We start from the raw sequence: 222,234 nt of genomic DNA on the forward strand, positions 1-222,234 counted from the left end.
CAGTAACGGACTCTGTTTTGATAAACAACTCTACTACAGCAATGCGGTGTTCAGTAGACCAACGTTCCATCTCAACTGAACTCCAAAACGTACACAACACAAGGACATCCACTACAGCAGCAACATTCAGCAGGTATGATTTGTACTGCATTGCAAAAATCGTCAGGTGTTTTTGATGCACCCTGTACATAAGTCAAGTAGAAATGATCAGGACGAAATTCAAATACAAACTGCTGAGCTATTTACACCCGAACCCACACTTTCTGAAATCGAAATTGCGATAGAAAAGCTGAAAAATTACCAAGTCTCCAGGTATCGATCAAATTCCATCAGAATTAACACAAGAGGATGGAAGCGCATTATCTAGCGAAATTTATAAGCTTGTAGACCTATTTACTATTTGGGAAAAGGAAATTGTACCAGAACAATGGAAGGAGTCCATAATTGTACCTATCTTTAAAAAGGGGCACAAGGACTAACTGCAGTAACTTTCGAGGAATATCACTTTTGTTGACGTTGTACAAAGTTTTGTCTAATATTCTTTTGAGAAGACTAACTCCATGTGTAGATGTATGGAGTTCTAACTCATCATTGGTAGACTTGCGTGACTGCTTCTTGTGACTGGAGCGGTATCTGAGATGCCTAGTCAATAAAACAAACTTTTCTTATCTTTAAAATGGAAAGCGTCCGCTTTGATACCAGCTGAATAATAATTCGCCGAAGCCAATATACAAGATAAAAGACAAACATCCAGTCTGGGAAATGGATATAAATCTCCGACCACTCCGGAATCGAAATATGGACCTCTTGGTTGGGAAGCGCACGTGTGCTACTCATAGAGATATAGCAGTAAACAAACCAAGAGCAGCCTATTATTATTATTATTATTATTATTATTATTATTAGCAGCAGCAGTAGTAGCAGTAGTAGTAGTAGTAGTAGTATGTATCTAGGAATTGGAACACAACAGCACTGAACGGTTGTGCATCAACCCTTGTAATCTATTTTCATTTTATTTTTATTATTATTATTACCGTTACTATTACATATTATACATTTATTGAAGTGTATTTAACTGTGTCACTAATGCACATACATTATCAAAATTTTACATTTTCAATTTTATTGAAATTACAAATTTGTTATAAAGCATAATCAGTATTATGAAATTATAAGAACTTGAAAATAAATAAAATAAGCAATCACCTTTATAATACAAAATTTATCACATTTTATTATTATTTAATAATTGACAAACATGTGGAAGCTATATCTTAGTAATAATTTCTGTTCAGTAGGGTAATGTATTTGATTTTTAAGCCTGCAGATTCTTTTTATATCCGGTTTTATAGTGTAATGTTGTAGCACCATTTCTACGTCTGCATTCACCATGCAGGCAGCAATACTACGACGCTCCGTGCACTTCCTCGTTTCTCGCTGTATGCCCCCAGTGGGCAGGAATAAGAGAATTTTTTCTTTATTGGTTCTATATTTATACTTTGTAATGGATTTTCTCGTTATTTGTTGGTAATTCGATTTTGTATTAATATAAGACATTATATATATATATATATATATATATATATTAATTAAATAAAATAACCTAATTCCCCTTTAAGAGATGAAGGTAGACATTAATCAAATTATTCGGATCCTGTTTCTAAGTAAATTAGCTGTTCTAATATTTTTAAATTAAGATGTTTACAACATTTTCTTGAATATTTAAATGTACATGCGTTTAGAACTGTCCCAAATCAATATTTTGTATGTACGTACAAAATATGACATAGGTACAGAGAATTGTAGTTCCGAGGTCAATAAAACAACAAAACTACAATTCTTTCCTTCCATTACGTACTTGAATATGTTTTCATAACTTAATGCAATTTAGTGTGGCAAGTGTTTAACTTCCAACTGAATATATTAAAGTTATATTTTTTAAAGCCTCTTCAAGTAGCAAAACTGAATGTTTGCATGAAGATGTATGTTAACAAAATTGTAAACATGACAAAATAAATTACAAAGAAGGTTGTAAAGTAGACCTACACTCCTTGGTAAAAATATTTTATTGCTCGTTTGAATTTATTATTTTACTTTACAACCCACAATATTTCCGCCCTGGACTTAGTTCTCCATACCAGTAGAAAATGCTTGAATTCAATACAGCACTGTCCGGAATTGAACCCTTGTCCCCTTTGGTTTGGAATCTTTAGTTGGTCTATGTAATTTTAATATCTCGTACAATAGGGATATAGTGAAACTGAGATGTCAAATATTCAGAGCTGTAATCATATCAAAAGACGCCACAACAAACGAGCTTGTAAACGGCGACTGGCGCTCAAGGGGAAATCACTACCATCGACTTTATAGAGAAAAGAAAGGCTATCCAATGACGCCTAGCGCCGCAGTGGCGTCGCCCTGAAGAGATGGACGACCTTGAGTGAGAATCGATTAAACCTCCCACACACACTCGCAGAATACTACTGCGTATCGGTGTATCAGGAGTTCTCTGCTACTCGTCACTTTCATACCGAATGTTTTATGTAAACAATGCAATGTAAATACATTAAATGCACAATTACGGAAATGTTAAACTTCTTTCAAACGGTATGTTTAAGCTGGCTCATCACAGGGAATGGTCGCCCATACCACTACACTGTGGTCCGATTAGTAATACCTGGTGGTACCCGCACATAGGGTATTCAGGGTGTTGAATGAAATGCTACAGGCGTAGAAAACTCGTAACAAAAATCAGACTGGATAAGTGGATGATGTTTTGAGCCAAAAATGAGGCGTATCAACAGTTTCTGGGATAAACTGAAAAGAACCGAAAGTTCAGTAAGTCTGAAAGGTATAACCATTTTTTTATTTATTTCCTGCATCCTCCATGCTATGCATTACAATATCCGTTTTACAATTCAGTTTACATACAAAATATAGTCCAGATATATTATACAGAGTGATTCACGAGGATTCACAGCCACTGACGAAGCTTATTTCCGAAGACATTCTGAGCAAAAATGTCATATAAACATTTGTCCTAATCTCAATATTTTCAGAGTTACACTAATTTGAAGTTGTTTGTAAAATACTATTATTCTTTAGTTTTAAGAGTAAAAGAATATTACAGAAAAAGAATTAACTATTCAGGAGTGTCATTTCTTTAATTAGCTAGTATTCTGTAGCTAAAAATATTTGCTTCGTACAGATTTTTTTTTAACTACAAAATTACATTTTTCTTACGCATTTATCACAGTTGTTACAAATCACGCCACTCTTGTAAATTCTTCAAGACTGTACATTAGGCTGCATAATTAAACTGTAAAGAATCAAGTTCCTAAAGTCGTATGATTTGTAACAATTTTTGTGGTAAGTGCGTAAGAATAATGTAATTTTTAGTTAAAAATTGAAAAACAAAATCTGTACAAAGCAATTAACAACACATTTTTAACTTCAGAACACTATCTAAGTAAAGAAATAAATAATACTTCTGAATGGTTCATTCTCTATTTTGTAATATTCTTTTACCCTTAACTAAAGAAAAAAAGGTATTTTACTAACAACTTCAAATTAGTGCAACTCGGAAAATATTGAGATTAGGACAAATGTTTATATGACTTTTTTTTGCTCAGAATGTCTTCGGAAATAAGCCCCGTAAATGGCGGTAAATCCTCGTGAATCACCCTGTATAAGATTGAGATTATTATTCTAAAACTGTTTTACAATTAAAATTAATTTTTACAATTTATAACATTATAACGGTATATTGACACGGTCCTGCTATACTTGCGGACATCAGAAAGCAGAGAATAGGAAAGACTGGAGAATGCTGGGTTTGCAGTGAAAGACCTGTCCTTGGGGCAGAGCACTATGAATGAATGGTGTTAGCAACCAACCACCAATTAATTCATAAATGAAGCATGTCAAATATCACCCAAAATTATGTCATGTCTACTGTGTACAAGTAAAGGTCCTGTATGGTTAGTGAAAGTGTAAGAATATTATTGTGAAAACTCATACTTATTCCCGATATTATATACAACTAGCCGTACCCGTGCGCTCCGCTGCACTCGTTAGAAATAAATATAAAGTAATTACATAATTAAAATAGGACATTTGATCCAGGGAACATTCGTGTTTGATAGAAGGATAAATCGTTTAATATGTTACTTAATTTAAATTGCACCCAAATAATTAAAATGCGATCATTTTGGTCCAGAGACACTCATTTGGTGCAATGACAATTCCTTTAACATGTTTCTTAATTTTTATTACATGCAAACATAGTTTAATGAAGATTGACATCATTTAGATTTAATGTGTATATTTTATTTTACTTGTTATAGGTTTCCATTCAATTATGGTAATAACTTAATTTTAACCCTTGTTTTCTACATATTCAGTAAATGGCGCTTGGCCCACTATGGTTGTGAACCCTTCAAATAACTTAAATTATATTATATAATATTACATATTATATTATATTATATCAGAAGTTACTGTAATAACATTATAGCATTATGTCCATCTAGAGAAACTACACTTTCCAATGGTGAAATAATAATTAATTATACAAATCGGTTAATTTAGCTTTCGATATTACTTCATACAAACACAGAAACATTCTCTGTAGACTATCTTTCATAGCTTTCGATTGTTGCTGTCCAAGGCCCCTTACAGACGAAGTCAGTAGTTTTTTAATTCATTACACGTCCTTAGATGGCAGTTATTTTAATTTTAAAACTCATTTATCTCATTAAATATCAGTCCTATCAAACTTTTTCAAGGAATAAAACTTATCGCAAATTATTTTTAAAGAAACTTTTGCTATGTAACATTTTTCACAAAAATCAATAATAAGCGAGATATTTCGATTTATTTAATTCAGGCCCCCTTATAACCCCCCTTTTAAATAATGTATTTTGAATGCCATATAGCCTAAAATCTAAGTTACAACGAACTTAATTTATATTCCAATTTTCATCGAAATCCGTTCAGCCATTATCGCGTGAAAAGGTAACAAACATACAGACATACAAACAAAAATTTCAAAAAAGCGATTTTCGGTTTCAGGGTGGTTAATTATATATGTTAGGACCAATTATTTTTGGAAAATAGAAAATTACCAGAAAAATTTCGGCTACAGATTTATTATTAGTATAGATTGCGAAGATAAAACTGGGAAAAATAAGATTGTACAATATTTTCAATCAATATATTTATTTAAAATAAGTCTAATTACACAAGCAAATCCAATCTTAAATTCTTTATAGATAAGAGTATATTATGTAATTATACAGAAAATGGTTGCATATATGTATAATGTATGTCTGAAATGGACATTTAAGTACTGTAAAATCATATGAAATAAGAGATCTAACATTTAAATTGTTTTTAATGCCCAGTTGTTAGGAGTATGGGACTGACAGTGTAGGTGATCCTTCAGGTAGCATTGATTTGTCCTGAAGATGTAATCTGCATGCAATTCCAAAACACTGGTGATGCAAAGTTCCAATACACTATGGTATACCTTGAAATCTGTTTATGAGCAGAACAACTTCATGGTTATGAAATGTGGAGGAAAATATACCTTTTAAATAAATGCATATTGGTTATCATAAAGGATGCAACAAGAATAATAATAATAATATTAATAATACTATCTCAATAATACTATTTGGACTTTGGAGACTTGTATAAAAAAGTAAAAATATCTGCTAAGCAGTTAATATAACATGTTTTTTTCAAATACTAAGTTAATATGTTCTTTAACATCATCTTGCTAGACAAACCATTGCCCATTTCAGAAAGGAAGGATATATGTATCATCTTAGAAAGAACCCCCCCCCCCCTAATGACCGGTTAGCAATGCTAAGTCCCCTTCAGAAGACTTTGATTTTCTGAGAGCTTAGATTTACACGTGAATGAATTTCTTATTTAAGACTCCACACTGTTTTTTTTCTTTGTTATGGTGCTTTTACTGTTTGTTTACAGATCAAGTATTAATTTTCAATCTATAACAAAGATATATTCAAAGAGTAAATTAGGTTCAAAATAAACATCCTTTCCCTAGTTGTGTGAAACAGACACTGCCTAAAGGTGGGCTTAGATTAAAAAAGCTTTCAGGGAAGAAAACATGAAGCATACACAGGTGTTTGAATAACATGTTCAGCTCAGGGCCAATCGGACATCCATTGAGGATGATGAACATACAGGGAAGCTCATCAGCTGTACAATGCGTCACACTGTTGCCAAACTTCAACAACTCGTTCATGAGGATCGACAAGTAACCTTGCTGACGAAGTGAAAATTGATTCTGGGACATGCCAATGGATTCTGACTGCTGAATTATACATGCATCTTGTCGTCAAATTTGTGCTCAGGATTCTGATAGTTGATCAAAAACAGCAGCATGTCGGCATCTGCATTGGTGACGAGAGCTGGATTTACAGTTATGGTTCTGAGATAAACAACAATCTCCCCAATAGAAAAGTCTAAACTCACCAAGACCAAAAATGGCAATTAAGGTGAAGAGCAAAGTCAAGAAACATGCTCATTATTTTCTTTGACATTAACGGAATTGTTCACAAAGAATTCGTTCCACTAGGGCAAACAGTCAATTCCACATTTGCAGTGACTATGTGCAAAGACAATACCCTGAAACTTTGACGATGAAAGAACTGGCTGTTGCATCAGGACAACACACCATTTCACGCTTCACTTTTCGCTGCGGAATTTTAAAAAACAACATAACTGTCTTCTGTCTTCTCCCCACCCATTCTACTCGCCTTGCTTCCCTGCGACTTTTACCTCTTTTCCCGACTGAAAATAAAACTGAAAGACTACCGGTCTGTGACAATTGAGGTGATCGAGGCAGAAATACAAGCAGTGCTGAACACCCTCACTGAACACGATTTCCAGAATGCATAAAAAAAGGGCAAAAGCACTGGGAACGGTGCCTATGTGCGGAAGGCAACTACTTCGAGAAATATGGCAGTCAGTAGGCCCAAAGTTATTTTTTGACCAGATGGCAGCACCAGTTCAGAATATTCTGGATATCACCTCATACAAGGATCTATATCATGTCAATTCTTTCAAAACTAATTACATGTACTTAAATGGTTTGGGGGTTCCCAAGAATATCTTTTTGTATGCAATTCAGAAAACGAAACTTAATTTTTTAACTTCTCAGTTCATTCACTTGCAACATCATAAAGGTAGTGAAATGTTGTGAAACAAGTAAAATGTATGAAAAAGTTTGTGTCATCTTCGAGACACTCATTTTTGAGTAAAAATATACTTGTCTCATACCACCTATTTAGCCAAGCACTTCTGCTCACATTGCATATTACATCCAGTATGTACACTTAATGGCAAAAAGACTAGGCTGGCTGACAATTTCTAAGTTCCAGAGACATAACATTGCACATGCTTGTCTCGTCAAAGCTGTAGTTCACTAGGTAACACATAAACCATTTAAATTTGCTGTATTTTGTTTAAGAGTCTAAAATATGTTATAAAATCGAATGGAGGATTGATTCTAGATATATCAGGGCCTCTGAAGAGTGAAATAATAACAAAATTCATAAACACAAAATCAACCGAAGCAAATAGGAACAGGAAAACCAAGTATTATGCCAAATCACTATTAACAGTCTGAGTAGCGTAAGTCGTTATGGCATTGGTCTATTGAACGAGTTAATAGTATTAGCTCAAGGTTCGAATCTCCTACAGTCTTTTTTTTTAATTACAAATTTGCCATCATATATGTCTCGCAAAGCTATATTTATGTGGCGACATCTCTTAGAATATGCCCAAACCCTAAGAAATAATAAACCTCCCTCCCTTCCAAGCAATACTCCTGTCTGTTAATAAAACGTTCTGTCTCGTCATTACGCTTGAAGATGGCAAAGAGACAGCAACTCCATCAACAAGTCATTGCCCTGGTTCGCATTGGTTATTCTGCGTCGATGGCGGCAAGAGAGATTGGAAACCCCTTGTCAACTGCTAAGCGGTGGGCTAAATTTTTTATCGAGAATGGTGAAGTTTTGAATCGTCCCATTCCTGGTCAGCTGCGTATCTCTACAAGGGAACAGGATGTCATGTTATTGAGAGAAGTTGAGAATCACCCCTTTCGACCTGCCTCTCAACTGAAGATGGCGTCCAACTTTCCAGGTTCCTCACACACCATGAGGGGACGTTTTAGAGAGTGTGGCATTTGGTGTCGTCGAGCTGTGAGGAGAGAACATTTGACGATGGGTCATGATGTGGACTGTCTAGCGTATGCTACTCTCCAACAGGACTTCGATTGGAGAAATGTCATTTTCTCCGAGGTAATTGTCTCCAGCAGCAACGATGGTCCTGCCCTAGTTTATCGTATGGATGGCCACCGATACGATGAACACTTCGTGGGACGACTGAATAGGTCAGGTCGCGTGTTGGGGTGGATGTCATACGATGGGGCAGGACTTCTGGAATGCATCCACGGTCGGTTTACGGCAGAAGTCTACGAACACATTTTGGCAAATGTAATGATCCCTTCCGCCCGAGAACGATATCCAGAAGGAACACTTTTCTTCCATCAGGATAATCACCCGGTACACACGGTCAACTGGATTCAAAGATGGTTTAGGAGGAGGCCTGATGTCGACCTGGTCGACTGGCCTCCAAAATCACCAGATATGAATCCGATTGAAAATTTGTGGGCTATAGTCAAAGGGATCCTACACTCTAATTGGGCAGAACCCGTTCGGACAGCTGACAAATTGTGGGAAAGAGTTCTAGATGCGTGAGAGGAGGTGGCCATGAATTTAGACCTGTTCCATAATCTTGTGGACTCCCTGCCGCGCAGAATGAGGGCAGTTGTTGACGCAGGTGGATTGTGGACGAGATACTAGTACCCACCACAGGCCTTTTTTTGATACTATATTAACAAAATGTTTGTTTTTTGTTTTTTTTTTTAAATTATTTATGTATGTTTATATGCATCCGGTTTTTAGGATGTGAAAGAAGTATTTTTGTTTATACAGGCCAGGTCTCGTCTATTAATAGCCCACAGGTGATGGGCAATTATATTTTTACAAGGCAGGCATAACGAAGTTTATGAACAAATTCCATTTCACATTTAAACTAATAAATTAATTAAAAATTAAAATTAAAAAAAAAAATAATAATAATTTCACTGTACCCGAAGGCGAACTCACAACCTCTGGTACAGATGTCAGACATCTTACCACTGGGCCACACACAGCTCATAAGGTTTACTACATTACAGATGGACGCCTTTCAATGAAGAGACACCACAGCAATGCCTTGCAGTGTGTTACGTTTACACAAGTGAACCGCGCGATAGAACTTAGCATTTCTATCGACCAAGAGTCGGCCCATTCTTTTTGCCATTAAGTGTACATAGCTTAAGAATTATTCAGAATTACAGGGAATAGTCTGGACTTTCCAACCAAAGAGGTGATCAGACTAGGGGACAGCAACCTCAAAGTAAAACACTGGTCCTCCAGGTTTGAAGTTGAGGCAATAGGTCAGAAATCCACCTCTGTATGACTTATTTCTAGTCTGTTTGATCAAATTCATGAGTATTTGTCATAGATGGATAATTAGTTCTCTCTACCAGTAATTATATCAGATCTGTCGCCACAGTACATTAGTAGTAATCATTACTAGTTAAATTTTAAAATGAAAAAATCTGGTAGAAAATGGGGACACACTATTACGAATTTTAAGCCCAATATTCATATTGTTATGTCTGGAGGAAAAGACCAGATTGAACTCAATAAAAATTGAGTTTATGTAAAATATTTCTTAAACAGGAAGAAGTAATATATTTTAAATGCAGTAGTAAAATCAATATTTTCACCATGCCTAAAAGTTTTACTCACCTCTGTTCTAGTACTGACCTTGTATTTTATCTCTGTCAGTGACTGATCATTTGGTTTCTAGTGACTTATCTTGGTCGTAGATGTTGAGCACTAATAAAACAAAACAAAAGACATCTGGTTGCCTTGAGCCCAGCAGAATTTTCTGCTTAGAAATGAGTATGCTGGAGCATTTGGCCTAACTTTTTTTTTCACAGGCTAGTACAACTGTTGCTCTCTCTCTTTCTCCCCACTGTAAACTATGACGTCATTCACCAGCAGAGTCATAATACAAGATCTGTGCTAATGAACAATGTGAATAATGAAACATTTTTTGTATTCATAAACATTATCATTACCTTATATTTCCAAAGTTCTCAAACTGAGTTAACAAAACATACTGTGTTGTCTTAAGTTTTGGATGTAATTCGTCAAGAAATGGATAGAATCATACACGTATTTGGCATTTACATTAAATGTACTGTTCAAGGACGCCTATGTTTCATTTAATTCCATTTGGCTTCACACTGATTAGACATTCACCAATCCACCACCTCTAGAAAAGAAAGAAATATAAAACAGTTATGAAGAAGAGATTATATTAGTTCTATTAACTAACAGATATCACAGCAATGGCAGTACCGTTTCAGTACATAAGCAGACAGTCTTTCATCATTATGTTCTTTTCCAGTGTTGTCTGTTATGATCTCCTGCCATCTTCTTGGGAGACTAATGTTTTGCTTATATGACAAGTCACTTCCAACAAGCTTTTTGCCTCAAATCACCAAAGTAACAGCGTTTATATTGAAATTATAAATATTGTATAGTATAATTATATGTAACAACATCAATATACATCTTTTTTCAATTTTGAATTCTTTTTTATTGTTAGTATTCAAGTTGAAACACACGACCTCACAAACGATGTACTAAAGTGCAATACACAACACATTTCCTTGTTATAGGACATACGAAATTTACATTAATTTAAAAATCAGCTGTATCTGATGGTGATTATTTTCAGGAGTTCAAGAGAAAGCCGCAACTATTGACTGCTGTGTTAATTCACAATGTTCCACTCATGCTCATGCCTTAGAAATTTGTTAATGCATGCACACATCTTATACATACATGCAAAACTTTCTCAAGTTGAGCCAATTGTTACCGAAATACACAAAATTATAGAAAACATTATTTTGATATTCATTTTGTGGTTCCAGTAAGTTAAAATTAACAATTTTTATTCACATATTCATAAGTTTTTGGACGGAATTGGTTAATATACACAAATGTGAATAAAAATTGTAACAGAAAACAAGTTTTATACATATTTAACTGTCATATATATATATATATATATATATATATATATATATATATATATATATATATATATAGTGGATTCTGCGTAATAGGTCCTGGGGTTAGTAGGACTAGCTGTTAGGAAACAGAAAATGGATGACTAGGAAACAGAAAACAGATGTCTAGGGAACAGAAAACAGATGTTCCAGGAAACAGAAAATGGATGTAGGTAAATTCTCATTTTTAAATAGAACTATAAATGATTGGAATGACCTACCTGCAGCAGTCTTTGAGGGCTGTCCTTCCTTAAGGAGATTCAAGAATAACTTAAAAAGTTGTGCATGAAGTGTAAATTAAAATTAAGGTGACATTTAACATTTAAATTTTTGAAGGTGACATGTTTTTATTTAGCCTGACGAGTTACTCCCTTGGTTTGAATTGTAAATTATTTAAAAATAGTGTGTAAGAGGGTCTTAGACTAGAAATGTTTAGTTTAAATGTAGTTATGTTTATAAGTATGCATAAGGGTGTTTGTCTTATTTGAGCTGTTGTATCAGTGAAGCGTGGTGAGTAAGTGAAGTTAGGGTTTTACAGTGCAGTGAATAGATCAGTGATAATTGATAGTGTCAATGAAATGTGTTCTATAGTGTCAGTGAAATGTGCCCTAAAGAGTCAGTAAAATGCGTCATAGTGCCACTACAGTGAGTGAGATGAGAGTAAAGTGAAAGATTATTATCAGTACCAATGTGAAACGTATTTAGGGCCTATACATATGTAGGTTGTATTGTAAAATTAGGTTCACTTAGTAATTAGGTTATTTTACGTATTATTATTAATTGTAATTATTGTGTTAAATTGTATTGTGCATTGTTTATATTGTGTATACCACTGCCACCGGGTGCTTGCCCACTTGCAGAGTAAATAAATACATACATATTAGGATCAAGCTTAGAGGGACAAATGCAGGACACGTCAATATATGTATCTGATTTCGGTTAAGAGGACCAGCTGCTTTATTGGACCAAAAACGTGGTCCCAACGTGGTCCTATTACGCAGAATCCACTGCATATACATAAATATGTTCTACATCAGTCAGCATTTCAGACAGATGTGTGCAAAGAAGCTCTCCAGTAGTCTGAAGTAAATGCAGTGACGTCTTTAACTGATGAGTAATACAATTTTGTGAACAATTGAAATGAAGAATATCATAATGGAGATGAAAACTAACATCGAGGAAGTCAATAGGAAGATTGAAGTATTACAACAGAAAAACGAGGAAATGAAGTGTGAATTAAAATTTTTGGAAGTGAAACAGAGGAAAAAAATAACTTTGTAGTTTCTGACGTAAAGGAAATAGAGCGAGAACAGGTAATGGTAACATATGAGAAAGCGTATAAGTTGTGTTGGGAGATGTTTAATTTAGATGTGAGTGATGCGTAAATAAAAGAAGCTTACAGAATTGGAAAGGAATGTTGATAAAGTGTGAAAACATGTTAACGATGGAAAGAATTTTGAACAAACAGAAAAACCTAAAAAAAAAAAAAAAAAAAAAGGCTGGAACTGAATTACAACTATGAAATGAGATGTAGATTATTGCTGCCCACTTATATGGGCAGCTAGAAATAATGGGCAATTTGCAAGACTATACCAAGACAAACTGAAAATAAACTATGAACTGTTTAATCTGGAATTCTGTCTAGAAAACTTGAACTGCGAGACAGGAGATATGGAAAAGCAGAAAAATGACTTAAAAATGGAAATAAAGAAGATAGTAGTTAAATGGAAAGAGAAAGAATTGGTGGAATCATAAGAAGAAAGGTAGACAGGAGTAACAAGGGATACAAGACAGGAATTGTTAAACACAGACAAGCAGGAAGAATTAACGAGAATCAACAAAGAAATGTTATAGTCAGCTAGAATGGTGAAAACAGTGAATGACGTCAGTGACCGGCCAGAATCTTGGCAGCACATGTATACATCGCCAGCAAAGCAGGTAATAGAGAAGGAAAAAGACAGAGAGCTGTAGTATGTCATAGTAGTGTAGAGTAGAATTAACAGGAAAGAAAGGCCAGAAAAGTATGGTCAGTGAGATAATCTGTAAACAAAGGAGACGTCTGGATTCGACAAGGAGGAGTGAAGAAGATATGATTAAGCCATCAACTAGCGGTATTTCGAAAAGAGGTAATCGGAGTGTGAAGAATTATAGTTTAAGAAGCTGGTGCTTGAAAAGGAAGGCATAAAAAGAAAGACAAAGGACAATGAACCAGAAGATAAGAGTACAAACGCCAATAGTGAAGAACAAATAGTGGTGATGAAGGGTGAATAAAGTGAGAAAAATAATGAAGTAAAGAGTCATAATATTGAAGTATAAAGTGGAAATAGTATAATAAATAAACGAAAAGTGTGAATAGTGAAAATCGAAAGTATTATACTGTAGTTAAGGAAAGGAAATTATGTAAAACTAGGTTAAGGAACAATATTAGTTATAGCTAAAGTATAAATGAAAGTGTACAGATGATAGACAGTACATGAGGACAGGTAATGCCTATTAGTACAAGAATGACTTACGGACTTTTGTTGAAAGTAATATGGATGATTTTAAAGTGAATGGGAAAGGTGCTAAAATGAGGCAACGAGTTTGTTAAAGACAGCTTAGTTTGAGTGTATGAATAAGACAAAAAAGAGGGGGTAATTTTTTGTAGGTTATGATTATAATAGTATAAATAGCATTAAGGAAACATAGGGAAAGCACATGTCTGAGGTGAAAAAAAAATAGTAAATATTGAAATTAGAAGGTTAAGGGAGCCCATATACAGCAAAACAGTGGTGAACCATAGTGAGTAAGTATGAATGAATGAAAAACATCTGTGGTCGAATGTTAACATTATTCACTTCAAACATACTATTAATGTTTTCGTTTTTAATATATAATTAATTGAGGGCTGCTCGTCCACAAAGAAATATTTATATCCTAAGCAAATAATTTAAGATCATTAATAACATTGTTCAATATAAAAATTGTCACAATTCCAAACAATACGTTTTGACATAATAACACCTTATAATTTGGTCAGCCGGTAGGAGTGTAGGCTAGGAAAGTTGGTATAACGAAATTCAGTAGGAGATTGAAGCATTTGTGCGATAAGAAATTCGTAATTGGAAGTGGATCAAGAAACCCAGGCAAAGTCCGCTATGAATGGGGCTGAACGGACCAGAAAATGCAGGGAATATCAGAAAACTGAGGTCACACTCAACTGGGTAGGAGTGCTGCAGCCCTTCTACTGCTACATGTCCTAATGGCATGATCGACACAGAAGATCTCATGACGAATTCAAAATGTTTAATCCAACTTATAGTCTTTAACACTAATAAGTTAATAACAATATCAATGGTTTTAAACAGCAAAAACTTCAATTTTACAGAGGAGCAAAAAAATATTTTAATATCTTGAAAACGAACAAATGTCTAACATAAAAATGGTAGTTAAATATCTTCTTATGAAGTTTTTATTTAAACCTTAACCTGAGATGTGTTTACAGAAGATTTGAAAAAATTTCCTTGATACAAATCAAATGAAATATTTTGTTCATATTTTTTACATACGAAGTTGCTGTTCAACACTATCGATATAATAAATGTGTATTTTGAGAAGCTAGCTGTTGTTTGATGTTAACACGTCAAGAATCTCACAGCCATGTCACTGACACAACCTAAACTTTTTTTTTGTGAGAGCTGAATGCGAAAACGATTTTTTTGGTATCACCTAAGATTTTGTTTTGTTTTGTTGTTGTTTTGTTAGAATCCCCTTTTCGGAAACTGCTACACCAGGGAGCAACTGGTGTGCACATAGATTGTAAACTTAGATGAAAGGCAATGCATTCCATTTTTTTTAATTTTACAACATGTTTCCAGTCTATATATGTATCTTATCCAGTTAAGATAAAGTTATGAATAAGAGTGCTCTTCTATTCCACAAGTAATAGCTTCAAGATGATTAATACTATTGTTTGAAAAAAGTCAGTATTGTTCTTCTGTAAATACTTAAAAAAAATTCAGCCTGTTTATATTGGCATAGTTCAGAAAACAAATCTACTGAAAAACTGAAACAGCTCACCCTAGAAACAATATAAATTAGATATCCATCACAAGAATGACTACGAATATTGACTGATGGTTCTTTACAAGATGAAAAAGAAGCAGAAGTATTTTGCTAACTATTTAGACACTATAATATCAGTAGGGCAAAACAAAACTACATTTGAGGGAAGACTACAAGTCAACAATCAAAATCATTCCCTAAAGCAGTACTGTTGGTGGACTCTAAAGCTGTAATAGAAGCAGTTACATTTAACTCAAACCTCCAGTCAGTTACCATCAATGAACCAAGAAAAAACACTAACACAATAGATAGAATAGAAAAAAACATTAGTTTCCAGTGGATACCTTCTCACATAGGAGTGCAGGGGAATGAATGTACAGATCTTTTGGCAAGGAACTTGCAATAAAAAAAAAATAAAAAAAAAAAACAACTCCGATCTCTCGTGTTAAACTAAACCCATAAAAAGCAGAAGGGCATGATCTCTCATCTGGGACATCACATTCCATGAGCTAGAGGACTCCAATTGGCAGAAGAAGAAGAAGAAACAGGAGTAGTTCAGAAAATGTTGTGTTGTGACATTTGCTTTCGCATTTATTATTCACGTTTAAAAGTTAATGTTCACAATATTGTAGTTGTGATGTAATATCTACAAATAGTGAAACAGTGCATTTAACAGTTAACGTTACAGTTCATAACATCACACCTAGAGACAATTAATTCACACCAGTAAATTCAAGGAAGATTTTATAACAAAACATCCTCTTGAGACTCCTTTATCATATCATATAAATGCACTGCTTCATTTTCAAATAAATTCTGACATAATTAAAATAATATATAGAAAAACGTCTCTAAATTCGACACCGCGGAATTGTCCTTCACTCACCTCTAGATAATCCATTGTTTCTTTTCTGTTTGAGCTGCTTCCACCAGCACCTTGCCATTTAAGAATTTGTTGTACACTGTTGCACGAGTACACATTTCAGCACTTTTTTTTGGTCTAAATGGCGGGTACTCGACTGTTAATCATTCACCCATAATATGAAGTCAGTTGTGCAGACCAATTTACAAACAGAGTCATTGTCCAAAGTGCTGTTATCCTCAAAATTTGTATAGATTTGCAATTCCACTTTCACTGTGTTCACACTTAGAGATAGAGAAGAGGAAGTAGACTCATTGCTTTTGAGTAGAAGTATTTAAACAATAAGAACGGATATTTTTTGTATAGCATTTCTCCTCATAGTTTATACATTACAAATAAGTATCATAATATTTTATATTAACATATTTAATTGTTGCAATATCATTATGCATAAGTGTGACAAGTTGACAACCCTCTTGACTTAGTGAGGACATGGGAAGACGTAAGGTTTGGCAAAGTCCCTTTTCATAAAACAAAAAAATAACACTGCATATAGGCCTACTCAACAGTGAACAATTAGATATATATTAAAACCTCGTGAATACGCTCCTGCTTATAACGCTATCCCATTCATTACGCTCTTTTTATACAGTCCCTGGACATTTCATATATAGTCTTGCATAATTTTATCCTCTTGTAACACTTCCAAATCCCGCTTGTAGCACTCTTTTCAGATAGAATGTGAGTAAACAATTCCGTATAAATTGCGAAACTTGTAAGGTTTTAAAAGCATGGTGACGAAATATGTTGCTGAGACTGTACTCAGAGTCATTGCACAACGAGTGCAGAAAAGAAATTTCACCCTCTACCTGTAAAAATCCTGTGGTCAGCAATGTCGGAAGTTGTATTTAGGCCTACCGGTACATTCCTTTACATGAAAGGATTTTAACACTCAACCAAGACAGACTGTAGTGGCCCTATTGAGGATGGAAACTGGTCACGACTGCCTTGCTGAACATCTGTGCAAGATGAAGTGCCTATCTACATCTACATGTAGTTTATGTGATGAAGACATCGTAAAGAATAGAAGCCATCTTGGAGAATGCAAGGGCTTGAGCAGCAACCTAGCAGCATTATATTGGGAAGCCAAAGGGAAAATGCTGCAGATCAACTAATCCCCAGTAACAATAAACTACTACTGCTACTACTACCACCACTAATACTATTACTTTGGCTTAGAGCAGACATTTTCCTGAAGTTATTCCACTAATCCTGAAGAAGAACCACCATACCAGTGTAGCAGTGTGAGGGATGCAACGAGAGGAAATACTACCGTCTGGGCTGCAATGTGCCACTTTACATACCTACTTTTATGTCTATCATATCGTTGCCTGAATGCAAGAACTAGGTAATTTGATTCTTCATATTTTGTGACATTGCCTATTTACTTCTTTATTGCACTAAGGAATATGTCTCGTTTTCTTTTACCTATTTGTTATATTGGAAAATAGATGTCGCTGATATCATTCGATCAGTTATCTAGATCCTGGATTACATTTTGTGCGATTCTTGCTACGCTATAAAAGAGGTAACTAAAAAACGCAAATTTCGAGTTACCTAGTTCTTGCATTCAGGCGACGATATGACAAATGTCATTTAACACTGGTATTATATACAAAAGGGATTATCTATGATGAAACAAAAATTGCCAGAAGTTTTAGGAAAAAATCTAGATGGGACAATTACCAGAGCTGGAATCAAGGTGTACAAGATGACTTAGGATAATAATCCAAGTCTGTTTTGTAGTGATTTTTTGGGTAACAAAATTAGCCATGTACAGTGCTTCTTAAAAAAAATTAGAACTTCAATTATACGTTTTTCACATTTACATGTTTTTTACATTATACGATCATATTTTGAATCCTGAGAGATACAAAACTTCATCTATACGTTCTAATTAAATTTTGCTCGAAATTAGGTTTTCCGTGAAAATGTGAACATACCGTATTTATATCATCAAATATAATATGCACACCAATTTTTTTATCCTAAACTCCAGTAAAAAAAACTGGCGAATATAATACGCACCTGTGCTAAAAACCACTCAAGATTAAAATTATATTATCCAGACAGATTATAAAGGCACTTCTTTACCTCTAGCTATACATCACATCCATCCTCACTTGCAGTATGAGAACTGGAACTTCCGGTCAATAGGTAAGGGTTGAACAGTGACTAACGTCATGCTACTCTTTCATCAGTAATTATTTGTAAATTCTTTTGGTTTAATTAAAAATCCTCAATTGTCGAGAATTGTATTCATAAAATCTCACAATAGGAAAAAAAACGTGATTAAGACATTCTAGTAGTTAAAAATATTACTCTTATTAGTGACTTGTCAGAAATGGACAAGAAATTATGAATGAAAAGTGCTCACGAACTCGAAGTGGGCATTTCCGTCAGTTGTTTCCTACCGTATCTTGCAGCATAAATAGAACATTAAATTTAATTTGTTCAAGTCTGGGTGCGAATATAATACACACTCCAGTTTTCAAGACGAAATTTCCCCCCCCCCCCCACCAAAAAAAAAAAAAAAAGGTGCATATTATAATTATGTAAATAATGTGTGTTCACTGTTAAGATATGGCTGGCTCTGAAATTCCAAGCTGCTCATTCTTGTCTTTGCATGTGCTAGCTTCAGTAAATCGGTTATGCTACAGTGGGAGAATCAATTCAGAGAGGGGAGAGAAGTATGTGCAAAGGGAAGAAATGGAACAGTTTCAAACAATGAGATTCTAGGTCCAAAACTGTGACCGCACTGAATACAACTATCCCTCCAAACTGAAAATATTTTGACAATAGACTCAATCTGATATAGCCAGAAGGTTGCCGATTGGTTTTTGAATTCCAATGAGTGGAAGAGGAAGTGAGTTTGTAACTGACTTTTTCTTTTTTTGTAAAATAATCACATGTTATTAATGCTATTTCAGATGGAATTAAATACCATTTCAGTTATGTTTTTTTCACATACATTTTTATTTTCAGACCCTCATAAAACGTATAAATGGAGTTTTACTGTACATAGTAAGAGACGAGATTAAGTACAAGTCATTAATTTGTACAAATTCAAATATAACAGAGCTGAAGATGATGTAATAAATAATTTCCAATATAATTATGAAAAACAGTATTTAAAAGCGACGAAAATTTAGAAGAGATTAGTAATTTATAGTGAGATTCTAAGCACATATCTGCAGTACTGTCATTCAAACGGTTATAAAACTAATTTCTACTACGGTAATTCACCCACCCATAATGAAAGGATATAAAACTAATGATTGCCGATCCTTTACAAAAGAGGGGATACTTTCATATTATTCAGCACTTGAGTCAATCTTTGACATACTAGAAATAAATATTTTCAAATACTGGATTGGTGTATAAGTTCATAGTGTTTTTCTAGCATCCGTTTGTGTTACTATAGTACTATTAAATGAATGAAAGTATAGAAAAACACTATGAACTCTTGCACCAATCCAACAGTTTTACATTTGATGGCTTGGTTGCCAAGTGGTGGAAGTCAGAAAGTATCAAAACTGAGTTCGAAGTGCCATATTCTTCTTTTTCAAGAAAGATAATTTTGTCAATGACATTTCGACATCTTCTGAATCCTAAATTCAAAATTTAGTTTTTTTTTTTAAATAATTAACAACTTGAAAAAAAAAAAAAAAAAAAAAAACCATTTTGTATTCAGAATCCTTGTGGGAGGGCTGATGATTTAACAAACCTTTCTCTCTGACAATTGAAGTAAGTCCAAAGTACATAAATCTATCACCAGAGCTCATTAGAAGTTTGAGCACAGAAATTATTTTCATTGCACGTTTTGTGCCTAGTTAAGTAATGTCAGGTGCCGTTGATGCACTTGGACAGTCAGCCCACACATTCGTTGCATCACATGTTTTTTAGCATCAATAGTGGGAATTGTTACTAGAATTTTTAAAATGTAAGAAATGCAAAGCCCTAACAACATTTTTTGACTTACACCACTTGACGACCAAACAGGCCAAGTGATACCATTTCATTTGTCAGTTATTCTACATAATAGAGAAAAAGTATGGGGAATGGGGGAGTTGGCTCTGATTTGTATTAAATTACCATTATATGTTTTTATTTCAAATAAAGACCCAATAACTAATTGTTTAGTCAACTGTCCGAAGACAGGTCTGAACCTCACAGTGACACCAACAAGGCACCATTTATGAGGTAACTAGGCCAGGAGATAATGGGATAGGGTGACTAGTTCCTTTCCCCCTCATTGCATATATCGTCAATTAGCTAGATAATTATTACACTAATCAGACTTCAGATAGATGCATATAAACAAATGTTCTTCCTCTGATACATATCGTCAAGTGAGATGTACTGCCTATTAATAGATGTACAAGTACATATCAGCCAGAACCTCAATAATAAAGGTTTATTTAAAATTTAATTTAATGCGCAACATTCCCAGGTAAACTGACTCACTAATGCTCGAAATTAACGAAATATTCTAATAGTTCAGGAGAAATAGTTTTATGCGGCCATGTCCAAAACCAATTTTATAGCATTAACAAAAAAAACATCAACATAGCCTAAGGGCAATACTATACTATACACTTACTGACTTTTAAGGAACCCGGAGGTTCATTGCCACCCTCACATAAGCCCACCACTGGTCCCTATCCTGAGCAAGATTAATCCAGTCTCTATCATCATATCCCACTTCCCTCAAATCCATTTTAATATTATCTTCCCATCTACGTCTCGGCCTTCCCAAAGATCTTTTCCCCTCCGGCCTCCCAACTAACACTCTATATGCATTTCTGAGCCTAAGGGTAAATTCTGCCAAATACCCCCTCACAAAAGTAAAGATAAATATCTCCACTCAATAAGCTATCACTTTTTTTTTTCGGCACTTAAGTGAATTGGAAGTCAAGGCAATGACAATAATAACTTCAGACCACACTGCTGTTACTGCTATAACTACTAATAGTAATAATTGTTGTTGTTTAGTGAACTGTCCGAAGACAGATTGAAACCTCACAAGTGACGCCAATAAGGAAACACTCATGAGGCAACTAAGACCGGAGATAGTGGGGTAGGGTGGTCAGTTCCTTTTCCTCTCAATTGCATACATCGCTGACTAGTAACATATTTCACTAATTAGACTTCAGATGTATACAAATAATTTTTCCTCCTCTGACACATTTCGCTAAGTGAGATGTACTACCTGACAATAGATGTACATATCAGCCAGAACCTCAATTAGAGGTAAATAAATATAGGTAATAATAATAATAATAATAATAATAATAATAATAATAATAATAATAATAATAATAATAATAACAAAAACGATTCTTGGCTATAATATTCGTAATACAGTGAAACCTGTTCAAATCGGAACCTGAATAATCCGGAATCCTGTCTATTTCGGAACAATTTATTGGTCCCGGCGAAATTTGTATGTATTATGTGTAATTTTTCCTGAATAAAACGGAAACTGTCCAATGCGGAAACGGAAACTGCCTGCTACTGTTCAAAATGGAAACAATATTTTGTAACAGCGTGTAATTTCAAGGAATATACGAAATATGTAGGTCACTAAGATAAAAACAAGTTTTCTTTGCAAAATTCAATAGGGTACGAGGGTGTGTTGGCCTGTCGGTCATAAATTTTATTACCCTGTTACTAGGCAGACAAGTCCCTTCAAAGATTTTCAATGCTTCACACCCGTATACTGTCGTAGCTAAACAGAGCAAAAGTGTAGTGATTTTCAGGTAAAAAAAAAAAAAAAAAAAAAAAAAAAAAAAAAAAAAAAAAAAAAAAAAAGTTGCATAAAATGTGGCATTAACATTAAGTGATGAAGTAAAAGTTATCGAGATAAAGGAAAATTAGAAACAAAGTCTATGCAAAATAATATTGAAGTATAGTTGTGGAAAACTCAGGTGTGACACTTTAAAAAATAAAGATAATGATGAGTGAGTGGCATGCGGCCAATATTAGTAACACAAAAGGAACCAGAAAGCAACTGTTTATGTGGAAATAAATGAACTGTTGTGGGAGTGGGTTCTTCATGACCTTTCAAAGAACAAGCCAATTTCTGGAGCTATCGTGCAAAGCAAGCTATTGAACTGGGTAAGAAATTGAATAAACCAGAATTCAAGGCTTCTAATAGATTGCTCCTAGTCCAATTAATTAATAATGTGCAGTGATATGCAGTACAGTATTAGAGTATAGTGTTAGATATTAAAAAGAATGAGATTAGTAAACTTTAGTAATGTTTAATGGCTAATGAGTGAATTACGATAATATTTATACAGAAAATGAGATTTTAATCAAGACGATTCACCAACGTAATGAGCGACAGAAAGCTGATTTAATGTGATGAGTGTTAAATGGAATATTTTGTACTTCTTGCAGTTTGGGACATGCCATTTTGTTTTTCATGTATATGAATGACAAAATATTCCATTTTAATGTCACACCTGAATAATATGGAAACCTGTCCACAACGGAAAAAAAATTAGGACCATGTCACTTCTGTCTTGAACAGGTTTCACTGTACCAAAAAGAAATTACACACATTTTAGACAAAGTGAAATATAAATTTTATTTATATAATAATGACATCATAACACAAGCACACCATATTTAAGTCCGTATTATGCTGCCTCATTGTCATTACATACCCTGAAATTGAACACATCCATAATTTTGCATTAACCACTAAAGTATTTACGCGATTATAATACACACCTTTTTTCACCTTGAAAGCCGAGGTCTGTATTATATTTGAGGGCACATTATTTTCTCGTCTTTGGCGAAGTATTTATCATGTTCATTTCTGACAACAATCATTAATACAAATATTATTTTTAACTACGCAGTGTCCACTTCCTTAAATTTGGGGGTGGGGGTGGGAGGGAGGGAAACCTGACTTTACCCTGACCAACCAGTGACCTGAATGAAGAAAGTCAAGCTCTCTGCTCTGGATGATTTCCTCCTCCGCCTCCCCCAGAAAAAAGAAAGCCAGAAAACCCAGCCTCCACTATTCCCACAGCTGCCTAGCTTTAATTTTTCTTTTTATATTATTTTACAAACTTCATGCAAATTACAAAACAATGTTTTAATTAAAAACCAAAACAGCAGAAGTTGAATAGCTGCCAAGAATAACATGATACAAAACAAGTGATACTATGTCACCACAAAAGTTCTTACTTCAATTCTAAGAGATTAGAAATAATACAATTGGAAAATGTAACCTGCTTAGCCATAATGGTGTTATTTCTCAAACTTTAACAACGAAAACCTGAAATAAATTAAATATATTGCATAAGTGGAGCAGAAATATGAATGCATTCATACAGTTTAAGTGATCTTATGAATTCATTTGTGTTGCACACCTGAAAAAAATGCTATTATAACTTCGGTTATGCCAGGTTAGAGCATAAAATTTTCCCCTGGAGTGTCACTGGAAAAATTTCCTTGCTTTTCAAGAATTACAAAGATATCCATGATCAAATTTAACTTCCTTAACTTCTTCCCAACTACCACTGACTTTTTAGAATGTGGACACCCTGCTATGGCAATGACTTAAAAGAAAAAATTGTATTCTGAGATTTTACGTATACAAATTTTAACAACTGCGCGTGTTTAAACAAACCAAAGAAATGTACCAATAATTACAGAAGAAAAGGTGGCATGACGTCATTGTCAGTGTTCTGACATCAACCCAGATCTGTTGACTGGAAGTTCCAGTTCTAACACTGCAAGTGAGGATTAATGTGATGTATAGCTAGAGGTAAGGGTGTCTTTATAATCTGCCTTGATAATATAACTTCAATTTTGAGTGGTTTTTAGCACAGATGCATACTATATTTGTCAGTAGTTTTCCTTCTGGATTTTAGGATAAAAAAAATGGTGTGCGTATTATATTCGAGTAAATACAGTAATTATTTATCTGATGGCCACTAAATAATCTGCAATTCACTTTCAGTTGAATGTGGCCGACATCAATGGATGGAGAAATACCTAGTAGCCTTTAGTTTGTGAATTTATATCTAGATAAGTAATAATTTCCTTCACGTATATTCTAGACATATACAAATCATACAGAACAGAAAACTAAACCACGTAAAGATAATCTCTATACAAATATGAAGATAGTAAAACCTCCACAAAATGAAGCTCTCTCTACATAAATATGGAAACACTGGATTCCATGATTGAAATATTTATAAATGGATATGTTCTACTCAGAATTTACAAACAACCCAAAACTATCAAAGAGAGTGACCCATTGTAAGTGAAATCAAACCTTACATCATAACAGTAAAAACGCAATATTACAATTTTTTCATTATAGTAATTTATGAAATTTGGTGCATCTTCACTCTAGCAAAGAAAATTTTTTACTGTCAAATATTTATTGTTAGTATAATTCTATGGTTCAGTGCAAAAACCCTGCAAGCATTGTATGAGGGGCAGTCAAATGAAAACAGGTCACCATGTGTATCTCTCATGGCGGGCAAGTTGGTACTACTGGAATTTGACTGCTGAACTGACATCTGGTGATGACTCACGAAAGCACAGTTACAACCTCTGCTTACACACTAGTCGTTCGTTTATTGTGCTGGAAGTGAGGTTAGAGATACATGTGTTTGTCCAACATCACTAATGGAGGCAGGTAAAGAAGAATGGCAAGGTGTAGTGCGACTTTTGACTGCTGAAGGAGTAGGAGAACGAGAAATCCATTGTCGCATGTCTGCTGTTTACAGCGAACATAGCAGGTCACATTCGCATGTACTGGAATGGCACAAAAAATTCCAAGAGAGACGCGTGTCACTGTAGGACGATGCTCACCCAAGACAGGCTCATCGTGCCATCACTCCTGCTGTTATTGCTGAGGATGGTCTTATACAGGGAAATCGATGGAACACTGTGGAAGAACTTCGTCGTTCAGTGGGAATAAGTCACAGTTCCATACACATCATTGCAACGAAGCACCTGCATTACCGAAAAATCTGCGCGCAATGGGTTCCACATCAGTTGACGGAGAAACAAAAAACAAACCGAATGGCTGCTTCACTGGGTCACTTGCAATGATACCATGAGGAGGAGTACGCATTTCTGTCTCATATTGTCACTGGGGACAAATTGTGGTGTCACTACTTTGAACCAGAGAGCAAACAGCAGAGACAACAAAGAAAACACATGGATTCTCCCCCACCGAAAAAGTCCAAAGCAATATACACAAGTTCCGGTAAAGTCATGTTGACATTCTTCTTCGATTCTAGGTGTCCTCTACTTGTTGAATTTCTCGAGCCTGGGGCCACATCAATGCATAGCGTTATGAAGAAACTTTACAGAAACTGAGACACACCACTAAGTCAACATGCCCTGGAATGCTATGTAACAATGTTAGCGTTCTTCATGATAATGCCTGCCCACATACTACCAACTCCATGAGGAATATGATTCAGAGATTTGGTTGGGAAATGATTCAACATCCCCCTTACAGCCCAGATCTATCCCCATGCGAGTTTTACATTTTTGGAGAGTTGAAGAAAGACATTCATGGACTTCATTTTGCATTGGACGAAGATATGTGTCACTGGGTAAAGAACTGGTTCGGTAGACAGCCCACAAGCTTTTTCAAGAATGGGATTGATTGTCTTGTCTCGCAGTGGGATAAATGTATAAACACTTTTGGAGATTACTTTTGAGGTAATAAATGTTCTATTATACATTTTGGCATCAGACCTGTTTTCATTTGACTGCCTCTCATACATAATGATAATGCAGTATGGTATCATCTATCTTCCATCTCTTTGTGAATACTTAGTATTTTGATTGACATTGTGGTTTTCGGTAAGTTATGTGAATTCTTAGAAATTTGTGTTTGAGTCTCCGCCGGTAACTTATCTTTTATTATAATTATTATGCTAATAAATGGGACATTTTCGCTCATAAAGAGTATCTTCAGGTCCTTACACGAGATTAAATTTGAACACTAATTATATATATATATATTCATGCACAGAGTAGTAAAATCCAATGTGAATTGTGCAAACCATGAAGTATAAAACATAAAAATTACTCAATCATAAGCTACATATTTAAAAAATCTATTCCCAAAATATAAATATAAAATTCAACAAGATAAAACTTTAGTGAGTTGCTAATTGATGTTTGATGCAGTAAGGCTGCCTCTAACAAACGAACAACAAAACAACTTGTTTCTAGACAGCAAGAATATATGCTGCATCACACAATTAATGGCTATAGCATCTACATCAAATTCTAACATGGATCCATTCACGTAAACCATACATCTTACTACTAATAAATTATACTTACAACTTAAGAATTGTAAACATACATATATAACTGATTTTAATGCAATGACTAATAACATAACTGTGTATCTATAATGGTTACTCCTTACAAGAAATAATATGCACATATTTTAACTCACTTATGCTTTATCCTTCAAATTTTATAATTCTCGATGAATTTTATAATTATATTTTGAGACTGAATTTTGAAATATGTAGGATTAATGAGTAATTTCTATCTTTCATACTTTAAGTTTTGCAATTCATATTGGCTTTTGCATTATACTCAGTAAATAGGGATAAATGAACTGGCAACTCTGCTTCATTATCTCTTAGCTTAGTTGCCTCATGACATTCCTTATTGGTGTCACTTATGAGGTCTTTGGACTAAACAACAACTGTGAAAAATATGTATGATTAGTTTTCAAATATAATCTCATGTAAGAACATGAAAATGTCCTTTATGAGAGAAAACATTCAGTAAGCACTGAGCATGCACAGTATTCAGGTGGCCCAAATTCTGTTTCTGAATCTGTACATACTTATAACATAGCTCTCTCTCTCTGTATGTAAATACTGTCAGCCTTGGACATTGGTGTCACATTTGAGGACTGGTTCGAACCGATCTTGATAGAACACTTATCATGCTGTGTTCTTACTCCCCTTCCCTCCCTAACCCTGATTTCTTACCAATTCTTAAGTGTGGTCAGATTATATATATTCAGTATCAGTGATGGAATCATGTCTTATCAAATCAGTGTGAACAAGTTAAAAACTATTATATCATGTGTAATGGGAGAAGAGTTGTTTTGCTGTTTAGAAGGGGAGAACATGCTGTACATTTTATGTTATGTTCTGAAGTCCTATTACTTATTAGACATTAATAAATTTAATATACAGCATTACTTCTTATGGAATAAAGAACATGCTACATTAAAATGTACGAGAAATTAGAAATTAAATGTTGTTTGTATGCAATCTACTACTTTCGAAGAAAATTTATCTACCTGAAATTTATGTAGAATACTAAATATGATCCAGAACATGCAAATCTATTAAATGATCTTAAGAAATGTAGACAACATGATGGAATATTACTGGTTAGTTATGCAAGTTCTTCGGAACTCGAATGTGATCTAAAACAGTTCAGTGACTGAGAAACAATAAAAAGGTTTATGATTAAAGCTGCCAAATTAATCTGTCCAAGTAAAATAAAAACTTCGATAGTATTACATTATCTAGGAGCATTCCTAACTATCTGCCACTGATCGCCTTAGTGATTATGATATGGTGATGCAGGTCACAGTTTATATTGCCCATAATGCTCATTGCTGTTATATATGTTCACAGTAACTGTCAGTTCTCCATCCTTAACTCTTTTCAACTTGTCTCTTTTTTTTTTTTGTCATTCCTTACACAGTTCTTGCTTCTTCAGACAGAGTTTATATTCATTTGTCTTCCTGCTGTGGATTTCCCCATATATTGCTCCACTTAACACAGTTCATGTGTATGCTTACAAAGGTCTTCCAAGCAACTATACAGTATACATGATGAGAATTAACAGCATAACCGAAAGTGTGATATGTCACGGTACTGCAGTGGAAAATGAAATCACTTTAGAAAAAAATTTTGTAATGCTTTTGTGTTGGAAATGTAGTGACAACGTAGAATCACAAAGGAAATTTTAATCTGTCAGTTGGTGTGCTGCGTGAAAGTGTTTTTGTATGTTTATCATAACTGACTGACCGTAACTTACAGTACAAATAACTATAGTGTTTTTAAATTATTTAGAACATTAGGATACTCCAACTATTTTCATGTTTACTTCAATGAAAGACCAAAGTAAGGTATACAAAAAAGAAGGCTTGGAAAAAAAAAATACATGTCCAAATTGTGATACAAAATATACGTTTCTTTAGGTGTTTTTCAAGTGTTTGGAATATGACAAGGTCTCCAGCAAGCTGTAGACTGAAACAGTGGATATTTGAAACATTATTTTAATGGAGTAAGGCAACTTAAACTATAAAGAAACATATTTCTTCCACAAAAACATTCTCACATTAATTTTAAAAAATTCACCTTGGTATGACATTTTCATGGAATCACTGTAATAAATTATAAGTTACTGACAGAACCTCAAACACAAATTTCTAAGTGGATACTTAGGCCTACACAAGTCACAATTAAGATGTATGGTAAATAAAAGGTTTAGATCCATTTTAATAGCATTATGCAACTTTTTGAGAGTTACAGGATTTTTGCACTGAACCACAAAATTTTATAGTTGGTCTGTTTCCAATGATTAGGTATTGCCTTGTGTATTAACGCTCTTGCTTCCCAGTAGAGTTCTGAATAAAATCCTACAGTACCTAAAAAGCCTAAATGTACCATAAACTCCTAAAAACTATGTTTTTGCCTGAAAAGTATCTTTTAGTATTTTGCATATATTTAAAATAAAAAATGCCAGTATTAAAAATGAAAAAATACGCAAAGAACTACAAAAATGCCATTAAAAACGTATAAACACTGGTCTGGCAAGTTTGTTACATACTGGTCTTAGAAGGAGAGGGAAGAACATTTTACCTAATTTCCTGGAACCGAAGTTCATTTGGAAAAGTCCATCCTAGCGTAAGAGGGGTGATAGATTGTTCAGGTTAGGCGAAAGTTTACAAATTAGTTTCGCGTCAATGCATCCTCGTTATGCAAAATGAAACTGACCAATCAACAACCAGTCTCTTTCACTTATAGAATTTGAGTCTTCAGTTTATTAGCCCTCATTGTCAACACCAGTTCTTTGTACATAAATTCCACCTAAACGGAATATTTACTGAATTAAAATTATTAATTGTTAATTTTATATAAACTCTTGGAAGTCCTAAATCTCTCTGTTTTCAGCACCTAGAAATCTGTTCCCTAATCATCACTGTTATTCCAAAACCTCGTAAATACAATGACTGCTGAAATTGAGTTTCAGGCTTAACAGTTGCAAAATATCAATCCTCAATGGTTTATGACTACTTATAGAAGAATGAGCATACATTTACCGCAAATGACAAAATATAAAACCATGTACATTGGAATAACAGCATACCTGTTAATAAAAAACTTCGTATAGTAAGTTAATGTTTGGATATACGAGTTTTTGATGCTTTATTCTGTTAACACAAAATGTGGTAAATAGTCGATGCGAGGCAATGGTAGTTATATTTTATGACAGCACCTGCTTACACTCCATTAATATTTTTGTTCTTACTGAAAAATGCTTTGTGGAGTTAACATGTTTTGGTATAACAGCAATGATATGTATATATTTAAAAATTATAATTTGCTAAAATTTTGTATTGTAAACAATGTAAAAATTACTTTTCAGAAACATTTAACAAATTTACATACATGAGATCTTATTAAGACCACTAGCAAGATACACATTATTGAGCCACAAGATGATTGAGGACATTAATAAAAACAAATGTGAAAGATGCTATGAACAAAATCACCATTTACAGAAATGGAAGCTAAATTAACTTCTAATTTACAAACCATCGAGAGAAAGGGCTATAGGACACAGCTAACACCTCGTTAATCCCAGTGGAGAAACAGGCCAAATAACAAAACTGTCAAGTATATAGGCTCTCTTAAACAAAGATGTTTATCCTAAAAAGTAATTTATGTGCTATCCAGGTGTAGCAACTTAGAAAATTAGAAATAATACATAATATTAAGAGATTTTATTTACATTTGTACATACGCAAAATTTGGACAAAGTACCCATTTGAAAATAATTTCCATTACAGTTTTTGTAGTGCACTATATTGGAAACAAACGATATTGGATGCCCACTCAATCCAAACCTATTTGAATCAATAGCTCTGTACTAAAATTGATAATTTCAATTTATGAAAGAAGGTTGAGGAGGAAGATCCAGTTTCTCGTATCTCTAAATACGTCAAAACAAAATAGGTAAAATGCAGCAATTTTAATTACGAACTTTGCAAAAGTGGAGATTTTACTTTCATGCTCTACTCCCAAACTGCTAAATGTACAACCACCATGCTGTAGTTTTATAGGTGCACTCCTCCTGTTTATTTTAAACATTAAGTTAGTTGTTAATATATTATATTTAAAAAACATATTCTTATTCAATGTGCTTTAAATGTGACTATATGCACATATAATTTTTATGTCAAGATTAAAACACTGAGGCAATGGGAAAATAGTATTACAACATCTCAGTTCTTTGTTACATAATAATTATACTTTATTTTAGCGTTTGATAGCAGAATGGAAGAACTGAATGTCAGAAACTTAGAAAAAAAAAAAAAAAAAAATTGAAGCACTGAATCCCAAAATGCATGAACAAAATTTTAAGTAAATGAAATAAGCTTAAAAAAATAATACTGCAGCTATAATATTCACTTTCGCACGTTAAATAACATAAAATTCACAGTAGCTTTAGCTTTAAGGGTGAATGTGATGTATCCAACTACTGAAAACTTGAAATCGGGCACAGGGGGGAACAGTTATGCTGGTGCCTGTGGAAGTTTAAGTATGTATTTCTTTGTACTTTTTTTTTTAAAAGGAAGAAAAATAATCCATGCACTAACAGGACGAAAAGAATTACTACGTAATTCTTGAAATGAACAACCATGTATCAAATAGGTATACCACAAATTTCCTACTATTTACGTAATCTTATTACTGGTCACATGCAAAATATGTGACATATAAAATTTTGCTTCTTGTTCTAATTGTAAACTTTGGAAAGGATTTCAGTAGTCAGATGTACATTTGTAAGAGTAATTAAAAGATAGCCTGTATCAATAATTACTATTACTACGAGACAAAAATTGTTAGTAAAAAATATAAAAGCGGTAACATTAAATCTCACTCAACATTTACACACTGCAAGACAATCCACAAATCAAATAATGATAGGAAGCTTTCCCCGTGGAGTTGTTAAACGCGGTGCAGTGGCAATACCTCTTTGGTACATTGGGCTGTTCTGTGTGCCTCGCACAAGTCTGGGTATTGTCCTTGATGTTTTTGTTGTAGACTGCTGACCTGTCACATTTTTCCTTGGAGGTTTTATCGGTGTCGCCCGTGACTGTGGAGTACTTTTAATAGCTGTACCTGGAGTTGGAAATAACTTTGACGGAATTTTGGAAGGTGTCTTCAAAGGTGTTACAACTTGCATGTTGCGTTCACGCAGACAACGTCCAGGTACAACTGAACTACGGCAAGTCCCTTCCTGATTCAATACTTCCAGATGATCCTGTAACAGTAATTCAAGTTTTTCACATATTCCACACACACCATCCCAAAAAAACAAGACTTTCTGGAATGGAAATAAGAAGCAGTGAGAGTCACTGAAACCTGATCTGCACAACTGCAGAGTTTCTTATACGTAAATAATTTTACAGTTTATAACCAAATATTCTACACATTTCAACATCATATTTTCAAAATTGTATAATTCCTAACCATTAGTTTTCTGTATGTTATTGTTCGAGTTGTACACTTTCGCCAAAACTGCTATGATTAAAACAAAATGGAAATGTCAAGTAGGAACAAATATAAATTATTTTAATTTATATCTCAAGTAAGTTAAAACAGGAAAACTTGAATTAAGATATCAAATGAAATTCAAGGCAAATTATTAAATAAAGTATATTTTTTAATCTCTCTTTTAAAACAAGATCTATACTTAATAATAAAACCATTAAATGTAACAATTCTAATCCTCTGCTAACAATGAGTAACTATATTAATCTTAAAATTTGTTTTATTTTGAGAGTTGGCTCTGCTGGATCCTAATCTGGTCATGTGATACCTTTCACTATTTTTATGCAGTTCCCAAATATACTGCATACAATCTATTATCTATATGGAAAGTCTGTAAAACTGTTAAAATGTTAATGATCATATGAATGTAACAATAATGGCTAATGTACAAGCAAGATTTTATGTGAAGTAAGTTTACAGAAATACCAAACTGAAATAGTTAAAGATTATGAAGCCGAAAGACTGAAGTAAAAGAAAATAAGTGTGACTCTGAAGAGGTGAAACAAAAGAAATTGTAGTGATTTAATATTTCCTCAAAATATCTGGCAGAATTCTTTAATATACTGTCTTAATTCTTAAGAGTTTGTATTCCGGACTCGATCAAAGAAAATTTTAAATTCTCGACATAAAACACTACAAAATAGATTTTCTGAGCATGCTGAAGCCAATAGCCATAGTTAACACATGGCAAGAAAATAACTGTTCAATAGGAAAATGGTAACAGAATGAAAAGTTGAACAAAAAAATAACCAAGACCTTAGAAAAATCATGTTTGAGAAGGCTGTAATCATTATTGGACTTATCTTTTCGCCCATTTTTTAATTGATCCTACACACAAGGCAACTTTATTTTTTAACTTACAAGTGAACGTCAATCTGTATTTTAATATGCAGAAAGGATTTCAGTGCAATCTCATTACCAAATTCAGGGAAATGTTTGACAGAAACAGACCACTTATGGAAGTTTTCGAACTTTTATCTGCATTAGTGGTGAAAATTTCAGAAAACCATTATTAGTAACAGTATCATGTAATTAAGAAATTATTAACAGCAAGAACCACTGCCATCAGCAAGAGTAAGAGGAAAATTATTTAGTTTTGGTGTGGTTTATTCCAAATTAACAAATAGATGTGGCACCAAAAAACCTTAGAATTATGCTTTATTTCAGTCTTTGAGACCCAAAGCAGAAGTGATGTGCTGTCACTACCAGTCAAGGATCTGCAGCCACCTACTAGTGCGATTCAAATTTGTTCAAAACTTTAAAGTTGACATATTTACAGTACTAACATTACACATGGCTTCATGACTGCTGGTGTGACAAATACATAGTGGTCAAAGTGACATTTGCCAGTTTTAACTAACAGACGATATTTTGCGCAAAAATCATCTTGAATTGTTCACTTGTCCCACTATTTGTCAACACTGTATTCACTAGCCTTTTAGTCCACTTTCATTCCTCAGCCAAGAAACCACTTCAAAAACTGAAAACCATTAGTTCCTTCATAAACAAGTGGAAGAAGAATTTTTAAACCGAACTAAGGAACTGAAGGACATGCGAAAATTAACAATTTTAAATATGTATGGGGAGTGAATACTTTAGTTGTAGAGTTTTGATGATATATTGTGATTGAGCTGAAAATAAATGTTACACATTTTTTTTTTAACTGAAGACTATAATTGGCTGTTGGCTTATTGAAGAATAATTCTCATAATGTGTAATGCTTTGGAAATGTTAATTTCAGAGTTGGGATCTAGATGCTTCTTATACTTCAGTACTTGGGAGTATCAAGAGTGACTGATACTTTTAGTTTAAGCATTGAGATAACAGACATTGCAACGAACATTCGAATTAACACATGTTGAATACCAGTTCACACGAGCATATTGTTTCGTGACATTTTTATCAGCAGCAACATGGAAGTTGAAGCTTTTTTATTTATTCTACGCTATAAAATTAATAAAATAACTTCAGTCACTCGCATTTTATATCAAGAAATCCATAATTACTCAAATATTCTTTCTGTACTGCAATACTATACTAATGATGTGATTACTATTTAAAATATGGACTTTTCATCCATAAATAAATAAAGTTCACTTATGAATACCGTACAATAAAACTACTTACAACTTTTCCTACAAATTATTTCCCATATAAACTAAAATATTTTACTACAGGTTTCATTCAATCTAACACACAAACTTCTTACGCAGAATCTTTAGCTGAATATATTCCTACACATGCTGTCAATAAAAGGCATTATCATTGTCTAAATCAGTCTACAAGATACATCACAACTAATATGTATGTACTGCAAACATGTACAGGAAAATTCTTAATGCTGCATGAATATATAATAATTAATGTAACTAATAGTAGCTTTATGATCTATCACAAATAGCATAGTTACTTTTACAAGGATTTTAGAACATTTTGAAACCAAAACTGGCGATATGACACTCAGGAACTCAGCGCCATTTATTCCTGAAGAAACACTCGAGAAGTTAATATCAGATTCTTCTGGTACTTTTTATACCTGTCATCTTCACTCTGCAAATTCACGACAATTCTCCAATAAATTTTTCTTGAAAGTGACAAATCTTGAGAGAATTTACATACAGTACTGAATAGATTCCTGTTCTTAATAAAAGGTCTACTGAGGGAGTCTAGTAATGGGGGGGGGGAAAAAAAAAAAAAAAAAAAAAAAAACTACTTTACGTGCAAAAGAACAAACAAGTGATGCATTCAATACATAATACAAAGTGGAAAGAAGAATGTTAATACAAGTAAATGAAGTATTTTGATGTTATTAAGGTAAGAGATAAACAAGACAAGATTGTTTTTGTATATAAAAAAACTTTAGCTGTTTGACAGTAAACAGATTTATTGAAGTTTTATTCCCCTGATTCCTAACTTAAAACACAGTGGAGTTTCAATTAATGTTGTTAACTTCATCACAAAACTGTGACAGACCATCTCGATTATAAAATAATTTAAACACATGTCACAACAACAATTTGTTTCGAAAATCAAATCTAGCCATAAATTTTAGATTATTACTTTGAACAAGATAATGTTTTACAAGAAATATCTTTTAACATCGTAATATGTTGTTTTCTAATGCCAGGCATTTGACAAAGTCATTTGACCTCTTGCACTCCAATATTTTTCAAAGATATCATGGTCAGCCACTGAAGCACAGATTTTGAGATGTTCCGAATCCATTGCTTGGTTTGAGTTGCACAATGGACAGTTAAGGAACTGATATATTCCAATTCTATGCAGGTGTTTGGCCAGTCATGGCCTGTTGCCAATCTAAATGCAGCTACAGACGATTTTCGTGGTAAATCGGGAATTAACTGTGGATTATGATGCAGAGAGTTCCATTTTTTCCCTTGGGATTGTGTTATCAAATTTTGTTTGTTGAAGTCTAAGTATGTAGATTTAATAAATCTTTTCACAGAATAATACGTAGATTTAGTAACAGGTCTGCAAGTAGGAGTGCTGCCCTTCTTTGCTAAAGCATCCGCATTCTCGTTTCCCAGGATTCCACAATGGGATGGTATCCATTGGAATACAATTCTTTTATTGAGTGATATTAATTGAGAGAGCATTTTAGTTATTTCTGCTGTTTGAGATGAAGGTGTGTGTTTAGATACTATTGATAGAATAGCTGCTTTGGAGTCTGACAATATAATTGCATTCTTAAATTTATTGATGTGGCATAGAAGATTCCTGAGACTTTCACTTATTGCAATGATTTCTCCATCAAAACTTGTTCCATATCCAAGAGATCTATAAAGTGAGAAGAGACAGCATGTAACACCTGCACCGGCACCTTGTTCTCTGGAGATCAAGTATCCATCAGTGTATAAATGAAGCCAGTTTTGTGGAGGGTACCTAATATTAATTGTCTCTAAAGACAATTGTTTCAGCATTTCAGTGTTTACTTCTGATTTCAGTATTTCTTCTGTTAAATTTAGATTATATTCTATATTTAATAGAGTTACAGGGTTTGGTTTAATTTGTAAGTTTTCTTTTAAATTCGGGATATTGATTTTCTGTTTTAATTCTTGAACAATGGATATGAAACTTTTTTTAGTTTTCAATCTACAAAGAGGACTGTATGAATGCCAATTGTTTCCTGGTAATCTGATGTTTTTCATACTGAATCAGTGTTTTAACATCGTAATATTGATTTTGTAATAACAAATGAACTATTAAATCCAGTACATTTTTTACAGGTCCAACATAAAAACTCAATTGTGCTCTGAAATTCCAGAACACAATCTCGTGTTTCGATTTCATCATATCACAGGTTTCCATTACTTCAATTTTTTTACAGATAGTATTGCTACGGAGTAATTCTAACAAGTTGTTTTATATTTATATTTTCCATCAAAATGACATTGTGCAGGGAATTTTGTATACATAGGTGATCTGCCTCAAAATATTAAATAAAGAAACTTAATTTATTGCGTTTTTATGGCATTTAATAACATATGAAAAGGTATTTTAAGACTATATGGAAGAACGAATTAAGTCAATTTAGTAAAACTTTCATAAGAGAACTTACTTCATAGTTAAGCCATATTTGAGTATATAGCACAGTATTCAAATTAGTAGCATATATTTATTCTTGAAGAATGCAAGACTGTTTGTAGGAAACAGCTGCTTACAGCCAAAGGTGGCTGATACATTACATTTGAAAACTCCAATCCAGAAAATTTTACGAAATTGACTTACCTTGTTCTTATCATGTGATCTTCATTTAATAACATGCGATTATTTTACAAAATATTTTGCTAGTGATGTACGCAATGGAGAGAGAAAGGAACTGGCTACCTTACCCCATTGCCTCATAAGTGGTGCCTTCTTGGTATCACTCGTGAAGTTCAGACCTTCTTCGAACAGTTTACTAAACAAACAATTTTGCTGAATAATAGGAAACCTCATAACGAAATCTTTGTTGATTGTGGTTCCTTTCTTTGCTAAAAAGTATGCATTTTCATTTCCGTCCAATCCATACAGAGAGAAGGTAACCAATATAAAGCAACTACTTTTGTCTGTTTTTGTAGAAACTTAGTTTGGTACATATTTTTTTCATGCTCTTATCTTCTGAAGTTAATGAAACAATAGCTTGAATTGCAGATTTTGAATTACAAAATATGGCTCCTTTGGAATTTATTCTGTAAATTGTACAGATCAGTATTAATAGCTTCTAATTCATCATGTAGTGTGTACAGTGCCTCTTAGTGTGAGGTAAAGGCAAAGAACACAAATACCTGCTCCAGCAATATTACTGTGTCTCAGAGATTCATCTGTGTAAATGTGTAACCACTCTGATTTTGGATAATAATGTATCTATAGTTCCTAATGCCAGTTATTTTATTATTTCTTTATTTGTATTCTTTTTCTTTATATTTTCTAAAAGTTGAAGATTATACTGCATATCAATGTATTCAAGTGGGAATTGTGGTAACAATTTTCTGAAACAGATGGAGCACTACAATCCTTTTATATAATTTTTACTTCTTGAATAAACACAGACTGCATTATTAAATTTCTGTTGTATTGGTCATAGCTCCTCCAAATAGTTATCATGTGGCAGACGAATTAATTTCTCACACAATAATAGACCCAGTTTTATCATTTCACACAAAATAGGGCTATTTCTGTAATAATTTTCATAGCTGTTATTGATATTGATTTTACAGCTCCTGTGATTATTTTAAGGGCTTGATATTCAATAGTTTTTACTTTTGTAAATGTGTTGCAGATATTGTAATACATTCTAAACTAGAAGTGTAAACAGAATTTAATTGCTGAAGTAATAAGTTGGCACCTTTTACTTCTTCTACACTTTTGTTGTAACACAGTGGTTGTAAGATAAGGTGTTGCTGGAATGTGAATTTATAATACAGATTAAACCCTTGCAGTTAAGAATTTCATTTACACTCACTTCCGTTATAACAGAGGTTTAATATCTGTATATGCAGTATTTAATATTGATCCCCATGTTGTAGTTTCTAAATGCTTCAATATACAGAATGATTCTTGAAGATCATGCGATATTCTAGGAATTGATTTTTGATATCACAGTGAAGATGAAAGTTCATATAAATCATCCTGAACTTCGCTTGAGTGTTTAGAATTATACTGTACTGTAAATCACTCACACTGCTTGGAAAAATGGAGAGAATATTCCATAAAAATTTGCAACAAACTGCAAATTGGAACTAGTGACGACAATTCTGCTTGATTTATTACTAGTATACATACTACACTGATGCACACAGTTCACTCCTACATGACTATGTGCATTGGTGTAGAAGATGGGACTTTGAAAGCCAGCTTTAATACAAATTTTCCTGGTGACTAATAATGTGAACGTACCTTAATATATTTATTATACATCCAGTAAAATTGTTCTATATATTTAAATGCTTATACATTCATAACTTCCACGTTCATGTTCAACTTTCAGGAGGCTGTAACTTAGTCAATTTTAAACAAATAATCTGGGAGGAAAGTCATTTTCCAACATATACCCACACATGGCAAGTTTCACCATGCAATGGGATTGAAAGAAAGAGGTGGAAGATTCCTCATGCCCTTATAGTCCGGATTTAGCACAATCAGACCTTCACATCTGACTTGTTTATATTTCTCTACCTGCTGAGGAGATCTAAAAATGTGCGCAATTTGAGGGATGGCTTTGACATGAAGTCATGAATAATTTACCTTATAAGTAAAAACAAATTGGATGACAAATCTATTACAGAAGGGAAGGAAAGAAAGTCTATTACACCAAAAACGTTTATCAGCTTTATACAAGGTATTCGGAAATTGCCAGGCAAGAACAGCACTGCAGCCCTTAGTCAACTTTATGGTCACTAATTAGAGATATAGGCCTACTGTGGTTAGTGTAAGTCGATCAAACGCAGCATACACTGCCACAAACATATTATAAAAGTGTAAATGCATGCTATTTCTAATGTGCAGGGATAGAAGCAAAAATAACAAAAAATCAGGATATGTGGAGTATGCCTGCTGGTACAACAGTGAGGAGTATTAAACATATGTAATGTCAGAATTTGTACTATTCCTACAATGTACGAGGCGCGTCCATAAAGTAACTTTCCCACTCGTCCCACAGCTAGCAAACCATATGTTGCGTGAAGCGACTGCATGTACGTGAAAGTGTAATGTCCTGGCATGGTGCATGCGCTAGCAGAACTTCCAGAGTGCTCTCAGTAGCTTTGTTTCATTGGTTGAAGATAGACATTCCTATTCCAGTTCCCGCTGCATGTGAAGTGCGATCAATGATAAAGTTTTTGAATGCAAAGGGCATAGCGCAGATTGAAATTTATCGTCAGCTGTGTCAGGTCTATGGGTCTAACGTCATGAGCAAGCAGACGGTGCGTTGCTCCACAAGGTCGTCTGTGATGATGGTTGGCCTCCCATTGCGCTCCTCGTCATGCACATTTTGGCGTCTTGCAGCAGCAACGCACCATCTGCTTGTTCATGACATTAAGCCCATAGACCTGGCACAGCTGATGATAAATTTCAATCGGCGCTATGCCCTATGCATTCAAAAACTTTATCATTGATCGCACTTCACATCGCTGCAGGAGCTGGAATAGGAACGTCCATCTTCAACCAACAAAACGAAGCTACTGAGAGCACTTAGGAAGTTCCGCTAGCGCATGCACATGCCAGGACATAACTATCACGTACACGCAGTCGCTTCACGCAACATATGGTTTGCTATAGTCCCGTCGCTCTAATTTCCGGCAGCCAATCGCGTTGCAGGTCGGCTATATTTAAACATGTGCGTATTGTGATTCACTGATTCATTTCTTAAGGCTCGATAAATACTTAATATAATCACCCGCCATTTTAGCTCTTTAGTTGACGTTCGCAGAAAGCACACGAAGACGTTATTTGCCGCTCAATTATTTGCTGAATTACATTGCGTTTGATTTATTATCATAGGAGTTACAACATGATAATGTTTAACGGTGTTGCAAATAGATTCCTCGTATGGTAGCTCAGCAACGTAAGAACAAAAATGGCGAATGATACTACCTACCTAGACTTTATAGAGCCTTCACTTTCTAAGATGTAAGCAAAGAGGCGAAGTCACGCCGGAAATAACAGCATCGGGACTATAGCTGTGGGACGAGTGGGAAAGTTACTTTATGGACGCGCCTCGTAATATCAGTGTGCCACAAATTTCCTGCTATGTTTATATAATTTCTAAATAACACTTCTGACATCATCAAAGCAATTTCAAATGCAGGGGCTCAATTCAGGGCATTCAGACATATTTAGACCAGGTAAGTTCATATTCCAAGTTTACATGTCTTGATTCTCTTATCTTGAGTAGCATGTTCCAAACACAATGTGCATACAATTAGAATTCCAAAAATAGAGTTAAAGGAGATAAAGGCAAAAGAAATTATTATAAGGACAAAAGAATATAAAAATAAGAATGAGAACAAAAAAAAAAGTGTTGTAAAAAAAAAAAAAAAGAGGAACAAAAGAGGACTAGGACAATACTAAACTGAAAACAGTTTATCTATTTTCATTTTACTATTTTTTAATTAAACAGTTATATTATTTTAAAACTTTCTTCATTAAAATAAAAATGTAAATTAATCCACTAACATTTGCACATAAAAACTTTCCTATAAATAAAGATCATTTCATGAATATTTCATGTGAAAGTTTTGCTAGAACAAGAAATTGATGGGTTAAGAAAAGATGCCTTGAAGTTATCTTTCTAATCCAACCACACATTGATCTAGAACATGCTTGCAGCACATTTAGCAACATTACTGACATCCCACCACCTGGAAAAAAGAAACAGCGTGTCTACATTAAGAGAGAATTAACAAACCACATGCAGAGTCAGGCAGAGCAGTTGCACCAGCCTCAGAAACAACTATTAGGCCATTCTGAAAATAGAAACATCATTATACAAGCATGTTAAATTTTAGGCTTCCACAGGGATTATGTTCAAAAGCAGACTTTTGAGTGTTGTGTGTTATAAAATTTAACATCTCCAATGTTTCGGAACTACATCAGATCAAATTAGTAGGCCTACAATCTGAAAGGTCACCTACTCGATTGAGTGCATTATATTCAGTTACTACAAACAACTGAATGGGGCATATATGCTTCTTCTATAATATAGAAGAGATTAATCGGGGATGCTCTGGTTTTGCAGAAGCCATTCCCCACCAAGAGATGGCATGATCACCAAGAATAGTGCGTCTACATTTTCGGCATGCACAAGCAATGAGTGACACTGCAGTTTCACTTTACTTGTGAGAAGTAAGTTGGTGGTGAAAGTTGTAATCTTAAAAGTTTAAGTTAAGTTTAAAGTGCTCCGTGTAGGCTACTATTGTAATGACTTATTCATTACTTGAACGTCCTTATCTATACAATACATACATAAGAAAACAAAAATGTTGTGCAGCAATAAGATGCAAATTTTGGGAAAAGTTTCCAGAGACCTGTTCCAGCTGCCAGTACAATAAGAAGACTTTGTAAGAAGTAGGCTTACATGCGAACAGGTTCGGTAAACAATGAAAAATTAAAAAGAAAACTCCATGTTCTGTTGGAAGAGAAGAGAAATTAGACGAGATTGGTGGAAGATTGGAACACATCCCTCAAAATCAAGTTTATGCAAGAAACCCACACTCCATAAACGAACTTAAACAGAATACAAAAAATGTAATAAATTCTACCAGTGCTGAAGAACTTGAAGGACTGCAAATTTCATAAAAAGATGTCAAATGTGTGTTACAGTAAATGGAGGATATTTTGAGCAATGAATGAGAGTTTGGTAACTACTGTAACTTTTAAGCATTGTAACAGCAGAATTGTAGGGCTAAAAGTGCCAGAGACACACATGTGTTCCTCTTTGGTAACACACTGATAACCAGGTCGGCTCTGGATGAAAATCCGAGTGCCCCCAACTAACCTCACTGTAGTATCTGCTATACAACTACAGGAGTCAAATTAGCCATATGAAAAAATCTGAAATTATAATAAGGATGTATGCAATATGAGACAGGCTTTTTTAGTAATATTTGTTACCACATGTAAGAAAATACAGAATCCTCAAGTCTCAGTATTGCTGGAAAATAGTAGCTGTATGATCAGTAGTAGTTATACTGGGATTCACTGTGTCAGATACTAAATGAGTAGTAATAACCAGGGCCATTTTTTAAATTTTCCTGTCCATAGGCACTCTCATAACTGCCATCTCTATAAAATATTATATAATAATCAACATTATTGACTTACATTCTTAACTAAATGTGGACTCATTTCAATTGGTTTTGACTGCTTAAACTTTAACTCTTCTAGACCTCTGAGCTATGAAGTCGTTAATGATGTCTTCAAATGAAATGCCACAACTGAAGTCTGACTCTATGGCGATAAGAGCTATGTAATTCAGGGTATCCTCACTCATTGAGGATCTGTAGATAATCCTTAACACATTTCAGTGTTGAGAAAAAGCACTCGTCCGATGCATTACTAACAATGGCACATAAAAATATGAACTGAGCACCATCCACATTGGGATGTACAATTTGGAGCTTCTGCCTAATAAAACGACAAGTTCTGTAAGTGAAGGCATTTATCAACTATGGAATCTTCAAAATCACTTTTATTAATTTCATTCAATAGCACTTTTACACGAACCTTAACCTCTGGAATGTCTAGCTCAGGTTTTTATAAAATTAAGTTGTAAACTCCTGCCCTTCAAATCCTAGACCACGAACTACTATGGCCTATTGGATAAAACAGCACTGGTAGTAACTGTCAGTTTTCTTAATGTATCCAGCAGGATGCTGACAACATAGTACAGCAACAACTATGAGTAAAATAAACTTATATGTATTGTTGGAGTTAAGGTTAAATTAAATTAATTTTAATGCAGTAGTTCAGATATACAGTCAGCTCTGGATATAGTGAACTCAGTTATAGTGAATATTCGGCTATAGTGAACCTTAATCATTGGTCCTGACTCGCATACATTAAAAAGTACATTAATATTTCCATTTATAGTGAACCTAAAACTATAACTTCCCCAAGAAAATGTGATTTTAAAATGGCTAAGATGGTAATTTAGGGAACTCTTTCTCCTATAAACTTCCAAGAATATGTTCAGAACAAAATCTCAAACCTTCTACTCGTTAAGTGCAGTGAAAGAAAAAGAATTTGTTCAACTTCCTGGACAGCTTGAGGCATGTTAAAGAGAATAGTGTACGCAGTGAGGGATAAAGAAAGGATTAGTTCTGACTTCTTTAAAAGAGGTTATTAGAAGAATAGGAAGAGAAAGGGTTTTCTTTTGTAAAAGGGAGTAGAGTGATGACCAAAGGGTAAATACAAGAAGGATTACAGTATAATGGTCCTCAACCCTTCTCCCGCATCTTTGTAAAAGTGAACTGGGGTAATTCCAAGGCCGAGTATACAGTAGCATACCTCTAGTGAGAAGTGCGAAATCAGTCAGTGCCTACTACCCACATGGCCAGATTAGGTTCTAGTTTCGAACTGTGAACATCAGGATGTCGAAGCATAAAGTGTTTAAGTTGGAAGATACAGCAAACATTAGTACTGATATTGAACATGGTCTGTCCCAAACAGGCATTAATACTATATGTAGCCTACAGCAATGTCAGTAGTATAAGAACAGACACTTCGGTTTTAGTGAACCTCGGATATAGTGAACGAAATATGCTGGTCCGCAGAGGTTCATTATAAACGGAGTTGACTGTATTAAGTTGACACATTTAGTTCATTATTTAAAATTCACATCACACCTTTCTTCTCTATATTTATTTTTAATTTTGTTTCGATTTGTTGCTCGATATGAAACCTCTTTTCTTGTTAATAATTGTTCTGGGAGACACAATTTCCATGGTCCCTTTAATTAAACATTTCCAGGAGCCTGACTTTTTAGTTAAAACATTGGTCTCAAAACAAAATATCATGTTCCCAATTTATGCTATGTTTTGCTTTAACAGACTCACCTGGTTCATATAAGCCAATACATTTACCACAGTTTTGGACATTTACTTGACTGCGATACTCTCCAGTGCTGCGATTTGCTTTCCATATCAATAACATATTAATTATAAATATAATTTTGCCTCCTGAGAATGAACTATGATACATCTTATTTTCAGGAAAAATTATCATTTTATCAGCGCAAATATATATATATATAAAAGGAGCTTTTTAAGAGGAACAATTTTCAGCAAAATTTATGATTATACTAGTCTAATTATATTATGAAGTTTATCAAAAGCAAAAATTGCAAGGAAAATTTACAATACTGCATATCAGTGTAATTATAAAACTTAACAAAATCAATAAGCTAAAAAAAAATTCCTTAAGGGGAAAATTTTTTCTCAAAATTTTCATGTCCAGTTTAGATTAACCAGGCATAATGGGCCCAACAGAGGTAATCTTCAGATCGCACTAATTTGTCCTAAAGATGGAATCTGTATGCAGTTTCGAAAAGCTGGAAATGTTAAATTTCAGCACTCTGTGGTATATCATTACAAGCAGATAAAGAAACTAATGAAATAGGTAAGTCTTATTTTCAAGCCATCCAAAGGAACATTTGCAACAAACCTGAAAGTCCGTATAAGTTGTCAAATTGGAATCTCCTGATACATCTGAATTTGTTCGAGTTTCAGGGAAAATATTTCTAGAAACCTGCAATGTAAACATACATTAACTTATACTTAAGGTCCTTTTGGGTGTAATACATCTGAGCTCCTACAGAGAACAATATCTGTGTACTGATAATAGAATTGTGTCGTGAAATTTATGAAATGTAATAACATATTTGCTGCTGTACATACATAGAAGTGCCTTTGTACCTGTAATTTGTTGAAAGTATAGTGTTTAACAGCCAGAAAGACAAAAAATTTAAATGTTTTGTTCATAAATAAACATATCTCAGAAGATGACATATTTCAACTTCATTTTAGCTAAAATTTACGAAAGTGAAATTTCTAATGAACAAAAACTGTAGGGGCAAGATTTTCTCGGGTTATTCCCATTTTCTATAATGAGATACAAAGCTATAGAAGACTTTGTTTAGTTGATCTGTATTGGATAGCTGATACTTTTTGTGCTGAGAGATTTCTTTAATATTACTGGTACCATGTTTAGGGAAATATATATTGCAATTATGACTCTGCTACCTCGGGAAGCATACAGAGTGAGTTAGGAGGAAAGGTACATGGTTTGAAGGATGATAATATTGATGATTCTGAACAAAAAAGTTTATATGAACATATGTCCTGTTCGTAATTGTTTTGGAGAAAACTAATAGAAACGAGGCGTGAGAAAAGTGCAGGTGATAGTAAATTAAAACATTGTTACCTTATGTTGTTTAATTGTGTAGGCCTACTTTTCTTTACAGAACATGTTCAAAAAGTCCACAGTCAACTTCAATGCACTTTGCAGTTCTTGTAGACAGCAGCTGTGTTGCTGATCTGAGCTGATTCGAACATTCCTTTACTTGAGCACAAGCATGTAAAATTCGAGCAAGAAGTTCTTCCCTGGTTTCCACTTTGCTCTTAAGCCAATCTCACACACAGTAATCAAATGGAATAGGTCGGGTGACCTTGGTGGCCAAGAAATGACTCCACCGTAACCGATCCAATGTCCAGGATAAGTTTCATTGACCCTACTATAACCTAATGTCATTTTGGTTGCATCCGCATGTGAGTGCCGATGAAGGACACGAGACTGACACCCATGATTTTCAAACAGCTGTAGGTCAGATACTGTTAAGAACAGGGCATATGTTCATATAAACTTTTTTGTTCAGAATCACCAATATTATCACCCCTCACACCATGTACCTTTCCTCATGACTCACCTTGTATACCCTATGCATCAAGGTTGTCTTGGCTGACATTAGCAAACTGACTAAGTGATGACTTTAATATTTATGACAGAACTTATTCTTAAGATTGGAACAAGCAAGTACTGAAAGTGTGAAATCTTGGAGGTATTTTTTTTTCTAAAATATAAAAGAAATGCTCAGAATATAAACTACACCACACATCATTTAGTATTTCAAAATATTTCTGGTTTGAATTTACAGTTTCTTTTTGTTTACTGTAAATGTTAAGATACTGATTAGAAGGGAACGGATTTATATGCAAATATATAGGCTATTTATGAAAACAAAATCACTTAGGCTATATATTTTGTATCATCTTTGTCTACCATGATATGTAGAGTTGAAAAATGCCATTTTTATTTTCCATATTTTTTTCTCTCAAATTTTAAAGTTTATCACATATTGCAATATGAGGGTGAATTCGAAAGTAATGCGCATTTTTTTTCTGCATTGGTATTGCGGCTGGGATGTCGACATTTCACCAAGATATAGTTTGAAGTTTTCACTTACAACTTACTTACTTTTAAGGAACCTCCAAGGTTCATTGCCGCCCTCACATAAGCCCACCATTGGTCCCTATCCTGTGCTAGATTAATCCAGTCTCTATCATCATATCCCACATCCCTTAAATCCATTTTAATACTATCCTCCCACCTACGTCTCGGTCTCCCCAAAGGCCTTTTTCCCCTCTGGTCTCCCAACTAACACTCTATACGCATTTCTGGATTCGTCCATACGTGCTACATGCCCTGCCGATCTCAAACGTCTGGATTTAATGTTCCTAATTATGTCAGGTGAAGAATACAATGACTGCAGTTATGCGTTATGCAACTTTCTCCATTCTCCTGTAACTTCATCCCTCTTAGCTTCACATATTTTCCTAAGCACCTTATTCTCAAACACCCTTAATCTCTGTTCCTCTCTCAAAGTGAGAGTCCAAATTTCACAACCATACAGAACAACCAATAATATAACTATTTTATAAATTCTAACTTTCAGATTTTTTGACAGCAGACTAGATGACAAAAGTTTCTCAACCGAATAATAACAAACATTTCCCATATTTATTCTGCGTTTAATTTCCTCCCAAGTGTCATTTATATTTGTTACTGTTGCTCCAAGATATTTGAATTTTTCCACCTCTTCGAAGGATAAATCTCCAATTTTTGTTTCCATTTCATACAAAATTCTGGTCACGAGACAATCATATACTTTGTCTTTTCGGGATTTACTTCCAAACCCATCTCTTTACTTGCTTCAAGAAAATTTGCGTGTTTTCCTTAATTGTTTGTGAATTTTCTCCTAACATATTCAAGTCATCTGCATAGACAAGAAGCTGATGTAACCCATTCAGCTCCAAACCCTGTCTATTATCCTGGACTTTCCTAAGGGCATATTCTAGAGCAAAGTTAAAAAGTAAAGGTGATAGTGCATCTCCTTGCTTTAGCCCACAGCGAATTGGAAAAGCATCAGATAGAAACTGGCCTATACGGACTGTGCTGTAAGCTTCACTGAGACACATTTTAATTACTAGTTTCTTGGGAATACCAAATTCAATAAGCATATTATGTAAAACTTCTCTCTTAACCAAGTCATATGCCTTTTATAAATCTATGAATAACTGATGTACTGTACCCTTGTACTCCCATTTTTTCTCAAATACCTGTTGAATACAAAAAATCTGATCAGTAGTTGATATATTACACCTAAAATCGCACAGATGATCCCCAATAATTTCATCTACATATGGAGTTAATCTTCTCAAAAGCATATTGGACAAAATTTTGTACAACGTAAACAAAAGTGATATTCCTCGAAAGTTGCCAGTTAGTCTTGTCCCCCTTCTTAAAAATAGGTAAAATTATGGACTCCTTCCAATGTTCTGGAGCAATTTCCTTTTCCCAAATAGCAAGTACAAGTTTATAAATTTCCACCCTCTTGTATTAATTCTGCTGGAATTTGATCGATATCTGGAAACTTGTACTTTTTCCGATTTTCTTTTGTAATTTCAACTTCTGAAAGTGTGGGTTCAGGTATAAATGGCTCAGCAGTTAGTATTTGAATTTCGTTCTGATCATTTGTATTTGGCCTATGTGCATTTAGTAGTTGTCCAAAATAATTTTTCCATTTGTTCAGAATTTAATTATAGTCTGCAAGCACGTCACTATTCTCATCCTTGATCACATTTATCCTTGCCTGATATCCGTTCTTAAATTCCTTTATACCCTTATATAACTCTCGAATGTTTTTATTCTTACTATTTGTTTCTACTCATTCACTTTTTCCTTCAAGTAACCTCTTGTATGTAAAATATTACATACTTTAATTAAATAAAAATGGTCATTTTTGGTCATTCTTAAGTTCATATTTAATTACATATTCAGATAAAATTAACTAATATATTTTACATATTTTAGTAAATATAAATCCGTTCCCTGCTAATTAGAATTAAAATTATCATTCTGTGGCAAGAAAAAAAATCCCTCTAATCTCATCTAAGTTTCCTACGAACTTCGTAAGTGTAAGGAATGGAGACAGATATTAATTAAAGAGAGCAAATAGGAATGAATATCATACCGTTGTGCAAGGCTTCGGACGAAAATGTTTTTCTGTAGCACATGTTCCATCATTTTTTATCACTTTTCTCTGCTTAACTGAAGAGGGGGCTGGCGTTGCTGGTACAATTTTACGTTTAGCTGCTCTTGACTGTGAACCTAACTTAGATTCAACTTCCAACAAATGATCCCTTGCCACCTTCTGGAAATAAATAACATACACAAATTATTAATAAAAACATTACAATGTCTGACAAAAGCTGTACTAGAATATAATGGAAAACTATACTGAGAGCGTGAAATTGGAAGGAGAGGAGGAAAAACGAATTAAAGCATGAAACATTAGAGAAACAATTCACAAAAATATAATACTGCTTCTACTGACATAGGGACATCCACTTGGATTAAGACACTGGAAAAGAAAAGCAACATAAATAAAATAAAGCAGCCAAAGACTGAAACATCAAGGTAGCAAAGCCTTTTTATAATAATAATAATAATAATAATAATAATAATAATAATAATAAATTATTTATTTTGGTGATGTTAAGGTCATCAGGCCTTCTCTTCCACGCCACCAGAAATATGTATACATACAAGAAAAAACAAAATAACGTTCATTCAAACAAAACAAGAACACTTACAATTACAGTAACACAAAAACATTAAACATTTTAAATTTGTATATTATTAAACAAATATATTAATTTAAATAACTAAAAGAGAAAGGGCAATTAATAATACAAACAAAAAATACTATTATAAATGATCAGACGAAGGCTGTAATCAATACATCTAGTAATTTAATAATAAATTTCATTACACAAAAAGTGCGATCCTAACTTAATTTTTTTTTTATTTTGATAGCATCCGGCAATTCCTGATGTTCCTGGATAGAGAATTTCAAAGACGAAGTAATGATACTGTATAGGAAGATGAATATAATGATGTTCCATATGAGGGATAGAAAAAAATGCTTTATTTTACTGTTTCAAAGGTCAAATTATGTATAGTAAATAGGTTCACGCCCATACATATTAATAAAAAATACAGGAAATCATTGATTTTGTTTAACATGAAGACGAGAAAGTATAATAACATGGCAGAACATAAGAAATGGGAACACTCAACAGATTTTCTTAAGTGCAAGTATGAAACACAAACTGGAAATTTAGATAGGAGAAAACAGAGAATGAATTGGGGTCAGTCATTTTTTTAGTTGGTTATTTTTCGAAGCTTTGGCAATTGCTACGGTTATCTAGTACCTGAGTGAGATGAAGGTGATAATGCTAATGATAATGGTTGGACGAGGAATATACTGTTTCTTATTATTTTTGTTGAATTTAATTACTTAAGTATATTATATTCAAAATGCAACAACATCACTATTCAAAATCAACATATTTAATGTAAGGTGCGTACAGGATCCAGTGCCGAAAGTTAATGGGTTGAGGCAAAACACCGGAGAAAAAAAAAACCTCAACCAGGCAACTTGTCCCAACCAGAATTTGAACCCGGGCTCACTAGCTTCACGATCAGACATCCTAACCATTACTCCAAGCAGTAAAACAGTTATAGTAATATTTACTAATCAAGAACCAAAATGTCACCTACAATACAGAGTAGACAAAATGTCCACAATAACCAAGCCAAAGAGCTGTCTATAATGAAAGCACCAGAAAAAATAGCAGATATAGAATTGTCAAAGGAACAAAAGACAAATTATATGACAGTAAAATAGCACTAGATTCAATGAAGAATCCCAACACCACAATCACATGACAGAATAAATTTGAAAAAGGACTGTGGGAATTGAACTGGGTCAAAGTTCATGTGATAATCTATGAAAACGAGGTAGTAGACCAACTAGCAAGGGCAGTATCTCGTGATGATCATCAGATCTGTTGCAACAAGATCCCAGTAAGGATAGTGTCAAGGGAATTGAAAAATTTATATATAAATAATATTTGTTACTGCAATCTACAGTACACATACATGCAAGAAATGTAGACGGATTGTACACACCCTACAAAGATTACAAGGCAGTCCCATGCAGAATCGTTCAAAGAGCAACCAGTGGGGCAAACGCAACCCACTAGCAGACAATTATAACATCACACACGTAGTTGATTCGTCAATGGTTGACTCCAAGCATAACATCAGTGTTTTTTCGATTATGCAATAATAATTTTATGGAAATTTTTTATGAGATCTATTACAGTTAGGGATATATATATATATATATATATATATATATATATATATATATATATTTGATATAATCTTTATTCGGACTCTATTCTACATGTATCAAAAAATTTCAAAGATTTAAAAAAAAAACCCAGAGTCAATATTTCAAGTTTTTTGTCCAACTTGATGTGATGTGGAATGTCCCATATAATATATTGTCAAAGTGTATTTTCGTAAACACATGGTGCAACAAGTTCTGAAAACATAAAGCTGATAATGCCCCCCCAAGATTCCCTATAGGGAATCCAGATGATGGCTGGTGGTTGGTGATATCTGATGGAACCACCACTGTTAACTGTTAAGAGGAGATCTGGCATTCTAGAATTTTCAAAATAGTGCAACATCAGAAGCGAAAGTCCGTGAAATGTAATTTTAATAATATATTGTCGCTCAAGCATGTCCAATGTGGATATTTATGGACTAAGGGAGAATTTTCATCAGAGTCTAAAGAACATATTATGTTGTGGAATAACTTTGCATTATCTACTGTAGAAAAAAACTTTTTTATAAAACCTCCTTTTTTTTTTAAACTATAACGTAGTTTTTAAAATAATAATTGTTTTGTGATTTATATTTAGATTTCCTGTATCTTTCAGATCCATCTCATCAATATATTAAAAAAAAAAAAAAAATTCTACAAACAAAAACAATTCTTTAATTTTCTTACCTTTGCCATCTTCTGCTGTTCTTTGTTGTTTTTATGAGCTTCCCATTGCTTGTTAATGATGTCTATTACTCTCTCGCCATGAAATTTAAACGGTTTGTGAGATTTTTCTTCATATAATTCAATGTATTTACAGAGTTCCTTTTCAACTTTCGGCAACTCCTAAGAAAGTAATACTTACATTAACATTTTTCTTTAATTTCTAATGCAACAAAAAAAAAAATTGTACACTTTCATTGTTCAAACAAACAAAAAGAAAATTATACAAAAGACATTTCACGTGATGAAATCTTTACATAATATAATATGTTATAATGTATTACAAGATGTTCACAAAATAATGGTGTGCATGAGGTGAACCTAAATTTAAGCAAATGCCTAGTGATACTTTTGCACCAGTGTAGGCACACTCATACCATCATGTGCACCGAGTTGGCAACAACTTAACAGAGCAAAAGATTCACTATCGCTGCAAATATTCCACATTGGTGTGGAAACACCTTTAGTGTGAGTAATTATTCAATCCTAACAGAAAATACCTGACCAAAAAATACTGAAATAAGGCAATGTTACTGCAGATCAATACTTCATGTAAGAAATCTTGAAAACAATACTATATAAAAATCATGAAAAATAACACGCAATTTTTCCCCAGTGAAGTGAAACTAAGCGACAATAAAGAACTGGCATTTCTATTTGTAGTGAATATGTATTAGTCCTTGTCACCATTCAGTTATTGCAGCAATACACGATTCTATTCGAAGGTGAGATTAACTTAATTTTTTTTAGTATAGCATACAAACCAACTTGCATTCTTATGTCTACAGCAGGCCTGCACAAACAGCACTCATTGAGCGAGCAGGAGAGCCGTCTAACAGCTTGCCAGAAAGATATGTCGGAATGACGTAGGCCTGCTATAGGTAGAGGATAGTCCACGCAGCTATCTAATGTAGTGTGTATTATCAGTAGCTATTTCACTTTGCCTATCTACAGGTACATAATGGAGGAATCTAAAAGACGGAAAAGTGATCATCAGGCAAATTCTTTCAATATTGCATGGGAAAATGCTTATTTTTTCACAGTAGCCTGAGTCAACACTTATCTGCCACAAGAGTTTGAAAGAAAGTGGAAAACATAATATATTCGTCATTTCTAGTCCACACACAGAGATAGGATGGTTTTGTTGGTAAAGATAGCAGTAAAAAGGTTCAGGAGTTGAAAGTTGCATTATTACATGAGGTAGGGTATTTTAGAATTTATTAATCTTCAACAATTTAAATATCTCTCTTCAGGGAAAAGGCCAGCTCAGTGTTGATATGTTGAATAAATTACGGGATTTCAGTCGTAAACTTACACTTTTCGAAAGTCAGTTTCGGGAAGGTAATATAGCTCACTTTCCAACAATAGAAACTGCTCGTGATGAAGCCATGTTAAACGATTATGTGCAAATATTAATTTAAATTCAAAATGAATTTAATTCTAGGTTCCAAGATCTTGTCTTAATTGGAAAGAAGTTTAAAGCTAACATAATAAATTCCTTCAACACCAGTTAAAACAGTGTCATACGATTTACAGCTTGAACTTATTGATCTTCATTGTGGCCTAAGGGCTAAAACCGTTTAAATAATACTACTCGTCTGGTTGAGTTTACAAGACTAAACCTCAGCAATAACATCCACGACTACACAAGCTGGCTGTGAAAATTATTGCTATGTTTGGCTCAACATTTTTTCTATTATCAACTTTAAGAAAGGCAGACATTGAACATCTGTAACTGATGTTTCATTACGATCAGTACTGTTCCTTTCAGCTGCCAACAACATAAAACCACGTTTTGATGTACTGACAAATAAAAATATAACAAAATGATATTGTATATTTAAGTAGCTATACAGTTTCTATTATTTCTGTAAAATAAATATTTCTTTATTAATTAATAATAGTCCAAGATAGTTTCTTTTGTAAACACTGAACGGGAATTCATTTCATGAACACTCGTACTAGTACTTTTGTGTGTATTTTGTATGAGATCACCCCTTCTTCCATTCCACCCTTATACAGAGAGCAGCCAATATCTGCATTCCGCTCTCGAGCTGTGAGCCGACTCGGAGAGCTCAAACCTAGTGCAGGCCTTAACTATTTGCATTCGCTTTATGCAAGACTTACGTGAACAACCAATGCTGAATCTTCATGAAGAGTAGGACAACAGATATTATTACAATGATATGACTCCAAGCCAAATATAACCTATACTCCCGTAACATTGAAAGTATTTCAAATACCGGTACAGATTTTTTCCAAGCCTGAAGCAACTGGTCAGATAGTTATTTCTTTGAAAGTACCTACATTACTGTAACACGTAAATTGGTCTTTTTGTATTAAAATCATGTTAAAGCTTACAGTATGTACCTCTATTCTTAACTTTCATATTTCTGTAACTTGTACAAGACTTTTTTTTAAATAAATCATTACCTTTGTCTAAATACTACCACTAATATTACCTTCTGGATATTTTTTCTTTCCTTTTCCTCAAGCAGAAGCTGACCACCACGGTTGTGAAATAATCTGTTTGGATCATTTGCCCTATCTTCTAGTTCTAACATTTTATCCCAGAGTTCTTGTCGTTTGTTTGCAAGTTCAAAAATGACCCTGGAATATGTAACACATATAATAAAGAAGGGGAAATAATATTGCATGACACCACCTGGTGATATTACCAAAGAAAGTAAGCAAAAAATTAATTAATAAAATAAACATATATATTTCCCAGTCACTTAACATGCTGCCAATTTTGTTAATATAAAAGTAATTCCTTTATTATCCCACACACGCACGCGCACGCACATACACACACACACACACACACACACAAAACCCCCCCACCCGTGCGCACATGCTCGCACACACGTTCCCACCCCTCCCCCACCCTCTCTACATGTATATTAAGAATACGGAATTATTAACATTATGGTACTTACATATTTTCATTGTAGTGAGAACGATACTTCTCTACTTCAAGCTCATGCAACTCCAACAAGTCTTCTGTGTAACAATCTGAAGAAAATGGTAAGAAATTTGCACGTTCCATTTCACCAACACAGCAATTATCCCACCATTGTTTTAATTCCTTTCTTATTTCTTCCACAAAACGCTTAATATTCTGACGTTTCAGTTCTTCACATCTCTTCAATTCTTCTTTCAACTGCAATAATCAAATTCTTACGTTGCAGAACTCTTTCATATTCATATTTCAAATGACTGGCTTCACTTAGGAAAAGAAAAAAAGATCATGAAGAGTTTAATAAATTGGGAAAGAGGAGATTATACTGGCACGAGTAACACAAAAATATATTTTACACAGTGTGAGGATGCAGAAAAATGAAGGAATCAGCAGTGTCTCAAACGAAAATAGCTGTGAAGACCAACTCTATCTAACAAGACACACATCCTCATGTTTGTGTATGTTGTGTAGTTGTGAGAGTAAGACTGAAGACTTGCACACAAGAGGCTATGTAAACTAGCAACATCATGATTTTTGAACTATTATTTTGCCTGATCTAAGTTGTATTAGCAAAAGCTCCAAGATACATGTTCCTTTATTAATTCCTATACACACTATTATTATTACTCAGAAAGAGCCCCAAGATCATACCATTAAATGTATACACTTGAATTTCGAAAAATTGACATTTTTTTTTATTAAAATGCAAAGAAAGAAAGGTGAAACATTTATCCTATTGTTTATGTACTTTCACCAAAAGATTACCACATCTAGAACATTTATGTGACAACCTCTGCTCGTAAGATTGCAGTATCAACTAATTTTCGTTTTTGTATTCATCATCATTCTCGTCTATGGTGTATCCTTCATACATGATTTATACGGAAAACACTGGAATAAAGCGAGACTTTCAAAAGATACTTACAGCTCTCAGAGTACTTGTTGAATGTCCTCTGTGAGTTGAAAGTAACTCCTCTCTATGCCTGTAGTCTTCATGAAGACGATCCCAAAGCAGAGACAATTTTTCACGCAATTCAGTGGCTTCAGCCTTAGTCTCTTCTAGTTGGCGCTCCAATCTCTGATGCAATTGCTAAATCAAACAAAAGAACTTCGTAACTAGAAAGAACATTTAGGAACTGGAAAGTTATGTTTTAGATAACTAAAATAGATTCTTTGAAGAGGCTAATTAGACTCTATAAAATACAAATCACTCCCTAAAAATTAATCAATCGACACTGCATCAATATCTCAATTTAAAGTAAGCTAGTATAAATGCTGTGTATATGAAAACTGCATTGAATTTTATTACAGTACTTAAAAATATGTTTTGATTTTGTGAAAGTATTGTACTTATATGTTTGCTAATGTGTTTCCTAATTTAAAAATTTAATTGATATCAATAATATGTAAATATAATGTAGCTAAAAGACCTAAGGATGTTTTACTTTCTACTCTCAGCCATGGGTCATTCCATATTAACTCAAACAACTGGGGGGTGGGATTTATATATATATATTCTTTTCGTGAAGAGATCTTAATATGACATGCATAATTCTGAAAGGAAAATGGTGAACTGTTACTAGTCTGCATGCCATGGCTGTCCAAAGTTTTGAAAATTAGCACTGGAATATAAAAACGTGTTACTGAATCTCTCATTAAAAGAAAATGACTAATGATAAATATTTTATTCATATCATTTGAAAGAGCTTTTTCTACAGTACAAACTAGGCAAACAGTTATGTCCCAAAATTTCACACGAGTGTCACATAATATAACGAAAAAGTGCTGAAATTTGGTATTTTATATTATTTTTTTCAATAGGATAGATTTAAGATAGAGACATATTCATTTCAGGACAGTTACCTCTCATATACATCTATCAATGGTATAATATTATATCAGTTTACTAAATAATGAATAAAGGAAAGAAATATTTTGGTCTTAATTTTGGTAAAAATTCTTTTTTCAAGTTTTCACAACTATATTTGGCGATGTCTGGGAGAAATTTCAGATTTCATATTTTTTCCCCATATTCAGTACAGTTTTAGTAGATTGTGTCGTAAAATTCGTTTTCCAACTTCGACTGCTTCATTTCTTGTAAATATTTAAGAACTAGCCGTACCCGTGCACTCCGCTGCACCCATTAGAAATAAATATAAAGTAATTACATAATTAAAATAGGACATTTGATCCAGGGAACATTCGTGTTTGATAGAAGGATACATAGTTTATTATGTTATTTAATTTAAATTTTATTAAAAAAATTAAAATGCGATCCTTTTGATCCAGAGACCACTTATTTGGTGATAAAAATTATTTTAAGAAATACAGGAAACGAATGCCTATCAAGTTTTCTGTGCATAAGAAGCTATTTCAATCTTACCTGTCCTCTATTCACTCAGAAGTTACTGTAATAACATTATAGCATGTCCATCTAGAGAAATTACACTTTCCAATGGTGAATTAACAATTAATTATACAAATCGGTTAATTTAGCTTCCGATATTACTTCATGCAAACACAGAAACATTCTCTGTAGGCTACAGTATGTTTCATAGCTTTTGATTGTTGTTGTCCAAGGACCCTTATAGATTAATTCATTTGTTTTTTATTTCATTACACCGCCTTAGATGGTGTTGTTACTGTAATTTTGAAACTCATTTATCTCATTAAATATCAGTCCTATAAAAATTTCGCATGGAATAAAACTTATCGGAAATTATGTTTAAAGAAACTTTTGCTATGTAACATTTTTCACAAAAATCAATAATAAGCGAGATATTTCGATTTATTTAATTCAGGCCCCCTTATAACCCCCCCCTTTTAAATAAAATATTTTGAATGCCATATAGCCTAAATTCTAAGTTACAACGAACTTAATTTATATTCCAATTTTCATATAAATCGGTTCAGCCATTATCGCGTGAAAAGGTAACAAACGTCCAGACAGACAGACACAAACAAAAATTTCAAAAAAACTATTTTCGGTTTCAGGGCGGTTAATTATCTTATGTTAGGATCAATTATTTTTGGAAAATCGAAAATTACCAGAAAAATTTCGGCTACAGATTTATTATTAGTACAGATTACACTATTTTTCAATTAAAAAAAAAAAAAAACCCAAATACCAAACAATAGCATAACTTTTATATATACTATATATTAACAGTTCCAAAGATCAAAATCATAGTAATAGCAGCTGGACTAGTACTCGAAGATATTTTTCACGGTAAAAAACACCCCCCCCCTCCACCCCAGCGTGTGCTTCACTTTCATATCATCAATAATAATGTTAATGTGCATCATTCGTAACAAATACACCATGGTATTAACCATAATATTTAATTTTTAATCGTTTTATAATCAAACCCTTTTAAGTTTTGTACGTCTATGAGATTTGTTATAAATAAACATAACTAGTGGCTTGTGCAGCAAATGCTGCAAACTAAGTTCATTAGACGTGCAAATAAACATTTTTCAGATTTATTTTCAATGAAGAATACCAGACATTCTGAAAGTTATTTGCTTCCATAATAATGAAAGATACTCTCTCTCGAGCCAATACTGAAGAGAACCACGCATATAAATATCTACACCATACCGCCATTAAATATACGAAAAAGACCCAACCCCACTTGATTAATAACTATAAAAATATTTGATTTTTAATAATATTATTATGTTACGTAAGTTTTATAGCTTTCAGTAACATATACTATATATGCTACATAGCCGCCACTCAGTAAAATATAGAAATCAAAATCGAATTTAAGTTATTCTCTACATCTACTTATATAACCCCAAAACGTTTCACTTTCATATCACCAATATAGTATTAATATGTATAATTAATGAAAAATAGTCACATCATGGCATTAACTACAATAATATTTCATTTCTAATGGTAATAATGTCATCAAATCACCTCAAGTTTTGCAGTTTTTAATATCCAATAACAGCTGTACCCAGAAAATTACACACCACAGAATCGAACCTGTAAATTATTTTTAGTGAGTTAAGTTTTTAATAACCAATTTAATTTGTACTCTAAATATGTCAGCATACTTGCAGATCATGGCCTTCGTGTAATATTGTTTACTGTAATGTGTGTTTTGTTTTATTCTGAAATGCAATTAGCTAGTTCTCAAAACTGACGACAGATACATTTTGGAAAATAGGAAAATGTTGAAAAATTGACATTTCACTGAAAACTACTATTTTTCTCAAAAACTTTGAGTTCCAAGCTTCAAAATGAGGGGGTCATTTATTAAAATCCATTCAGCCGTTTTCCCGTAATTTCCATTACCAGTTCAAATTTTATATATATATATATATAGATTACATTAATATACAAAGAAATAGAAGTACCCTTAATGAGGTCATATTTTCCTTTGTTAAACGGAAAACAGAATCTTGCTCACATACAACCAGTTTTTCAAACTGTAATGATGGCACTATTTCCAGCTCTGTCATCAGATTAATAATTGTGGATTTCGTGTCTTGAAACACTTGTAGAAGTCGAGCCTGAAAAATATAAAAAGATTTATAGAAGAATATGTCACAATTTATATGATATAGGATGCAAGTATTTAGTGTTAAAGTTGATTTCACAGAAAGAAAACTCCGTGTGTGTATTGTATGGTCATAAAAGTTGACAGTTTTCAACAATTCAGGCTATTGAGGGAAAATCAGGTGATACAGTAATAATGAAACAATAATTAAATGAAAATGGAGAAAACCTGTCCCATACCCCTTAATGGTATAATAAACTTGTGCAAGGCAGAATGCGAATAAGGGAGAAACTTTTACAATGTAAATAAATTCTCTAGCTCTGGCAGATAGAATAGGTATTATTTTGTATATTATTGAATCTAACATGGAAACAGAAAGAAGGTTCCAGAATTTTATAAAAAAGAAGCATACTTATACTGCATATTGTGGGGAGGGAGGGGAGGGAATTAAAATTTATGTACTGTATTTTATAGTCCCGTCGCTCTAATTTCCGGCAGCCAATCACGTTGCAGGTTGGCTACATTTAAACGTGTGCGTCTTGTGATTCACTGATTCATTTCTTAAAGCTCGATAAATACTTAATATAATCGCCCGCCATTTTAGCTCTTTCATTGGCGTTCGCAGAAAGCACACAAAAACGTTATTTGCCACTCAATTATTTGCTGAATTACATTGCGTTTGATTTATTATCATAGGAGCTACGACATGATAATGTTTAATGGTGTGGCAAATAGTATGGTAGCTCGGCAACATAAGAACAAAAATGGCGAACGATACTACCTACCTAGACTTTATAGAGCCTTCACTTTCTAAGACGTAAGCAAAGAGGCGGAGTCACACCGGAAATAACAGCATCGGGACTATAGTATAGTCAATCTTTTACTGTTTCATCTGAGAATTAATGTCAGACAATCATTCATACAATTAACTTCGTACCACAAGGAAACAAAGAACAAGATACAGTATCTACCCCTCTTTTACATGAAGAGGAAGATGGTTACAAAATGATCAATGAAATTCTTCCCAACAATGCTGGCCATAACTACTCGAGCTTCTCAGAAAATCGTAAAAGAGGATTACGAAACTGGTAGGTAAACAACAAATTTCTATTTTATTACACAGCATTGACAATGCTTAGTCCAATTGAAGAGTGTGATCCCAAAACACATTAAATCCATTTTATAAAAGGACTGAGTCAGTCAGTTTTTTACCCAACCAGTCCACAGACTGAGTGGATTTTTAAGTGACACACAATAACACAAACTTTTAGACAAGGATTACATGTACTGTGCTTTTCTCTTGTTATTACAATAGGGGCCAGTCTGCTGTTTTGACCACTGCCGTTAAACCTGTATTTTGCGTTTATCAATTGGCATTACTGAATAACATCCAATTTCTTTATTGCAATAATCGATATTAATCTATTTCAACTTCATAGTTGGTAAGTATTCATAATATATAATTGTTGACATTTTGTAAGCGAATTTTAGGGATATTTTATTTACATTTTTATTTTATTCATGAAATAGTCCTAACAAATGTCATTCGAGATCTCAGATTTCCCAGATAAATCCACGAGCGAAGAGACCTCTTGTCACATTACTATAAATAAAATATCCAAATGCTCTTTTTACTGTACTTATCTGACTTGACCATTTAATGTTGGGGAGGAGGGACATGGGGAAGCCAAGTTTTTTTCAGCCAACAGTGTACGTGAGAAAATCCAAACTCCAAGGGAAGTAACTAAACAAAATTATGTAACTAACCTACAATAATATTGTTACTTGAATATAGTCATGTTGACACACAATTCATTGTCACTTGTTGATAAACCTATGTGAAACCATTATATTTTAGCTAAAAGAGGAAATATTTGGAGCATCTTGGTAATTTATTTTTTTATTTATTTATTTTTTTTTTTAGAGATTTTCAAGGTTGCTGGAGAATTTTCAGATGAACTCATTGCAATCCAGCCATTTATGTTCAGTGTATTAATAATTTAGGGCAGACAATAGATGTTTCATAAGGATTTAATTAAACCATTAGAATGATTATTCGTTTGTATTATCTGGTATCTAACTGAAGTTTGCAAGGAGGGAGCATTACCAAGAAGTACTACATGGAAATAACCTTACCAATCTTTACTGTGAAAAAATACTACTTTTGATGCTGTTTGTAATTTTAGACAGATAATACTGAGAGCACTAAAACTATGTTACAAAAAGTTTTGCTTACTTTCTCTTCATTTTTTTCATTTATATATGCTTCAAATTCTTCAAGTTGCTGCTCAGTTGGCACTTTGTTTGCAAAATCTTGCGAAGGTTGGATGTCCAAAGTGTCACAAATTACTCGTTCCTGCAATTATTAACAATGTTATCACCTTTACTTTCATTGAGTTCATACAATTTAAATTATATACACTTAAAAATAAGATTGAATTTATAATAGAAAGATTACCTGTAGTGTAGAATGTGACTTACCCTATGTTGCAATCGAGACAGTTTCTCCATACGCTGTTCTTTCACTTTACGATAATTCTCAATCTTGTTTCTCAAAGAACGCTCAACGTCACAGAGTGGTAAACTTTCATAACCAGTGACCTCTATGTGTACACCCAGATCCTAAATGGATAGAATTATTCAGAAGATTAGATCACAATATTACAAAATGCAACACACAAAAGATGTTTGATAATGAACATAAATAAACTTAATGTCTTTACGAACTCCAATCACATCTTCGCTCAGTACAACATTCAACTTCTACCCAAGATTAAAACCCAGGTCTCCAATATTCAGAGCTGCTAAAACTAGCCATTAGGTAGCAATGAAGTTAATATAAGTACTGAACTAATAACATACTGTGTCTTCTCGAATACTCCACGAACTTTTTTCCTCGAAATATACAAGTAAAAAAATACGATTGCGCGACTTATTCGAAATGAAGTTTGCAGCATTGGACGATTTTCCTTCCCACACAACTTCTAACGAGGTAGTGCATTCCATTATCTTCCCACGCGGGTATTTCAATTGTTAACATTGTTAAATTGCATTTGGATTAGCAGTACATGTATCAGAATCAAGCTCCAATGTGATAAGTGTAGGCCTACAGTTTGTGCATCTTAGATTTTCAATTCTGAAAATGAGTACCATTTAAAGGTACGAGATTGCGATCTTTTACTTCCAGCAAAAAACTTAAAATTATCAAAGATACGGAGGAACACGGAAATCGTGACGCATGCTATTAATGCTGCATGACATCATGTGAATGGCCACTTAAGCAAACAGCTGATGTGTGTGCAGTGCGTGCATATAGGACGTGTTTGAAATGTGTCCTGCTCCAGGATAAAATGTACTGTTAACTGAACTGTGTTTAATTGTTTTTAATTTGTTGTGAATGCATTTGCTGAAAGTTCCCCTCCTCCACTTCAAAAGTGGGATGCGTGGCTTATTCAAGGGTGTGGGGCATTCGAGAAGATATGGTATATTGTGCCAAATGAATCTAAAGTAATCAGAACTTTAGTTAAAAATCTTAGTTCTTTAGTATCGTCAAACCATCAAACATTAATAGAAATTTATCAGAAATACACTTATGTACCTAAAATTATATATTAAATCATGTAAGTTTAAAATTGTCATAAGATATAAGTATTTAATTTACCTGACTTAATTCTGAAGCTTCTTTTAAATAATTCTCTATCTTCTTTATAATACCGGTTTTGGTTTCTTGCTCCTCCTCCAACATGTCTTCAAAGAGCCTCTAAAATTAAGAAGAAATTACAGTACATATTATGAAGCAAAAGCATTTCAAAACACATCCAGGTTTACACAATCTTTCATACCTATTCTGTACTGGACATATTCACAATGGTGCACAACAGGTTCGTTCCAACAACAGTCAGGAACTGTCCGTAACTATCGTGAGCATGCGCAGTACAGAAAAAGCGTTCCATCACAATCCGAACCAGTCCTGAACTGGAAACACGTACTGCAGTCAGGTGTTCCAAAAATCTTTTGACACTGGTTCAGAACAGTCAGAAGTAGTCAGCGGAATGAGGCATGTACGGAAGAGTACGCGATATGCGCATGCGCATAAGCTCACCAACGTCTCCTGGATACTGAAGAAAGACATGATCAACTGTTCACATCAATGAGATTAAGATGAAAAGTGACAGTGCAGACGAATAATAAGACTAGAGATGTAATTTAAATTTTCCCCAAAAAGAAAGGGAATGGAAATTATTTGGGTATTGAAATAGTTAATTACAACATGCAGCTTTGATTAAAAGTATAATAAATAACGTACATAAATTAATAACTAAAAAAGAGCTATTTTTAGATGAAAATCCCCCAGTACACAACATTGAATTAGCAGAATTCTTGCCTTTGATATTTTTTTGTCATCTTTTTACAGAAAATGATCGAAATTCTATTTTCTGCAATTAGAATTAGTTGCAAAACGATAATAATTAAGCATCCCGTTCTTAGCAAAGATGATCACAGTTATAGCATCTCTGGATTTAGTACATAACGACCCACAAAAGCATTCCAACAGCATCCAGTCCAGTCCAGTTTCAATCCCATAGCAGATGCTTAACTAGCGCATGTGCATAAGATGGTACAGGAACCGTACATGAACTGATCCATGAACCACTTGTTGAACGAACCTAACATTAGTGAGGTACGCAAAGAGTTGAATATGGAGGTATGGGCTTCCAGCATTTTTCAATACTTAAATGTTTCTGTAACAGCATTCAGCCAAGTACTCTGATTCACTGTGCTGCAATATTCGACAATCTTCGTGTTTATCTTACTTATTTTTCATTCCCTTACTAATTTCTATGTGCTGAACACGAAAGTGGCATTGGTTTAACTATTATATCTCTACTGAAAGCTAGGAAATATTATGTAAGTACATTAATATCACAGTATACATTTTTGTGTTTATATTTATCCATGAAATATCACAAATTTGGGTTGTAGAAAACATTCGCACCATTATTGTCCTTGTAATACCACTATCTCCCCAAGAAGAATAACTTAAAATAAGATAATCATTATTAAATTGCTATATAGTGGCAGGCAGAAATCATCAGATACAAACATACATGCAAAATAAAAATATTTTTAATTTGTACAGTTGAACTGCAAATTAAGCACAATATGTTTGGTGCAGTTCACAGCTCATAGAAAGTACAGAAATGCATGTTTTCCCTTCGACCACCAACTGAAAAGTTTATTTCCCGACTCCAGTTCTTCTTCGGACTGTAACATTTTACGAATCTGTGTTCCACTGAAGATGCCATTTGTGACCTCTGCTTGTGATAAGTGGAGAAACATGAAGAGAATCAACAGTAAAGCAGCAGGATTGGGGTACAAAGCTTTAACAAAATGCTTTACAAGCCCCAGTTTGATGTGCAGTGGAAGCAATAGAAGGCAAGTAGAAATCATGTGAAATGTCCATGAAATGTTAAAGTCGACCAGCTGAACTCATGTTCGCATGCTTCAGCAAAGGTGAAAAATCATTCATGATTTAATTAGTCACGAACATTCTATGTAAATGAATGCAGTGGAACACCATTGTGTAAGAACCACATTGTTATTAAAGGGGTCATTTTCCAGTACACAGAAATATCACTGCTGGGGGAGGATGAAGAACCAAGTATACAATCATTAACAAATTCCTGGCCATACACTGAAAATGATTGGGACATTTTATTGGCCCAAATATGAATGTTATGGAAGTTGACAATACTATTCTTTGTGAAAGTAGCTTTGTTGTTTACAAATTATGAGACAATCTGGATCCTGTTCCAGGAACCACGAGAAAGGGTTTCACAGAAGCACAATTTGCTACTGACTCTCTGTATTACCCCTGGGCCATGAATTGTGATTGAGCAAGATGATGCTAAGCCTCCACATATGAAGGGTACACGGGAATAACGATCAAGGTCCATTTTAGAAAGTTTCGAGAAAAACGAATTTTAAAGTTTAAGCACTTATTACTTAGTTATGTGTATATTTAATAGAAATTGACATAGTGGAATGTAAAGAAGGATGATTTCTTATTAATTATACAATGATATTTTGTTCTAAATTTGGATGGCAACAATGGAAAATGCAATATAAACAAACAATGTGTAAACTTCCAAAGTAAAAACGATCAAGGTCCAAATAGGAAACTCTGAGATACATGGAATATAGCGTGCATCATAGTGAAATATTTCAAAAGTCAGTTCAAACATTAAACCGCTATAAATATTATAATATTTGAGATAGTGAAGAAACAAAAACATCATAGTGTTGGACAAACAACGAGGTTTACAAAACATCGGGATGATGTCCACCATTCTCTTGTTCAACATACAGCATTCTGTCTGCGGCGCCATGCACAGTATTTTGCAGATAATATCTTGAAATATAGGCAATTTCTTGCAAGATGGCATCTTTCAGTTGCAATAGGGTTGTTGGATGTATCAGGAAAACTCATTCTTTAAGGTAACTCCACAACCAAAAGTCGGCCGAACTGAAATCTGGAGACCGTGGCGGCCACATTGTTGTAAAGTGCCTACTGATGACTTTGGTAGGAAAACGAACCTTAATTACGCATGTTAACTCCATTAATTTTTAGTAAGTTATTTTACAACGCTTTATCAACATCTGAGGTTATTTATCGGCTGAATGAGATGGTGATGTCAGCGAAATGAGTCCGGGGTCCAGCACCGAAAATTACCCAGCATTTGCTCATATTGGGTTGAGGGGAAACCCCGGGAAAATCTCAATGAGGTAACTTGCCCCGACTGGGAATCTAACCCGGGCCACCTGGTTTTCTGGCCAGACGTATTAACCATTACTGCACAGGTGTGGACAATAATGAAATAAGACAGACTGTTACAGTAAATGGGGAGCACTACTACAGCATGTTACTACAGGTGGCCTGGATGTTTAATAGCATTTGAAATTAAAATGCGATAAATAAAATTAAAGATAAAATAATTTTGACAAATAAAATAGAAACTCACTATATAGCTTTCGTATCGTCCTCTTGATGATTATCAGGAACACCTGTTTAGTATCTTATTTTACATTGTAGATTGCAAAGGACCTCTTTTTGCATTAGCTATTCAGAAATTCTCCCCATCCATAAACTACTTCTTCTATCTTGCAGTCAACTATGAAGAATGGTTCAGGTTTCTTCCTAGGATTAGCAATCTCATGTCACTAGTCATCAGAAAACTCACATCTTATCTTCTGGTTTATACTTTGTTCGAAACCGTTTCATCATATATACAAAATACTGATCTCCCAGCAGAAAGTGTATGGACTTAGCACGGTAATATACTTCACTTGTTGAAATTTTAGAAATCTGAAGATTCTTCTGGTAATCTACACAAACTGCTTCCTTAATCATATACCTTCTGGATACACAAACTGCTTCCTTAATCATATACCTTCTGGATTTCAGAACGCTTTACCTCATACAAAGTATCTCCTTTCCTCTTATGTAGTTCATTTTGAGTCGTTGTGAGATATGGTTTTTGTCTATTCAAATTGTGTATCTGAGTTGCATCTTTATCGTTGCTTATTTCTAATTCAAGTTGAGATATAGCCTATTGGTTCTAAATTTATCGCAAATACATGTGTCACTTCAGTAATACCCAAAACTTATATTGTACCTACTAATTCACAAAAATCAATGGATATTTCATGTATGACTTCATAGTATTTACAATCATAAGCCCTGTCAGGTGAGCATTCTATGTAACATAGGAAGCCATTAGATTTAATTCCCTCATTAATCTACTCCTTTCTATAAGTAAAATATTCTGAGAACATCTCAATCCTGAACATTTAAACAAGTGTTTCCTGTAATTTGACTCATGGTCTGCAATCTTTTTGAGGAGTTAAAAGTACGTAAAAAAATTATTTTCTTTGTACTCACATTCTGCATAGCTAATATTCTCTGTTAATTCTGATACCTCCATTTCACTTACGACTTAATTTTAAGGCAAATCCGGAACTAACACAAGTCTGAAAGAATGCCCATGAAACAAGCTGCAAATAAGACTTTGTTTGCTTTAGTACGAAAAAAAAATCATTGCATTCTTACTCAACAGTGAAAATGTAATGAAATTATCGTTCAGGTCATTTTACATAAATTGCCGGAAAGTCAGCAACACAAAGCTGCAGCATTATATGGCAAAGCATAGACGAAAAGCAGAGTAGAAAAATGGACCTTGATTGTTCTTCCACAGAACCGACTGGAGCTTGATCGTTCTTCTGAAGTGCATGAAAACTTCAACGCTCATTTTCGAGGAGTATGATCGTTTTGACAGAAAACTAGCTAGATCACATGATAGTACTCCCTTTTCACTATAAGATGGCATTATTAACTCAATTCGATTTCTGATGGACCTTGATAGTTTTTCCCGTGTACCCTTCATACGTGAATTAAACTACGCAGCATCAATCACATTATTTATCACTCACTGTAGTCACAAAAATTGTTGTTAATGTTGAGGACAATCCAATTGAATATGCTGACCACGCCAGCCATTCCTCAAAGTTCCAATCAAGCAAGGACAGTAAGTAGTCAGTCCTGTCATAAACAAGCTAACATGAAGTATTCTGGCTGTAGCATTGCAGCTTTCCACAGTGATGTTTCTAAAATCGACGAGTGAAATTTGCAATTTCTTTTCATGCCATTATGGACACCTATACTTTTCAGACAGGATTGTAATATGGTCATAAAAAAGCTTACTCCATACTAATCTAAAACTGCATTTTAAACAATTTTACCGTAAAGTGTCTCATTTTAAAGGAGCAGTCCGAGATAAAATTCCATATTTCGATTATATTATAGTATGTTTACCAAAGTAATCCTTGGATTAACGGCGTTTGTCGCATCACTCTATGCCTTTTAGTTTGCGAAATATTAAAGGTCTTACTGCAAGCTCTGACGTCATAACCACTGATCACTTCATAAGACTGCATTGTAGTTCCGTTTGACATACAGCGTAAAACGAGTAAATATATATTCATACGTTACAGTCAGTTATTATTAACACACTTAGGACCTATCACATGCATATAATAATAATAATAATAATAATAATAATAATAATAATAATAATAATAATAACTTACCCATTTTGAATTTCGTACTCATAGTGATTAGAACAACTTGGGTCTGGTAAGGGTTCAAACTGAAAAGGTTTAATATGTCGATCCATTATAACCAAAGTCAACGCCTTCACTGAGTGAGTGAAGGTATTTGAGACGTGAAATATTCGTTATGAATGGACTGCAAATACGTGTTTATCTCACGTCAACAATAAATTAGTACATGGTTTATATTATTCTATTGCGTCATAGTTATTGAGTTACACGATTTAGGCACAAAGTTATGTTTGGGGGAACCTCTAAAACATGTGGATCATCGAATTGTGGCAGTTGATAACCAGAACTACTTCCAAGACATTTTTCTGTATAGTCTCTTCTCTCCACGCAATTTTCTTCCAGCTGTATGTTTTGTCTTCCACCCATAGTTTAGTGGCTTCAGAGTACTGGAGTCTGGAGCCAGTTACATCTCTTTTCACGTTGTAATTATGGTCCATTATCGCAATCAGTTCTTGTTACCATTCCACCATATGGAAGTGTTTTCTCTTAGGAGTGTAAAGCAATCTCTCGTTATGGTATGATTCAAATTTGCTGGTGTGATAAAATTGATTAGCCTGATTTAGGTCTTTTAAAAGGGCAGGGTTACATACAACTTTTTCCAGAGCATTGTAATCGCTGGATCCAGGTTCGATCCATTCCCTCTCACTATTGTATGGGTGAATGTGTGCACATTTTTTATTATGTATGTTTCTCCCCATTCGTGTATATTACAAACATGATTTAATACAGAAATGAATCTGTCTTCTAAGTCGTCAGAATCACCTTCACATGTAGCATAAGACCACATAGGTGATTTATGACGCTCTCTTTACACATTTGTGCGGCGGCTTTAAGCTTTTTGCCATGTGCCAAATGTCAAATTGATAGCTCATCCATTCATATTTGGTCCTTATCAATTTCCTAATTCTTCTATGGCGGTCCAATAGAAAGAGGGTAATGTTCATTTTTTCTTTTAGGCAATCTAGAACTTTTTCGCATGCTGCTTCGCCTACAATTAGACTTTTTTTTTTTAATCGAGGTCCATTACACTGTAAGTCACATATTTTGCACTGTAACTAAGTGAGTCAAATTGGCCATCACCGCGATTCGCACGTTTTTATCTTTTAGGGAATTGATAACTTGTTCATGAATCTGAAAATAAGTAATCTGACTGTTGGTTCTACGAATTTTGAAATTTTATAAAATATTGTCTTGCCGATGAAACATAGTTGTGAAATTTTTGAAAATTTTTCAAACAGTTTGTATCTTATATCACACAAGTATAACGCAGAACTCACTGCTATGCTTCACCTCTGTTAGGACTTCCACTCCCAATTACGGGCATTCTGGCACACTGCATTAACTTTCAGCAATGGTCCTATTGTTTATACCAAATATTTGTAAAAGAGGAATGACAAATATTACAGAAGAAAAACAAAATTTGTAACGCTGACCAGAATACAAAAAAACACTTTTTGACTCCCTATTTACATTCTGTTTCATGTGCAGCGTCCTCGGAACCTGATGAATTAGAATTTGAAGTTTCTTCTTCTATTTGAAAATATGTCTCTAAGTCAGTTTCTGCTCCCCCACATCTGATTCGCCACACACATTTCTTAGCGTCTCGCACCCTATCTCACACTGCACAACTTTGTTTATATTAGGTTCCTGTGAATTTTCAGCCTCATCGAGAACTACACACACTTCAATATTTTCAGCTATAGGTGCATCACTGCAACTTGCTATTGCTTCTTCGACGACCTTCTTTCATTTATAATCAGAGGAGCGCGTAGATCAGAACGGTCTTGGGTAGATTCTCCTTTCAAAAATAGGAAAGGGACAGAAGTTTTCTTAATTTTCATAGGAGTTCTATTGTCTTTCATTAAACGCCTTTTTAGTAAAGACGATTCTTCAAAATCAGTTTCACAGAAATGACTGGAACACACAACAGTAGTTTTCGATAGTGTAAAACATTTTCTGTTATTTTCTTCACCCATGTTTTAAATCTTTGCGGTAACTTTTCTCTGTTCGGAAATACATGAAATGAATACCCCTTCTTCATGTTCTATTTTTGTTGTTCCCTCTAAATACGAAAAATCACAATACCACGGCATTTTAAACTGTATTATGATACAATTTCTTCTGTTTAGTCTACTGTAGTTCAAAATCGTTCATATATAAGAAAATACGTCTACATAAAACCACAACATTGGTAGATGCTGGTTTTATGATTAAATGAAAAGCAAAACATGACTTCACACAATCATAACTAAGTCCGGAATTCTGTTCACGTTTACTACGGCGAGAGAAGATTATAAGATTATTTATTTTAATACAAAGCGCTGGGCTGCGCTGCACTCGCCGATGTTCTCAGTCTACTACGCAATCACACCAGTTCAGTGGCTGTGACGTGCGGATTGTGCGGAGTCAGAGAACTCAAGAACCATGCCTCGCATTGACATGCGGCAAATTACATTCTACTTAGATTGAAAAACGTGTTTAATTAAAGCCAACTTAATTTTATCGCAGACTGCTCCTTTAATTAAAAACAGTTTGTGAAGAAACAATGTTATACTTATTTTTATTATTCATATTCCTTGAAATTAGACCTAAAAAATGAATGTAATACATTCCCTTCCACCATGTATATATTCGTGCAGAAAGGTGTCCATTATGGCAAAATTCTACATATGTTATTTTGTAGCATGCAGACATGGTGTGGAATACAGACATATCACTCCATCAAAAGCTTGATTAATTTCATGCAAATATATATGCTTACCCAATGATGTGTTTTAATAGACTCGCATCTCTGCTCAATAGTCTCTTTATTATACCCACATTCTTCCCAGACACAAGCAAATTGGCTCATGAAAGATTCTATACATTTCGTAAGCTCTTCTTTTACGTGATCAAATTTACTGAAAAAAAAAGAAATGAAATTTTAGTATTATTGTTAATGATCAATACTCCTATTTTAACACATCTTTTGAGGAAGGATCATATTTTAACATACGAAAATTACTTAATAATGATAAACTACAACAATATTTTTCCGTAATTTTTATACCTCTTAAATTTGAAATTTATTTTATTAAAGATAACAGCTACGACTACAAGAGTGCCAACAATTCTACAAGTAAGTTAGTGCAAAAGAGGTAGAACTTTTCCGTAGATGTGAAAATATTACCACACTTGCACGGTTTTCTAATGAAATAATAAGCAATTTATAGGAGCAATTGCTGGAAAGTTGTTAACTAATGCTGAGTTCTTGGCAATAAAGTCATTAACTCTTGTGCTCTCCAATATTTCTCACACATGGTGGGTTTAGAGGAAAGGGCTAGCTGGACATTGCTGAAGACGATTCTGATCCATTTCTTCCTGAAGATTGGACAGAGTGGTGAAGAAAGAATTCCAAATGTTCAAGTATCTTGATAAACAGTCATGCCTTGTGAGTGGAAACACCTTAAATGACATTTTAAAATGTGAAAATTACGCTAAATCTTTCCACTACTAAACAGTACTTATTATCTTTAACAGAACTGGTAGAACAAGATTAAAAAATTAAAAATCACTAAACAACCCAAAACATGCAACAAAACATAATTCAAGTTATTCAGTGTTGTGTGTATTTAAAAAGAAAACCGCAGCTTAAGAGGGTATAACATGAACAAGTGTAAAATTATTAGTTTCCTTGTACTACTGTTGTCTCTAATAAAAGAATAAGCAGTTCAAAAGCTAAAAGTGTAAAAATTAAAAAAAATTTTTTTTTAATATTTCGTAATGGTGTTTGATAAACTGAACTAAAATTATTCTAATCCCCACCCAGCTCAAGAAAGAAAGCTCTCATATACAGTATCATTCCCCACTCGAAGCATTTAAAGCATTTATAAATTATGTTTTATTTAACGAAGCTCACAACTGCAGAGGTTATATCAGCGTCGCCGGATGTGCCGGAATTTTGTCCCGCAGGAGTTCTTTTACATCCCTGTAAATCTACTGACATGAACCTGTCGGATTTAAGCACACTTAAATGCCATCGACCTGGCCCGGGATCGAACCCGCAACCTCGGGTTTAGAAGGCCAGCGCTATACCAACTCGCCAACCAGGTCGACTACAGCATTTATCTATAGCAGCTTCCCCTCATAGGCCTTTGAGTCCAAAGTCCTTAAATCAATACCCATACCACCCCCAAGACTTCATCCCAGACTATTTTTCAACTGGATGGCGTTGGCCAGAGAAAAAAAGATACAGTTTGGTACGAGGAAAAAAAGAGTTTAAAAAAAAAATAACTCCACCTAGTGTCACAAATTCAAGAGGGGTTTGTAGAGTTAAGGAAATAGAAGATTATCTCTCTGCCCAGTAAAAATAGGACTAAGTATATAGACCCATTATAAGGATACAGTAATTATAAAAGAATATCCATTGTTTTTATGTTAGAATGACTTACCAGTAATATAGTTAGGGTCTATATCTTAATTATTTAAAAGAGTAGTATCAGAGTTCCCAGATGCTTCCAATCAAAATATGTTTGTCTAAATGTTACTTAATTTCTATACAGTATAAATATTTGTCATATTTGTTTGTCATATATTAAACTTTAGAATATTTCTAACATTTGTGAATTTAAACATTTGAATTTTGATAACAAAACCATTAGCCTATTTACATAAGTTACATAAATACTTTTAAATAATACTGAATATCTAACTTTTTACTCTGCACCTTAATAAAAGTTTATTGACTGTATAAAGTGTAATTCCTATTGCTATTTTATATATTTTAACCTATGTCAGCTATAGGTACAAAAAGTGTCAATATTAGGAACGGAGCAAAAAATAGGTGTCAGCCACAGGTACATTTGCACACATTTTAAAATTTAATTGTCAAGGATAATTTTTGTTAACTTGAACATTTTCTTTAGATTTGCTGTGTTAAGCATAAAAAGAACTACTTCTTGACATATTTATTTAATGCATGACTACTAAAGCAAATATTTTATATCTGAATTAAGTGTGAAAAATTCTTAAAGTGTCAGCTACCGGTTCATCTACCTTATTAGATGTTATATGAAATGAGGGAGAAATGGTGTGTGTTAGTGGAATGAAAGAGTTAAACAGAAGCCTCTTCAGAAAAATCTGTAACATGGTCTGATTTTTCTACTACAAATTCCATCACGACCTAGCCAGGGATTGAACAAGTGAGCTAGTCGTGAATTATAGACGCAGTTTGAATTTTGTTAATTGTGCATATAAATCACAATGAAATTTTATCGTTTGTATATTAATTTCGATACAAATTCAAATCATATTGTGTATGGGTAATATAATGGGTACAGGTATAGTGATGAGTCAATGTTTGTAATGTAGCGTGTACTCTGGACGCAATCAGTTCGGAAGCTTGCAAATAGGGACATGATTTCAAGTGGCTTTGCAGTAACAATTGACACATTCCTTCTGCATTCTTCACAGGTCCAGTGAGGTGAGTCCCATATAATACTTCCACACTTACTGCGTTAGAGAGCAAAAATGACATATAGGAGGGCGACAGCTTCTGGTAAATTACCGATGTCACTATTGCTGACAGACATCTGTTCACTATTGGTGCCACTAAAGTAAACAAATACGCTACCCATTTAAATATATGGGCTGTAGTTTATCTTATGAAAGTGAAAGATGTAACCGAAAAAACGTTGAAATTTACAGAAGTAACAGAATTTATAAATCTTTACAGGCATCTGTAAATACTCCTCATTTCTCGTGAAAAACAACTGAATAGACTACAGTGGACTTTATGTTGTCAGCAAACAGCTGGATACATTAAGAAGATTGATTGATAAATATTTTGTTAGAAGTTCTTGCTAAGGATTTCTGTAGCCTTCTATTGCGTTACCATGCTAAGGTACGAATGTATTTACGTACTTGGCTTCTAGTCTAGTCATATGTACATTAAACGAAAGAAAAATTGAGTGCTGACACCAGTTTCACATCAAAATAAGAGTGGAAAGTTGTTGTGAAATAGTGGCTGACAAGAGTGGCAGGATCACATGTCTTGCATGTAAGCTTTTTTGGTTTGTATATACGTAGGCAGGTAAGTTTTCTAGCATCGAGCATTAATGACAAGGTAAGTTTGGTTAGTTCAGGCTTTTGGTGTGACTTGTATATATGCATTTTCGTCGGTAGACGTGGGTAACGCAAATGTAAATAATCAGGCTATCCTGGCTGATAAATCTAGCTATTACAGGTAGCACATTTGGGAAAATTTCAGTATAAGGATTCGTCACCGACAATTATATCTTAAAATACTAACAAGAGCAGATTTGTCTGCGTTTGTCGAATGCACATCATTATGCTTACGAAAAGGCACTTTTCAGTACCAATAATTTATTTTGTGTGCACAAGGTTGGAATTTTGAAGTAAGAGGGAGTGAAACAACATACCAGTAGCCTATATCCAGCAGTTTATTGGATTTCTGCAGCTTGAATTATTTTTAAATGTTTCTGTTTGAGAGTCCATGATTCACTTTCAAATAAAAGTTGGGAATAAACTCCAGAACATGGATTGCACCATTTCCCTCTTACTTCAAAATTCCAACCTTGTGCACACAAAATAAATTATTGGCACTGAAAAGTGCCTTTTCGTAAATATAATAATGCGCATTCGACAAACGCAGACAAATCTGCTCTTTTTAGTATTTTAAGACCTAATTCGGTAGGTGCAATCCGTGTTCTAAAATTTAAAGTTGGTTTGGTTAATAAATTGTCGAGTTTTATTCTAGGTTAGTATTTTTTTTTCGAACAATTGTTTGTTATAAAGCAGGGTGGTTGTTTGGTTAGCAGTCCAAAGACTGGTCGGAACCTCATATCGTGACACCAACAACGGCATGACAGCTGAACAAAGTAAGTCTTACACTAACGGCTGACTGGGATACATAAATATTTCACAGAGCTCATAGTATTCTTTACTTTACTTTCACCATTAAAATAATAATAGGCTACAGGTTTCAATCTCCCGCATATTCAAGATAAGATTAGATTAATTTACTGCGAAATCGAACATTGCAGTTTACAACAAAACAGTATAACCTTAATTAAGGTATATCAACCACGCCGAATCAAATAAAAACCATTACGCCTACAAACAATAGCATCTCCTTATAGTATAAAATTAATCAGGTACGTAACTAACAGTAACCAGTAAATAAGAGATTGAATAAAACTTTCTTACCGAAAGACAAGAGATCCAGCCATTACCAACACTGTATATATAACTATTGAAGACGAGGTTAATTTGGAAACGTATTATTACTTCAATCACACATACTTCACTTATATGACTTAAAAATATTTTCACTTCACTTCTCTTCAAAAATCGCTATCTCAAATCTCAATTCAACACGGTTTCTTTTAAATGTGATAATTTCATTGGCTAAACAACTATGACCTCTCATTGGTAGAATTAAATCTATAACTGACGAAAGTAGTGTCTGTTCAAGAATATGTCCGCACGGCGATTAATGGAACGCTTCAAGATCCAGTACTCTTTGGAGTACACCAAAGAGAATATAATTTAAGCTTCAAATTTTTCACATATACTCTTCAAGATTAGATCGGTATGAAACATACAAAACTACTTTCTTCGCCTAGGCATGTATACTGACAAGCTATGGTCTCCAAAATTTAATCGCGATTACACAAAATGCCTGACACTGACATTCAAAGTTTCATTGAGTGGCTATGAGGTCTGATACAGCGCGCCTCGTGGCAACCAACGGTAAACGCGGTCGCCATTTTTTATAGTCAAAACACTTACACTATGGTCAAAACATTAGAACAGCTACAAGGCTTTTAAAAATGTGAAAAAGAAATCAGTTCCAGTTTGTAATCCATTATTTATTGAAGTGAAACATCTTTCAGCAGCCTTCTATTACCCTCTATACATGAATAATTCGTCTGCCATTTGTTAATATTTCTTTTTATTTTTCTCATATCTGCATTAAATTTCTCCAATGTGTCTCATAGTAGCCAAATGGAAAGACGTTATATAATACATATGTCATTTTCAGAGCCTTCTTCAGTTACAAGCCGGAGCATGGATAGGTTTGGCAACGCTGAGTGTACGCGGGCGGAGGCGAAATAAAGGCATGACGTTTGACGCTTTATTATATAGTATTTTGATTTCGTTGTCACATGTACATTTTCGACATTAATTGATACAAAACTAAGTGCATATGATCAAGATTCAGTGTATTGATGTACATAATTGATTACTGAATCCGAAATGGTATTTGAGTTTCAGAATACTTGCATACAGCCACTTATAACTTAAAAAATTAAAAGCATATGTTTTTTTTATTGATGGTACAAGGTAAAATAAATAAATAAAATAACGACGTACTTTCGGAGTACTCTATTCCAATCAATTAACCATTATGTGGGTAGTAAATTGACAAAGTTTTGCCGCATTATGTTTTTTTCATCTCTGATGTGAAAGGTCTATACTTGTTTTTTTTTTTTTTTTAAGAAGGGATATGACAGGAGCGTTGCGATCGGAAAAACAACTGACTTTCACATAGCGGGGTAGGCCAGTCGTTATGGTAACAACGGTTGAGTTGCCAATTTTACCGTTGAATTGAATTGAGTTCCCACGTGGCAAGTGCTTACTAGCTCTCTTGGCGATATTTATTGTGCACACAATGTTACGTTTCGTGTTTGATTCTCTGTCGATTTCTGTATTGTTTTAATTGTCAATTAATGTTTTATCATCAGCTATATTAACGTCAATACTTGTTTTTTTTTTTTTTTTTTAAAAGATGGGACAGTCCACACCTGTGGAGTAACGGTCAGCGCGTCTGGCCGCGAAACCAGGTGGCCCGGGTTCGAATCCCGGTTACCTGGTTGAGGTTTTTTCCGGGGTTTTTCCTCAACCCAATACCAGCAAATGCTGGGTAACTTTCGGTGCTGGACCCCGGACTCATTTCACCGGCATTATCACCTTAATTTCATTCAGACGCTAAATAACCTAGATGTTGATACAGCGTCGTAAAATAACCAGAGGCGGCTCCTCAGGGCAGGCAGGGTAGGCTAAGCCTGCCTCAACACATTTAGAGAAACCTAAAAGTGGATATTTATTAACTACCCGAACACATTTGGAAAACCTTATATAATTATGTACTCTTGTCTAGGTTCTTAGAAATGCTTCAATTAACTATGAACGGGATTTTTTTAGGGTTAGTTGGACGTTGCTTACTACTGGCAGTTCGATTTATGCGACAAGAATACACTGGACAGATCACGATGCGTCAGAAGGTAGGCAGAAGCGAAGTTAGCCGACCTTCCACGTAACTTCAAAGCTGGCCCTGGAGTAAGCATTAAAAGAGATCGCTAATCTATGCTTTCTTAGCGCATGCGTTCTATGCTTAAGCCAGCGCGCTTGAATTCTGCCTGCCCTAGCGAGAACCCACGAGCATTATCGAACACCTACGATTTGCGAAATTTCTGTTTGAAAGTTTCACGAGTTGGAACGTAGATTGTTACGAGTAGTATAACAGTTTTTAAACAGTGTGTTTTAAAAGATGTTTTTTTAACAGTGTATTTTAGAAACTGTGATTTTTGCAAGTACGTACTGTATATTAATGTTATGTATATTTGGTGATTTATAGTTAATGTAAGTGATAACAAAAATATTATATTATGACTGATATAATAAGTAAACTGTTACGTTGTCCGTTTTCGCGTCGTAATGACATTGAAAAGAGAAGTATTTTGGACAATGGACTACCCACTCCTGCATTAAGCTCTATTGTTCATAAAGTCAGTGCTAAAGGTGCAAGAAAATTTAATCCTTCATGGTATGAAACACTATGAAATGGAAATATAAAAATTGGAGATTTATCTTTCGAAAGGGTGGAAAAATTCAAATATCTTGGAGCAACAGTAACAAATATAAATGATACTCGGGAGGAAATTAAACACAGAATAAATATGGGAAATGCCTGTTCTTATTCGATTGAGAAGCTTTTGTCATCTAGTCTGCTGTCAAAAAATCTGAAAGTTAGAATTTATAAAACAGTTATATTACCGGTTGTTCTGTATGGTTGTGAAACTTGGACTCTCACTTTGAGAGAGGAACAGAGATTAAGGGTGTTTGAGAATAAGGTTCTTAGGAAAATATTTGGGGCTAAGAGGGATGAAGTTACAGGAGAATGAAGAAAGTTACATAACGCAAAACTGCACGCATTGTATTCTTCACCTGACATAATTAGGAACATTAAATCCAGACGTTTGAAATGGGCAGGGCATGTAGCACGTATGGGCGAATCCAGAAATGCATATAGTGTGTTAGTTGGGAGGCCGGAGGAAAAAAGACATTTGGGGAGGTCGAGACGTAGATGGGAGGATAATATTAAAATGGATTTGAGGGAGGTGGGATATGATGATAGAGACTGGATTAATCTTACACAATGTAGGGACCGATGGCGGGCTTACGTGAGGGCGGCAATGAACCTGCGGATTCTTTAAAAGCCATTTGTAAGTAAGTAAGTATGGTATGAAACACATAAATAGCTAACAGGAAGTGAAGTTAAAGCTAAGCTGTAGGTGGTCACGTTTGTTATTGTAATCTAAAGAAGGTACTTGGAATCAGATCATATTTGTAACTCGGTAAGTCTAAAGAGACTTGAAAAGAATTTGAATCCAATTTCGGAAATGTTGTCTGAACAACAAGGGTTGCAAGACAACAGTATAACAATAAACTAGACGAAACCGACAAATTATGAGACGGCTCATTGATGTAACAGTATTGTTATGTAAGCAAGAGTTAAGTTTTCGGGGGGCATGATGAAAGCGAGCTGTCATTGAATCGCGGAAATTACATAAAAATGTTCTGTAAATTTTGCCTACCCTGGACATTTGACTACGAGCCGCCACTGAAAATAACCCAATTAAAAAAAAAAGATGGGACATTACAGGAGCGTTGCGATCGGAAAAAACAACTGAATGTCACATAGCGTGGTAGGCGTGTTGCTATGGTAACACCGGTTGAGTTGCCAAACTTAGTTCCCACGTGACGTTGACAAGTAACTCCATCTGTTAACACAACTATAAAGCATCTAATAGATGTAATCAAAGACGTTTTATAGTTTAAGGAAAAATAGCAAGGAACCTACCCTCGAAATCCAGCACGGAGCCACCAGAGCGCATTACTTCCAGCAAGTGAGCACGCAGGCTAGCCATCAGCGCAGCCACCTTGGAATCCATCAAGGAAACGAGCACCGTCTGAACCACAGTCTAATAGATACAGTCACGCAACTCATACGTATAAAATATGCCAACATTTGACATCTGGCGCGACAGTAGCGCTCTACCGGCAGGCAAGTTAAAAGTGTGCACACGACATATGATAACACATCAGAAAACGGATTTTGCGTAATTTATTTTATATTTTTATGCTATACAATAAGTGTATATGGTTCTTATTAATTCTACTTTAGAATCCTGGAAGAATTTCACACGCAGTTAATCTACAAGTTTCAGAAGCTGTGAATAAACGTAATTCTTTCTGCTCCTTACAACTGAATCATGGCCCTGATCACGTATCATGGTTTGAAATAATATAATTGTTTGTACGTGGTCGGTTAATTCAATTCATTCCTAAATATATTTATGAATCACTGGAACTTTGTATTTCCTGTGAGAAGAGTAAAAATTACGTAGCAGCTTCAAAATTGTAGGGAATATCTCGTAGGGTACATCGCATGGTGAACTCCTCTCCCGATTTCCTGAGAAATTAACGATTTTGCATACCGCAAATTGGGGTAAACTCGGCCGCTGAGGTAAACTTGAAAATAAAGAAAAGGGGAGGATTTAAACATTAATATGAAATTCATTATTTTTCCATTTCTTAACAACCGATATTTCCTTTATTATTTTGAGTCACAAATAGTGCTGATGTTATGGTTTAAATTTTTATGGCAAGTTTACCGCATTTTACATTACATTTCCAGTTTTCACACATAATGCCTAATTTGAACATATCATACCCATAAATACGTAATTTACATGCACTTACTGTTAATATGACGTAGGTGAGAACAAATAAATGAACACACAATTTTGTTGAAAAAATTGTAACTTCAATTAACTCAGAAAATGTAGGCCTAATTTTATTTTCAGAGCAGAAGTGGTGTAAGTCAAAAATGGGTAATGAGGGGTTAAAGTAAACATTCTGTAAAATACAGCGCAAAGCGGCAGTTAATATTGAATGTATTTAAACTATTAATAGTCAGTGAATAGCACGAAAGATATATTAATTGCTACTTTGCGCTGTATTTTACAGAATTTTTACTTTAAACCTCATTACCTGATTTTGACTTACACCACTTCTGCACTGAATGGCTCAAATAATCACTGGGAATGTAAAATCAACACCAATAACAGTCATGCAAATTATTGCAGAAAAGATTGCTTTTTATATTAAATTTAAAAAGGCCCTTTTATTTCTTGAGAACTTAATACGTCTGCCACATGAATCTACACGAAGACATCAGAAATTTATCGACATAGTTTGGATTTATTCAAGAAGTGAATATTTTGCAAAAGGATTACTATACTCCATGAATTCTTGCAAAATTAACACCATGATACCTACTTGAATGCTATATAACATTCAACTTTTGAAAAATATAAAGAAAAAAACACGAATACAAAAATTATGGAATTACTTGCATTAAAAACTGTAGATACATTATCCAAAATCGGAATGGTTACACATTTACACATGATCTCTGCAAAACAATAATGTACTGTAACAGGTATTTACTTTGTTTTTATTTAAACTCTCCTTCCTGACATACAAATAGGTAACTGATAAGTAATAAAATAGTGTTTTATAGTACACAATACGTAGGCTACCTACAACGTGGATTATTGGTTTTGACTGAGTTATGGTTTTCTCTTGGTCTTTAGGGAATCTGAAAAACGACAAATTCGGAGATTTAAACTTGTTGTTACTGCAATTTTCATCATTGCACACATTGCCTTTATTCCGACGCATGATTAAAACGTTATTATAACATATCGCATCCCTTTAAAGCATGTGCTGGCTGTATCAACCCTATGACCAGTGCCTTGCCTGCCGCTTGGGCGCTAGTGTCGCGAATGTTGGCAAAAAAAGTGCTGAAGTTGCGCGACTGTATCTATTAGACTGTGGTCTGAACCAAGGCCCTACACCAGTGGCTGCGCCAAAGACTTTGTAGTTATATATCTAGACACACAATTGGCGCTGGTGTCGTGTACAAATTTGAAACCTCTCGCGTAGGTTCGCGCGACGCCATGTTTGGGGAGCACGAATGATTGTTTCTATAAAGCATTCGGAATTTAGAAAATACAATTGAGTATATAGGCGTTTTCGTAGTGGATTTCCTCCTTCACTGTAATATACAGTAACTAAACTTATTTACGTATTTTCTAACGTATAATATAAAATAACAGAAGTAAATCTAAATATTGTAACTAAGCATTGTTTTAAATATAAACGCCTTATATTCCTCATAAATAGACTTATTAGTTTATTTCTATTTCCTATGACCGAATACATGGAATATTTTTACTTATGTTATTTTATATACGTTAGAAAATACGCAAATAATTTATTTAAATTGTATTACAAAGAGAGGGATGTCCGTTAAAATGTCTATATACCCAATGGTATTTTCTAAACACCTAACTCACTGTAATAATAATCCTCAGTGTTTTGAGAATCAGAGGCGATATGACTCTTCTACTGCAGACATTGATTGCAATTTCCTCATTCTTACATCATTCTCAATGACACAATATTGTCAAAATGTGATTATATGCATTGCTGTCTTAGTTGCTAAATCATTAATAAAAATATGGTGTAATAAATCTAAAGACTCAATTTAGGGTACGTAGCCTACCAGCAGTAAACAAAGCTATTTTATTTTTTTAACGAAAGAATAATGGGAGTCTTGTCATACCATCATCTGAGATTATAGAAATATGCCGCTTAAGTGAAAGAGCGATTATACAGATGTTGACAGTTCAATGGCATATTACCACCCACTCTTACATCGTGTGAAAACAATGTGATTTAACAATAGAACACTTGTATAATCTTTCTACACTTATAGGGACATATTTTAAAAAATGGATCCCGGATTCCTCCCGAGAATCATATTTTAAACTTGTTAAACTGACATAGAAGTACATAAAGAGCTACTGGCATAGCTCAATGGGCTAAGGCCTGTCGATAAGGAATCGCGCTCGGGCGCGGGTTCGATTCCAGCTTGGGCTTATTATCTGGTTGGGCTTTTTCCGATATCCCCAACCGTAAGGGGAATGTCAGGATAATCTATGGCGAATCCTTGGCCTCGTGTCGCCAAATACCTTCTCTCTATCATCAATACCATCGATGTTAAATAATATAGTAGTTGATACAGCGTCGTTAAATAATCAACTAAAAAAAAAGTATTACATAACGAGCAGATGTCAGCACACAACTTAAAGTTACCAGTACAACACGACTTTACATAAAAATGTTGTAAGACAATATTTAACGGAGTCAACAACAACAACAATAATAATAATAATAATAATAATAATAATAATAATAATAATAATAATAATAATAATAATAATGAATCAATAGGCAAGATGTTCTGTACACTAGGCCTGAGTTCTATTATATGACTAATTCATGCATGTGACGTTTATTTCATACTACAGCTGTGATAATAAGCTAATTTATAGTAGGCCTATTTATACAGTAGAACCCCGATTATCCGTCATCCTATTAACCGATTGTTGGATTATCCGTCTGTCATTCTCTCCTCTTTTTTTGGCACAGAAAAATATTGAGTTCTGTACAATACATTAGTACGTTTTTTTTTTTTTTTATAGAGAGTGATATTACAAGCCTTTACCCTAACACATTATGATCTACTGTTCGAGTGACCTGTTTAATTTCTCTGCAAAACATCTTCCAGAAGTGCCAAAAGAATACATGTTGTGCTAAGTATCGAAGAGAAGTGCATATAATTGAGTGGTTTTGGAAAAGAGGAACTGTGGTTCATCTCACATGGGAATACGAGATTGGTGTTACAACTGTGCGAGATTTAATAAAAAAACAAAGGATAAAGTGTATAAATTACTTAAATCTATAACATGAGACCTATACTTTTCCTATCTTTCCACAGAAATCCATCATAGAAAGTTTCCTTGACTCTTAGAAACCCGTCATTGACATTCATTTATTCATTCATTCATAGTGTTATGTTACTACAAACCCAGCATTCTCCAGTCTTTCCTATTTTCTGCCTTCTTCTTAGTCTCCTCATATGATCCATATATCTTAATGCAGTCTATTATTTGATATCTTCTTCTCCCGTTCACCATTCCTTTCATGCATCCTTCAGTAGGCAGTTTCTTCTGTCAGTGACCCAGTCAATTCCTTTTTCTCTTCCTGATCAGTTCTACCATTATTCTTTCTTCAACTACTCTTTCCAACAGACCTATTATACTTAAAAGTTATGATCCAGTACCTAATGTGTTAAAACAAGACCACAGAGAAAATTACGAAACTGCACTATGCAACACTTAATTTATGAACGTCTTCTATGGTACGGATTATCCGATTTTTTCGATTAACCGTTCAGCCCATCCCTTCACTACCACGGATAATAGAGGTTCTACTGTATTTCAAACTAAAACATTAGGTACTGTACGTGTTTTTCTTTTACTGGTGTATATTACGTGATATGGAAGCGAATAAATAATTGTTCGTTTCTTGTCCACATCAAAGCAAACGTGTGTTTACAATATGGACCTAATGTAATGCCTTACACAGCAGGCAGTGTTTTTTTTTAATAATAGTTAATACTAGTGATTTTCTTTTCATCTGAACTATTACTACAATATGCATTTGTATTTCTGTTCGCTCTATATGTTGTCAATTAACTACACAACGTCTTTGGTTACGGTATAAAATTGTTCCAGTCTTCTTTTATTTCGTGTTAAACTAACTGTAACTAAGCTTGATTATGTCCGTAACGTGGTCGCATTAAATGTTAATAAGATTTTTTTCATTTATCCATTCAGATTGATTTATAAGAGACACCAAACATATATATTAAACATTCAGCATTGTATAGTACAGCCGTCTGCTAGCCGGTTCTTCTCCCAAAGCATGGCGGCGGACGCAAGCTTCAATTTGTCCCTACTCTGAACTTTTGCGCAGCCTTGGCTGTAGGGGCTCGGGCTGCGCAGACCATACGGGACAGGTCAAATAGAACGTTGCGCACGACGCCATTACTGTGGCAGCTCAAGCTAGCAAGCTATTAAGTTTATAGCTAAAATATCACAAATATAAGTATCCGGACCCTTAATAATACATCAAAATATGATAAACTGTGAAATTATTGTTTATCCTTGCTATAATAAAATAATAAGTACACAATACGATTTATAAAATCAATATAACTGGATTACATTCCGTCAATAAAATTTCTAACGAAGGCCTGCCTACTGCACTTAAATAAATAAAGTACCTACAGTATATGCTCTATAATTATATAATTTTTTTCAAAACTAACAATCCTCTTGATATTCATATATTAAATACTATACAAGTGTTATTGTGACGAACAAAGTGGCAATAAAAACGGACAGGAATGAAGAAAATATAGACCTACTATTTATCCTAAAAAAAGTAGAGAGATTATTATGTTGAGTGCTATTAATCAATCCATTAAATTTTACTTCAAAATGCATTAAATTGGAATCTCAATAATAATAATAATAATAATAATAATAATAATAATAATAATAATAATAATAATAATAATAATAATAATAATTTAGGGCTATATTAAATAATAATAATTTTTGGCTATTATTATTATTATTATTATTATTATTATTATTACTATTATTATTAAGGGACATCGTAGCTCTCTTTACTAAATCAAGCGTCAGATCTGAAAAATTTGCTGTTTACAATGTCATGCAAATTTTCGTTAATTAGGTTCTTTTTCCTTCAGTTTTTTAGTCAAACTTAAGTTTGATATTATAGTTGCATTTTTGTCACATCCTCTGATTGAAGCTCTGGCTGATATGTAGGCCTACATCTATTAGGCCTATCAGGCAGTACATCTCACTTCGATATGTGTCAGCGGAAGAAAAATTGTTTGTATGTATCTGAAGTCTGAGTAGTGTAATATGTAGCTAGTCGGCGATGTATGCATTGGAGGGGGAAATGAACTGGCCACCCTACCCCATTATCTCCTGACCTAGCTGCCCTTATAAGTGGAGGCGTCTTGGTATCACTCACAGTCTACCATATACAGTCACGAAGCTTGAGTTTTGAGGGTGCTAGAAACAATAGACTGTGATGGTACTATTTTGCATTGCCTGTAATGAGGCGATATTAGCGATCCTAGTGGTGAGCAACTATCTAATGTTTGCATATTTACTACGTATTGAGCTTCGCGACTGTATATACTAGACTGTGGTATCACTTGTGATATTCAGACCTGTTTTCGGACAGTTGACTAAACAAGAAATTTGTCACATTTTCTTATACAAGCCAGATTTTCATTTTTCAAACTCCTAATCTGTTCATTATTTTTCTATAACTTACCTTTTCCATTAATCTCATTTTTTTTAGACTGAGCATATAATTGTGTTCCGCACTAATAGTATCAGGGACGTGTGAACAATTCGCAATAGCAGTTACATTGTCTGGTTCTTAGACTCCAGTACTTTTCAGAATCCTCATAGGATGTTTTCCTACCTAAAAATAATATTATACCACGAAAGAAAGAAATTCTACTAAATAGCCTATACTTTCAAATGATGAAGTTCAAGCCAATGGAAATTAGATCTATGTGACCTTAACTTGTTTCAACAATGAACCTATCAGCATAAGATGTTCTGAAAAATTAAAGAGGAATGAAACTGCGTGACTTTCCTTTTTTTCATGTGATTTCCGGAAGAACTTTTCTATGAAATGTTCAGAATACAATTTATGATGTGATCATTTGTTCGAATAAAATTGTCTCTTCTAATGGCAGATAACCAATCGCAACAATAGTTCTGCTTTTTTTTTAGGGGGAAAGCTAGAAATAACACATTTTATAATAAAATATTTCTATCATATTAAAAAAAAAAATAACAGCAATATGTTTGCCGAAATAGTTTTAGTGTAAGCTAACAGAATAATTCAATCTACATAAAAGTGCTATTTATTGTCTGCATTAATTACACCTTAAACTATTATATGCATTTAAATATCGTTATTTACGCAAGAAAAGTGATGCTGTAGTCTTTCCTGAAGCGATTTGTGCAGTTGTAAGCCTTACAAAAATGCATAATTATGATAGATTCATCAAATGCACACTGGATGTACTCGCAGTCACTATCACAACTACCTGTTAAATGCCACACTTGCCACAATGATGTCTATGCGCGAAGGGTTTCAATTTTGTACAGCACAGCAGCGCTCGCTGTGCGTCTAGGTAGGTAACTATAACGTCATTGGTCTGAACCGGGCCTTAGTGACGTCACATGCTTGCAGTTGTTAAAGCTACGGTTTGGCTACGACGAACTTCGTCGAACGAACATCGCCGACGGTTGAAATCGCCAGCGGTCATCGTCAGAGAGTGGTTTCTTTACCGGCGAACTTCGTAGATGAATAGCAAATTGTTTTATATAGTTGACAATGTCTGATCAGCTGACATGTGGATGACAATATGATAACGTTATAAATATAAGTTTTGCCTTGAAAAACAAGTACGGATCTTTAAAGTAGTTAATGTCATGTTTAGAAATAGATATACAGAGGGGTCTTTTAATTCACTGATATTAAGACATCTTGAAAATGAACCCACCAATTTTAAGGAATATTTCAGACTCCCGAACAATTTCATTTTGTTTTAAGTTCAATTGAAAATTATATTTTAAAATTACCCACAACATTTATTCACAAACCAATAAGCCCAGTTGAAAGATAAGCATAACTTTAAGGTAAAAACCAATGATATAAACACTTTATTTTTACTTTTTACAATGCTATTTTTTCATTTAGGAGCATTTATTTAGGAAATAATGTTACAAATAAAAAAAAAAATAATGTGAGGAGGTTGTTGCACTTCTCTCCTTTGCTCAGAATTCCACTTCACTTACTATTTCATACTGAAACTTTTGCTTCAGTAGCTAAATCTGCCGCATTGTGTGTGTGTCCTTCAATTATGAATCACTTTACAGAATTGTATTAACAGTTCTGGTTGTTACAAAATATAGATTTGTTATTGTTTACGTTGGTTCTTCTTTTTGGCTCATGTCGAACAGGAATTTGTGTTTAATCAATTAATATCTCGTCTTCATTAGTGGAGAAATTGCAGAAAGATTTCTGTTTTACCGCCATTATGGTATGTATGATGTATAAATCACATGTTATTAAATTATTTAATTCATGACCTACTGTAATTTTACAATTGGTTTCTCGGCGATCATCGCCAGGTTTTTGCCTCCAAGGCAAACGCCGACGATGTTCATCGAGCCCAGCGACGTTCGTTGACGATCATCGCCAAAGAAACCAGGCACATTCATATCAACGGAACAGAATCCCAGCGATGATCGTCGGCGAAGATCGCCGTAGCCAAACCGTAGCGGTTACTGTATGATGCTCTCTGCATAGCGCATAATTGCGTAAAAAAAAAAAAGTCGTAGATCCTGAACCATAGGAGATGGATCAAAATAGATTATATTTTTGAAAAGCACTGTTGGGCCAAGTGTGTGAATCGCAGGGGGATTATGTTGAGAAATATTGTTTCAGAATAAACCTAGTTAAATGTCGGCTATGGAATTTTGAAATAATCCTCGTATATGTTGGTCCTCCTCTTTGCCTGTTATCTTTATCGTTCCCATATTTAAAAGCAAACTTATGTATTTGGAAGTTTGGTCTAATAAAGAATCATAGATCGTTCAGTATCTGAATATTACAATAGGAATACACCATGCTTGTGGAGAAGCATATAAATACCCATGACTACACTGCCTACTTTTTGGAGATTGGATTGCATTTCTGGATTCGCCCATACATGATACATGCCCTGCCCATCTTAAATGTCTGGTTTTAATGTTCCTAATTATGTCAGGTGAAGAATACAATGCGTGCAGTTCTGCATTGTGTAATTTTCTCCATTCTCCTGTAACTTCATCCCTCTCAGCCCCAAATATTTTTTTAAGATCCTTATTCTCAAACACCCTTAATCTCTATTCCTCTTTCAAAGTGAGAGTCCAAGTTTCACAACCATATGAAACAACCAGTAATATAACTGTTTTAAATTGGGGGGGGGGGGGGAATCGAGCTGAAAATAAATTTTCTGTATTTTCCTAATTCACGGATGCCTACTTCAGATAGCAGCATATGTTAAATTGTTGTTACATGCCACTTTACATTTTTCACTAATAAAAATTTAAGATTTGCATAAATTGGTGGGAACCATAACATTCTTTTCGACCCAAGGGAATAGCACTGCCTAAATATGGGGCAGCAAGCAACCTGATCCCAGGCCCACTAGTTTCACAGTCAGACACGTTGATCACTACTCCAAAGTGGTGGATATAAAAATAAATATAATTAATTAGAGATGACTCGATATTCAATACTCAGAACTATAACTTTAAAAGTGAAAACTGGAAACAATACACAACAAAAGTAAATACTTTAAAGAGCATTGGAATTTCTTACACTTAACTAACATATGAGATGGTATTGTAAAGTTCTTAGCCCAACACAGAAAATGTTACTATATCTCTCAAAGTTTTAAAATTTTGGTCTCCAAATCACTCCTCCACGGTACTTATATATATATATATATATATATATATATATATATATAAATTTTTAACAAAATAATCTGCCCTCAATGAGGGTGACCATAAAGATCCAGAATAAAAGCACTACAGAATAATTTAGAATGACAAAAAGATTCAATACAGGGATTGTTTAGTAAAAAAATCCAGAGAAATGCAAACCCAATAGAATCATCAATGGCCAAAATATAAATGGTAATGTAATATTTGGATTGAATCCTTACTGCTTCAATTGATGTAATTTTTTTTAAGGTCAGTCGTACATACTAATGTAAAGGCCATTTTGTACCTCTGCCTACTTTTTGCGATTATGATGAATCCTGTTTTGATGGCATGGCATGTCATGTACAGCATTTGATATTTTCTGGAGTGATCACAGAAACAGGTCTTTGAACATAGTGGCCATTTTGATTTCTGTTCTTACTTCCTTAAATTCCACAACTCATTTTTTTATGGTGGCATACAATGGACAATAAAATTATCCCTCAATGTAGCCACCATATGTGCATAAATTTACTTGCTTGACTACTCCTTCGAAAATAGGTACTTTATCACCAACTGATACTCAATTATATAAAAAATTAATTTTTTATCTGACATAATTTCTTTAAAAATTCGCAATATACTGTACAATAGGCTGGACTTTTTATCATTAAACATGGAGTAACTGTTTATCAAAGAACATATTTCATTCCATGACAATAGCTTTTGTTTATGTTTATAATGAAGGTCCATGGCTAACTATAACATGGTATTCCATGTCTCATTGGTTGTACCTAGTGCTCGGAAGTTGATCACCTAAAAATCAGAGAAAAATGACCTATATAATGACCTTACATTTCTGAATATAGGCTATGACATTAAAATTAAAACATAAAAGACCAAGATAATGATAATAATAATGAATGCCCCCGAAATTACGCCAATGGACATTTAAATACAGTATTAGGACGAAATTCCCAGACATACCTCTTATTCAGCATTGCAGTAAAGAGCCATCACCTTTCATAGAGTCTCAGGTTTGAAGGATTGCCGGTTGTCTTGAAGGACATTCCTAGACACTGAAAAACTACCTTCTACTTCAACTGACGTCATGGGCACATACTTGAAATGACTAAGGTCCCGCTGTGAAAAATCTTCATCGAAAGCACTGAAGTCAAAATTTTCACCTTACAGAACTTGCTCAACTTTACACATTGGCTGGTATCGAATGTTGTTTTCCAATACCTTTTTCATTTTCTCTCTAAATTCTTGTCAAATATTTCCTACACATTGTTGCAAATGTTTTTCGACAACTTTAATCTTTTTAACAACTGAATGAATACTCTCATCTCTTTTCTCTAGCCATGTTGTTGCCAAAATTGAAAAGTTATAACTGATATATGCCAAACTTCCCTTAAATTGAGAATCAGTCAGCAAGACTTGATAAAATGTAACAGATATTGTATTGGCGAGACAGCATCTTGGCATTCTGGTTGGGGTTTAAGTGTCCAGTCAGCATGGTGGATATTGTGATAGTGAGAGAGCTGGGCATCAGATGTCTCTGGGTTAGTTAGAACAATGAACTTGAGACAAAAATGATATCACATCCATAATGAAGTCGTGATATGACCAATGTAGTTAAAGCAACTATAAATAAAATATGTTGTTGTTGTTTTCTAATGCCAGGCTTTTGACAATAAAGTCATCTGACCTCTTGCACTGCAATATTTTTCAAAGATATTATCATGGCCAGCCACTGAAGCACAGATTGTGAGGTGTTCCGAATCCATTTCTTGGTTTGAGTTGCTCAATGGGCAGTTAGGGGACTAATATATTCCAATTCTATGCAGGTGTTTGGCCAAACAATCATGGCCTGTTGCCAATCTAAATACAGCTATAGACGATTTTCGTGGTAAATCGGGAATTAACTATGGATTATGAATAAAATAAAATATAATAATAATAATAATAATAATAATAATAATAGAAGAAATCAGCAAATATTATAATCTTAATTTATTAATAATGACTGAAATACAAACTACATAAGTTTGTGGACAACAGAATATTAACAAATATAGGTTAGCAATGATAAATTGCCAACTAGCACTTGCTAGGTAAATGATCAATGTATGTTACAGAAGAACCATAGAACTACTGCAGCACTTATGTTTATCATTAATCCTTTCCATTCTCAGTTTATTTTAACTTGTTCAGCAGTTTCCCAAAACTATGGCCCATATATTTCGTTAAAACGAAATGTTCAGGTGTAAAAGAATTGCACTTTTACTTCTTCGATGGTAGGTATTTTTACTGGGAAAAAAATGTCGTTGTGGTACTTCAAACTTTCTACTGAATAAGAAAACCACAAGTTTTTATATCAGGTATAAAACAGCTACGATGAAAGAGTGGAGAGGGTTAATCAACGATTGCAGCACCTGTAACATACACTTAATTCAGTCAAAGCAAACTGTAAATTCTTTTGGCTGCTGGGTAGGACTTATATACAAGAAGCAATCCTCTCTCATAATTAATTCTAAACAACAGATGGTATCTTGAGAATTTACAATCTGCTGGAACTGATAACTTTGAAGACATATAATGGAAGGCAGAAAAATATCTATAACTCTGAAAATAATAGAAATCTAAATAATCTGATTCTGGCATGAAGGTATTGGCAAGTATACGAATAAAATCAAGGTGACTGTTAATATGAAACATAAACAACGGAGGTCAGTTTGTTTTCTGAACTGTCCTCGATTGTCAGTGTAATTTGATGAAATGAAAAGAAACTCAAAAGTAATAATTTTCGTCATAAAATTTATACAGAACAGCCATCTAAAACATTTATTATTTTTTTTTTTTTACTGAGCAAATGATTGGCAATCTTGCACTGACTTCAAATTGAAGTTCTCCCTCTCTATTTTTTTTTAACAAATCCACTTTTCCCTGGATGGCTTCCAGTCTCAAAAATTCATTTTAAAAACTATTACACTATGTTTTTCTTCTAGTGTTGCGGTGTATATACATATATCAATGTGTGTATATAAATCTATGTATAATATTATTTACATATGAAGCATTATACCTGCGATGTCACTTACCTCTTCATTCATATACATACACACAATGCTCAGTCTGCTGACTATAACAATAAAGTAAATATACAACTTTACACTAATAGCATTACTATTTTTAAACATGTACATCATTCAAGGGAAGAATATCAGAGGAAGGACTTGCTTGCATTTCTTCTTCCTCTACAAGCCAAGCCAAAAAGAACAGCCGAACTAAGAATGTTTAGTACAAATTAATATTAAATCTAATTCTAGTACATAAAAAACACATTCCAGCATTTAATACAGTTCCTAAAAACTCACATTCTAACTGAAAGAACCAGGAAGAGTAATAGTAAATAACAATTATGATGAAAACAAAGTTGAGTACAAAAACAAATGCTAATATACTTCAATACAACACCACAAATGAAAAGGTGGGGATTGGAAAGTGAAAAACTGTGTAAATTCTAGTGCTACCCTTGACTTGGTCGGTCTGCACAGCCTCCGAACAAGTCAAAAGTCATGTTTAATCACATACAAATTCCAGCACTTTCCAATCGGCAATACCTAACAGCAGGGCTGATTTGACAAGAACATATGCCTGATATAATGCAAAGTCTAAAATGCGCACGTTTCATATGTTGGAATAAAAGAGAAGTTTAATCCTCTTCAGTAAATTACATTATCATTGTAAGACCATTCCAGGAAATTAAAAAAAAGAAAGACAACTCACTGATTTACTTGGTTTTCCGTGTCTTCATTTTATTTTGGCACAAGACTGCATATATTAAAAAATAAAAATTCATTGCAGTTTTATATCGTAATACAGTATTTTGTAAACACCTTCCATGAGGTGAAGACATATAAATAAAATTAAATATATATCTTTTTTCACCTCAAAATACGTGAAGTTACTGTATTAATCACAGATAGTGATCAAATCAGCCACCATATCACAATATTTAGCTTACTCTATGATCAAAAAAAAATTGTGGAACAAGTTTGAACACGCAATATGCCATTCCATAAATAAAATTTAATTCTACTCTGAAATTGAACAGCATGCATATTTGCTGAAAATTGATCAAAAGCCAACATTCTAATGTGTTTACAAATTCGTGGTTAATAAAGATACAAAGTCTTAAAGCATATCTGTGCTACATATGTAGAATGGAGATTAAAAAGATATTAAACATTTCTGTTTGCATAATGAAAGAGGCAACTGCAGGTGAGTTCTTGAAAGAATCATTATTCCTATTTTACATCAGACTCTATAATAAAATGTTTTAAGTTTTGATCATTTTACATTGTTTCTTGCTTTGTATACTTTTGTCTCTCATCTGGGAACAATGTACGATTCTAGCAATGAATGTTTAACTTCAATGTGACACAGGTTTCAAGCAATTCTTTGCTAATTCATAAATATTTCCTTTGGCAGGATGCTGCATTGCAATGGCAGTTTTAAATATATTATAAAGCTGTTTAAACAGCACCATTTTTTAAAGTCTTGATAATATCTGGCAGAACATGCCTCTAATGTGTCATTTTATCACCGGTAGTCACAATAAAAATTGGAATGAAAAGTTTTATCATACAATGTATGATTCTATGAGTGGTCGAAATTTTAATGTGAAGTATTCTCATTTCGCGAAGAAGTGACCCATCAGAAAGATAACTTGCTCAGACAACACCTAAACCTTTGATAAATATTTTTATATATTTACATTCAAGCTCGTCAAAAGGTTAAGGTACTGTGCATGTGTAGAGACAATAAACAGTCAGTAAGAAATCAGTAAAACATTTAAGTAACTGCTTCTAATAAAAGTCTCTGAAGACCTTGTATCTCGGTGCTACTTAATTGGTAATCAAGCTGTAACTTTTACTTTAAATTCCAACTCCTTGTTTGTTTTTACATGCTAAAATTGGAGTGATTCTTCAGTCTTAAAAAAAGTACTAATTTTCTGAATAATGAGATAAAAGAAAAGTGCCAGGTTTAAATATAAAAATTATTTTATTATATCTCTATTGCAGACTTGGCTGTACTGATGCAATAAAAACATCTGCAGATGCAAGAATAAAAAATATCTTTGCAAGGCTAGGAAATACAACTTAAAAAAAAAAAAGAGTTTTGCATTTACTTTTCTTATATTTACAATGGTTGAAGCTTTATAATGTACCAAATATAAAAAAAATGTTTATCTGAACGAAACATTGGTACTAATATGCTGAAGTAACATGAATCTGGAATGTCTTCTAAAAAATATAATAAACAGACTTACGAATTAGGCAAAACTCTAAAAATTGAAAAATAACTGATATCCAATGGCAACTGTGGCAAACTGTCAAATAAAAGAACAATTTTGTTATACTATGTTTTGTGTGTGTGAATTCGAATGATTTTGTTTCAAATTCAAGTATTTTTATCAGGATAAAAAAAAAGACCCAATACTCGGAGATGGGAATAAATTATATACAGAAGTAGATACATATATACGAAAGAGTAAAACTTACTGATCCAAGTTCCTGATACAAAAATATATAATAAAAACATTCTCAATACATATATAGACTAAATTACATCAATTATATGTGAAAGAAAATATGACATCTTATTTCTGCAAAGATTTGTACACACAATTTTAGCAAACATACTATATATATACTCTATTGTCAGTCCCTCTCCACAGAACTTCCGCGTATTCTTCGTCTTTTACAATAGACACTATCCGTTCTTAGAATTCATTACCTAGAAATGTTAGGGGCTGCCCAACCCTATTCGCTTTCAAGTCCAAAGTGAAACATCTTATTTTAGAATGCACAGTGTCCCAGGGTATATATTAGAATTCACAATTGTAACTAGTTTATAAAGTAATCATGTAATTTAATTTGTTATCTAGTTTAAGTATTTCAATTCGATAATCTCTGGCTTATGCATATTTTGTATTAACATTATATTATTATCATGTATTTCCTTTTTATCCTCTAGTTGAGTGGAAAAGAAGGCCATGGCTTTAACTCTGCCAGAAAAAATTAAGCATTATTATTATAAAGATAGGACCAAAGATAGGAAATTAAATAAATGAATATTAAGCAGACTTTCGAGATAGTAAATCAACAATCCATCAGATTTTCTCACTGAGACAAACATTAAAGAAAATCTACAAATATAACACATCATCATCATCATCATCATCATCATCATCATCATCTTACGGACTTCAGAGTGGCTTATGTTAATAGTAAACGAAAGCAATTAAAGAGAAGGGATCTCCTCGAAACTAAATGGAATGATTAAAATGACAATGGAAAATAGCACAACTTAAGTGCAAATACACTCTCACAGACTTTGAAGATTAAAAGTAGATTAAGACAAGGAGATCCACTAACAAGTACATTATTTAATGTAGCATTAAAGGAAGCTATTTGCAATAAGACTAGTAATAATGTAGAGCTGAGTGCTGGCCACTATTTCAAGGAGATGATTATGATGATTACGTTGCAAAGATATGTACCTATAAGAAAGTTAGGGATTTTGTCTGAAAATCAAAATTGGCACCATCATTAACTTCTATAAAACTAATGATTCATTGTAAGTCAGAATATGATACTTAAGATTGATGGCTTGCCTTTCAAAGACTTTTGATGTAGCATGAGGAGCATTAATCTTTTATCTATAAACATCCCAACCCATTTGTAAAGTATCTGTTTCTTTTAATTCTCTGAATATATTATATGTTTATAGAAAAGAACATTAAAGAATACCAGCATTTTAAGAGATTATTTTATAATCTTTCAGTATATTTAGTTGAATGTATCATAAAAAAGCTTCTTGTTCGTATGGCCTACACTACTACTTCATCATCAGAGTAGAAAATAAAATAAATTTCTTCCATTTAATAATAATGAAAACGAAAAAATTTACAGACAATGAATTACAGAATTTTATGTAAAATAATACAAAAATAAATTCAGTTAGGAGAAAGAATTTGAATAAAAACATAATTGAAAATAATCACTCGTATTTAGATATATTCATAACTCAAAAGACGAGGAAACTTCAAAATAAAGCAAGAATGTCAGGCTGATGGGTCACTTTCTTATACATGAAGTTACCTGTTCTGAAGTCTTGGTGCTAACAATTCAGCACAGGTTTGCATACCACTCTCCATAGGCCATTGAATGTGGAGGCCATGATAATAGGTCATAATCAGAAGGCCAGAATTATCAGCCTTCCGAAACAGATGATAAGCTACTTCGAGTTGATCCTATGTGATGGGAATGGTCGTGGGTTGTCAGATCTGGCAGGTCAACTGGCAATGGCAGGGATGGACCAAACACCTGTTCCTGCTCCTCCAGTTGCTGTGCAAATTGCTCTTCCAGTCTCTGTAATTACATCATCATTTTACAAACAATAATAAAGAAAACAATATTTTTCTAGGGAGGAGATAAGAATTTCTTTTTATTAAATGTCTAATACCAATTCTAAAGCTGATAGTTTTATTGGTCAATACACGATACCTTTTAACTAACAGGTTCGTTCAGTAATATGAGAAAACGAAAAGAGTAGTCAAACTAAAGCTTATCCAAAAATTAATATTAAATTCAATTAATATTACTGAGAGGAAAGCAAAGATAAACAATGACAGTAACATGAGAAAACGAAAAAGAGTTGTCGAATTAAAACTGATTCCAACATGAATACTAAATTCAATTAATATTACTGAGAGGAAAGCAAAGATAAACAATTACTATGGATCTGATTTAAGAGAAGTGATAATGGAATTTTTTTTAAGAAAAACATGGTACAATAAAACTTGTCATGAAAACCATCACTTAGTGATTGCCCAAGTAAAAGGTACTTTTATTTTCTTATTACATGAAGTATAAAGATATGCTGCAATAAATCGATTTCCATAGTCAATAAAAATATATATTTTCAGCATTCCTGGTAACCAAAAAGTGGTTTTAGCATGCTGCCTGTGTACAAAGGTTTCTTCTAACCTAGTGAACGAATTTTGTTCATAATTATTCTGTATTCATGAGGCAACATATTCGGAAATGAAAGATTTGAAATGCAATAACTTTAGTGACAACTTATAATCTTTATTTTAAATAAGAAATGCATACCAACAATAACTTTTTTCGTAGTTTTTTATAGTTTGTGTATGTATGTATATATATATATATATATATATATATATATATATATATATATATATATGACTTCCTAAGAGAAATTACTTACTATATACATAATTATTTTAAATTTTTCGTTGTGATTTCATTGTTTTTACCGTCCATGGGTTCAGGTACAGGATTCCTCTTTCTTAAAGATTTAATGGTCGTTAGTTCTAAACTCCTCATCCCCTTGATATATAAGTAGGTGATATGTCACAGAAAAAATCAGTTTCACAATGAGAACAATCAATCAATACACTGCGCGAAAGGCCAAAAAAGGCAAAGGTCCACCAGCTGACATCCACATACTTCAGAAGGAATGAATGTTTATCCAACCACTATTAAGGTAATGTGTGGTTAGTATGATGATCCCCTCAGCCATTATAGATGACTTACAAGTGATTAAAAGATATGAATAGCCATTTTATGTGAAACTACAATATTAACGACATACATCTACTTAAATTGAAAAATTTATAAATAAAGTCAGATATCTTACATTCTTGGATTATAGAGAAAATCTTTTGTGTTAAATCCAGAAAAAAATGCTATCTTCTTATTTAGGTGTATAGTGAATTTATTTTCATTTGTGTCTCTTTTGAATAATTCAAGAAAAACATTTATAAATGGTAATATTTCTGATATGAAAAGGGAACTGAGCTGTTACGATAAACCTAGAATAATATATTATTTGATTCTTTTACTGAAGTGATTATTTTGACATGAGTGTGTTAAAATGATGAGAGACTTGTGAATTTATAAAAATAATTATGTATTAGACAATGGTTGCGCACAATTCAATAAATTGACACAAGGTCACATAAAGTAATTATATTAGTTATTGTGTAAAATAAATAATAAGAAACTATATACCATTTACATTTTTTCTGGAAATGGTTTAATTTCCCATACAGCCTATGTAAATATCTGCTCATTTCGTTAGTTAGCTATGACCAGACCTATTGATTCACCACTAGCTGATGATCGGGGAATATTATACAAAACAGATCTCATATTACAATAGCTGTTACAAATCTAAGAAACGTTATTATGGCTCTACAGCTCAAAGCTTGGTCTTGCAGTGCACAAGAGGATTCAAACATACTTTACCTATCAAAAAACAGATACGAATTTCCCGCGACAATGAATGTAGTGCTATGATCCAAGAAAATGGCAAAATGCTTGCTAATTTAAAAGAGGTTGTTATTAGAAACAAATGTAGAAATATAGTATTATAAATAAATACATTCAACATGATCTGTACTGCATACTTATTATTTTGACTTAAATCTTAAGGTAGCCACTCTCAATCAGTTATTAATGTGGATTTATTTTATTCCTACATTCCTTAACCAAATTTAGCAGCTATTTGCGCTAACAGCCATTCTTCATAATATATTTTGGCAGCTTAAGATGGGTTTCACTGCATGTAAGAATACTCGGTAAATTTTCAATTAGAGGAGAAATATGGTGTTGGGGTAGAGTTTCTTGGATAATTCTCATTTCCTCTTCCATAATTCCATCACTTCTCCACAATTCACCACTACAATAAGAAATACGAAATTGTCGCACAGAATCTTTTTCCCATGAAACTAATCCCACTGATATTGTTAAATAATAAATAACATTAAACTGAAAGTATTGTTGCCAGTCTCATATAGGCATATTTTAAGGTACTTATTTGGTATAAAAATCTTACTTTTACATCATTTCTAACTATATTGAACATCCTTCTTTGAGCTGTAAATAATACGGTTATAAAAATTATTGTCATAAAGGTGACATATTCTGATTTTAAGCATTTCACACAATTCAGTTCCTTTATCACATTATGCATAATATTAGTATTTATAATTTATTTTCCCGAACAATTATTTGAAAAGCATACTTGATATATACCACTTTAAAAAAATACACCCAAATAAAAGTATATTATGTTTTATTACAAGACTCCAAAGAAACCTCTCCCTATTCATTCTAAACTTTTAACCTCTTCTTCCAGTAGTTCAGAGGGCTCCCTTCTTACTGCTGGACTGCAAATAATTCGCAACACAAAGTAGAAATAAATCTGTGTATGATGACCAATTTTTTAGACTGCCATTTCTGAAAGTAAACCTTTTAATGCCAGGCAAGTGTGTTAAAACTTGACTACTATACAGTAGCGTGTAAAAAGTATTTTTAACATTGACATGCAACTGTTTGTAACAAATGTCAATTCTTTCCCACAAGAAGTCACACGACAGGAATTGGAACTGATAAATAAAGAGCTGCAAACAAATGACTGTTTTTCGTTAAAAAATGTACGCAACTATTTTATTGATGAATATATTAAACAATTAAGAATTATATTTAATTATAAAAAATTAAAAAGTATCTAGGTTTGAACCAGGGACCTCTCACTCTGCAGTAACTCTACTACTGACCATCCCTTGTTAAAGTTTGAATATTACGGAGAAAGGGGAAATACAGCACTGGAGAGAGAAATCTTGAGAACAGTTTCTATACCAGCACAAATGAACAGCTGTCTAAAAAAATAATGTATGACACACATGTTAAAAATTATTTTATGTTGTTTGTAGGACTTGCTTCACTTGGCGTGCAGTCTCATTTCGAAAACGTCTCTACTCACAAAATAAAATGACATTTTTTATACTTTATCATAAATAACTATTGCTTAACCAAACATTTTTCTGTCGATGTTAATTAACCTGTCCCATTTGTCTAAGTTATACAAAAAAAAATTGCGAATAAAATAGCCTGACAATAAATGAATTTGAGTGTCCATGTTTGTGCTTTATTTCAAGTAAAGGCCCATTAATTTTCATTACATACTATTATATTTCACTGGCCTGTAGATGGTGAATATTAACAAAATCCGAACAATAATTCTGGAAAAATCGCTGTACACATGTGAACAGACAGATAGCATGCCTAAAGCCACTTTATCTATATAAAGAATGCTGAAAACGTGTATTTCTATGAAAATCGATTTTATGCAGCATCATAATACTTCTTAAATGAGAAAGTAAAATCTGAATTCAATAAGTTACGACTATTTTGAACACTAGTATAATAACCAGTTATTTTATTTTTCTAGATAGGTAGTATACCCAACGTAACTTTTAACCACACAACAGCTTGCAAGCATCCCATGTAGTGCAAATTACCATTTATTTTTATTTGCATGATTTTTTGATCTGCAGTACTGTATAATATTCTATATTTAGAAATTTGAGTTATAATTTATGTTATCCTACTTTAATCATTTTTTTAAAATGTAGTAGTCTTTTTGCTTTGACAAAGAAACTAATTTGAAAAACAAGTACGAAATTTTTTATAAGGTTTTCATTTCGCACAATATTGAAGTAATTTGGCTTCTTAATAAAAAAAAGGTAACTATTTAACACAAATAATTTTAATCATTTGCAACAGGTGCAATAAATTTAATTATCAACATATACTGACTCAATGAACTGAATCTTGAAGTAACAATTATTAAACCTCCTTTCGAATCAATCAAATTCTCATATTACGCTTTGAATCAAAGACATTTGAACCTGGTCTGTGGAGAAACTTCTGGGCTTACACCGCAGACCTCAATCAGATTGGACAACAAAGAACTAATCATATGCCAGGAGAACCTACGACCTATCATTGGAAGTCCTCTCCCATTGAGACTCCTATATACCACACAAGCTCACACACTATTTCCTTATCCACTGCTCTGAGAATGACCACAACACAGCGGTCGAAATGTCAGCCACTAGCACCAAGACAACACGGTATAAGCCCGGAAGTTTCTCCACAGACCATGTATAACGGCTGTGGAAGCCTACGCCAACACATTTGAACCTATTTGTTTAGCGATATAAAAATCCCTTGGGGCCGTATTCATAGACATTTTTAGTGCGGGCTTCTGGTGGATGATCGGCGTTTTTCGTATTTATAAACCAGTGTTAGCGATACGATATGATTTGAATTCTGTACTAGTAACCAGTGGATAGCCAGGGCTAGCTTAGTATGCTCGTAGCGCGTGCTGCAAAATGCCTATGAATAGCACCCTTAGATACTAATTCCCAGTACGAGTTTTCAAGTGCTGAATGGATGTTGCAAGGAGTATGGTCAACCAACTGTGTCATTGTGAAGCCACTCTACTATGAGAGCGAGACCAGTTACAATGCAGCTGTGAGCCAGCCCTTATATTCTTTAGCTCTGATTTGTGTATCTTAAAATATGATTATGCTGTATCATCTTATTTTTTTAGACTATATTGTTTATGTACTGTCATTATTTTAGTTCAGTGTGCTAATTTACAAACATGCATATCAATACATTAACATTATCAAATGAACATTCTGAAGTAAGAGCATTTTAAAGCTACATTAACATTTACAATTTGAACCATTTACATAAATTTATCAGTTGTAATGGATATTAGCATTGTAGCACAATATAACCAACCATTACAAGAGCTAATTTACTGCTACAAGATAATTATTATCCAGATGGAGTTATCCTACTAATAAAGTCAAACACATAACCTTTCCTCTTCTTTTTAACGACACCCAATCAAAGTAAGTAATGTTAATCTAAAATGTGGAATATTACACACCTAATTGGCAGATGATGGTCCAATTAACTGATGTTTCAGCTTTTCCATGTCTTAGGAGGGTTTGGCTAGGAAATCTTTATATTTTACAAAGGTAGTTGTAGTTTCCTCAAAAAGGAACCAGACAAAAGGAAGGCATGAAAGTGACCATGAAGTGCCAACCAAGTACATATCAAGTAACAGCCCGCATCTCCCAGTTCAAGTACACTGAATATAGCACATTTACATATTCAGAAGAGGTTTTAAAGGTAGCAGGATTAACATATTAATAACATTAACAAGACAGTAAATGCACTAAACTATCAAAAGCTCCCAAAATTTGCATACTTTATATACATATAAGAATAGGATATTGTATATTTATAAATATAATACAGACGTGAAAATACTTTTTGCAACAGTCTCAAAATGTATCTTTTAAGCATTATCATTGCTAAAATTCCAATTTTACTTGTACAAAATGGATTATCTAAGCTTGTATCTTGTATTTGTTTCCACAGACTACGTAATCTTTGTATTAGAAGCTGTTTAGTTTATTCAATACATAAAATATTGCTTTCATATTTTAGTATTGTGCAAAAGCAACAAAAATGTTTGTATAATTAGAGACTCCACTGCAAATCTCCCGCACACGATGAAAGCCAACAGCAAAGGGCTATGACACAGCCATAACATCTTCTACACGAGATTGAGACAGAAACAAGAGGTGTTAGTTCTCTGTGAGAACATTTCTAACGTACTGAAATATGCTTACATGCAGTTAGTAAGTAAATCTGAATACAGTAAATAGAATACTGTACAGGCCTGCCACTCATTCCTTATTAACTGGTATTGTCGTGGAATTTTCTGTCAAATCCTCCCATAACTACCACAGGAAGGAAAATCCAAGACAATAATAATTATAAAATATTACTGAGCACATAAAAATGTTTAAATCCTTTTTATGCAAGTGAATGACGTCAAAAACGTTATTGACCCAGCTAAATTCAACCTTGGAAGTTAAACAATTTTTAGTCACAAAGTAAAATACGTTAACTTAATACAATTCTATGCTACTGTAGTTGATGAGTTTAGGAAAGAACTATTTGTCTTTATTTCTTCTTTCAGTTTTACAATATCCTTTTAATAGAGACTTTTAATCCAATGTGGTATAGGGGAGGGCATATCTCTGGACAAACAATGAAGACAAGCTCACAATGTGGGTCTCTTTGGTCCTGTGGTGAACAACACGATGAGACAACACAGAACAGCACAAGGGACAAACGTCCAATTTCATGGGAAGACACATTTTTTCCATTGCCCATGCTGGGAATTGAATCATGGACCATTTGGATGGGAAGCACATACACTATCCGAAGAGTCAAGAACTACATACTCATGGTGCAATAGGACTGAAGGGATCGCCAAAACAAGTGATTGAGAATGATCATATGTGTTTGGTTTCTTATAAACACAGATCTGTATGATGGGTTTTGAAACAGCAGCTCTCTTCTTTTAAAATGAGATACGTAAGTATAAGCAACCCACTTAAAGGTATGAAAAATTAAAAAATTAAAATTTAAATTATGGTTTATTTAAACGACACTTGCAACTGCAGAGGTTATATCAGCATTGCTGGTGTGCTGGAATTTTGTCCCGCAGGAGTTCTTTTACATGCCAGTAAATCTACTGATATGAACCTGTCGCATTTAAACACACTTAAATGCCATTGACCAGGGCTGGGATCGAACCCACAACTTCGAGCATAGAAGACCAGCGCTATACCAACTATGCTACCGAGGCCAACTTAAATATATGAATGAAAATCCATGACACCATATATTAGCTACGGCGATAATGATATTTACTTTATCTACGAGCATTAGAGAAGAATAAAGTTCTTTCTGTTGCAAGCTCACTTCTCACATTCTGTTGTATGCAGCAAAAATGTCTATTTCTTCTGTACTGAAGTTGTTTTTTTTTTTTTTTTTTTGCGTACTTAGTAATTCATTCTGATAAGTTACGAAATTTTAAAATACAATACAGTAATTATGCCTGAGTGCCATTCTTCACTTTAACAGTGAGAGGAATGATTACTCTGACTAGGTGATGCTGCACATCTCTGATTTGCTGCAGCCATTAAGCCTTTGGAGGCCATATGTAGGAGTTCACATTCAAGAATAAGCAAAAATTCTGCAAGGGAATGAAATGCTCAATAAAATGATCACATACAAATTAAGTTCTGAATATAATTTCATTAAGTAAATTTAGAGTTTGAAAACAAAATTTTCAACTTCACATGAAAAGATATGAAATTAAAACAAAAATTTGATAATATATTAACAAATAATTATAGGAATCAAGGTAAAATATAGTCGTAATAATAACTTCATTAAAGGTAAAGTAATGCATATGGAATGTACATATTGTTGGCTTAGAGTGGAAACCTGCTAAATACCAGAAAGAAAATTCTACAAGGGAAGCAAAAAAACTGAGTTTAAATTAACTCTGAAACTCAGTTTTTTGCTTCCCTTGTAAAAATTTCCTTTTTGATAATAAACCTACCATACACTCTAAGCCGATGATATATCAAATAACTGTAGGAATAATCAACAAATCATCGAAATTGAAGCATGAAATGATATAGAACAAATACTATGCATGTTAGAAATTCATTCCTAACTATGGGACAATCAACACAAAGCAAATGGCATGTGTCTCTAAGAGATCATAATGGGATGATAAACATTTTATTACAATACAGTTAAAAAAAAGTACACCAACATAATGTGTAGTGATATATTGTTTTAATGAATGCTCTGTAACAAAATATATTGCCTACCACCCTCATTACTGCAGTATGTACTTTGGTATAATGCTGTTACCTTATTTTCGTAAAATAAGTCTAAAATGTTAAGTACCGGTACATTTCAAATGTCTTCTTCGTGGAAATAAAGGTTATAAAATTCTGGGTATCATAAATTGAAGCAAAGAATACCTGAGCATATTAGCCCAAGTCTATTATGAGCTCAAATACAATATGCCTCCAAGCTTTTGAGATGTTTTATATGGAAAAATAAAAATATCTCAATATAATATGACTTACACTTTGAAAATATTATAGCATATATACATATTTAAAGCTATTTCAGTTCTAGTCTTTAGTTACATCCTCTTCTGGTTATCACTCCCAGTCTTCATTATAGTCATTCCCATTTTCTTTTCCTTTTTCTTCTTCCTCCTCCTCCTGCCTCTATTGCCTCTTCTTTAGAACTGAAACTGGTCTTTCCAGGCTGGTAATCCATCCACAAAATGTCATCCTCACTGCCATCCATGTTATTAGGAACACAGACCCTTCACAACTGACTCAATGCTAATCCTAGCTCATGCCAGGCCAGTAACTGCACACTTGGTTTCTTTCAATTTGCCCAGAGCATGATCCCTCCAACCAAAGAGTCATTATATTTCTGAGCAGGTATCTTTATAAGGTTTCTTAGCAACAACGTCTAGCATTTGAAGGTGAGATGTTATCTCTCTGGGACAATGACTAAATCAGTGTTCATTTCTACTACCTGTTTCTTGATTTTGTCAGTTGTGTGGCTACGAGAAAATAATGAATTAACGTTCCTCTCTTCCTTAACAAAGCACCTGATCATCATCCCCACAAAATCTTAAGACAGTCAACCACGAGCACCTCAGTCATTCAGTACTTCTCTTGTGCTCGAATATCAGAGGGTAATAATTGCTCTTTAAGAAAGGTATTGCGTTTTAGAATTAAATATGATAGCAGTCCACAGCTTCTATGAAGTAAACTTCTTTTACGAATGGAAAGGACTAGGCTGCAATTATAATAGGAGTACAGTTTTCATGGCCGTTTTTATGTAAAAAGAAATAAATACAGGACTAGATTTGTGCCAATATGGTACCTAGTTACTCTTTGCAATTAAAAGAAATATTTATACATATCATACTACAAAATCACATATCTCAATTATACGAGATACTACCAATATGAATATTATAACCATTACCAACTTTCCTAATATACTGAGATTACTTTTATTGTAACAATATTAACATTACCACAATAAATGACCGACTTCAGTCTGATTATGGCATCTGTAACCAAAGGAAGGCTTATTCCAAACAAGCAAACTCGATTTACATCCATGTATTTAAGACAAATACAGCATAAATTTACAGTAATTTTATAAACAATTTTTATTATATATATATATATATATATATATATACATCTTGATTACACAACTTTTAACACTGTATCACTTCGGAATGTATATGGTAAGACTTTCCTGTGTTAAATTTCAACGTACCTCGTTTACATGTTTCGACCTATTTATGGGTCATCTTCATATTATATTCTATATAATCGATTTTTATTAATCTACTAATATAATTCCATTCCAATGGTTACTTCTGCCACTATTAAAACGGGAAAACCAATAATCATATGATGTGGGTACATATTCAAAGCAATTTATTTTGTTCGAAATCTGTATTTTCTTCTCTGTAGTAATTGAAGGAGAAGTTTTCATATGTTAAATTGCTCCCATTTCAATAAGCATTAATTGAGTACAAGGATACTGTATTTCATGCTTTTGTAATATCCACAGAAAGATGTAAGCAGTTGGTTAAAATCATGCTACAGCCAGAATCTGACATTAGATGACCTACTGACCTCTTTACAACTGCCTACTTTGCTAAGCTTATATTTTGTAGACAAAGTTTTTGTTAATATTATATCTAAACTGACAACTCTCAAATTAATAACATATCAAATGTTTATTGTGTTCACAATCTAGTCCTAATTAGGAAAGGGTTCTTCATACAAGGAAACATTAAAATGCCATCTCATTCACACAAACATATAAGTGTGGTGTAATTTAATTGCCCATGTTAAACATGATAAATAAAAAAAGAACATCTTTACACCATCTTCTGTAGGGAAACAACTTTCAGGCTAAATTTATACAATGTTTTCATATCAGACAATATAGTTTTGGATCAGCTGTGAATAAATATGATTAATTTTAAAGGAAGTTAAATATCCAACCTAAAACAAAATAGAGATAAAAGGAGGAATGTAGTGTTGCTTTTCGACTAAAATGATGGCTTTGTTAGTACAACCTCTGAAATTGCATGCATACGACCCAAAAGCTTTAAGATTCCAACACCAAAAGTAGCTCAGATACAATATGAACATATCTACTAAATATCTCCAGGAGACAGCTAAGAGAAGAATAGAAATCACCAGAATAACAGAAAAAGGAAGTTTAATGTTTAATGCATTGGTCAATACAAAAACAAAGCTAGATCTATGGCTCCCAACAATTTATCCTTTAATAGTATATGATTCAATTCGAAAAAAAGTACGATAAACAGGTAGTGGAAACTAAAATAAAATTATGAAAATGGTGAATGTTCTTCATCATTCCAAAGTATATTTTCAGTTCATTAGATATGCCCTATTTATAAAACTTGTGACGGATTTTGTAAGTATTTAAAATTTTGCGAAAGTATGAATAGATATAAGAAATGAAATTAAGGAAACCAACGAATGAAAATTAATTTTAAAAATTTCAGAATAATATTAATGCTTTTATTCCATTTTAAAATAATGATGTAAGTTACTTTACTTCGGATCTATTAACATATAAGTTATCTACAGCAGTAGTATTCAACTTTTATTGTTCGTGTATTTGTAGATATTATTTCTCTCGAGCTTTGTGCCTCATAAGTTTATGGTACATAATTCAAGTTCCACATAGTCTATGACCTACATCTAAAATAATTTAAATAAACTGCATCCAAAATAATGTAATAAGTAATAAGTAATGGCAACAATGCTGTAAATCAGTGCTCCTAGTGGTGACCATTGGAATATTATAGTACGGTACTTAACAGAGCAGAAATTGTTTGATAAATCTGCAATATTGAAAGTCTCTGAGTAACCATAATTTGTAAATGCAGTAACTCTTTCCCATTTATAGTAAGTAATACTGCCCTAAAATGTTCGTTTCAAGAGGGAAAAATGCAACTCAGTTCTTTAGGGCATTACATAGGGAGAGAAGTCCTACCATACCGAACTATTGCTAGAAGGGCGGAAGCGAGGCATTCACTTTCAATCAAGAGTTGACATCCAAAGAGCTTTAGATAAATCAGTGAGATATCCAGAAATTATGCTGCAGATGGGGTCCGCTATCTTCCAAGGAAGTGGCAACATATTGTTGAATGGCAGGGGGCTATATTTGAAGTATGTAATGCTAAAAGTAATCTAAATAAATTTAGTGTGAAACAGTAACTATGTTGCCATTATTTTTCGAAAGCCTTAGTATATAATATACTGGTATTTTAAACACGAAAAGAATCAAGCTATTAAATATATTACTGCCTAACACATTAATTTTCTCTTGGCAGCAACAATTTTCAAAGAAGAAAGTAATACCGAAGGAAGGCATCTGTTTGTTTATTGCTCCAACAATATTTTGAAAAAGGTTCATTGCGTGATTAAAATGTGAAAAACAGTATTACGGAAAAAAAATGTTTAATTTTGTTGAAGAGAGTTCAGTCTCATTCCAACATAAATGTGAAATAAAATTAAACTTTTTATTGGGGGGGGGGGGGTCTAATGGTGGGTACTTGGCTGTCATTCATCCATATGAAGCCAGTTGTATAGACCAATTTACAAACAGAGTTTTTTCCCAGGGTGTGCCATAGGAGACTGATCTACAGTACACCCGCAATGAGACGAAATAATGTAGATCTTGCTGAACACAAATTATAAATCAGGGATACACCAGGGATCGAACCTGGATCCACAGGATTATGAATCCAGCGCTCTAGCCACCAAATCGTCGTAGAATCTATATTAAATGTTGCCTAGATAAGAATTGCATAAAGGAGAGAGAAAACAATGACATTCATAAATTACATGTCCTTTAGTCTGGTTCTCTTGTGGTTAACTCTAATTATTTGGTGTTTATCATGAACATTACTTTTTTTATAGTTTACATAACCCGAAGATGTATTTGCATACTTCAGGATGAATACAACTGCTCTAAACACATTCTTATAGTAAAAAGTGATGTCCAAAACATGGGGAAAATTAAAAAATAATTATAAACTTGAATCTCAAGGAAAAGTAAACCAAGGTGAAGTTAATGCCTCAATTTTAAACTGTGTGTTTAATATTAATTTTAAATATATTTGTACTTTAAGTACATTTGTCTGATCACAAGAAACAATAACAATCAACATTCAAATATTAAAGCTTCTACCCATCAAAACTTTTAACAAGCATAATTTAGTATAAATATACAATGTATACATGTGTACATTATTGAAAAATTTCCCAATCTCAATCTCCACTTCATATGGGAAAAAGAAGGAAACAATTTAGATAAAATTATTTAATTAAAGAATATCAGTACTTGTTGAGAGCCAAAGAGGAAGGAGAACGTGGAACGTGAGAGATACGGGGAAGTGTGAAGGGTGAACTAGGTCCACTATTTGGAGCTGACTTTATGCGTGACCGACGTTCAATGCGTTCCAGAATAGGAGTAAGAGATGGAGAGGAACGAGTTGTGCCGGAAGACAGGGAGGCTCGAGGAACATGGAAATCATTGGAAATGCTCAGGCGATTCTGGACTTGAGTGCTGACCTTCTCCAATGGAATACCACCATACTGTAGAATCTCACGAGCTTTGGCAAACTCCATCTCCAAATGCTACAACATGCAATCATATGGGCATATGAAAAGCCCAGAAATTCCTACCCTTGCAGAAGACATTATCAGAGACATAAGAAGAATTTTATTATGTTTCTGTGTTTATGTTACCAAGGGTCACATGTGATGTGTTTAAAAACTAGCCCAATGTGAATGTTATGATGGAATACTACAATAGAAATTAAAAACTTATTTTAAGACAGAAGTGCAAAAGTTTTATAACAAAAAACCATAAAAAATGTTATATCTATTGCCATTTACTCATAAGGAAAAAATGTTCTTCGAATAATTTCGAGGGAAAAATTGTTCCAGGGCCGAGATCGAACCAGGAACCTTTGGTTAAACAGACCAATGCTCTCCCAACTGAGCTACCCAGGAACTCTACCAGACACCGATCCAATTTTTCCCTCTATATCCACAGACATCAAAGTGGGCTGAAAACCGTCAAGCAACCAACATTGAGTGCACACTAACTCCATGTGACTTAAATTGTGGTTTTCTGTTAATATACGTAATATGCAAATCAAGTTTTCAGGTATAACTCTCTGTAAAGTTGATTTGGATAATTTCGAGGGAAAAATTGTTCCAGGGCTGGGCTTGCACCCGGGACCTTTGGTTAAACGTACCAATGCCTTAAAACTCAAGAATAATGGTATTTTACAAACAATTTCAAATTAGTGTAATTCTGAAAATATTAAGATTAGGACAAATGTTTATATGACATTTTTTGCTCAAAATGTCTTTGGAAATAAGCTCCGTAAGTGATGGTAAATCCTCGTGAATCACCTTGTATATAAACATAAATGTGCTATTTCTAAAGTTATCTCAAGGACTGAACAATTTCAGAATCAAATAATTATAGGTAAATACATTAAATAGCATTTGTATTATCTGGATGTGTTATGTAGAGATTTCTGCAGGAATAATGAAGATTTCGACTTGGTTTTTTTCTTCTCAAAAGAATGAACTGTGATTGCTTTACTGTAGACAGCCTCCTGAGTAAATGACAATATTATGTATTTAGTATAATCAAAATACATTAAGTGAAAAGAGTTCAGTTAAAAATATGGATTTAGTTATAGCATATTAAGATTTCAAATAAATTTAAGTTTTTGTGTAAAGGAAAATAAAACTGAAATTATAATTATGCAGTGAAAATGTTGTTCAAGTGTACTAATTTGATCATTAACAATGAAGCAGCAACAGATCAGTAGGCATATTATATGGCTAATTATGGTTACAGAAATTGAACACTACATAAGTGAAAATTTAGATTTAGAAACACTGAACAAGAGTTGCACTGCAGCTGTACCACTCCCTTATTACAAAGTATTAAATCCAAATTAAAAGAAAAAAGTGAATATCAAACTACGAGAATATATTAGCTAATTTTGGTATATTAATTTAATTATGCGAGTGAGAGAGACAGGACAATAAAGATGGCTAAACAGAAAAACTACAAGAAATAAAAATGTAATGTTATACAAAAAAAGATACTGAAAACACAAATACAAAGAGCTTGTGCACTTCTCAACAAATATGTACATATATATACAACAGAAGTCCACTTTGCTGAGTGAAGGTTTCATATGATGCAAATAACAATGTTTCAATGTAATCAGCATAGACATTATGGTTATGACAATAACCATATTATTTTTGGCAAATATAAAATGCAAGATTTCAGTATACAAAATTAGCCATTTTGGTACAAAAAAGTAGTAAAAAATTATTTTGGCACTATTTCTTGTATAATAAATTGTCTAGCCTTTATAATCATATAATCTTTTAGTACTTTTATTTTTATTGTAATTGTAAATTTAATATTAATTATAATTGTATGCCTGATGGCCTTATCCCTACCAGATTAAATAAATATATACTACTATATACTGTATTTCGTGTTAAGTATGTTCATCATTATAATCATAATCAGCATAATTTTCATTAAATTAATAGCACAGTAGACCCACTAATCAAAATAAAATTTTTTGCAACAAGGAATTTTGTTTTTTATGTACGAATTTAATTGCAGGGTAATTCAAGCAGTGAGAAATAATACTTTACAAGCAATGGTGCTGCCACAGGGCTTAAAAATGGTTCAATGGACTATACTGTTCTGTACTTTTGTACTAATAAATTTAATTTTAAGTTAAATTGCACTATGCTATATAGTTTTAAAACTAGCATTCTCTACAAGGATATATGGAATAAATGTGTAACGAAAGACCTCTTTTTAATAGTTTCTTCCACAAATGAAGATTTACTGTGTAATAATTTTGGTGTAATTACGAAGCAAACACAATTATTTGAATCTGCTAAACTCTCACAGCAGTCTTCCATTGCATATAGATGACTTTCATGTGAATGGAAGATGATAATGCTAAGCTTGTGACATGTAAAAAGTGCAAAATGCTGAGCAGTACTTCACTGTGATACAATATGATAAATAATATGTCTTATAAAAATCAAATCACGCTTTGTAAATTGGGAACAAGGAAAGGGGACAAACAATAAAGAATAAATATTTCATATCTGTAACATTAAAAATACATTTTCATTAAGATGTCTACTATACCTGCTTGCGAGGTTTCAGCTGACCCTTCCACTCCTTCAGCTCACGGCTGTAAGCCTCCTCCTGTTCCTTTAGTTTCATCGTCTCATGCTCCATCAGCATTTTACCTGTTACATAAATAACTTACATTGTACCATCGAGGTTACAAAATCAATTACAAATTTAGTTTTGTTACCACATTACAGTTTGTCTCACCGTTCAGCAAAGGAGCAAAAACATATCTTCGTTTTGAACGACCAATAAATGAAAGACTATTCATAAAGTTATGCAATTTATCATACAGATTACGATAAAACTTGTAAGTTCAATATTATATCGAGCACTAACTAGCCTAAGATTAGCACAAATGAAGTTTAGTGTCAAATTTAATACTCTCTTAAAATGATAACATCTAAGGTTAAATAAATTTGTGTTTTTTTTTCTGACTTGCATGGAAGGCATTATACTTACGCTTCTCATTCTGAAGCTGCTCCAACTCCTTGATAGTTGCCTCAGAAGTGGCACGAAGTTCCTCAAGCTGGCGGGCATGCTTCAGTTCAAACCTCGTCTGCTCTGCTCGGTAACGCTTCTTCTCGTTTTCTTGGAACTGCAAACAAAATGTAAATGGAAAATAAACGAAATTAATTCAAGCAATAAATTTATGTTCTTTACGTTAAAATAATATCAAATAATTAGAGAATGGAAACAATTGCCTCATGGATATATACAACTCAATAGACATTTACAACTAGATTCATTACTTTTTGCAGACGATTTAGCTCTGGTGGCATCCTCAGAAGATGAATTACAAAGTTCAATTTTTAATTTTAACAAAATTGGAATTAAATATGATATGAAAATCAATAAAGAAAAAACTAAAATTATGGCCTTCTGCGGAAAATATCCGGTGCCTAACAAAATATGTTTAGATTAAAAAATATTAGAAAGAGTAAATTATTTTACATATTTTGGATACACATTATCTTTTTTCGATGAAGTAAACATTTCACAGAAAATTTCTAAATACACCAAAACAATGGGAATAATTAACAACATTATGAAACCTTCCCTAGTACAAAGGCATACTAGAATTCACCTATACAAGACCTTGGTGAGACCTGTACTTTGTTACGGCAGTGAGGCATGGACATTGAGGAAGAAAGACGAAAGCAGAATAACGGCTAATGAAATGAAATTTATGAGATATACAGCGGGATATACGAAATGGGGTCACAAACGCAATGAAGATGTAATGGAAGAATTACAACTAGAACATGTAATTAATCACGTAAAACATTATCAGAACAACTGGATAAATCATCTGCATCGCATGCATAGAGATAGAATCCCAAAAGTTATGCTCCACTATCATCCAAACGGGAAGAGATCTCTCGGTCGTCCAAAGAAGCGCTGGATTGAAAATTCAACTGTGAGATCGTAACAGGCCATTTGGCCTAATACTTGAAGGGAAGAAGAAGATGTTAAAATAATAGAAAAATAATAAATTAACTATATACTATTAATGGCTTGAGTTTACCTTCTTGAGCTTATCCCTCTCCTCTTCAGGGTCAGGCTGAGTGGCCATACTGATGCGCATTGACTCACGGAACATCATTTCTCTTGCTTTCATCTCAGTGCGAATACGTTTAGGAAGAGCTCGTTTCTCAACTGCTTGTCGTTTTATGAGTTCCTCTTCTTTCCTCTGGTTCATGCGCTTAATCTGTTCCAATTCTTTTTCATGCCGAATCAGCATCTGGGAATAGAGAGAACATTCCAATCTCAACAATGCCCGCCTTACTAAAATTCTTTTCACAGAATGTAACAGGGACCGACAATTCATAGTGCTAGTCTACTGAGCCCACCAAAATGTCAATATTTCTTTGCAGATTATTTAACGAAACTTCTAACTCACATCATTCACTATTGATTAGCTGATAATATAGTGATTATGAAGATAATTCTTGCTTAGAACAGATTCCAAACATATACACGAGTGAAACCTGAACATATTTGCTATATTTACTCCTCTATTCCGTGCGTTACTGTTTTTAATTCCAGCTGTAAACCAAAACAATCCACCTCATAAAGAAAATTTTTTCTTTCAACAGTAGTGTTATGCAGTAGAACCCACAGCATATTTGAATATGAGGTATGAACGATGGTGTTACATCCAGGGAGTGGTGTATGGAGAAATTACATTGTAACAGAATATAAGTACTACGACATTCTTTCAAAACTTGGCTGAATTATTTAAAGAAGTGCAATTTTCATCGTGTCAACACATACTTACTTACAAATGGCTTTTAAGGAACCCGAAGGTTCACAGCTGCCCTCACATAAGCCCACCATCAGTCCCTATCCTGTGCAAGATTAATCCAGTCATCATATCCCAACTGCCTTAAATCCATTTTAATATTATCCTCCCATCCACGTCTCGGCCTTCCCAAAGGTCTTTCTCCCTCCAGCCTCCCAACTAACACTATAAATATTTCTGAATTCGCCCATATGTGCCACAAGCCCTGCCCATCTCAAACGTCTGGATTTAGTGTTCCTAATTATGTCAGGTGAAGAATGCAAAGCGTGCAGTTCTGCATTGTGTAACTTTCTCCATTCTCCTGTAACTTCATCCCTCTTAGCCCCAAATATTTTCCTAAGAACCTTATTCTCAAACACCCTTAATCTCTGTTCCTCTCTCAAAACGAGAGTCCAAGTTTCACACCCATACAGAACTAGTAATATAACTGTTTTATAAATTCTAACTTTCAGATTTTTTGACAGCAGACTAGATGATAAAAGCTACATCATGTCAGTATTAACGTAAAATCAATGAATCTCAAAATAACACAAGGAATGATAATAATATGAGTATGGTTTTATTAAAAGCCCCAAATCAGGATTCATACAAAATTGAAGATCAAAATAAAACCAAAAATCGACAAGTGCATAATTTTACTAAGCTACATATCTTTATGTAGAACTATGGGCAGATTGTGCGAGAAATGCCACAAGGAGATATTTACGGAGAACAAGGAGAAGGCAAGGCTAACAAAGGGAAAATAAGAATAAAGAGAAGACAGGAGAACAAGGAGAATAGGAAATCAAGGGGAATATGAGGAGAACAAGGGGAACAGGAGAACAAGGGGAACACACATAAGACAAAGAAATACGAGAAGACGAAGGGTGATACACAGAGAACAAGGGGAATACAAGGAGCACAAGGGAAGGAGTTGCATTTTTATGTGAATGAATTTCCAAGTTCCTCTGCCCCAATCCACATCTAGTGAGGAGAAAGACTTAGTTCTATATTGAAAGACAAAGATCTTACCTGATGCCTTTGTAAGAAAAAGATGTCCTTGAGTTGTCTTTTGGCTAATTGTTGCTTCTCATGAATTTGTCTTTCTTCTAACTCCCACAGAGCTGCTTCCCTTGCTCGCATTAGCTATAATAAAAATTAAATTCAACGAAAAATAATATTTTACATTGAAGGGTTTCTTTGACCCTCCATGTAAATAAATTGAAATTGAATTAAATAGATTTGAAAGTATTTTGTATACTTTATATAACTCACCTGTTGTTTTTGCTGTAGAAACTGCCGTTCCATAAGAGCTATCTTCTCTCTATGGGTGTCACTCAATCGTCGTAGAGAAGATTCGTGGTTCTCATTCAGTTTTTCCAAAAACAGTTTTTCCTGTACATTAAGCACTCATTGCACTTCATACGTACATTACAAGATTTGTTTGAAAATACTTGTGATTCTATGTTAAGGAAAATAGCTTTGAATGGTAACAGAATTCCAACACACGAATAAAATCAATGATAAAGTGTAGTATGACCTCATCAACAAGAAATTTACCAGCATTCTCTGTCCAGTATTAAGAGTTATTTGGGCTTTTTTCAATCTATACTAGATGGCATGCATTTGGATTTCTGTTATGTGAAGTCAACACGATGTTGGGCCTCTCTCCAATACATAGTTGGATGAAATTACTTTTCATGATATTTCATTTAGATTTAACAAATGTTGATCAATGGAATCCTGAGAAAAGAGCCTCAAATACTTACTCTCTCTTCGTGATCCGTCTCCAGCTTTTCTTTCCTGACTCTAAAGGTGTTTTTGCGTTTGTCCTTTGGCATAAGGTCAACTTCTTGTTTCAGCAACCTCAACTCCTGCTTGAGTCCATCTCGGAACTGTTTCAGTTCACGCTCCTGTTCTGCGCGTATTTTCTTCGAGGAAACACGCAAATCTGCTTCCTGCTGCATCTCAGCTTTCTCAACTTGTTGTCTTTGTTGACGTATTAATGTATCCAGGTCAGATTCATATGTTCGTAACAAAGTCATCTTCTCTTGTTCAAAACGCTTATCCTGAAACAAGTAATTTTTGTAACAATATGAAGGATTATTCTACCAATGAGATGAAGAAACTCTGGAACAATGATTTTCATCCAGTACACAGAGAAGGTTCACTAGATCAAGTAGATGTATCACTGAAGTTAGATGTAGGTCGAAAAAAAAGCAACGAAAATAATGAATGTTACAAAAATCGTCGAGATAAATTATAGAAGTATTGTATATATTTTTCTTTAGAGGTCAGTAAGAAGGAAAACAATAAGACAACAGAAAAGCTATTGCAGCGGCATATAGCAGTAACCTGTTGATAAAAATATTGTTAATTTTAACATAACACATAATATACTATTACATTACCTGGATAACAATAGACATTTTTTAATCATAATTTTTTTCCCTTCACAGGTAAGTGGGATTTCTGGAATTTACGGTTTATCAGAGAAATTGATTATCCAAAATCACCTCTGCCCCTACTGTTTTGGATAATTGAGGTTCTACTGTCTATGATTTTTAAAAACAATTTTTTAATAAATACAGTATGAAGTGAGGTACGTGATGAGCAAGATCTCGCTGTGTAGTAGTCATATCTACCAGCAATTGTCAATGTCATGCTAGTGTAAATCCGTATTGAGTTTCGCATTTTACTTTTGTTGACAACAATCCTGTTACAAAACCGAATTTGATCTGCCATCTTGAGTGTCAATTTAAAGAAATCCAAATTAGTATATTCTTCTGTGTATATTGTAAGTATTTTCATTATTTTCTTGCTTTTTGGTCACATTTTAGTTTTTTCTCGTATTTTTTTCTTTTCTTTTTAAATACCAAAAGATACGAATTTTAGCAATTGAACCCTCAAACATAATCTTAATACTAGTGTTTAGCGATAAAATTTTTACTTAAAAATAGCTGATGGTGTTCCTTGATAATTTTTTTCAGTCTAATATGAGTTCAATAAGGTTCAAAATCGTTGCTCCAGATGTTAAGGAACTAAGGAAAATTATTTTACATGAATACTTAATAGTTTGTCACATTAGCAATACTGTGCTGCATGAGTAGGCTATCACCAGTAACATGCTGTCATTGTAATAAATCGAGTATCATAAAAAGTTGTATGTCATAAACTCTGTTGAATATTTCAAACCAAATCTTTACTTTCCTTCTAGAGGAAGTTGTATGGAACTTCTATATCTGAAAAATATATTTCTCTCAGCCATGATGCCTAAGTCCAGAGACAAGACTATGGTTCTTAAATGAAAAAAATTATGATTTAACAACGCTCGCAACTGCAGAGATTATATTAGTGTCTCCGGTGTGCCGGAATTTTGTCTGGCAGGAGTTCATTTACATGTCAGTAAATTTACTGACATGACCCTGTAGCATTTAAACACACTTAAATGCCATCGACCTGGGCCGGGATCGAACCCGCAACCCACAGCACAGAAGGCCAGCGCTATACCGACTATGCTACCGAGGCTGACAGATTCTTAAGTATTGGAAACAAAATTACAAAGCATTACTCCCACACCATGCGACTCAATGCATTGTGAATCTCCCTAACTAAAAGATATCAGCACCTCAGCTAATAAAGATATTAAAATCGCATTATTTATAATGATTTTACAAATTATGTCATAACCCTCCTTAAAAATTCTACCAACACCACCTGTCCACTGTAAATTTAAAATTGAAATTGTCATTAACTTAGACACACAGCACTAGACATTTTATGATGCATCTGCATTAGGAAGTAGTGTAAATTCAGTGTGCTGTTTATTATAAAAACAAGTAGAAGATTTTTACCATAATTCTACGGAAATATTGTTTGTTCACGGTTCTAGCATCTGTTTACTAATTTCCTGCTATTACAATATCATCACTGTCCATTGGGCCTTAGCCCCCTCTAGTGTAGAAACCTGGAGAACCAGAGACTCTTTCGTTAGGGTTACCATACCTTAGCCTGTTATTATCAAAGTTATTAAGTGTCAGATATTTTCCATCAGAGTAGGAATTGCTGGTAGAATTGATGAACAATCCAATGGCTAAGTCATTTCTCATACCTACACAGAACAATTAAAGGCATGAAAGCATAGCAATTGTGATCGAAATAAGAAGCGTGCTTTTTGGTCCTTTTTCAGTTTTCTTTACATTTCATCACAATTACAAGCCTCTGAAGCCAGTTTCATTATTGCGAATTAATGCTATCAAATGCATAATATTAATCTTTGTTTTCATCTGCTACAGAGTACGTGGACCAGAGGTACAACTCTGATACTCTCTGACATGGACATGGATATCATTCCCGGACACGCATGAAGGAAGGCACCAGCTGTTTGTAATATTTCTATTGCCGATTTTTAAGTTACAATAATACAATTATGGTTCCTATTGAATTTAATCACAAACATTCATTCGATGTTACACCATTATAGCAAAATGGGTCATCCTCAACATATAACTATGCACATTCGTATTTTTTTCAGTTCCATGGTTTGTCTTTTTTGACAACGTAATTGAAACTATACTTATTTAACTGAACTCTGTAACACAGATGAGGTATATCTATTTTTCATTTATCCCTCTCAAATACATAAAATAGCAAAATAGGTTCTAGCTAATGAATGTTATTTCTTCAAATAATTAATTTTATAAAATGCTTTTTTTATATTTTTACTATAAAATTAATGCTATAATTTCGCAACTCAAAGTACAAGTACAACTTCCACATTTTTTATTATTTTTTATTATTTTTTCATTAATGTGTGAATCTTGAAAGCACTCAAAGCAAACATACCTGTTGATCTTTGGCAAACTGTGCTTTAAATGATAAGTCTTGAAACTGCTTTTGTTCTTGTTTCTGCAGCATCTTCAGCTCCCTGAGTTCTTGTTTCCTACAAATGAAGTAAAATATTGTGAAATATGAATTACATAAACTTATCACTGAAATTTTCATGGAAGATTTCCAAATTAATGGGCAAGATTCTTTTTACTTTACTTCACTTACTTGATGTTTTGTGTTTTTAACTATTATTATAGTTTTGTATCGCTGTTCCTTTCGCACATGATGATGCCTCATCACATCTCATTGCTGTGACAAAAGGTTGCTTTTGTAGCCAATGTCATTACACGCAAAAAAATCACCTCCTTCACCCCAGCCAATCACCATAAAATTATTATGATAAAACCTAATGTTACTGTATTCTTATTCGTTTCAGGCAACCATGATTTTGCCGAAGTTGTGTTGCGTTTTCGAAGATTTTAAATTGTAATTACGAACTTATTGTTTGATATATATAATATGTATAAGTATATTACAATAAAATTAATTACTTTAATGCAAGATATTGTGTGTATTTTTCAATTCCTAGCATAATTTACGCATCCTTATTTCAAAACAATATTTTGTCCATAAAAGTGAGAAAAATACGCTAATAAATATGATGTGTGTTGTAAATGGATATTTCACGTTATAAATGTAAAAGAAACAGATAATCCGACCTGAATTTATTATATACAATGAAGTATTTACGATAATGTTTGAACGATCTTACGTTTTTCTTAAATACTTTAATATTTTCGATACAATTTAAACCTAAGGATGATGCAAGACCATAATGGGCCAATACGGAATCCATACTTGTTTGACGATGATGATGGTAATTACTAACATTACTATTTACTTCAAATTACAATTCATACCTGAATATGTGATCATCATACACCTTTCCATTTTCTTCATCACCATATATAACTTTGCTTGTTGTAGTTGTTACAACAACACCATCAATCTCAAACTTGCGGGTTCTTTTACGAGTTTTCTTTTTCAGGTTCATCATCTGAATATCTTCCTTAGTACGGCCACTGCGATTCGTTTCCTACAAACCAATAAAACCTTAAATTATATCATGTGTACACTTACAAAACATATTCGTAATGGAATGATTTTAATATAACGATTCCAATAAGACATACAATAGAGAAAAAAAAAAGGAATAGTTTTAATAAATTAAATGATTAGGAATTCAATTAAATATTAGACTATGTATGATATCAAGAGAATGTGGGAATAAGCAGTAACTAAATTTCAGTCACAAGAAACATCAAAACAAAAAGATTTTTTCCCTTTCATTATTTTAGTAGTAACTTGAGTCGGATTAAGGTTTGCCTTAAATTGAATTCAGGTTAACTTAATTCTAGTTCAGTAATTGCATGGAAATAGAAATAATACTTGGAATCATAGTTATGGAAAAACAGGGAAGAAAACTACACCAGATTTATAATAAACATGTTACATGATTATTTATAAGCACGCTAAAATCCGCCCCCTAGTTATCATTAGTGAGGAACAAACTGAGGAGGACATTCTCGACATCAATCTCCATGATAAAAGTAATTAATTAATTAAAACCTGCCCCCCTCCCATTGAGGGGAATCAGAATATCCTCAAAAAATAAATATACATATGTAAACATAGATTAAAAAAAAAAAAACAAAGACAAGGGGATGAAAAATTACAATTGCTATTAATGTGGCACCATGTGATAATCAGGATTTAACAGGATTTTTTTAACACTGTTATCACAATGTCATCCCTCAGAGATGTTGGCAGAGCAAACTGCCGTCGAAATTCTTACAAAAAAGCTGGTATAGTCCCTCAAGCACCTATGAGCAAGCCGAATACCTCAACGTGAATTAAGGCATATTTCAGCTTGAAATAGTGATGGTAGGCTCATAGATCGACTTCTTCTCATAGTAGACCTCGGCTGACTGATGACATTCTACTTCAAAACATATCGTGGGGTCCACAATGATGCCCTGTTTAGTGTCAGCATTGTACACTAAAATATCAACTCGTCTCAACCCATTTTCAGCTAGACAGGAGATTTCTTCTTCTACTATCCAGCCCTTATTTCTTAATGCAGCAGCAATTTTGGATCTCATAAGACGATGTCTAGAGTTCCTCAAGAGCAATCCCTGTTCACAGAATCCCAAGATATGTGCTAAAGTTTCGATCTCCAGGCAGCCATGCCTGCAACGGGTAACGTCAAGAGATCTGGCAGGAATGGAACGAACAGCTGCTAAATTTGCTGTCATTTTCAGACTAGATATCCATTCACTAGTCTAAGCCCTCTCTTGTTAGCAATCCAACTGTTGGCAGCTGTTACTTTTCTGTACATCTCAGTAGTAGTAACACCTGTACTAGTGGTGGTGATGTTGATGAAGGTGGTGATCATGGTGACAGTAGTGAAGTGGTGGTGGTGGTGGTGATGATGATGATAACAATGCTAGTGTTCCCACAAGAGCAGATGTAATTGTAGCATTAGAGACTGTGAAGAGGTACTTTTCTGCTACAGAAAAAGATGATTTTTTATAAACTGTTTGAACTAGAAAAGCAAATAGAAAACTTGAGACATAAGAGATATAAACAGTAAAAAAAAAAATCAGACTTTTTTTTTTTTTTGTAAAAAAAAGAAAATAGTCCCGTGTTTGGTTTTGAGGTATGTATATAGGCATTATATTTTGATATTTTAAACTAATTAAAATAATGTGCATGACAATTTACCTTTTCTAAATTGAATACTTAATAATTGTAACATTTAATATTATCCTGTGTGTTATAAAAGTTTCAAGTGCTGATTACAAATCATTTTATGTACTGTATCTTTAATGTTCTTGGTATGTGTAAACCACTCTCATTATTTACAGTTTCCCTCAATTTATACCATTTTTTCAGAGTCCCTTGTGAAGTGTTCCAGCTTAATTATACAAATGTTACAACTTACCCTGTTATATTCTGGTTTACGACGCAGTACAACTTCATCATCTAAATCCCGAGAGTTTCGTGATTCTCGACCTGGTCTGTTCTCTTTATTACTGCCGCGACTGTCTTGACTAATGGTCGTTGACACACTCTCAGCATCAGACCTAAAATCATAAGACAATAATGATGCGAAGATACAAGAATTTCTTAATACTTCATACATAATAACAGCAACAGACCTCTCAAGGGCTGATTATTTTTTCTTGTTACTAATGTGAAAGTACTTTATATCGTATTAAAAAAAAAAAAAGTAAAAGAGGGGAGGGATGTTCTTTCCTTGTTATAAATTATATAAATAACATGCCATAAACATATACTCCTAATTAAAAATGTTATGAATATCTAAAAATTACTTAGTGTAATTAAAATATTTATATCTATGATATTATTTGTGATAAATTTCAGTTTGTTATTTACGACACTGAGGACTACAGACACAAGTTACACAAGGTGAGCCAAACATACGTTATTCTGGACCCATCAGTCCGATTTGAACACCACAAAGGTCAAGAAAAGAAAAATATATACGAGTCTATAATTTCCTATTACATATCGAAATATCATCTTCAGGATAAAGAAGTAATATGCTTGACGCAAGCAGTACCATATCTTAACAGTTTGCAGATACATGGAAATGTCTCAATCTACCCGTGAAGAACATCCATGAGAGAGTGATTATGGCTCTACAGGGTTCAATTAGAATTTTGAGGAATCACCTCTATCTATACCTAAGGAAATCTTTCGCTCCATAAAACTTACCAGCAATTACTTAAAAATCAATCTCATTTATATATTTAATTATGGTTTCCTGTCTCCTTTCTTTTTCTTTTATTAAAACCATTTTTACCTTGTCAATAATGGCAGCCTGTAAATTCAAGAGGTTGTTTTTCAATTAAACTATATACTGTATTGAATAACGAGAACTACACTGGCAACACAAATCTGTTGGCACTTTACACTTTATATCTCAGTTTAGTCACTTGTCTGAACTATATTGAACTGTGCAAATCTAGCTTTCAGGTAGAGTCCCCTGTGAAGCAGATTTGAATAAATTCAAGGGAAAAATTGTTCCGGGGCTGGGAATCGATCCCTGGACTGTTGGCTTAGTGCATCAAGGCTCAACCAACTGAGCTACCCAGAAACTTTACCTGACACCATCTCAATTTTCCCCTTTTCTCCATGTAACTCGAGTGAGCTGACATGACACCAGAAACCCACATTGAGTGCACACAAACTCTGTGTGACTTAAAATTGTGGTTTTCTGTTAACATATCTACAGCATACTTTTATAAATAAGGGCTATTACCAATACCTCTTTAATTATTTCATTTACACATATGCTTTCAGACAAGAATGGAATTCATGTAAGACAAATATAAATAATCTAGCTTTAAACAGTTAATATGAAACATTAAATTTAGCACTAACGGGAAACGTGACAAAAATTGACAAGACGAATCAGCAGTAAGAGAGAAATCAAAATGTATCAAAGGAGAAATTGATACACTTACTGTTATGAGCACCGATCAGAAAGAAATTTAGAGCATGAAATGTTATAAGAATTCTGGAGAGCATGGGAGTACGGAAACTATTACGAGAAGTTAAATTTCGAACTTGCTTTGATCAGAATAAGTTTAAAATATCCGAAGAAAATTATGTTCATAGGAATTATCAGAAAACAGGATCTTCATTAATAGTTTATAGATCCTTTTGCCAAGTTAGTACCAGGACTACTACAGTATTCTAGTACAAATCAGTTCTTACCTATCTACAGCTTTGCTTATTGATGAAGGTGGTGTTCTATGGCCACTACTTCTTGTTGAACCACTTTCAGAATGAGACCTAGATTCAGCAGTTGAACTTTCATAATATTCAGGTGATGAACGTTGTTTGTCTTTCACAGAAACAGGAATATGCTCAGATTTCTCCTTCGTCTGGAATACACAGAAAAAAAAGTCAAATTTATATTTAAAAATGTTACTTTTCTCAAATATAATAACCGTGCAAAGTTTCGTTAAATTTGACTTCTTCTGTATTCATCTGATAATCCTTTCTTGACAAAGTACTGGAAAAGCTATGGTAAATTAAGTTAAGCATCTTATTCCATTATAGTCATATTGTGATCGTATTTTGTTCACTCTTGCTGAACTTCTTCGTGCTTTTCCAACTCACATTCTACAGTAAGGTTCCCCCCACCCTTATTTGTATGTTGATGTACATCCATTTTGAACATGTCATCGCACATGTGTGACAATGGTTGATACTTTACGTTCCAGCTTGTTTAGTGATCCAGAACATCAGTACGGCACCATCATTGTCGCGGCACAAAATGATGTGGCGCCATGTCCTGTGTGAAATTTTGAGCAGCAAAGGTGGTGTGATTTCTCTGCATGCCTCCCTAACAGCTTGATTCAAATCTTCAATTGTCTGGTATCGATGTTTCGAAACATGCTTCTTAATTATTCCCCAAAGGTAAATCAGACCGCCTTTGCTGCGGAGAATTTCACACAGGACATGGCACCAAATCATTTTGTGCCACGACAATGATGGTGCCCATTCTGATATTCTGGATCACAAAACAAGCTGAAACGTAAAATATCAACCACTGTCAGTCACACATCTGCTATGACATGTTCAAAATGGATGCACATCAACATACAAACAGGGGGGGGGGGGGGTTACAAGACTGTCGGACCTTAATGTATTTCTCACTATTCTCTAACAAGCTTAATGGGTTGCATTCAAAACCATTTTAGTCCCTCATACAGTTTGGATATTATACAGCACATTGAAAATAACATGAAGGATCGATACTGAAAGGAAACATTTATAAACAACAATCTTTGGGATATGGAGAATCCAACTTGTACTGTCATGCAAAAGTGTACTAATCTTCATACCATCATACAATACTACGCATGTAAACAAATGCATGTGTCTGAAGTCCTTATTGGCTGTAGGACAAAGAAGCTCTTTATGTCACCTAGGATGTAACCACTGTCTACTATATACAGTCGCGAAGCTCAATATGTAGTAAAAATGCAAACATGGGTAGTTGCCCACCACTAGGATTGCTACTATCTCCTCATCATCGCAGATCTCTCTCCTAGCAGCCGACAAAATATGTTACACTTTCGTTGTCGTGTTCTTTTGGAAAAATTAACACCTTCTTTCCATTATTGAAATATTAAATGCATAAAGTTAATTTATTATTTTAATGAAGTATATTAAATTCCACCATAAACTCGAAGATACCTGCAAGAAATAAGTTAATATAATTTTGGTTTGTGCAAAACGAACTGAAATTTACTATAATAGCTTCACTCATTCAAGATTATAGCGATAATTAACTATGAAACCAATAAATATTTTAATTTGCATTTCTCTTTACAACAATAATAATAATGGAAATATTATGAATTAATGGAGTAACTTACATGTACCAGTACTTGTAGTGTAGGCTTACGTAGTTAATAAAGTGGGATGAGGTTAAGCAATAATAATCACACCAGAAATGGAAATAAAACGTGATCAATAAATTTTATTGTAACAGACTTTTTCTACGTCTCTAGTAAAGCAACAAATAAAAATAACAACAAAATTAACAGCTATAATTAAAAACATATCCTTTGAAGAAAAAAATAGGCCTAAGCAATAATAATCCCATCAGAATTGAAAATAAAACGTGATCAATAAATTTCATTAAAACAAACTTAATTTTTCTACGTCTTTAGTAAAATAACACATAAAAATAATAACAAAATTAATAGCTACAATTAAAAATATATCCTCTGAAAAAAAAAAAAAAAAGTAGACCTAACCTTTATTTCTCTGGAAATTTAGCAGCCTACGTGAAGAACTTTAACAGGTATCTAATGTCCTTTCGGTTAGACTGAAACATTTCATTGTGAAATTTAAGGATATAATGTATTCTAACAGTCACAAAGAATTTCAAATTAACAGTTTTGTTTCTGCACAGCATTCTTGTGGAAACCCAGGAACCTTTCTGAATCTTTCGGAAATCGGAAAAAGGATAACTCTGGCCTCTTTCTCTTACTGTTGCTACAATTTATAGCACTACAAACGTCTCCTCCTTGTCCCATATTATTATTCCAATTATTATATTTTAGCCATTAACATTTTCATTATAACCAATAACGAACATTTCACAAGCATCAATGTGAAATACGCAACGAGCTAGCACTCGATAGAAATACGACACAGTCCAAAGTCGACCATGGACAGTCTATTGTTTATAGTTGCTAACCGCTTGGAGCGCTTTATCACGAGATTTGCAAAAAAAAAAACACCTCAAGCTTCGCGACTGTATATAGTAGACTGTGATGTAACATTAATTAGTTCCCTTTCTGGATGCACACCTGTTATATATTTTCGAAGTATTTATGACAAACTTGCTGTTCTTATAAACATGAAAAGGAAATATGATATTTGAAACAGTTGGAAAACTAATTAAGGCTGTCATGAAAGAATGTGATTTGTAGGTGAGACCGATGCAATGAGGTGTGATATCATAATAAGAAGGTTGTGTAATGATGCAACATCACTCAAAACCCTAACCCAAACAAAGAGATGGAAACAGTGATCGGATGATTAGTCAATTGGTTTCTGTTATTGTCTGCTCCATGTGCTGTATTATAATATGGTATTGATGCTGAGCTGTGTTTAATTTCGTGTTGTCAGCGTCCTGATATATAGCTTTGTACAGTAATGCAGGCTATAATGTCTAGCCAGTTGATGGTAAATCAGGCCTAATACAGAGCAAAGGGAAACCCCTTAGAAAAAGTCTATTTGATGTGGGCGCTTCACAATATAAGTGCAGTCTTGTTAAAATTCTGTGTGCATTCAATGCTTTATGTTAGGTTGTTAGTTTAAAATAATTGTCTGTTATGTCACATCACTTATCATTACACACGTGTCATTTTCTGGTGCGAATGTAGGATCTATTAGAGCAGGGGTTCTTAACCTATGGGTCGAGATCCAAACAAGGGTCGCCATGGCTTTCGGGATGGGTTGCCGTAGCTTCCCGAAAAAATAAAATTAAAGAAATGTTAATTAAAGTATGTACTTGGGATTATGATCATATTTTATAATTATTGCTTATTACGAAATATCACAACTCTATATTAATAAATAATTGCTACACTTATTTACTTGTTTTTATTACAATAGCACCGTTTAACTTCATCGTCCATTTAACTTTGGGTCTTGGTCAAAAAAGGTTAAGAACCCCTGCATTAGAGGATGCTGATATGTGGAGTCTTCTTGTATGGAATGATTATGTATGATCAGCTTATATCCCTTCTCCGGATAATAGGACATAATCCATATAACAACACTTTGTATGTGGTTGTTCTAGTATTTCATAATCTATCAAAAACATTATTCTACGAATTTTCCGAAAAATCAGTATACTATGACTTAATAACAATTATTAAGAAAACGCACGACAAATGAAAAGAGGTATACAAGATTTCCTAAGGCAATTTCAACAGCAAAGAGAAGGAACAAAACTATCTCGCTGACAATTTTTATAATCAAGAAATTATTAATGTCCACTTACCCTTCTTTGTACATTCGTTGAGTTGTTTACAACAATTAAAACCTCTTCACTGTCTTGACGAGAGGCACCTATTAAATTCCCATTTGGTCGCTTGTTCTCAGTTAACTGGTCGACATCTGTTGCACCAGTTGTCATACCTTCTACAAGTATCGATGTTCGAATAGAGTCATCCTCAGGACCTACAAATATTGTGAATTCTCATATTTTCTCCCATCAAGACTTCATCTGACCATAGATCAAGGTAAGGACTGTCATAGACAATTGATAGTAAGTTTCCTCCTTATTTGATGACTAGAGAACGGATTTCTAGGTGCTAAAAAAAAAAAAAAAAAAAAAAAAAAAAAAAAGATTTAGGACTTTATAAAATTCAATTTAAGACTTCCATGAGTTTATATAAAATGAATAATCAATAAATTTATATTTTAGTAAATATTCCATTTTAAGAAGAATTTATGTACAAAGACCTGGTGCTGACAATGAGTGCTATTGAACTGAAGACTCCGAATCTTTCTGTGAAAGAGACTGATTGTTGATTGGCCAGTTTCATTTCACATTAAGAGAAGAGCATTGATCCGGAAACTAATTCGTAAGCTCCTGCCTAACCTACCACCCCTTTTATGCTAGTATGGACTTTTCCAAACAAACTTCGGTTCTAAGAAATAGTTAAAATCGTCTTTCCTCCCCTTCTATGGAACGAACTTCTCAGACTAGTGTTTATCTGTAAGATTTTTTTTTATAGTATTTTTGTAGTTTTGTGGGCATTTCTGCATTTTTTAGAGGTATTTTTATTTTAAATATACGCAAAATATTGTTGTATTGCATGTTTCCATGTATTCACATTTTTTTATGTTCTAGTGATATTTAACTTATTTTATCTTTTTGTTTTCATATTTCCTGATATTGGTATACCTATAATGTGGTAACTTTTTCCTTACTGTGTGTACCTAAAAATAGTGCATTCATTGTATGCTTTGTACTTCCTATTTTATTATTATTATTATTATTATTATTATTATTATTATTAATTGTCTTATTTTTTTATACTTTGTATGTCTCATTTATTTTGACCTGCTGTTTACATTTTATTATGCTTTTTCCTTTCTTTCTGTATGTTATATATCATGTCTGATTTCTACTTACTTGTTGTTTACATTATATTATTATCATCTTATTCAGTTTTGTGTGTAAAATTGTAGTGTACTTAGTAAATTTGTAGTGTTTTTTGTAATGCAGTTTTACTCCTGGTTGAGTGTTAGAGAAGGCCGTATGGCCTTAACTCTGCCAGGTTAAATAAACCATTATTATTATTATCATTATCATTATTAAAATATTAAAAAGTCTCTTTTCAGACACAAAGATAGGTTTTAGGCATTTATGGTTCATTTAGGCATTTTAGATTCTATAGAATTTTAATGGGGGGATTGTGTGTACATGAAACATGGAGATATCTGAATAACATACATCTAGGATGCAGCAAACAAAATAGGTACAAAACTAGAAATCCGTTCGCTAGTGATGAATACACTGAAGAGTACATAAAACTGCACATAAACAAGTAAGGTTATGTTCTTTCCAATACTGTTTGCCATTTCTTAACTTCAATAAAATTTTCAACCCATTAAAATTTTGTTCTTTTCAACATGTAAAGAATAATGAAGTCAATACCATTCACATTATATAGTATTAATGAAGATTATTGGTCTATGATTAGTACATCGGCTGTCATAATTAAGGTCTGGATTCAGATTCCAATTGGCACAAGATGGCAATCTTTGCTAACAAAGATGATATATAGTATGTTTAGATTACTCCCATTCCTTCTGCCATCATTACACTAAATCTCAATTAGAGTCTTTTTAGATCAGCTCTATCCTAATACAGCACGGTTGCTTTTGTCTCGTAACAGTGATCTTTAAGAGGAGGAAATACAAAAAATCTCTGACTTATGTAGGGGGATTCTTTACAAAATGCTACGTAAGTCAAACCTGCATATATTTAGATCATACTTACATTAATGGTACACAAAATTATGCAAACGTGGAGATAAAAAGAACGTGGAAACATTCACAGAAAGATATCACTTGCCTTCACAGCTGCACACACGTAAGAACTGACAGCCAGAAGCAAAATAGGCAGATAATTTCACGCATTTCCTAGCAATCTGCATTACTCTACATTTTTGTCTCAGTCTGTAACTTCTGTAGACTAATTTTTTTCTGTGTCATAGATTTAACTTTGTAAGCCTGAGTCCATGTCTGTAGGATATATGGAAGTCAGAGTCTATCTGTATCTGCAAATAAATATTTTCATTCCTTGTTATGAAGTTATTACACCCACTTCGTTAGCGAGTTCATTTGATTCTTGGTCATTTGACCTCAAGTGTTCCCCTTTGAAAATTGTTGTTTAGTCAATTATCCAAAAACAGGTTTGAACTTCATTTAGTGACACCAATAAGGCATTACTCATTATGCAACTAAGCCAGAGATAATGGGGTAGGGTGGCCAGTTCCTTTCCCCCTCCATTGCATACATCGCTGACTAATATATTACAAATAACTTTATGCATATAAACAATTGTTCTTTTTCTGACAATGTACCAAAATTATACATCACTTTGCCATCTTCGATGTTTTTCAAAATGTACCACAAGAGGTGGAACTTTATTATACTAGAACAATGATGATGGTGATGCTAATTAGTGATTAAATTATGGAATACTGCCTGAGGATACAGAAGTACCCTGCAAAATCCTGTATCAAGTACTGTATTTAACTGCCTTAAATTCCAGTGCAACCAACTAGGAATTGAACCTGTGCCATTTATTAAAAAATACTTGGTAAGAACATTATTAGAAACTGATATTGTCTGTTATTTCTCTACCTGTTTCTTCTATTGGCTACAAAAGTAATCATGAAATTTTTTCTACCCAAATTCGAGGGTCTTGACTTCGTAAAATTCACCTAAACATTTCCATCAATAAATGAATGACATGCTGAACCACAGACGTTGCACTTGGTACACCATAGGTGAATTATGAATTACAGAACATAGCATAATGATCACAATGATTAATAAAGGAATGGTGGAATGCTGATAAGTGAAAGGGAGTACCTCAAGAAAACTTATCACCAAGCACAGACTTTGTCCATCACAAATTCCACTTGGACCTGATAGGATTCAAACCTGGGTTACCAGTGTAAACAACCAATGTTCTACAGTTCAGCTAATGGTGCTCATCCTGAAAATGATTAGAGATCTGAACAAAGTATCATACCAGAATCACTTTTGCTGCTTCTCCCATCACCATGTGAAGCTGGTGTTCGAGTTCTAGTACCACCTATAGAGGCTGAGTCTTTCACACGTTCTTTCTCCTCACCAACTGTCACAACAGAAACATGACTTGTATCATGTGACTGCCGGAAGTCAACTTCTTCATCGTAGTCTGCTGTAGCGTCTTCCAGAGTCGAATCCAAGTGACTTAATGCCAACCTATTACAACATTACAAAATATAAATGTTATGGCTGCTTGTGTATTACATGTATTATTCCTACATCACATGACAAGAGAAAAGTGCAATGCAAAAAGTGATGACAGCAATGAAACAAACTTTTTCTGAGGAAATAGTGCCAATGAAAAGGCTAGCAGTAGAGCATTGTGCTGTTTAGGCAGAAGTTCAATCCCCAATATTATGTCTTCAAGCTCACTTAAGAGCTTAGAAAATCCCAAATTACTCCTTTTAAATACAATGAAATCTCTACCTTCCAAATCCCTTTGTGTTCACACATTCACAATTGCCCTACCATATACTCATGCTGAAAACTTTCTACACTGTTAAATAGGTCACAACTTTCCATTTTCGAAACGACTTTTGTTTTCATATGATTATAAAACAGTTTAGCATAAATGTTCAATAATTTACATGGAATAACAAATAATTTCAAATAAAATAATTCTTCTAGCACTCAGTTACAGTTATATAAAATAGCATTACAGATTTACTTACAGACTACTACTGTAAACTAAACTGATCACATTAAAAAGAAATAATTAGATTTATAAATTATGAATATATGTCGATGATTTTTTTCATTTATATTATTATGCGAAAATTATGGCGAAAATCACAAGTTTCAAAACTGTAATCACTACAAAGTTTTGTTACGTATTTATCGTTTCATTGTGAAATGTTTTAAATGCTGAAATTATTAAGGACTGTTGAAACAATATAATGAAAGGAAAGTAATTAACAGAAAAGATTTGGAAGTGGTTGTGGATTGTTGTAAGGTACTATCTAGGATTTTATGTAAAAAGACAAAATAAAGATCTTCCATAAACATTCAAAAATTGAAATATTTCATTATTCTAAAAAGCATGTACTTGACTAGAACAACTTCCTTCTATTCAAGGAATCTGGATTTGATTTTCAATTTCAACAAGAGAAGCAATTTGTTACTACTGTCTTGTGAAGAGATGTTGCCACTCATTCATCTGGTAATAGCATCTAACTTGCTACTTCAGTTAATATACAATGTGCAAAAAAAAAAAAAAAAAAAAAAAAAAAAAAAAAAAAAAAAAAAAAAAAAAAAAGTGAAACCCTAGAAAAAAAATTATTTTGTGATTAAATATTAGAACTTAAAATCTCCTCTGTTGAACTTTGAAGTAGTTTTATGACTTTATGATGCTGCTGGAAAAGAAAAAGTGTAAAAACCACCCTAATAACCATTTTCAGACCCTTAACGCATTTGTTGTTTATTACCATTACCACTCGCACATCTATAGTAACCTTTGTTTAACATTTATTGTACCATCTGTTTGGGGGATGGCTTGTGATTTTGAAGTTAACCAACGAAAAGACGTGTTCTGTTAACTGTTTGACGCAATTACGAAGACTTCTTTATACGACTAACATGCCGTTAAGCCTGGAAGCCTCTGCAAGTGCTGTTGAATTAATAGAAGATGGAAGATCTTATCGCTATGTAGAAGAGAGACTTGGAGCATCAGTTGGAAGCATTCACAGCACTGTGAGACACGTTAGAGAAATAAATTCGTACAGCAGAAGACCAGGATCAGGTCGTAGCAGAGTCACAATCGAGAGGGATGACCACTTTATAAAGCTTCAAGTTTGTGAGATCGGCTGCCCAGATCCAAAATCAACCCCATCAAGACCGTCAATTGGAAGTGAGTGTGTGGACAGTTAGAAGATGTCTCCACGAATCAACCCTGGAGTCAGGAAGACCTGCCACAGTATCCCTGTTGACTCAGAAGCATCATGCTGCAAGACTTGAGTTCACTCATCAACATGCCAAGTGAGCATTAGAACAGTGGTTTAATGTGTTGTTTACAGATGAGTTTAGGTTTGCCTTATGATCTCCAGATGGACAGGAGAGAGTGTGGAGAAGTCCTGGAGAGAATTATTCTTCTTGTACTTTCTCTCATATGAGTGCCTTTCGAAGGAGGTTCCATCATGGTCTGGGTGGAATCAGTATGCAAGAAAAGACGGACCTGGTGTTCGTTGAGCATGGCACCCACAATGCCAACCGCTATGTGAAAGAAATTACAAACCACGTTGTACCTTTCATTGAGGACAACATTCTAAAGCAGGATAATGCCCATCCCCATGTAGCACAACATGTCACCAACTTTCTCCAAGAGGTGGAGATTCAGAAAATGGACTGGCCAGCATACAGTCCAGATCTGAATCCCACAGAGAATGTATGGAATTTGTTGGGAAGATGTGTACAGAATCAAGTGCCTGCACCAAGACATACACCAGCTCAGGGAAGCCATACAGCAGGAGTGAGAAAACCTGGATCAGCGGGGTACCAGAAATGTTATTCAGAGCATGTCTGAGACGATGAAAGCTGTAATTATGGCTAGAGAAGAGAATACGCCGTGGTAATTGATCAAGTAGAGTGAAAAATAATATTTTTTGTTCTTATTTTTTTTGGCCTAATGGGTCGAAATTATGTTAATAGGCCTAAAAATATTGTATAAGTTTTAAATTTACCAAATCAGGTTCATAAAGTGGCAAAGTCTTGTCACAATAGTCTTTCTTCAATGAATATCGTAATTTTTCGTAGTGTTCCACTTTTTTTTGCACCTCAGTGTATTTTAAATAAAACAAATTCCCTCCAAATACATTCTGAATGAAAATAAAATTAAATAACAAAATTACACTTGCTTCTCATTTCAAACAATGAATAATGAACACTAAATATGCTTAACAAAGGATACATACCTTTCTCCTTCATCCATGCTAATAAAGCTCGGACTAACAATGAGGACTTCACTTTCGTCTAGTTTCTTCCCCTTAACGATACTGATCGGTCGATCTGGAGTTTGAGAGTTACATTCTAGCGAGTCCAATAAATGATAAGCGTCATCATCAGTCGATGATTCATTGATCTGCGTTTTGTTGGTCTCATTGGCTACAATAACTACTTCACTACCCTTGTCCCCAGAAGATGTAACAGTCACTGTAGGGGTTACTCCAGAAGTTCCAACACTGGTCCCAGAAGGGGGTTTTAATGGGGTAGAGCTGTCCATAGGGGGTAGGAGCACAGGAGGATGTGTTGTAACCACTGTCACTTGTGTTACATTTCCGGAAGAAGCTGATGAGTTCATATCTTCACGTAAATCAGTTGTGATTGTCACTGTAGACTTGTTTATCTTAGGCTCAGGATGAGTTGGGTCCACTGATGCTGAACCTACAAACAAGAACATTATGTAGGACTGGTAAAAATCATAACAGGTACCGTATCTTTAATGATCCTTTCCATAAATACAGTTTTATGATTATCTGAAATAAGAAACTAACTTCAGTTCTGAATAGAAGTAAGAGAGAAACACAAAATAATGCATGACTAGTGGGTAAAAGGAAGTTAAAAACAGACATTATGGGGCTATCAGAAGTTGATTCTTTGGTTGCGATAGAACTAGTCATCCATCTCGAAAAAAATATCCCCAACCAAAGTTATTCCTAATTTGATGATTCAACCACAGTCTAGTATATACAGTCACGAAGCTTGAATTTTGAGGGTGCTAGGAACAATAGACTGTGCCGGTACTATTTCGCATTGTCTGTAATGGGGCAATAGTAGCGATCCTAGTGGTGAGCAACTATCTATGGATGCATATTTACTACGTATTGAGCTTCGTGACTGTATATACTAGACTGTGATTCAACTTACAGCTTTTAAAGAACCTGGAGGTTTATTGCTTCCATAAGTTCCCCATTGGTTCCTATCTTGAACAAGATTAATCCAGTCTCTACAATCATATACCATCTCCCTTAAATCAATTTTTATATTATCTCCCCATCTACGTCTCGGCCTCCCCAAAGGTCTTTTTCCCTCCAGCCTTCCAACTAATACTCTATATGCACTAACACTAGACCATATTATGTGCTATATGCCCTGCCCATCTCAAACATCTGAATTTAATGTTCCTAATTATGTCAGGTGAAGAATACAATGTTTGCAGTTCTGCGTTGTGTAACTTTCTCCATTCTCCTGTAACGTCATCTCTCTTAGCCCCAAATATTTTCCTAAGCACCTTATTCTCGAACACCCTTAATCTCTGTTCCTCTCTCAAAGTGAGAGTCCAAGTTTCACAACCATACACAACAACAGGTAATATAACTGTTTTATAAAGTCTCACTTTCACAACTCAAACCAAGAAATGGATTCGGAACACCTCAAAATCTGTGCTTCAGTGGCTGACAATGACAATATCTTTGAAAAATATTGGAGTGCAAGAGGTCAAATGACTTTATTGTCAAACGCCTGGCATTAGAAAACAACAACACATAAGTTTAATATAGCAATTGAACATGTATTTATATTAGAAGATTGTCACAATGGCCATGACTAGACCAAGATAATCATGTGACTCCGATTTGCATTGTAGGCAGTCTTTCTTGTTAGCTACATGAAAACACTATGTGACTGCGTGCATGCCCTAGTAATAGCATGTATGGCTAATATATATTCCCGACATTCTTGCTATCATGAATAAAGAATAACTATGCCAAACTAAGAAGTACTTCCAAACAGAATGCACGAGGATATTGTCGTGTAAAATGAACCGGAAACTCAAGGGATATAATAAATAATGCAGCTACATATTTTTTATCAGTGAACATAGTTGCATATAAGACAGCTAAAGGAATCATCTTTCATAAAACGGGAGTCCTATGCAAAATTCATCAGTCATTTTTAAGCCACATTAAAATGAACTGTTCTGTTAACCATCATTCTATATTTTTTACTGTAATAACTAATTAGCTCTACCTTGTAGAGAATTATAAGTACCCTCACATCAAAAATGGAATTTTTCATACAACCAAACTAGCAGAGGCCAAGGAAATTTTAAGCCAGGAGGAGTTAACATTCTTTTATGAGTATTGCGCCAAATTAATGCTATAAAGTAACTTGATATGTAAAGTTCTCATGAGGGAAACACCTTAAAAGAGTAAACTAAAAATTGTAATGGAATTACAAGATAATCAATATCGAAATTAAATGTATTGATATGTATGAAATGGAACACTGGCATTCAAAGATACTCGATCCCTACTAACTGATAGAGATTGATAATTTTTTCGTGTAAGGGTGGTTACATTAGTTATTATTTGTACGAAAAGATGGTGCAGATAACAATCAGTACTGTCAACAGTATGTAAAATAAATATTCTAAAAAAAAATGTACCCTCAGGTGATTTCGCCTATATAATGACAAAATAATGTTGTGCCATATGATCTATGCATCTTTTAAAAGACAAGGGTCACAAAATTCGACTAGCACTTAAGACCAATAATAAATGGAAATAAAAAGGGCAGCATAATGAAGATGCATTTGGCACTTCTTGAAACATCCTCAACCCTTTCTTAACCATCTCAACACTTTATGTAAGTAATTTTATTGCTTATATATTATGTACAGTCATATGAACAAAATGTAGAGTATGTTATGAATAAATAAATAATACAATTTTGTTATTGTTTCCACTCAATTATATACAATGTATCAAGAATCATCTGATTTCTTTTACATGCATGAACACAAAATCTTGCGGTAAACTTTAAAATATATGTTGGAATAAAAAGTTTATCTTGGCACGGGATTGTAGTTTCACTTGGTTGCTGGCAGGTGCCTCCCTGGTGCAGCTTGCTCTTCAGTATATGTAGAGATAGTGAGCAAGCAAAAGAAAGAATTCTGCATTCTCCATTTCAACAAGTACGAACCCGTTACAACTGTGCAGCATGATTTTCGTTGACAGTACAGCATTGTACCTACTACTGCTTAGGACATTCGACATTGGCACAACACTTTCAGCTTCCTCAATGATGAATCAACTGTAAGGGGTCTATGAACTTGACATTTCACCACTGGCCACCAAGGTCGCCTGATCTGTCTGTGATTTTCTCCTGTAGGGGTTTGTGAAAGACTCCATTTTCTGACAACTGTGAACAAACTGCGACACCACATAAGAGCAGTGGCTGCAGTAACACCAGACATGCTCGCAAGTAACTTGACTATTGTGTAGATGTAGACCATGTGTCTGAAGAAGGAGATATTGAACATTTTTGTGAAAACCATAAGTGGAACTGTTTATTCAGATGTGTATTTTAAAATTTACCACAAGGTTCTATGTTCATGTGTGTAAAAGATATAGCATTTTGAAAATGAAATATTTTAGAGATACAGAAATACATTAATTTAAAGATGTGTTCTAATTTTTTAGTTTGCTCTACAGATAAATATCGATTTCAATGGTTAGTTTCCTTTGATTTAAAGCTATGACAGATGAGTATGATACTAATGTCACCTACTGAGATCTAATGGTACTACTGCATTTCAAAGTTTGTTGATTTGATTATAATCTTTGGTTCTGACTTATCCCATGGTTAAAAAGTTCGCTTATATGATCAGAAAATTCCAGGTCACATTTCTTTGAATGCCAGTGTAATATTATGCAATAATAGAACCAACAGCAAATATCAACACTTTGTCTTTCCACTTATGGCTTTATAAATCACAAAATCAGTTATGATTCAAATGATCCAACCATTTGATACCTTACAGTCAATATTTCGTCTTGCTATTTTCTCATCTTTTTGCCTTAACACTCGACCTGCAACAGAAATATACATGCCACTATTTTGACGAAACCATTCTAGCAGTACTGTTTCGAACATCTAGCATTTCGAAGCTTTTAACTTTTTCCTTGGTTCAGTAGTTGGACCTTGGTGTTAAATGTAATTTTTATGAGCCATTATTTTATTCACGGTTGAAATTAGTAAACCTAATTCCTTTGCTAAGTTGATGTCTGTTACAAGCAGCCGACTTTCCACTTTGTTGATAACCTGTATTTTTTCAGCAAACAACAGTACCTTTTATTTTATACTAACATTCACTGCTATTTTAACAAAATAAAAGACTAAGTAAGTTACACAGAATAAGACAGCATTTCATTAATCACTTTTTAGAGAATTGGTAAGTTCCTTATGTAAACAAGTGATCCCACAAACAGTGAAACATATTAATGGGAAAAATATTAGGTTTGCTCTATAAAAACTGCCCTTTTCATATGGGAAAAACCAAGATGAGCCATTAAAGCGCAAACCAGTTCAGGATGTTGTTGTTGTTTTCTAATGCCAGGCGTTTGACAATAAAGTCATTTGATCTTTTGCACTCCAATATTTTTCAAAGATTTTATCATGGCCAGCCACTGAAGCACAGATTTTGAGGTGTTCCGAATCCAATTCTTGGTTTGAGTTGCACAATGGGCAGTTAGGGGACTGATATATTCCAATTCTATGCAAGTGCTTGGCCAAACAATCATGGCCCGTTGCCAATCTAAATGCAGCTACAGACGATTTTCGTGGTAAATCGGGAATTAACTGTGGATTATGATGCAGAGAGTTCCATTTTTTCCCTTGAGATTGTGTTATCAAATTTTGTTTGTTGAAGTCTAAGTATGTAGATTTAATAAATCTTTTCACAGAGTAATACGTAGATTTAGTAACAGGTCTGTAAGTAGCAGTGCTGCCCTTCTTTGCTAAAGCATCCGCATTCTCGTTTCCCAGGATTCCACAATGGGATGGAATCCATTGGAATACAACTCTTTTATTGAGTGATATTAATTGAGAGAGCATTTTAGTTATTTCTGCTGTTTGAGATGAAGGTGTGTGTTTAGAGACTATTAATGGAATAAGTTCAGGATGTTTGTGACATCAAACATACAGCTGGCCCCCACCTGAGCAGTCTCACGAAAAGGTACATTTATTAGAAGCTGACTATTTTTTGTGTACATAACCACAGAGTGTATTGTGGCTCAGTATATGTTCTCTTCTGAACAACATATATTTATTTATGATTCACATGTATTAAACATTTTTTTTTACTCTATTATTTAACGACGCTGTATCAACGACTTGGTTATTTAGCGTCAATGAAATTGGTGATAGCGAGATGGTATTTGGCAAAATGAGACCGAGGATTCATCACAGATTACCTGACATTCGCCTTACGGTTGGGGGAAACCTCGGAAAGACCCAACCAGCTAATCAGCCCAAACGCAAACCAAACCCAAGCCCAAGTACACCCCCAGATCAGCAGACAAACACGTTATCACCTGAGCTATGTCGGTGGTCATTGACATGTTCGGGGTAGAAGAAGACAACAGATGATAGACAACATTAAGATACATGGATCATATGTGGAGACTAGAAAGAAGGCGAAAATAGGAAACATTGGAGAATGCTGAATTTGCAGTGAAAGACCTGCCCTTGGACAGAACATTCTGAATGGAGAAATTAATGTGTTAACACAGATTGCGAAGTTCAAAGTAAATAGGAAGAAACTCCCACATGTAAAACTTTCAGGTCGCACAAACAATCCCTGCTATTAATACAGATGGCACAGTGTTCTCACTGAAGAAACATTAGCTCGCATATTTCATAACAAACAGAACTTTTCATTGCTTTGAGTAAAGAGCTACAAAATTGTTAAAATTACAGTCACATAAAATAAGTGTGATACATGAACTTCATCACAGTGATCCTGTATGTAGGCACACATTTTTGTGAGTGGAAAACCTAATATCTTTCATGAAACGGCAAAACAATAAGACCAGTTTTTAATGATCACCAGTTAATGTCTACAGAGAAACGACTTCTCCTTTCTTTAACAGTAACATGCAAATGTCTTGATGGTAGAAATTAAGAGAGTGTTCACAACCTACACATAGTTATTAATAGGGATTTGTGTCTCTTTCGATTCCCTAACCTAATCCTGTGCGATTTTTATCTCTGGAGTAAATCACATGATGTTGTATACAAGATAAACCCATACACCCTGGAAGAACAGAAGCTTAATATGTAGGCAACTTCCACATTTCTTCACGAGAACTACAGTGAGTGATGGATGGTTTCTTAAGGTGGTGTCAAAAATGTGTGGACAACAAAGACAGTCAATTTCAGCACCTCTTTCACAAAAAATGTATATAAGTAACTCTTTCAATTGCTTTCATTGCACAATTTGTTAAGGAAACTGTATAAGCGTAGTTGCATTACTGCCACTCTATAATGCTCACACATAGCAATGAGTAATGTGCTCGGCATTAGTACAAATGCTGCATGCTGGTTCCCACGTCAATGGCTCTTCAATAATCAAGACTACATGTTGCAAGCACTCGTACAAGGCGCTGCAGTGTTTTGCATTTTGCATATTTGTCAAAATCATAAACAATAATTTTTTTATTAGATTTAATACATTAATTAAGAAGAAGCAGCAGTGATAATGATAATGGTATAATAATAATAATAATAATAATAATAATAATAATAATGGCAACAACGAGGGAGCAGGGAACCAAATGACGAACTTGAAGTATATTTTATACCTTTAAGCTGTGACCTTTGTTGATGAACAATACAAGTGAAATAGCGCATGAACATTAAATGCTAATTACATCCAATTTGTATAATTCCCACCACCTATTTGTTCAATAACTGGAACTTGTCACAGGTCGCAGGTTGCTGACCCCTGGTAAAAGTCAACCATATCAGAATGGGGGAGGGGGGAACCAGGCTTAAGAAATATTTACCAAAATGAATAGCCTATATCTTCTTTTTTACAGCTCCTGTAATTATTTTCCTATAACGAAACTTCTCTAGAATTAATTTCGTTATCTATACAGTTCTGCATTAATGGTAATTCACTGGAAGAGATAATAAACAAAATGATGTACGCAGTTACTTGAGAACAAAAGAAAACTGTAATACAGAAAGAAGCAAAACAGAAACTTACCTGAAAATACTGTAACATCTCCAGACGTATTGCTGGCCACTTCGTCGGGTTTGTCATCTGGTATTGTAGTAACTAGTGCCACACTTGGAGTAAGTTTGTCCACTGCTGCCACATAATTATCTGCCCTACTATCACATGTCTTTGTGGCGGAGAGTTCTACTTTATCTATAACTTTATCACCTTGCTCTACAATATCTTCTCCTTCTTCTTCCCTAGAGGAATCCCTGCCAAGGCTGGGACGGATTACAGGGGTTGCCACAGCAATTCCATTAGTAGGCAACACTGGTGACGAAGATTCCTGCTCAATGGAGGAGGGGGGCTTGATGCCTGATTCTGATTGGACGGAGGATGGTTCGGGCCTGAAGAGAGATTCTGGTGATTCAGTCACGGGCTTCTCATCTGAGGAAGATGTGGAGCCAGTTGATACTGCAGAATCTTGGGATTCTAAAGTGCTGAGTTCTTCTGTCTTGGTAGATACCACAGGTGGAGGAGGAGCAGGGCCTTTCTCTCGTGAAGATCGTTTTTCACTGGCCCCCTCAGATAGCTTTTTTGTAACCTATTAACAAAATAAATATTTTATATTTGCTAATAATTACCGTATTTTTTCTAATACCCTGCAAACTATTTTCCAAAATATACAAGTAAAAAATATGGGTATGGCAACATTGCCCGATTTTCCTCCTGCAAATTCCTAAGATAGTAGCACATGCCATTATCTTCCAACACGGGTATTTCAATTCATAACACTGTTAAATAACATCTGGATTAACAGTACGTGTGTCAGAAGAAAGTTCAAGTCTGACAAGTTATAGTTAGCACATCTTATATTTTCAATGGATGCGTGATGCATGGGCACGCATATTGTTCCCTCTTGTCAAAAGGAGATTCAAGAAGTGTAGCATCTCCAATCAGCTGGACGAAACAGAGGAGATTGTGTTTGGAGATTTGGGAGTGAAGATGACTGCCTGGGTAACGACGAAAACAGAGTAGAATGAAGAAGTTAATAGTAATGACAATAACAGGTATTTATTATAACTAGAGGGAGGATGTTGATGACCTAAAAATCTACTTAAAACGATCATTAACATGCCCTTAAAATAATGGAAAAATGACATAAAATTAAAAGAAAATGACATTTATATGTTATTCAAAGTACTCGCATCACAACTTCTAAAAAATTAGTCACCTTGTTCAATGACTGCCCTGCAAATGTCGGAGAGAGGAGGCAACTTTCTGGAATTTGGCTAAGATAGGGGAAAAGGGCATGCAAAAAAGTGAAGGCTTTAATGGAAAACTATAGATTTTAATGAGGGTTTACAATGTGTTTCAATCAGTGGTGGTCATTGTCATGCCTTCATTCTCTGTCTCCTCCTATTTCCGTTCTTCACTTTTGTTACCAGATCTTTCAGATGGGGAGTGTGAATGACAAAACAAATTGTGGGTGCAGCTTGCATTCTTACAATCTTTGTGTTAAAAATACTGTCCCTTTCCTTCCATGGGGACACAACATCCTGACCAGCACACGGTGAAAGTTTCTCCCCCTCCAAACATAAATTCTAAAGACACCCTCGTACCAACAAAAGAACAGTAGCGGTCAAAGTCCTCACTTAAACTAAGCTGTTGTCAAGCATTTTATATTAATTTCGTTGTGTGAAGTGAATGAAGCCTTCAGTGGAATGAGGGATGGACTTTAGAGTCTGTTCCAAACTATAAAACACAAACTTCACTGATATTCACCTATTCAGTAGGTAATTACTACTGATATATTAGGTTGGAAAATGATTTAACAGACCAATCGGTAAAGAAGAAAGTAAAATGCATTCCAAATGATTTAAAAGTTCTTCAAAGTATTAAAAATGACCAAAAAATGCCGAAAAAAATATAAAGATGACCTATTAGTTCAAAAACGTCGAAGAATGCAAAAAATGCAATATAAGAAATTAATTTTTTACCTTCATATTAACATAGAAAGGATGTCTATAATAATAGGCATCGCCCTAATGTGAATAATAAGAAGATGACTTTTCATCATCATCCGCCCCCTAATTATAACAAACCATGTAGTATCATACAAAATAAAGGTAGTTAATTTACTGACGCTTGCTATTAATACTGCAGGATACTGTGTAAAGGGCTGATTGAGCAAGACAAGTGACATGCATGCAATGCGTGCGCATAGGATGGGTTTGAAATGCATCCTGTTCTAGGATAAAATTTATTGTTAACTAAACTGCATTTGTGTTTAATTTATCATGAATAGATTTTGTTGAATGTTTTATTTTTGTATCCCTCCTCCCCCTTCAAAAGTAGGTTGCGAGACATATTCAAGGGCGCAGGATATTCGAGAAAATACAGTAATATCGTAATGAAATTTCTTGTCATAAACTCAAAATTGTATTTCGAACATATTCAAATGGAACACCAGTGAAAATCGTCACACCAACAATAAGAAAACATAGAAATATGTATTTCTAGTACAACCAGTTTCTCAGTTGCAACAACAAAACTTCAGTAACAAAAGTGTCACTTCAAAAATTGATGTAATCATTTTCATATCATTTCCAAGAGAGAAAAAATTCTATAATAGATGTTTTTTTCCCATAATTGAAGAAAACAATCTATGATGTCCTTTATACATGTAGAAGAGAAAGCTGCTAGCTTGTAATAACTAATTGTAGTATAAGAAAATGAATGGTTAGCATCACACTCTACTTTCTAAAACAATGTCTAATAATAATCCTTTGACAGAAGGCTAGCATCAGAACCAAGTGGAACACATTGTCCCTACTCTATTTGCATATTTTGTATTGTAAGAGTAGTGTGTAAAAATAAAAACACACACCCACACACACAGGGAACATGAGAGAAAGTTAATCGGATATGGTGGTTTCTCGTGGTCCTAAAAATGAAAAACTGGGAAGTAAATGATGTCTTTATTTGTGAAGTGGCTAGATCATCTTGCTTCTTCTAATAACTATCAAACCTTGGTTTCATAATATTCCTTCCTTGATCTGGCACATGGCTGGAACTGTGATCCAGGGAAAATGTTACAAGTAAAAAATGACGATTTATAGAATTTCAACAATAATCGAAGTTCCACTTTAACTTAGTTGCTGACATTATTAGCACCGAAAGTTTATAGAATACAAGATGGAGAAAAGGTAAAATCTTTAACTAAATACCTTATATTGACAGTACCACTATTGCAGTAATAATGAATATATGGCAACATGAAATAGTTCTTTGAAGCTCTGTTTAAATACATCAGTGATTAGTATGCTTGTAGGATTCTTTAAGTTTGAATCAATTAATACAAAACAAAAATAAAAGAAAATGTAACAAATTTACCGCAGCTTTGTTGGTATCACTGACGTTGGATTCTTTCTCTTCTTCCCTCTTTCTTCTCTTTCTCTCATTTGTATCAACTTCTTTTTCAGCTTCCCTCTTCAGTCCCTCAGCTTCATCCTTCATCTCGGACGGAGTTCCCACATCAGGCACTAAATTAACAAATTACTTTGTATAGTAAACATTTAATTTCAAAGTTGATCTCAATATAGAGACAAAACTCACACATCATAATTTAAATTTGTTGGTCCCAATATTTATTTCCAGTGTTCTTACTGAACTCTATACATTATGAATAAACAAAACGTATTCATATGGCAGAATGAACAAATGGACTTCACATTAGCTAAGAAATTCTTTTTTCTCTTTGTAATGCCACCTCATGATAAATAGTATATGTAATTTAAAATCGGAACTAAGTAAATAATGAAGGTACCAAAATTTTAGTGGGAGAAATAAAAAGTTGTTACAAAAGTGATGTGTTTGTTAGTCACATATCATGTGATAGAGTGTTCACCCAAGAAAAGAGATAACGTTTATTTTATATACATTGTACACACAGAGGAAGTTCCCACTAAGAATTTTAGAGTTTTCACAACTAGACAAGGTGAATCAATATTATTTTACATACTTCCTATTGTGCGTTAGTATATCTTATTATTCGCTTTCAGTGAGAAGCGTTGTATTTGTTTCATATCTCAGTTTGCAGTGTGGTTAAAATTATGAGCTACTTAATACTAAGGTGCAATAAAGAATTTAGTACATTGATATTAAGGTGATTAAACTATTACACTTTTATTACGACGATGTTTTTCAACTAATCATGGCTGTTTATCGCTACAATTTTATCACTTTCCTAGCATTTGTTTGTTTTTATCACTTCTATGGCATTTATTTCTTTGTTTGCCAACATTTCAAACTGCAAATTAATTACGGTACTATAAAACATGCTTTGCTATCGTCATTTGTTTTCTGCATAGATAGTCAACTGAAAATAGCAGCTCCATGCAAATGTTTTGGTGAAGCTAACATTAGTAAAATAGAATTTTAGTTAAATCAATTAATACCTATTTTATTGCATTAGAGTACTTTATTTCTTCTAATCTTTATAAACTTTTTTTAATCGTGTAATAGTCAATTAAATCCCACTTGAGTTTTGATTTTCTCTCGATAAATCAAAACCTCTAGCAAGATTACTGTTAATAAGTTAATAATATCTCAGATTGATATCAGTAGATAGTGAAGATGTCAACAATGATGATGAAAGTAACTACATTACTTAAAATGATTCTGAAGCCCTTAAACTGTATATTGACAAACTGTCATTATATTTTAATTTTAAGTTTATTTTCACATTTTGTATGAGTAAAATTACGACGTTAAACTGCTGAAATAATTACTTTTAAACATACTATATCACTGCTACACTTTGGAATGGAAGCACCAAGCCATTTTAAACCATACTGGAGTATTTCCTTTGTGATGTACTGTACAAAGAAGGGCACTATACAAGATGAATCGAATGTAATGTCATTAATTTCAGAGGATTACTCAAACAAAAAAGTTTAACACAATTTGCTTGTTTTTGCTTCCTTTCCGAGATAAAAATTGTTTTATATGAAATGTTCCATTGCGTGGTTTGGGAAAACCACTGATTTAACTCCCAATATGCTCAGCCAATTTAAGAGATCAGTGTATTGTGGTAAAAAATTATTTAAAGAATTCCAGTTTTGTCCTTTAAATGTGCAGAAATTTGATCCAAACACATGTAACATTGTAAATTTTTTTTCGGAATGAAAGGTTACATTTGTTCGAATCAATTTCTGCAATTTAAAGGAAAAAACTAACATTCTATTAATAATTTATTATCATAATACACTGCCTTCTTAAATTGGCTGAGCATATTGGGAATTAAAACAATGGCTTTCCCAAAACACGCTATGAAATGTTTCATATAAAACCATTTTTATCTCGAAAAGGAAGCATAAATGGACAAAATTGTATTTCACTTTTTTGTTTGAAATATCTTAAAGAATAATCCCCTGGAATTAATTACATTACTTACGGTTCACCCTGTATACAGCTACATACAGGACTACTATCAACAGACAATGCACAAAATGTGTACAAGTTGATGATTACATATATACATGCACACATACTATATACAGCTAGATCAGGAACAGATTATGTCTAACTACATGGGTTATAGAAATACTGCCTGCTGAATTGGCTTTCTTGCCACTTGATATTACATGCAGAAACAGTGTACCAGCATCTTCGAAATCAAAGTATATTTCATGATCTAATTAATGCAAATTATCGCACTTGCACAATCACTATCCACCAACTGCGAAATGGTACAGATTGTGAGGCATGACCTGCCATGTGGGCTAAGCGAGAGGGAAAAGGATAGAAGATCAGAAACAAAGTTTGTTTCGGTTTGGTTGATATTAGACGAATCTACCAACATGGAAATTCAATTCAGGCTAAACCTTATTCTTCCGTGACATAGTCACTACGTGCGATAAGGCCACAGGACAGGTCTTCCTCCTCTAGGAACAAACAACTGTCTCTTCAAAGTAAGACAAAATATTTGATTTCCTACAAGGAACCTCACTATGTACTATAATAATAATGGGACAGAAGAGAGATTATTAAGTATTCTTCGAAAATAAAAGCATGACATACTTTTTACGTCAGTATCACTCTTGAGAGAGGTTGAGTCATCTTCGCCAGTGTCCAGGTCCAAGCGCAGCTGGGACGTGCGGTGCTCCTGTAACATTCGATATAAAATCAACTTTATCACTATGTATAAAGATTTCAAAACCATAAATATTTAAATTACAAGTATACCACAACAATTGGTTTAGAAAGAATGCCAGATTATACACTGTTACAAACGAGATTGAATTATTTTTCACATAAAATGAAATCAGAGATTCTCTGGTCTCCACTTCGAATACACGTTTTAGACAGCTTATATATATTTACTGTATGTGTCTTTATACAAACGAACCAGAATCAACTTCTTAAAGACTGAAGTGATTCCATAATTTATTTCAGATTTATGAAAGTTTTATAAATGGTGACAAATGTCTTTAATATGAGTCAGTTAAAAAAAAAAAAAAGCCCCGGAAGTTTAGATATATTCAGATCTGTAACAGATTTAAAACAGACCTAGAAGAAAATTATGAACTAAGTGCTCTACAAAATGCAGGAGTTCGTGATTTTCTAAGAAGCAGTGTATATGAAAAGCAAGCAAGAAAAATTAGAAAATTAAAGTATGTGTGAAAACATAAACATACATCTGATTTCTTGAATGGATATCGAAAACAGATACAAGCCAATGAAAAGGAAAAGTTTAATTCTGTGTAGTAGGGGGATGCGAAAACCTATTTTATGAGTTATACAGTATATAGCTTGTAAACTCAAATTAAGGTAACTGAAAGTTGAAAGTAACATTTAATACACTGGAGTCTGCATAAATTCCCAAACCAAACTCCTCAGGATAGTTTACAAGTGATAGTGAGAATAAATGAAACTTATAAATACATTTTACACAACAAGACAGCTTGCTTGGAACACTAACACGACACTACAGTTCCGTATACAGATCTTAACAAACCTATGCAAATTCTACTGTTGAACGATCTGCTTATGAATTAAAAACAGAAATGAAAACAAAAACTTAAAGTTATTTCATTTTGAAAAGTATGATGAGGTAGCATAAAGCTGTAACAAAACTTTAGGCCTAACTATGGTGCTAAATTCCTCTCAATTGTGTTATAATGAATTAACGGTTACTGATGTTAATCTGTTTTGAAGAAATAGCACATGAAAAATAACAGAATTCATGCATCTTTAGTAACAGAAATCCATCCTGGTGTTAAGTGAATTCGAGTAATTAATAATAGTTAACTTCAACATGTAGTGCAAGGAAACTTACATCTGTTACATCGAACTTGCTTATTTTCGCAGAAATTGTTTATGCCGTCATTGACTGAAAAAATTTATAACCAAAGTGTAGTATTTGACAAGATTATCAGGAGACTTAGTCAAATACCAAGTCTGTAAGGGCTAAATCAAAAAAGTAGTGCAATGTAAACTGTACATTCCTGCTTATTATTCATTTTACTCAGTAAGCATTTATTAGTTATTTACAATGAAGTTTGTGTCAAATTTTGCAGATCTACATCTGTCTGAAAAAATTTTTCCATGCAATTTATGTTTATCATTTTGCATCTCTCAAGTTACAAGAAATGTTTTATTCTTGTTCGAAAAATAGTTCTATTTATCATGTACATTGGCACATAAATAACTTTAATAAATTATGAACGTGATGATCAAAAAATTCCTTCATGTAAAAAAAATTGTAACTTTTACGAAACCAGTTTGTCTAAGGACATCAAAGTATAGCGTATTTACTCCTATATTAGACACCCTTTTTCTTTCTTTTTAAATGTAAAAAGGCATAGGGACTCTTTTGCATGCATCCGAAACTTGGAATTTGACTGAGGGTAATCTATTGACCCATAAAGGAAGGAGAAAGCTGGAGAATAAGAAATAACCAAGAACTATACCTGCTTTATAAATTTCTCAATGTAATTAGAGTAATCAAGATATCCAGATTGAGATGGGCGGGTCATGTCATGAGGATGAACGAGAATGAAATGTCAAAAAGGATTATGGAATTTAAGCCTGATGGAAGGAGGAGAGTAGGAAGACCTAGGCTCTGTTGGATGGACTGATATAAAGAAGCTTGGTATCAAAAGCTGATGGAGTGTAGCCAAAGACAGAGACCTATGGAGGAAACTGATAAAGGGAGCAGACGCCCATACTGGGCTGTAGTTCTACTGAAGATGATAGGGAGTAAAAAAATCAGCAAGGAAATGAAATCTTTTAAAGTTAGATAACAGTAGGCCTAAATACAGAAATTAGTTTAAATGCCAACATATTTTCTCTGTGAAGTCAATCACATTCTTTTTATATGACACAGAATAACTCACTCACTTGTTGGTCATTCTTACATTCACACTTGACACTGACCTCTTTCTCTGAATGTCTGACTTCAGAAGTACAGTATGCGAAAACTGATACCATCAGTAGAAGAAGAAAGTGAAATTCTCTCTCTTTCCTATGACAATGGACGAACTAATGGGACAGAGATTGTGGTAGGTAGTTTGACACAAAAATGTTGCTCTCTTTGTCAGTGCAGGAACATTCGAGAACAGGGTAATAGATCAGAGGATGGTTACAGAAGAGGCTTATGCCTTGCAATCTTTCCATGAGCACTTGTGATTATATTTTTACATTTTGTTCTTAAAGTAGAGGGGGGATTCTTACATGCGAGGGGGTCTAATAAGCGACTAAATACAGTAATATTATTTTAGACAAAAAATAATTATAAAATTTTACCATACACTTCCGAGATTAATACTCGTAAACAGTACTTAGTAAATAAAATCGCTCATTAATTTAGGACAAATTGCTGTACGGAGATAAATGGCTACACAGCATGCCAAAACTATTCTTAGAACACATAGATCTCTCAAAATCAGTTTCTAGAGCATCCATAATACTGGTACTTCATTTTTTTGCCTAATGAGAAAATTAAGTAAAAGAAAATTCTAATGAATGCAATTTATTATTCTACATAGCATAAGCATTAAGAATAAATCTTCGTATATAACATTTTAAGATCTAGAGTTCTTGTTAATATTTTCAGATTTGCATATCATGTTATGCTGCCAGCATATCATCATAGGAATAATTATAATTTACAGCATCTACGAATTACGTATAAATAATTGTCTCATCTTGTGACTGAATAACAGCAAGAGAGAAAAACACACATTCAAAGATAAGTTCATATTACCACAGCATCACAAAGCAAACAAACAGCAAGCAAGGAAGCAAGCAAGCAGTGAACAAAGAACACAGACAGCACTGAAGTTCCAGTTTTCATAAAAGTAGGAACTTCTGACAATGTGTTACCTTACCTTTCAAAAATCTGTCTGAATATAGTTCATTTCAATAATTCAGAGAGCTCTAAAATTGAACAATTTAAGTTGATTACTAAATTTGAGTAGTCTTCTCTGACATACCTTATTTTAAGAGCATTAAATTCAAATTCGAGAAACATACGTAATTTAACTCAATATCTAAAGAATAAGGACAAGATATTAATGTACGAAATGTCTCATGTGTCATCTAAACCAGGTTAGGAGGGGGGAAAACTAATTATTATTAAAATCTTAAAATCCGTAACTTTTATTTGATTACATTTCAAAACATGACTTACATTAGAGATAGGTCGATACCACAATTTCTTGATACTTGATACTGATAACTGTTTTAAGAGCTTTGATACAAGTTTAAAAGTGAAAACTGAAAATACACACACAAAAGAAAATTAAATACTTCGAAGAGCAATGGAATTTTTTTTTCCACGCCTCATTAGTCATGTCTTACTTAAGAAGCAGGTAAGGAAATTTTAGGTTTAAATAAATTATTTTTCTAGGGATTACCAGATCTTGTTGATTTGTTAGATGTCTGAGTTCATCCACATGTCGACCATAACTCTTTACGAGGGATTTTCAAACCCAACAACTGGAGCTGTTGAAAACTACTGTTATAAAACATCTTGAAAGATGGAGAAGACAACACATGCCTATAAAAATACAGGGCTCCTACAAAAGACCTTTCCGGTTTCAAACACATGTAATTTATGTTCTATGAATCTGAGGTGCATAAAAATAGCACCAATGGAAAGAGAAACTCAAAAAGTTTAGTTGTGGCAACATTGTTTTCCTAGTTAGTAAAACTGCTTGCGAAGAATCTTGCCTTGAAATCAGTGTACCGTTTACAGATTGTAGGCCCACTGGGTGGCTCTGCACCAAACTTTGTTCGGTAATGCCGTTGCACATTAATAAACAACTGGTTCACATGAAAATCAAGCTTTTCTGTCCTCTATAGCAGCCATTTCTCCTGAACAATGAGCAAATTTATTTACATGCTCTTTATAATGAAGTCTGACTTTATTATTATTACAAGAGACTAAATTTTAAAAACTTCAGTTGTGCTGAGTTTCATGATTATATTTCAGAGTAGCCTAATATTTTGTGTAATATTAACTTTTGAGAGAAGTATAATTGATGAGGTTCGTTGATAGTCATTCTTTTTGTATCATAATAAATAAAAGTCAATATTACAGTTGTATGATCCCATTTATAAAAATCATTAAAATGCATTTCTCCAATATTGAATTTTTTTTGTGTTGGATATTAAAAAAATATATATATTTTACAAAAATAAATGTACCGGTACATTATAATATACACCTATTAGTTGTATTTTAGATTCTGATGTTCAATTTTCTTACATCATGCTACGATGTTCTACATTTTGACCAGTGTTTCCTACATTTCATTAAAATAATCTGGTAACCCTAGATCTAATGATTGCCTCAACCTCAAAACAGGACTCTTCATCATAACTACATAACCAAAAAAGTAGGCAGAGAAAGAGAAAGCAAGAGAAAAAGAATCGTCTAAAAGTGAAAATGTATCAAGTCCTTTCTCCAAAAATATCGAGGTATCGAAAGTATCAGGGGTATCAGGACATAATTCTAATTCATATGAATAACTATGGAGGAAATTGTACATAGTGACAGCAGTCCCATTATTAAATCGTCATAAACATAAATATCTAAAAGAAATATATCATGCCTGATATTCATGCATCTAAACTTCGTACACTATTCTCTGTAAATAGAACACAGCCCCTATTACGAAAGAAGTGTATAACAAATTGCAGACACTTCATCCAGGTTGATTGTTACTGATCATAATCTTACTCAGCCTAAACTTACCCCTAACCTCGTAAGGAATAAAATATCTGGACTAAGTTCTGTGGATGTAGGCTCTGAATGGAATTAAGAACAAATGTTCATGCACAGATTAAATATTATCAACGCCATCACGAAAACAAGACAACATACAAAACCATTTCTAACAACAGTATGAAGGAAACGAAAGTTGTATATCAGAAAAAGCACGATGCATAGTATAATTCTTTATGTGTTATAAAGGAAGACCAGAGTTCCTCAGTAAGAAACGACATAGATAATATGAACTACTGCAATAATGCATGCATTCGTGAAAACAATTTTGACAAACCAATTAAACCCAGATGACCATTTAATACGAAGTTCATATTATAACATTTAACCTATAAATAGACTGCAAATATGGAGCAGTTCTTTAAATTATATTTACGATGTATTTCTTTATAATGCAGTAAAGGTCCACACTGCAGATGAAGATGTTTTTTTACAATGCAAACACTTCTGGAATGTTATGGTTAAACAATGTTATATGTATTAATGGTTTTATGCTATATTTATAATAGAAGTTGCACTGGGAAAGGGGTGGTATTGAAATAAAAAATGATAGATTAGATCAATTTAATCTAACTACTTTATACTAATTACTTTGGAAATTTACTGAATATCCCAAACTTGGAATACAAATTCTAGATGGATATGCCTCAAAGACTGGGGCCAACAAAACTTTTTCAATACTATACCGTTCTCATACCTCAGGGGGCATGCAGTTTGGCTGGCGGGGCCCGGGTGAGCCGCATGCACAGCAGAAACACATCATGTTAGATGGCATTAGTTGCAATAATGGTTCCACCTCAGGCAAAATTACTTCAGTTTAAGAGACAAGTGGGGAGAAAAACAGCCAACCCCTGATATGCTAATAATGTATGTTGTAGAGATTCATCAAAATTGATTAAGCTTAGCTTCCATTATAAATTAAATACTAAAATTTTAACTATTATATGCCAATGAAAGATAATGATATATAATTTGTGAACTTGTTAAATTTATAAACTATTAGAATTTAAAAATTGTTACAAATTACATTTTGGCCTCTCTGAGTAAGATTTTAAAATTACAAAATACTTCATGACTTGCTTATAAATAATGAACATACACATTTTTAAATACAATTAACATCACACTAATTTAATATGAAACGAATGTAATGACTAGAGAATGAAGGAAGCTAAGCAAAGAAATTGATAAAAAGATTGTGCATGCTTTGGCTGAAATGTAACTACCAGAGAAACCATTCTTACTTAAATATAACACCAATTCATATTTTACACTAACTGTCTGACTCATAAGTGAGAAACTAATACTAACACACAAGTAAACTGCTCAATGAATTAATTTTGAAAATTACTTATTTGTGAGTAATACACTTGAGACCTACACTAAACTTCAAACTAATTCCAAACTTAACAAAATAATCACGAACAATATTAAAAACTGCATTCGAGATAACTAATGTCAGTTTACGACTATCACTAATCTTGGACTACAAAATTAAAAAAAAAAACACAGGAGAAAAACAACAAAAATCTATTTTGAATCAATACGTACTCTATTGAAAGAAGTGCTTGATAGGAACTACCTAAATGGACTGTTCTATGTAACAGAAGATGCATTAGAAAAGAGTTAAAGTATTATGTCTTAAAATATTGTTTACTGTCTACTTTCCCAAACATTGAAATATAACAATTAAGAATGAGTATTATTATTAATAATAATAATAATAATAATAATAATAATAATAATAATAATAATTACAACAAGAATATAAACATAGGTAGAAAATAAACAAGTCTAATTCTAGCCTACTTCAAAACCTTGCTCGATTCAAAAGGATTCTTACATTTTTGCAAATGTACTTGGTCCGCGACTAACTGAATAAAAAGTGAACAAAACTTCTTTTAATCATTTTTAGCAACGAAACTTCAAATAACTAAAACTTCTGTATAGCTCGAATATATTATGTATAAAAGGATATTATTAGATGTTTAATGAGTGTTGCTCAATTTCAAGATGTGTATTGGTTTGTAATGCCTCCAGATATGGGGTCAACTTTAGCCTAGAATTCACTACCACTGACAATAGGATGAGAGGTAAGGATAATAAGCAGACATTGTCACACTGTTTCTAATTATCTACTATAAGCTAAAAAAAAATCCAGTACAATTTTGCCAGTGTACTCGTATGTAACAGGATAGCAGATATACAGTAGAACTCCGATTATCCATGACCCTATTAACCGATTGGCGGATTATCCGATTGTCTTTCTCTAGCGCCTTTTTTTTATTGCAGAGAACAAATGAAGTGCTGTACGTTATGTTAGTACATATTTGTTCTGCAGATGGTTATTAATTACAAGCCTTTACCCTTACACAGTACATAGTAGGAATGCTTTCGTTACTGGCAACAGGAACAGTTACTTATGGGAGGAGGTGTTTTTTTCCCTAACTTGTGAAATGGACACTACATGCTTTCGAAGAAATTATCCCAAGAACTTTCAACCCATGTACCATTCAGACCATATCTTTATTATTCGAGTGGCCGTACTGTGTACTTATATGCAAAATGTTCTCCACGGGTGCCAAAAGGAAACATGTTATGCTAATTATCGAAAAAAAATAATAATAATTGAGAGGTTTCAGGAAGAAACTATGGCTCATCTTGCATCAGAATACGAGATTGGCCTTACAACTGTGCGCTGTTTATTAAAAAGAATACAAGAATAAAATTGTACAAAGTACAAGTACGTAAAAATACAAAACGAGACTTTTACTTTTCCTATCTTTCTGCAGACAACCATCACCCTTGGTCCTTAAAACCTGTCGTTGACAAAGATACATAAATCACTGTTCTGATTCATTACCTAGCATGTTAAACACAACACCATGGAGGAAATTACGAAACTGTAGTTTAATTTATGAAATCTTTTATTTACGGATTATCCGATTTTTCGATTAACTATTCAGTCCATCACCTTCATTACCACAGAAAATAGAGGTTCTACCGTAAAGAAATTATTATAAATGTACAAATTGTCATTGCACGTCTTACTTCACATTAAGTAATACTATTATCGCTGCAGTAAACATTTTGATATTTTGCGTATAAATACAGACTGAATCAGCCAGAGCTAGACTGGCATCAGCTGAAAGTCATATGCGTAGTAACTGCTGCAACATCGCAGTGATCAGACCTCTTGCTCACATACGTTTCGTGATTAGTTACGTAAACACATTCACACAGTGAGGTTGCAGCTGTATACCATACATTTAGAGTGCAGTAGTGTGTCCATTATGAAATATATCCCTGAACAACGAGTGTTTATTTACGACAACTTTCTGAAATATGAATCTTGGAGAACAGTTCTAACAATCTTCCGTCAGTCATTCCCTGATTCGCCAGAGCCTTCTAAAGCATTGATTTACAATTTAGTGAAGAAATTTCGTACAACTGAATCAGTATTGGATAAGAAACGAAATTGTGAAACATGTTCTCACATAGGAGATGTTAGATGAAATTGGCCAATGACTAGAGAGAAGTCCTATGACATCATCCCACCATGTAGCTCAGCAGGCAGAGGTGTCACAATCTTCAGTGATAAGAGGTACGAAACAATTAAAACTAAAACATTACAAAATTCGAATAGTGCAGAGGTTAACAGAACCCGATTATCAGAGCAGACTTAGGTTTTCCATGTGGTTCCAACAGTCAGTATATGATGGACTACTTGACCCCACCTTATTTTTTTATACTGATGAAGCATGGTTCCATCTCAGTGGTTAAAAGTAAAGTTTAAGTGAATAATCCACATTCACTTAAGAAACTCAAATAAAATATTCGGCATGAAATTCGAGTCATTTCGGAGAACGAACTGTGGTGAGTTGCTGGACATGTCTTCTGAAGATGTGCAGCCTGCCAGATATCACAAGAACATCATTTCAAACATGAATTGTGAATTCTGTAAGTACATCATTACGCAATACTGAACGCAAAAGCAGAGTGAATCCTTCACATATGGTAATGTCATTACGTATGAATCAACTGCCACGAGTGCAGTTAGGAGTCTAGCTCTGGCTGGTTCACCCTGTATAATACACTGGGTAAATTATCTTCTAATATTCAATTTCAATCAAAATTCTCTGTTCATAGGTATATAGTAGGATAAAAATAACTTTTTACTAGTTTTTGAAGTTCATGAAAGTGATTGTTTCTACCAGAGATTCGAAATACATTTTTATAGCATTACAATACCATCCATAAAATTTTTAATGTAAGGTAGCAGGAAAACTAATTTGGAAATTGGCAAGTTATTTGAAAGAAATATTATGTGATACCTAATTCCTAAACAAATACAATTCACATGTATACGAACACTCATAAAATTATAGTAATTACGCAATCTGCTTGATACTAAATGGGATCAATTATTTAAAAAACTAAAAGTCATATGTAAAATATATGTTGTATATAACAACATAATCCAGTTTTAAAAACTGACTTTTATGGGAAAATATTTTATACGCACATTTGCAATGTTATTTACTCTTTTTATTAAAAGTCTGATTCATACGGTTTTTCTAAATAACAAGTTTATGCAAATTTGGCAACCTTATTCTTTTTCTTTAATAAATCTCTCCTATGGTTTAATTTTTTTTTTTCATTATATAAAACCTTCTTCTATGATAGCTGCAGAAATTTCAAAGAGAAAAGTCTTACACTTATTTTTATTATGTGCTGAACAGCAAAGCATAAGGGCAATTCACTGATACTATCCAGCCTATCATAGTTAGATTATTCGTAACTACTATTTCATATTTGCAGTGTATATTTTAGTAAACATTTGAGCACATCTGCATCACATTTCAATATTGTTTTTGTACAAAAAACTAGACTGCTCAATAGAGTTTCTTTTTTGCCTATCAACATCTGAAAGTAGTTACAAACCATGAAGTGATAAAAAAAAATCACGACATAGACACGTAGTTAAAGGCCTTTTAAAAGAAAAATCAACTAGATTTTAATTATTCAACATTATAGAAATTTTCATTGATGATGCAGCCACATCAATATAAAGAACAAAATCAATAGCGAACTCGTGAAAATTTCTTGAACTGCATGGCAAACATCAAAAGCTTTAACAATAAAATAGAAACAAAACTTCATACACTTAAAATGCTCCCTCTGTATCTTTCATCATTTTCCAAAGCCTTCTTCAGCACAAATGCAATGTTTGAAATCAATATGAGTGAGTGAGTGAGTGAGTGAGTGAGTGAAAGCAGCCAGACTTTTGATAAGATACTAGTCTAGATAGCTAAAAATAACCAGAAGAATCATTATACTCCCATTTATCTTAGAGGAACAGAGTTTTGAAAATACCGAGCAAGAAATCACTGTTGCTACTCATGAAAAAATGATGTTACAATAATAGAGGAATTTAGTAAGTTTATCTGAAAACACATTTCTACATAAATATGTTAGTTTAATTAATTCATAGATTATATAGATGCACTTTTGTTGAATTAGCTGTGCCAGCAGCAAATTGCAATCAAAGCAAATAAATATACATTATATTAGCGTGTGCAATACTTGTGAATGTGTAAATGTGCTTTCATAGCTATGACAACCAAATGAACCCTTTGGACTTCAATGGACACACCACTATACTATTTTAAGGGTCGTATTCATAGACGAGACTTTGGACCAAAGTTGACTTTGGAAAGTACAAAATCGCCATTTTCCTATTCACAGTCGACACTTTGACGAAAGTAAACTTCAATCGTGACTTTACTTCGAAGTCGCCAAAAATTTTGACTTTGACTTCTGTTCGTAGACATAACGAAAACTGCTGATATTTGAAAACTGTTCAATTTTCCGAGAATACTGAGGACAGCCAGGAGATTATTAAAACTGCTCAAGTTCCTTAACATATTATTAGGTATAGAGAATAAATTCAAATCAAGGTACAAATTTGATAAACAGACCATTTTACATATCCTCGTCATGTTTCAACATTCACTGATGAATAAAAATCAGAGGATTATCTCTTTCACCATCAATACAACTTCTTATTTCATCGCGATTTTATGCTACAGGTAAGAATTGATGGCTTAATATCAATTTTGACTATTTAATTATATATTAATTTATATATATGGAGTTAATTTACAATCCTGCAGTCGTCACAATAATGTTTTCTGCATATTGATTTCAGGTAATTTTCAAGTAATTTCTGCAGACATGCAGGTAGTAACTCTGCCAAGTGTCAGCAGGATAATGTCTTTTTTGAAGTCTGTCATTTGTGGCATCTTCTTAGCTTCTATATCTTCAAAATAAAATGATTTTACAATGAAATAATTATTCTTAAAGAACAATAACAGAATATAAATGATAACTTGAATTTTATTTATATCGCTAAAGAACAATTACAAAATAAAACAATACCTTGAGTATTATTTATATCTCCAAAGAATGATAACAAAATATAAATGATAATTTGAATATTATTTATAATGCTAAAGAAAGATAACAGAATATAAATGATAACTTGAATATTATTTATAATGCTAAAGAATGATAACATAATATAAATAACTTGAATATTATTTATATCGCTAAAGAACAATAATACAATAAAATAACTTGAACAAGGCTCGAACTCACAACCTACGAATCATTAAGCGAACACATTGCCACTGCTCTACGAGATGCAGATGTGAATAACTCCTGCTTAAACATCTTAGTTCCGAAACTGTTTCTATAAGCACAAGCATCATGTAACATCACCATTATCCGAAGTGGATATAAAAAATATTCACTGTTCACGAGTGAGGCCATTTTTTTTTTACAGGTGTACCAATGTTCAATTGTTTCATTGATTTATAACTCAAAAGATGGCTTTGATAGTGGCAATGCTTCCTTCATTTAAACTATCTATTAATTTGTTTGTTGTTGTTTGGTCAACTGTCCGAAGACAGGTCTGAACCTCACAAAATACCAACAAGCCACCACTTATAGGGCAACTAGGCCAGGAGATAATGGGGTAGGGTGCCAGTTCCTTTACCCCTCTATTAATTTAATTCGTTTAAAAGGCAGTGATTGTGATTGCCAACATTAGAACAAGACCATCAAATCTCGACTTGTCAAAGTCTCAAAAATATTGTCTATGAATAGGTCTTTTAACAAAGTTAAGCTTTACTACGAAAGTCGACTTTGGGAAGTCTTCACCCAAAGTCTCGTTTATGAATACGGCCCTTAAGAACATTTCCAACTAGCTCTATCATGAAGATAAGACTTACGATGCATTCCTCTGAGCTTGCTACAGAGTGTCTTTCGAAAACTTCACAGTGACACTACTAAGGCATGAATATTCATAATATTAAAAATATTATGTGAATTAACTTTAAACTTATATATTTCAATTAAATATTTTAATTGAGGCAGCTACATAAATTCATTCAGAAATATATCTTTCCTGTTATTTGCTTATTGTGTCTACTTCACTGACCATTTTTCAGCAAAGAACACCTAAATAATTTATGGCTTAAAGGCTTCTCATATCACAATGTTCCTATATGACCCTAAAAAAATAATGGCATATCCTGTTAACAAAATGTCATCACTATTTATAATTTCTTAAAAGTTCACTTTAAAAGATCATTTTAATTTAAAGTGACATGCTCAAGATACAAATTCAGATGGCTAAAAGTAAAAGAAGTAATAAACCAAGCCAATTATCCACACTTCCCTTATGTTAGTACAACAAACTTACTGTTTGTCTATGACATATAAATGGACACTACAAAAAATTACTTTTACTGTGGTGTACAAAATGCGAAAGTTTCTACTATGAGACTATGAGAGCCTTTATTCATAACCCATATGTCTTTCTTCTAAGGCAAAATCCCACTGAACTATGTTTTTCTATGTATGTATCTGTTGAAAAATCTAAGGAAGTAGAGAAACATTTAAGAACAGTTATCCTACAAATTCGTATTTAGCAACTTCGATACGTCTTATTGTATTTGTCAAAACTATAAAAAATGAGTTAAAATATTTATTAGATCTACATCAGATTTACTGTTATCTTTTTAAACAAGACAGCTTTGCATGGCCTAAAGAAGAAGAAATAAAATCACGAACAGTTATCTTGAGCTAGAAATGAGAATCAAATACTACTGTGTGATTTATTTAATTTTAAAATGAGAATATCATGATCAATTTCTTTAAAATTATTTACAAGAAAATTGTATTCTTACACCTTCTACTCAATACAAGTATGTAATACATACAAAAGACACACAATAGAAAAAATTATTACATTTTTGTCCTATTTCTTACATCATAAAATGGATGCCAATAATTTTCTTGGCATGATGAAATTTCTCCTTACAATTTTCAATCAAATCAACATATTCTTGGGGTTATATTTAATCCTATAGTATTCAGTTGTTATTTTTTAAGGAAAACGAAATAAAAAAAAAATATACTATGAAATACTTTTATAAAATATAAGAACTTTTAAACATTCATATTTAAACTTCAGCAGTATGAATATATCACTAGCATATAGCTGAAAACTCCAAATGCTGCTGCATTACAAAACAAACTTTATAATATCTAATGCTAAGTTCACCATAACACCTCCTTAAATATGTTAATGGTAAGATCAGTTGTTAACACCTTCAAGGGTGGGGGCACAGCTGGAATCATCATCTTCAATATTAGGCAAAATGCAAAAATGATTACCAACTTCAATCTTTTTGTGGAAGAAAAATGAACGGTAAATTTCGACTAGAATTATCATAAATCTATAACCCGGGACCTAGTTTTACTTCCCTTCCAAAATGAGTTATTGTAATCACTGAATTACTCAGGACTACCCTTAAAAATTTTGACTAGAATCATACATCTATAACCCTGAGTCCTAGCCTTACTTCCCTTCCAAAATAAGTTATTGTAAACCACTCACTTACTAAGAACTATCCTTCAAAAACCGTGTAATAACTTGGCTCTGTATTACCTGCTAAAAGTTGAATTGATAACATGTATAGAGCTGGCTATTAACCATAAGGCAAATATAATTGTACAAATAGTTACAAATTTCAGAGTCAAGCATCTACTATAACTACCTTAGTAACATAGAAGCCAACATCAATACACATACAGAGAAAACAAAGCATCACAGAAGTGCAGTAAAGAAACTTACCAATGCGTTGGTATTGCTCTCTGTGTTTTTTCTGTTTCCTACCCCTCTACATATTTGCAAGCATGAAATTAATTTACAATAGTTACACCATAATGAAACTCAGCTACCCAATCAGATGATGGAACAGTGATTTGTCCACCGTTCAAATCAGTAAGTGAAAAGGAAGTTCAATAGATATAAAAGAGGACACAGAATAAAAGCAACATTGCTATCAGTAACAGTAAAGGTGCACTCACATTAGCAACAGAAGTTTTAGAAATTCATACTAGATGGAAAAAGAATTATGAAATTTGTTCAGTTCATGTAGCACAAATTCCCTAAGCGTAAGCAATGAGTTTGTAAATATGCAAAGCAAAAAAACCAATCATAAAATAAATTCTTATCACCATAGTCTGTCAAATGAAATTAAATTTTATAATTGGCGCGATAAAGAAATATTTGTAAGAGACAATCTTCAAACAAATGCTTCTGTTTTTATGTATATAGTTATCTTTCAATCAAAATAAATAAGAACTACACTTCCTACTAGGAAGAAAGAGAGATTACAAGAAATTAATCATCAAACTCCTCTATTCTCACATATATTTTAATTAGAGGAAATATAGATGACAATTGTATTTCATAATAAGAAAGATAACTATTCGAAGTAACCCTAATTAATGGAGTATGCTTAATATTACATCATTGACGAGTTAACATATTTACTTTGCAGGAGAAATATAACACTAGAAAAAGGCAAGCTTGTTTGATAAATGAATGCAATAGTTAACTGTAAGATAAAATATCAGAATGCGTGAGTAATAACTTACACTGTCCACTTCAGGCTAAATCTGACTAAATGTATTCATAAAAACTGGAAAATTAAAATATGTTAAGTGATAAGTCAGATTTACGACTTTTATTTTTCCAGTTGTTACAATCCCTCTTACAGTAATTTGAACACTTTTTAACGTTAACCCATGCAATGCCACTATTCACATGTTCTAAAACTACATTATTTTCGCTCAAACTTCCAAGTATTAAAACTACTCGATTTATTATTCCCAAAATTGTAGGCTCTTTTCATATGAAAACTGTGCCTTGAAGCACCTACAGAAATGTTTAAGAACTACCGTTACACTATATAAGTTCAATTCTCATAAATATACAGGGCGAACAGTTGAGCTTTCTGCCATGTAAAATTCATCTTATCTGTGTGTGCCTAATCACAGATGGCTATGTTAGGATCAAGGCCACCGAGTTACAGTCCTTCATATCTGTTTTTCTTTGTATGTTGTATTACTATATTGGATTATGATTCAGTTAAAATATTTTATTCCATAAATTGTATGTTATATGGTTATAATTCGAAATGAGACAGTAGAACAAGTGAATAGTTTAAAAAACTTGGGATGTACTGTAAGTAGTGATATGAGCTGCTGCCAGGAAGTCAAAATGAGGACAGCAATGGCAAAGGAAGAATTGAAAAAGAAGCATCTTCTGTGGACCTTTGTTAAGAACTAAAAAAGAAACTAGTGAAGTTCTGTGTGTGGAGTGTCGCATTTTATGGGTCAGAAACAATGACATTGCTTCGAAGTGAAGAGAAAAGACTGGGAGCATTTGAAATGTGGATATACGTAGAGAAGAATAAAGCATGTGAAGTAAACAGACAAAATAAGAAATAAAGCTGTACTAGAAAGAGTGGATAAGAAAGAATAATGCTGAAACTGATCAGGACGAGAAAAGGAAATTTGTTGGGTCATTGGCTAAGAAGAAACTGCTTACTAAAACACACACTATAGGGAATGAATATGAGAAAAATGTTCGGTGTAGAACAAGATATCAGATGACAGACAACATTAAGATATATGAATTGTATATGGAGACTAAGAGGAAGGCAGGAAAGAGGGAAGATTGGAGAATGCAGGGTTTTCAGTGTAGGACCTGACCTTGGGCAGAAAACTATTTTTTTTTTAGTACTGACGGGTACTTCACTGTTCTTCATTCACCACTAGGAAGCCAGTTACATAGACCATTACAGGAGACTGGTCTACGCTACACCCACGATGAGATGGAGATTTGTTGGAATGCCACAGGGGAACTAAAGCTCACAGAGAAAATCCACTTGCCCAACATAAGTTATATCAGTAAATCGGGAGTACACCAGGAATTGGATCCGGCTCCACAGGATAATTCCAGCACTCTAGCCACTAGATCACTCTGGCAGCTGGGCAGAAAACTATGAAAGAATGAATATGATTCTTATGTGTTAACAGAGTCAACACGTGAAAATTCATAGATAATATTTTCATGAAGGATTCTGAGTGATGTTTCCATGTCATTAACTGCTGAATGAAACAGAAACTGTCCAAAATAAGAAGCCTACATGTTAATGTTGAGTTTTCAACGAAAATATTTGGGTAACACTACTCACACACAGAGAATTCCTCTAGAAAACTGCATAGAAATCTTTTGCCGTGAACAGAAATTCCTTACTATTCTCTATTAAATTATTAAAGAAAACAACATACAAAATTAATGTGAAGAAATATAACCTGGTGATCCTTTATGTAAAAAATGTAAAAGTATTCTCCTTACATGCCAAGAAGGTACAAGGAAGTAGATCACCAAGCTTTCGGGACCTCAGCACTAGAATGAGATGGTGTGATCGACAGCACACTTTGAAAAGACCAAGAAGTACTCAATTTCACAAAGACTTAGTGGACACCAAAGAAATTTTGGCAACACGAAAAATTCCGTCAGTGCCTGGGATTGAACTCAACAGCTTCCAATCCACAAACAGCTGCTCTACCAATTGAGTTACCCAGCTGCCGATCCTGTATGTAGATGTCGACTTTGTGAGCGGGTTCTATCTAAGAAGCATGATGGATAAATAGATTCTAATCTTCTCCTGTGTTCAGATGAGGCTTGTTTCTTCTTCTAAGGTTATGCAATTTCTTATAGAGGTGCCAATAAGTTCGGAAAAAAAGGTGAGCAGTTCCAGCACCTCCTTGGTTAATTTTAGCGAGTAACTGTTTTTAATGTTTATTTTTAGTATACTAATCTGTAAACTGATTGATGCTGTTTATATTTGGAACACTGAATAGTTCCCATAATCAATGAGCAGAAGTACACTTGCCAACAAGATGAAGCCAGCCGGTGACAAAATTCTCAACTGTTCACTCTGTATTATGTGTGTATAACTAATACTTCTAAAAACGAATTTTAATAACATTCATCATAATTTTACTACCCAACACAACTTAGAAGTGCTACCAACTAATGTCAAAGCCAACATGTATGATGTCTAGAGCCCGGATTTTCATGCAACTCTATATTTTTATATAAGCTTGTTACATTTCTCAAACTTTGCAAATATTCGTTTTATGACTTTTCAATTCCAAATAACAGTACTTTTCGCGTGCATGTTTGCATGTTTTGGATTTTTTTGGGAGTAAAGTCATGCATAATGCATATTTTGAAGATTTCAGATTTAATAGAACATATTTAGACATTTATATTGCATATAATGTATAGTCCATATTGTATCCTCTGCAATACCTTGGAAGTCATGAACGCTGAGCACTTAAATTTGCTCATCACTCTCAGCTAGATACTGGAAGGTCAGAGAAAAAATGATGAATTTCTAAACTATTTACCTTTCAGTTGTACTCTTGCAATTGTCTTTGTATATTCTCTGTTTCGTTTGCTTTTGGTCATTGTAAGGTTAATGACATTTGTAAATACTTCTACATTACATAAATTAATAATGTCCTTTTTTCTGGCTTTAGTGCCTTTTATGAATGTTGCTTCGTAGAATCTGGTATTTTCACATTATTTGTTCATTGAGAATAAAAATAAATAAATAAAGCTACCGGTAATACGATTTCATGGCATCGTACCTGATAACTAATCTTTGGACTTTCCACTAAATCCTCCTTTTGTTAGACTGAAATTGAGGATGTCACCCGAATAAGGGCATATAGAGCAAAATGTAGTTCTGATATAAACTAATTTCAATGTTTGTCAGCTGTCAGGTTTATCATAGTTGTGTCGAAAAAGTTTTTCTTCGCTGTTAATTTATACTTTTTCGACACAACTATGATCAACCTGACAGCTGACAAACATTGAAATTAGTTTATATCAGAATTACAATTTTCTCTATACGCCCTTATTCAAGTGACGTCCTCAATTTCCAACCCCAAACTCTCACTCATTACAAGCGAGAGGTCAAAATATTGAAAGAAATGAAGGCAGAAGTAGCATGCCTGCAAACTGCAATTTAGTATACTTTTGTGTCTAATTGTGAAGTGTTGCTACAGGTCCTGTTAGAACTGCAAGAAGAGATCTTGTGTCAAAATGGATTAAAGAAAAGAAATTTATAAAGACTGACAGTGATGTAATTTATTGTGATTGTTGTAATAAAGACACAAGCAGGCCTCTACTTGTGTATTTTGGGGTGCGATAGTGTTGTGGTTAAGGCGTAACGCTGCAAAGTTGGAAGGCCACGGGTTTGATTCCCAATGAGGTCATGGTCTTGCGAAAATGCAATTCGAACTCACTTTGTCTCAAATTTCTTAGCTTAAGTATGCACCTGTCACTTCTCGTAACGTAGAAAGATAATTTTCTAAGAAATTAGTTGTAATACGTTGTTTAAAAATAAATAAGAATGTAATACAATGTAGAACTCAATTTTGATAGTGCATATTTTTACCTTTTTCTCTCTTCACTGTGCATGTTTTGTCATATGATAGTGCATGAATGCATGTTTTAAGATTTGATAGTGCATGGAAATCCGGGCTCTAATGATGTCACATTGTTGTAGAAGCAAGTACAGTTCCATTTAAATTTTCTATTCTGCTCCACAAGCTTCAATGTAATACAGGAAATATTACATGTTAGGCATTTTTAACATACAAATATGAAATATTCACTCACATAAAGTCACTGCTCTAGTATTTTAAATAAAATTTATTTAGTGTATTTTTGAGTGCAGATATTAAACATTACATCAGAATGTAAACTCCAACGGAATTCTTGGAGAGTATCTGAAATTGAAAGAATCTTAAAGAGTTTATAAATGTTGTTTATATGTAACGATAAGGTGGCAACAAATCTACTGAAAATTCATTCTTCTTAGTTTGTTTATAATGGGATGTTTTTCAATAGCTCTGCAAATATTTTTTACTCACCATCATCAAAAACAGCTTTGTTTCCACATAAAATTTCCACTGCACAAAAACCGAAGTTTGCTTCTAAAGTTTCAGTACCATGAAGATAATACAATTTATTACCATCGACATAAGAATAAACAAAACTAGAACAGCGTATTGAAGCCATATGTTTCTTGGTGTGTTAGGTAGCATATTGATAATTACATTTTTGTCTGCTCTGTGTTCGAAAAGTGATTTTTTTTCTACAGTTTCCATACAAAATACTTAAATCCATTAACAATTTCCTATCACATGAATGAAAACAGAACATAAATTTTCTCATTCTACTCCCAATTAATATTTTGTCTCTGAAGAAACATGTTTTCAGATGCTTGTAACAGCATCTTATTTAGCCAACATAAGGTAAGAAAATATGAGTTATACACACATGTACACACTTAAGCATATCACTACAAAAGAATACTTACACCAGAATTGGAAAAGATACTGTAGATATGTTACTAACATAGATGTTATTACATAAATCTTACAAATCTGCAATGGCATGTAGATAATACAGTCTATTAATACAATTTATGTATATTTATTACTGTTAAAGTGCAGATCCAACAAATACTTAGTATTAATATAATATTAATTTTAGAATAATGTTGATATTTTACTTATTATTCTTAACTCAATGCAAAATGACATATTATTATTATTATTATTATTATTATTAGTATTATTATTATTATTATTATTATTATTATTATTAATGATACTTTATGTTTCAGCAAGGTTCAAACAATATTTATTTAAGAAACTATTTGTATCTTTATTGTTGTATCACGAGCTGCAAATAACCAACATGTTTAAAGTTAACAATATATCAATCAAAATTAAGCAGATAAGAAAGAATAATGGTGTTAAATACTGCATGCTTATTAATGTAATGATTAAGAATTTATAGTTCTGAGCCAATGTTTTGAGAATTCTGTATTACAGTGTATTATAGCCTATTATGAAGTATATAGATTTACTTACTTTCACATTAGTTTGTTCAATAAAATAAAATTATATATAGAGGTATCCATTGTAATACCTAAGAAAGAAAACTGATATAGAAAAGTTGTATATTTTTATTGTTTACTGTCTGAAAAAATTACAAAGGTTCAAGCATTATCTTTACGAGTAAATTAAGAATCCCTGGCAATTAATCAGATTATTAATTAAATATCTGACCTCCATCATTAGGCTTTGTACACGGCCTATCATTTATTTTCTATTTGAATTTAAAAATATTTCTGTATGCTCACAAAAGCTAAAAGACGGTGGAAAGGTACTAACAGTCATTAAATGACTATACAGTGTGATTCAAAAGGTTGTGATCAAACTGAAGCTCATAGAGGAGTCGAAATATAACAATTTTCGAATAGCAACTCGTGGTCTCCAAAGTAATATTCAGTTAATACAAGACTGTAATGTCAGGAACTACAGTATGGATGCAATCATAGTTTGCAAGGAGGCAGTATGAGTTGACAGAGACTTTCAGTCTGTTACCATACACTAGTACTTGCGTATCATTTTCTAATTATATCTCATACTGTTACTCGTGCACAGAGACCAGTGGGTTGTGTGCACTGCAGTTGAACTGAAGATATACAGAACGATCCAAAAGTCGCGCACATTAAAATATAGTGTCTATATTGAGTAGTGCAGTTGGAGAGTGCTATCAGCTACTGCTAGATAGCATCATGGGTACTAACAGTAACAAACCTAGACGTCATTGTGATGTGTATGTATACACTGACACTTGCAGTAGTCCTTTGTTTATTGCTTGGCAAACATGTCGTTTTCCCACGAGCAACGAGTTTTTATTGTTGAACATTATTTTTCCAGTCGTTCTTACACATGTGTTGTAGACGAATTTCGTAGGAATTATCTGGATGTGGCAAATTCGACCATACGAGATTAATCGTCGTTTTAGGGAATATGGATCAGCACTTCTTGACAATGATGAACGTGATTGTTGATTCCAGCAGGACAGCGCCACATGTCACACATCTAATGAAACCATGCAATTTTTGCGCGAGTTTTTTGATGAGCATATCATTTCTCAAGGAGTATTAGCCCCCACGTTCCCTCGATTTGACATCCTCAGATTTCTGCCTGTAGGGTTATCTTAAAGGAAGCATATACAAAAACAGGCTGCACACTTTGGAGGAACTAAAGAGGAACATAACAACATCACTGTACGCGTGCTCAAAAAGTGGCCGCAAACATGGTAAAAAGAGTTTGTACATGCATTACTGAACGGGGCATTTTCAGCATATATTGTGAAAAATGATGTAACTCATGTGAAAACTGATGTAAGTAAACGTAAAAAATTCATCTTTATAAATATGTTGTTATTGTTTTCTAATGCCAGGCGTTTGACAATAAAGTCATTTGACCTCCTGCACTCCAATATTTTTCAAAGATATTATCATGGTCAGCCACTGAAGCACAGATTTTGAGGTGTTCCGAATCCATTTCTCGGTTTGAGTTCCACAACGGGCAGTTTGAGGACTGATATATTCCAATTCTATGCAGGTGTTTGGCCAAACAATCATGGCCCGATCTTTATAAATATGTTGTTGTTGTTTTTTAATGTCAGGCGTTTGACAATAAAGTCATTTGACCTCTTGCACTCCAATATTTTACAAAGATGTTATCATGACCAGCCAATGAAGCACAGATTTTGAGGTTCTTTATAAATATATGTGAGCGTATTATTAAGATGTGCCCGAATTTTGGATCGCTCTGTATATGAAGTCTTCGTGCTTTGTAATCTCTTTGCTAATCTTTAAATGGAATGATACACATTTTCTGAACTCCGAGACATGTACTTTATGCAAGGCACAGCTGCTGAAAATGCACACGCATATTCTTGGGGTAGGATTGGAAGAGGAGGTCCAACTGAATGGCCAGTCCACTCCCCTGATTTGATGCCTTTTGATTACTTCTTTTGGGAGCAGACATTTACGAGACATGGATGGAAGACCCAGAAACACTTTTAGCAAGGATATTTGCAGCATCTCATGTGGTTTGGGAGATATTTGGGGTATTTGGAAGAGAATGTCAAGTTCCCTTCGAACTTCAAGATGTGAATTTCATTTATGGCACAAACGCTGGACACCTGTACCGAGAACAATATCTGAACAGGAGACAATACAATGCCTGCACTGAATGTGGTGGTTGCCACTTCAAACGACTTTTGGTATAATATGACATTGTTAAGTTCATGTAATACAGTAAAACCCCGTTTTAACGTAAATCTGTAAAGTCCCAGACAAATTACCATAAGACTAATGTAATTAATTCCCGTTTTTAAGGAAACCTGCTTTAAGGAAAATGTCACTCTTAAGGAATAATTTCCAAATGAATTTTGTGATAATGAAACCTGAAATATAGACTTGACTTTCAATAGGTAATCAATAGTATTCACATATTCAACAGTGCATCTCAATCGATAGTAATACAGTGTCATGTGACGATATTATTCTTCATGGTCTTGCTTTGTGTTGCTTTCACAGAGTGACTGCTTTGCTTGCTTTGTGGAACTTGTCTCCAAGTTTTTTTTTTTTTTTTGTTACAATGGAGACTAAAACTGAATAAATCAACTGTTACACAGAAAATGGAAATAATAAAGGATGTCGAGGCTATCCTCAAATAACACTATTGGACATGGCAAAAAAAAGTATGGTTTGCCGACTACTTCATTATGGGAAATAATGAAGAAGAAAAAAGAAATTTTCAATGCTGAGTTTCAGTTTAGTTTGGATTCAACCAAATGGAAAAACATTTGAAGAGTTAGAAAATATTATAACAACATTTACTGTAAATAATAATTGTAGGATTAATTAAATAATTATGTTCGGTATAAAAAACACATGTTAGTACTAGTTATTTTAGTCTTTCCTTCCCATTTTATGTAAACTCCCTTTTAAGGAAAAAAAAAGTAATTCCTCAGCGATTCGTTAAAAAGGGGTTCCACTATATTTCCTATTTAAATGTTTGCACAAATTACTATTACTTCATTGTTATGTTGACCATCATGTAATTCCTGACATTCACAGGCTTACAATGATTTAGGATTACTTCCTAGAGTAACATTGTTCCAATCCAACCTCTCTGTAAGTGCATTCAGTTTGATCACAACCTTTTGAATTACCCTGTATGAAAGTAATAGTTGTTATAGTGTAAAGTTAAAAAATGACAATGTGAAAACTTGATCATTTATTTCTAGTGAATTCGAAATTACTAATTTTGTTCATGTTGCAACTCCTTTCTTTTCAGAGACATTGTAGCACGTTCTGAATTACTGGGACATATTATCTATTATTGCAACGACTTGTACTGAGAGCTCCTACAAACTATTTTAAGCCCAACTCACGTAGGAGTAATCATGCACCATAAAATATTTAAGGAGAATAGTAACATCAGTATTTACAAATTTACAATCATGCAGGAAGTGTTACAAATTACAATGAACACCGCTCTCATAGAACAATGGACATACAATTCCCAAAGGACATAAATTACATTTTATGAGTGTTTATCATCTAATTTTTTAATAATTTTTGTGTTATGCAAGTAAAATATCCTTATAAAATGTACCATTTACAAAACAACATGATGCATCTTTCGGAACTCTCTGTTTCTAAGAATATAATTATGCAGAAGAAAAGTATCTTTCTCTTTTGGAGAGAAATCTTATTTCAAACAATTTAGTACCGGTATACTTCACTTCCCAGCATGTGTCTGTTTTTCTTCAGTATGTCTATTTATTTAAGAGAATATACAATAAAATACTGCCAAACACTGCTTTTACACTCCTATAATTTAGGTTTCTTCTGCCAATATATATGATTCCTTCAATTCTATTATGATCCCATCAAAATTCTTACTCTGAATTTACATTAGCCATAATTCAAGTTCCCCACAATTTACGCCAGCCCCGAATTACAGTCAATGCAACTTTGTTTCCACATAAAATTGAGCTGAGCTAAGATAAATAAATTATGCACCAACTAAGACTATTTCTCATAGCATACATAATTTAAATTTGTACTATTCAATATTTATTTAGCAATGGACATTATCAATATTGTAGTATAATTCTGAGTGGACTAGTAAAACTTGTATCAAAATGAAAAAAACAATTTGAAACATCAGAAACAGAGCCCAAAAAATAAAATCAAAATAGTCTATTCATTTTAAAAACCTAATCAGTATGTTTTACTGTAATTATGTGCTTCGTTTTATTGTTCAGTTCCTAACTCGTGAGTAATGATTTACTTGTGTAATTAATTAATTAATGGTTTTTAAGGATTTTAAACTGACTTACACACGATATTATACCAAATGTAAATTTAGTTGAAAAAAAAAAAAAAACAATAACTGTGCTAAGTTTCACTACAATTGAATATTTTAGCAAAGTATGGCTCTATTTTAGAGATTAATGTGGTCTCTTTGAGACTGAAAAATATTACATAATAACTTAAAAATTTCTACTTTTTATGTACTGACAAAAAAATAAGTTATGTTAAGACCAACAAAATGTAATTATAAGATTAGATAAATATAGGCCTATTTTATGCTTTAGTTCTTACAAAGATTAATGTCGAGGTAAATTTTCAGTTTCAAATATTAAAAAATACACAACATTAATTTTTATTCTGTGAACTAATTTAGCAGATTTTTCGTGATCCTTTCAGGTATGGTGTGAATATAAAACAAAATAATGAAATCTACTTAGACTTTTACTATCGAACATTTAATTGGACACAGAATAACTGTTTTAGTTGAGTTCTAAATAAAGATTAAGTCACAGAAGAACAGGACTCATGTAAGACAAAGGTAACAGATTTCAACAATTATAACAAGAAAATTTATCAGCCATCACACACAAGTTTTTTTAAGTAGATATTTAAAAACCAGGGTAAGACACTAAAACAATATATCGAAATGAGTTAAAGAAGACAGCATGGAAAGAAAGCGTTTCTCTTACCTCAGCTTCATCATCTAACAATTCTTCTTCCACCACCTCAGCTTTGTACTCAAGAAGCAAATCCCGGACAGGTTTTGAGTCTAGAGTGCAGTTAATAAATGGAAACTGGAAAAAAAAAACATCTTTATATTAATTTAATGATAATATATGACACAAAAATTTTAAGAGTTTACAAACATACAAATTACAAAAGTGTTAAAAGAAATATTTTCTTCAATATTAAACAAAATTTTGGGATAAAGAGTGTGAGGGAGAAAGAAAGCAGAAGAAGAAAAAGAAAAAAGTAAAAAGACCATCGAGAAAGGAACCATTATTCTCCAATGTAAGTGCACTGTCATTCTATATCAAAACTACAAAATAATTACATGAATCATTTGGGCAAATAATTTGGCACTCTGAATTCATCAACTCCACTCTTATCTATTAAAGGACGCTTCTGCTACTCTACTGCTAATGAAAATGCTTTTTTCATTAGTAATACTGCCATCTGCGTAATAATGAAGAACCTCTGAGTTGGTAAACAAATTCTTTTGTTGGGTAACTATATACCAATGAGTGAGAGATCATAAAAATAATACCTCCATTACCAATCTGTAGATACACTCAAATTTCGCGACTCGCTAAAATTTAAAAACATTGCAAAATGATGGGAAACGTGTTTTTATGTAATTTGTAACATATTTACATATATTTCGACACATCAACTACCCGCGAATTTTTTTAAATTTATCTCTATCAGCGAATTTCTACTTTTACTTGAGAAATTTTATATCATCTAGCGAAAAATCGCAAATTAAAGCAATTATTCCCCCCCCCCCCACACTTTCTCCCCCCCCCCCCCCCCCGCATTCAGCAATTTATTAACGAAGTACCAAAACAAATATGTTGAAACAAATACGTTACCAAAACAAATATGTTCGCACTATAAACAAGTATCACGCCATTATGGATAAAATGCCTTGTTGACCCAAGCAAATTAGCGCTGACTGTTCCTTTGGTGATGTAATGACGATATTCGTAAACACCCATGTTTTAACTGAATGGAGAACAAACCTTAGCATGACAAACTTGGAACTCTTGTCATCTTATAACTATGAAAGTAAACAGAGTTTGTTAATGTAGGCTCATAATTTTTGTTTGTAATAATTAGTGAGTAGGTTAAACATACATTTGGTTTTTTATTGTTATTCTATACCTGAATTAAAATTAAATAGAATTTGTCATTCTAGTCATTAAGAAGCTACTATTTCTTCTTCCCCTCACATACTAATAAAACTGTAAACAGTACCTGTTACCATACTGGCTGTTTCAATTCACAGAGTCCAAGAAATTTCCTTTTTCATTTAATTACTTCACTCAACAATTTTTACCTTTGTCACTCAATTAAAAGTGGCCGTTTCTTTCTACTCCCAGTTTTCTAAAACTGTCAAGGTACGAATTCCAATCACAGACAGTATATAATGTAATTTCTTCACCGTAACATATTTAAAAGAATTGAGCTATACAGCTTGTTCCAAACCAAAAACTAGACACCAAAATTTTCTAAAAAGAATAGGATGTACTTCCATTAAATTGCAATTAATAGTTTAGTGTAACAAAGCATGGTTTCTTACCGTTAGAAGGTCGTCTGCTGTGGGCCTTTGACTAGGATCCTTGGTAAGACACTTTGCAATAAAGTCATTAAAGTCCTTCGACCACTTCGAAGGCTGGTCCAATTTTGGAGGGTCAGACTTCTGAATTTTTAGAAGCACTCGCATGGGGGACATTTCATGATTTGGAGGTTCCATTTGAGCAAATTCAATTAAGGTTATTCCAAGTGACCAAACATCAACCTGAAATAAATAAATGTAATCATCAATTACCAAATCAATGCTTCACATACAGAGACATGTGCACACACAGATGGAAATAAATAACTAAATAATTAAATGAATAAACAGATAAATAAATAAATAAGTAAATGTCTCTATATAAAAACAACGAAGATGATTTTGGATTCTTCTACCAACACAATGTAAAAAATTTTATTCTGAGGTGGGTGTGCCAACAGTATAAATGTGTAGTGGAAAGTGATCGATTACTATGTAATGATGATAAAAGATGATAAAAAAAAAAAGGATAGCAGTGGGAGATTTTTGGGGTTTTGCACTATCACAATGTTTCAGAGCTACATATTGACGTCATTATTGGATAAGGCAAGAAAAGCTGTTATCACAATATCGACCAAAAACCAAATAATCTCACACACGAACATTATGATAGTCTCAAGCGAAAGATGAAGACAATGACCAGCAAACAGAGCTGAATTTTGATCTGAGCAACAACTGTCGATAAATTTTGCCTAAACCATCTAAGGATAGTAGTGGGAGATTTTTGGGGTTTTGCACTGTCCTAATGTTTCAGAGCTACATAATGACTCCATTATTGGAGAAGGCAAGAAAAGGTGAACCTATGTGTTACCACGACATGGTCCAAAAACTAAATAATCTCACACCACAAACATCAAGATAATCTCAAGTTAAAGATGAAGACAATGACCAGCCGAGATGAATTTCGGTATGAGCGAAAAATGATTAAAAAACACACAAACACAAACACACACACACACACCAAAAAAAAAATTAAGGTTAATAATATTGATTTATCAAATAACATAAAGTAACTTATGAGGGAAGAAAAACCTCTTGAATGATTCAACAGATTATTATACCGATTACTGTAACTTACTTCAATTTCACATTATTTTATAGTGGTATTTGAATAGTAAATAATTATGTTGTTCAGTACCAAGTATTATAAAATGTTAAATATGCTACTATATTGTATATACTTACACAATATGTCACTTAATAATATATTATAAATAATACATATCATTAAACGCTAATGATAAGGGTCATTTAATATATAACATTGTGTCTGTAGCACAGTAAAACCTCCCTAAAACAAAACGCGATCGTTCCAGAATTTTTTTTTCCATTTTCACAGGTTTTCGTTTTACAAAGGCTTGAGTTTTGGCAGAACTAAGAATAGACTACTGCAATATGCTGACTGTAGGAAGAACACTGCCGCGACCTTTTTTTGAAGGGAACGTTGTAGGATTTCCTTCACGTCCTGCATCAATTCAGAGTGTAAATTGCACCCTGACATCCATCGGTTGTGTAACTGAAGTTGTGTTTGATGGAAAATAGATTAATTTCACGTTAGACAAATCAATCCTTGGATGGCAGGTAGCATTGTCTAAAAACAGTATGACCTTACGACCTTGACGTTTCATTGTTCCATTAAAATTAAGAAGCCACTCTTTCATGATAGAACTAGTCAACTACGCTTTTTTATTAAATCGCACAGTTTTACTTTATTCCCACTGTTATTATTTAACACTGTATTGACATATTAACACAAAACTGAGAATAAATAAACGGAAATGTGAAACTAAATTGACACTGCCCTACAATTATTCACAGTTTTATTCTACTCCCACTGTCCTTTATCATTGTATTGGCTTGTTAGCACAAACTGAGAATAAATTAAAGAAAATGCAAGAAGGTTGGAAGAAGTAACAGTACAGGAGGTCAGTAGCCTGCCCAAGTTCTTGGCAATAAGCACGGAATAGTGGCATGGTGAGAGAAGCTTCACCTACAACGCCTGACAAAGAATAGCCAAAGTCTTCCAGATCATTGAATGTACAGTCACACAAAAAATTATGCCATGTTTCATACAGTATTATCGCAAAATTATAAATGGTTTGAAAGAATTTAGCAAGAGTTACGCTTAAAATTATCCATTTTAGTCAGGTTTTTTTTACTCAAATGGTGCCGTTTTCGTGATAGGCAGTTTTCTGTTTTAAAGTATTATTTTACATAGGAAATCATTCCGTTCCCAAATTTATTTTTCGTTTGTGCAGGTTTCCTTTTTATAGAGGGTATGTTTTAGCAAGGTTTTACTGTATCACATTCTAAAAAATATATATTTATTATATATAACACAATCATTAAAATAATAATGATTATAGTAACATATTACCAACAACTCCTTGTACTAACTATATGTCCAGTATTTCTTGTTTCAAGTCTTTGAAAACATATTATGACATTACATACACTGAAAAGTAGTTTGTTCAGTTAACATAACAGATTGCCTGTGTCAACTGGTGAATGTGTTATGACAGCCCTGTTAGCCATATGATGAATCTTCTAGCTATGTTATGACAACCTGAAGAAATAAACTATACTTGACATCACGAAGTGGAAAGCTTATTGAGAATGTTTACAAAGGATGTTTATGTAAGATATACAATGTTCTTGTAATGAAATTCTCCAGAGAAATTGGAATTATAAAGGAAACAATACCCTATAATCCCAAATTCGCGCTTTAAGTGAGAGGAATGGCACTGTGAAGTTAAGATTACAAGAAAATTAAGACATAATTTTAGTTATGATAAAGGCTTGTATTCATTGAAAATGTCTACATATGTAGAACACTCAGTAAGAATGTGTAGGAGATGACCTGGAAATCAAAATTGTTTTCCACGACTTCTCAAAAGGAATTATTGGGGAGTTCAACCTCACAAAAAATTATGCTGATATTCTCCTTCACCGTGACAATGAACGCCCTCACATGAATTTAACAACCCAAAAAGCGATCACAAAACTTGGTTTCACAATTTTACCCCATTCACAGGATAGTCCTGATCTAGCTCCCTAAAAATTCCACCATTTTAGTCTACGAAAGATACCCTTTGCTGTGCAAGATGAGGATGTTGACGTGATTTGGGTCATGATATTATGGTACATGAGCAGAACAAAGGCAGATGTCTTGCTGGCGCAAGGAGACTGTATTGAAAAATAAAGTGTATCAACATAACATTGCTTTATATAATCTATAATTTCTACGATGACAGAATAATTATTTGCAGAGAAAAAAATTTAGTGCATTACTTTCCAGGCAACACTCATATATAAGTGAAGACATAATACTTCAAATTATGTGGCAGAAAAAATTTGGCATCTTTGATGATGTCTCTGAATACCATATGAATGTTATATATTTTGAATACTCATAATAACTCATACAGAAAATTAAGAGGTACTTTTATTAAAGAAACTCACCTTGAAATCATATGGATTATCCCTAAAAGTTTCACATAAAACAACTTCTGGGGCCATCCAATAAGGTGTGCCAATAAACGTGTCATGCTTCTGCAAGGTAAACTTGTTTTTTGCAGACACACCAAAATCAGCTGAAAAAAAAAACAATTTTTTTTTATAACAATTCACACAAACATATCAATGTGAACATCATTACTACATAATATATTCGACAACTTATATGCAATAACTATTAATATCAGGTTTAGAAAAACGTGAGAAAACAGGAAATTGCACAGAAATTATATTATGTTGGTTCAGTTTTAATATGTATGAAAGTCTTGTGGTGTTTAAAGACTTCAGGATTTGAAAGAATATTTGTAACAGACAAATTCATAGGCGGAGTTATTGGCACTGCCCCCCCCCCCCCAACTTGTCTGAATTTTTTTCTACTAACGTTAGAAAATATTGAATTCAAAAGATCTTTTTTTTTTTTTTACTTTTGTTTATGATTAAGTTCCTGATCTTAATTTGATGAATTAATGTCTTCAGATCATGTGTCTGGACTGCAATATTTATTTTAAATTTCTGAATGTATAAGAATTTCTATACCTCATTTGAGGTATGGAAGCACTGTAATGTTTCTTTTGTAACAGCCTGTACAAGTCTGCAGGTGTTCAAGGCGCCACATGGAGAAATATGAATAACCTACTGTACAACAATGCAGAAAAAAGAAAAATGATCCTGGTATAATGTGTAAACTTAAAGACGAGATTAAATAAAATAATTCGAGTTTACATTTCATAATTATGACATCTCCAGGAAGGTAAACTTTATATAAAAAAGTTTTTGTTGTTAGCACTGTTAAGTAGTTTTATTGATGTATGCATGTGTTTCTGTACCTATGAGAGAGAAAAAGAGGGAGATTGTTCTAAGTTATGCCCTATTATAATTTGTATTAAACCTACAGTTCAAGCCTTATACAACTCGGTCCGAAACATCGCGTCAAGCTATAATGAGGGGAAAGAGGTAAATGATGTCCCCCATAACCTCGTTATATGGGGATTCTAAGGTTTTGCTTCGCCTCCCCCCCCCCCCCCTCAAGGAAACGGTTCTCTCTCCACCTATGCAGAAATACATAAAAATTATAAACATTATCGTAACATTTCTCATAATCTATAGGTTCAGTGCCATATCTGCAGGTCTAAGTTGACATGCTTTGGTCTACAGGACACAAATGAGCACTGATTTTAATCTTCATGGGGGAAGTAATTTTCTAGTGAAATTTCGGCTAGTGTATAGGAGAAAAGCCCAACCTACATCAAATAACAATCTGATTTTATACACCAACTATAAAGGCTAAGGGGATCATCGTACTGACCACACATTATTCTTATACTGTTGGATAAATGTTCATTTTTGACAATGTATGTAGAGCCACTGAATGCAAACTAGTGCAATGGATTTGTGCTATCGTCGAATGGACATTTGGTTCCCGTCTGCAGGCATGCAATAGTGATAGGAAATTCAGTTCAATTGACAGTTTAGTTCAATTGGTTTGTTTGAAATGGAGTAAAAAGCTGACACAAAGAATAATTTAGTTCAATTGGTTCATTTAGATCTCTTGAGATGGACAGGAAAGCTGATGTAGAGATACAATCAGAGAGGAGTGCAGTAGCAGTAGAATATTAGTTCAAACATTCGCATGTCATAAAGACTCAATAATTAGAATATTTTAACGTTGTAGGATATACACTTATATAGAATAAATGAATGTATAGGAATATGATGTTCCATAATTTACTCTGTAAAAGATCAGTACTGAATACTTGGCTGAGTATGCTTGTCGAATTTAACCTCAAATTGTTTCTTAATGCTGGCACCAAACGATATAAGTACACTGTAACCAGATTGAATCATGCAGGTCGATCCTCAACTCAATCTCAAATAGAATCCGCTGACTAAGGAACTATAGTATGCATACTTTATGAGTTGTGTACAATATTTATGAAACAGAAGTTAGTCACCTAATAAAATTATTTTTATGAATCTAATAATATTAAGTAACATTATTAGTGTGTTTATGATGCAGGACCCAGCACTACTGCTGTGGTGGGAACAGCTTTCCCACAATGCACTGCTGTGTTTTCAACTCCATAATTCATTTGATCCCATGACTTCGAAGTGTCTCATCTAGTTTGCGAATTACTTCAAAGCAATTTCGACCTAGTTCCTCTGGTCCACTTAGATGTTTACTTCAATTCGAACTAATCAGTCACAAACTACCCATCACTAGCATGCAATCAAGAACGTGGCAGTTCAGGAAATGGAAAGTTTCAGGCTAAGAAAGCAAGCAGCATAGATTTCTGGCCAAAGAAATGTCAAGTGACGTTGGTCACTGTTTGGAAAATGCACATAAAATATCCATTCAGCAGCTTTCACAACAAATGGGACTTATTTATGGCTCCCCGATGACAAGTATACTTGACTGTTTGGCATTCACCCAATTTACTGATAGTCAGTCATTCATTGCTCAGGGTGAGTCATAGGAGGCTGGTCTATGCTACATCCATAATGAGATGAGATGATGACGGAAATTTGTTAAATTAAAGCCATGCAATAACAATGGCACATGAACTTCAACTGGACGATCCTGTACCCAACCACACATTTTATGGTTCCATGTCCATGGATATGTAAATTCAAAATAATCGCTATTGGTGCTCTGAAAAAACCTACTATCCCTAATTAAGTGCACTTCCAAAATAACTGGTGTATGGTAAGCTATGGAAAGCTGAAGAATCACAAGATCGATTTTTTATGAAATAACAGTCAATATCAGCTGTCTGTTAGACGATAGCATAAATGCTGCATGCTGCTTTGCACTTCAGTGACTCTCTCTGTAGTAAGCAGTAAATATCTTTTTAAATTAGGCACGAAAGCCAATTGTCAGAAATTGTTAAATGTCTCCAATTGAATATATAATTTTAGAATAGTTTGCAGAACAATACAATATTTACCCTTGTTACTTTTAAGAATTCATTTCTTGTAGAATCATCTCAAGGTGCCATTTCAACATTTTAACAATAAATTAATCTTTGATTTTTCTATTTCATTAAATAACATTTCAGATTTCACAAGCTTGTCATTAACACAAATTTACTTACCTAATTTAACTCCGCCAGCCATTGTGAGAAGCACATTGCCAGCTTTAAGATCCCTGTGGATCACTTTACTTTGGTGTAGGAAACCAAGGCCCTTGCACATTTGCTGACATACAAAGGCAATTTGTGGCTCTGTCAGAGGTTTCTCTAGTTCCACCATTATCGAGTCTAGGGCACCTCCATCACAATATTCAATTAACATCTGGAAACAAAACATACTTATTTATAAATATGCACAAAGATTGTGGAAATAAAAGATTTTCCCATTAGATCTAGTATAAAATGCCATCCACCTGGGCTGGGATCGAACCCGCAACCTCGAGGACAGAAGGCCAACACTATACCGACTATGCTACCCAGGCAGACTGTAATCTACACACATGATTGTAATTGAACATAACCCTAGATCTATGTCATATACAATAAATATGTTTGAATTTGTGTTAAAATATAATAGTTTTAATGTATAATTATAAAGTTTTAATTCGAATGTAAATCTAGGATTTTAATTAAGATATTTTAACGTTGTGAGTTTTAACAAGTAATTACCCCAACTTTAGATATTGCAATTAAAAAAAAAACGCACGCACGCAAGCACACACACACACACACACGCAGACCTAATTTTATGAGGGAGAGGGGAGGAAACTTACCCACAGCTTGCCCTCATTAAAGAAGGCTTCATGTAAATCAACAATGTTAGGGTGTTTGCATTCAGAAAGAATATCAATTTCTATCATGAAATCTGCAAGATCATCTTCTCCTTCAAGAGCACACATCTTAGCTGCAGCAAATCGACCATTTTGAAGATTCTGAGCCTGAAACAGTAGAAGAAAGATGTTAATTCAAGACAACAGTCATGGTTGCAATCTACATATCACACTAACATAAATGAATTATTCATATGTCCTTGTCTTAATTCCCTCTTTTATTTCCATACTGTTCATTTATTTTCACGAATAATTTATTCTTAAATTATTTTCGCTAAGAATGTTTTGAATACTTATCAAAATTTGAATGCACGCTATTGTAATATTTACTAAGATAAACACATTTATAACCCATTATTATATCAAAACATAATAAGCACGAGACATGATATTACCTATATAAAAAAAAAGACCTACACGTCGTTGTTGAAAACCTTTACTGGCAGTAATGATGTAGAATAACCGAAGTTTTCTTCAGTTGCACATTATTACAGAAATTAAAAAAATAATTCTCAGAGAAAGAATAGTAGAACAGTAATAGGTCTAATAGTTCAAGAGTCGCAAGAAATGTCTTTGAGAGCCGCATGCAGCCCACAGGCTGCTTAATGAGTACCACTGCTTTATTTCTTCATGCACAAGAAACTTACTGCATATAATATAGCAACTGTCTCGAAAATACCGTAAAATAGAATTAGAGATTTTGGAGCTGATTGGCCAAACCCCATTTCTTTATGAGAGATGGCAGCAGCAGCAGCAGTGGTGACGGTACAGTGCATACATTTATCTTTCTCCACTCACAGGATCTGTGCTGCAGCAATGCCTAGTTCACACACACAATTCAAGCACACGCAGAGCTGCTGATAGACAGTTGTCTTGTTACTGTGTGCAATACTGAGTTGACTTTCAGTGTATTAGGTGTGTTGTGTGCACTGTTGACTTCCATTCCTCTCTGTCTGTTGCTTGAGTCATGGTTCAGGGATTTAATACAGAACAAAGAATTTTCATTTTTTGTAACTTTTGTAACTTTTTAAAATACGAATCACCTGCTCAGTGTCAGAGAGAATTTCAAGAAAATTTTCCTGGGGTTGATCCACTTGATAGGTCTACAGTTCACTCAATAGTGAGTGAATACAGTCAAAACAAGTGATCAGTGTTAGACAAGAAAAGAAGACGAAGATGCCATATTTTAACTGAGGAAAAGTTGGATGATAAAATAGCTTCGAATTACACGTTAACCACCGGCAGGTCATTGATTTAGTGACAATGGAAATTTAATCTGCCGGTTTCCTTTGTTTTCTGAGTCAGCTATCACAGTGCTACTAAGACATAGACATAGCTGTCATGTCTACCCTCTTCTCATTGCATTCTTAGAAATTAAATACATACATTCTGGCAACATTTACTCTGCGTATTCTGTTAGAATAGCTAAAGCAATACGCGTTCCCATCGTTGGGTTCAATGAAATTGGAGAGGTCCTTTCCATCTTATCGCCTTTAATTAACATCTGGCTTCAAGGGGGTCTTGCCTTTAATTTTAGATGTTAATGTGGAATTCGAACAAACTTTATCTAGTGCTTGACTGGAACAATTACAGCGAAAATCTCTCACGAAGTTAGCACAACAAGCTCAGGTCTGCCATATATCAGCACATAACGCAACAAAACTACTAAAATTTCATCTATACAAAGTTACAGAAGTGCACGCCCTAAAGCCTGGGGACCCACATAGGAGAATCAATTTTTGCAACTGGTTTATTCAATTTGTACATGATGGCCTTTTAGGCCCACAATTTATAATTTTTCGTGACGAGATGTAGTTTCACTTGCACAGACGAGTTAACACTCAAAATAATCGAAACTGGTCAGTAAGTAATCCGTGACTATTCATGAAAGTCCATTACATGATTCTAAGTTCAGCGTATGGTGTGCTTTAAGTGCAAAACGAAAAATCAGTCCTATTTTTTTTTTTTCCCACAAAACAATTAATCTTGAATGACACAAAACCTTAATTTTAAATCAATTTTTTCCTCAGTTAACTAAAGAAGAATGAATGTATATTGTGTCTCAGCAAGACAGGACAACCCATAAAGCTCGAACTTCATTGCATACACTTGCTGATATGTTTGATGAGAGGGCGATTAGTATAGGGTTATGGATTGCTCGATCCCCAGACAATGCCCTGCGATTTTTATTTATGGGATAGTTCAAATGATAGGGTCTGTAAATCAAATTCATCAACAATAGATGAATTGCAGAACAACATACAACAAGAAATAGCCAACATTTCGGAAGCTCAGCTGCAATGTGAGAACCAAAATGCATTTAGGTGCTACAATGTCTGCCTCACAGCAAATGGGGAACACTTTCAACATCGTCTTTGAAAAAGATAGGCACGTTTTCAGTACTTCACCAGTCGCACAGTATGCGGGATTGTGTGCACCTACGCTGTGTACTGCCACTTCAACTCTAGTTCCATGAGCAGTGGCGGCGGCAGCCGAGGGGCCGCAGCAGCAGCAGTAGTAGTAGTATATGTTTTCAACTGCAGAGTTTATTCAGCATCGAAATTCAACATAAATGAGAAATGGCCAACAATTTTGACTGGAGCCCTTTTATGAGGTACATGGTTATTTTACATGCCATAAATTTATGATACAGGACCCACAGCTTTATTTTCCTCCTGGAGGGAGCCATGCAAAGGATTTATTGTCCATCGCCAAATTTTGGCCTGTGAATTTCATATTCAATACTAGCATGGAAACCACTAGACCACAGGAGACTAGAAAGATAGCATCTGTCCTTGCAATTAAGACAAAATCGATAAAAAGAACGTTAAGTTCTGGCAGTTCACTTTAGGGCATTTTACCTGCTTCAATGAATAAGTTATTTTTTCAGTATCATATTTTAAAAGTGACGAAAAATATTCTAACTGTAATTATATATATTTTTTGGTAGATTAATTTACGATGCTGCATCAACATCTCAGGTTATTTAGTGTCTGAATGAGATGGAGGTGATAATGCTGGTGAAATGGGTCTGGGGTCCAGCACCGAAAGTTACCCAGCATTTGCTCAAATTGGGTTGAGAGAAAACCCCAGAAAAAACCTAACCAGGCAACTTTCCCTGACCGGGATTCGAACCCGGGCCACCTGGTTTCACGGCCAGACGCGCTGTTACATCACAGGTGTGGAAAACTGTAATTATGTGTGTAGTCTAAACATTAAAGAATAGTTCATTATTCTTTAGATTACAACCACTATCATTTAATTATATTCCAGTTTGTATTTTGAGTACGATGCTGATACAATGTCATGTTTGCCAGAATATTTCAACAGCAAGTTTAGATATTACTCAGAATGCACCACAGGATGGGCCTACATTACGCTTGTAATGAATGAACACTGCTGCTAACATGATTAAGAAGAAAAAGAATTGCTGGGATTTCACAGGGGAACCAGAGTATCCAGAGAAATCCCCTGTGTTGCCTGGTCCATGGATTTGCCCAACAGAAATTATAAATTCAAGGTGTATCAGTTGAGATTTAACCACAGACTCCCCTGACTTAGAAGCTCAGCATGCTAGCACTGAGTCACAGTGGCAGTTACTTACACAGAAAGTTTAGTAGAACACAATGTCCCTCTGATGCTGCTATCAACAAGAGTTCTCAAGAGAGAAGTCTATTGTAAAAATGCATAAACATAAACCCTAAATGTTTTGTGTCTGGGACAAGTAAATCCTTGGTTCTTCTGAAATGATCTCCACTTATACAATATGCGTTTTAAATTTTTGCAAGTTGTAAATGTATAATGACATAGGCTATCTTACATGCAGAAGGTCATGGATAAGTGAGAATTCGAACAGACATCCTCACTCTTTTTCATATTATGCAGACAGCTTTATATTAAAAGAAATACACAAATTTAATTAATCAAATTGTTTATGAAATTATTTTATTTATAAAATAGACTTACATGCTACTTTTGGAACGAAATTCTCCACAGAAAGGTGGATATTAATAATCCCTCCATTATCATACATAAATTGGACGTGTTCATCTCAGGTCTAATACAACAGTCTGCCATACTATAAAATAACCACATGATCAGGGATTCCCATATTTATGACTATGTTGTATTGTGAACACACACAATTACCAGCATGCATACTGTATGTAGATAATAATAGCTATTCAAACAGGGCTACATTTGTTCACTAAAATTTTTTCTATAGGCCCTAATTTAATGAAACGCCACAATTGAACAAAAACTTATTATTATTATTACTATTATTATTATTATTATTATTATTATTATTATAATATGATATATATTTGATGTCAACATTTACATGCATGTAATGTGGACCTCACAATTTTGTATCCGGTGCCACAGTTACATTCATTACAGATATACCTTTTGTAGATGCTTTTCTAATTTAGATTCATACTTCTCACTTATATTCCCTCATTATTGTATCTTTACCTTTCCCTTACACTCATTCACTATTTACTATAATCTCTTACTTTTGTTCCCATCTAAAGTGATCAGTATTTCCACCTTTAAAACCTAACGCCCCATCTAAAGTGATCAGTATTTCCACCTTTAAAACCTAACGACTTAATTTAGATAATTCAAAATTGACACTTCTACAACTTCTTTCTTGATTTCCAGTTCACTTATATCGAACACACTCTGTTTCTAATAATACTTGTAGCTAATCCTTACTACCTACGTCATTATCCAATTGGATCATTATTATGTCTATTTCTTAAGTGTATTACATTTTCTATCTCACTTATTTTCTACATGCTATGCTTCATTATCCTGACTAGCCTCCGCCACCATCCTCCTCGCCTATTTTCATTTCTTCTATCTTCTCACTTATCTTCCTATTTAACTTCTCAAATGTATTAACTAATCTACTTACTATATCCTCAATCATCACTGGACCAGACACATTCACTTCACCCACTTCTGCCACCTTCTCTTCATTTCTTCCCATTTTAGCCCTTGTATTCACAGAAACATTTTCACTTCTCTCGGCACTGACCTTCCTTCCCACTAAGCTAATTAAATCACTTTCCCGAATCACTTGAATTTTTACTTGTGACACTAGGCATTATTATTATTATTATTATTATTAATTACCGTCATCATCATTATCATTTAAAATAGAAAACTCAGTGTAACTGTTTCTCCTATGACATAGTATTATAGAAATAATCTAATTAGACCTATGATAAAAGGAGTGGAAGTAACACTTCTAAATAAGAAAAGAAATGAAGATACTGGTATTTAAAAAGATCTAAAAATATTTCATCTCAAAGAAAGAATAAATTAATTACAGGATAACTCGTACCAGCACATCCGAAAGACAGAACCGAACAGAATACCATCCCTCTTACTAGACTATAGACCTAGAGGAAGAAGAGATGTTGGATGTTCCTTAATCAGATGGACAGATCAATTCTCTAATACGGAAACAGGTCAAAAGGTCTAAATCCATGAAAGGATAAAAAGAAGAACTATAAGATCTAATCATTATATGTTATGACATAGACATAATGTACTCTTGTATGGGAATAAAATAAAAATTTCCTAGAAGATTTGAACCAAATGATAACAAATCTCTTAAAGCTAAGTACCCGGTACTGATAAATATTGATATCCTCTGAGAATGAGAGGAGAACGATAATAAACTTATCATGCAAATATTTATCACAAATGTCTTCTTGGAAAGAAGTAATTTATACTAACAAAAATACAATGTAAACAAAGAAGATACTCACCTTGTAAACTTTACCAAATGCACCATCTCCCAATTCACCAACCATTTCCCAGTAATCTTCTGGGTTACAGTCCATCTTAATATTATTAAACACTTTCTTCTTCTTGGCTTCATTAGCTCCGCCAAGGTGCAGCACCTTTTTCAAGTTGCTTAGGAACGACATTGTTTAAAGTCTCACTTCACAATATAACGGAGGAACTGTTATTTCACTAAGGTTTTACACACCTATACACAGTCAAAGTATCATAATCCCTGAATCAAATTATGGCTACAAAATTGGTTCTGCCATAAAGCACAAAGCATGGCTAAACACATAACTTATTTCGTATGACAATATAAACCTCTCTCGTAAACTTTTCCAACAAAAATAAGCATAGAAAAATCCCTGGAGGCCATGCTTAAATTACACTCGTATTTGTAACAAAGCACTGAATAGGAAGCTAGACAGTCACATCTCCCATCACATTCAAAGTTACAAGAGACGTGTATCTTCAGCAGCATACAGCAATATTCATCCTCCTGCAACAAAAAGAATCACTATCACTTTACTGACTTCCCCCTACTTCTCCCAAACTCCTGCAGAGTAGGAACTTAGAAGGGTGCACTTCGTTGCATATTTGATCCTTAACAAATTTACTAATACTCAATCCAATTTACAGATATTGACAGTAAGTTGTTCAATTATAAAGGTGAAGTTCTAAGTAACAAACATCGTCAATACTTGAGTGACTATCATGCCCACCATGAAATCCGAAGTTCATGGGTTCAAGCCCAGATCTATAAGCAAAATGCATATTGCATGCAAACTAATTTAACATCGGCAAACACGGTTTTCTTCGATTATCATGTCAACAGTAATCACTTGACATATTTTGTTAATGCATATGACAGTTTAAATCGAGCAAACTTTGTAACATATTAAAGGAAGAACACATAGATCAGCATTTAATGAAGACAATGCAAAGCTTATATCAGAATTAAAAAATTCAAATAAAATCAACATATGGTCAAATACTGAAACCCATTTACACCAATAACGGTGTCCCACAAGGTTGTGGTTTATCCTCACTTTTATTCAACATATATACCAACAGAATAATTCAAGAATGGAATAAAATTGTAAGTAATGGTCTTACCATTAAACAAGGAACAAGTCAGTCCAAACAACACTTTATGCTGATGATCAGGTACTTTTATCAAATTCTGAAGACAGACTGCATATTGCAGCACATCAATTATATAAAATAGCAAGTGAATATGACATGAAAATTTCCACCTCAAAGACAAAGGCAATGGGTGGGAAAAACATCTATGTGAAAATTTAAATGAATGGGAAATAATAGAACAAATTTCTGAATTTATATACTTAGGAAATTTATTTGCAGAACATAAAACTGAACTAGACGTCAAATTACAAAAACATAATAAAATGAATTGGGTTATTAGAAGACATTTTGGCAAACAGATAACAGTGGCTACAAAGTTAAGACTACACAACATAACGTCAAAACCAGCACTCAGTTATAGAAGCAAAATTTGGATATTAAATAAAAGAAATTCACAGAAACTTGAAGCAGCTCAGATGCGTTTTTTAAAATCGTTATTGGGTATGAGGTTGGACCGTAAAAGAAACTCAGATAACCGAAAAATATTACAAGTTCCTTGCATAACCGAAGAAATTCAACAATATCAGCAACAGAAGAACCATATACAAAGAATGGAAAGGGAGAGATTTTCAACATTAGCCTCAGTATATATACACCAAGAGCACACAGAGATCAAGGAAGTCCAAGACATCAATGGAGGGATCAAGGCCATCTTTCTTAAATTACTGTTACAGATCACATGGTCTAAAACGAAGACGTTCATGATGATGATGATGATGATGATGATGATGATGATGACGACGACGACTTAAATACAAAATTATTTTAAGTTATATCATATCTTTGTTGTGGAAAATGTAACCAGATTTTTTAGACTTATCGTAAGGTTATCAATGGGGTGATTGATGTCTTTGCTGTGAAAAATTAAACCAGTTTTTTAGACTTACCATAAGGTCATCAGTGGGATGGTTGACGTTGTTTTGCGAATACTGGCTCAATTATAGATACTCTTAGGTCGCAACTCTACCTCAGCATTAAGTTTACATCTATATTTCTTCTTCAACAAGACCAGAGCAATGTACACTCACATAAGTACACTTGCAACCAAGACTTAAACAGGGATGTTGTAGAAAACACAATTTTTAAGCTCGAATTATAAGACAATTCTAATAATTCTGACAGCCTCTCTTCTTTTTTTAAAAGCAAACTGTAGACTAATTTGTAACCAACAAGAGATTTTTCATGCAACTGTTTTTTTCCATTGCAGTAAGAATAATATTACCTTAATTTTAAGGTCAATTAATGAAAGTTTTCTTATACTTCCAAAGATATCGAACAAAAGTTTATCATCATGTGTTCCTAGAAAGTCACTGAAAGTGAGAAAGGAATCGAATTCTCTATTGACACAGTGAGACAACATGTTTAATTTTTTATCATTGCTTCAGTATTATTCTGGACGATGAACATAGTTGAAGTTGGACCCTGATGATTAGAAATTGAAAACATACAAATATCAGATAGGTACGCAAGACTGGAAAACCAAGGCATTGCTTTAAACTCTCTCTCAAAAGTGTGAGATAAAAATTATTTCAATGAGCTTATAAAAATCAGACACCATGATTAAAGTTACTTACTTACAAATGGCTTTTAAGGAACCCGCAGGTTCATTGCCACCCTCACATAAGATCACAACCGGTCCCTATCTTGAGCAAGATTAATCCAGTCCCTATCATCATATCTCACCTCCCTCAAACCCATTTTAATATTATCCTCCCATCTGCCTCCACAAAGGTCTTTTCCCCTCTGGCCTAACAAATAACACTCCATATGCATTTCTGGATTCACCCATACATGCTACATATCCTGTCCATCTCAAATATCTGGATTTAATATTCCTCATTATGACAGGTGAAGAACACAATGTGCTCAGTTCTGCATTGTGTAACTTTCTCCATACTCCTGTAACTTCATTCCTCTTAGCTCCAAATAATTTCCTAAGCACCTTATTCTCGAACACTCTCAGCCTCTGTTCCTCTCTCAAAGTGAAAATCCAAGTTTCACAACCATACAGAACAATCGGTAATATAACTGTTTTATAAAGTCTAACTTTCAGGTTTTTTGAGAGCAAACTGGATGACAAAAGCTTCTCAACCGAATAATAACAGGCACTTCCCATATTTATTCTGTTTTAATTTCCTTCTGAGTGTCATTTATATTTGTTATTGTTGCAAGTTCAGTTAAAATAACTTTTCAAAACACACATTGGTTCTACAGACCCCTTCCAAATCACTCACAGACTAGGTTGGAAACCGCTGTAATACAGCATTGGTTCAAAGTCCCCACAAGAAAAAGAAATGGTGATATAATCCTTAAAGAAAGGAATACAAGTTCTCAGTTAATAGGAACGTCTTGTTAATATGTGACAAAGATTCAACCCATTTCTTTGAATGTGATCAGGGGGGACTTAAGAAGTCTTTTCTTTTTTTTTTTTTGTAAAGTTAAAAACATATAGGCCTATATGAAACAATCATGCAGTAAAATAGTCCATAACAGCATACAAAAACAGTGAACATGGTAACCAAACTACATAATGTAAAGTTGTGTTACAAAGACAAACACAAATTATTATTTCTTTAAATATACAGCAGAAAATTTACATCTACTGCAACTTCTATGAAGCAATCAGTATATCTTCTTTCTGAAAAGCAGTAATCATTTTCTATATTTTTAATGTTTTGTGATGGGGTTGTCTTTTAATTCAGCGCTAATTCGCTGACAAATGGTCGTGATGTAACTGTTCCAATGAATTAATGATGACTGCTAAATTCAAGTTGATGAAATAAACGAGCTGGAAATTTGTATAGCTTACTCACACCCACACATTACTATGCGGTCTTATATGATTTTCAACTTCATTATTATTAGCAAATTCAAATGCAAATCTAGATGGTTGAAGATGGTAGTTCAAGTTCATGTCATCGTAACATGACAATTATATTAATCCTAGTTTGTTTTTAGACAGACTGTCCCAGAAGGAAAGTTCAATATTTTGAGAGATCATAGTATTGGTCATTTTCAACAAAAAAGTTTGTATGAACATTTCATTTCATGTTATTTCTTGTTCAAATAGCAAAGATCTCATAATACATTTTCAAAAATTACACAGTCCACCTTAATAAATTTTTCAACTCGTATGAAAAGATAATATTTTGCTCGTCAGAGATAATCTTGACATTTCTCGATGTTGGCAACAGCATCCATTATGCAAGCTAGCAGTTCGTCTAGACTAATGTATCAACTTTCCTTCTATACACTTCACCCTTCATCCAATCTCATAAACAAAAATTAAGGGGTTAAAGTCTGGAGATCTCGGTGGTCAGGAATGGTACTGCTATTATCAGTCCATGAATTATAAATTTGGTATTGAAAGAATACTTCACAAGATACCAAAAATAAGAAGGAGCACCATCAATCAGAAAGTACATAATATGCCACATAGCCAAAAAAAACTTACTCTATTAGTCCTGGCAATGTACACAGCAAACATTACCAGTACTCTGGTACATACATACGATTGTCTAAAGCAGTGGTCGGCATATCTTGACTCATGAGTCAATTACTTAACACACAAGCAGGGCAGTGGGATAATGCATGATCTCCATCCCCTTAGTCATCACTTGTTCATTCAATGTTAAGCAGTTTGATTATCCTCCCCTTCCTATTTTCCCCTTTGCTGTGTATTGCGGCCTGCATTTTATATGATATAATCTTTGCCGACCACTGGTCTAACGTAATAGTGCCTATCAGCATGTCATGCATCATACCACACCACACAGATTGAGAAACGAAGTTCTATCTCTATAGTTTATATAGACCTCGTATTGTAACTTTTTTGTTCACAATGACACTTGGGACACTCTGTATATATTTTTTCCTCTAATTAAATTAAATTAAATAGGCCTACATTGGCTTCACTTTCAGAAGACATTTCTCACTTCAATTAACTTTCTCACAAGCAAAAAATCCATTATCAATAATGTCTGAACAGTTTATTTTGCATTAGCCTCATTGACCATGCAGATGTGTTAAATACTATACACGAGCAACCAATCACAAACCTGCATCTAAAATTCATAAGACTTATTATTAATAATCTTCAATCTAATGTGATGAGTCTGATGAGCACTGATGAAGTTAAAAATAATTCCAAATAGACATCAATGAATTCCTGCTGAATTTAAAAGAATGACTTGATAGAAGTGTGATTATAATGGACTCACTGATGAATTAAAAGAAAAGTGTCCTTGCTTTCTTTTCTTTTAAATATTCAATTTATGTTCAAATATTCTGTCACGACAATGAAATGTACCTGCATTCCAGATTTTTAAAGAATTTTCTTACAGACGACTTTAACAGAACATAATCATTAGTTATACATTTCTCCAATCACAGTATCAGCAAAGTATTCCCAGAAAATGGGCGCAATTATTTCTTTGACATGGTATAAATACCCGAAATACGAAAATAATGCCAGTAACTTTTAACCTAACAATAGTCGAACTTTCAAATATGTAACAACATAAGATATTTTCTATAGAACTCGTGAGATGAAAAGAAATTATGACTTAAAATCATTCGTTATATTTATTTATTTAATTGTATGACAAACAAAACTACATGTTGTTACACAAAGTCAATAAAACGTTTAGTGAATGAAAATAAATGCGACAGGAAATGGCAGCAGCTTATGATAAGATAACTATTCGTACATCCTTCAATAAAATAAGGAAAACCTCACACAGGATATCTAACCTTGATAAGTTAAGAGTCTTTATTATGTTATTAGTAACCTATTATTATTATTATTATTATTATTATTATTATTAATGATATAATGTAAGTCGTTTAAGTAATCTAGCTCAATAACATCAAATACAATCACGTCACAATTACTCTACTAGTCTTAACTGCAGTCCGGATTAAAATGAAAAATGCGTGCTGTTTCTAACATTCAGGAACATATACAGGGTGAATCTTATCATCCTGCGGATTGGTAATTAGACAAACCTGCATTTTACAGACGATGCGAAATGCAGATACTCACAAGTGAACCGCCGCATTTACCAGCCAGTCCATTAAGGCTACGATGCTGTCCTCCGTTAATATGATCATTCATTGCCTTATGTCTATTATTTCATATTAATGTAATGTTATTCGCATTTACTTATTATGTTCAATAAAGGAGATTCTAATAGCGATTTGTGGTTTAATTGAAACTTACATACCGGTAATTAATAGTGATTTGTGATTTAATTGAAATTTACATAATTAAGCATTTTACATTCACCAATATCAGAGAAACATTATTATTTATCTCTTCCGTGCCAAACTATCAGCTTCCGTTACATGACTCTACATAAAATATTATCTTCAGATGCCAGGAACCTCAGACCTTCACCTCTAAAGCCAGCGCGCACACAGCTGCGCTAGTGGAATATGAGTCGTGCCGAGGCACATAGCAGCCAAATCAGCCGAAATCGATATGACGCAGGGGACAGTGTTTACAGCATAGACTGTAAAATAGTGGGATTGTATAACTTCCAAATCCGCAGGATGAGATCATTCACCCTGTATAAAAGTGATATAGTTCTGGCCATTTAGGAAGACATCTCAAGAAGGGGAATGTGCAAGTGAGAGCACTGATGTGTAGAGTGAGAATGCTGATAATCCCTTGTACAGAGCAAATGTGGCAGCTACACTAGTCCTCCGATAGCGTGTGAAATATTTCAGATATACACAAACTGACAATTACAATTTAAATTTCTTCGAAGGGGACATTTGATACAATGTACTTTTTGTACGTGAAATAATTTTCAAGATATTAGAGTCAACTTTCTTTTTAAAAGAATTGTATTCCAGTGGATACCATCCCAATGTGGAATCCTGGGAAAAGAGAATGCTGATGCTTTGGCAAAGAAGGGCAGCACTGATACTTACAGACCTGTTACTAAATCTACGTATTACTCTGTGAAAAGATTTATTAAATCTACATACTTAGACTTCAACAAACAAAATTTGATAACACAATCTCAAGGGAAAAAAATGGAACACCTGCACCATAATCCACAGTTAATTCCCGATTTACGACGCAAATCGTCTGTAGCTGCATTTATATTGGCAACAGGGCATGACTGTTTGGCCAAGCACCTGCATAGACTTAGAATATATCAGTTCCCTAACTGCCTATTGTGCAACTCAAACCAAGAAATGGATTCGGAACACCTCAAAATCTGTGCTTCAGTGGCTGACCATGACAATATCTTTGGAGTGCCTGGCATTAGAAAACAACAACTATATTTTGTATTGCATGGCACGTCCTCAGGTTCCGGATGGAGGAGATGGCCTTCAGATATGGAGGGTAGCTGCGAATATATTGAATAAGCAGTCATGGACAATCGATAAGGGGTGGTCTTCCAGCTTGGGGGTTGGGTGAAGGGCTAACAACCCATCACCGTAAAAACAGCCTGTTACGAAACCTTACGATAAGCCTTGGAATGGGACTGATTCTCTGGCATGACCACAGCAATCTTGCACAGGAGAGGGATTGATGGCAGGTTTATGCGAGGGAGGCAATGAGCTTCAGGGTTCCTTAAAAGCCATTTGTAAGTATGTGAATGTTGTGTTAGCTCTGTTTAATAATAACTGACTACTTTACACACTGTTTGAATGTCACCAGTAAGATTAAACATAAACAATGTCTGACACAACCCTCCTTATGTCCAGTTCATAATGTCGACGTAATTGAAGATCGAACACACCCATAGTACTGTACACTACCCAATACAACTCTTATTTCTTCAGTTCTGTACTGGACAATTGAACGATAAGATATCGGCGAGAAATGTGATTGCACACCGAAGATTTTGTGTTTTGTTTTTTGAGAATAGTTGTTTATTTTTTATTGTACACAACTTTTATGTCTCACTTCGCCATGTGCAACATTTCCATAGTATTAAAATGCACAGGACATTGTAATAAGTGATTTAATTGACGCACAAATCTAACCAGAATTATCCTCCCTCTGTTCGATCCTTGGTCAGACATTGCTTATGTTTACTCATACCGCTAACATTCAAACAATCAGTAAAGAAGTCAATTGTTATTAGACAGAGCTACTGCAACATTTGCAATATAAAACATAGCTCGTTCCCATTTAAAAAAAGAAAGCTGACTCTAATACCTGGAAAATTATTTTATCTACAAAAAATAGATTACGTGTATTAGATGTCCCTTTCAATGTAATTTAACTTGTAATTGTAGGTTTTGTATATCTGAAATTTTCACACTCTATCGGAGGCGAAAGAGTTAAGCAGGCCACCCTATATTACAATCGTTCAGAAAAATGTTCCTATCATAATAGCTGTTGGTAGCTTCACATTCAGGGAGATCCAATGATGCACTGAGCCACGTATAATGGAAATAAGTTGCTCAGTAAGTTTGTCTTTAGTCCTGAGAACAGATTTCTGTTATTGCAAATTATAACTATTAGACTTGCTATACATTCAAATACATGATTAAAAAACTAAAACTTACCCCAATGATTTAAGTAGTAGAGATGAAATGTGTTATTCACAATTGTATTAAAATGTGTCACCATTAGGCTAATACCATAACATATTATGGCACCACTCTGAATTGTTCTGGTTGCCTCAGGAGTGTGTGCGCACATCTAGAGAGAAGACGTGGGGAAACGGAAACTAGAGTTCGGTAGGAGCTGTAGCGCGATATGGAGCTAGGGGAGGAGAACTACGGTGACGGCACGGAGTGGAGAGTGCAAGGGAAACTTCTAGAAGCGGACTTCTCTCGAAGATTCTGAAAGCCACGCGAATCGAAGATTCCAGAAAATGTGGTTTAGTAATAAAAGCGCGAGTGGCCGACAGTCAGTCAGTCAGTCTGTCTTGAGTCTTCAAGTCTACAAGAGAGTCTTCGAGCGAGGAAGACTCTGGTTCGATGTGCAGTGAACCAAATAGGGAAGACCCGAGTTCGACGTGCAGCGAACTTGAACATTCAGCTAGAAGAACTAGCCAAGGCAAGTGAACTGACAGTTTTGTTCTTTACATAGTGCATTGTGAACATTAATTGAAATTAGGAGTACATTGTTGTTCTTCTCAATAATACACGTCGTATGGAGTGCAATAACGACTTTTGTGTTATTGTGATGAGTTAAATACCCACTGTTGTAGGGTAAATTATTAAAAATAAAGTCGCACTGTTATCGGGTGAGTGGTGGTTAAATATAAATTAAATATTTCTGCTATTGCCTATAATAACTATTAGACTTACTGTACATTCAAATACACGACTGAAAAAACTAAAAATTACCCCGATGATTTAAGTAGTAGAGATGAGATGTGTTATTTACAATTGTATTAAAATTTGTCACCATAGACTAATACCATAACTTAGGCCTATATTCAATTTTTATGAATGATTATCGGGAGTTTTCTGCACTGATTCCAAAGCCCTAATTTTAACAGTGATACTGGTACATTTCCTTCTGCTACAATTACAAATAAATGTGCCATACAATAATGCTTTGTTTAATGACTTAAATTACAAAGACATTCTAGAGTCTTTAAGATGAATATGAAAGACCGAAAAGTGGGTATGACAGAAAAACCCAAGACACTTTTCCCACCAAGTCTTCTGACTAAGCTACGAACAAGTCAGAAAGGCTGAACCACCTGTATAAACAATTTGTGTTCTGTATAGGATATCAGCATTTCAGCCATGTGTTTGAAATACAAGCAGATTCTTAACTCCATTCTTTTAAGTTTCCAATGGGAATGCACTGAAATACAGAAATGGGTCACACATCTGCTACATAATATCTATGTCAAAAATTCTAAGAAATAGATTAACTTACTAGAATAAATAGCTAAATATTCTTAAGAATTAAAATGTACATAATGTTCACACTTTTATTAAATTTTTAATTTAAGCAAGACTTTTAAGATAGGCCTAATAAAATAATGTTCCCTCATATGAATTACGAAATAATTCCACATACCGGTATTAAAAATTTGTAAAACTGATATAAGTATGTTAGCTCATACAAGACTTCCAGGCTCTGGGGCCTCTTATAATATTCTTAGAAGAGAAAGTGGTTATGATTTTCTTTTAGAATTTCTAGTTTTCGTATTACCTCATCTCACAAGTATTCAATCACGTCATTTCACTCAGCTGAAAAGCTTCTGTAGATAAATGTATCTAATTAAAAATATATATCTTTTCTCTCCATTTTCATAAAGAACATTAACCCAGACACGCAAACCCTAATTATATTTCTTTCTCGTAAAAAATTTAACCTCTTTTAAACTTATTTAAAATTTTCTCACATTTTCCCCATGCTGCCGGTAACCATATCGGAGATCTCGGTCTATAGTGTCTATTTTGTTATGTCTGCCAATAACAGTAAAACATTAACTTGGTCATTAAGTGGACAGTAACTGAACATTTAAAATTTCTATAAAGAGGTTAAGTGACCCTGATCCCACTCTCAAATTTTACCAATTCATTACAGTAGCTTACGGTAAACATCATTCAAGCAGTGCAAAAGTCAATCCAAAATAAAGTTTTACAACAAAAATTTCGCCGAAGTTACACTCTGAACACTGTAACTATTGAGTAAGACAGCTTGACCCCAATTGAATAAAACTACATTTCTCAACAATTTTAACATAACACTAACGACAGAGTTGGGAAAGTTCATAAAACTCTATCATTTTATTCTTACTATTTAAAAGAATCTAGCATATGTCGTCTTTGGTTTGGGAACATATAGGCCCAACATATTCCAGCCTATATGTTGAGAACGAATTCCTTGAATCGTACCAATCGAATTATCAAACTGATAACTATTCCATTACAAAAGGTAGACGTATTTACATTCTGAGATCTATAAATGATACGAAAAAACATATTCATTATCATGATAAAACCAACATACACTTAACAAGTACAGTATTATTCATTGTGAAGTGTTATAACCATATTTTATAAATATTTAATATCAGTTTAAACCTGTTATGTATCTACCTTCAACACAAAGTATTTTTGTAAAATTGTACAGTTATACTGAATAAGTGGCTTTACATTACCGATACTATATTTGTCAATATATCATACTCGCCACCATCTTAACCTTGACAAAACTTTCATACTGTCATAGCTCAAAACACAGTCAAAATTAACAGCCGTGAGGAACTCAGTCCTTCTCAACATATTTAAACTAAAAGACAAGGGAAACTTATACACTATGTAAAATAATTGTATACATTCCCATAAAAACAAATATTTCGAATAATAATTCGCGATGTCTGACACGATTCCAAAAGTCAATACTTTCAACAGCCTAGTATTTTAAGACTCAAAATTTGACATTTCTACAGTTCACTTAGTACCAACATTTTGTGACAAAATTAAATATATTTACATTACCGCAAATGGACTGATAGATAGTTGTTTGTTGACAGTATTGATAAGAATCCTATCAGTAATGGAAGATGTCTATTCACTTTATATGCCATAGCACATCGAACTCACTTTCATGTGAAGAGGATCCCTTACACATCTTCAGGGGAATGTAGGTAATGCCACGACAAAGCTTGATATAATTCGCCATTAGTTCGAAAATTAAACCAATTAACACCACAATTACAAATTTCTTCCTTATCACCTCGGCCTAGATGAGTAGGAAACAACCATCTTCACCACGCCTGGAAATGACGTCACCTTAACACGGTAGAGCAGTTATCAAGATGGCGAATTCCAGTTTTGATGCCCAATAATGCGAGTACTACCAACATGCTTAATTATAAAAAATTGTCATAATTTATTTCACGCACATAAATGATTTAAATATTACGGTGTGACAATTTAAGCCAAGTTGTGCACTCAAAACCCTCTATCTCCAAATGCAAATTCCGCCGTAACATTGCATGTTTCTTACTAACTTTGTATGCAATAATAAATACAGTAATATAATTTCCTCGCGAAACAAATAAAAACTAAGGGAATAAAAGTGAATTAAATGTGAAAGAGAGTCTTCTGTACTGTCATTTTGAGGGGAGATTGTTACTGCAAATCCTGTAGCCATAAACTCAATTATGATAAAATAATTGGATAGAATGAATCAATATGGTGATTAATTTCATTCGATTTGGAATCTAGAGTACGCCTACCTAGCCTATATCATGATTAAAATTAAAATGTCTTTTCATAAAAAAAATCCCATGTTCAGTTACGAAAATGAAGTAATATGCAATTAAACGTAAGATGAACTGCTTGCGATAATTATTGATTAAAACTAACAATTATTGTACATTTAAAATGGGACTATTCATTTCATTTCCAGAGCATATCACAATTAGTAATGTGGAAGCTTGACATTTTAAAGATATGAAAAGGCGCAATAAAATTATTTCGGTCTAAGTACACGCTAACAGAGCAGAAGCAAATGTAAAATTAACTATTATCTGTGTATTATTAATAGCCTATTGCTCTGACGGAGTGACATTATTTTCTTGCACAAGTGTCTATTACAAGCCAGTGTCATACGCAAGGGTGGGATGGAGGAGGCTCACCTGAAGAAGCTCCCCTATTTTAAGACATACTTTCAAATTAAAACTTAGATTTAAAGCATGAAGAAACAATTCACCATTGGCGTTGCGAGTGTGACAGCGCCATGTTGGAAGATTCTGGTCGCGTCAAGGAGTTGTGCACCAAGAGGACTTTATATATATATATATATATATATATATATATATATATATATATATATATGCCTCTTGTTGTGCACGCATCTAGCGAGAAGGAAGGCGCGGGGAAACGGAAACTCGAGAGCTTCGGTAGGCGCTGTAGTGCGGTACGGAGCGAAGGGAAACATCTAGAAACGTATTCCTTTCGAAGGTTCAGAATGCCAGATGTTATGGTTTAATAAATACAGTAAAAGCGAGAAGCAGTCTTGAGTCAGTTAGTCTTTAGTCAACCTTCAAGTCTTTCTTGGACAGCGGAGGATCTGAGTTCGACGTGTAGTGAACTTGAGTGAGTCCGTAACTGTGACAGTGGCCAGACGAGGGCAACGCATCCGGAGGATCTGAGTTCGATGTGCAGTGAACTTGAATAGTGAGCTAGAAGAACTAGCCAAGGCAAGCGGATTGTGAACTGAGAACTGACAGTTTTGTTCTGCACTTAGTGCTTTGTGAACATTAATTGAAATTAGGAGTACATTATTGTTCTTCTCAATAATATACGCGTATTGTCATTGTCGTCGTGTGGAGTGCAATAACGACTATTGTGTTGCTGTGTTGAGTGGAGTACCCATTGTTGTAGGGTAAATTATAAAGAATAAAAGTCACATTTTTGACAGGTGTGGTGAGTAGAAGCAGCATAAAAGTCACAATATGTCCGATTCATTATTTATCAATAGTAAGGACTTACACCTGATTGAATTCTACGAAAGTAGCAGTGGTTTGAGCAGAACTAAGAATTATTCACTTAAAATATACCGAAAGGTTAATTAAAAATACTAGGCTATATTAATCATAAATAAACATATCTCAGTTATTTCGCCGCAAGGATGTGAATGGCGCGCGTAGCGTTCCGTACCCAAAGCACAGAGTCACGAAGCTTGAGTTAATGAGGGTACTAGAAACTAGTGATGGGCGAAGTTGTTCTTTTCCCGGAACAGTTCCGACTGTTCCGGTTCCGAAAAAATACTATGTTCCAAATAACAGTTCCGAAATAACAGTCACCAGTGGTGATGAGTCGGAGTCGTTGAGTCGTTCAAACGAACGGTACAGTACCCTCCCTCTTTACCATGCTGCTCACACTGGAGCACTCATAGGCATGACATAGTACACATTCTTATCTATAGATGGCACTGCAATGCACATTCGAATCGATTTTGGAAAATTGCTGTGCATGCGGACAGAACTCAAAAGCTTAATGTTAGTAATTAAACAGCTGTTGACTACAAGGACAGAATACAACACTTTGTTTTCGTACATAAAGTTATAAAGACATGGTAGCCAACTAAAAAAAATAACATAACATTTAAAACATATGGTATGTAATTTCTCTTCTCTCTATTACATAATAAAAAAAACAAATCATTAATTTTTATTTTTACTTTTCTTAATGCAGTTATAATAATAATAATAATAATAATAATAATAATAATAATAATAATAATAATAATAATAATAATAATAATATATTGCAATTTCATAAATAAAAAAGATATATATTGGCAGTACTGAAACCTGGAAACCCCGCAGTGGGTTAGTAAAATGTTGGAATCGCATCTTTACCAAAGTGTAATTTAAACTTCGCATTAAACCTCGCTCTCCAAATCAGTACTTATATGGGTAGTTTCCAACAAATAATGCTACAACATTTTTGTCGTTCTTTGATAACAGAGAAGATAGCACAAAAACTTGTGCTTGTCAGACTTAACCTCAACAAACGACATACAGACATTGTAACTAAACCACTCATTACCATTTACGACTTTAACCTTTGTATAGAATCAGCTGATCAATGAATTAATAATAGTATGCGTACTTTATGACTTTGTAGAATGTTTATAAAACAGAATTAGTCAACTAATGGTGAAATAAACCATAAAGCGGGAATGAATATTACAGATTATTAAATACTTACTATAACATTACAGATGATTGGCCAGTCTTACAAATGTTGATATTAAAGTTCGCGCCACCGCAAGGATTTCAATTTCCATGCGCCCCCCTCCAACCACGTGAGAGTTTCAAGTACCAACTTCATCCAACGAAGTTCCAAGTATAACATAAAGAACAACGAGAACAGTGTAACTGCAGCTGTCGGTTCATCGGAACAAGCTCCGACGTTCCGACTGTTATCTCGGAGTCGGAACATACCTTGTGCAACGCGGTACTGCGAGCCCGCAACAGCTGGGCAAGTGAGCAGCTCGGAGTCGGAACACTGTTATTTCGGAACAGGAGGTCCCGACCTACTGTTCATTTTTGCAACAGTTCCGAGAGAGTCGGAACATACCCTGTGCAACGCGGTACTGCGAGCCCGCAACAGCTGGGCAAGTGAGCAGCTCGGAGTCGGAACACTGTTATTTCGGAACAGGAGGTTCCGACCTACTGTTCATTTTTGCAACAGTTCCGAGACCGGAACAGTTCCAAAATAACTGTTGTGTTATTTTTTACCCATCTCTACTAGAAACAAAAGACTGTGCAGGTACTATTTCGCATTGTCTGTAATGAGGCGATAGTAGCGATCCTAGTGATTAGTAACTACCTATGGATGCATATTTACTACGTATTGAGTTTCGTGAATGTATATACTAGACTGTGCCCAAAGTTCGTGGTTTCCACGGACTCTGACGGTAAGCGTTCACTACATCGTATCGCACTGCTCGTACGAATCGCACGCAACGCGTGCAGTGCGTTCACTGTAACGGCTTCACCTCATCGCCTCATCGGATTCCCCTATCAGCTGTTAAAAACATGACGTCGTACGATATCAAAGACGTTGTAGTTATATATCTAGACACACAATTGGCGCTGGTGTCGTGTACAAATTTGAAACCTCTCGCGCAGGTTCGCGCGACGCCATGTTTGGGGAGCATTCGGAGTTTAGAAAATACCATTGAGTATATAGGCGTTTTCTTAATGAATTTCCTCCTTCACTGTAATATAACTAAACTTATTTACGTATTTTCTAACGTATAAAATAACAGAAGTAAATCTAAATATTGTAACTAAGCATTGTTTTAAATATAAACGCCTTATATTACTCATAAATAGACTTATTAGTTTATTTCTATTTCCCATGACCGAATACATGGAATATTTTTACTTATGTTATTATATACGTTAGAAAATACGTAAATAATTTATTTAAATTATATTACAAAGAGAGGAATGTCCGTTAAAAATGTCTATATACCCAACGGTATTATCTAAACACTTAACGCACTGTAATAATAATCCTCAGTGTTTTGAGAATCAGAGGCGATATGACTCTTCTACTGCAGACATTGATTGCAATTTCCTCATTCTTACATCATTCTCAATGACACAATATTGTTAAAATGTGATTGTATTCATTGCTGGCTTAGTTGTTAAACCATTAAGAAAAATATGGTATAATAAATCTAAAGACTCAATTTATGGTACGTAGCCTACCACCAGTAAACAAAATCTCTTTTATTTTTTAACGAAAGAATAATGAGAGTCTTGTCATACCATCATCTGAGATTATAGAAATATGTCGCTTAAGTGAAAGAGCGAATATACAGATGTTGACAGTTCAATGGCATATTACCATCCACTCTTACATCGTGTGAAAGAATGTGCTCTAGAAGTAGAATACTTGTGCAATCTTTCTGTACTTATAGGAACATATTTTATAAAATGGATCCCAGATTCCTCCCGAGAACCATATTTTAAACTTGTTAAACTGACCATAAAAGTGCATAAAGATCTACTGACGTAGCTCAGTGGGCTAAGGACTGTCAGTCCGGAGTCGCGCTCGGTCGCAGGTTCGATTCCCGCTGATTTCCTGGTTGGGTTTTTCTTATATCCCCAACCGTAAGGTGAATGTCAGGTAATCTATGGCGGATCCTTGGCCTCGTCTCGCCAAATATCATCTCGCTATCATCAATACCATCGATGCTAAATAATCTAACAGTTGATACAGCGTCATTAAATAACCAAATAAAGGAAAGTACTACATCAAGAGCAGATCTTAGCACACACTTAAGGTTACCAGTACAACACGACTTTACATAAAAATGTTGTAATACAATATTTAACGGAGTCAATAATAATAATAATAATAATAATAATAATAATAATAATAATAATAATAATAATAATAATAATAATAATAATGTATCAATAGGCAAGAAGTTCTGTACACTAGGCCTGAGTTTTATTACACGACTAATTGACTAATTCATGCATGTGACGTTTATTTCATACTACAGCTGTGATAATAAGCTATTGCACGGTACGCCTACTTATATTTCTAACTAAAACATTAGGTACGTGTTTCTATTTTACAGGTGTAGGCCTATATTATGTGATATGGAAGCGAATAAATAATAATTGTTTATTTCTCGTCCACATCAAAGCAAACGTGTTTACAATATAGGCCTAATGTAACGTCTTACACAGGCAGTGTTTTATTAATAATAGTTAATACTAACAATCTTCTTTTCATCTAAACTATTACTACAATATGCATTTGTATTTCTGTTCGCTCTAGTATATGTTGTCAAAAAAATATAAAACATCTTTAGTTACGGTATCAAATTGTTGCAGTTTTCTTTCGTTTCATGTCAAACTAACGGTAACTAAGCTTGATTATATCTTTAACGTGGTCGCTTTAAATGTTAATTTTCATTTATCCATTCAGATTGATTTATAAGAGACACCAAACATATATATTAAACATTCAGCATTGTGTAGTGCAGCCGTCTGCTACCCGGTGCTTCTCCCAAAACATGGCAGCGGACACAAGCTTCAATTTGTCCCTACTCTAAACTTCTGCGCAGCCTCGGCTGTAGGGGCTCGTACGATATTGACATTACTGAAAGCAAAGGAGTTGAGGTTAGGTCTATTAATTACGTCTGTTAGCGAATAAGAATTTGTAATTCCTTCATGCGTCTTAATTGAAGAGGAAGAAACGAAAGAAATATTGGTGACATAATATATTTGCAAGAAATGACTTGATTACTGTAATGGGAACGCCTCAAATTATATAATTCTTCGCAATGTTCTACACGCGAAATAAGTTTTCCGTCTGCCATTTTGGCGCGACACTGAACATGGCACAACATAATAGGGATACCTTATGCGAAGTTTTACCGTCAGATGGCAGGAGCGTTCCATGCGGCGCAACATGTAGGGCTGCGTTTTGTCATATGATACAGTTGATTATCTTTTCCCTCTTATTGGTTTTCTGTGCGTATCAAAATTATATTTACAGTTATTTTGTATAACCTAGTATAATTTAATATAATTCAATATTTTCTTACCTCATAATTTAATTTAATTTACAATAAATAATAACATAAAACCTGTATAATATTGAGCGATTCCCCGAGATGGGTGGGGAAATTTGCAGTATGCAGAATATAAATACGAGTAAATTGAATGTTCATGAACCTAAACGAGAACTTTGAGAACAATATGCACGAGTAAAAAATATGAAATATGTCGAAAGTGAATTTTGCCCTCTTTAATAATCAGTATTTAAGAACCGTTCGCTAAAAACAGGATATGCAGCCACCAATGTGTTTTTTTATAGGGAAGAGACTATCGAGATTGAATTCCTTGTATTTTTTCTGTAGTTGCAGAAAGATCAAATGCAATTTTTAATAGGATGATATAATATGATCGCAATAGTATCACGATTAGTAGTGTGTTTTGTAGGTTAAGGACATGCAGTTTTGAATACTGTGTGGGATGATTTTGAAAATTTGAACTTAAAACATTGCTTTAATAATTAGGGTACAGTACATTAAAAACATTATTCACTAAATGGATTTCACTAGGGATCGTCCTGGATAATAAAGATTCCAGTTTATCGGGAGTTTACTGCAGGCGTAAAATTCGGAGTCTCCTAAAACTACTGCATGTAATCTAAGCTAACATAGCTCGCTGTCGAGGTTGCATATGTTTTTATTAATTTTTCTTTTTCCTCTTCCAGAATGAAACTATAGTCAACAATTCCTTACTTGAAGTAGTTACTTTTATTTAATAGGCCCAATTTTATTACTTATATTTTTTAAGGTTTAAAGCATATATTCAGAATATTTCGGGACCTGATTGAAGACAAAAAGCTTTCCCTGGTTTTTACATATAGGAACATAACAAAAATTTGCCATTTTTAGTTGTTTTTAAATTTTAATATACTAATACACTTTCAATGTTTATATACCGAAAAACAAATGCACACGCAAAGCGCACTCCTCATAATACACGTGCGCTATCTGTTGGTGCTAGTTCAGGATATCCCTATATACTAAAAGCCAGGTTATGAACCGCCGAAACAGGAAGTAGTTGGAGTGGCGAGAGGAAAGTGCGGGTTAGAGGGGTAGCCTGTGCAGTGATGACACGTTGAGAGTGGGGGGTGGAGGGGAGAACGAGAACGGAGCTTTTCATTGGACCTCACGTGAAAATGTCGTCTGCTAACGAAAAACTGGCAACGGAATCACGGAGACAGTGTAGTCAGTTCATTTGCAGTACCACGTGCATTACGAGTCGCATTTCGTACCAGCGTCATTAGCTCGTGCTTTCTTAAAAACAGTAATTTTAATTACTAATATTGTAGATAGTGTTATCGAGAACTATATACAGTAGTTCATTCATTCATTCATTCATTCATTCATTCATTCATTTATTTTATTCCATAGATCTTACATGAGCAATGAAGCTTTAAGATGTGGAACAAGTCAACATTTTACAACATTACAATTACAATTTTTACAAACTTTTATAGTTTTACAATTTAGCAATTTTCTACAATTTTTACAATTTTGTGCAATTTTTTACATTTTATTTTATTTACATTTTGGCGAGATGTAGTGAGATGAGATGCGGTCCGAGGATTAGCCAAAATATTACCCGGCACTTGCCTTTTGGTGGGGGGAAACCTCGGAAAAACCCAACCAGGTAATCAAATCAAAGGGGGGTAATCAAATCAAAGGGGTTGATGCCAAGGACTCGCCATAGACCATCCGGCTTCAGTCCCACGGCTGGGGAAAACCTCGAAAGAAACCAAAGACCAAAGGGGGATCCAACCCAAGCCCGAACGCAGCTCCGGATCAGCAGCCCAGCGAGTCTGCCGATTGAGCTACATCGATGGCTCTACTAAAAGTATACAATACATAGCCAATCAGATTATTAAATTTACAAACGCAAACGATCATTCATAAGTTGAGCTATATGTATAATACAAAACAAGTTAATTAAATATAAGGCATAAACAATTCAACCAGTTGTGGTATACAGAAATTGATAATACATATCATGCAAACTACTTCAAATTACAAACACAAACAATTTATCAGTAGAGCTATATAGATTACTATTCAATTTAAATCATATACAATTCATCGGCCAAAACTATACAAATATATACAATACAAAGTAGCATATTTTCATTAAGCTATACAAATTTGTGTAATTAATATCAAGTAGATTAATTCAATTTATAATCATAAACAATTCATCAGTTGAGCTATACATATTAGCATTCAATTTACAGTAAGTCTATTATAGACCTACTATATAGACCGTCTATATACAATTCATCAGTAGAGCTACACAGACTAGTAATCATTTTAAGATCATATACAATTCATCAACCAAACTATACAAACATATACAATCAAATTAGTTCAATTTACAAACTTATTTTCGTTAAGCTATACAATTCATATGAAGTAGATTAATTCAATTTATAAACTTAAACATATCGGTGACAAACGCCGAACAGCTTTGAATCTCGCCCCACTATGTGGCAACAGAGCTCAGAAAGAGACCAACAGAACGTTGCTTCCGGTTTAGTCGGTTCATAACCTGGCTTTTAGTATAGTAACAGTTGACCAATTAAAATTGATTTATTAAAGAAGGCCATGATCGCACGCATCGGAAAAGTTGCCCATCCGAGAAACGTGGACGGATTTGCCGTGAGGCGATGCGTCCGATACGATGTAGTGAACGCGGTTACATAACAATTACAGCAAAGTTCTGAGAGGATGGCAAAGATAGTCTTTTTTCCGATCCGTGCGATTCGTCCGATACAACGAGTTAGAAAGACAAAGATATAGAGTGGTCATTGCGCCGCCATGTTTGAAGAAAATTGAACGACGGTCGGTAATGAACTTATGCGCCCAAAACAAAGTGGTCGTGGTGATAACTGACATTAGAATCGTCAGCTGTCTTAATTTCGTTTGCATAAATCAGTTAAATTGAAGTGGAAATACCTAGTATTTCGTCAAATACGTGCTAGAAACTTAATCTAAACTTATGTACGCTAAATTTAAAACACTTGAGCTATTCCTAGAAGGAATGCTTAAAAGAATAACCTAAGCAAAATTGTCATGTAGTATGACAAGAAGTCCTAGCAAATATACTGAAGAAAATGTTAATATTCCTAGGTTCTTTTAAATGCGACCTGCAAGATTGCCTATAAAATGAACGAGTATGATTCGGATGATTTTATTAAATTGTTTTCCCAGTCTCTACATGTTGCAAAACTATTTACTATACCATATATATATATATATATATATATAATGAAAGTAGGCCCTATCTGTAGTAAACAACCTTTACCTCCAAGCTTGTAACGTGGGTGAAACATGACAAAACACGCTTTCAGTTTTTTTGTTACAGTAAAGTATAATTATTATCGACATCTGAACGTGAGGCCAACAGCCGGCTGGTCTGTCTGAGCCTTTCAAGGGCTGTGGCACCACAGATAATTATTAGTGTATAATTGAGCACCCACGTACAATAATGGGGTAAGTAGTTACGAAATATATTCATACTTACCCCATTATTGCACGTGGGTGCTCAATTATGTTCTTTCATGTCCTTCCAGTCAAAATACTAACAACGATACGACCTACCCCAGAGTTTTGCGTTATTTTGGATGCGAGTGTCGAAATACAATTTTAATATTTGATTGCTCTACTAGGTTTGAAACGGAATTGTAGCGGTTTCATCCGTATTTAGTTTAACTTTATTACTAGTGAACCATTTATTTGATTAATCGTTTGTCTTCGAAATAGGCCTACTTCTTATAAACTACAGCTCATCGTCTTCTTGTATAAGCAGGAAGGACAGAAGGAGCAGAAAGGATGCCGGTGTCGAAATACAGTTTTAATATTGTATTGCTATTTGTTTTTCACTGGGTCCGAAACGGAATTGTATTGGTTTTATCCGTATTTAGTTTAAGTACATTACCAGTGAACCATTTATTTTGTTTATGCCGGGCGTTGTTACACATTAATGCATGAAAAAAAAAGTGCTGCTAATTAACAAAACTATGGACTTAACTTCATAAAATTTACATGAAATATGATATATCAGTTGTCTTTTTCCTTTTGACATTGCAGTTATATGCAGCACACACAACAGGCATGTTTTTTCTTCGTTGTTTTGTACTTCTTACCTCCGTTATATAACATTGTAAGCAGACGAATTTTTACAAAGGTGGGCGCTTAGCTCAGATCTGCCGTGTTTCGCGGTGGCACCGCAAAGGGCGCTGTACAGGACAACGTGACCACTCTATAGTCTTCTCTTTCTAACTCGTTGGTCCGATACGATGTAGTGAACGCTTACCTTGAGACAAAGTGGCTTCAGCCGCCACTGATTAGGAAGATTGAAAGTAAGCATAGCAATAACAATGACATAATGACAAAAATAAAATTAGTACTTTGAGTTGTACATTGCAGTACACAAATTTTAATTTTACCATTTTACTTGTACGATTTAAAATAATTACTTTTTGAAGAAAAGGCATCAAGCAGCAGTAGCGATCAAGATAGAGAAAATAAAATATGAAACTATTCATTTTATGTCATCGCTGTCTGTTGCTTTGTATCGTTGCTTACGAGATTACACAAGCTGGCGCATAGAGCTTGAAAAACGAGTCTGAAGTGGTTCCCTCGTAATGCCAATTCCGCCGCTCGGAGCGCTGTTCTGCCCTATATATTCATAGCAGAACACTTAAAAGACATTGACATTTGGGACATTTAAAGGACTCACCATTGCTTATTAAATGCTTCGTACAATATTTTATGGACAATAGACGTAATTTGCAAACTTCTACTCCTCAAATTATATTACAATAAAAGGCTGTCATTCTTGATATTAAAACATATTACATATAAACTGAGGGACTGTCTGCTCTGTACTTCAGTTCATACACCCAACATTTCCGGAAATGAATTAACTTGACATCTTACATATACGCACTATAGCCTACCCTTTTCACCTAATATTATTAATATTGTTATTAAATAAGATTTTGCAACTAATTAAGGTACTGCATTATCTTTAATTTCCTTGAATTTATAATTAAGCATTTGCAAGAAGGCGTAACTTTTCCCTCTCTTTTTAAAAAAAATACGAACGTCACAATAATTGAGAAGTATAATTATTACGCGATTTTTTCTTGCAGTGGTGAAAACATTTCTATAGGCCTACTGATTAATCTATTGAGCATAGTAATAGTAAACGCTGTAGTATTCTTTTCTGAAGCCAAGATTTTCGCAAGAACTGAAGTGCGACACATGTAAAGATGAGGAAATGTCCCTTTTTCTTTTGGGAAAACTTGTGAACTTATTACATTATGTTATATTATAAACCTTTTCTTTTGTAATTTCCTTGGGCTACCGCCGGTAGCCCCGGTAGCTCGCAAAATACGCCCCTTCACAATGTGAAGCACTACTGTACAATATTGCCAAAGATATTTCCAGTAAATACGAAGTGATTAGGAAACTTAATCAGAAGCCCCTAAATAGAAAAGTGCTGAAAGTGCAATAAACTGGGCCATTTCTTAATTACATATAGAACACTGGAACTGACTATCTACAAGGACCCTCGTGTTATAAATATTATGATTATTTCAGATTGTGATACAGTTATAAGCGTACATTCCTAAAATTTAAAAGTAACAATGAGGATGCCCTATGTTATAGGAAAGTTTTAAACGTGTACATTTAACTTTTTAAAGAATGATTTCCTGATCAAGATTTTCATTAACTATGTGCCAAACTTTTGAAGTGAAGATTGCAGTAAGAAACTGTTGGACATCTGATCAGTATTTTAATCATGTGCTGGTTACAGTACATTAGACGTCTTCTTGAATATACCTGATGAGGTATGTATATGAAGTTTGTATCGTCAGTATTCAAGTAGCCTACTTATGTATGTAATTTTTATTATCTGTACAGAAAAAATTTAGCTTATGTGATAGTATGAAGTAATCTCTCACGAAATAACAAGGAAGAGAAAGGTGCTTAAATTTAAATATTGAAAACAGGATGATAAGAAGAAAATAATTTTTACTTCCTTTCAATTATTAATGAAACCTGGCCACTCACCATTCGCAGTTGATTTCTATGGTTACAGGTCTATTCTTCATATTCTGTAGCTTTCAAATAATTTCTAAAATAAATATTACGCCTACTTAGCTCTTGTAAAACGAAATTTTCACTTTCACTTTCAACGGAACACTCACTTATATTCAGTTCTTGTATCTTGCAGTAAATTATCCATTTTTGATCATCTTTCCAATATAACCTCCCATTGAAACGACCACTTAAAATCATGAGCTAGAATTTATTATTTTAAAAACATTTCCACGTACATACTGTTATAATTGTTATGAACCACAATACAAAAGACAACACTGTGAAATTGGATTAATTTACCAAGATCAACATCAATACCGGTAGTATAAAATCACATATAGGCCTAGGCTATATTATTTCATTACTTTATGGTCTTAATTAGAAGAATTAATTTTGAAGAATTTACAAATATGCTGAAATAATTTATGACACCTCTTATAGAAATGTAAAAATATGTATGTACATTTTGAAACAATGGGTATAGCACCACTTGAAAATGTTGAGCACTTTAACAGTAACTTGTAAATTGTTCCATCACGTTGTCTATAGTGTTCATTTAATGTAGCACTTTTAGAATGAACGTGGTTCACATACATAAGAAGAAATGACGATGGAATGAGTCGAAGACATACAGTTTTCTTTAATTTTTAGCAAATGATGAAGTTGAATATATACTGTTACTTCATATCCTAACATAAGTAGAGTTGCCACCATAGATGTAACACCTCCGTAACACCTGAAATGAATATAAAATAAATTAATGTATTGGTAATGATACAAGAATAAAAAGAAATTAGGCTAGACATAACCTCACAAAATTACAAACACATGCTAAAAAAAAAAAAACTTTACGTATCCGTATATAATAAAACTAGATATTCTAGATATAATTTGATTCACACGATAACCACCTCAGCCTATTTCGCAGCAGCCATTAGTTACCAGTTTGAGGTGCATTACCTATCTCATACTAACCTTGTTAAGTTCTCTTACCTAATTCACTGATAATTACGTAACAATACAAAGGTCTAAAATACAGACAAATACACATTAATTACCTAATAAGTACAGCATGAAGGTAATTCATTACTTTTGTCGGTATTTTCTAAAAGAGAAAGGGAAAACAGTAAGAACATTATCTTCAATGTTTACATCACGTCGTTCACATTTTCATTAGGCCTATATCAGTAATGATTGGTAAGTGAAACAATGCATGAAATTATTTTACATTTCGGGTCACAACATTCGAGAGTCGGAAAATGCAATTCGCCACTTTTAACATAGCATTGCTTGTTATATGAGAGAACTTTGACATTTACCTTAACCTATAAATATACGACCTGTTGGTACAGAGTTCTTCACATAGCAAAAAAAAAAACAGACAATTTTCTAATATAACTTAGCTGAACAAACTTCAAATAACATTATAATATGCTTGGCATATTTGTAATATTCGTACTCAATGAGTAATGCACAATTAATCGAACTATTTTCACGATGCACAACGCTTTGTAATGGTACTATTCATCATTTCATAGGGCAGAGAGGCGAACCTAGCGGCAGAAATTGTCATGACTCACAGAGACCTACTCTCGACCGTGCTATGCGCCAGCTTGTGTAATCACGTAAGCAACGCTTTGTATTCTTTGGCATAGGCTATGTTGCTATGATTAAGCCTTATGGGCATGGGGAGCATGAGGGCATGGAGAAAGACGATGGAAATAAACGAGTCCAAACATAACCTGTACTCCTTATAGGTACTGGTGTTTTTCTTGGAATTAAAATATGTTGGGTTACAACATCTAATGGTGAATATATTTGCATTACGAAATATATCATTTAATAAATTTGGTATAAGACAGGCTGACGTATTGCAACTCAACGATATAGCCTACGTATATCCTAGATCTTTCGCACAAAATTACGTAAATAGAGAATTTAAGTGCAGCAGTAACATGGTTTGTGATATTTTAAGATGATATATTATTTTCAACGGAGTGTTTAATATTTTCATACATATTCCGAATATTTTCTTTTAAATCTAGTCGAATTGTAATGGCTGGTATCGGTAAGGTTATGTTGTTAAATCGTGTACGTGGATTCAGTGTTTCAAATGTTAGGCGAAACTTTGGAATCTTCCCATACTACACAATTCCTCGGCCTCGTATCATTTAAATAATCCCACCCACTAACCTTGTCGCATACATCGGCTTAATGTCAGCTATCCCCTCATTTAACTCGTACCGAAACTTAAATCAGACGTCAGTCCCATGTGTGGTGAGAGGCGACATCGAAGATTGACTCAAAAGATCTATATTACAGTACATCTGTTTATACGGCCGACTTGGTTACATAAAAGATCTTGCTGGTTTGTTCTCTGTATACTTACCATGTTCTCCACCCTCTGCCTCTTTGAGCTATGAACAGGCTAATATCTAACCTAATTATCATAGTAATAGTATGAAACAATTCAAATTAATCCTGATAGCTATCATTTTAAAGATAACACAGCACAAGAAATTGCTTATGACTTCAACGATTTTCCCTTAAAAATCACCGAAACTACTTCAGCTGCTAGTTTCACCAATTTAATTTAAAACTACATACAGTAATATTTGATAATGTATGCCCTGGATCTCTATTGCCGAAGGATGGCCTAGCAGATGCTAGTAATGTTTTCACAATGTTTATCTACTGCCAGTTGTTTTGTTTTGAAATGTTCGGTGGTGTTTGGCTCTTTTTTAATGATATTGCCCTTTTATTCCCGATTATTCCAGCTTGTGAGAGAATTCATTGAAATACTATCGTTTTCTGCAGATGCTTTACAGTTCTGATTATGTTTTTGGCTTCTTGGATGCTTGTTTGGTTATGACTGGTGTTTGATGTGATTGCCTGTATTGTTGCTTGTGAGTCTATCAGTAATAGGCTACTGCTTTTTGAAATATGCTTGTTCTGTATAATAGCTGTTTTAGGACGAAGTTTATTGCTTTTATTTCTGCTGCTGAGGAATTTGTGTTACATATTCCAGATGGGACGTAATGGGAGAACAGTGCTGGATATATTTCAGCTCTTCATTTTTTCCTTTGTTATCACAGAACCAGTTTTCTGCTGGTATTCATTTAGCTATGGTTTCTAGTGCCAGCAGTTTTAGTTTTTCTGGATTGGTTGTGAATTATAAATAATAAATTTAGGTGTGATTCTATTGACAGGGATTTTAGGTTTTGGTTTGTTTGTGAGCTCAACTTCTGGCTTGATTTGTAGTTCTTGAAGATAATTGACTGATTACAGTTATGGGTATTGTCTTTTTAGTTTATGGTCGACTCTTTTGCCATGTTGACACTACCTGAATTTTTATTTCCTCTGTTACTAGTTGGTGTACAGGTGAAATATTTTTACTGCTCCGTAGATGAGTCTAAGGCACAATGTCGGTGATGTTCAATTAAAAAAGAAAACAAGATACGTTTACTTTAATATATTTCTCGTCCCAGAAGTAACAAATTTCATCCTAGTTATCAATTAGATGCATTTATAGAATGCTTACATTAGGCTGTATCTCTTATTTCAAAGTGGTTAATTTTTCAGGTTTTTAATAAGTTATGTGATTTCCACGTCACGAAATATTTGTGAAAGTTTTCTTTTCTTCACTATCAAAATTATGAAATTTATTTATTTCTTTAAGTTCTGTTATAGTACTTACAATTCGACCTTGAAATCAACTTATGATAGGCCTATAGTGGTCTGTGAATTGTGTAAATGTACTGCAATTACAATATGTCATCAAATTTATAAAACTTTTAATGGAAAATTATGCTTATAGCGCATATGCCTAAAATCTTAAAAGTGTACGAAAAAGTTCACAGTTTTATATTATATTGCATTTTATTACATAATGTACTGTACACATCAAAGTGCAAGTTAACATTGGCACTGTCGACACCTGAAATAAATAGCCTTCAGTTGTTTTTTTGTACCACCACCACCCTCCAGTTTACAAATTACATTCACGATTCTCTTTTCAGGTAAAAAATCTTATCTTCTAGTCTGCTTCCCCAGTGCTGTAATTCAAAATAAGTAACTGTCACATTATTTTTGCAAGATGGCACAACAAGGAAGAAGCATTTTAGCAATGATATTTAGAAACTTTATCCAATCACTTAAACCTAGGAGATTTCAAGGAGATCTTGTTGGAACAGATTACTTTGGCAATAAATATTATGAAATCCCAGCTAATCCACAAATAGGGAAGAGAAAACCATCAAGATGGTTTGAGCCGAAATCGAAGTTACAAGAAGATTTTGATCAAGAACTCCCAGCTGAATGGGAAGCATGGCTGAGAGGGAGAAGGAAAACTCCACCAGAGGAGGAAGAGGTGTTAAAAAATCTTGCTCTGATGAAGCAGAAAAAGGAGAATGCTAAGGAAATTGCAATGAGGGAAACTTCGGTCAAAAGTGAAAACTTACTACAGAAGGAAATTAAAGGAATGGAATCATTTCCAAAGTATGAAGAATATGAAATCATGCCGGGCAAAGGAAAAGAAAAAAACTGAACTGACAGGATTTCAAAATAGAGTGGCTGTATTGTTTAGAAGAAATGTAAATATTGTATATAGCCTATGTGTAATTTCATTTGTAGCAAAAGATGGACTGACACATAGATACTTGAAGCTTTACAGAAAGTGTTAATTTCAATGTACTCTTAATATGTGTAGTGAGTGCTTTTCTCAGATTCCTGTATAAAATTAATTAAAAATATGTAGGAAAAAAAAAGTTGAGCTGAAGTGGGGTCAGTTATAGCACAGTCTAGTATATAGTCACGAAGCTTGAGTTGTGAGGGTGCTAGGAACAATAGACTGTGCCGGTACTATTTTGAATAATCTGTAATGAGGCGATAGTAACAATCCTAGTGGTCAGCAACTATATATGGATGCATATTTACTACGTATTGAGCTTCGTGACTATATACTAGACTGTAGTAATAGTTCATCTGTGACAGAAAAACTCAGTATTTCTAACAAATCTTGCAGTTATAGCACATGATTGTTTATGCCTATGCATAATGCAAGTTGAAATTGCTTGGCTAAATATCAATTTCAAAGTTTTGTATATATGCCGAATATGCAAATACAATAGATATAATAATGTACAAATAATAAAAGTTACAACCACAAGCCCTGCAAATGTCAGGAGATCAAATGTAACTGGCCCTGCTTTAGTATCTTTATTTTCAGAAGCTGTATATAGTTTCAACTTTGTTGACAATAAAGATGTTGAACAAAACTGTTTTTAAAACTTGGATATTGAAGTATGTATTAAATGTTAATTTGCACTTTGACTGTAGCTGGGAATATGACAGTTAATTTCCATACCTTGAGATATGGAAATCATAGGCGCTGTCTTTTGGAAGCAGGACTCTACACAAAAGTTCGAGAAAACTTTAATTGCTGTTTCTCAAAAATTCTCTTACATATTTTACAGAAAATAATACCGATTTTTACACAATTCCATGGAAAATTGCTTAACCCAAAATAGTTGAAAATTATGGCCCTTAATGCAGTATCTTTTTTCTTTCATTGCTTTTCTCTTCCTTTGTTAATCTTTGCAGCGATTATGAACATGAGCTATTATATTCTGTGCATTTCGAACTGGCGGATCAAGGTCACATACAAATCATGTACGAGTCACTGAACTGAAAACTGAAGCACTGGTAATCCCAGTTGTCTCAGTTGACTTTAGTTTAGGAGAATGGTCCAGGAATTAGGTAAGCACATGTGTCAAATGCAGTCCATTGCTTGACCTTGATCCACCAGTTCGAAATTCGCTGACAATAGTTTCACTGCTACTACTACAATCCAATTTAGCACTCTGTTCCCACACACAAGTAGAATCACCATTGCATCGTGTGGGTTCACTAATGTAAAATGCAGAAGGAATGAAATGGAGAGGGCATTGAGAGTTGCGCCATTCTGTTCATTGATTTAGCTGATTTGAAATAACCATTTTTGTCATATGTCCTAATTTTGGCCCTTCTATTAATTCGTTTTGGGGTAATGCTTCCTGGCTATGTAAGTTCAGGGGACAATGTGCTTTGCCCCCCAAAGTCTGCGTCTATGGTTCATCATAATATGAATGCTGCCTGTTTGGCCATGTGTGCCAGTTTTGCAACTGCAGCTTTGCTACTCTCATGCTAATTTTAATTCATTTTGTGGTTGGATTCATAATATAAATGTTTTATAATGATTAAATGTAAACAGCAGCATTCATTATAAAATGGAGAACAATATGGAGTAACGAATTCTTTCAAGAATTGTGGTGAAGGATAATTTTATAACCATATGGGAGTGTCAGTCACATCAATTTTTTTCTTTTATTTTTTAATCTGTTTACTGTTGTTTTGGTAACTATCCGAACCTCACAAGTGACGCCAATAAGGCATCACTCATGAGGCAACTAAGCCAGGAGATAATGAGGTAGGGTGGCCAGTTTCTTTCCCCCCTTCACTGAGTACATTGCTGACTAGTTGCATATTACACCAATCAGACTTCAGACTTCAATTGTTCTTCCTCTGACACATCAAGTGAGATGTACTGCCTGATAGATATACATATCAGCCAGAACCTTAATCAGAGGTTGTGTTTACTGTACCGAGACTTAAGAGTGCAATTTTGAACATCGTCTTTTGATTTTTGAATTGCACTGACAATTTCTGCTAAGGCCAGCTGTCTTTTATTTTTGATGCAATCGCATCAATTGTACAATAAAGAAAACTGAATGCATAATGTTATGTTGACTAATAATAGTTATATTTATATATATATATATTAAATCATACTATATTTCATTATTAAATATCTGATAATGAAGTCATATAATTTCATTCATAGCTACTAGCCTGTTGATTCGCATTGCAAAGCAGAAGCCTAAACTAATGTCTGATATTTAAATCAATTGATATCTGCTTCCAGGTTTATTCTTTTAATGTAGTATTTTTTTTTCGTACTCCAGTATTATAGTCTTTATCATTAGTGAAAATTGTGCATACATAATATGCCACATTATTCTATTAGAGCCATAAAATATTACCTACCATGCCAACCAAAACGTTATGACTTTTATTATGACAGCATAACTTGTGCCATAAAGCTAAGATTATGAAATGATCCAACAAGATAGTGCCACTCCACATACTGCTAATTCAACTATGGCGCTGCTGCATGAAATTTTTGGCGAGTGAATGTCTCCAGAAGAAGCGAGTTCCCTTGGGCTCCTCATTCGCCGGATCTGAGTCCTTCAGATTTCTTCTTGTGGGGCTATGTGAAAGACAATGTGTATGCAGAAAAACCTAATTCAATTTTCTAGCTGAAGAGAACAGTTGAGCAGTTTGTTCAATTCCTGTACAGATGTGTTAGAGAGAGATACAACATTTTGGCATATGCTTAAATCGGTGTCTTGCTCGAAGAGGTGGCCATGTTGAGAATATTGTTGTGAATAAATAACTCTCCCACTTCTCTTTTGTAACTCTATATCCATATGACATATCAATCTTTAATTGTTTGGAAGTGATGTATATTTTTAATCAGGTACATTTTATTGGCGCACTCAGTATCACTAATTTATGAATTATAATGTGATCAAAGTAGTATCAGAAACTCTATGGGTATAGGCCTATAGCACACTGAGCAACTGACCTACAATATATATTTAATAATCAGTGGCGAAGTTCTTAAGAGATTTTGAGACTTAGCCTACCCAAAAAATTTGAGTTATTATTTCTAGTAATAGTAGGCCTATATGTTCGTAATAACAATGTACTGGTATCTGAATACTTGGTTGCACTCTTATCCTTCCATATATTAAGTTCACTGTTGGCAGTCATTCCAGTATGGAGAGAGCAGTGCGAGCCACAAGGCTTGTGGCAAAAAAGCTTGAGAGTGGATCGGAAGGGGGCATCGATTTGCTAACCTTCTGTCACAATATTATGTTGCGCTATATTGATGTTCTCTGAAAGCGTTGTGTTGTTGAGTTTAGTTTAATCGAAAGTGCATGCGTGTGTTACATATTAATTTTGCATAAAATGGCTCATACTGAGAACACTAAGATCATTATTTGTAGAATTAAAAGAGAAACCGTTTTCAGGTTCGGCATAGGAAACAAAATGTGCTTACAAAGAAAGGAGATCGACATCACATATTAAAATAGCGGATGGAAGAAGACAAAATAGAAATGTTCACTTTTCATTATATTAGAAATATCCTTGGCTAACAGGGTGCTCTGAGAAAAGTCATATTATTATTATTATTATTATTATGAGTATTCTGTTTTGGGGTGAAAATGAGTGGTCATCTTCTTGTGGGGTGTCACAAAAATTTTTTTATAGAAAAGTTGATAAACATCTGCTTTATAAAAATATACAAGGTAAGCAGATTTTTTTCAGCCTACCCAGTATTTACACCTTAGCCTCGCCATGATAATAATACATGGAATTAAAGAAGTAAAAAGAAAAACACACTTTGTGTTGCATGTACAAAATTAAAAGCTCACCAGCTCGAAGTTTGTACAGGGAAAGTCAAAATAATGGATCTGATTTCAGTAATTTGTGTGAAATCTAATGAACACATCGTATTGAGACACACATGCTTCGAAAGGTAAAATTTCGAAGTTTTCTTCAGACACATCATAAGTGTTCTATATGAGCACCCTGCATAACATATCAAGCTGATAGTCAATCTCCTCCCAAACCCTTTGTAGCAGGTCGTCCAGTGTCGATAGTGGTGGTACATCAACATGATCCTTCACAAAACCCTACATGAAGAAATCACATAGGGTCAAATTGGGAGACCGAGGTGGCCAATGAAGTGCATCACTCACACAAGCACAGCCTATACATTGTTGTTGTAATGCCCCATTGAGATGATTCCGAACGCTACCATGATAATGTGGAGGGACAACATCCAATTGAAGACTGAAATCTGCATTATCCTCTTCAAGCTGCGAAAGGAGCCATCATTGCATCATATCAAGGAAAACATGTCCTATCACAGTGCGTTCATTGAAAAAATAGGGTCTATAAATCTTCTCTTGCTGCCCGGTAGGTGGACTTCTGTGGACTTCACACGAAAGATGAGCGAACTTGTTCCACTGTCTCTTCCCCATTTGACGGATGGTCGTTTACAGATGCAGCCCAAATCTCTGAATTGCACATACCTTCCCAGTTTGTCAAATACTTGGTTCCGAAATGCTGCTGAACACTAATCACAGAGTTATTTACATGATAATCAAGCACGCAGGATTTATGTCCTCCAGTCAACGCCATTTTCCTTCACTGCTCTGCTCCTAATGCCTTGTGAGGAAAGTGGAAACAATGTGGAGAAATTAAACTTAAAAAATTTACCTTTCAAAGCACACATCTCACAATACAATATGTTCATTAGATTTTACACAATAAATTACTGAAAATCGGGTCCATCAATTTGACTTGCCCTATATATAAGAGGAAAACTATTGCAAAATGTGTATACAGCAAGTGTACCGAGAAAACTGTAATTATCGTACAAAAGTACTTCATTAAAATATAAATTAGGAAAACATTCAATCAATCGTTATGACTGCAGAAAGAGACAGAGACGGAAGTGGAGTTAAAGGTTAAGTTGAGTTTGTGAATAGTCGCAATAGCACTTCAGAACACCTATACAGTGATGGCAATAATGTGTCCTGTTTCTTAAGGCATGAAACTTCTACTATTATCTGTGAATTTCGAACTGGCAGCTCAAGGTCAAGTAATGGGATGCATTTGTCACGTGTGCTTACGCCAATCTTGGACCATTCTTCTCAATTAAAGTCAGCTGGGACAGCTGGAATTACCAGTGCTTCAGTTCAGTGACTGGTGCGTTGTTTGTACTTTTGTATGTTTGTGCATGATCTTGAGCCGCCAGTTCGAAATGCACAGATAATAGTTCAGAAAGTTAATTATGTACATTTAAAGAGTGCTTGCGGAAGAGAATTCAATATTATAACTAGGAAACGGAAGTTCATGCCCTAAAAAACTATGAAATATGCTCTTAAAAACTTGAAAATATGCCAATAAATATGCACTATTAAATTAAAAGAATTAATTTCCCTTGGCAGTAGACAAGACGAGTTAGTATTAATAATAATAGGTTAAATTCTCCTTATGTTTTGCTGTGTTTATGTGCTGAACTATTTGAAATCTTTTCTCACTGCCTACATTTTTCTCATATGCTCCACAAAACAGTACCCTATTATCTGTATATATTAAGTCACCTGGAAACTCCTTCTGTAAATTAGTTAAT

General features: G+C 33.8%; 2 protein-coding genes and 2 long non-coding RNA genes across 14 annotated transcripts; all 4 read right to left on the reverse strand.

The window, feature by feature from the left end:
* Positions 1 to 2,850: 2,850 nt before the first annotated feature.
* On the reverse strand, positions 2,851 to 75,613 carry LOC138696559 (protein regulator of cytokinesis 1-like). 8 transcript variants are annotated; one of them, XM_069821665.1, is made up of 14 exons: positions 75,393 to 75,612; positions 70,948 to 71,086; positions 62,668 to 62,766; positions 61,488 to 61,628; positions 61,243 to 61,362; positions 58,864 to 59,019; positions 55,421 to 55,585; positions 54,473 to 54,696; positions 53,996 to 54,143; positions 51,498 to 51,656; positions 48,603 to 48,782; positions 44,738 to 44,821; positions 31,577 to 31,787; positions 2,851 to 10,425 (listed from the first exon to the last, which is right to left on the reverse strand). In XM_069821665.1, the coding sequence occupies exons 1-14, from the start codon at positions 75,413 to 75,415 to the stop codon at positions 10,409 to 10,411; spliced, it is 1,866 nt and encodes a 621-aa protein (XP_069677766.1). In that variant the 5' UTR covers positions 75,416 to 75,612; the 3' UTR covers positions 2,851 to 10,408. The 8 variants fall into 8 exon arrangements, with proteins under 8 accessions (XP_069677766.1, XP_069677763.1, XP_069677768.1 ...); XM_069821662.1 differs by having other exon boundaries at positions 31,496 to 31,787; XM_069821666.1 differs by lacking the exon at positions 2,851 to 10,425 and adding an exon at positions 40,983 to 41,040 and having other exon boundaries at positions 31,597 to 31,787.
* Positions 15,837 to 18,718, reverse strand: LOC138696560 (uncharacterized). The gene is made up of 2 exons (XR_011331416.1): positions 17,418 to 18,718; positions 15,837 to 17,385 (listed from the first exon to the last, which is right to left on the reverse strand). It is a non-coding gene; the product is annotated as an uncharacterized lncRNA (long non-coding RNA).
* A 15,432-nt stretch (positions 75,614 to 91,045) lies between the features above and the next one.
* On the reverse strand, positions 91,046 to 199,520 carry Slik (Sterile20-like kinase). Of its 4 annotated transcripts, none has more exons than XM_069821674.1 (26): positions 199,328 to 199,520; positions 187,618 to 188,135; positions 181,778 to 181,942; positions 181,128 to 181,326; positions 177,982 to 178,112; positions 174,484 to 174,702; positions 172,871 to 172,975; positions 161,683 to 161,729; positions 153,176 to 153,218; positions 147,267 to 147,351; positions 144,579 to 144,727; positions 141,231 to 141,786; positions 134,155 to 134,623; positions 131,190 to 131,404; positions 127,917 to 128,095; positions 124,100 to 124,269; positions 122,298 to 122,439; positions 120,214 to 120,389; positions 119,309 to 119,405; positions 116,233 to 116,532; positions 115,739 to 115,858; positions 115,496 to 115,609; positions 113,708 to 113,923; positions 112,642 to 112,777; positions 112,195 to 112,298; positions 91,046 to 96,486 (listed from the first exon to the last, which is right to left on the reverse strand). In XM_069821674.1, exons 2-26 carry the CDS (start codon positions 187,777 to 187,779, stop codon positions 96,328 to 96,330), a joined length of 4,458 nt encoding a protein of 1,485 aa, XP_069677775.1. In that variant the 5' UTR covers positions 187,780 to 188,135; positions 199,328 to 199,520; the 3' UTR covers positions 91,046 to 96,327. The 4 variants fall into 4 exon arrangements, with proteins under 4 accessions (XP_069677775.1, XP_069677776.1, XP_069677772.1 ...); XM_069821671.1 differs by lacking the exon at positions 91,046 to 96,486 and adding an exon at positions 103,814 to 109,616; XM_069821675.1 differs by lacking the exons at positions 153,176 to 153,218; positions 161,683 to 161,729 and having other exon boundaries at positions 199,328 to 199,519.
* Positions 199,521 to 211,842: 12,322 nt separating this feature from the next.
* Positions 211,843 to 213,488, reverse strand: LOC138696563 (uncharacterized). The gene is made up of 2 exons (XR_011331417.1): positions 213,248 to 213,488; positions 211,843 to 212,664 (listed from the first exon to the last, which is right to left on the reverse strand). It is a non-coding gene; the product is annotated as an uncharacterized lncRNA (long non-coding RNA).
* Positions 213,489 to 222,234: the final 8,746 nt, after the last annotated feature.

This window comes from Periplaneta americana, chromosome 3, assembly GCF_040183065.1.
Source record: "Periplaneta americana isolate PAMFEO1 chromosome 3, P.americana_PAMFEO1_priV1, whole genome shotgun sequence".
Taxonomy (NCBI): Eukaryota; Metazoa; Arthropoda; class Insecta; order Blattodea; family Blattidae; genus Periplaneta; species Periplaneta americana.

Coding starts and splice junctions, on each gene's coding strand:
- LOC138696559 (XM_069821661.1), bottom strand. CDS start 75,415: ATGGCTGGATCTCTTGTCTTTCG. Junction 61,629..62,667: donor AAGCTTCAGAATTAAGTCAG/GTAAATTAAATA, acceptor CTATCCATTTAG/GATCTGGGTGTACACATAGA. Junction 59,020..61,242: donor ATGAAAAAAATGAAGAGAAA/GTAAGCAAAACT, acceptor TATATTTTTCAG/GCTCGACTTCTACAAGTGTT.
- Slik (XM_069821671.1), bottom strand. CDS start 187,779: ATGTCGTTCCTAAGCAACTTGAAAAAGGTGCTGCACCTTGGCGGAGCT. Junction 147,352..153,175: donor CAAACTGCATGCCCCCTGAG/GTATGAGAACGG, acceptor CGAATGTTACAG/GAGCACCGCACGTCCCAGCT. Junction 144,728..147,266: donor GAGTGATACTGACGTAAAAA/GTATGTCATGCT, acceptor TTGTTAATTTAG/TGCCTGATGTGGGAACTCCG.